Raw genomic sequence first — 288,358 nt, forward strand, 5'->3', positions numbered from 1 at the left:
ACTGGGGTCTGACCCCGTGGTTCCCTCGGCCCTCCCGAGGGCCCGCCTGGAAGAGCCCTGCTACAGCCTGAGGCAGGACGTGGAGCCCGAGAACTGCGGAAAACTGGAGGAGAGAGTCCAGGCACGACTCACGGAGGAAGGTGCGCGAGAGCAGGCGGGCGGCTGCGAGGCCGTTGCTGCCGGAGACCATGATCGCGGTGGCAGCTGCAGCAGCTAGGGCTGCGGTCATCCCCCAATGACACTCCCAGGCCCCCGGAACCTAGCTAGCAAACCGCTTTGCTCGCCGAGAAAGGTGTCCAGAATAGTAGCCTGAATAAATTTGCTCTCCTTTCGGCCACCGATAGTCACAGAAGGGAAAGAAAAAGAAGAAGGCGGTTGGAAAAGCAGATGGTAGTTCAGTTTCTCTCGAAATTTGGATTTAGGTAACCGTAAGCATAACGGCAACGTTGAGGACACCCCATGCGAGGCCCGGTTGGCGCGTGGAATTGTGGGAAATGTATTTTTTTGGGGTTGACGGCATGCGGAAAGGGAAGCTGTAGTATGTTCTGGCGTGGGCACAGAACGACCACAGGGACAGGGAAGCACCACCACAATGCCATGTCCCAAACCGTTTTCCTCGACGGTTACAGAGGAGATAATACCTCACATGCCTTTCTTGTAAGAATCCGAAAATTAATCCTGGTAATAGAGGCCGAATGCGAGCGCGCTAGTGGCCGGGGAAGAGAGAACAAAAGGAGACTAAAGACTTAAAGTTCCTTAGCTGACAGTTTCCTGAAGCAGGAATCTCTTAGTTCAACAAACCGACTCACTGCCTTCGCCTAGTGTTAAATGTATAAATGCCTCTTTCTAAAATCTCGAGGACTGCAATTCGACATAAAATTGTGAATTTTGCCCCACTGGGAAAAAACTATTCACTCCACTTTCAAAAAAACCTTAGTAAGACCTGGAGCCAAAACACAAGGATTTCTTATGTAAGATCACATTCCTAAAGTTCCCTATCATTATCATCAATAAAGCTATTCTAGTTCACTAAGAACGTCGTTGTAATTTGCACTAATCTCTGGCTGAGCATGCCTACAAGCCCCTTCCTTGTCTTGTAAATCCTGTCCTTGTGATAAAGTTAAATATTATCATTGCTTTCCAAATAAGTTCAGTATGAAGACTAATTTTAAATAGCAAAATTTCCACTGAGACTTTATTTAATAATTTAAATTTTTGCTTCATTTAGTTAACAATGTATATTTTAAAATATTCATTTTTGTATATAGGTGTATATTCATAAATTATATAAAAATCGCTGATTTATTTTTAGAACATCATGTATGAGCATTGCATCTACATCACTCTGGCCCTCCCCCAACCCTGAAATTCCCCCAGTATTACCCCTCCCAAATTCATGACCTCATTAATTACTATTGCTACATACATAAGTGTATGTATTACATGGCCCTACTGAGTCCATTTAGCATTGCTGATATGCACGTGAGTTCAAGGCTGACCACTTGGGGTTGAATAACCATGCAGGAGCATATCCCTGAAGAAAATAAAGCTTCCTTTCTTAGCAGCCATTGGGCAACCATTGTAGCTCTTCATCTAAGGGTGGGACCCTGACTTTAATAAATCTGAATTTCCATGAAGGCACAGATTTTAGTTTATTTTGTAAACTGAGGTATGCATCCCTAGAACCTAGAGCAATTCCTCACACATGCACATGGAAAAGTTTTATTGTGTGCTGATATATAAGGAAAATAGTGTGCACATTATTTATTGACTCCACAATGTTTGATGGACCTAAAGATATGTCAAGCCCGTGTAAGAGCTATGCCACACCACAATTCTGTACTTCATAATGGGGAGGGAGCAGTACACAAGACAGTGACTATAATACTCTTTATACATAGACTGAGTGTTGGAATCATAAGTGGATTCATATTCTAGATCTGCCACTGGGATTCTGGTTTTCTCAGTGAGACTGGGATCAAATTCCCATCTCATAAGATTGTAAGTGGTAAGTATAGTACAACAAGCTCTTAGGTGGAACTAAGGTCTTACTAAGGATAAGATTGTAGCATGATGCCCCAAGCACTGTCACTGGTGTGAACAGGCGTTTGTAGAACAGGACAGTCCCATTTGTCTCAGAACTTTGACTGAAGTCCTAAAACTTAGGGCCACAGGCTACTTGAGGTATTGCCATAGCCAACTAGGACTATCTGGAGCCTCCTCTCTACAAAGTTAATAAGTGCCCAAGCTTGTCTTTGAATTCCCACTCTCATGGCAGAGCCCACGTAAGTGGGAACAAAAGACTGGAATTCGCTGATGGAAGGGACAGATTCTGCTGTGTCTTGGGCTTAGTGTTTCCATTTCTTCCTCTCCCAGCCACGCTGATGAGAGAAGGCTTTCACCTAAAGATTAGCACTGAATTTCAGGCTGCATTTGTACAAAGCTGCAGGAACTCAAGAGCCCTCCTCGGCTCTTGATCTAAGAATACCTCGGGAAAGCTGAATTTGAGGAATGTGATGACTGTTCTTGGTTGTCAACTAGACTACATCTGGAATTAACCTGGTGGCTAGGTGTACCTGTAAAGAGCTTTCTCCTCATTAAATCATGTGAACTAGAAAGACCCACTGTTAATCTGGATCTTTTGAGGTGGGACAATACACCTTTAATCTGGGTCATCCTTATAGTGGCAGCATGTATAAAGCACACGGAAGATAGAAGCCTGTTCTCTTTGCCTGCTTGGTCCTGTTCTTACTGGCAAGTCCATTCCTTCATTGACATTAAAGCCAACTTCTTAAGGATTCTGGCATACAATAAAGACCACCTGTGACATCCAGCCTGGTGGACTAAATAACGACTGGATTCTGGGCCTTCTGTTAATGAATATATGTGTGTATGCATATGTATATGTGTACATAATATACATATACAAAATGTATGTGTGTATATCACGTATTTTTTTTGTTGTTGTTGTTGTTTGTTTTTGTTTTTCGAGACAGGGTTTCTCTGTAGCTTTGGTGCCTGTCCTGGAACTAGCTCTTGTAGACCAGGCTGGCCTCAAACTCCCAGAGATCCGCCTGCCTCTGCATTCCGAGTGCTGGGACTAAAGGCGTGCGCCACCACCGCCCGGCTGTATGCATGTATTCTATCAGTTCTGTTCCTCTAGAGCAGTGGTTCTCAACCTTCCTAATGCTGGGACCCTTTAATACAGTTTTTCATGTTGTGGTGACCACTAACCATAAAACTACTTTTGTTTATCCTTCATAATTCTACTGGTATAAATCGTAATGTAAAAATATGATATTGCCAATGATCTTAAGTGACCCCTGTGAAAGAATTGATAGACCCCACCCCCAAGAGGTCGTGAACCACTGCTGTAGCGAGCCCTGACTGAGAAGTCGATCTACAGCTTCTGAAGTCCAATGATGAATTTTTGAAGTATCAGGAAGAGGCATTCCAACTTGCCAATGCCTACAGTTACTGAAGCCTCTCTCTTAGAAGCTTCGAAAGTATTGAAAACCTATGATGTGAACTATTTGGCAAACTATGACGAATACATTTGATTATCCCAATTCTCCAAATGTGAGACGCAATGGATTTAGTAACTCTGTATATAAAACAATTTGTGGAAAAAATGGGAAAATGGTGCTGCTGATTGGTTACTTCTAGCATCTCTGGATAAACTGGGAAAGAAAAATAATGCATTCTGTGATCAAAAAAATTAACCAACTTCTAGCATCTCATAACACAGTGAAGGACAATGAATTCGGTGATGAAATTAACCGACTCCAGATGCAAATAAACAGTCTAAAGGTTTCTAAGTGTGTCCTAAAAGAGGATCTTCTTCTCTAGCAGCCACAGAGCTCAAAATATGAAAAAATCAATCCAAAACCCTCATTATAAGACTGGCTGAATTACAGCAAAAATTCAAGTCCAAGGCTGGGAGGTCTCTGTGGTTAAACTGAGGGCATTAGTTGGTAAAGAACAGGGTCCTGTAACTTGGAATGGGAATGTGTGGGAGGACCCCACTGAAGCTGAAAACTTTGAACCCTCAGGTGCTCAAGGGTTTATGCCACCTGAAGAAGTCTCTCTACCCCTTGTAGAATATGTACTCACACCCCATCCCCTGAAATGGTGCCTTTTTTGCCTTTATTGTCTGCTAAGCCAGCAATGACTTTCTCTGAAGGAAACGCCAGGCAAGACAATATTGATGCCCCTCATGGCCCACCAATAGTTAGTTGCTCTAGACCTATAACCAGGCTAAGACATCTAGAAGAGAGATAGAAAGTGTAGGCCATGAGGAGGTGCACTACACACTAAAGAGCTGAATGAGTTTGTTCGTTTCTTCAAGCAGAAGTCTGGGAAATACGTGTGGGAATGGATGTTATGGGTATGAGATAATGCTGGAAGGAATATAAAACAGGATCCAGCTGAGATTATTGCTATTGGACCACTGAGTGAAGATAGAGCTTCAGCGTTGGGAAGATGGATCTGAAAGGCTGGGGATGGCTTTTGTCTCAAGTACAGTGACAGAGAGAGAGATTCAAAAAACAATTCCAAGGCTGAATCAGCTAAGTCCACACTGATTTGAGTTCTCTCTCCACTCCCTCCACTTCTCAGCATATATAGTCACCTTCTTAAGTATGAGGATTTGAGAGAGAAAAAAACCACAACAAAGTTTATGAGCAGAAAATAAAAGACTTTATTTTGAAATAATAATAGACTTACAGGAAGCAAAACAATAGATTTCAGGAAAAGTCTTGAATTCCCAGGAGGTGGGACTTGTCCTCATACAACCACTGATGGGTGCTGAATGTCCCAGGGTCATACTTGGCCAACTCTGACTCTTCAGCACTCTTTGCCCAGGGATGGAGTGGGGGAGGGGAAGACAGCACAACAGCTCATAGCTGTCTAGCGAAAGGCCAGCCAGTGCCGACACTTTTGCAGGAAGCTTCATCATTTCTAGTGGGAGTCAAGTCTCTGCTGCCTGCTCCTTCTCCATCTTTTCTCCCACTCCTCTTGTGGCAAGAACTGGTTAACATGGGGCTGACTCTGTTGGAATGAAAGACAACTTGATCAGGACATTGAAGAAGGGATCTGCTCGGTCCTCTGGGCTCTGGCTTGGCACCATGTTGTTGGAGCTAGCGTGAGTATGGTACCAAGAAAAGACGGAACAAGACTGGGCAGGGCCGTGCTGCAAGGTGCTCTCACCGGACAGTGCCCGACACTGTCTGTGTGGACAGAAATCCCCTTCCCAGCATGAGCTGTCTTTTTTTTGTCCAGTGTTGAAACTTTCCATCTTGCCAAGCTTGATGCCTCTTAACTGGCCCAATTTAGAGTTTCATGCCCAGAGTGGGTCCTAATACAGCATCTAGTCATCCCACTAAATAAGCATCCTCCGCGGGTCTTTCTACACCTCATGCTAGCACCACCCCTGCCATCTGTGGGACTTGTGAATGTAAACGTACCCTGACTTCTCTCTAGATTCCGACTTCCAGATTTATATTGAGATGAAAGGGAGACAAAAACCTGAAAGTATTTGACATTCTCTTTGAAGTCTCCCCCACATCTGGGGGAAGGGAAATGGGAGGAGTGGAGGGAGGGGAAACTGTGTAGGCATCCATTAAAAATAAGAAGATAAAATTAAAAAATAATAATACATTTTTATGCGATGGAGGTGAGACTTTTATCAGAATCCTTGAGTGTAACTTTGTAAGGGTGTAGGAGAAAGAAAAAGTAGGGGCGGGACCCCCAAGGCCAAATTCTCAGCACAAGAGAAATTCATTTGCTTCAGAGGGACAGAGCATAGGGAATAAAAGACAAACACAGGAGATAGAGGACAAGGGAGAAGGGGAGAGAAATGAAGGAAAGGAGACAGGGATATCTGTTCCTGAGGGAACGCGGGCTAGAGGGGAGGCAGACTTGGCAAATGGCAGTATCTAATGGTGAAAGAGACAGAACACTCCCCCTCCCCCTCCCCCCTCCACATTACCCCCCCCCACACACACACCCAAGCATTTAGCTGAGCATGCTAATTAGGTGAGCCAAAAGGGGGCTTTGGGTTGCTGGATTTCAGTACTTTAAAAGCTGAGACAATGGGGATGTTCTATCGGGAACTCACCAAGGCCAGCTGGCCTGGGTCTAAAAAAGCATGGGATAAAACCAGACTTGCTGAACATAGCGGACAATGAGGACTACTGAGAACTCAAGAACAATGGCAAGGGGTTTTTGATCCTACTGCACGTACTGGCTTTGTAGGAGCCTAGGCAGTTTGGATGCTCACCTTGCTAGACCTGGATGGAGGTGGGTGGTCCTTGGACTTCCCACAGGGCAGGGAACCCTGATTGCTCTTAGGACTGACGAGGGAGGGGGACTTCATTGGGGGAGGGGGAGGGAAATGGGAGGCAGTGGTGGGGAGGAGGCAGAAATCTTTAATAAAGAAATAAATAAATTAATTTTAAAAAGCTGACTTTGGGCTGATGAGGGAGGGGGACTTGATCGGGGGGGGGGAGGGAAAAGGGAGGCGGTGGCGGGGAGGAGGCAGAAATCTTTAATAAAAAAAAAAAAAAAAAAAAAAAAAAGCTGGACCTTAGTAGTCAGCCTCAGGAGGAGAGATTGGCCAAATATGGAAAAGGACCTTGGGGGCTAGCTTTAGGAATGTAATCTAAAGGTTTCTGGCAAGGCAGAAGGCATTGGGGAGAAGGGCAAGGCCTGCCAGAGCCATGCTCAAGTAGACTTGTGTCCCTTCAACAGGTGAATGTCTTCAGCTTGTCCACTGTGTGCCTTCTGATAGCTACACTGATAGGAAATATTACAGCATTATATATTTTAGTATACTTATATATACATATGTTTATAGTTTGTAGGAACTGTCAGTGTAATTGATATAAAGTAATTTAAGTTAGTAGATTTAAAGTACAGAAACCAACTTTAAATGGATAACAAAATAAAAATGTAACTTCACTCATGTGTCAGGCGTGAATGTTGAATGTCTGTAATTATAGAAGTTGGGAAACTGAGGCAGGAAGCTTATGAGTTTAAGAGCAGCCTAAGCTACAAAGGAAGAACCCCTATATCTCTGCCTATCTCTACACACACACACACACACACACCTCCAGTCACTTAAGAACAAAATGTTTGAGCTAATAAACTAAGGGTTTTTTTTGTTTGTTTTTTGGTTTTTGGTTTTTTTTTTTTTTTTTTTTTGGTTTTTCGCGACAGGGTTTCTCTGTAGCTTTGGTGCCTGTCCTGGAACTACCTCTTGTAGACCAGGCTGGCCTCGAACTCCCAGAGATCCTCCTGCCTCTGCCTCCCGAGTGCTGGGATTAAAGGCGTGCACCACCACCGCCCGGCTTAAACTAAAGTTTTTAAAAGAGGCTAAAGCTGGCCCGGCTGCTGCATCCTGGAACCCCAGTGAGCACAGGGGTAGAGTGGAAAGTGAGGTCCAGAGAGCCTTGTACAAAGCCTCACAAAATGAGCATATGAAAAAGTTGGCAAGGAGAAAGGCTGGAGCACACACACCCAAGACCAACTAAAACTGGCTCAAACCGCTGGCACTTGTGCAGAGGCACCCAGAGGGGATGAAGGTGACCTGTGGCTCATTGTGATACTAAAATACACAAACCTAGTGGAAATTTAAGTGGCTAATGAGACGTGTGATGAATGAAATTACATGTAGAACTACATATAACAAACAGAGCATGCTCAGAAAACTCCACACTGCAAACAAGCTCCAAAGTTCAAGATAGGTAACATAAAAACCCAGTCCTTCGTGTGGCAGAGCCAATAAAACCTGTGAACTCGCTCTCTTGGCCCGTTTCTTCTCTTGCAATGCACAACCTTTCTTTTTTTTTTCTTGTTTGTTTTTGTTGTTCTTTGTTGTTGCTTTTTTGTTTTTGTTGTTGTTTTTGAGAGAGGGTTCCTCTAGCCCTCCCTGGCTGTCCTAGAACTTGCTCTGTAGACCAGGCTGGCCTCAAATTCAGAGATCCTCCAGCCTCTGCCTCCCTAGTGCTGAGATTAAAGGCATGTGCCACCCTACCAGTTTCTTTTCTAATTTTTAAAGAAAGATTTTAACTTTAATTTTTAATTATGTGTGTATGTGGATTTGTGCACGTGAGTGCAATGTCTGTGTAAGCCATTAGAGAGTCCCTGAATCTGGAGTTCCAGGTAGTTACGAGTCTTCCAATGAGGCTGATGGAAACCAAACTAGGGTCCTCTATAAGAGCAGTAAGTACTCTGAGCGGCTGAGCCATCTCTCCACAGCCCCGGTGTATCTTTTCTCAACAGCTTCCCTTGCTTTGCTACTATCTACCTGTTTGCAAATCTCTGTCCAATTCTTTATCCTGGAACACAAGAACCTGGAACTTCCAGGGGTGCTTTCTGAACCATGGCTATCAGTGGCGATCACCAGTGAATGAAAATGAGGACAAGATCGCTTTAAAGTATAGTTGAGGAGAAGGTTTTTAACTGTAGATATTAGAGACAGAGGCATCAGGAATAGTCCAGAGCAAGAAGAGAAAATAGCAGGCTGAACACAGCCATGAGAGGAGAGAACGAGAGGAAAAGAGAGAAGGCAAGGAGACAGACACGGGGGGGGGGGGGGCACCAAGAGAGAAAGGAGCCAAGAGGAGGACCAAGAGAATGCTTTGTCGAAATGTCAGGGTTATATAGGGAGAAGCTGGGAGATGAGAAGCTAAGCCCCTGGGCTCGAGAGGTTTAGGGTAGCATGCCTGGTGGAGTCACTGGTACTGAGTGAGCCTAGCCAGTGTGGGCTTTAGCGTGCTAATAGGCACCCCAGTTAGCCATTTGTCCAGTGTCTTTGAGGGTTTACAACCAGCACTTGGGAGGCTGAGGCTGGAGGAGGGTCACCAGTTCAGACCAGTCTGGGGTACATAGTAAATCCCAAACCACTGTGGATACATACCTTGCTTCAAAACTAACTTTTGTTTTGTATTTTGTTTGTTTTAAGTTATTACTGTGATTTTACGTAACAGTACCAGATTTGGGTGAGAAAGTGGGAAATCCTTACCTCAGTGACCAGCCATAAGCCCTTCCCTTTCTTTTCCTCAAATTGCCTTTTCTCTCCCATGAGCCTTCACACAGCTCTGATGCTCCTCAAGCTTGTCAAACATCTTGATATTTCCACAATTCTGTACCGTTAAGTACAAAATAATGAGGACGCCAGTGACCTGAGAGGCCACTAGTAAACAGCAAGGTGACAAAATGAATTTGAATCATCAATTTCTTGAAATTTCCTCCCTCCAGCTTTAAGCACCCCAGATCCACTGACTGTCAGGCTGCCTGTGACTTCAAAAGACCCCGTGTTTATTTCAACTGCTGCTGCCTGGATCCCCTTAGAGAGATGGAAGGAGACCGGCTTCCTGCCTTCACTGACCTTACCATCCTGGGCAGAAATGTCAGGAAGTGAGCCTCCAGAGGAGAGAGGTGCCAAGGTCAAGGTATGGAGGGAAATTATGCTGTCTGCTGGTTAATAGTTAACTCGTTTGCCCCTTTATTGCCTACAAAATCTGGCAACCTCCCAGGTCTACGTGGCTGTTTGCTTTTCCCATGGTGAGAAAGAAGGGTTTTCTTTCACTATAAACACGGTTGACAAATAGAATTCTGAGTGGAGCAAGAGAGGCACTCAGCAGAGGAAAACTGTTTTGTGTGTAACCATGCCAGCAGGGACAGGAATATTTTGGACAGACACTTGTTTCCAACCTTCTTTGCCTCTCCACGCATTGAGACAAGAAGCCCCCAGGAAACTAAAATTTCCCCTGGAATCTAGGGCTGGGAGAAGGAAAAGGCTGAAGGCCCGTGCCAGAGAGGAAGACTGTCTTTCAGAAAGACACTTTGTAGACACACTGACTTAGAGTGCCATGCTAGAGAGACCGGAGCCCAGATGGTGGGGGTGGGACTGCACCTTGACCGGGACTGCTGAGTTATCTTAGTTAGCTGCCTCCTATCAAAAGTCAAGTCTCATGTTAAGACCCGGAATATGGACTTGTGGAATCCAGGACTTCTTCTTCTTCCGGAAGTAGTCACATTGAATAAATCTCACCTTCTACGCTTTACTTTCTCTCATCCATTTACCTGACCTAACAGAGGAGGGATGGTCAAGTCTAGCTTGCTAGGGCCTCCCAGATCACCCCCAGTTCAGACGGCTATGTTTATTGTGAAATTTCTAGAAAAAGTTCTGCAAAAGTATTGTATATAGACAACATACGGGACGCTTAGGAGGGGGAGGGACTCAAAGAAGAAAGACAAGGGAAGAATTGTCCTCAAGTGCTTTAGCAGAGATCGTGGGAGGACTGCAGAACAGAGAGATGATGGCTCTGCTGAAGATGGAATTTCTTACAGTAAAAGTCTTCCAATGTGGTCAAAAAGTAACTCACATCCTGTAGCTGGGAGTCATAAGAAAGGAGAAGCCCACTGCTGGGCACCATTGCTACCTTGTGTATGCTGTATACCCTTCTTGTTTTCTGTGACAGCCCTTCTTAAAACTTAACATTCAGTGAGTTTCTTGCGAAATATGACACTGGCTGATTCGGGGGATTGGGGGCAGGACGTTCGAGTCTGTGTATCTAACAAGATCCAGATGACGCCAATGCTCCTGGCCCACAAATCACACCGTGAAGAGCAAGGACCTAAGCCAGAGGTACCGGGACTTGATTGCACATTGGAATCACCTGAGGGACAGGGAATCTTTTTTTCCTTTCCAAAAAATTCCCAGAATACAATTACCCAAAACTGACCATGCATTATAAGTTTTATATATATTAACAATGTCTCAACACTGTATGGGAAATACAATAATAACTATTGGTTTTCATAACTTCTGAGACACTAACCTCTCAAGTCTTTTACAAAATCTAACAATCAGATCCACAATTCCAAGCTCATCTAGTAATATATGGTTTGACCACAAGATGTCGCCAAAGGAACAAAATACTCATCACGAACCCCTTGGAAAGTTAAGCCTTCCCACCTTCCCACCTTCCCTTAGTCAAAGCTAAGGGCAGCTAATTTTAGAGGCCACGTTTCCAGTTTTGAGGAAGAACAGATCAAAGACTCCTTTGAGAATTGATCAGAATTGATATATATTATACACAAATAGGAACACAATTTCAAGCAGTTCACAGGACCTGAAATTTAAGTCCTCCGTTGCCTTTACACGACACTTTTGTTCCATCCTTCTCAACAGCTGACCGTAGCCCCTACCTCATCAGGAGAATAGACCTGGCTCTAAATCTTCCAATTGCTCAGTTCACCTGCTGTTTTCCTTTTATCTTCATAGAACAGAGAGATTCTTTTAAAAGTTTTCAAATTTTATTTATTTTGCGTATGTGTGCGGGGAGGATAACTTGCAGATCCCCTGAGTGGGTTTGGGCAACTCAACTTGGGTTGTCAGGCTTGGCGGCGAGCCTGCTTAACTGCCGGACCATCTCCTGGGCCTGATACCATTCCTTTCACTGCAGATTAATTATGCTGTTCCTAATCCATTCCACCCTGGCCTCTGCCAAAGTTTGTACTTTCTTGTGCCAATTTTACACCTAGTTAACTTTTCTAGTTGTTAAAATAGCATAAGTTCTTTGTTTCTTTGTTTGTTTCTTATTTTATTTTTGAAACCTCAAGGACCTGTACCTGTGGTGTACAACCGAGGACAGCCCAGCAACAGATTCAACTTTTATTGAACATGTTAGCAGGTTTCGTCCAAAAGACTAAAGACGGTGTCATCATCAGACTCCTTGGAGTCTCCTTCTTTGCTCCCACCTTCTCCTCAGCTGGGGCAGCAGTGGTGGAGCGGGCAGGCTGCCTTCTGGCACAGCTTCAGCTGCTGGAGTGGGCCCACCAGCCCCTACACCGCAGATGAGGCTCCCAATGTTGACATTGGCCAAGGCCTTGGCAAACAAGTCAGGTCATAAAGTTCAGCATTGACACCAGCTACTCTGATGAGGGCATTGATCTTATCCTCTGAGACATCACCTCGTCCTCGTCGTGGTCATGCAGGATAAGGGGGGAATGCAACAAAGTCAAAGATGAAGGCCACGTGACCAACTGCTCTCACAGTGCCAGTCGCAGGATGAAGTGAAGACGTGCCCTTAGCTTCCTCAGAAATGACCAGTCGAGCACCGTGGTGGCAGCCGAGGAAAAAGTCTCTATTTTAAAATACACAACAACAAAGGCTATCATATAGATAGATCTCAGGAACACTCAAGGTGTTCTTCCATATACCTCCTGAGTTTATATGTCATCAGTACTCACAAAAGTAAAGTCTTATTGTGTGTGTGAGCGCACATGCACGTGTGTGTGTGTGTGTGTGTGTGTGCCATGGGTGTTATTTCTCAAGCACTGTCCACCTTAGAGGAATGATCTCTCTCTCATTGGCTCACTGGTTAAGCCAGGCTGACTGGCCAGAGAATCCCAGAGATCTTCCTGCCTCTGCCTCCCCAACACTAGGATTACAAGGGATTCTCCTTCTCTCCCAAAGCAGCTTTGGGTCAGAGTGTTTTGTCACAGCAGCAGAGAGTGACTAGAGCCCAGAGACTCAGGTCTAAAGAGATGTGGGGAGCAGAAGGCACCAGTGAGAGCAAGCGCATTCAGTCTGCAGGGACCTGGTCAGAACAGCACCTGCCCAGCTACTGGTTTGGTCTTGTTTTTCACAAGCAGGGGTATTTTAAGTTCATTCTCACCTGCACAGCCGCCACCACTGGCTACTGCTAAGACATTTTCACCACATGAGAGGAAATTCCACACCAAGATGGCACTCCTAACCTTTGAGCCATCTCTCTGACCCCAGTCATACATATTACAACTGTACAATTGACCGAACGCATAGTTTAGTGTTCTACTTTCAGCCACAGAAAAGCCTTTCGAAGCATACAGATTTCCAGGCTTCTGCAAATCTAGTAGATAGAATCCGAAAGTGGCGTCCGGAGCAGCAGATCTGCGATGTCTCTGTGGGTGATTCTGCTTAAGAGCCACATCTGCAGGTAAGAGGGGAAAAAAAAGTGATCATAAAGTTATATAGAATTAAATAATCAGGCCAGGGAGCAATTCACATAAAATGTCATCGCTACAGTTACTGTTGCTGTGATGAAACACCATGACCAAAAGCAACTTATTTGGCTTATGATTCCCTATTACTGTTCATCACTGGAGGAAGTCAGGACAGGCACTCAAGAAGGGAAGGAACCTGGAGGCAGGAGCTGGTGCAGAGGCCATGTAGGAGTGCTGCTTACTGGCTTGCTAACCCTGGCTTGCTCAGCCTGTTTCCTTATAGAACCCAGGATCACCAGGCTGGGATGGCCCCACCCACAATGGACTGGACCCTCGCGTATCAATCACTAATTAAGAAAATGCCCTACAGCTGGATCTTATGCAAGCATTTTCTCAGTCAAGTTTCCCTTCTCTCAGATAACTTTAGATTGTGTCAAGTTGACATAGAACTACCCAGTACAGTGATTAAGTTTTTCCTGAGGCAGGGAATCACCAGAGGAGGAGGTTGGCATATTATCTCAGTTGCAATGTGCTTATCCTGCAAGCATGAGGAAGGACTTGAGTTCAATGCCTAGAATCTCTTGAAGCAGAAACCATGGAGGAGCACCTTCCTGCTGCCCTGCTTAGGTTCATGCCTTCTATGGCTTTCTTACATAGCCTGGGACCACCTGTACAGGGGATGGTGTCGCCCACAGTGGCCTGGGCCCTGTTGCATCAATTAGCACTCAAGACATTCTCTCCACAGACACACAGGCCAATTGATCTGGGTAGTCCCTCAATTGAGACTCTCTTCTGAGATGACTGTGTCAGGTGGTTGTGCCAAGTTGACAGTTAAAACTAGCTAGGTCACCCTGGATATTTTTTAAAAATCTCATTTAGCAGCTAAAAGAAAAAAGCCAGTTTTTTTCCAGGGGGGGATGGGTAGGTAGAAATGAGGAAATGTTGACCAACAGGTAGCAGGCTGCCCTTAGGTCTGAGAAATAAGGTCTCGCAAATATTTCATATTTATTTTATATAGTTTTAAAAGCTGAAAGAAAGTGTAGGGAACACTTACACAGATGGCAGCTGTTGCTGCAGCTGCTCCGTAGCCTCTTTCAGGACTCCGGCAGCCATAGGTTTGCCCACGGTGCCCACCAATGTATAGATGTATTTTTTCTGGCTCAACCATGATTAAGAAGACACAGCCACATGTGCCTGATTTCTTAAAAGCCATAACAAGGATATGAAGATGAAGATACTGCAGCCAGTGAGGGGGCTGGGAAGTGAAAAACAGAAAATATACCTTGAAAACCAGCTAGCCACAGGATACCCCCGTCCCCTCAGATTCTCAGTGAAAGACAATACCATTTTATCTCCAAAGCCCGAGAAACCAATGTAGTTTATGTATTTTTAGGCTTGACGTACCACCAAAAATTAATTTTGTCACATTATAAAAATATGAATACAAGAGCTGGAGAGATGGCTCAGTGGTTAAGTGGCTGTTCTTCCAGAGGATCCAGGTTTGATGCCCAGCATCCACGGGGCGGCTCATCACCATCTCTAACTCCAGAACCAGGGGATCTGATGCCCTCTTCTGACCTCTGTGGGCACCCATGTGGTGCACAGTCATACATGACAGCAAAACATCCATACACATAAAATAAAAGTTAAAAATTAAAAAGAATACTTAATGTACTTCAAAATAATGTCAATATAGCAATTCCTCTTTTCATTGCACTCAAACAGCAGTGATGGAAAATTCATAATTTTTAGAACCATTAGTGGGTCTGGTTAGTTACCTCAGAGGGTAAAAGTCTGGCAACCTGGAGCTTGGTCCCCAGGGTCCACACAGTGAAAGGAGAGAACCAGTTTTAAAATGTTGCCCTCTAACTTTCACATGTGTGCCATGACAAACACACACACACAAAACAAATAGATAAATAAATCAATAAAATGCATATGTAACTTTTAAGTTTATATTTTATGTATAAATGTTCTGCAAGTACACCTGCATGCCAGAGGAGGGCATCAGATCCCACTAGGGATGGTTGTGAGCTACCATGTGGTTGCTGGAAATTGAACTCAGGACCTCTGGAAGAGCAGCCAGTGCTCTTAACCACTGAGCCATCTCCCCAAACCCCCATTCATATATGTAATTTTTAAAAGAAAAAAATCCATTGGTGTTAACACACTATGTTCTTTATTTTAATTATATATTTTATTTAACACAATTTACCTAAAATAATATCACTGTAGCGTGCAATCAATATAAAAATAGTGAGATATTTTGCATTATCTCTTACATTCTAAGTCTTGAACTCTATTATATATCTTATCTTATTGACTAAGTTTGGGACAGGGTTGAAGGGATCCCAGGTTAATGAATGTCTCCATATAATCAACAACGACCCTGAACTCTTGAAATTGCTGCCTTTGCCTCCTGACTCAGCATATTATCTGCAAAGACAAGACCATATGCTTACAAAAGAAGTCGTTTAAAGTGGAGAACCAGTATTTTTAATTTTAAAAATTTAAAATTCTAGAAATAGAAACAACAGCAAAACAAGCTATCCCTCCCCCCCCCCCCACACACACAAAAGTCAACTTAAATAAATGCCAGCCCTTTATACAGAGTGTCAAGCTGTAAATAAACAGCAGGCCAGGGTGCCCTGGAGAGTCCAGGCTGAGAGCCTCGAGGCCAGCTGATGTCCAGACAAGCTACCAAATGGGGCAGAGTGGAAATTTCTGTTGTGAGCAGCGAAAGCGGAGTGTGGCACCTCAGCCTTCTGACACAGGCGGCTTCTCTCTCTCTCTCTCTCTCTCTCTCTCTCTCTCTCTCTCTCTCTCTCTCTCTCTCTCTGTGTGTGTGTGTGTGTGTGTGTGTGTCACACTCTGCGAGACTCCAGGAAAGGCAGAATGAAGCACTAAAGTCTCAACACTGGATTGAGCACAAAAATCCTACCTGCCCGGAAGCCTCTCGAGCACATGGTGTACAGCCTGTTCGTGCTGGAGAACTGAAGGCCTGGGAAAGGACGGCACCCTATGCAGGTGCAAAATGCCGAAGAGTGTGTGTGGGGGGGGGGGGGCGCCGAGAGTCAGAGGCTCTGGGGCATTCCAGAGATCTGCCTTGGGTGCAGGGCTGAAGTTCTCACGCAAGCACCGTGTTGCTTAGACGCCTTAGCGTGCCTAAGAGTCTTTTCTTGTTTATTTTTTTTCCTAACATCGGGCCTTCGTTAATACCTTTGCTGCTAAATTAGTGGGCATTCATAAAACGTGTGATGTTCATTTTATGAACTTCTAAAAAGCCAGGTTGCCAACTTTAAGAAAATATACTTTAAAAATATTTTCTAGGGCCAGTGAGGTCGCTCAGTGGGTAAAGGCACCTGCTGGCAAGCCTGGTGACCCGAATTTCATCACTGTGATCCACACAGTGGTAGGAGAGAGCTGAACTTTTGTAAATTGTCCTCTCTTCTCCACATACACGCTGTAGGACATCCCCCACTAGCCCCCTCCCCCCAAACACACACGTTTCCTGAAAACTTCGCGAGGCAAGAGACTAATGCCAGCTCCATACTCAGATGCTGTGCTAGGGGAGGTGGGTTAGACTTAGTGATCTGAATCTACACTCCAGCTCCAGATAATCCTCTTGGAGGTAGGTGGGATCAAACCAGCATGCCATATGCGGTACGTGCAGCTGTCTGCTCAGTTTCACTTAGGGAGTCGCCACCCAAGATGCAAAGACTGTAGCGGAGGGAAGAGAAAAAAGAGGTATTGCCAGCGGTGATTACATTTTTGTAGTGAAGGTTGAAAACAAGTCTCTGCCAACCGGCGAGACAGTGGTTCACGGCTTGTGAAAGGGCTTTAACAGTCCACCCAGCCTTCTCCTGAGACTTGTTTCTTTCACCTCGGGATTTTAAAGTTGTGGGCGAACGTCAAGTCAGACTCGGGCCTCTTGAGAAACAACAGATTTCTGTTCGAGGTTGGGTCAACGATCATGGATCTCCACTAACGAGAGAACATACAAAACGACCAGACCTCCTATGCCTGCTGTCTACACAGCCAGAGATTTAATCCCATCCCAGAGGAGCAATCCTCCGGGTGGATTCCCGCTCCCTGCCAACTGGTGACGTCAACGCTCCGGAAACGCTGATTGGCCCAATTACTTGGCGCGCTCCTGGAGGAGAGCTGAGGAGAGCCAAGGCACGACAGTGGCGACCGGCTCCTCCCAGGCATAGCGAGCGTCCTTGGAAGCCCAGTGGTTGCTACGCAACGGGAAACATTTCCTCCTGGGACTCAGCTTTCTGCCCCAGGACCACTTGCGTCGGCCTCTGGAGACCCCTCAGGAACGGCTGCAGTTGAGGCCAGGAACGCTGGGTGAGTCCAGTGGAGCCCTGGGTGGAGCCAGACACCCAGCATCGCCTCCCCAGTGATGGAAAGCCTCAGAGAGGATGGATTCGGTGGTAGCTTACTACCCTCGGGGACTGGAAAGTGAGGACTAGAGATGTCAGGCTTACCCAGGACCTTACACTGACCAATCTAGACTTATCCTGACCAATAGGACAGTTCCTAGACACCAGATATAAAATGCACGCGGAAAAATTAAATATAACCCTGCATCACACAGCATCATTATGTATTGAAATGATAGTTTGAATGCTAAGTAAAGCACATCATTAAAAACGAGACCTCTCGCTTTTAATGGGGTTACTTGAGAAGTTAAAATTACATAAGGGGCTTTTGATTCTTATTGTCACTGAACTATGTTAAAACATAGGTATATCAATACCTGATTCAAGATGTTTTGTACTATATGATGTGTGTACCCTTGCCTATGCACATGGGAAGCTAAGAGATTGACGTTGGACTATCATCCCCAATTGCTTCTCCACTCTGCTTTTGTGTTTTATTTTGTGTTTTTTCATTTGTTTGTTGGTTGGTTGGTTGGTTGCTTTTTTCAAGACAGAGTTTCTCTGTATAACCTTGGCTGACAGGAATTTGCTCTGTAGACCAGGCTGGCTTGAACTCACAGAGATCCATCTGCTTCTGCCTCCCAAGTGCTGGGATTAAAGGTGTGCACCACCAGCACCACCAGCTCCCATACTGTATTTTGAGACCGTATCTCTCACTGAATCTGGGATTCACCTGTCTGCCACTACTCCCCAACTAGGGTTGCATGCAGCACTTCTTTTCATGTGCATGCTAGAGATGTAAATGCAAGTCCTCAGGCTTGTTGTCCTGTTTGGCTTTTTATCAACGTGATTAATAAAAGCTAGAATCATTTGGAAAGGACTCTCAATCGAGAAAATACCTCCATAAGGCTGGCCTATAGGCTTGTCTGCCCAGCATTTTCTTGGTTAATGACTGATGTGTGAGGGTCCAGTCCACTGCAGCCTGTGCAACCCCTAAATACAGGTGGTCCTGGGTTGTATAAGAAAGCAGGTTGAGTAAGCTGTGAGGAGCAAGTCAGTAAGCAGTGTTCCTCCGTGGTGTCTGCTTCAATTCCTGCCTTGAGTTCCTGCTCTCATTTCCCTTCAAGATGGCCTACAAGTTGTAAGATGAAGTAACCCCCCCCCCCCCCCGAAGTTGCTTTTGGTCAATGTTTTAGCACAGCAATAGAAACCCTAAGATACTTGTGAAACAGCATTTTGCAGATGGAACCATCATCCCAGCCCCTTAGCTACATTTTTAATAAAACAAGTTCCTTAGGAGATGTTTTGCATACTCAGGTCTGAGAAATTTAGTGTTCAATGCCCTTCTCTTCATCCTTCCAAATCTAAGCCAGTGCAGTCCCCAGACCAGTCCTTCTTCGAAACTAGGCATACATCTCAGCTTTTATTCCTCTGGCTCAAGCACTCTGTTGGGGAAGACTTTGAGTGCTTTAGCTGGTTTCCTTTGGCGGAAGCAGGTGAGTTCAGTCCTCCCTAGTCCTTAATCCTCTCTCCACTTCCTACGACTCTCCCCAGGAATTTTGTTCAACACCACATCTCAGTTTCTTTCCCTTCCTTTACCCCATTTGTAGGGCCCGGGTGTACCCTTGTTCCTGGGGTTCATCTTGAGGCAGTCTCTGGTCAGCTAACTAAAGCATTCTGTTTGTTCCTGTGCTCCCCCCTGCCCCGCCTGATGATTAGCTGTAGGGCATTGTTGACTCCATCTTTGGCATGGTAATTTACCACCTGCCTGGGTGGAAATCCTTGTGCAGCAGCTAGGTATATAAGGATTTCCCCAAGGTTGAATAAACGGCATTCAGCTGATCTCCTTTCGAATGACCCAGGTCTCTTTGTGTGTTCTTTCCATCTCCAGGCCCTTGCCTGACTCACGTACGGTACAGTGGCATACGAACTGTACCGAGGGGGTAACACAGAATCGGGTGTTACACCATTCATGCAGAAGTAAAGATGGCTTTCCAAGCCCCAGAGAGTGAAATTGACCTGAAAAATGTCCAACGCCGACAAGAAGAAAATCCTGTGCTTACCAAACTAAACAGTATAAAGGCAAAAGGCATTCTGAATTATGCAACCCACAAGGAAAATGAACCTGAACGGCAAACCCTGATTTTCAAGCACACTACAAAAGCCCAAGAGAAGACAAGAAAGCGGCAGCAGCCTGTAAAACTGGAGCCTCTGGTAAGTTCAAAACGGAAAAACCACACACACACACACACACACACACACCACCCCCGAAGACAAGAACAGGCATTTGGGCCACTTTTCACATACACAAGGAGTTGTGAAGTTGCCTTACCAGACTGAATCTCAGACTCTTGAGTAGCAAAGATGAAAACCTTAAAAGTTAATTAAGAACTTGCTTCTATAACGTTGTAAATAACACAGATGTTTGTTCAACAAGTATGAAGTTTTAGGCACTGTTTAAGTTGGGAGCACAATGATGACCCAAGCTTCCTAGTGGATAAATCCTCTAGAAGGTTCTGTGTAATTCTGATATTTAATTGTATAATTTATGAGGATTTCTCAGGTAACATTTAATGCTAGTAAAAGTCTTATGCACACTGACAAAGTTTTATGAAAATATATGCCTCATGTTCGTTAATTTTGTGTGTGTGTGTGTGTGTGTGTGTGTGTGTGTGTGAAAATCTTTTTTGAGGTAAGTTTTGTGTAGCCCTGGCCATCCTGGAACTTGCAGTGTGGACAAGGCTGGCATTGAACTCACAGAGATCTGACTGTCTCTGCTGAGTGTTCTACTGACTGATGGCTTTAAAATAAGGTTGTTATAGTGCATACTGATCTCCAAAGTTTCTCTTGTCTTTTTGAGAATATGTTTTTAAATTATATTTTTGTATATATGTGTATTTGTGAGCTTGCACACGCATGTGGAGGTGAGCAGACAACTTGCTGCAGTCAGTTTTCTCTTCCAACCTGTGGGTCCCAGCGATCAAACTCAGGTCCTGAGGGTTGGCAGCAAGTGCCTTTACCCACTGAGTCATCCTGTCAGCCCTTAGAGTATCTATTTAAATTAAACACATGCAGAAATTATTCTAACCCATGCATATGGTGGTACCTTATTTCTTAGATGGAGCTTACTATGGAGGGTAGTGATATTTCATTTTTATTTTAATAAATAAAGCTTGCCTGAAGATCAGAGAGTAAAACAGCCCCACTGGTCAGCCTTACAGACCAGACAGTGGTAACACACACCTTTAACCCCAGTAGTCATACTAGTTTGCCATAGAAATCGGATGGTGAATGCCTTTAATCCCAGCCCTAGAGAGGAATGTAGAATGGGAAGAGACAGCTCACCGACACAGTCTCATTCTGAGATTCCTGGAGGCAGGATCGCCATTTTGGACTGAGATAGAGGTAAGAGCCAGTGGCTGGCTGTTTTGCTTTTTGATCTCTAGGCAAGCTTTTTTTTTATTATTATTATTATTAAAATACAAATGAAATATCACTACAAATAGAGCGCAAAGCAAAGGCCACTTGCCTCAGCCTCCTGAGTGTTGTTATTATAAACATCTGCCACCACACCCCAATGAAGGGTTCTTTTCCAACAGACTGAGGCATACTGTTGCCTAGCTGCACCGTAGTAAACACCCATTAACTGGTTTCCAATGGAAGGGAATTTAGGTTGTTTCTTGTTTTGTGATGTATTACTTTCCTATGATGTATAATGCTCCTTTGTACATATACAGATATAAAGATGGATTCCTAGCAGTGGTATTTTATAAGTCATGTTACACACACACACACACACAATGTTCTTCAGATGGGCTCTAGCTATGTAGCCCTGGCTGATCTGGAATTTGCCATGCATACTAGGCTGGCCTTGATCTTACAGTCATTTACTTGCTTCTGCCTTCAATATAAACACTTTTAACTTTGAAAAGTGTTTTGGGTTGCCCGCCAGAAAAACTTTTCTGGCTTTTAATGGAGGTGAGGGTGTGCACACCCACACATTTGCATACTGGATGCTATTTTTGTTAGACAAACAGATTTACAATAGTATTATGTTGATGTAATTTATATCACATTTAATTAGTGCTTTCTATTAAAATAAGTGTTACATTTTTATTTAGTTATTTTATATATCTATAAATGCTTCCATGTCATATTTCCCACAATTCACATTTGGCTCTTTTTATTCTTTAATTTTGTTCTGGTGGTTTAGCAGTTTTTTTTTTATAGTAAGCTCCTATCATTCTGTTGTAAAATTGATTGTGGAGTGTTTTGATTTTGATCCTTATTTTTAAAGAAGCCCTGTTGGGGCTCTGGAGAGATGACTCAGCAGCTAAGAGCACTTGCTCCTCTTCTGAAGGACCCGAGTTTGATTCCTATCACAACCACCTGTAACTCCAGCTCCAGGGATCTCACAAACCCCCTCCAGCTGTTATGGGCACCCCCACACAAGTAGCATACATACACACACACACACACACACACACACACTCAGACACATACACATAATAAAACTTAAAAAAATCTGTTTATTGCAAGTAATAGCCTTTTAAATTCTCATATTTAATTTTCAGCTTTTGTTTTTAAGCTATATAATGAATATTATTAATTCTAATATTCCTGATTTTATTTCCTAGTAACTAAATCAATTTGTAACTGTAGGTTTCTCTGTCTAGCTATTCAGCCTAGTCTATTTGGCAAGTCCCAAGCCAATGAGAGTCCTGTCTCCAAAAATGAGGTGCATAGCACCTGAGGAATAACATCCATAGTTCCCCTCTGCCCCCATAAACATATAAGCATACACATGGACTTGAACATGTATGTATACACACAACACAACACAACACAAACAAAACCCTGTGTGCTTTCTGTGTTCTGCTCATTTTTCCTGCATTGAATCTAGTCTGAAGTTGCTCCCCACTTGGGACTTTGTCTTAGTATAGATCTTCGAAAGCTTATTAGAGTCGCACTACTCTGACATCTTCAGTCTGCCTCTAACACCTAGAGACTGGAATTTGAAGGATTCATACCTAGTTTCCACAGCTAATCTCATGGTAAACTTATTACTGATGAGGCTGTGTAGTGGTTTGGATAAGGATGGCACCCACTGACTCCTGTATTTGAATGCTTAGTCACCAGGGAATGGCACTATTTGAAAGGATTATAAGGATTAGGAGGCGTGGTATTGTTGGCGTAGAGGCGGCCTTGTTAGAGTGAGGTTTCAAAAGCCCATGCCAAGCCCAGACTTTCTTTCTTTCTGCCTGTGAATAGGATATAGCTCTCGACTACTTCTCCAGCATCATCCCTACCATGCCTGCTACTGTGGTTCCCATGATGATGGTAGTGGACTAATCCTCTGAAACTGTCAGAAAGGCCCCAACTAAGAGTCTCTCTGTGTTGCAAGGAGCCATTTGTTTGTCCCAAACAACAGTGAACCAAAATAACCATACAGAAACTGTATCCATTAAATCACTGCTTGGCCCATTAGCTCTGACTTCTTATTGACTAACTCTTACATCTTAGTTTAATCCATTTTCATTAATCTTTGCATTAGCATGAGGTTGTGGCCTACCACCGTCGTGGCCTACGAGCAAAGTTTCAGCACATCTCTCTCCAGTGGCAGCGGCTCCATGGTGTCCCCTGACTCTTTCTCCCAGCATTCAGTCCAGTCTTCCCTGCCTACCTAAGTTCTGCCCTATTAACAGGCCAAGGCAGTTTCTTTATTCATTAATGATAATCACAGCACACAGAGGGGACTCCCAAATTAGCTGTGATCATAGGATCACTCACAGCAATAGAAGAGTGACAAAGACAGGTTGTGTATGGCTTTGGGAATTGTATTCAGAAAAACTTGCACAGTAGATAAAAATCTTAAAGGACACTTCTACCAGGTACACATCTTCTCATTTCCCCCCTCACATAGTAGAAAAAGGTGCAACAGTATTTTGAATATAATTATTTACAGTTTCATAATTCTCACCCCAAACAGAAATTTTTGAGAAACTATCATATTTTTTCTTTCAGTTGCTGTGATAAACACTATGACCACAAGCAACCTGGAGAACAAAGGGTTTATTTCCACTCACAAGTAGCAGTCCACCATCCCGAGAAGCCATGGCAGGAGCTCGGGGTGGGAATGGAAGAAGGAATGTTTGCTACCCACAGTTTGTTCAATCCTTTCTCATACCTCCTAGGTCAACCTGTGCCACTGTGGTCTAGGTCCTCCCATGACAATCATTAGTCAAGAAAATGCCCCATAGACATGCCCACAGGCCATTCTGATAGAGGCAATTCCTCAAAGGAGGTTCTCTCTTCCCAGGAGACTCTGGTTTGTGTCAACTTGACAAAGACCAATCATGATAGAGATTGACCTTTCTAATGAGTGTCTGCTGGGAATCTTTGGGCATCCTTGTGTTTTCTAGAGCCTTGGTCCTGTTTCAGTCACCACACAGATTTGTGTGTTGTTGCTTTTAGCTCCCAACAGTTGAGAGGTAGTAAAATGGTCACAGTTAATTACGGGTATGTGATTCACCATTCTGAACTTTTCTTAATCTTAATTCTAGAAGTGTTTGTTGACACCAAGCATCAGAGTCTTGTTTTTGAGCAGTAGATCCGGGACAGGATACAGGAGTACTGTGGCTTGGCATAGGAACTTAGAGCAAAGGGGATCAATTTTCAACAGGGCAAGGGTTCAACAGCAGTGAAGAATGACGTCTGCAAATATGTTGACAAGATTTCCCCATCTCTTACTCCCCAAAGCCAGTGCTGAAAGTCTACCAAGATCATAAGCAGCCAGAATACACATATGAACAGAATCGACAACAACTAATAAGATCTGGAATCCTTAAGCCCTCACCGAGCATGATTGACAGGTCTTCACTTACCATTCAGGAGTCTCCAGAGGCTATGAAAAGGAAGCAGGTAAAATATGTCAAACGCTTAAGCAATCTTGAAAAGTGGCACGTGTGTGGTGTTGCTCACTCACTTTTAATCCCTAAGAATATAGATAAGGTTGTCCATATTGGGAACATAGAATGTTTCTAAAGAAAATGAGCACAGGATGGAAAAATCATGGAGAGATTTTTATTGTCTTTATTGTCTTCTGACATTTTCTTGCATGTTAATGGTGTCCCAAATATTGTATATAATTATTTGTAATTTGCAATAGTTTTTATATCAAAAGTGGGAAACTTGGAAAACTCTAAAGAAGGGCAATAAAAGGTGGTGCACACCTTTAACCCCAGCACTTGGGAGGCAGAGGCAGGTGGATCTCTGTGAGTTTGAAGCCAGCTAGACTACATAGTGACTTCAAAAGACAGAGACAAAGACAGAACCAAAAGATATCTTAAAGTCAGTGGAAACTATAAAGCTGATTTACTGCCATATAGTTCTCTTGGGAATGAATTTAAGAAAGGCTTGTCAGAGGATAACTTTTTTATTATTATTATTTTTATTCTTTTTTAATTAAAATTTCCACCTGTTCCCCGTTTCCCATTTCCCTCCCCTCCTCCCAAATATTGCCCCCTCCCCCCAGTCCCCTCCCCCTATCCCCACTCCTCTTCTCCTCCCCCCACACCATTCCCCCTCTCTCTCGATATTGAAGAGCAGTCCAAATTCTCTGCCCTGCGGGAAGACGTAGGTCTTCTATCTATGTTCAGGAAGGTGAGCGTCTAAACAGGCTAAGCACCCACAAAGCCAGTTCATGTATTAGGATCGAAACCTAGTGCCATTGTCCTTGGCTTCTAATCAGCCTTCATTGTCCGCCATGCTCAGAGAGTCCAGTTTCAACCCATGCTTATTCAGTCCCAGACCAGCTGGCCTTGGTGGGCTCACAATAAATCAGTTCCACTGTCACAGTGGGTGGGTGCATCCCTCGTGGTCCTGGTTTCCTTGCTCATGTTCTCCCTCCTTCTGCTCCTCATTTGGACCTTAAGAGCTCAGACCGTTGCTCCAAATTGAGACTCTGTCTCTACCTCGATCCACCGCCAGATGAAGGTTCTAAGGCGATATGCAAGATATTCATCAGTATAGGATAGGGTCATTTCAGGTTCCCTCTCCTTAGTTGCCCAAGGTACCAGCTGGGGACATCTCCCTGGACACCTGCTAACCCCTCTAGAGTCAAGTTTCTTGCCAACCCTAGGATGGCTCTCTTAGTTAGGATATATACTTCGCTGCTCCCGTATCCTCCCTTCCTATATCCCAACCATCCCAATCCCCCAAGCTCCTCCCATCCTCCCCTTCTCATGTTTCTCATCCCATTTCCCCTTTGCCCCTTGCCACCTCACCCGCAAGTTCCCAGTTTTTGCCCTGCAATCTTGTCTACTTCCCCTCTCCAGGAAGATGACTATATGATTTTCTTTGGGTTCACTTTCTTATTTAGCTTCTCTAGGATCACAAATTATATGCTCAATGTCCTTTATTTATGGCTAGAAACCAATTAACAAAATCAGAAATGAAAAGGGAGACATAACCACAGACACAGACGAAATTCAGAGAATCATTAGATCTTACTACAAAAACCTGTATGCCACAAAATTGGAAAATGTAAAAGAAATGGACACTTTTTTAGATAAGTACCATATACCAAAGTTAAACCAGGACCAGGTGAACAATCTAAATAGACCTGTTAGTCGCGAAGAATTAGAAGTTGTTATAAAAAACCTCCCCACCAAAAAAAGCCCAGGTCCAGACGGCTTCAATGCAGTATTCTACCAGAACTTCCAAGAAGACCTAATACCTATACTCCTTAATGTATTTCACAATATTGAAAAAGAGAAGTCATTGCCAAATTCCTTTTATGAAGCTGAAGTTACTCTGATACCAAAACCACACAAAGACACAACCAAGAAAGAGAACTACAGGCCAATCTCACTCATGAACATCGACGCAAAAATACTCAATAAAATACTGGCAAACCGAATCCAAGAACACATTAGAAAAATTATCCATTATGATCAAGTAGGCTTCATCCCAGAGATGCAGGGCTGGTTCAACATACGAAAGTCGGAGGATAACTTTAAATCAATGGTTCCCAACCTTCCTAACGCCGAGACCCTTTAATACAGTTCCTCATGTTATGGTGACCCCCAACCATAAAATTTCCTTGTTGCTACTTTATAACTGTAATTTTGCTACTGTAAATAGATCGTAATGTAAATATCTGTGTTTTCCGATGGTCTCAGGCGACCCCTGTGAAAGGGTTGTTTGGCCCCCAAAGGGGTTACAACAACTGCTGCATAAGTGATTGTAGATAACTAAGAAAGAGATACAGGCGAGAGAAACTGTGCTCCTTCTCAAGAGACCATGTAAGCAGAGCCAGGAAAGCGTTTGACTTTATTACAAACTATTCATTTGGTATAAAATGGGCCTCACAACCTGAGAGTTAAGAAGAAAAGAGAAGTCGTGTGGCCATCTTGCATGGAAGGAATGGTAGCTTTTGAGAAATGCACAGTTGCTAGATGTAATTGAAGGGATTTGCTAAAAGGGGTTAAAGAGAAATGCGGAAGAAAACGAGATGCCAGGAGAAAGAGAATAATATTTTTTCAGAATATGGATTTCCCAGAAAGCTGTTGAAATTCTGCATTGGGGTTTGAGCTCGGCCTTCCGGCTCACAATGCGACCCATCTACTAGTCAGTTCCAGGACTCCTGAGAGCAGGTTAGAGTTCCAGGCTCCATCCCAACAGGACTGAATCAGAACCTGCCTTTGAAACCAACCCACTCCCCACCCCCTATCCGCATGTACATTTACATCTGAGAAGCCCTGGTCCACGAAACAGGCGAGTATTCATTAATAAAATAAATGCTTCCCAAGAGCTGTAGTGGCAACGGTTTCCAGGGCTCACTGTGACCGTCCCCGAGCTCCACAAAGAAGTTAAGTTCATTACAAGTCATGATGGCAGCTGTCGAAGACTGCGTTCTTTAAAGAGCATCAAGGTCGTCACTAAGTGCTAAGGCTGGGGGGATTCAGACACAACACAGCTGAGGGGGCGGGGCGTGAGCTCGCAGCGGCTCCAGAGAGCCAGCAGCACACGGGGAAGATGTGCACAGAGTAACAGGAGAGAAGGCAGCGGGGCCATTGTGCGGCAGAGGGGTGGTGTGACTGAGAAGCCACTCCTCAAGCACCGTTTGAGAGTTTTCCACTGGAGAATGTTCCCCTCTCAGGGGATTTTCTGCGTTTTTCTTTTTCCCTTTGGCAGAAACTCGAGTTTAATACAGTTGTCTTTGTTTAGCTCCAGCGCTCCTCTGCTGAAATGTTCGCGCCTTCCCCTTCTAAAGTGCCGCGCACGGGTATTGGGAGAAGAGGGCTCTTCGCAAAGAGGTCTTCAACTTACCCTAAGTACATCTTCCACGACCGAGAAGAAGTCGTTAAAGCCAACATTAGAGATCCTTTGCAGATCATCAAAATCATCCATGAGAACGAGCATCTCGGATTCCTTTACATGATTTCTGCAGTGCCCAAGTCTTCCATTGAATATGATACATATAATCTAAAGTGAGTTCCCTTTTATGAAGCAATTCATTTAGTGTAACAAATCACAAATAAGATTGCAAATATTATCCGTAATTGATTTGATAATGGTGATAAATATAATCAAAAATAATGTTGATTGTCTCCCAAGGGTAAGAGAAACCTCATGCAGTAATTTTATTTGTATTTCCCGTTATCTTTCCTTTTTCTAGATATAAAAATTAACTTTATTTATTTATTTATTTATTTATTTATTTATTTATTTATTTATTGGTTTTTCGAGACAGGGTTTCTCTGTAGCTTTGGTGCTTGTCCCGGAACTAGCTCTTGTAGACTGGGCTAGCCTCGAACTCCCAGAGATCTGCCTGCCTCTGCCTCCTGAGTGGTGGGATTAAAGGAAAATTAACTATTTTACAGGACAATAAACTACTGTGTTTCTCATATATTTATGTAGCATTAACTTAACATAATGTTACAGCATTATTTTGATCAATATGTAAACATTTTGGTCTTTTTATTATTGAGAAAAATATCTAACTATAAACATTAGATGATACATGGTTTATTTTACATATAACCTTGGGTTTTCTTAAATTTTGTTTTATGTGTGTGAGTATTTGTCTGCATGTAAGTACATGTACCACATGAATGCAGTGCCCTTGGAGGCCAGAAGAGGGCATCAGATACCCTGGAACTGGAGTTACAGACTATTGAGTTGCTATGTGGATCCTGGGAACCCAACAGAGGTCCTTTGCAAGTGCTTTTGGTTTGTTTTTTCCTTTCTTTCTTTCTTTCTTTCTTTCTTTCTTTCTTTCTTTCTTTCTTTCTTTCTTTCTTTTTCTTTCTTCTTTTTTTTAATTTGGTTTTTTTTTTTTTTTTTTTTTTTTTTTTTGAGACAGTGTTTCTCTGTAGCTTTGGAGCCTATCCTGGAACTGGCTTTTGTTGACCAGGCTGGCCTCAGACTCACAGAGATCCGCCTGCCTCTACCTCCCAAATGCTGTGCAAGTACTTTTAACTGATAGGCTGTCTCTCCAAGCTCACATCAGCTTTTCTTTATAGAGTGGAAATAAGGGTTTCAAGGAATAAGGGACATTATCAAAGAGACACACACTCTCTCCACTGGTACTGAGCATACATGTCGTTGCTATAATTTGAAGTATCATGGGGCTGTTGGTGATTTGGAGTTATTAAGCAGTAAAGGTCAGAGGCATAGATGGTAGCTGTTCCACCTACTTCAAAAGATGCCACTGTCTGTCTCCATCACTCCGTCAGCTTGAAAGATACTGCCAAGTCTTCCCTTCATGGGGATAACAGCTTGGTTGTGACCCCAGTTTCTCAAGCTACTGTCCTCATCGTTGGCTCTCTTGCTTTCCTTATCGAAGACTCTCCTTTAACTATAGTGATCTGTGTGTCAGATTACACTGGAAACAACTGTTCTGCTGAGAGGAGACACTATTTTCATGAAAATGTAAACTAATAGACTTGTTTGTTGTGAATCTCAAAAGTTTTACTAATAGATAGATCTGGGTTGCCATGCTGTGTTCTTTTTGGATGACATTATTTTTCAGTCCTTCTCAACACTCTCTGTCTTACATTTTTCCTGCCGTTTCTTCCTCGATTGAGCAGGAGAAGCGACATGTTTCCAGCTAAGCCTTCAACCACATTTATACTCAGCATCTTGTGCAGACACAAGAAGTTGGCTTGTTTTTAGCTTTAGCTTCTGCAAAGGGACAAGAGTAGGACTTTTCTCTAGTGGGAACTGGGATAGCTATGTAAAGTGAGAAAAGATCGTTTTAAAAATAATTAATTAATTAAAATTAAAAAGAAGAATTTTGTCAGCAATCAGAAAATATTTACAAATGATGCAAAATGATGCAGCTTTGCAGATTTAGGTAGGAATGGTTCTTGGTTCTGAAGCTGGGGATGTAACTGACATTTCCATATCCAAATGAACTGAGGAAAATTCTAATAGTTGTTGGGAATTATATTAACACATGCAGACTAGGAGAATAAAATCAAAATTTTGATTTCCCGCTCTGGGAGAGGATGATTTAACACAGTTCTGGGGTTATTTTCATTTGAGGTGTGGATCTGAACTAATTACTTCTGTATTTGAGAGACAGCTTCACCAATGTTTCCAAAACACACAGCATGACCAGATTTTAGCACAGTTATCCTACCACAAGAATTTCATCACTGCATGTGTTACAGAAAGAGATATCTTTTAGAGTTAAAGAGTAAAAAACAATGGTTCCTATGATAGCTAATTGCAAGAGGACCAGGCATCCAAATGCTGGGGATTTCTAGCCATCTGGCACAGGGCAATAAAGCATCCTCCACCGCTTGCTGCCTCCTGTTTATGCGACTCTCTCAACAGAGGTGGCTGCTAAGACCTTCAACAGATCCTTCACCAAGTCTTAATTCGAAATTCAGGGAACTGCTTCAGAAAGGGTTAGGGACATCACAGTTACTTATGAACTACATTGTACATGAGACTTTTATCAAACTCAAGATTGACTGTGTCCTCTGCATTCTGCATTTTTTTATTGTATGGTATAAAGAATCATCACTAGTGTCTTTAAATAGCCTGCAGTCACCAAAGTCCCATCACTGTGTGAGTATTTTATATCGAATTTGAGGAGTGTTCTAGGATTACAGAACATTTTTATACTGCATGAGAACATGACCTTTGTTTAAAAGCCACAGCTCCCTTCCCCTGGTTAAGAGTAAAGTTGACTGGGTCTAGATAACATTGATTAGGATTTTTTAAAATGACCCTGACTGGTAAATTATTTCTTCTTGGGGATAAGCTGAAAACAAATTGTGAATAGATAGTAGAGAGCCATCACTCTGGGATCCCACAGCACAGCATCCTGGGATGGTGGAGATTCATCACTCTGGAATCTCACAGCACAGCATCCTGGGATGGTGGAGAGCCATCACTCTGGAATCTCACAACACAGCATCCTGGGATGGTGGAGATTCATCACTCTGGAATCTCACAGCACAGCATCCTGGGATGGTGGAGATTCATCACTCTGGAATCCCACAACACAGCATCCTGGGATGGTGGAGAACCATCACTCTGGGATCCCACAGCATTCTGAGATGGTGGAGAGCCATCACTCTGGGATCCCCACAGTGCAGCATCTTGGGACCTGGATTTGGAAAAGGACTTTTCATCAGTGGACAAGACATCCTAAGGAAATAAGATTACAGAACACTGCATACACCATCTACATTTTTATGGGCTTTGCTTGACCTGGCTGTCCCTTTCTGTCTACTGACTGGATTCGGTTGGATCCTTGTAAGAAGAGTCTCAGGGCAGAGGCGATAGTTCAGTCAGTAAAGTATTTACTTTGCAGTTGTGAGAATTTGAGTTCAATCCCAGCACCCTAAATTCCAGCACTTGGGAAGTAGAGGCAGGCGGCGGATCTCTGAGTTCAAAGCCTGCCATGTCTACAGAGCAAGTTCCAGGACAGCCAAGGTTGCACAGCCTGACCGTTTGTGTCTTAAGTTATTTACCTTCAACCACTACAGGCATGACACAGATGTCCAAGGCTACTCTAAAGGGGCTTAGACTCCTGATTCAGAATGCAGAACCAAGAACAGAACATACGTGTGGAAAAAGTTGGTTTTCCTCAAGCTACTGTCTACTCTTTATCTAATGCTTATAATGATTTTTTCTGTTTTTAATTATGTGCGTTGGGGGTTGGGGATATGTACACATGAGTGTAGGACCCGTGGAAGCCAGGAAAGGGCAATAGGTCCCCTGGAGCTGGAGTAACGTGTGGTTGTGAGCGTCTGACGAGGTTCTGGGAACTGAACTCTAGTCCTCTGCAAGAACTGCCGTCAGCCTTAACCACTGAGCCCCCTCCGGCAGAGATGATTTGAGCTTTGGTTTTTGTCTTTAATCACTATCTTGTGATTTTAGGTTTTCCACAACTATGACTATTACTCTTCTAAATTCCTGAACATATTGTGACAAGTTGTTATAGCATATTTCATACTTGTTTTATTTCATTTAAGTGGCACATATTTTGTCACTTTAGCTAAAATTTCGGAAAATATCTTTGTACTTTAAAATTCTTATTAAAGAATTTTAAATCAAAGATTTTTTTTTATAGAATCCACCTTTTTTCTTTCCTGTTCTTGAATTTCTTCTTGGTCTAGTTTTCTTTTTTATGTGAAGCTGAAGAATGCCCTTCATGAACAGTGCAGATGAAAAAAGGTATCTTTAACTAAATGGTTTTTGACAATAATCTGTGATGAATTAGACATTATTTTAGTTTAATTTGAATCTTAATTATACTCTTCATAACTTATGGTTTCTTTCATCTTTCTTACAATTCTGTCAGTACTAAATAGTTTAAGGGTCTTTTGTGCTACTGATATTGAATAATCTCTAATGAGTTAATAATCAAGATAGACTTAACTAAAGCAGCTTGCATAAAAGACTATTGAGTTTAAAATATCTATAGTGGAGCCAGGCTTAGTGGTGCACACCTTTAATCCCAGCACTTGAGAGACAGAGGTAGGTGGATCTCTGTGAGTTGAAGGCCAGCTTGGTCTACAGAGTGAGTTTAGGACAGCCAAGACTATATATAAGATCCTGTCTCAAGAAAAATGATGTCTGTAGTGAGGGTGGCAGATGACTCAGTGGGTAAAGATACTTGCAGTCAAGCCTGAGAATCTGAGTTCAGTCCCCAGAACCCACATAGAGGAAGGAGAAAACTTCCCACAAGCTGTCTTCTGATCACCATACACCTGCAAAATATGTAATAAATGTAATAAAAATGTCTATAGTGGGATTTTTGTTGAAAAGATCACATAAGTGTAATCATTAAATGTATTGCTAATGTAGACTCTCTCTAATGAATCATCCAGTGTTTAAACCTAGCTCTTCTCTCTTCTCTTGAGACATTACTTTAACTCGAAAGTTTGTTAGTATTTGGTTCAACTTGAAATGGTATTCATCTTTAATACGTTTATCTTTCCACAACAAAAAGCACTTCCATTGCTTATTCTTGTGCTGAATACTTTATGCATTTGTCCCAATTGGTGTTTGTCCACAGGGTCGTAAGTTATGAGAACATCAATAAAAGTGACTACTATACAATTAGCAAGAAAGCAGTGACCCACGTTTACAATGATGACATCGAGTACATCGAGATCGAGCGATGGGAGCAGGAGTATCTGTACCACAGAGAACTCACCAAAATCCCCATATTCTCGCTCTTTCGGAAATGGAAGGCTTTCAGCGTTTGGAGGAAGAATGTCCGCTCCAAAAAAATCACCGGCTGTCAGAAAGCACTACAAAAAAATCTGTTCATTGTTAATCCTGTATGTATTTCTTAGTCATGTTTTTAAAAAAACATTGCAGGGCAAGAAAGTGTGACTTGGTGGGTAACAAACACCTGAGGCAGACTATTTTATCTTGGTAAAAGCTCTCAGCGTCCTTGTCTTGTCACATCTAGCAATCCGCTCATCCGGGTTCCTGCCCCTTGACTAGGCAGTAAGTAAGACTAGTAAGTAAGGCAGAAGAGAGACACAGGTCTCCTTCGATTAGGGGCAGCCTAGAACTCTTAGGATGTTAATTTTCTCTGAGAGGGGGGGCTACCTGCTCCCCAGCCCCATTTATGGAGAATTATGATCGGGTGTTGTACAGGCAACCACCTCCTCTGTCTCACGCTACACCAGTCACCTTCTCTGGTCAGCAGCTACAGCTTGCTGCTCTTGGAGAACAATCTGATTGATTTTTGTGGTCATGTCACTCGTAGAACAGAAAAGGTTGCGAGAACTAAGATAAATATAGATCAATAATAATTAAAATTAACCATGCAAAGCAAGAGTGTAGAATGCGTCTTCTCAGGTTATCCATCCCAGTGAGCATGCTGAACTATGCAAGGATATCCCATTCCTGCACAGCATTGCCCTCAAACTCTGCATCTTTAACCTCATTAGCCGCTTGAACTTCTTGACCATGCTTTAAAATACTGCATGGATCATACATTTTTTTAGTCTTTATGCAAAACTCTTCCTGGATTTGCCCTTTAAATGACCTTTCCCAGTCCCCATGTCCCCTTCTCTTATGTGCTGAGAATTGCCACTTTGCCAGTGGTGTCTTGGTAGTGATAGTAACTCCCCTTAAACTTCTTCTTAGTATGCTAGAAAGTTCTCATCTTTCTAAGCTAAGAGTTACCTAGGAATCCACCTACTGTCATGGTTCAATACCCATTAGCTGCTAACCAACTCTCCAGAAATGAAGTGACTTCAATATATGAATCTTCTAGACCAGGCTAAAAGAAGAAGCATGGAATTTAAATTTTTAGTGTAAGAATTGTTTTATGTAAGAATTTTTATGTAAGAATTAATTGTAAATATTAATCCCTATTTTGTGTGTATAGGTGTTCTGGCCTGCATACCTGTCTGTGTATTGTGTGTGTGCAGGGCTTGTGAAAGCCAAGAGAGTGTGTTGGATCCCCTGGGGATGGAGTTACAGACAGTAGTGAGTTGTCATGTGGGTGCTGGGCACAAAACCTAGGTTCTTTGGAAGAACAGCTGGTGCTTTTAACCATTGAGCAATCTCTCCAGCCCCTGCTTTTAAAATGTCATTGCATTTTACTTATTCTCTCTCTCTCTCTCTCTCTCTCTCTCTCTCTCTCTCTCTCTCTCTCTCTCTCTCTCTCTCTGTGTGTGTGTGTGTGTGTGTATGTGTGTCCATCCACCTGACTGCCATGGTGTGTGTGTGGAGGTCATAGGACAACATACGGGGGTTGGTTCTCTCCTTCAATCTGGTGTGTCCCTAGGATTGAACTAAGGTCTTCTGCTTGGTGGCAGATATCTTTACTTGTTGAACCATCTTGCTGGCCCTGAAATTTTTATTTCATGAAAACAGCCAATCTCGTAAGCACCTGTGCCTATGTTTTCCTTAACAACTTCATTGATACATAATTTACATATTTGCCATGTATTTACCCACCCTAGTATATTAGTGTGCCACAGTCGATTTTGGCACATATCCATAACCCTAAAAAAAGGCTACATTAGCCATGGTTAGCAATTCTCAATTTCTCCCCAATTTCTTGTTCCTCCCTAACATCTACTTCCTGTCTCTATAACTTTGCCTATTCTGTACACTTATGAAATCATACAATATGATTGACATTTTTCACTTAATGTACTCTCTACAAAATGTATCTGTGTTATGAAATACCATTTCTTTCCATTGGCTAAACATATTTCTTTGTGTGGTTATACCTACCTTATTTATTTATGTCTTGATAGATATTTGAATTGTTTCTACTTTCTGGCAATTACAAGCAATACTTTTACAAATAAATGTAATTACAAATAAATATCCACGCATAATTTTTTCTAAGCATATTATCAATTGTCTAAATATTTTTGAACATAAGTACTTGTGGGTACTTTTCTTTCTCCTGGACACATTATTAGGATGAAAGAGCTGAGTCAGTTGTGACTCTCTTTATCCTTTTCTGATGCATCTTGTTAGCCATGGTCAATTTAGAGTAAAGTTCAGTCTTGTTATATGTCAGTATAATAAGTGGTCCTTTTGTGATCGTTGTGGCTGGACACTGTAAAGTCTTTTAATAGCCATTAGCTAGAGCCAATGAAATTTGAGATGTGTAGCTTTTTGCTACTTGCCTTCAATCTTATTCCTTTACTAGCTAAAAGGTATGCATCCTTCTCGAAGTGAAAAGGAGAGAACTGGGCAAACTAAATATGATAACTTGAGTAATTCTTTTACAAAAATGATTCTGGAAAGTTCCTACTTGGTGTGTGATATTTTTACAATACAGGACTTTAAAAATTAAATAATGATTAATTCTTCTTTTCTTCCAGTATCTGCGACCAGCTCTTCTTAAGATTAATGAGATGTGCTACCAACTGAGTTTTATGGGACTTTGTTATATTGAAAAATTCCACACCTACACCCTGCAGGAGTTCAAGGCTGCGCAAATTGTGCGACTACAGGAGGTAATAGACACTGCCGGTCAAGTTTCGGACTCCTTTCTTCTTAGGACTTCTTAGTCTTCCTTGACTAATTATACTCACTCATGAATGTTTAGGTCACAGAGCGCCTCGATGATTTCCGCAATGAGGCGAAAGATGTGGTCAGGAGGTCGTGCCGCTTTGCCTTACGTGCTGCGGGATTTATTCCTGATGACTGTGTGTTCGAGCCCTATGAGGGTATGAAGGCTGAGAACCAACCGGGAGAGTCCAGAGGGGCAGCTGTCTAGAATACGATCTCTTCTGTACTCTCACTTCCCTTTGAGTTAAACAACTGTTCTCTTTTCATTTGTTCCAAACTCGTGCTTGTATGCATAAATTGTAAGCATAAATTCTTTCTATCTTTTTGTCGGGGGTTCAGAGTTGTTTCACAAATCAAAGGAGTTTGTTGCTTTTGTGTTTTCATTTTTTTCTTTTAATTAATATTGAAAGGTGGAATTTTTACAGAAGCTTTGTCCCTTGTATTGCCCTTAGATTACTTTAAAGTAAACATTGCAAGTTTCGTTGAAGCTCCATTTGATTTGCCAACTTATGGAGAATCTGAAAAAATGACATACACAGAACAGGCCAGCAAGAGGCATCACTGCACCAGGCTCACATGGTGAGAGCATCTTCTTCCTTTCAGGATTAGAACAGAGAATCTACACTTCTCAAGCCATGGGCTGGGGAGATGGGTCAGTGCAGAAAGGCTTTGCCCCGCAATTCTGATGTGGAAATCAGACGCAGCTTGCAAGGTCAATACGCCAGTAAGAACAGGGGCCTCCAGGCTGACAACTGCTACCAAAGAACACTGATGTGCACCATGAGTGCGGTGCTACAGGTGGGAGTCTCACATGTTACATGCACCATTTCAGCATCCCACAGGGCATGCACCATCGGAACCAAATGGCAAAGATTTCAGACTTTCCTTACAGACACAAGTTACATGCATTGTATGCATAGGATTTCCCCCTGAAGCACCCTGAGGAACTCCTGTGGCCCTTTGACCAGATGAGCTGGGTGCGTTATTCTTATCACACATCTTGTTCATCAAATAGCTTGTGGTGAAGTTAGGACCACTAGTTAAAGCAGTGTCCTGTATTTGAATATATTTATGCTTTCAGGGGAAAAAGGTCTAAGAATAATTCCAAAGTATCTCATATTTTAATATAATTCAACCACAATTCCAGGAGCCATTATGTTTTAAATCCTTGCCTCAGAGTTGCTATTGGGAGAATGCAGTAATCATGGAAAGCTGAGCATGTTTGCCTTTCTCCTCAAGCTTCATCCGTCTGAGTGACTACCTAATTCAGAACACCCTGCACGTCTTAACAGTAAACACTGCCAGCTCGCTTCTGAGTTTTCTCTCTGACAAACTAAAGCGAACGCCCTCAGCAGACATCATTCAGAAATGGATTACTGAAGAGAAGCCCGAAGGCACCGAGAAAAAGGTACATTTGGACAAAAATCACATCTCTGGGTGTTTACCAAGGAGCATCTTTAAGTTGTGATTTTTTCTGGGGTTTTCTATATTCTGGGAAAAAGAGAAATTTGCATTTGAATATTATATTGGTTACTTTTAATTGTCCAATTGACATAACCTATGATCTTTGAGGAAGGGAGACTTAATGAAGAACTATGTACGTCAGATTGGCCCTTGGGCATGTCCATATTGTTATCAGAATTATTTGGATTGTTAACTGATAAGGAAAGCCTGCCTGAGTGTGGAAGCCACCACTTCCTAGGCTTAGCCCTGGGTGATAGAAGTAGGAGTATATATACTGAGATATATAATGTATATATTTATAATTAGTAGAGAGAGTTAAAAAGCAATCAAGGATGCATTCTGCCTCTGTCCTTGACCATGGATGTGATGTGGCTAGTGGCTTCCATTGCTGCCTTGACCTCTGTTCGGTGACAGACTATATGTTGTGCCAATTCTAACTGGTCTTAATAGAAGCCCGGAGTCAGCTATTAGGAGGTGAAAGCTGAAAGAACAGAGCAGCGGAGCAGCCAACCCTAGTTCTTATCTCTATGAAATCCGCAGACAAAAGGGGCGAGATCCTGTCTCCACAAATCCTCAGACTGAATGACGTCTCTACGAAACCTCAGAGTGAATCCTGAGCTCCTGTCTCTTCCCGCCTTATATTCCTTACTCCACCCAGTCATATCACTTCCTGTCTCCACCTCCCCAGTGCTGGGATTAAAGGTGTGAGCCGCCGCCACCACCGCCCCTTGGCTCTGTTTCTCTTAGACTGATTCAAACTCAGGTGGCCTTGAACTCATAAACATCTATCTGCCTTTGTCCCTGAGTGCTGGGATTAAAGGTGTACGCCACCACTGCCTGGTTTCTAGGGCTAGCTAGTGTGACTAGTTCCACACTCTGATCTTCAGAAAGCTTTATTTGTTTCTGCACAAAGTATCACCACAACGATATCTTGGGATTGTAAGCCCAGTCTATCCTTTCTTCCCCTGTGCTGCTTTTTGTCAGGATGTTTTATGACTGCAACAGAAATTAACAAATGCATATCTGTTGCAGTATTGGTTATTATAAGGTGTGGCTTCTATCGAGTATATGAACTCCATTTCTTTTTTTAACTTTCTTTTTACTTATTCTTTGTGTCTTTCACATCATGTATTCTGATCCCACCCATCTTCTCATCACTTTGCATCCATACTCTTCCCTTGCAACCACCCCTCAAATTTACAATAAAATAAAATTTAAGAGAAAATAAAAGAAAATAGTCAGTCTCATCATGGCAGCTGTAGTGTGACACAGTATGGTGTAGGAGGGTCTTCTTCCTATGCTTTCATTGGTTGAATAAAGAGACTGCCTTGGCCTTTTGATAGGGCAGCCCTTAGGTGGGCGGAGTAGACAGAACAGAATGCTGGGAAGAAGGGAAGTGTGACAGATGCTATGCTTCTCCTGCCTAAGATGGACGCTGGTTAGACTCATGCGGGTAGGCCACAGTCAAGTGGCGATACACATTAATAGAAATGGGTCAATCGGCCGGGCGGTGGTGGCGCACGCCTTTAATCCCAGCACTCGGGAGGCAGAGGCAGGTGGATCTCTGTGAGTTCGAGACCAGCCTGGTCTACAGAGCTAGTTCCAGGACAGGCTCCAAAGCCACAGAGAAACCCTGTCTCGAAAAACCAAAAAAAAAAAAAAAGAAAAGAAATGGGTCAATCGAATATGTGAGAGTTAGCCAATAAGAGGCTAGAAATAATGGGCCAGGTAGTGTTTAAATGAGTACAGTGTCTGTGTAATTATTTCAGGGCTAAGCTAGCCGGGCGGCAGGACACAGCCCGCCACTCCTGTATACTACACAGTAAACACTTTAATACATATATCTTCAGTTGCAAGGTTCATTGTGAAGAATCATTGGTCTGGTTTGAGACCTCTGGTTTCTGCTACACTCTCGATGCTGCCTCATTTCTATTTAAAGTTGTTTTCCATGTTTGCTTGCATTTTCATTTATACAAAGAGAGATATTTTTGCATTGCTGTATTATCTTCCACTAGTTTTGTTTTTGTTCTTCCTATGGTATTTTTCCCAGAAAGACTTCCACAAGCCAAGGATCTGAATCCAGCTCATTCTGTGAACTTGAGTCCATTCACCTTTATATGTTTGCTTTCCTTTATAGCATTCTGCTAGGTAGGATCTCTTTAACAGTGTGCATGTGGTCCTTCCAGGGGGCCCCAATAATGGAAAAGCAGGAAGAAGATGAGTCTCTCATCCCCATGTTCCTCACAGAACTGATTCTGACAGTGCAGTCACTACTCTTCGAGCCGTCTTTGGAAGATTTTCTGGTGTGTATTTCATTATCTGATATCTGCTAGTAAGCAGCCTTTAAAATAATGAAGCAAGTTCCTATGGTCAGCTGATTGGTAAGACTGCAGTTAGCACATTCCCCTTGCCTTGGGACAGACCAGAGGCTTGGAAAGGCACTTTGTAGAGCGGACAATTCAGTGTGGCACAAAAAGTAGATTGATGAAAGCATCCCTCTGAGCAGAGTCTAAAACACCAGCTGTTGTAAATGCCACCTTTGAAGTCTTTTCAAAATCATGCTTTACCTTAGAAAATTCTGATTTTTGATTATTCATCGTTCTTTAACAATAGCCCACAAATTTACCAACACAAAATAATAACCATGTTTCCTCCCAGACTTGTTTTGTGTATTCTAGTATGCTGTATACCTAATTTACCATGAGGTTATATGCACTTGGACACATTTTTAAATTTGAGGTTCTAGATGTTCTCTATCCATCTTTCTTTCTTTCTTTCTTTCTTTCTTCCTTCCTTCCTTCCTTTCTTTCTTTCTTTCTTCCTTTTTTCTTTCTTCCTTCCTTTATCATTAAAATTATATCATAAACATTTATTCATTTTATTAATTGCTTTGGAAGCATCTTTGGAAAAGACTATATCATTTTTCATTATATATATATACATATCGTAATTCATAAGTCTAAAACCACCATTTTTAACATTTTCGTTTTCCCTAATTATTTTAGTTATTCAACAATGAATGTCTTTGAGCATAAATCTTTGCTTCTACGTCTAATTTTTTCTCAGCTTACATTCCTAGAATAGAAACCATTTCCAAATACCAATAAACTTCTCCAAATACCAATAAACTTCTAACCATCATTTAAAATTTCCCTGAAGGTCTATTTGGCTTTCCTCTCATGATCCTCTGGAGTTTTGTTCATATTTCAAATATGTATCTCATCACAATATGTTGTAATTATTTTGTTTTTATTTGAAACCAAGTTTCTCTGTGTAGCCCTGGCTGTCCTGGAACTCGCTCTGTAGAGCAGGCTGGCCTCAAACTCACAGAGATCCACCCACCTCTGCCTCGCAAGTGCTGGGATTAAAGGTGTGTGCCACCACTGCCCAACAGGAGTTATTCTTATATATCAGAAAAATTTAAAAACTCCATAAATGCAGTCATCTGAGCTTACATCATGTCCGTGCTTTTCTCTCTGACAGGATGGCATTTCTGGGGCAATTAACCATTTTCAAAACACCGTGTTGTCAGTTCCTAATCTGGTGCCCGACTCATACTTTGACGCCTTCACCAGCCCGTTCATTAACAAGAAGCTGGAAGAGAAGACCTGTGGCCCTGGACCGAGCCTGTCAGCAGTGTTTGAGGATGACAGAAATTTCCTCACCATCATCCTGCAAATAAAGGTAGATTTGCTTTTACTAAAACTGTTGATTATATCCCCAGTTTGTAAGAAATCAAGGAATATGTGTTCTTCCTGTCTTATCTTTGAATATTCCATTTGTAGAAACTGATAGGTAGCTAATCTCTAAATAGTAAAATCTGAAAATGATGTAGATAACATAAAGATTGTCCTGCTGGGACCAGTGAGATGTCTCAGCGGGTAAACCCATGTTTAATCCCAGGACCCCACATGATAGAAAGAGAGAACTGACTCCTACAAGCACCTTGTACTCTGACCACCGCCAGTACCTGGTGGTACCTGCCATCATACAAAATAAACAAGAGAGCAAGAAAAACATTTTGCGTATGCTGCAAAACCAATGACATGAAAAACAAAGCTTACCATGTCGGGCAGAACAGTGGCCTGCCGTTAGCAAACATTGTCATGTGTTTCTTGGGACACCTTGGGTACAATAGAGCAGAACAAGATCTGGCCAGCTGTAATTCTAATTGAAGTACTCTTTGTTAAATGTTTTGTGTGTTTTTAAGACACAATGTGATGATTTGAGGCCTGTTAGAGACTAACTGTAAAGGCTTTTTTTCATCACCCTTAAGTGCTGATGCTGACCATACGTTTAATTTACTTAGTTTGTGTATGGATGTGGTAGATGTGCACGTGAAACAGCGAGCATGGAGGCCAGAGGACAACTTGTAGGGCTGGTCCTGAAGACAGAACTCAGGTCATCAGATTTGGCAGCCTCCGGAGGACTATGTCCCTTACCCTCCTCAATTTCCTTTTCAAACATAAACTTTGCCTACTAGTCCATCATTCATTATACATCCAGCCTTATAAAACCTAAACCTAGTATGCAGTGAGTATTCCCACCCTCTCGGACGTCATACAAGCAGCACGGAGGCACAGTCAGTAAAGAGGCCGCTTGTAAACACGAGCACTGGGTTTGCAACCCACAGCATCCATGCAAAAGTGGGACATGATGGCATGCATCTGTAGCCTCAGCTGGGGATCGGGGAAAGAAGACAAGCAGGACCCTGGAGTTTACTGGCCAGCCAATCTATCAGTTGGTGAGTCCCAGGTTTAATGAGAGCTCCTGTCTCAAAAAACAAGACAAATAACAATTGAAGAAGACACTTAAGTGGCCACACAGAAAGACACACACACTGCAAGTAAATAAATAAGCAAGCAAGCAAGCAAACAGTTTTAGAAAATGAAGTGTGACAATAGTAAAGTATAATTTTTCAATAAACTCATGAGAAGAAATAATTTTTATCTGGCCAAGCTAGTCCCTTAAGAATCAAGGCTATAGAAAATCAGATTTAACAGTTTTCTCCAACGCAGTAACATGGATATATCAACCTCTCCCAGGCAGGCCTCATGTTCAGCAATAGTTGACTAACACATAACAGACTCCAGAGATTTTCTGTGTGTGCTATTATTTGGTTACATTTTGATGGAGGGGGGTATTTTTTCCTGTTTGGGTGTTGTTTTAGTTTGCTTTCTTGCTTTGAGGGATTATTGTTATGTTGGCTGTTTGTTTGTTTCTGAGAAAGAACTTGAAGTTGAGAAGGGAGGAGGAAATAATCTGGAAAGACCTGGGAGAGGTGATGAATGTGATCAAAATATAATTTAAAATAAGAAGTGTTTAAAAAAGAAAAGCAGATTTCAATGTGCAAATGCCCTGGGAATTTGTTAGCCGAAGAGGAATTCACTAGAGAAGGAGTCTCTTCTAAAGAAGGTGTGACTTTAAAGCAAATGAAACTCTGGTTAGTGTTTGCTACAACTTTGCTTGTGAATGTACACAAGCCTAAAACAAAGACAGAGATGAGGATGCAAGAGTAACACACAGCTGAGGTGTGCTCCACTAAAGGAGAAAGTGGGCGACTTTACATACCAAAGAGAACTGAGGGAAGATGGAAGGAGAAGGTTGAAGATCAATAACAAGGCCATGGGTAACAATTAAGTAGTTAGTAAAATCAAAAAAATCAAATAATGAGATTAATAAATCAGTAATTAAGTAATTGAACACAGATAACTAGAAAACATATTTTTTAAATCTGACCATATCAGCAATGCAATGAAGTAAGAGTGAGCTCTGCCCACCTCTGAAATGAGTCAGGGCTCATGTGTGATGTGAGGGCTCTACCACTGAGCTACATCTCCAGCCCTCTTTCTACTCTTGATTTTGAGATGAGGTCTCACTGAGCTACCATTGTTGGCTCCTCCCAAGGCCCAGGCAGGCCTTGAACTTGGTATCGTCTTGTTCCGGCTCCTAAGTAGCTAGGATTACAGATCTGTGGCACCAGGTCCAGTTTAAACAAAGACTTTCAATTTGGTCTACAAAGCTGCACAACCAGTGTTACCAAAGGGAACGCAGTGATTCCAAAAGGCTAAACTGGAGGGTCGCTCAGGGGTATGGAGAGCAGACAAGCCGTAAGAACGCAGAGCTTGTGGCCCTAGAGTGAAAGAGCCCCAAGACCACCGCACATTCTGTGATTTGCTAGGCGATCCCGGAGACTCCGGTACAGTTGTACACACAGCTGTGATTTAATACAGTGATAGACTGGAGAGTGAGAGCGACAAAAGGAAAGCAGCAGGAAATAAAGTCCGGGGGAACGGAGCACAAGCCCCCAGGGCGGTCTCCCAGGGGAGGTACAGAGAAAAAAGCGCTTGATCCCTTCCACAACCAGAGATGAGGAACCCCGAAACGGTGTCTAGCGGGCATGCTTAGCTTCTCAACCGGGTTCCCACTGAGTCTCACCATGAAGGCATGCTCTGCCTAGCAAGGGCCAAATTGTTAGACGCCCCCATGGGAGAGCAGATGTTCAGCATAAACCACGTTTTTCTGAATTATTCAGATATGAACCACGCTTTCCAGACAAGAGATAATGGAGCCCTTTCTGAAACCCAGGTTTTCTGATCTTGAACAAGCGCCGTCTTTGCAGGCAGACCTTTCCAAGGAGAGCAGTGTCTGGTTTGCTACAGTAACCCCGATGCCACACAGAGGACTGTTTTAAGTCAATAAGCACTAATGGAGCAAAAAAGAGTTAGCTCTTTTAAAACCCACAATTTGTGATGAAATATATAATGTATGTGTGGCAAATATGTCAGGAGAAGCTTTCATAAGACTAAGAGGCAGACTAAAACACAAATGGAACATAAATAAAAATAGTGTAAATAAAATACCTTAGCATACCATACCGTTCTCATCCAAAGGAAGACCAAATAGAAAAGAAATGAGAATGGAGAAGGTCTAACCAACACAATCAGAATGAAAAGAAATAATCCTTAAAACAAACAAGCAAAAGCCTTTAAAAAGCTTTGATATTACTATGTAGACACTGAACAAAATAAATATGTATATTTAGGGGAGGCATGTTTGCTATAATGAGCCACACATAGAAGCCTTGCCATAGGGAAAGTTGCACCTTACAAAAAGCATGGGACTCCAGTGATTTCATAAGGAAATATTATCAGTTCTCCAAAGACCATTTTGCTCTCATTCACTTCCCTGCCCCTCCCTTAAGATCTTATCCTGCCTTTTCATGGTTCCTTTTGGTTTATTACCCCTCACACACATCATAAATATGTACATATATGAAATCCAGTTTCTGCAGGTAAGAGAAACAAATGGAATTTGTCTTTCTGAGTCTGGTTTATTGAGAGTGGGGAGAACACATGTGATGTGAAAGCAGGAGGAGGGACTGTTGGGGAAGGAGGGAGATTCGTAACAGGAAAGATCAGTGTGGGAGGGGAAGTAGAATGGCACATATGTATAACACATATAATAAGACTCATTACTTTATATGACATGTAAAACAATTTCCAAGGATAAAGTACAATGCTATATAAGTTGTTCTAAAATAGAACAGAAGAGAATAGAAATGCCTAAAGGGAAAAGTCTCCACTCAGAATAATAAAAAGAAGCTAATAAATAGGGATAACCCAATAGGAAATATTAAAAACATAAAATGAACATTAAAAACTTTGAGGATTTTGTGGCAGTCACAAGCTGTAATTGAAAGAGTTTTCTTAAATGGGATGGTTCAGTGTAATAAAGACATCCTTTACTCGAAGAGGTAGGCAAACTTAATAATCAATCTGGTAAGTTAAAACCTGAAAAGAGACCAAAGGACCAATGCATCCAAATCAAAGACCCAGATATCAATCCACAAACCTATGAACACCTTATTTTTGACAAAGAAGCAAAAAACATAAAATGGAAAAAAGAAAGCATATTCAACCAATGGTACTGGCATAACTGGATATCAACATATAGAAGAAAGAAAATAGATCCATATCTATCACCATGCATAAAACACAAGTCCAAATGGATCAAAGACCTCAACATAAAGCCAACCATACTAAACCTCATAGAAGAGAAAGTGGGAAGTACAATTGAACGCATTGGCACAGGAGACCACTTCCTAAATATAACCCCACTAGCACAGATACTGATAGAAACAATTAATAAATGGGACCTCCTAAAACTGAAAAGCTTCTGTAAAGCAAAGGACACAGTCAACGAGACAAAATGGCAGCCTACGGAATGGAAAAAGATCTTCAACAATCCCACATTGGACAGAGGGCTGATCTCCAAAATATACAAAGAACTCAAGAAATTGGTCATCAAAAGAACAAATAATCCAATTTTAAAAACGGAGTACAGACCTAAACAGAGAACTCTAAACAGAGGAAACTAAAATGGCTGAAAGACACTTAAGGAAATGCTCAACATCCTTAGCCATCAGAGAGATGCAAATCAAAACAACTCTGAGATTCCATCTTACACCTGTAAGAATGGCCAAGATCAAAAACACTGATGACAAGATCAAAAACTTATGCTGGAGAGAATGTGGGGCAAAGGGAACACTCCTGGATTTCAAACTGATACAGTCCCTTTGGATTTCAGTATGGTGATTTCTCAGAAAATTAGGAAACAACCTTCCTCAAGACCCAGTAATACTACTTTTGTTTATATATCCAAAGGATGCTCAATCGCACCACAAGGATGTGTGCTCAATTATGTTCATAGCAGAATTGTTTGTCATAGCCAGAACCTGGAAACAACCTAAATGCCCTTCGACCAAAGAATGGATAAGGAAAATGTGGTACATTTACATAATGGAGTAGTACATAGCAGATAAAAATGACATCTTGAAATTTGTGGGCATATAGATGGATTTAGAAAACATCATATTGAGTGAGGTAACCCAGACACAGAAAGACAAATATCATATGTACTCATTCATAAGTGACTTTTAGACATAAAGCAAAGAAAACCAGCCAACAATTCACAATCCCAGAGAACCAAGACAACAATGAGGACCCTAAGAGAGACATACATGGATCTAATGTACATGGGAAGTAAAAAAAGACAAGATCTCTGGAGTAAATTGGGAGCATAGGGACAATGGGAGAGAGTAGGAGGGGAGGGGAGACGAAGGGAAGGGAGTGGAGAAAGATATGTATTTCGATAAAAACAATTTTAAAAAGTGAAAAAACTAAAAAGAAAAAGTCTTTGAAAGATAGTATACTTACTTAGATTAAATATAAATAGTACTCTAGTGTTAAAGGGTCTGGTTCTACCTTGTGAAGACATGTCAGATCAGTAGAATAAAACAGGAAGTCATAAAAGAAGCTCCAATGTACAATATACAGAGATTTATTAAATGCAAAGTACAGTAACAGTAGTCACTGAAGTGTATACAGACTGTTGATTAAATAAGGCTGTGACCACGGGCTAGCCATGTGAACAGCCAGGCCCGTATCCTACATTGTATATACTAACACATGAACACATGAGTCAGCTAAAATGTGTAAGTAGAAGGGGCTGTTTAGGCCGAGGAGAAGGGACTGCTGGGGGCAAAGTAAATGATATACGTGTATAAAAATACCATAATAAAAGCCATCATTTTGTATTATGAACATATACTAGTAAAACTCATTAAAAAGAGGAATTCAAGAGATCTAATGTGCCTCAGAGTGACTGAAGTTAATATTTGCGGCGCGCAACTCTGCCAGCAGAGAAGACGACCACAGCAGGATTCTTCTTGGAACGTACTTTATTGGAGCGCAGAAGACTGAAGAAGATAAGATGGAGGCGAAAAGACCCCGAGCCCGACCGCGCGGGGAATATATACAGTGCCTGGTCCGCGTATGATGTGTCATTGCTTGATTGGCTCGGCCCACACTGATGCAATTGCATGAGCAAGACGTGTGAGCAATTGATAGGTGGATTCAAACCACTCTTGGGCCGGTAGCGAGCGTGCACAGAAGTTGTTTACTACTAGGGACACTAGCAAATGGCGGCAACGGGCTTAGTGCCAGACCCTGTGAACATGACAGCTGACAGTGCCGAGGTGCGCAAAGCGCCGTGGCGCGCTACAAATATTAATATAGCATTCCCTTGAAAATTGCTAAGAGTTTGTTTTTAACTGTTCTTACCAAAAACTAGAGGAAATTTATTAGCCCAATTTAGCAAATATGCAGAACATACACAGATCAAAGCATACTTCATACCACATATATGTGCAATTTCATGTAAATTTAAAAACAAAATATTCCTTAATACACACAATCAAGGTATATAGAAGTAAAATAATATTATATAAGTAGAACAAAATGGAGTTGATTCTTCAATAATGTTGTTTATAAGAAAAGGTTATTTAACTAGGAATCAAAATATAGATGCAGATGGGCCTGGAGATATGGCTCAGTGAGTAAAAGCACTCACTGTTCTTCCAGATGATCGAAGTCAGTTCCAAGCACCCATGTATGGTTACAGTCACTTGTAACCACAGTTACAGAGGCTCCTACATGCCTCTGAAGACACCCACAGAAGCACATATGTCGTAGCAGGCTGCTTGTTTGTCGAGAAATAATTACACAGAATCCATATTATTTGCAATACTGTTTGGCCAATAGCTTAAATGTATTTCTGGCTAACTCATATCTTAAATTAACCCATCTCCATTAATCTGTGTATTACCATGAGGCTGTGGTTTACCAGGTAAAGTTCCAATGTCTGTCTCTGGCTGGGCTACATGGCTTCTCACTGACTCCGCCTTCTTTCTTCCAGCATTCAGTTTGGTTCCCTCCACCCCGCCTAGCTAAGTTCTGTCTTGCTATAGGCCAAAGCAGTTTCTTTATTCATTAACCAATAAAAAAGCAACACATAGACAGATGCACCTTCCACACCACACACACAATTTTAAAAAATAAATATTTAAAAACCCAGATACACTAATAGAACAAATTAATAAACTTGATGGCATAGATTTTTAAATGCAAGGTCAGAAATCTCAACAAATAAAAGTACATTTGTAAACTAGGAGACTCTATTTACATTGTTGGTCCCAGCTTCTTAATACTTGAAGAAATATTGACCTGGGAGACAGGGAAGAGACAGCAACCAGGAGGGAACATGATCAAAGTATAAGGCAGAAATTTTACCAAAAGATGTCAACTAACCAGAGACATTCTACATCACCCGTCTGCTGAATGCAAATTCAAAGAAAACTGGAACAGCATTTTTCAAATAATATGTTAGCAAAACTTTAAAACGTGTTAAAACATTCCATGGGCTAACCTGTGGGGAAACAGATACTCCACATTTAACTGTGGGAATGCAAAGAGTAAAGGAGAATTTGCATTACGTGAAAAAAAAAACTGTATGTGCGTTTTCTTTTTGGTTTGACAATGCCACCTTTAAAGTCATACCCTGAAAACACATAATAAGTGATAGAAAAAAAAGAGGTTACTTTTAGCATGTTGCATCTGACTGTACTGGAAGCTCTCAAAATACCCATCCCTGGGAGGATGGTTGAATAAGCTATGTACATCCACTCAGAAGAAGGGTGAGTAGCCATCACAAGAATCAGAAAGACAGCTGTTAACTATACGGAGTGACTTGTGAGCAAGGAAAGAGACAATGAGTTTCCGTCATCTCTCCTTTATGTCATATAAACTTGAGGCTAAGGAAACGAGCTCTGCTTCAGGGATCATAGGCATGGTTTGGACAGGGTGAGGATGGTGGGGCTGGAGTGAGAACAGTAGGGAGAGACGCTCTTGTGAGTGTGCTTTAGTATAGCTCTAAACCAGCCAACAGTGGAGCGTGAAACCCTGAAATAAATACAAACAAAAAACAAATGAAGCCAAGTCAATTTCAAATGAGCAACATAACCACACTGAAGAATGGCAAGATGAGAAATAAAGCAAGTACATTAGTAGTAGAAGAAGCAGAAGTATTACTATTACTATTATTATTATTATTATTTCTTAGGATTGAAACTCAAGGCCTCACATGAACCTTGAACATAGTACTTTGGTCCCACAACCTTATCTAAAAACAACAGCAGAGCCCTAGCTGTGAGTTTGATTTTGGCAGTGGAGTCAGGGTATAGGCGATCCCAGATTACTTTCGTGTGTTCTACAGTTGAGCAAACATGTGAAAGCGTGTTGTAGGCAGTTACACTAGTTAGGTTTCTATTGTTGTAATAAAACACCCTAGCAAAAGAAGAAAGGATTTGTTTCAGCTTGCAGTTCTAGTCCATCCCTGACAGAAGTCAGGGAAGGAACATGGAGGCAAGAACTGAAGTAAAAACCGTGAGGCCATGAAGAAGCTCTGCTTACTAGCTTGCCCATCATGTCTTACTCAGCCTGCTTCATTATACAACCCAAGAACACCTACCCAGGGGTGGCAGTGCCCCCAGTGGGCTGGCCCTCACACATCAATTGAGAAAATGTCCTATAGATTAGCATATAGGCAATCTGATGTGGAGCGGGCCGGGGGGGGGGGGGAATCCCTCAATTATGGTTCCCTCTTCCCAGATCACTCTAGCTGATATCACATTGACAAAAAAACTAACCAGGACAGCAACAGCAGTGAAGAGATTATCTCCAGACAATTAACAAATGGGGACTGAACCCAATGATGTTGCATTGAGATTGAAGTCATGACTCATGGTTTTTAGTTGGCTGGTAGAAAATCAGGGAATTAAGTTTTATGCATGCATGCATGCAGTGTGTGTGTGTGTGTGTGTGTGTGTGTGTGTGTGTGTGTTTAGTATTGTTAGACTAAATTCTACTTAAAATTGCCTTGGGAGTTAGAAAGATGACTCAGCAGTTAAAAGCACACACTGATCCTGCAGAGGATCCAAACTTGATTTCCAGCACACACACACCAGGCAGCTTACAACTCTAAGTTCTGCTTCAGAGGATCAGATGCCTCTGGCTTCTGTGGGCACCTGCACTGGTGCACATACCTCCTCCTCCCCCCGCCCCCACACACATACATGTAACCAAATATGATAAGAAAGGGAAGGAAACAGTCCTGTTCATCTTTTACTACTTAGGAAACGATCCACGCAGCGTTTGATTCTGCAGGCTTGTACGCAGCAACATTTGAAAAGTTTCAAATATTCTTTAAGGAAAATGAGAGTCTTGATCTGCAGGCGCTGAAGCAGCAGGAGCCTGGTAAGTTCCCATCTGCCCTCACTTAGAACATCTGACAGAGATAACAAGGTTTGTCATCTTCTAGGTCTCTGTTCAGTGAGAACCAGCAGCCAGAAACAGCTGACTTGACAAAAGGCAGAAACTTATCCATGTCTAGTCTTTTCCATGGAATCCCCATTCTCTTTCCCCTCCATCTGTGTGTACTGTGGGAGACAGTTTCTCAGTTCCTCTGTGGTCTATCTGTTTTTTTTTTTTTTTTTTTTTTTTTAAGTTTTTCGAGACAGGGTTTCTCTGTGGTTTTGGAGCCTGTCCTGGAACTAGCTCTTGTAGACCAGGCTGGTCTTGAACTCACAGAGATCCACCTGCCTCTGCCTCCCAAGTGCTGGGATTAAAGGCGTGTGCCACCACCGCCCGGCTGTGGTCTATCTGTTGAGGTTGCTGTGAGTACCATGGCTCCAAGACCTGTGTGTGTTACAGGGACTTGAAAGGGATCCCTGCCATTCCTCTCAGGTAAGGCTTAGGAAGCTTTTTTTTTGTCTCAAGAATTCAAGTTGCGTTTTTCTTCTGGTAACCACACTGAGACCTAATGGGAATGATCAACAGCTCTTGGTGATGAGTTCCAGCCCGGAATCTTGTGCAAGAGCAGGCAGTGTTTCTGCTTCTCACATGCCTTTACTTTCAAAACTCTGAAGAAGACTCCTTATGTCAACCTCTACTTCACTTTAGAAAACAAAAAATTAGACAAGTTTGTTAAGCAAGCCCACAGTGAGATGCCGTCTCAAAAACCAAAACAACAACAGTAGTAGTCGTAACAGTAATAATAATAATAATAGTAATAATAATAATTCAAGAGTAATCAGGCTTTCATTGATCCTACTGGATTAGAAAAGGGGGAAATGGAGGCAGAAAGATTGTGAAATACAGCCTTGACACCTACTGGATATAAACTGATGAGTGCCCCAGCCAGGACTCAAGGAGCAGAGATGGTAGAAGAGGTTGGAAGGAGGAATGAAAATAGCTTTAGCTATATTTGAGCTCTTGTGTTTCGATATTCTGTTGTGAACAACCCTGAAATATTTTACCACCAAATACCACGTGGGAGAACTCTTAGATTAAGTCTAACTTCCAGACAACCTTGTCCACCTTAGGTTAGGTCTGATACCTCAGCATACTCTAAAGGTAGCTCTGAAGCACTGTGACAAGGTGAAAATCACAAAAATGTGAGCAAAGACTCCTTTGTTTCCTGCTGCATATAAAATTTATGTCACACTACATTGTAGTCTGCTAAGTGTATGGTAGCGTTATGTTTTTTTTAAAAAGTCACTATGCCTTATTGTGTCTGTGGAGTGTTCAGTCACAGATAGGACGTCTTCACCAGGCTCTCTTCCCCAGAGCTTCAGGGTCCATGGCAGGCAGGGGTCGTGGGGACTGGAGTGAAGCAATATCTTTTGGATATGCATGACCACTCTGTGCATGAAGTCTCAGCAGCTTTTGTTTCCTATGCAATACCTGTATAAGATCAAGCCAGTCAACATTCCAGCATGGATGGGGAAGGTGCTCAAAATCCCCAAACCCAGCTCAGGAACTATTGATAGCTGATGGCCAATAGGGGAGGGAGAACCAGTTTTTTTCAAAGGTGTGGCCCTGGCAAGCCAGCTAAGTTGTTGTGGATGGTGCCACTCCCAGGAGTATATGGGTCATACAAATTGGAGTCAGTGCATTATTTAGGGGGAAAAAAAGGACACAAAGTGAAGAGGAGTGGGAGTGGAGATAAAGGGTATGGGTGTAGGAGGAGTGGGGATTGTAAAATCAAAAAGTTAATAAAAATATAAAAATTAATAATAAAAATGTTAGAAGCTACACCCATGAAGTCTCGCCAGACTGACTGCTTAAATATGAACAAGGACAACATAATAAACATGCCAAAGTGGAAGGAAACCAGCCATGAGGCCTTGACCCTATACAAAGAACTACAGGGAACTGAGGAATGCTGGGAGTGAGAGAAATAGTCTTCCCTAGGGAAGAGCACACCAGTTGGGTTTCCAGTACCAATAGGTCAACCCTGGAAACATACAAAGAAGTAACATTATGCAGACTATACAGGTTGTATCTAGGAATAAATATGCATGTGTATATAGCAGCAAGTAATGAAAAAGAGGCCATGAATTTGAAAGAGATGAAGGAGGAGTTTATAGGAGGATTTGAAGGAGGAAAGGAAATGGGGAAGTTATCTAAGTATTATAATCTCAAAGGTAAAAGAAATAATAAAAAGCACATTACTAAAAATGTCGACAGACCTTCTGGTTAGAAGCGCAGCATCTGGGAAGTGTGAGAGTACAGCATGAGAGGCATGCCCAAAGTCAGTCACTTTATCTCTTAGTGAGAGCCGAAGACAGGTTGTTGACACTGTAAAACAGTGGGGTTTTTATTATGAGAAAAGGGTATTTATTAAACATTATGAATTAACACTTTAGACTTATACAAAGCATTCTAAATATGGGTAATAGCAAAAATACATACATAAATTTATTAATTTTTCCTTGGGTATATTCTTTGTGATGGTAGCATGTTACATAAAAGCTTTTCAAACTGATAAAGGGGACAATGAGAATACATCTCCTCCGTACCCCACCCTTCCATCACCCCTCCCCCACCCAGCCTTCTTCCCCGTCTCACTCCTCTCCTGTCCCTCTGGACGATTTCATTTCAATTTTCATGTCATATGCACACATTCAACTTTATGTGTCTATGTAAAATCTATGGACCACATAGGACACAATATTGGTTTTTCAAGATTGACTTGATTTGCCTAATATGAGAACCTGTAGTCATTTCCTGCATGTGACATAACTTCATTCTTTGTAGCTGAAAAAACTCCACTGTGTGTATCAGTCGCATTGTCTTCACCATTTCTGCTGCCACACGCCAAGGTTGTTCCCACCACTGGGCTTCGTGCGCAGAGTGGCGCTGCAGTAGCGTTGATGTACGAATGTCTCTGGTGCGTTGTCTGGGAGTCCTTCAGCTCTCCACTGAGGAGTGGCACAGCTGGGTCAAGTGGTAGATGTGTACAAGCTAGTTGGCAGTCTCACCAGCAGGGAATGAGGGCTCCCATTCATCCACACCCTTGCCAGCATCACGTCTTATCGTTTGTTACTTAATGGCCGCCCTTCAGCCTGGGGTGGTTTTTAGTCTACTATAGGCTGCTTCTTTAAAAACTAGTGTAAAGGATTCGATCATATGTGCTTCTCGTTTTCTGTAGATGTCAAATTCTTCAGTACTCAGCTGGAAAAGTATCACAAGCAACACAAGGACTCGGTAGCCCTGAGACCCACCCGAAACGTAGGCCTGCTGCTTATTGACACCAAGCAGCTGAAAGAGAAACTAATCCCCTCGCCGCTGAGGTGTTTGGAGGTAACTGTGAGAAGAGTCAACATGTGGTACCCACTCTTCTTATCATTGTAATTACGGTGTCTGCTAATAGTTCATACATTAAAAAGAATATATTCATCTTTGCGCATTACAAATGTTGAAATTACCATAATAATATTGGTGATCCCTGATTTGCATACATGTGTGTGTCTCTGTGTGTATGTGTGTGTGCACTGTTGCAGGTGTGTGCATATGTGTGCAAGGCCTGAGGACAGCCTCAGCTGTCATTCTTCAGAAACCATCCACCTTCTTTCTTGAGACAGGGTCCCTCATTGGCCTAGAACCCACCAAATCAGCAAGGCTGCTATGAGTAAGTTCTAGGGATCCACGCATCTCTGCTAACTCAGCCTTGGGATGGCAAATACATACCACACGTGGCGTTTTTATGTGCATTCTAGGGACCAAACTCAGAACCTAGTGACTGTACAGCAAGCACTTTGCTGCCTATCTCTGCAGCCCCACCCTTCATTTGTAGGAAAAGGCCTATATTCTTTCTGTCGCAGACATTGTCAACTTTTAGGTGCCATAGGGAAGGAGACTGTAGGCTTCAATTTCCCACTCCTGTTTCTTGGAACATTCCCAAACTTCCCAAGAGAAACTACCACTAGTAGCTCAATGTGTCAGTGGGACTGTTGCTCAGCTAGAATGCTAAGATCAAGTTTAAGCGGTCATTTCCTGAACCTAACTCTTCTTAAACATCCAGAACTCATACAACCAAAATAGTATGTCCTTTAGCTGCAGCACTTGGTTGCGGATTCTCAAAGGCCTCCAGAGGACAATGGAAAAACACAGCCAGAGCGCTCCATGGCTCATCAACTTGACTATTGTTCTGTATACAAAGTTTAATTAGAATAAGTAAAGTCAACACGTTTAAGCACTGCCTGTGGCTTCTTGCCGTGCTATGAGGATACAGCTGGGTGTTTGAGACAGATAGTGTATACCCTTGCAAGTCTGACATATTTACTGTCTGAACCTTAAGGAAAATCTTTGTTGGCTCTGCATGTACATGCTAGAAGATAATAAGAAAGACTGGCAACCTGAATGCTAATTTCTATTGTGGCATTATGTGTATGACAGAGAGCTTTCTTCTGGTGTGTTGCTTCCTTGTCTCAAAGAAAGAAGGAAGGAAGACTGAGAGAGAAACAGAAGGAAAGAAGGGAGGGAGGGAAGAAAAAAAGAAAGGGAAGGAAGGAAGGAAGGAAGGAAGGAAGGAAGGAAGAAAGAAAGAAAGAAAGAAAGAAAGAAAGAAAGAAAGAAAGAAAGAAAGAAAAGAAAGGGAAGCTGGAGAGATGTCCAGTGGTTCAGAACACTGATTGCTCTCCCAGAGGACCTGAGTTTGGTACCCACATGGAACTTCACAACCAACTGTTAAGATGCTTTCTGTTGGCCTTCAAGGGTATCAGTCATATATATGGTGTACATATATGCATTCAGATAAAACACCAATACAAATTCATTTTTTAGCAGAAGATAAAAATTGGAGTAAATACAAATTAATTTCATCATTTTGTAGCACAACCAACATACCAATTCAAAAAAATTCAAACTTAGGTTCACCAAAAACTTATACATTCATAAACATCCAGAAATTGAGTGAATATCCATTGTCCCTACAACACCAGGCACTCAGCTTCTCTCATCCTACTTTCTAATTGCTAGATGTGTCATCACTCTAAGATGAGCATTGCCTTGTGGTTATCAAATGGTGCTTGAAAGTTTCCACAGGCTCGATATTTCCTTGTCGATATAAAATGGGAAAGAAGAGATTAGAGGTTTAAGCACTTATCTCCCTCACCCGGAACAAAAACTATCAAGGTCGGAGGTTCACCCTAATCTAATCACTTTGTTCCAAAGAAACCTTGCTCGTATTTACCCTGGGATCAGGCAGTCTTTATCTTTGTTCTCAAAGAGAGACCAATTTCTTACAAACCGCATGGCTAAAACCCATTAGGAAAAGAGTGGACCTGGGCCTGACGCTGCACGGGGAGCCATGTGTCCACCATGTAAGAAGCCTGAAGGCAGCCTCGCAGAGTGTCAGAGCATTAAGCAAACTGCCCCACCTACAAATGACTGTCAGAATCGGGCCTTGCCTTTGGTTCATTTGAAAAGCAGTTACTACTGAGAGCTCCTCCTCACTCACTGCTGCCTCCCATAGCACCCGATTTAGCGCTGTCGAGACTTCTTAAAGTACGTAAGAATGCAGAAATACCTAATGATTTATGATCTTCGTCTTCTTTTTTGTTTCTTAGGTACTAAATGGCATGCTTCCCCGTTTGAGCAAGAAAAAAGTGGATGCCATCATCTCAGAGGCCCAAGATGCAGAGTATAAGCTCGAGTTCATTCCCACCACGACCATAGAGTACGTTAACAGCCTAGTCTTCCTTGATGAAATCCAGGAGCGGGTAAGTTGGTTGTTCTCTTGTAATTCAGTGTCTCTGACCACACAGTAAGAAAGGAACATGCATGACAAGAGACAAATGAGGGACCCAGAGTCAGGAAACAGTTGTCTAAGTATCAGAAACACTTTCAGGCATGGTTAATGATGCCCTGTGGTTTTTTTGTTTTGTTGTTTTGTTTCTTGTTTCTTTTTTTTTATTAAAAATTTCCGCCTCCTCCCCACCTCCCATTTCCCTTCCCCTCCCCCTATCTCCCTTCCCCTCCCTCTCCAGTCCCAAGAGCAGTCAGGGTTCCCTGCCCTGTGGAAAGTCCAAGGTCTTCCCCCCACTCCATCCAGGTCTAGGAAGGTGCACATCCAAACAGCCTAGGCTCCCATAAAGCCAGTTCATGCAGTAGGATCAAAACCCAGTGCCGTTGTCCTTGGTTTCTCATCAGCCCTCATTGTCCGCCATGTTCAGAGAGTCCGGTTTGATCCCATTCTTCTTCAGTCCCAGTCCAGCTGGCCTTGTTGAGCTCCCAATAAATCAGCCCCACTGTCTCAGTGGGTGGGCGCACCCCTCGCGGTCCTGACTTCCTTGCTCATGTTCTCCCTCCTACTGCTCCTCAATTGGACCTTGGGAGCCAGTCCGGTGCTCCAATGTGGGTCTCTGTCTCTATCTCCATCTATCGCCAGATGAAGGTTCTATGGTGATATGCAAGATATTCATCAGTATGGCTATAGGATCGGGCCATTTCAGGCTCCCTCTCCTCAGCTGCCCAAGAAACTAGCTGAGGACATCTCCATGGACACCCAGGAACCCCTCTAGAGTCAAGTCTCTTGCCATCCCTAAAATGGCTCCCTTAATTGAGATATATACTTCCCTGCTCCCATATCCACCCTTCCTCCATCCCAACCATCCCATTCCCCCAAGCTCTCCCCACCCTCCCCTTCTCACTTTTCTCTCCCCGTCACCCCTTACCCCCATCCCATCCCCACACCCAAGTTCCCAATTTTTGCCCGGCAATCTTATCTACTTCCAATATCCAGGAGGATAACTCTGTGTTTTTCTTTGGGTTCACCTTCTCATTTAGCTTCTCTGGGATCACAAATTATAGGTTCTATGTCCTTTATTTATGGCTAGAAACCACTTATGAGTGAGTACATACCATATTCATCTTTTTGGGTCTGGGTTACCTCACTCAGGATAGTATTTTCTATTTCCATCCATTTGCATGCAAAATTCAAGATGTCATTGTTTTTTTACCGCTGAGTAGTACTCTAATATGTATATACTCCACACTTTCTTTATCCATTCTTCCATTGAATGGCATCTAGGTTGTTTCCAGGTTCTGGCTATTACAAATAATGCTGCTATGAACATAGTTGAACAAATGTTTTTGTAGTATGATAGGGCATCTCTTGGGTATATTCCCAAGAGTGGTATTGCTGGATTCTGGGGTAGGTTGATCCCAAATTTCCTGAGAAACTGCCACACTGATTTCCAAAGTGGTTGCACAAGTTTGCATTGCCACCAGCAATGATGAGTGTACCTCTTACTCCATATCCTCTCCATCAAAGGCTATCATTGGTGTTTTTTATTTTAGCCATTCTGACAGGTGTAAGATGGTATCTCAAAGTTGTTTTGATTTGCATTTCCCTGATTGCTAAGGAGGTTGAGCATGACCTTAAGTGTCTTTTGGCCATTTGAACTTCTTCTGTTGAGAATTCTCTATTCAGTTCAGTGCCCCATTTTTCAATTGGGTTAATTAGCATTTTAAAGTCTATTTTCTTGAGTTCTTTATATATTTTGGAGATCAGACCTTTGTCTGTTGCGGACTTGATGAAGACCTTCTCCCAGTCAGTAGGTTGCCTTTTTGTCTTAATGACAGTGTCCTTTGCTTTACAGAAGCTTCTCAGTTTCAGGAGGTCCCATTTATTCAATGTTGCCCTTAATGTCTGTGCTGCTGGGGTTATACGTAGGAAGTGGTCTCCTGTGCCCATGTGTTGTAGACTGCTTCCCACTTTCTCTTCTATCAGGTTCAGCGTGTTCCAATTAATATTGAGGTCTTTAATCCATTTGGACTTGAGTTTTGTGCATGGTGATAGATATGGATCTATTTTCATTCTTCTACAGGTTGACATCCAGTTATGCCAGCACCATTTGTTGAAGATACTTTCTTTCTTCCACTGTATACTTTTAGCTCCTTTATCGAAAATCAGGTGTTCATAGGTTTGTGGGTTAATATCCGGGTCTTCTATTTGATTCCATTGGTCGACTTCTCTGTTTTTATGCCAATACCAAGCTGTTATGCCAGTACCAATACTGTAGCTCTGTAATAGAGTTTGAAGTCGGGGATGGTAATGCCTCCAGAAGTTCCTTTATTGTATAAGATTGTTTTGGCTATCCTGGGCTTTTTATGTTTCCATATAAATTTGATTTTTGTTCTCTCAAGGTCTGTGAAGAATTTTGATGGGATTTTGATGGGGATTGCATTGAATCTATAGATTGCTTTAGGTAGAATTGCCATTTTTACTATGTTGATCCTCCCAATCCAAGAGCAAGGGAGATCCTTCCATTTTCTGGTATCCTCTTCAATTTCTTCAAAGACTTAAAGTTCTTGTTAAATAGATCTTTCACTTCCTTGTTTAGAGTTACCCCACGATATTTTATGCTATTTGTGGCTATCATGAGAGGTGATGCTTCTCTGATTTCCCTCTCTGCTTCTTTATCCTTTGTATATAGGAGGGCAACTGATTTTTTGGAGTTGATCTTGTATCCTGCCACATTACAAAAGGTGTTTATCAGCTGTAGGAGTTCTTTGGTAGAGTTTTTCGGGTCGCTTATGTACATTATCATATCATCTGCAAATAACGAAAATTTAACTTCTTCCTTTCCAATTTGAATCCCCTTGATCCCCTTATGTTGTCTTATTGCTATCGCTGGAACTTCAAGCACTATACTGAAGAGGTATGGGGAGAGTGGACAGCCTTGTCGTGTTCCTGATTTTAGTGGGATGGCTTTGAGTTTCCTCCATTTAATTTGATGTTAGCTGTCGGCTTGCTGTAAATAACTTTTATTATATTTAGGTATGACCCTTGTATCCCTAATCTCTCCAAGACCTTTATCATAAAGGCGTGTTGAATTTTGTCAAATGCTTTTTCAGCATCTAATGAAATGATCATATGGTTTTTTCTTTCAGTTTATTTATATGATGGATTACATTGATAGGTTTGCATATGTTGAACCAGCCCTGCATCTCTGGGATGAAGCCTACTTGATCATAATGGATAATTTTTCTAATGTGTTCTTGGATTTGATTTGCCAGTATTTTATTGAGAATTTTAGCGTTGATGTTCATGAGTGAGATTGGCCTGTAATTCTCTTTCTTGGTTGGGTCTTTGTGTGGTTTTGGTATCAGGGTAACTGTATCTTCATAAAAGGAATTTGGCAATGACTCTTCTGTTTCTATATTGTGAAATACCTTAAGGAGTATAGGTATTAGCTCTTCTTGGAAGTTCTGGTAGAATTCTGCATTGAAACCATCTGGTCCTGGCCTTTTTTTGGTAGGGAGGTTTTTGATAACAGCTTCTAATCTTCGCGACTAACAGGTCTATTTAGGTTGTTCACCTGGTCCTGGTTTAACTTTAGTATATGGTAGTTATCTAAAAAGATGTCCATTTCTTTTACATTTTCCATTTTTGTGGCATACAGGCTTTTGTAGTGAGATCTAATGATTCTCTGAATTTCCTCTGTGTCTGTGCTTATGTCCCCCTTTTCACTTCTTATCTTATTTGTGTGTTCTTTCTCTGCCATTTGATTTAAAAAGTGGAAAAAGGCAACACAAACACTAGCTTAAGTAGAGACAGTCTCTCTGTCTCTCTTCCTCCCTCCCTCCCTTCCTCCCTCCTGTGAGCCTCTTTTGCTTGCTTTCTCCTTGGAAACTTGATTGATTTCCGTATAAGGTTAGACTCCAATGATTAATTTTCCCTGAATTCATTCCTCTCGGTTTGGCACTGAAGTAGAGATAAATCATTTTCTAAAGTATCAAAATTTGAATAAATGTGACAAAGTAAAAGTTGGTTATGTTATCGCCAGCACTAACAGTAAAGCCTCTTTCACTTGCCTGCAAAAGAAACACTCCTTTCTGTTATTTCAAGAACAGCAGACTTGCTTCATCCCTGAGGACAAAAGATACCAAAGATTTATCCTTATGTGTTCATGATTGTGTTTAGACAAAGATCCAAGCCTTTCATGACCTACTCTATGCCCAAATGGGGTCATCATTAAAGGATTCAAAGCTGTCTCACGGAAACTCTATCACAAGTATGGCCCGGTTTAGAACTGACCAAGGACAGAACAGAATCCTCCCTCTACACCCGTCCTCTCTGCTTCTCTTTGGGGGTCACTGCTCTTTCTCCAACTCACAGGCTGCTGCTGCTTCATCCACAGCTCCCCAGAAGCAGCTGAAAGTCCAGTCAGCCACCAAAAGAGATAGAACTGATTTTTCTGTAGAGAGAGTTAGGTCTGCTTATAACTAACTCCAGGTACTAGATACTTTGTTGAAAGCAGTCCAAACTCACATGAGTTAACTTAGAAAATGGAAACATGGGCTGGAGAGGTGGCTCAGAGGTTAAGAGGGCTGGCTGCTCTTCCAGAGGACCTGAATTCCATTCCTATTACATCAACAAGTTTGCAACTGCCTGTAACTCTAGCCCCCAGAGGATCCAGACACCAGCTTCTGGCCTCCTCAGGGACCCATGTGCATGTGTGTGTATGCATGCATACACACCAAATAATAAGATGTTAATAAAAGAAAAGAAGTGGAAAATGTATTCTAAATTTGTCTGAGATTTTCTGGTTGCTATGCATAGATCAAAAGGGTGAGGTAGGGACAAGGAAAGCACATAAGAAACAAAAGGCCTTTCCTTCCTCTCCGATCTCTGTTCCTCTAGAAAACAGCTTCTCAGAAGGGGCCCGACCAGAGCAGACCAGACACAGCGCACCCCTGGGCCCCTTCCTAGGCATTTTAAGTCAGAACCTCTAGAAGGAGCACTTCAGCCTGTGTGAAGGAGCTTCCTGAGGTCCTTGTCCTTCAAGCTACAGGCGAACTGTTCTCCGCACGCCTCCCTGCAGTCAAGGCCACATGTTAAGGAGCTGTAGTCGGCTTCCACACAAAAGCAGATAGCTGTGATTATACCTGCCTCTAACCCTGGCTGTGCTTAAGAGAAAGGTCAGTTGGAGCTGGATTCTCCACGTCCCAGCTGAGCAAACCTGATGACTTATATAACCACACAGTAGAGTTGGGGTTGAGGGATTTCCTCCAAACTGCAGAACCATTTGTTTCCAGAAAATTAGGGAACACAGGAAACACACTGTCCGCTGAAAGTAGACCATCAAGGTTGTTGAATAGCCATTTGGGATTCAGTAAAATCATCCAGCGAATTTGAGTGAAATATCACTATAGATCTGGGCTCTGAACCTGTGAACTAGGAACTGTCCATACCCAAGGGACTGCTCCAGAGTGACAGCTGCTCAGCACATGCCCTTGACACTCAGATGCAAGCAATCAGAGCGTCTATGATCTTAGAAACTGGATGGCAGCAAGGAACGGGAAGTGGGGAGAGAAACTCCTTACCAAGACTAAACTGTACTCAGCTCTGAACATTCACCCACACACACACACTCAATTACCCAATTACCTGTACTGAAGCCAGGCTTGTATTTACCATGGGACCAGCTTCAGCCAATTAGATGGCCATGCCAAATGCACTAATGAACTGTTAACACTTTAGTGTTCCTGTTTCTGGGGCTGTCTCCTATTAGAAAGCATTACTGTTCCACTGTGTTTTCACGCAACCATGTTTCCGTGTAGATCGAAAGCCTGGAGGAAGAAGGGAACATCGTGATTCAGATGTACAAGCTCATTGAGCAGTATCAGGTGCCCACACCTCCCGAAGACTTCGCGGTTTTCGCCACTATGAAGCCATCCATTACTGCCGTGCGGAATGCCATTGACAAATCGGTGGGTGATCGAGAAACAAGCATTAAACAGTTTTGTCTGCACTTGGGTCGCGATCTTGAAGAGCTCAACAACGAAGTGAACGAAGTCAAGCTACTGGCACAGGTGAGCGAGGGCAGAATCTTTCCAAATAACCCATCTGGTTTAATGATTACAGATTCCTTAAATTTAGGTTAGATCAACAATAAAAATGGTATGTATCACGTGTGCATCTCTAAGTATGTATTATGGAGTTCATTAAGCTAATCTTTCTATCACATCACATACTTATTGTTTTACAGTGAGAACCTTAAAATTTATTCTTTTAGTCCTGTAGAGACAAATATTTCATTTCAACAAGTTAGTTTTATTTTTCCTTGTTTTACTTTAGCCAATTCCTTAAGCTGCTATTTAAAGCTTAGGCATTTCTGAATCTTTCTTTTACTGTTATGAATGAATTTGAGGCCACTGTAAGTCAAGTGTGTGCTTAATATTCAGTTTTCTTCCTCATGGATGGTATCGAATATTTTGAAATAAGTGTATTTGTTGCTTTCTAATTCATTTTATAGCTGATGTCACAGTGTAAAATTTGTTGAGGATATTGGCAAATTTCTCCTTAATATTAGGCATAATATAAATTGGTAAAGAGGAGTAGAGATTATTTAGTTTGCACCAGTATTTTCAGGGAAAAGTTTCAGAAATTCAACCATCCATCTAGATGATTCTTAACTAAAATATACCTGGAAGCATTTTTTAATAATTCACTATCTTATTATCATTTCCTAAATCTTAGCATAGAATAAGAATGCCACAGTAGAATTTTGAAAACAGAAAAAATGCTCATCAATAGAAGATTAATAAAGTATATTCATGTAGATCTTCTCGAGTGAGCATACTGCACTAACAGTTATAATATACATTTATATTAACGTGGAGACATTGAAACCAACTAACACCCTGTGGGAATTGTTAGACAAGCATGGTTCAAAGAACTTGCTATTGTTGTTATTTTTATATTGAAACCTTTTAAAATGTTTCGAACAGACTAGATGTATATGACTGTAATAACATAGGCTTCAGTGAGTTATCAGGAAGTGAATACAGCTGTGTCCCTATATCAAGAACTATGGCATTACTCATGCCCTTGAGCTCCCACCTGTCTCCAAAGGCAGCTATTGCTCCGAATCCTGATGTCTCAGAGCCATACAGTTCTTTCTTGTGTCCATTACACCTTGTATGGTGTAGTTGATGTTTATTTGTTGCTATGTGGTATTTCATCTTATTTCAATTATTCGTTCCACAGTTGATAGACATTGTCTAAAGTATTTTAGATAAAAAGATAACGAATGCTTCTAGAAGCCATCCTACATGTGTCTGCTATGCTTTTATTTATTCTCAGAACACATGTACATCTTAATCACATTTTACAGAGAAGAAAGTAAGATACAGGAAAGAAAGTTGTCCAGGGTCACAGAGACAACAAATGGTGGAACCAGGACTTAGGCACAGGCAGTGTGTCTTCAATGGTTACCGTAGCTGGCGATTCCTGTGCCATGTGCTGTGATGTGTACATTGCAGATCATGAAAGCATGAGTATCTGTCAGAAGAACAAAATGCCTGCACATGCCTCATGTGTAACTGTGCATTTCAACTATGGCACAGATGCCAAGCACTGCGGCCTGGGTATCCCTAGCCAGTCCATCCTGTATGGAAGGTTTGATAGATTCCCTCTCACACTTGGGCAAAGAACTATAATCTATAGTTTGTTCCACAAATAGCACCATCTGCTCTCAAGACTCCCCAGACACATGGGTGGAGGGAAGCTGGGGAGAAAAGCTAACGTGGTAACCAGTGATGACTGGGAGAACTGGTGAGCCAGATGTTTGAAGGCCATACTGAGAAAGTCATGATCACTGACTGTGGTCTCTGGCAGAACTGGTGGTTTATATCAGTAGGAACCGGCATGGTGCTTAAGGAAACTGGGAAAACCAGGTTCAGCCCAGTCATGGCAAGGGCACCAGTGCCCACATGAGGAGCTTCTGCAATGCCAATTCCATTGCCATTTTCCAACCTAGGACACATTGCCATTTTAATGCAAGGCCACGCTGGGCAAGAGATTGATTATTTGGTCCCCAAGTGATGGCTATAAGAGTTCTTAGATTTTACTATTCCCACAAATGCTGCCAAACCTAGTTAGGTGTTTCTATTTTGTTCTTGAACTATGCTATGCCCATTTTCTGGGCTTTCAACCACCATATGTCAGTCAGATATTTGCCTTAAAACATATGCCTTCACTTATACATACTTTATTTTCTCTCTTCCTCTCTATAATTATACACATGAATATTATATTTTATACATATATATTTTATACATTTTAGGCCTTGTGTTTATAATTTTACAATTTCTGGCTCATAATTCCCATACTACAGGTTTTGATATTTTCTAAGTTATTTAATAAATAACCTACCTTAGTTATTGTTCTGTTGCTGTGAAGACACACCATGACCAAGTCAATTAATTCTTACAAAGAGAACATTTAGTTGGGGGCTTGCTTACAGCCTTAGAGGTTTAATCCATTATCATCACAGCAGGAAGCATGGAAGCAGACAGGTAGGTATGGAACTGAGAACTTACATCATGATCCACAGGCAGACGGGGGGGGGGGGAGGTGAGGAGGAAGGAGGCTAGGCCTGGCACTACCAATGTCACACCTCCTCAAACAATGCCACAACCCCTAGTCCTTCTAAATCTTCTCCAACAGTTCACCCATAGGGACGTAGCATGCAAATACATGTCCTATGGGGGCCACGCTCATCCCACATCTCATTGGAACCGCCCTGTGATCTAAACAGTAAGAAGAACACCCTTGCCCTTTCCCCTGGTTGTTAAAGACGCCTTGGAATAACCTTAAAGCGTAAAGGGAAACCGGAGTCGTGTCACAATGCCTGGGTGCTGCAGGCAGCAGAGTCAATCTCTCCACCCTTCTTTTCACTCCAAAGGAAGCCAAAGAAACTGCTGTTTCTCCTCACCAATGGTGGCACATACTGAAAATACACTGTAATGCCCCTCACCTGCAATATTTCCTTGGATATGACCATGAAGACATTTTCTGTTTTTAAAAGTGTCATATCCCTATTTCATGTCTTTCTACAATTTTCTACTATGCTTACATTTAACATTTAGAAGGAAAAAAGCCGAACACTTTTAACACAGTTTTCTAAAAAAAAGAGAATTAAAGAAAATGCATTTTGGAAACAGGTTTATTAACTCCCCTAGCCTTCATGGGCGAGTAAGCCTGCCTAACCAGAACCCCCATGGATTTTACAGGACCCACAGATCTTGGATATTTCTGCTGACCAGGAGAAAATAAAGTTCATGCTGAGTGATCTGCAGTCCATCTTGGATGACCTTCAGAGACGTGCCTTTCAGTATAAATCCTACCAGAAGAACTTCAAGGTAACCACAGAATACACACACAAAGATGTGCTTATGTATAATTGCTTTCAACAAACCAGAACCACTCAGTGGACAGTTATGTTCTGGTCAATGTGCCACCAGCATGTCAAGATAGATCAGTACACAGGAGTGCTGGAGAGATGGCAGATACAGTGCTCAATACATAAGTGTGAGGACCAAGTTTGGATCCCCTACACCTGCATCCATATAAAAGCCAGATGTTGTAGCCTGCCTGTGATCCCAGCAGTTGGGAGGTAGAGACAGTATATCCCCAGGGCAAAGTGGCTAGCTGGGTTAGAAAAATTGGAAAGTTCTGGGTTCAGTGCTTCAAAATATCAGGCAGAGAATAATCAAGGAATATCTGACATCAATTGTGGTCTTCTACATGCATATGCACACACATACACATACGTGTCCCTACACGCTTACACAAACATATCCACACATGCATGTATCATACATACATACATATGTAAAAAATTTAGTATAAATAAGAGGCATAATACCCTCATGAAAAATTCTCAGCCAAACCCTCCTGAAGTTGCTATGTTAAAATAAGTGTGCATTTCAAAATGTGGTTAACTAATGCCCCTCTAAATTTTCTAAGTAAAATTCAAGCTTTTTTTTTTCTTTTGGATGTATTTTGATTCCATGAGCTTTGCCTGATTTGTCCTAGTTAATATGAAATAAAAACTGATCCAGAAGGTAAAATGAGTCCCAAAAGGTAGGCTTGAAGGGCTGAGGATGGAGACGGAGAAAGAAGAGAACCAAGAGATACTCATGCCTAAAACAGTATTTACAGAGAGCAACGAGATAAATGAAAGAATGGAAAATAAACACCATATCCTTATTCATCAGGGAAATGCAGATTGAAATTGCATTGCAGCCCATCTGACCCTAGTCAAAATGATTAGTGCTAATCAAACAGCAATGGGCATGGTGGTGAGGATACGGGGACAGGGGACTGTTATACACTGCTTGTAGAAATGCGAATTAACTTGGCAACTATGGAAACCAATATGGGGTTCCTCAAAAACTAAAAATATTATATAGCTATACCATTCCTGGGTATACATCTGAAGGACTTTAAGTCAACATGCCACAAACATATCTATATATCCATATCTAATGCTGTACTATTCAAAATAGGAAAGTTATAGAATCAGTCTGGATTCCCACCAACAGATAGAAGGATAAAGAAAATATGATCTGTGTACACAACAAAGTTCTACTCAGACATAAGGAAGAATGAAATGATGGCATTTCCAGGGAAAACGGGTAGAAATCATCATAAGTGAAATAAGCCAGACCCATAACCACAAAGATCGTGTGTTTTATTTGTGGATTCTAGGTTTTATATAGATAGCTCTTAAAATGCATGTATGTGACCTGAAAACAGACGGGAGATATCAATAGGAAAAGAGAGAAAATATAGGGCAGTGTATGGGTTAGAAACGATCACAGTGCTTGATACTTGAAAGAAATTACAGTGATTACATGTCAGTTAGGAAAATAAGCAGAAACAGGGGCTGGAGAAGGGGCTCAGGAGTGAAGAGTTCGTACTGATCTTGCCGAGGACCTGAGTTTGGTTCCCAACACCCAGATTGGGTGGCTCACAGTGGCCTGCAACTCCAGCTCCAGGGAATCTGAGGTGTCAGGCCTGCTGAGGCACCTACACCCACATGCACACATCCACACAGAAACACACATAATGAAAAATAAGACAACGTTTAAAAACAAGAAAGAAAACATGTTTGGGGGATAGCTCAGCCAAGCACAGGACTTGAGTTGTTCCCTAGATCTTATTATTTAAAGGAGCCAGGTGTGTGGCACATGCTTATTTTTTTCTTCTTTTCTTTTCTTTTTTATGTTGATTTTTATTGGGCTCTACATTTTTCTCTGCTCCCCACATTTTCTCTCCCCCTCCCCTTCAACCTTTTCCCATGGTCCTCATGCACCCAATTTACTCAGGAGATCTTGTTTTTTCTACTTCCCATGTAGATTAGATCCATGTATGTCTCTCTAAGGGTCCTCGTTGTTTAGATCCTCTGGGATTGTGATTTGTAGGCTGGCTTTTTTTGCTTTATGTTTATGAGTGAGTACATGTGATCGTTGTCTTTCTGGGTCTGGGTTACCTCACTCAACAAGATGTTTTCTAGCTCCATCCATTTGCCTGCAAATTTCAAGATGTCGTTATTTTTTTCTGCTGTGTAGTACCTCCATGCTTACTTTTTGCCATTATTTGTTTTCTTTTTTATTGATTTTATTGAGCTCCACATTTTGCTCTGTTCCACTCCCTTCCCCTCCCTTCCCATTCAACCCTCTCCCATGGTTTCCATGCTCCCAATTTACTCAGGAGACCTTGTCTTTTTCTACTTCCCATGTAGATTAGATCCATGTATGTCTCTCTTAGGGTCCTCATTGTTGTCTAGGTTCTCTGGGACTATGAATTGTAGCTTGGTTCTCTTTGCTTTATGTCTAAAAGCCACTTATGAGTGAGTACATATAATATTTGTCTTTCTGAGTCCAGGGGCATTTAGATTGTTTCCAGGTTCTGGCTGGACAGCAGCATGACAACAAAGTTGCTATGAACATAGTTGAGCACATGTCCTTGTGGCACGATTGAGCATTCTTTGGGTATATACCCAAAAGTGGTATTGCTGGGTCTTGGGGACCTAATTTTCTGAGAAATCGCCATACTGAAATCCAAACCAGCTGTACCAGTTTGCACTCCCACCAGCCAATGCAGAAGTGTTCCCTTTTCCCCACATCCTTTCCAGCATAATTTGTCATCAGTGTTTTTGATTTGGCCATTCTTACAGGTGTAAGATGGAATCTCAGAGTTGATTTGATTTGCCTTTCTCTGATGGCTAAGGATGTTGAACATTTCCTTAAATGTTGTTTAGCCATTTTAGATTCCTTTGTTGGGAGTTCTCTGTTTAGGTCTGTACTCCATTTTTTTATTGGATTAGTTGTTTTTTTGATGACCAATTTCTTGAGTTCTTTATATGTTTTGGAGATCAGTCCTCTGTCCGATGTGGGGTTGGTGAAGATCTTTTCCCATTCCCTAGGCTGCCATTTTGTCTTGTTGACTGTGTCCTTTGCTTTACAGAAGCTTTTCAGTTTCAGAAGGTCCCATTTATTAATTGTTTCTCTCAATGTCTGTGCTGCTGGGGTTATATTTAGGAAGTGGTTCTCTGTGCAAATGCATTCAAGTGTACTTCCCACTTTCTCTTCTATGAGGTTCAGTGTGGCTGGCTTTATGTTGAGGTCTTTGATCCATTTGGACTTGAGTTTTGTGCATGATGATAGATATGGATCTATTTTCACTCTTCTACATGTTGATATCCAGTTATGCCAGCACCACTTGTTAAATATGCCTTCCTTTTTACATTTTATGTTTTTTGCTTCTTTGTCAAAAATCAGGTGTTTGTAGGTGTGTGGATTAATATCTGGGTCTTTGATTTGGTTCATTGGTCCTTCTGTCTTTTCTTATGTCAATACCAGGTTGTTTCCAGTACTGTAGCTCTGTAGTAGAGTTTGAAGTCAGGAATTGTGATGCCTCCAGAAGTTCTTTTTTTGTACAAGATTGTTTTGGCTATTCTGGTTTTTTGTTTGTTTGTTTGTTTTGTTTTTCCATATGAAGTTGAGTATTGTTCTTTCGAGTTCTATGAAAAAATTTGCTGGGGTTTTGCTGGGCATTGCATTGAATCTATAGATTACTTTTGGTAAGATTGCCATTTTTACTATGTTATTTCTACCTACCCAAAAGCATGATAGCTCTTTTCATTTTCTGGTGACTTCTTCAATTTCTTTCTTCAAAGATCTAAAGTTCTTGTCATACAGGTCTTCCACTTGTTTGGTTGAGTTACTCTGAGATATTTTATGCTATTTGATGTTACATGCTTATAATCCTAGCTGGGGTGTTGGGGGCAGGGATATCCAAATCCCCGAACACTCTGCACTCTGGTCAGCCAGTGTGGGCTACTTGGTAATCTCTGGGGCAGTGAGAGACCTTGTCTCAAAGCAATTAATCAATCAGTTATTTAGTTACTTCATTGGGACTTGAAAATAGTCTCCTTGCTCCCACATGGGTGCATACGCTCATGCATGTGCACAAATATGAACACACACACTGAAAAGGAAAGAGAGAAAACACAAATTATGTCATATGCAATATAGACAAATATGAACATTTACCCTTGGTTGAGATGAGCCAATCACAGAAGATCAAACAATGTGTGAAATGTCGTAGGCATCCTCACAGGGGAGGAAATTTCCCTAGGGACTGCCATTGGCTGGGAAAGGGGAAGTGAAGAGCTGCTTGCTCAGCAAGTGTAACATCATAAATGTAGAATGAAAAAGCCCTGGAAGTCTGCTACTAATGTTGTTAACACTAGATAGTTCACAGAACTATACACATAAAGATTTCCTTTAAAAAAACATGTCTCGTGTTATGTGTTCTTACCTTAATATTAGGGGGAAATCTCTAAAGAAAACACATGTGATGATCAATGACTCTGTGGGGACAAGTATGAGGACCTGAGTTCAGATTCCCAAATCCCATGTAAAGCCACTGCAGTCCCAGTGCCCCTGCAACAAGACAGGAGGCCAAGCTAGGCGATGCCTGGAGGTGCGAGTGGCGGGTAGCCTGGTGTATGCAGTGGCAAACAGCAAACAGGTCCTGTCTCAAGCAAGATGGAAGTGGATCCAGTTAGCTGTTCTGTCTGGACCCTAAGCTCTACGCTTTGCCCCTTGTGTTTTAAAGGTGGAAGTGTCCAAGTTTGATGCTTTGGAAGAAGTGAGTGCCGAGCTGAAGCTCAAGCAGCTGCTCTGGGACTCCCTGTCCGAGTGGGATAATCTCCAGCAGGAATGGCTGAAGGTAGGGAAAACAGCTCTTGGTGGTTGTGTTGTGTGTTAACCCCACCTAAATATTAATAATATGAACTGTATTTGAGTAATCTAGAGTCTGCTTGTCAGCAGTGAAATTTGTCCTTCAACACACAGAAAGCTGAATTCACATATGTCCCACGGGGAAAGTAGTTATGGTGGAATGGAAACTAGGAACTAAGAAAAAATAACTTTATACCCTTGTTCATATTTCATGGGTCCGTTTTTGCATTCCAAAGGAATTCAACGTGTGTGGTTCCTTTGAGGCAGTGGTTGTGAAATCTGGGCTTTCTCTTTAGTTCCATTGGCCGTTGTCAGTAGGCACGAGGCATGAGTCACTGAGTGCATTTGTCCCATTTACTCACTTAGAAAAAGCGGGGGAGAGGTTTCGGAACCTGAGAGTTTTCATTTTTTCTTCTGTTTAAAACTCTCTCATCATTCCATTACAGTGCTGCTTAAATGTTTAAATTATATTGCTACATATAAAATAAACGAAGGTTTCTGGAAAAATAACCAGGCGTCTGGTTAAATACGAGAGGTCTTTTCTCACTAAATGCTACAAAGCAAAAACTTTCCTTATAGGGCAGGCTTCTTGGCTCCTCTGTTTAAGAGGGCCACATGATGGAAGCGTCCAAGGACCATGTAACAAGATGTCTGACTGTGGTGTGACTTCAGGAAACGCGTCAGTGTTCTCAAAGACTATATAGGGTTTTATTTGTGATTTATCCCCTCAGGTATCTGTTAGCTTAGGCTTCTGTTCTTGTCCTTGATGGAAGGAAGCCATCTTGTTCATACTGGTATAATAGAATCAGAGAACTCAACTCAGTAGTGACCTCTCGTGTCTATGGAATCTCGTGTGACAGAGATCTGTCCTTATTCAAAACTTGAAAAGGAAGTGGAAGATGTGACCACTTTCAAGTGTGATCAGCTTTGAATTATCACTCTTTCAAGTATGGTACAAATATGTGGAAAATACCATCTGCTTCACAAGCCCTCTTTATTCCTCATCCACCCTGCCTGTCGTACTGCCTGTGATCCTGCCTGTCACCAGAGGCCGCATGTCTGACTGAAAAACCAAATGACATAGGAAGGGTTTTGTCTAGGTAATCTTCCAGGCGATTGGAGAGCCAGAGAGGTTTTTAGGAGGAAAGTTTGTCACTGGCAGAACCCATCTTCCGGTAGAAGAGACGAACAGCAGACAGAAAAGAGGCAAACCATGTATGATATGATGGAGGGAATTTGACATATTCTCCTAGAACTCATTTGTCAATGACTTGGAGACATTTCTTACCACCACCATAGTTAGAGCAGAAGAATGTGCCCTTCCTATGAAATCTGCCACAAGACCAACTAGGGGGCAGGAGGGAAATGTGGAATCGAGGGGAAATAAGAATCCATAGAGGGTTACAAATTTTCTGTTGCCCTCAGTCCACATGATTGATGGGTCAATACATATATAGACTTATACATCTGTATAACTAAGAAATACAAGTATAGATATATGCGTATTTAAAAATACATCTTTACATTAGTGTATTTTATGCTTTATTAGAAATTCTTTGTGAAAAATTGACAAAAGTTAGCTGGTTTTCTCCTTAAAAACCTCCGTAAGCACCGGCCCTCAGGCTGACAGTACTGCGCTCGGGGGTGAGGGAGACAAAGCCGTGAGAAGAATCGGCAGTTGGCGTTATAAGCAGCTCTTTCCAAGCCTCCCGGTTTGATTTGGTTTAAAACTTGAAGTGTCAGGAAAATTCAAATGAAGTAAAACTTGTATACTGCTATCAGCTTGGCATTTATCCTGTGTTTTTACGTCGTCTTTTTTCCATAGTCCAAATTTGACTGCTTGGATCCAGAAGCCCTAAACAGTCAAGTTACTAAATACGCTAAATTTGTGACGCAATTGGAGAAGGGTTTGCCGCCCAACAACGTGGTGCCCCAGCTCAAATATAAGGTGGAGAGGATGAAAGAAAAGGTAAGGCGGTCAGAAATCATCTCAGAACCAGACGCAGATGCCCTGGTGTTGGTTTCAGGGGAAAAAATCACAGTCCAACCTGTGTGTCTCAACAACTGGCCAAATGGTGCAGTGGAGTGTGGTGATGAGGAGACACCTGGTGTCTGTTAAGCAGAAGACAGACTAAGGCCAAGATGCTGATACCCTCAGCACGCAGGCAGCAAGCGGATTTTCCTGGTACAAACTGCCACACCCACTGACCCTATTGTGTCACACAGCTAGTCATTGTCCAGATGTGTTTAGTGTGAAAAAGTCCGGAAACCAGGAAGTGCATGAATAGGGCTGGTTTGAAACTCTGCACTGCGGCCAAGCCAGTCCTTGAAGGGGGCAAACGGGGAGGGGGCGACTGCTCAGTGGGTTAAACACCACAGCCAGCCCCGAAGCTGGCCATCCGTACCGACCTTGCCCACTGTCTCCCTTTCTATTGAGACCTCTCATAAACTCGTAGTAGTTCGTTTAAATGCTCTGCTCCCAAGATGTGCCATTTCTGTGTTTGAGTCTGACCGCTGTTGATGTTCAGGTGGGTTTTGTTGTGGTCATTTTGCTTTGCTGAGTGCCTTGCCATTTCCGTTGTTCAGTTGCTATGGAAACACATCTGCAGCAGTGGCTCATTACTGGGGTGCAGGGTTGCAGTCTTGGAAATGAGCGTTCTTTTTCCTCTGTTTACCTTGTTTGCCTCACAGCACCTAGGACTTTTTATTCTCTAGCGCTAGGTACTATTTCTCGTCTGCGCGGGGCCCAGGGGCTATGTTTTCAGTTCCTTTCTCCTAGACCTGCTTCTTTTCTGCTGTGCCCAGCTGAGAATCAGTTTCCTGTAGCTTTCCATTCCATACGGCATTATTTTCACCTGACAAATGGTAGCCTGGTGGGAGAGGCGAAGGGGCGCACAACTCCTTCATGCTTAGCGCCACTCAGCGAGGCCCTCCATTCTTGCTCTCTTCTGGTCTTCAGAGAAACACGTGACTACCATTTCCCCGAAATTTTCAGTTACTTAGCTGCCCTGAAACTCAGTATTCTCAGTCTTAATACAATTCCTTCATTTGCATTGCTCTGAGTTTTCTTCACTGTAGATCCAAGGGGTGCTATTTCACATCTCTGTATTTATAAACTGAAACCACCTACAATGTGTTTTGATTAATTCCACCCATCATCCCTACCCTCCAACTCCCCCCCCCCGCTCCCCCCTCATTGCTCCCCCATAACCTCATGCACTCTTTTTCACACACTGAGTCTGATAAACGTCACGGGTATGTTCATGGGTCTAGGACCACCCAATGCAGCATCAGCAACCTACTCAGGGGCACATCCCTGAAGAAAACCTATGAGGCCTGCTCCCAGGTGCCAGAAGCTACCTGTAGTTCCTCACTGAGCTAGTGATGGATGTCGTGAGCCCCTCCTCCAGCTGTGCTGGGGTGTGGCAGGCTTGCCCTTAGGCAGGCCCTGCACATGTTGAGTGTTTGTCTTCCAGCTTCCTGTGATCATTGACTTGAGGAACCCAACTCTGAAGGCGCGACACTGGGCAGCCATTGAACAAACTGTCGATGCCCAGCTAGTGGATGTTGAAATTCCGCTGACCCTGGAGAGGCTGTCCGAACTACGAGTCTTTGAATTTGGTCAAGAAATCCAGGACATATCTGGACAGGCTTCTGGGGAAGCTGCCTTAGAGACAATTCTTAAGAAGGTAAATCAGGAAAGAGCCAAGTGTGGTGGCATGTCCCTTTCATTTCAGCACCAGGGAAATGGAGAAAGGTGGATAAATCCCTGGGGCTTGGGCCAGTCAGCCTAGCCTACTTAGAAAGTTCCAGCCCAATAAAGACCATGACAATTAATCAGTAACCAAAGACCTGAGGAATGACACTGACCTTTGACCTCCACATAACATGCTCGTGAGCACCTGTGCCTATATGCATATACCCACACATGTAAACACACATATGTAGTAAACAGACACAAACCATAGATAGCATGTAAAGGTTTTCAGATACGACATAAAGATTGCTAATATCTCTGTTATCTGGATGGAGTTTCAACATCCCAAGCAGCATCCTCTACTGTCTCCTTGCATGTACCACTTGGTACCACGTATTCAGTCTATAGCCCAACCAGAACGCGACAGCAGCAAGATTGGATATGTGCTGGCTTTTATAAAGAACTGCATGCTGGAGATTTTTTGCAGGAAAAAAATATGTATTTTCTAAATTCCCAGGGAAGGCTGGGCTGGGCTAAACTACCTTAAAATACATCAAGAAGATTTTTCTACTTACAACACTGTCTCCTTAGCCAAACAATGTGTGCCTACCTACCAAGTGTCTAAATTAAAAAAAAAAAAAATTTCTTTCCCCTGACTAAGATGCACATTGTCACCAGCCTTCATCTGTATTAACAGCAGTCAAACGAAACCAAGAAAATCAGTGTGGCTTCCAACTGTAGGGTCTTGAGAATGTCAAGGGCCATAGGGAGGAAAATGGGCAGCAATAGTTTTCCCTTGTTTCTCTCCATGAGGCTTTATTGTGTCTAGACACACATGAGTTTAGATTTCCTAATGCCTGAACTATTTCTAAGGTGGAAGATGCTTGGAAAACAACTGAATTTGTCATTCTTCCTCACCGTGACTCTAAGGACGTATTTATCCTGGGTGGCACAGATGACATACAGGTATGTAACTGGGTTGTGGGAAACTTGTGGTAAATTAGGCATGGTGGCACATGCCCATGATGCCAACATTTTGGAAATAACGGCAGGAGGACCGCTATCAGCTCAAGGCCAGCCTGTGCTACATAGCAAATTCTAGGGTAGCCAGAAATAGATAGTGAGAGTCTGCCTCGAAATAAAGAAGGGAAGAAGGCAGAGAGGGCGAATTGGGGAGGTGGAAGACGGAGACGGGGAGGAAAAGAGGGGATGATTTTATGGTCAAAGTCCTGACCATACCTCCTGAAGCTTCTGTGAAAGGGTATGTGGGGGAGAAGCTTATTTGGAAGGCATGGTGTGAAAAATTGACACAAATGTTTATTCACAAGTGCTTATCTAAGTAATAAAATGGCGTATGTGTTTGTGTGTGCATGTGTGTGTACACACATGTGTGCTCATACACACACATACACACAGACAGGTCTCTTAGTTAATGCCCCCCAATGACCATTGAGAGAACATAGAGTTGTGAGCATGGCAAAAAGGCCAAGCTTGCCAGCAGCTGGGTAGGAAGCAGTAGGTGGGGCTACATTATCTTTTCAAACATGCTGGCCCTTAATTGGGCTCTCGGAATCTGGACTACCCTGAGCTCAAGGACACATGGCTCTGCCTGTGTCTTGGCCCCTTCTCTCTGAAGGTCCTTCTTGATGACAGCACCATCAACATTGCAACCATCGCCTCATCGCGGTACGTGGGCCCCCTGAAGTCTCGCGTGGATGACTGGCAGAAGCAACTTGCCTTATTTAATCAAACACTGGTGAGTGAGGACCGTTTCATCTCCTAGACTCTGAAGTGGAAGGCTGCAAGATGATGTGGGGCCAGGGAGACCTCAGTGGGATCAGGCCTGCCCAGCATGTGCAAAGTCCTGGGTTTGCTCACCAACACACACATGTGAGCACATATGCACACATGTGCACACACGCATGCACGCACGCACATGCACATACAGAGAATTATTTTAATATTATATAATTTAGAAATGTAAGATTTAATTGTTGGAATTTTGTAATGTTCTGAATGAAGATACACTCATTTGGCTTGTTTATATAATTATGCAAGGGAATAATTTCCAGCATAAGTAGAGGACACCAGTTTGGAAGCCACACTCTGATAGCCCCATGTTTTTCTCCAGGAAGAGTGGCTGAACTGTCAGAGAAACTGGCTCTACCTAGAAAGCATCTTTAATGCCCCAGATATTCAGAGGCAGCTGCCTGCAGAAGCCAAGATGTTCCTTCAGGTGGATAAGTCATGGAAGGAAATTATGAGGAAGGTGAACCGGCTACCTAATGCGCTCCGAGCTGCTACTCAGCCAGGTAGGAGCTTCAAGCTGTTTGTCTTGACTAAAACTCTCAGTTTTAGACTCTCGGGGTGCATCCAGGGCTTGACTGAACTGAGCACTCTGCTCTCTAAGTGCTGCCGTACAGTTGAGTTCGTGACTTTAGAACAGAAGTTAAACTCTGTCCACACTCTTCCCTCGCAGAGAGAATCACAAAAACTTCCATAGCTTTAACTCAGAAATTGGAATGAATTAGAAATTGTACCACTTACTGCAATTCAAGTAACAAGGTTGAGATTATTTTTAAAGGCTTTTCCTAGCCTATACTAGTTATCCACGCTAATGAGTTGTAGTATGGCATTCTCGGGCACGAGTATCATGTATTTTGATAATATCCAGCCCTGTCACCTTCTGCTGACCTCCTCCCACTCCTGCTGACCCTCCTCATATTCCCAGCTAGTCACCTTTCCACTTGCACGTCTTTCTCTGTGTGTGAGCCAATGAGCTTAGTGCCGCTTACAGGACCACAGGCACCTTGCCCGTGGCTACACCACCAAGGATGATGTCTCATCCTGCCCGCCTCCTGCCCAGCATCAAGGTTGAAATGTTTTAACAAGTTCGGTTTCTGTGCACAAGCAACCAGCTTCTGGGGTGCACGAATACTCACTGAAGTTTACACTCTATATCAAACCCCAGCCAGCCTGCTTGTCCTATGGCCAACGGCACCATCTGGCCATGATGGAGAATAACCTCAGCCATTGATACCACCTAGCCAAGGCAACGCTGGGGCTATGGTCTTTGCCCAAAGAGTCTTACATAAGACAGAGAAAAGGAAAACTATGGAATGATAAAAATCAAACATCCATAAATGTCTTAGGGAATCTGCTCCCAGCTCCCAGCTGTCTCCCAGCTGGCAATAACCCCTCATCAGCCTCTGCCACTTTGCTGCATTTTTCTCTCATTCTCTCTCTTGTAAATGTTCCCACAATGTCATCAAAGCCACCAGGTGATCTAGAATAACAGCCCCATGTATCTCCATAGTTCTCATTTCTACAGAAACCAAGCAGATCCATAGCTGTAGGGGATTAGGACATCAACATCTCTGGAGGCAGAGCCATTACCCTGCCTGCCACAGACCCTCCGTTGTCATATTCAAACCTTTAGGGCACAAATGCAGTAATATTTGGATACAAAGTGATGTCCCAGTCCCTCAAGACTTGTTATAAAATAAACATCTAAAATTATTTGTTCTTTGGAAATGAATATACATTTCATACATGAATATATTTAGATCATCTCATCTCCCATTTCCCCCCAACTCCTCCCCAAAACCCACCAACCCACCTAACTTCATCCTTCCCTTTATCTATCTCTTCTTCCTCTTTCTCCCGGTTCTAGCCCCAGCCCCTCTGCCTCCTGCTCTGCCTTCTATAACCTACCAGGTTCATGCTGTGATGCCCACATGTGAATGGGTATAAGACATCTATAAATGATAAATGGAAAATAGGTCTCTTGAAATAAAAAAGAAGATAAGACTCCAAAACACATCTGGCCCTTAAGATTTCAAATGAAGAAGTGTAGACCTGTAATAAACCTAACTCCAGATGACGATAAAGCCATGAAGAAACATAAAGTAGGATAAAGGAGTGACTGGGGGGCTAGTGTGTGTGTGTTTGTGTGTATATGCGCGCACACGCACGCATGTTGTGTATATGCATATATATATGTATGCATGTATGTGCATATGTATTTTTGCAAGTGTGCAGGTGTGTGCACATGTGTTTATGTGTGCGCATGTGTGTTTGTGTATGTGGCATGTATGTGCACATTTATGTATGTGTGCACATGTGTATGTATGCACTGTGTGTATGTATATATGCATGTGTGTGTTTATGTGTGAAGTATGATTAATAAAAACTTAGAAAGAGAAATTGGGGTTCAACCTGAAGGTCAGAAAAGAAAAGCAACCAGCCACTGGTTCTTACCTTGACTCAGTCCGAAAATGGTGATCCTACCTCCAGGAAACCTCAGCATGAGACTGTGTCTGTGAGCTATCTCTTCCAATCTTATATTTCTCTCTAGGGATGGGATTAAAGGCATACAACTCCTGGTATACAACTATGGCAACTAGTATGACTACTGGGGTTAAAGGTGTGTGTTATCACTGCCTGGTCTGTAAGTATGACCAGTAGAGCTGTTTTACTCTCTGATCTTCAGGCAAGTTTTATTTATTAAAATACAGATGAAATGTCACTGCATATGTGTAGGTGCATGCATGTGTGCATGTGTGTGCATGTGAATGTATGTATATGTGTATATATATGTGTGAATGTGTGTATTTGTATATATGTGTGTATGTGTATATGCATGTGTATGTATATATGTGTATATGCATGTGTATGCATGTATGTGTATATGCATGTGTATGTATATATGTGTGTATGCATGTGTATGCATGTATGTGTATATGCATGTGTATATGCATGTGTATGCATGTATGTGTATATGCATGTGTATGTGTTATTGAACTTTTCAATAAAGTGGCTTTTGAGCAGAAACTTGCAGGAAAGAGTGAGTGAAAGTATACGTGACTCTGAAGGAGAACTGTTGAAGGCAGAGAGAAGAACAAAGAACAAAGTCAGGCTCCTAAGGCAAGAGCATGCTTAGTTGTCGTTATAGAGTCCCTGTGGCCTGGAGTAGAGTGCTTGGGGATTGGGTCTTGATTAGGTTTGAGGCCCTAAGGAACCAGTGCACTTAGGTGGATGACTGGCCACTAGGTGGAGCTGTTGACCACACACGGTCTCAGAGGCCACGCTAAAGATTTGGAATTTGATTCTTAAGTAGGTAGGGAAGCAAGACCAGGAATCAGCATCAAAAGAAAGATGAAGAGGCATGAAGGCTGCTGTCCGAAGAGCTGCAGCCTAATAATGAAGAATAATGCCCACTGCCACACTTAGCATTAACCATGATAGAAAGCGTGCAAGTAAGAAACTGACAAAGGACAGGAAGGTTCTAGACCCTGGTGCTATTTGCCTTTTGGTGGTGTACCCACAGCGCCCCAAAACAGAGGATGCCAGCCAGAATTATTGCAAATTAAAAACACTGTTAAATTAATTAAATATTAAATATTATAGTTAATTAGGAGTAATAATTCTTGGGCTGGGGAGAAGGTTTAGTAGTTAGAGCAATGGCCACACAAGTAAGAAGCCTGGAGTTCAGAACCCCAGATCCCACACAGAGGCCAGGGGATGGATGAAGCATACACATGCATACACACATATATACACATTTTTTCCAGCCTTGGAAAAAATGACAGAACCTGAAGGCAGAGATGGGGACAGCCAGAGGGAACTGAGCAGGACTAGCTGGGAGACTCTGGGTTTGGCTGAGAGACCTGCCTCGAAAGGAAGGATGAGCCATCCAGGAAGGTTCTTGCTATCAGCTCCAGGCTTTGAATACGCACACGTGTGCATGAGCACCTTCACACACACACATGTGCTCCCACAAACTCTCAAACGTATATACAGGCACTCATACATGCACAGCACACACACATCATATACATGAAAAGAGAAAAATGTTAAAGAACGAAGCTTCTTAGCCAAAACTTTCATTTTATTATTCATCATTCTACCAAATAAAACAAAGACTTTAAAAGGTTAGTATCTTTTACTTTCATTTAAAATTATATTCTCTATTTTAATACAATTTGGCCAACATTTTTTTCAACTAATAGGGCTTCTGGAGACTTTTCAAAACAATAATGCATTACTTGACCAAATTCAGAAGTGTCTGGAGGCCTATTTAGAGTCAAAGAGAGTTATCTTTCCAAGGTAAGTTAAAAACCAACCTAAGACATTTCGTGATAGACTATAGATCAATTGGAAATGACAATCACATCCTCCAAACTACAGAGAACTGGGGAGGAAACAAGGATGCCTTTGCTGCCTGCAGACTTGCTGCAGACCTGTTGGCAAATACTAAGCTCTCAGAGATGCTCAGGCTGGAGGAGAGTGAGGCTCACGCTCTGCTTGAGGATACAGGGAACCCACAGGGCATCGCTCCCTCCATCTCCCCATCTTCAGCTCCACAGCCTTTTCAGTGTTAACTCTTCTTCTCCCTGCATTTAGTGGGGGCTCTAGAGTCTTCACCCCTATCACCGTGGGTCCCTGAGAGGCCCCACAACTCACATTGCAGTGCTGGCATGATTTGGTAGTCTAGAGTTTCAGACAAAACAGAGACTAAAATGATTGCATTTTTAGTGCACACTTGCATTAGTTGAGCCTAAGTTTGGTCAGGAACAAACAAGCTCATTTTTTACCCATTTTGCATAAAATGCTATGAAAACAAGATGCTTCATTTCTACTTAAGAATGGCCATAGTACTATTGGAAATGGTATGTCAGCAAAAATAATATTCTGTCACGTTTAATAGCAGCATATGCTGCCTTTTGATTGGTCCAGTGTCACAGGACCAAGTGAGGGCTCCACACCACCCGTCTATTAGTTCTTCAATAGTGAATGTGCTGTGCGACATATCTTCACTACAGAAGCTCAAAGACAAGTAACAGGCAAACAGATCAATATCATAGCATTATTTCCAGTCTAGCTACTGGGCCTAGATGTTGGAGACACATCATCACTAACCTTTACAAGAACTTCCTTAGGGACACGTGGCTACCCCCAAACCCAGAGCGTGGTTAGAGACTCAGGGCATCAGTGCCCAGAGCAGGTGTGGCAGGATCTCACCTTTTATGTCTACCCAAGGCTGACGTCAGCGTCAAGTCACGCTTTGCACCAGGTGTCTCTTTAACTCGGCAGGTTTTACTTCCTGTCAAATGACGAACTCCTGGAGATTTTGGCCCAGACACGAAATCCACAAGCCGTGCAGCCTCATCTAAGGAAATGCTTTGACTCCATTTCAAAGCTCGAGTTTGCGCTCATGCCTCCGACAGAAGGGAAAATTCCTGGCATGGATACTGAGCCAGAAAGGGTCTTCACCAATGATATTTTGGCAATGCTGTCGCCTGAGGGCGAGAGGGTAAGGGGCTTTGGCTTAATAGTTCTTTGTGGATAAACTTGGTCACGTGTCTGGGACTGGGGTTGAGGCTGTTCGTTCTCATCCTAGGCTTGCCAGGGACTCTGCTAGTCTAGCAGTTTTGAAAATAGATAAAACTGAGATAAAACTCTGACCCTCAAAGATCTGGATATCTAATGGAGAAATCATCGAGCAGCTAGAAGTAGCCACAGTAATCACAGTGGCCTGCTTGGAGAATGAAGTGGAGAGATGCAATCACATTTTAGTCAGCTCTGCAAAGAGGAACAGTGCCAGGTCACCTGGATGAAGACCCACCACCCTCTAATCGCTTCCACAAGATAGCATGAGTAATAGCACCCTACTAGCCAGGTGACAGGGACTTCCAGCAATCACTTTATGTAAATGACTTCGTGTGGCACCCCCTGAGCTCTGTGAGAGTTTGTTACTGCAGCTCCTCCAGTGCTGTGTAGTCCTTGCATATGGAGAGCATTGAGAGAGTGAAGGTATCGGCAGACTGAAGAACTGGCTTACTGGACAGGATACACGCATGTGCGCACGCACACATACATAGATGCACACGTGTGCATGTTTCATTGCTGGTGCAGAAGGCAAGAAATGAGAGGGTTAAGGACAGAACATTGGAAAAAATATAAAATTTCAAAGGAAGGTGAAGAAATGGTTAAAGGAATCTCGAACAAGATGCCCAAGTGACTGAAGTCAGAGGAAGAAGCAGGAGAAGTGCTGGAAAGATGTAGATTGGACCTTTCCGATGTGGAGACGGGTGACTGTGGGGAACAGGCTTACAAGGAGTGTTTGGGGGTAAACTTCAGGTCACAGAGCTATGAAAAGGGAAATGGTTGAAGAAGTTCTGGAGCCTGTGGGGATCCTCTTTCTAGGAGCTAGCCTCAAAGTCCTGCTTGTGCTAGAAGGCAGTGAAGTTGGGGGCGGCGGAGGGGGCGGGGGCAGAATGTGACACAATGCCAAAGGCCTCGCTGTCTGCAGAGCTCAGGGTTCTGTTACAGACATACAACATGTAGACAGCCCACAGACCCCACCCAAGACACTTTCTTACCGTCCTAATTGCCTCGTAGGTCGGCCTGGGGAAAGGCCTCAAAGCGAGAGGCAACGTGGAAGAATGGCTCGGCAAGGTGGAGGAAGCCATGTTCACATCCCTCCGCCGCCTGTGCAAGGCTGCCATCGCTGACTACCAGGGGAAGCCCAGGACAGAGTGGGTGACTGCTGGCCACCCTTCCCAAGTAACACTCTTGTTAAGTTTCTCTTTCTGGGGCCCGCAATGGTGCCGTGGAGCACGAGCCTAAGGGGACATTTTGTCGCAGGTGATCCTGACCATCTCTCAGATCATGTGGTGTCGGGATCTGACGGAGGGTCTAGAATGTGAAGGGAGCCACCTAGAGGCCCTGGAAGAGTTTGAAAAGGTCAATTTTGAGGTAAGTTCTTTTTCAGAGAGGCATTGTACAGGCTGCCATGCGAGATGGCAAGATGGTTCCCATGGATTTGTGGGGGTGGGGGTGTGATTTGTTTTCAGTTTTTTTAGACAGGGTTTCTCTGTATAACCTTGACTGTCCTGGGACTAGCTCTGAGGCCTCAGACTCACAGAGATCCACCTGTCTTTGCCTTTGCCCCCCGAGTTCTGGGATTAAAAGCATGTGCCGTCACCACCCTGCTTAGGTCCCCATGGTTTTTATCATGGCTAGTGCAAATTCACTCCATTTCAGAAGGTCTAGTGTGGTGACAACAAAGCTTTGAAGTTCTTACTGAGGTCGTTGTGTCTAGTTTTTCTTAGGGACACTCCCGTGATGCTTATTTAGTGTTTGTATGAGTAACTATAAACTAGGAAGGAGAGCAATGCGAGCAGAAAACATGGGGTTCTTTATGATGATCTGCAAATGTTTAGACATGATTGTGTTTACTAGGATCGGTGTGAGGCTTTGAATGAGATATCCCCCATAGTTTCAGAATTTGAATACTTGGACCCAATTAATTGATGGTACTATTTGAGGAAGCTTAAAAGTTGTGGCCTTGTTGGAGGAAGTATGTCACTAGGGTTGGGCTTTGAGGTTTCAAAACCTCATGCTATCCCAAGTGTGACCTCTCTCTTTCATGCCTTTGGATTGAAGGTAGGAGCCTTCAGCTTCCTGCTTTAGCCATTTTACCTCCACTCTGCCATCATGGACTCTTATCCCTCTGGAACTGTAAGCCCAAACCATCCCTTCCTTCTGTAAAATTGCCTTGGTCATGATGTTTTTATCACAGCAATAGAAGGGCAACTATTAGGACGCCTCTCACAGAACTTTATATTTTTATTAAAAATTCTTAAGTGAAGCCAGTATTGTTATGCATGCCTGAAACCACAGTGTTGTGGGGTAGAGACAAATGGATCCTGGGCACTTAGTGGTAAGCTAACCAGCCTCATTTAAACAGCAAATGTCAGTTTCAGTGAGATATGCTCTTAAGGTGGTAAGACAATGCAATAGTGGAAGGCCCCATCTGTCCTTCTCTGCATGCATGCGAGACTTCACACATACACACACACACACACACACACACACAGTGAAAACAGCATTGTAAATGCACGCTGCAGTGTTTGTAGCAACAGGCACAGTGCTGTGCAGCAGATCTCTAGTACCGATTCATCTTACCTAACGCTGCAGCTTCATGTCTATTGAACAGCAACACCTCCCATCCCAGCCCTGGCAACCACCACTCTTCTCTACTTATATGAGTTCGATGACTAAACACCTCACACCTGTGGCTATCTTATTTTATTTAACTAATGTCCACCCACTGTCCACCCAATTCATTGATGTGGTCACCTGTGACAGGACTCTTTTCCTTTTCCGGCTGAATGCTAGTCCATTGGGTGCACAGGACACATTTTCTTTATCCACGGTGGGGTTTTAGGTTGTTTCTTTGTGCTGACAGTGGTAAATAATGCTACTTAAGACCCTGAGTTCAATTCTTTGATTTACATGCTCAGAAGTGGGGTTACTCAGTCAAATGGTAATTCTATTTGCAGGTTGGTTTTGTTTTTTGTTTTTTTTTTTTTTTGAGAAACCTCTGCACCATGTCCCATCCACGTCCCAACATCATAGTCCTACCAGCAGCGTCCAGAGATCCCTATCTCCGTGTCCTTGCCAGTACTTGTTATCTTTTTTTTTTTTTTGACAATGGGCTTGAGATTACATCACATTATGGTTTTGCAATATTTATTCTTTTGACAAGTTCATACATGTACATAGCGAGCTCTACTTTTTCTCACTGCTGCCCTCTCTTGCGGGTCTCCTATGCTTTTTATCTCCACCATACTCTTTAGAGGTCCCTTTCTCACGTTTGTATCTTTTTGTTTTGTCTTGTGACACACTGATTTTTAATCAGGATCACCTGTGTGGCCTCAGGTTTGGAAGGAACTATTCATTGGAACCTGGTGGACTCGCCATTGGTTACACCATGAAGGCAATGACTTTCCTCGCATCTTCCAACAGTAGCCAATAGATCGGCAGGGAGGGGCAGGCCCCCATGAGCCCCTCCTTGATTCACGATTGGCTGTTGACAGGCCCAGGCTTGTGCAGGCCCAGCGCAGACAGCTGCAGCTGCTATGGGGTCGTGTGATGGCTGTGCCATGCTCTGAAGATGGCATGTCACAGCCCTTCTCCCCATCTGCTTCTTGCTTGCTTCTGCTTCCTCTTCGGTTACGTCCCGTGTGCCTAGGGAGGGTGCTGTCAATGTCTTACTTAAGGCTGAGCATTCAACCCTCATTTACTCTCTGTGCTAGGTTTTGGGGTTTTGCTCTTGTCACCTTACACACACTGGAGAGCTGGAGTCATCTGAGAAGATGTGGTAGCAGTAATTGTAGAAATCGCCTCTATAAGATCGACCTGTGAGCAGGTCTGCGGGGGCCTTCTTGATTGTTGTGGGAGGAATTAGTCCATTGTAGGTAGTACCATCCTCGGACAAGTGGTCCTAGTATACAAGAAAGCAAACTGAGAAAGCGACAGAGAGCAAGCCAGTAAGCAGCATTCCTCCATGGCCTCTGCTTCAGTTCCTACCTTCAGCTCCTGCCTTGGCTTCCCTGGGTGATAGACTGTAACTTGTAAGCAGAAATAAACCCTTTGCTCCCAAGCTGATTTTTGTCATGGTGTCCATCTCAGCAATAAAAAGCAAACCAGGACACCTTTAGCATCTTGAACGGCCATGAATCTTAGTACTCACTGCTGACACAAAGAGAAACGTCTCAGGTAAAGAACGAGGAGAGCATGTGTTTGAAAATTTTATAATTTTGTTTTTCTTTCATTGAGTTTTTGATAGTAACATGCCTGGTGACTAGAGATATTCAGCATTATATGTGGAGATATAGATACAGATATAGATCCTGGACAGTCAGTATCTCTGCTTTAGAAAAATACTATTCAAGTCATTTTCCTACCTTTAAATTTGAGCCATTTGGTATTTTCTTATTGTTATCTTATGCCACATATAAAAATCAATTCAAAGTAGATTTGGGAAAGATTTAAACATATAACTGAAAGCCAAAAAGTGCCATGACATTTTCCTTCACACTGGTATTCTGGCCATGACAGCCAAAGCAAAACCAGACAATGGGACTGTACTCAATTAAAAAGCTTTTCCCAGAAAAGGAGGCAGCAGAGCGGAAACACAATCTAGACACCAAAGACACGATATCTGTCAGCTGTATTTCCAGCATGGACCTAGGCCTGATCTTCAGTTCCAGACTTAACTGTTCTTCCAAGTGCCACTGCGTTTCTGAAGATTCACCCGAGACAGACAGAACAGGGAAAGGGAAGCAGAAACAGCACAGGAGACTGTCAGTGGGTATCTCTCTCCAGAGTCCTACAACAGAGAAGTAGATCCCCAGAGAAAGTCCCCCAGCCATCTGCAGACATGGCCCCTGATCTGGGCATAACAGAGGAAAACCCAACCCGGAAGTATAAGACCCTCAGAGGCGCTGGACTACTTAGATAAGGATGTGGTGGTCTGGGATAAATAGGGAGCTAAAGGATTCGAATTTATTTAGTCACTGGTCTGGTTAAAGTGCTCTGCAATGCTCTTTTATTGTTATTAGTGAAAAACTACAAATGAGAAGCTTCACCAGGATGACCTGGACCTCCTTGTAGGCCAGGCTAGCCCCACAAAGATGTACCAGCTTTTGCCTTTGAGTGCTAGGATTAAAGGCATGCGCATGCACCTTATCTGGTGAGTTTCTAGGTAGAGCAATCTACACCCCAGCCAGAGACTTAATCATGTATCAAGGGTTTTCAAGAAGCATGTCCATCAAGGTCTGATTTTCCTATTTCAAGCTTCTGCCACAGCCATCCAGTTGTTGACCTTCTCTGATTATCAGTTTGCTTAACTGCAAAAATGGTGTCCAGATAGTCTATACTTCGTAGAAGTCTTATAAAAATTAAATAAGACATTGTATTATTTTGTCACAGAATTATAAAGTTTTCTAGTTAAGTGGGTTTTTTAACAAATATCTACTCTAAATTTAATAATGGAAATACATATTGCAAGCTGATGTTGAGCATTCACTGCAACAATTCTTTAATTCACAGAGATTGAATGCCCTGGCTGCACTAGTTCGAGGCTCTCTTCCTAGGCTGCACAGAAACATCATAACTGCATTGATTACCATTGATGTGCATGCGAGAGATATAGTTACTGAGCTGGTTCAAACCAAGGTAAATGTTTCATTAATGGAAAATGGCATGGCAATCTGCAGATTCCATGTATGTGTCTGACACATCCACCATTTCTATCACTGCTGTAGGTAGACTCAGCCGACTCCTTTGACTGGCAGAGACAACTGCGCTATTATTGGGATATAGACCTGGATAACTGTGTGGCTAGAATGGCGCTCTCCCAGTACACCTATGGCTACGAGTATTTGGGAGCATGCCCAAGACTGGTCATCACTCCTCTCACGGTACGTTATTGATCGTTATTGATTGCCTTTTCATCCAAACAGCGTGGGAAGTACTCAACATTGCTGCATCTCTATAAAACAGAGTGTGGCCTTGCCTGATTTTTGTGCCTGGTTATGTGGGCATCTTTCAGTTAAAATTTTTCAGGGCCAGGTAGATGCTTCATTCTGGAAAGTGCTTGCCATGCAAGCATAGACTTAAGTTCAGATCCCTGGCACCTATATAAGAAGCTGGGCATGGGGGCATGTGCCGTAACCACAGTGCTGTGGAGGCTGAAACAGGAAGATCTCTGCAGATCACTGGCCAACCAGCCTAACCAAACCAGTGAGAGACCTGGAGTGGAGAGTGACTGAGGAGGACACCTAGTGCTGACCACTGATGCACACACACACACCTACGTGACTACCCCACGTACATGTGAGTGCACACACACACACTTCTATTAAATAAATCAATTAGACCTATGAATTTGTAAATAAAGTCACTTCCTTTCAATAATGACAATTGACTGATTTTTTCAGGATCGTTGCTATCTTTGCCTTATGGGCGCTTTGCAGCTTGATCTCGGAGGCGCACCTGCCGGGCCTGCTGGCACTGGGAAAACAGAGACCACCAAAGACTTAGCAAAAGCTCTCGCCATCCAGTGTGTGGTCTTCAACTGCTCTGATGGTTTGGACTACAAGGTATGGTTGTAATTTTTAATCTGAATATAAATATTGAATGATTTCACCAGTTTTCATGATAGTGAACAGAGAAGAAAATGGTATTCAAATAGGATGAGCAGAGCAAGTCAGCATGTGGTGGGCTGGGCAGTCTGGGTAAGAATCAGTGCAGGGGAGACATGTCAAAAAGCGAATTTTTAAAAAGAAGATCTATACAGGGCAGGTGGGGGTGGCTAGAAAGATGGCTCGACAGTTAAGAGTGCTTGGTGCACCTGCGGAAAACCTGAGTTCCATTCCTAGCACCCACGTGAGGTGGTTCACAACCCTCCTTAATTCTAGTTTCAGGGTATCTGACACCCTCTTCTGGCCGCCAGGACACTCAGTGTTCACACACACACACACACACACACACACACACACACACCTAAATAATAAAACAATCTCTTAAATGCTAACCATAAGTAAGTAGAGTAAAAATCATATAGGCTAGAATGCATTCAGGGACGACAGAAGAGTAAAATCTAACTTTTTAGAAGAAGATGGGCCATCGAGAGATACCGGTACATAGTGAGAAGTTTGAAGGCTGATGCGTAGCTCACTACTGAAACGCTTACCTAGTGAATTTGATTTTCCCACACCACCAAAGATAGAAGCAGCCTTCAAGGAATTGAAGTACATGGGAGGAGGGAAAATTAAAGGTAAGGTTTTCAGTACATTTGGTCCTGGAGTCCCTTTATATGTTAAAAATTTATCAAGATAAATTATAGCCATTGGTATTTCACTTGCTAGAAATTAAAGATAATGTATTTTATATATCTATTTGATGTAAAATACCAATAATGATGTTAACATAAACATCCATTTTGTGGAAAAAAACTTTACAAGCAAAAAGCTTACAGGTTATTTATGTCTTTTTAAAACTTTGGTGATTGGGAAAATGGATGACAGCTAGATTTTCATATTTTATTTTGTATTTAATCCCTTGAGGCTTATGGTTTTGGTTGAATTGTCTGAATAGACTCTAGTCTCTGATAGAACTGTATGCTGAAAAGAGGAATATTTAAAAAAAATTTTCAGGTAGTTGAGTGTGAAAGATAGTGCTTTAGTACAATTGTGAAACGCTTAGACCTCACAGACACCCTGAAAGATACCTTGGTACTTGCAGAGATCCATGCTGGCTTCTTAGTGCTTCTGGTGGGTGTTAGGAAGATTTTTTTAAAAATGTATATATTTGTCTTTATTGTTAGAAACTCTCACTAAGTAAGACTTTTTGAGACACTGCCTTCCAGCCCCCTACCTTCCATTTTCTGTCACAGTTTGTGACATTTGCACATTATTCAATACTTGTCTCTGTTTTGTCTGGAAATTGAATGTAAAATGTCACTGCCTCACATAGTACTCATTCTAAGACTGCTCTTTGCAGGATTTGAGGGCATAATTAGACCCCTAGACAAGCACTGACACAAAGAAGTCACTACCTACCCTTCAAAGGAGAGAACTATTTCAAGCAATGAATAGTCTCTTTCTTTACCTCCTCTGGGACAGTGTTTTCAAAACCTTTGTGTGTACAAACTGCCCAGTGATCTTCTATTAAAATAGATGAGATATTCGATTCTATTTGCTTTTCCAATTGACCACAATTTCACAAACCATGAACATCGGAGTGAGTAATTGGATACCCACAGTGGAGTAAGGCAAAGAAAACATACCATAATTGTTTATGAGAAGAGACAAGCACTCCATCTGAACCCCAACATGACTGAGCACCCCCCTCTCCCAGCTAACCTAGTAACTGCTGCCTCTTCAGCAAAGCTTCAGACAGCTTTCCTTTGTCCTGCTACCTAGATTGGCACTATCATGAGATGCACTGCAGAATTGCCCCTTCTCTCTTGTTTGTGTGTCTCCTTCCTCAAAAGATAGTCAAGTCCTGATATCTGGCTACCTGGTTTAGGGATAGAATCTTTACCAATAGATAAAATAATGCTAAAACTGAATGAGCCTAATGTAGTGACCAATGCCCTTCTAAGAAGAAGGAAATGAGGGTACAGTCACCTAAATAGAGGAGGAAAGTATGTGAAAAGACACACTAGAAGCAGAGGTTACAGTGGCACAGTGTGAGCGGGGAAATGGTAGATCTCCTGCCAATCCTAAAATCTGGAGGCAAGAAACTTGTTTTGCTTAGGTAAGCATGGTTTATGAACACCCCGATTCCTGATTTCTAGCTTCTAGCGCTGTAACGTCATATATGTTTGATCCTTGGAGCCAGACAGTTTATTGCAATTTGTTGATATACAGAGCAGGGGCTCGAGAGATGGCTCAGCAGTTAAAGAGTGCCTGCTGTTCTTGCAGAAGACCTGAGTTTAATTCCCAGAACCCACATTGGCCAGCTCACAACCACCTGAAACTCTAGCTCTAGGGGTTGAGAGTCCTCTTCTGGCCTTCGCAGGCACTTGCACACTCATGTGCACACACAGAGAGACACACGTACATAAATAAAATTTTAAATTGGGGTTTCAGAGATGGCTCAGTGGCTAAGAGTACTGACTGCTTTCCCAGAGGACACAGGTTCAGTTTCCAGCACTCATATAGTAGCTCACAAGCATCTGTGACTATACTTCTAGGAGATCTAACATCCTCTTCCAGCCTCTGTGGGTATTAGGCCCACAAGTAGCATATAGACATGCATGCAGAAAAACACCCATGCACATTAAATAAAATAATAAATGTTTAAAAGTAAATAAATCTTTAAACATTGTATGTGTATCTACTTACGTACAGTACAAAACCATTCTTCGTTGAGCCTTTGCTGAAATCTCCTGGGCCAAGCCGGACCCCTACTCCACCCCCTTTTCTCGTGCTATACAACCCATGGTTTCCTCGGGGCTCACAGGGCTCACTTCACCAAATGTGGTTTCTCCCTTGTTGGAACAAGTGATAAATGCGACTGTGTTTGCTTATCAATGGATTCCTTGTCTACCTTTGGCTCCTAGACTTTGCCCTCGCCTTCACTTATACTGAAAGGGGCTGGAGAAATGGATCAGTACTTACAACTGTGTACTGCTATTGCAGAGTACCTGAGTTCAGTTCGAAGAACCCGTGTTGCAAAGCTCTCAACCACTTGTAAATCTAGCTCTGTGGGGATCCTATGCCCTCTTCTGGCCTCTGCAGGTACCTACCTGCACACATGTGCACACACACACACACATACACACACACACACACACACACACACCTAAGAATCTGCCTGACTTGCAAAATATTTGTTGATCAAGAGAAGCATCCTTTTTATTTTTTAAGTGTTTTCAAGACAGGGTTTTTGTGTGTAGCCCTGGCTGTTCTGGAGCTGACATTGTAGATCAGGCTGGCCTCGAACTCACAGATACCTGCCTACCTCTGCCCCCCAAGTACTGAGACTAAAGGTGTGTGCCACCACATCCTGGTGAAGCATCCTTTTTTAAGATCCCTAGTTGAGACCGCCCCAACAGGCAGGCAGAAAGTTTTGCATTCCAGGCCAATGTATCATACTAAGATGCGGTTTGGGTGAGGCCTGGCCACTCTTTGCATCTACTGGACTTTTGATACAGACAATTCATGTGAGAGCTGGATTTCAGACTCCCACAGTCCTCCTCAGCCAAGAATGACTAAGGATTTTCTTTTTAAAGTGTTCTCGTTTCAGTTGCTTTCATTCCTAAGGAGAACCATCTTTTATTATTTCTGGGTTATCAACAACTGAATTGAAAGATCTGGAATCATTTTTCTTTCCTTGTCTCTGCTTTCCTGTCCCCAACACCAATGTCCTTGTCTCCCATAATCTCATATCTCCCCTAAATTGACCTCCTTTGTCTACAGTGAAGTTCTGGCATTTTAATCTGATGTGGGAAAAGTCGATCTTGAAATCTCAACAACCCTTGTGTTTTCCACACAGAGGAGAAGGAAAGACCAATAGATAAGGAACCATGATTGTCCTGCATGGCCTGATATTTAGAAATTCTTGAAGGCCCCATTGAAGAAGGCCCATTTTTTTTCTACCTTAAGCTACACTTTTCTCAATTATAGGATCGGTTTCAATGTTTTTCCATCTACTGGCAAATTTTTTTCCTGCCCTTTACATCATGATTTTGTCATGTGGGATCAGGTGTGAGTGTAGACACACAAATGAAGAAACACCTGCACAAAGAGAGAGAGAGACATATGAACCTGTGCTTGTTGGAACAGGAGGAAGAATGGTCACTGTCCAGCTCACTTGACCTTGAGACAGAAAGTGCATCACTTCTATTCTTAGAAACACACATACTGTAAAGGAATATCAACCAAAAACCCCAGTCTTCAAAGACATTGTACACTTTTGAAGGCACAATTACAATCATTTTCATTCACCATTAGGATTCTGCTATAGAGTAAATCAGCAGGGGCTGGAAAGCCAGCTCAGCTCAGGAGATAAGAGCAAGAGAAGCTCTTGCAAGCTCCAGGTTCAGTTCCTGGCTGTCACATGGTGGCTCCTAACTATTCTAAGGCATCCAACGCCCTCTTCTGACTTCAGTGGACACTGTACCCACGGGGTGCACATACATATATGCAGAAAAGATTCACTGGTGCATGCCTTTAATCCCAGCACTCAGGAGGCAGGTGGATCTCTGTGAGTTCGAGGCCAGCCTGGTCTACAGAATGAGTTCCAGGACAGCCAGAGCTGTTACACAAAGAAACTCTTTCTCAAAAAAAAAAAAAAAGCAAAATGAAATCAAGTGCATCGGTGCCTCTGCTTGTGGGTGCTCATGCCCTGCCTGCCACAGTGGGCACCTTTCAGAGACAACAGAAACCCCACTAGTGAAATTCCCCAAGGCCTCTTTAAACCCTCAAGTTTGTCTGTTCCATGAGTTACACTTTTTAAGAACCTGTAAGTATTTGCCATAGATAAGTGAAGGTTATGAATAAAAATTCCCCAAGTACATATGATATGCATTATCATTTTATTTAAGAGAAAAATTGGATTCAAACCATTAAAGAGAAGCAAAAGGCTATGTCCTCTTGTAGAATGTGCTTGCTTCTGGTATGTAATGCTCATCATTACTAGATCATTACTAGAACACCAAGAGTAACCACGCTCCAGAGGCCGCTCTCCTTTCCTCTGTGTCTCTGCTCCACATGTGCACATTAGAGGAGACCAGCAGTGCACCCAGAAGTTGATTAGCTCTGCTTGCATTTCAGATGATGGGGCGCTTCTTCAGTGGCTTGGCACAGTCGGGGGCCTGGTGCTGCTTTGACGAATTCAATCGAATTGACATTGAAGTCTTGTCAGTCATTGCCCAGCAACTCATCACCATCAGGAATGCCAAGGCTGCAAAGGTGAGATGCTGGGGCAGCTGGCTGTCAATTCAGCTTTCTCAAGCTGCTCTTTAATTCAGCAAGCAGTACCTTGGGAAAGACATCGTCCAGTGTAATCAGGGAATGCCATAGTAACAGGGCTGACTGGGGTAGGTGCAACCCTGATCTAAGCAAAATGAAGAAACAGATGCTGTGCTGGGCATACAGAGACTGTGAGAATGAGTGTCTGAGCTCACAGAACCCTCCTTCCCACCCCCAAGGCACACACACACACACACACACATTCACAAACATACAAATGCTGTGCTGGGCATACAGAGACTGTGAGAACTAGTGTCTGAGCTCACAGAACCCTCCTTCCCACCCCCAAGGCGCGCGCGCGCGCGCGCACACACACACACACACACACACATTCACAAACATACAAATGCTGTGCTGGGCATACAGAGACTGTGAGAACTAGTGTCCAAGCTCACGAAACCCTCCTTCCCACCCCCAAGGTGCGCACACACACACACACACACACACACACATTCACAAACATACAAATGCTGTGCTGGGCATACAGAGACTGTGAGAACTAGTGTCCAAGCTCACAAAACCCTCCTTCCCACCCCCAAGGCGTGCGCTCACACACACACACACACACACATACACACACTTTCTTCCTCACTTTTCTTCTCCTTACTTTTGACATTTACTTACCTGATGCTTCTTGAGATCCATGTTTTCTGGGCCCCATAAATTTCTTCATGACTTCCAGGGCCAACCTAGTGTTGGTGAGAAAATAGCAGAGAAAACCTGAGAGGCTCAAGGAGCCCACACCTCTTCAGGTGAGCTTTTCAGAGCTCACTGAAAGGGAAAATCTGAGGACCAAATAGAGATTCTGAGCGAGCCTGCTACTTAGCATCTCCCACGTGAGTCACTGCTGAAGAAGGGCTTTCATGTTGGGGAGGTGATGGCTGTGAAGGAAGAGCCTTCTAGGTTTGGTCACCAAAGATCAGCACAATTTAGCCTACATAAACCAGAATCTTCCTCTTTCCTTTCGGGGAATTAACTGCCCCTGAATCAGACTTCCTTGGGCCCCATCAGTAAGGTTCATATTGCAAAGCTGGGGATCTTTGGATTCATCCCAGCTCAGGAGCCAATTACTATTGAAAGGTGCCCTGGTAAGGAGTTATTAAGTCCAGTGTGGAAACCCTGGGAGATCACCCTCTCCAGCCTCTGTCCTCTGTCGTAGGTGAGCATAGGCTCTGTCCCTTTGCAGTCTCCTCTGACAAAGCTTCAAGCCTGCACCTGCACATGCCTATGACCTTCTCAGAGTCCTGGGGATGATGACCAACAAGACAACCATACAGGAAACAGGGCAAGATATTTTAATTTAAAATAATGTTAAGGATGTTTATGACTTCTGCAAAGTAGCAAATCATAGAAAAAAAGGAAGTAGGGACTGGACTTTTAGTGAATGGCTAAGTAAGCGAATCTTTATTGTGCTTTTGTGTTTTCATTAACCCTTGGTGAAGGAGATGATTACAGGTGAAAACGATTCAAAGAAGTCAAAAATTATTTCTACGGATGCCGCAGAACTGAGATACACACTGGAATCCAAGTGGCCCCTCCATTCTGTCCTGCTTCTACTAAACGCACCTACTCTGCGAAGGTGTGGGTTAAATGTGGAATTTCCAGAGAAAATTTGCAAATCATTACCATCTTGCAACAGCAAGTCTGGAAAGCAAAGGGTCATGAGCCTGACAGAATGGAGATGGGCTGGAGCTTTCCCAGCTGGACAGCAGCCAGGTAGTCGGAGTGGGCTAAACCCCTTGAACCAATGAAGAAATTCAAGCCTAAGTGTAGAGTCTTGAGCAGTGAAAGCATCCGTTCCACAGCAGCCAGGTCACTCAGCGATTTCTTCCCAGGCCATGACACAGGGCCCAACCCCACCCTGGTCTGCCCCCATAATCTGGCCTAGGACAGAACCCTCGCTCACTGTCCCAACTCGGAACCTTAGCGTCAGCTCTGTTTTGTCTCTTTACCTCAGCCTAGAGTCTAAACTGTTCCTATGAACTGCACCTGCGGGGAGCCCCTCATCCATACATACACTTCTCAGATTCTGGCTCTGGTCTCCCCAGTCTGTAGTTGGCCCGAACTCTCCATGGTCACCTCTTCTCCGTCACTCTTCTTTGCTTCCCACAAGCCGGGAGACAAACGAGAAGCTCTTCAACTCAGACTACAAGACTCTTGGTGCTGGGAGCCCAGTGTACCTGTTGCTTTCCTCATTGCCATGGAAACTGTCCACTGAGAACAACTTGAGGGAAAAGTGCATGGTTTTGACTTAGAGGTGATACAGGCCTTCGTGGTGGAGAACGGATGGTGTAAAGGCTTAGAGGCTAAGACTTGGTGATGAAGGCATGGGATAGGAGTGTGAGGTAACTGGTCAGTCAGGAAATTGAGAACAGACAGGAAGTGGGCCAGGCTACATAACCTCAAGGCCGACCTCTAGTGACCCACTTCCGCCAATGCTCAAAGCTCCCATGCCTTCTGAAACAGCACCACCAGCTGGGAAGAGCCCATGGGGACAGTCCACAGCATCAGGCCCACCTACGGTTCACTCTAAACTTCGTTGCCCTATGGCTAAGTAAGTTTCTCTTATTCCCTGAATGTGCAATGTTCTTTCTTGTTCTTAGTCCTCCCACCTGAAAGGCTGCCCAGTTATCAACCTAAAATGCCCTTCTACCCTCCACATACCACCCCATCAACCATTCCCCCCTGTGCTCCAGGTCTCTAGACGCAGATCTGTTCCCAGCATGGGTTTTGTATGCACACATACTACCAGACCACCACACCACATTACCACAACCACAACACACCACACCATACCACACCACCACACCACCACCACACCATGACCACAACTACCACCACCTGCACCACACCACCACCAAGACTGTCACATTTGCTGCATGGGGTGGTCCCACTCTGGGCCTGAGTGCACACAGCAGAGCTCAAGCGTGAGCACTCTTCAACCCTGTGTCTCCCTGGCTCACCCTGGCGCGGCCTTCCACAGGTGCCCAGCAATCATCTACTGTTAAGGGCAAGTGAGGGTAGTGCAGTCACGGACAGGCCACACCACTCATAGGCTTAAACTAGACTGGGGTTTCCCTGGGGAGACCAGCAAGACGGAGTGGAGCGGGCTGCTCAGCCAAGCGGTGGAAGGTAAGCTGAAGAATCTCAGCGGATGTTGAGACCGAAGCGTTCAGGACTGGCTCAGGTAGGAGCACACTGCTTGGGCAGGACGAGGCAGGGAAGTAGAGAGCAGTGGACACAGGACCCAGAAGAGACCGGAAGTAGGCAGATCTAGAGAAAGCTTCCCTCACCCCACAACAGGACCGGGCGGGCTCTGCTTGGCTGCTCCTTTTAAGTGAGTCTCTGATCCCAGAAATGATTGTGTGGAAGAATTTACAAACGCTCAGACAAGTGCTCGTTTCTTAGACCTTCTCTTTGCACAGCTGTCCAGATTCATGTTTGAGGGCCGGGAAATCAAGCTCATCATGACCTGTGCCGCTTTCATCACCATGAACCCCGGCTACGCTGGCAGAACGGAACTGCCAGACAACCTGAAAGCCCTGTTCAGACCGTTCGCCATGATGGTTCCCAATTACGCGCTGATCGCAGAGGTGAGCTTCAGACTGTAATGAAGCAGGGTTTTAATTAAGCATGGTTTACCTTATTTGCCATCTAATTCTCTCAAGACAGAGGCTCCTTTTACTTCCTAGTTTCTTCTTTTTTATTATTATGAAATGCCTCGACCAAAAGCAACTTAGGAGAGAAAGGATTCATTTTGGGTCTTAATTCCAGATCGCAGTCCACCAAAGCTGGTAAGAAAAGCGGGCATAAACTTAAAGCAGCCACTGGCATCCACAGTCAAGAACACAGAGAAAGGAATGCATGCTTGCTTGCTTGTTCTCAGCTCACTTATATACTTCCACAATCCAGGACCCAGGCCCAGGGGATGCTGCTGCCCACAATGGACAGCTAAGACAATCCCCCATAGATATAACCACAGGCCAACACTATGGAGGCAATCCGTCATTCAGAATCTCTTGCAGGCAATTCTAGATTGTGACAAGTTGACAGTTCAGCCTCGACGTCTCGCTTTCTAAGCACCCAAGTCATGGCTGTTGGTTATTACTCACACGGAGTGCAAATTTGCACAAACAGAGAATGTCTCATTCTACATGTTCACTTGGTTTTCAGTCTTACTTCTAGCATCCAGAATTCCCCAGCTGGTTCGCAGAATCTAGCAGACTCCTAAACATTGAGTGAGGCAATGTATTTGATTAACCCACTTACTGGGCTTTAATCAGTTCATCTCGAGGAGTTTGAGTGTCGGAATTTGTTCTAAAAAGACAGCATTATCCCCACTTCTCTTTGGATGTAAATTTAATTAGAGTCAAGAAGTATTGCCTCGTTCCTCTAATCCCAGTTCTCAGAAGGCTAAAACGGAAGGATTACTGTGAGTTCAAACCAGCTTGGGTGATATAGTGAGACTTTATCTCAAAAAAAAAAAAAAAAAAAGAGAGAGAGAGAGAGAAATTAGGAAGAAATATTGAGTCAAAGCTGTATTAGTCACTTGAATATTCATAATTTCTTGATTATGGAGAAGGGGGTTTGTTTGTAGTCTGCAACAGTTTAAGTTGAAAGCAATAATCATTAATAAATTAATTATTTGTGATTGATTAATGTTTCTACATCTACCAAGGAATCCTTTTATTTGAATGTTTTTATTTTTTCATCCTAGCTAAGACTCCACGTGTATAAGTTTTACATGTTTCTCAGAGCACTTTTAATGAGGTATGCTTTATGTACAATAAAGTGCCCACAGCTCATACGGATATGAGCAAATATTTGAACAGAGACTCATCTGTCTGGCGCCAAGACCAAAATACAGGGCTTCCTTTCAGAACTCTAAAAGCTCCCTTGAGCCCTGGACTGCATTTCATATCGATGGACGCTTCCCCTTTCAGAATGGAATTTCTCGGAAAGCACCGGTTCCTCCTGCGGCTAATACATTTTTTGAATTATTAAAGAATCTTCTACCTGAAGTAAAAGGAATTGATTACGACTAGACCAGACCAACACTAGAGGAATTTCAAGCTGAATTAGCATAATGCTTGAAGCGTTCAGGGGTGCCCTGCGTCTCCTGCAGACACGGTGGTGGGAGGGCATTTGAGACAGGCTGTACCTTTGCTCTCTCTTCTGTCTGCGACCTGTTCAGCATGTGCTCACGTCTCCCGTGGTGTGGAGGACAGCTGAGACAGGCTGTACCTTTGCTCTCTCTTCTGTCTGCGACAGGTTCACCATGTGCTCACGTCTCCCGTGGTGTGGAGGACAGCTGAGACAGGCTGTACCTTTGCTCTCTCTTCTGTCTGCGACCCGTTCAGCATGTGCTCACATCTCCCACTTTGCCTACTGTTGTGCTCAGTCCTGAACTGGAGGAATTTCTAAGTGCAGTCTTCTGGGCATGCTTCCTGTTGGTGTCACAGATGAAAAGAGTCAGGCTTTCTCATCAGCAAATGCTTTCAATGGTGACACATATCCTCACTTCATAATAAGAGCACAGGTAGGGAAAGTGAAGTAGTTCACTTTCTGACCTTGCAAAGCTGAGCAGCAACCTAGGATGGGAGGCACACTGGATGAAACTCTAACACAAGCCCCTTCCTCCTTTTCCTCTGTGGCTGAGGAATCACGAGGACTTGATACTACACACAATCGAGGTTTTGTCCTTCATCTGCCTCTTACATTTGTCTTATTCTGAACAAAAATCACGTGTGAGTTTATCTTTATCTCTACCATTTTAGTTTATCAGGTGGATGACCCTGTCACATGTCACATCTACAGGTCATTAGGCAAGCTTGACTGTTAATAATTTTCTATTCTAAACTTTTATCTTGGGTAGTCAGCCTAGCAGACTCTAGCAGGGCTCCTGTGCCACCTGTTCATTTGTCTCAGCACTTAAGCTGACTGGAGGTGCCTTTGAAATGAGCTGCCATATACCCTTTCTTACATAATCACCTGCAGTGTGAAATCCACAGTGGCCGAGCCGCAAAAAAGCAGAAGGCAATGGCTGGGCTGCAGGATCCAAGCTCTGCTTCCGAGCTCACCTGCTGTGGCTGGGGCAGATCACTGGTGTGATGGGTAGAAGGAACACTCCGTTCCTACCTCTGCTGTGGAAGACAAAGATTTAGGCTGCAAAATGGCTCAGCAGGCAAAGGCACTTGCCGCCTTGAAAACCTGAATTCAATCCTTGAGTCTTCCATAGGCATGCAATGACACATGCATAGCCACACACCACCACGTTTTCTCTCTCTCTCTCTCTCTCTCTCTCTCTCTCTCTCTCTCTCTCTCTCTCTCTCTCTCACACACACACACACACACACACACACACACACACACACTAAATAAGTATAAGTAAAGACAGCAGCTTTCCAGGCTGGAGAAGGGCTGCAAACCTTTGCTTAGGTTGCCTTGACTATAGGGAGCAAATAGTAATTCCATCTCACCAGAGTAGCTCTCCTCAGTCTAAAGAAACCGATTCTTGCTTTTGTGTTCAGAATTTACACCACCGTTCAACTCTGTATGACCACTTTTAAAAGCTGACACAGCTGCTCCTCATGCCAGCGGTCACCAGGGCTCCATCGCTGCCTGTGGAGCTGACAGAATCACTACGCACAGCCCCGGCAGGGCTCTACCTGTCACTCTTCTGGGACACAGGAAACTCTTCTCGTTCTATCCTTTACTCTTCTCCATGCTGTTACAAAATGTCTGACAAGAACAACTGATGGAAGAAAGGTTTGCATTGACTCACAGTTGCGGGTACAGCAGGGATCACGTTGATGCGGGAGTGCGAGGCAGCTGGCCGCGTGACTACCAGGTTCTTTGATAGTTGTCTCCTCACTAAGCAATAGAAAGGTGTGATGTCTAGGGCAGATGTCAAGTACACCCATATCAGGCTACTATGTTGAAGGCAAGCCAACGTAAGCACTGTGTTCTATTTTATCTCCTAGGTAATTCTGTATTCGGAAGGCTTTGAATCCAGTAAGATACTAGCGAGAAAGATGACGCAGATGTACAAGCTCTGCAGTGAGCAGCTGTCCCAGCAGGATCACTATGACTTCGGCATGAGAGCGGTCAAGTCCGTACTGGTCATGGCTGGGTAAGAAATCCAAAGGGAGACAGCTCAGTCCCGAAAGTGTTAGCCATGTGAATGTCGCATCCTCAGAAGCCACGTAAGAAAGCAGAGCATGATAGTGCATGCTTGCAATCTCAGTCCTGAGGAGACAGATTTGTTGGCATTCAGAGAACGCAACTGCATCCCCACAGATGCTACTGACGAATGCACAGTCATCGATCTATGTGACGGGGTGAGGTCGACAACAGGGCTCTGCCTTGAGATTCGTTGCAGAGAAGACAGACTAGCCACTACGGTGGCTTTCTAGAGAAGAGGCTAACTGGGTTGCTTTTGATGGGAGAATAAGAACAGACAAGGGTTTGGAGAAATGGCTCAACATGTAGAATCACTTTCTGCTTGTCCAGAGGACCTGAGTTTGATTCCCACGTTGGGCAGCTCATTACTGAGTGTAATTCCAGCTCTAAGGGATCTGACAGCCCTTTTTGGCCTTCGTGTGTGTGTGTGTGTGTGTGTGTGTGTGTTCATGCAGGCACACACACACACACAAATAAATAAATAAAAGAAATATTTTTAAATGAGCATGCAAGAGAGAAAGACAGGGCATCCTGGACAGAGAGAACAAAAAGTGCCAGGGAATTGAGCCATTGTGATACACCCAAAGGGCTCCAAATCCAGACTGAGCAGTCTAGATTGCTAGGGGAGGGTATTTGAGACAATGTCCCTGTCACTGTCCTCTAGGCTTTATAGCCAACAATGGACTTTTCCCTGAGCCGTAATAGAGGCGAATTAAAACACACAGAAAGACAAGTCTTTAGCAGGAGTCTCCGTGGAGTCTCTGACCTACAACTTTAGAACATTCTATTCTGTCTTCCATTCCTTCACTGTCATCGTAATGATTCTCTTGAATTTAGATCTCTAAAAAGAGAGAACCCAGACCTAAGCGAAGATGTGGTCCTCATCAGAGCTCTACGAGACTCCAACTTGCCAAAATTCTTAACAGATGATGCTCTCCTGTTCAGGTAAGTTCCCAGGGCTGGGGCAGGGGGCACTGCCACAGAGAGGGAAAGAACGTGGCTCCCGGGGTTTTCTGTTTCTTTAAAGCCAATACAGTTCTCTTCTGGAGATGTGTGCATCCCTTTAAGAATCACAGCCACAGGGACAGCACTGACCTGTGAACCCGACCACTTGGGAGGGGTAGGAAGATCTGGAATCGAAAGCCATCGTGGGCTACATGAGACCTTATCTCAAAAACCCTAAAGTAAAGGAAATAAGGCCAGGCGATGTTGGCACGTGCCATTGACACCAGCACTCAGGAGGCAGGGGCGGGCAGAGTGAGTTACAGGACAGCCAGGGCTGTGACACAGAGAAAGCTTGTCTCAAAAAAGGAAATAAGCGCTGTTTATAACAAATGAGCTAAACTTATAACATTATTGTAATTACCTTTTGTTTTTCAAAACATTGGTCACAAAATTGTGTCATTTTTATAAACTGTCAAATTCCTGTTCTTAGAGAAATTTCTAGTCTGAAAACAAGTCAGGCTTGGAATTTGACATGAATGTGACTGCTTTAATTAATCCTTTTTAAATTCATTTAATTTTGTGTTTCTCCAAGTTCTATGTGTAAGACCTTACTAAATGAAATAGTATATAAATCAGTCTTACAGAGAACAACCCTTCCTTGCCTTTCACCAAGCACCATTCCCCAGAGGCTGTCAGTTTCTCTCTTCTGTTTGCTTTGTTATCTGCTCCAAACTTCGCACCTTGCTTGTGCCATTTCCTGGTTTGTGGGCTTGGGATATTGTGTGACTAAGGCCACCGGGACACAGCCCGTCTTTTCCTTTCTATCCATCCCCTCTGCACAGTTACAGAGCAACACCACTTGAGCTACCCTTGAACTAATGCTCCTACTGCCACGACTCCTGAGCTCAGGGGCCACAGGCACGGGATGCCATTCATTCACAACTCCTGAGCTCTGGGGCCACAGGCACGGGATGTCATTCATTCACGACTCCTGAGCTCAGGGACCACAGGCACGGGATGCCATTCATTCACGACTCCTGAGCTCAGGGACCACAGGCACGGGATGCCATTCATTCACTACTCCTGAGCTCAGGGACCACAGGCACGGGATGCCATTCATTCACGACTCCTGAGCTCAGGGACTACAGGCATGGGATGCCATTCATTCACGACTCCTGAGCTCTAGGGCCACAGGCGCAGGCTGTCGCTCGTTCTCTAAGTGTTTTCATGAAGCCTTCTATTCCGCTAAAGCTTGCTCTTTGACTATTTGATTTTACTTTTTACCTTACCAACTTTTCATAGTTGTAAGCTTTCTGTCTTCCTTAGAAAGAGCTCCTCACCACAGTGTGCAAAAGTTGCCCCTTTTTCTCCCATCTGGTACTTTTGCCACTTTATGTCTTCATTTTGGAAAATAAAAATATAATTTTACTTTAACTTTAAACATTTCTTCTTTGACATTTGCACTGTACACTTCACTGTGTTACACAAGGACATTTTCATGCAAGTCTGTATTGTACATTGAGCACAGCCCCCTGTGGCCTTCTGCCCTCCCCTTCTCCCCCCTCCTGTTAGTCTCCTCTGCTCCTCTAAAGAGTTTACTTATATGTTCATGTCACACATGCATATGTGTGCACCTCCGGTACATCTGTGTGTCTGTTGTGTGATAGTGACTGAGCTTCTTTCTTCAGGGGATTGTCTCTTCTCGACTATTTCTCAGGGTTTTCAGTCCTTCCCTCCCTCCACTTTGAGCTCATACTGATTTTCTAGTTTATTCGTCTTTGGAAGTTCTCAATCAGTGTTTCAATCACATTCACCCCCTTCCCCAGCTCCGCCCAGATGACCTCCCTCGTGCTACCCACCTAGTTTTATGTCCGTTTTGTAAAGAACTAAGTCCAATTTGTGTTGCTCATATACTCCAAGGTGTGTGACCTTGCGCTGCAGCATGGTCTATGTGGAAATCAGTAAAGGGCCTTGGTGTGGGCAACTTTTATGGGAGGGAAGAGAGGACACAGTGGTGTAAAGGGTTAATCAGAACAACGGGTTGGGAAGAATGACATGGAGATAGGAGGAAGAGAGCAGGGTAGAGAAGGAAGAATGTGTAGGGATAGTTAATACTAAAGACCTTTTGGAAAGGCCATATGGAAACCTACTGCTCTGGAAGCTTCTGAAATATACACATTCCCCTGTATAAAAAGAGTTTAAATGGAGTTACCCTATAACTGGCTGCCAAAGCCCCAATTAATTTTCTCTTTTAGTTTCCATCTGATTTTTCTCTATATACACGTATATTCATAAGCATATGTAATACTTTAGGGAAGCAGTGGAATGGCAGTTTTAAGTCTATTGATAAATTCACCAGCTAGGTGTGCGGTACTGTGCTACCGTGCACTGTGGGCCATACAGAAATGAGTCCTAGTGTCCATCCTGAAGGAAAACCACCAGTCTGCTGAGCAGGAAATGAGATCACACAGGAGTTCAGAACAAAGGATGGATCCTGGCACAGCCCAGGACAGACTCGTTCAGTTACTTACAAGTGTGGGGAGTCAGGAATGGCTGGTGGCTCCTAACTCATGTCCTTTCTGCTTTGCCAGTGGGATCATATCTGATCTTTTTCCTGGAGTCCAAATCCCGGAACACGACTATGGCATTCTGCAGTCGACAATCGTGGATGTCATGATTGGACAAAACCTTCAGCCTGAGTTGTGTATGGTCAAGAAGGTGATACAGTTGTATGAAACAATGCTAGTGAGGCACGGTGTCATGTTAGTCGGACCGACAGGAGGGGGCAAGACCACAGTTTATCAAGTATTAGCAGAAACTTTAGGGAATCTGGAAAAACTCAACACAGGCAATTCTTTCTATCAGCCTGTAAAAACCTATGTTCTTAACCCGAAATCCATCACCATGGGTGAGTTGTACGGGGAGGTGAATAACATAACCTTGGAATGGAAGGATGGTTTGATGGCGCTCAGCGTCCGAGCAGCCGTGAATGATACTTCCGAAGACCATAAATGGATAATCAGTGATGGACCGGTGGATGCTCTCTGGATTGAAAATATGAACACAGTGTTGGACGACAACAAGATGCTGTGTCTGGCTAACAGCGAAAGGATTAAACTCACTCCTCAAATCCACATGCTTTTTGAGGTAAATGCATGCCTCACTGGGAATGTCCACCACCATCAAAAACAACTTTCTTTACAGTGGTATATCATTTTCACCATTTATCCGTGGTGATATTCTTATTTATTTGCTGAGTACTTACAAAATTATCTTTTGTGATAGATTAACAACACCTGTCAGAAGTTCCCGTTTCTCTATAAAATAGATGTAGGATTAATTGTGGTTTCACTTGCTCTTTTTTTTGGAGGCAGATATGTGTGTGCCTTATATAATTTTAATTTCTAGGTAAAAAATAATGTTAGGTATTCTGTGAATAAATTATTCCACTGTGCCAGGAATTGACACTACCTTCTTTGCCCCTTTGTGAGGGACTGTGAGATGGATGAGAGGCAAATGCAACATCAAAAATTCACAGAAAATACCGCCTGTACCTTCTCCACCCACCAAATACTGAAAACATCTGCTGTGGGCCATACATGTGCCTAGATGTCAGGATTCAAGAGTGACAAAAGACAAGTAACAGAATAAAAGGAGGAAAAACCATTCCTTTTTGTATGCAGGTGTGGTAGGACACACCTGTAATCCCAACAGCTGGGAAGCACAGACGGCTGGATATCTGTGAGATTCAGACCAATCAGGGCTATATGCATAGACCCTGTTGAGAGAGAGAGAGAGACAGAGACAGAGACAGAGACAGACAGAGAGAGACAGAGAGAGAGAGAGACAGAGAGACAGAGAGACAGAGAGACAGAGAGACAGAGAGACAGAGACTGACAATACTGATAATGTTCTCTATCTTAAACTCCTAACTTCCCTGCTCGTTTTCAGACTGCACACTGCTCTTCCGCACTTTCTCCATAATCCCATTCTGTGTTAGCTCACACTTTAAAACTGTGACTCATTGCTACTGAAGTGGAAAGGATATGGAAGTAATCCCTTAGTTGTTTCCTGTTGGACTTTAGGTACAAGATCTCAAGGTGGCCTCTCCTGCAACTGTCAGCAGATGCGGAATGGTGTTTGTGGATCCGGAAGAACTCAAGTGGATGCCTTATGTTAAAACATGGATGAGCAAAATGTCCAAAAGAGTAAGTGTAGCCAGACGTCCTCCCAAGTCTCCCTGTGTGTCTTGGGGCTAGTACTGCCCAGCAGGACCCAAATGCGAGTCGCTCTAGTGGTGTTTGTGGTCAGAGGTAGCTTGTCTCTCTCCCAACAAATCCCTGGATCCTCCAAGAACTTATACACACCCCATAAGTCTGTTCTACACTATCTCACCTGCCAGCTGCCTTCACTCTGCCTCCTGACCTCTCCACCCTGCCTCTCTGCAAACTGGTTCCTCTTAAGGACCAACATGATTCGCTCCCTCAGTCCCACCGTGCCCCCTCCCCCCTAAGAAAAACCAAACCAGAACAAGCTGAGACAGTGAACAAGACTTTGCAGACAGCCTGGTGGGTAATCAAAGGAAATCGCAATAAAGAATCTTTAAAGTCAGACACTGGTTGGCTTTTTTTGTTCAAGGCTTTAGGAGCCTTGCACACCTCTGAGAGTCAGAAGGAAAGAAAAGCGTATTTCCCTCTTGCCTTGACCAGAGGCACAGTACTCATTGTCACCTCCAGGATACAAGGTGTAAGGTATGTTATTTCTGATGTGTTGTTGCGCTGATGTGATAGGCTTGATGTAATCAGTGCGCCAATACCAATGCATTGTTTTTAGCTGAAGTGCAATGCTTACGGCAGGATTCACTCTGCATTGTACTGTGCACAGGGATTTTAAACACAAAACTTCATGTATCCACCATTATACTGTTTCACCTCACTCCCCCGAACTCCTCGGTGCTCTGCCTATTTGTGCTTCTGTCCCTCAGCCTAGGACTCAGTGATCTTTCACAGCCCCTGTAATTCCACCATTCCTAGAAACCAGACAATCGGGATCGTAGATTCAACCTTTTGGAGCCAACATTTTGTTAGCTTGGCCATTTCAGGTCCCTCGTGTCTTTCATGGTGTGATGTCTCATTTCTTTGTAACACTGAGTAATAATATTTCATTGTATGGACATACCACAGCTCATCTATTCACTCACCTCCTAAAAGACACTTTGGATGCCTGGAGTTTGAGCAATTATCAATAAAATTGCTAAAGGCACTAGTATATGGATTTTTCCTTGAAATTTTGATTAGTTTATGTCAATACATAGAAGTAGGGTTTCTAGATTGGATCTATATACTTGGCTTTGTAAGAAGTCTCCAGATTGTCTCCTACAGTGGCTGTGATCTAGTATTCACACCAGCAGTGGGAGGGAGTGCCTGTTAGTATTCACACCAGCAGTGGAGGAGAGTGCTTGTTTCTCAAATACTTTCCATCTTTTGGCATTTTTGGTGCTTTGGGTTTTATAGAGCTCTGGGCAGGTACAACAGGATCTTGTTTCAATTTGCATATCTATATGTCATCTTTGCTAAAGTGTGTATTAAGGAACAGTTTTACTCACTACTTAACTAGGATTGGTTAGTTTTTATTGTTTATCAAGTGTAGGCCTATGTGACACTATGCGGGGGGAGAAATCTTTATACATTTGTTTGTTTGGGAAGATTTTTTTTATTACTCTTCTCTCATACAATACATCACAACTGAGTTCCCCCACCTCCCCTCTCTCCCAGATCCACTCCTCTTCCATTTCCCTTCAGAAAAGAACACACACACACACACTCCCTTAGGGATAAAAACCAAAATGGCTTAACAAGTTACAATAAGACTAGGCACAAACTCTCGTGTTAAGACTAGACGAGGCAACTTAGTAGGAGGACAAGGGTCCCAAGAGCAGACAAAAGAGTCAGAAACAAGCCACTGTTAGGAGTCCCACAAGAACACCAAGCTGCACAACAATGGCATGCATGCAGAGGACCCACCACAGATCAGTGCAAGCTCTGTGATTGTCGCTGCAGTCTCTGTGAGCCCTACGCACCCTGTTAGTTGATTCTCAGAGCTGTGTTCTACTGGTATCCTCAATCCTCTGGCTCCTACAATCCTTCCACCCCCTTTTCTTTGCGTTTCCCCAAGCTCCACCTAATGTTGGCGTTTGGTTCTCTCTATCTGCTCCCATCAGTTGCTGGATGAAGCCTCTCTAATAATGATTGGGATAGACACTGGTCTATGAGTATAGCAGAATATCACTAGGAATCATTAGGCTGATTCTTTTTTCCAGGTCTCTGTCTGGCCTATCCAGACTCTGGTTCCTGGCCATCCAGGCAGTATCTGGCATGGGCTCCCTCTGGTGGCCCCAAGTTAAAACACTTATTGGTTGGCCACTCCCACAAGTTCTGTGCCACCCTTACCCTAGCGCATTTTGCAGGCAAGACAAATTGAAGGTTTAAAGTGTTATGGGATGATGTTTTTTGTCTGTACTGCAATGAATAAAGCTTGCCTGAAGACCAGAGTGCAGAACTAGCCACACTAGTCAGCCATAGAGGCCAGGCAGTGGTGGCACACACCTTTAATCCCAGCATTCAGGAGACAGAGGCAGACAGATCTCTGTGAGTTCAAGGCCACCCTGGGCTACATGAGACTGAATCTGTTGAAAAGGGAAAAGAGCTCACACCTTTGTTCCCAGCACTTGGGATCACAGGCCTTTAATGTCAGCACTAGGGAGGTAGAAACGGCAAGTGATATGGCTGGGCAGAGAGAGGACTATAACGTGGGAGGAGACAGGGGCTCAGGATTCAATTTGAGGATTTATAGAGACAGCGTTCAGTCTGAGGTTTCATAGGGACAGAGTCCCCCCTTTGGCCTGAGGATTTGGTAGAGGAAAGAACTAGTGACCGGTTGCTCTGCTTCTCTGATCTTTCAGCATTAACCCCTATATCTGGGTTTTTCTTATTAAGACCAATTAGAATTCACGCTACAGTTTTGTGGCTGGGTTGCTGTCCCAGGAGAACCACTGGGAGCCTCGCCTGGTTACAGAAGATGGCTGGTTCTGCGCGCTGTGCTCATTACTAGGAATCTTCCCTGGGGTCACTCTTTTGGATTCCAGGGTGTTTCCACTGTACTAGGTTTCCACATCACCCCCATTTCCAGCTCTTTCTCCCTGTTCTCTCTCCCTCATCACTCACCACCACTTGATCCTCCTTGTTAGCATTCCCAGGCCCATCCAGTCTACCCATAAAATCTGTTCTGTTTCTCTTTCTAAGGACACCCATGCGTTCTCTCCCTGAACACTTTTTGTTACTTAGCCTTTCTGGGTCTATGGATTGTAACATGATTATCCTTTACTTAAGGGCTAATATCCACTTATAACCTTGTTTGTCTTTCTGGATCTGGGTCACCTCACTCAGGGTGATTTTTTTTCTAGTTCCATCCATTTGTCAGCAAATTTCATAATGTCGTTTTTTTAACAGCTGAGTAATATTTCATTCTGTAAATGTACCACATTTTCTTTATCCATTATTCAACTGAGGGACAGCTAGGTTGTTTCCAGGTTCTGGCTATTACAGATAAAGCTGCTATGGACATAGCGGAGCAATGTCCTTTCGGTAGGATGGAATGTCCTTTGGGTATATGCTCAAGAGTGGTATAGCTGGGTCTTAAGGTATATGAATTTTCAATTTTCTGAGTAGCTACCATATTGACTTACATAGTGGCTGCACAAGTTTGCACACCCACCAGCGATGGAGGAGGTTCCCCTTGCTCCACATCCTCACCAGCATGAACTGTCACTTGTGTTTTGATCTTAGCTATTCTGACAGGTGTAAGATAGAATCTCAAAGTAGTTAACTTGCATTTCCCTGATGGTTGCCTGGATTTCTGGTGTTGCCCTAGGTTGAACAGGGGGTCTTCATCCAAGCTGGGGGCTGGGACCCAGCAGAGAAGAGGGAAGGGGGGATTTGGGATGGTGCCAGGGCTGTAGGGAGAGGCACCCAAAGACTGGAGGAGGTCTGCAGGCAAATGGCCTACCTAGAGTTCTGGCAGCTGGCATGGTCTCTGGCCCAGCAATGTGTCCTGCCTAAGTTTGCCTACCTGCACATCAGTGCAGGCTGATGTGGCCTGCACTTCAACAAGGGATATCTACCTGGGTGAGGGACAAAGACTTGGCACTGGGGAGGTGGGGGTGGCCGAGAATTGGATCCGTGGAAACTGAACTGAAGGAATGGGAGAGTTTCATGGGTGGGCAGCCTGCCTTTCTTCTGGATGGCTTGGGCTGCTCTTGAGCAGGGGGTGCCCCTCTGAGTTGGGGGCAAGCACGTGGCAGCAGAGGTGGGGTTTGGGGGAAGAGGGATGGCGAGGATTGTGTCGGTGAGACTGGAGGGAGTGTGGTGGTCTGGGGTGGTAGGCCTACCTGTTCTTCTGGCTGGCATGGCCTGCATTTGAGCAGGGGATGTCTGCCCTCCTTTGTCCATTTTGATAGAACCTCTGACACTACCTAACCAGGAAGTGCAGTGCATCCTCCACTGCCTGCTTTGTCCTCTGTGCATCCCCACTGAGCCATGGCTCTCCGCAGACTGTGTTTCATGCTGTGTGATGCCCAAATCCTTCGATCTAAAGGCTACTGAACACACTAGACACATAGATTTTTAACACCCCTTACTGAATTTAATCAGGATTGTAGGACCAGAGAGGTCAAGAACGTAAGAAAACTTACAGAATCTTCTAGCCTGGGCTGATAGGGGTTCACAGAGACTGAACCAACTACAAGAAAGCCTGCATGGGACTGGCCTAGGCACTCTGCATATATATTACAGTTGTGTAGCTTGGTCCTCTTGTGGGTCTCCTCAAGTGGGATCAGGGGCTGTCTCTAACTCTTTCGTGGCTTTTGGGACTCCTCAAACTGGGTTGCCTCGCACGGCCTTAATACATAGGGAAGTGCTTTTCTTACTGCAACTTGATATGCCATGTATATCGATGATAATGGGAGACCTGCCCTTTCCTAAACAGAAAGGGAGGAGGAGTGGATTGAGGAAAATGGAAACAGAGGGGGTGGCGGAGGGATTGGAAGGAGAAGGAGGGGAAACTGCAGGTGAGATGTAAAATAAATAAATAAATAAATTTAAAAACACATAAATAAAAAAAGAACAAAAAAAGAATTTATTCAAACATTATTTATTTGTTTTATTTCAGCTGAATGAAGAAACCCAAGAATATTTATTGAACCTTTTCAATCGTTATGTTGATGAAGGGTTACAATTTATCAACAAAAAATGCAGCCAAGCCATCCCGCAGGTGGACATCAGCAAAGTGACCACACTCTGCTGCCTCCTGGAGTCTTTGCTGCTTGCCAAAGATGGAAGTATCCTGTCAATGGTATGAAGCTTTGCTTTGTTTTAAAATTGTGTGTGTGCGCGCATGTGCGTGTATGCATGTACATGCGTGTGTGTATGTGTTGAGCTAGGCATGGTGGCACACGCCTTTAATCCCAGCACTCAGGAGGCAGAGGCAGGCAGATCTCTGTGAGTTTGAGACCAGCCTGATCTATAGATTGAGTTCCAGGAAAGCTAGGGCTATTACACAGAGAAACCTCATCTTCAAAAACTAAATAAATAAACAAATGGGTAAGTAAGTAAATGAATAATACATAATATACTTTGGAATGACTCAATTTTTAAGAACACTGGTGGCATATGTATATATGCATACACGCAAAATACTCATACATATAAAAAGACAAAAGTGTGTGTGTATGTGTGTTGGTGTGTGTTAGGGTGTGTGTGCTGGGGTGTGTGTTCGTGTGGGTGTGTTGGGGTGTGTGTGTTAGGGTGTAAGTGGTTGGTTTGTGTGTGTTGGGGGGGTGTTGGTGTATGTGTGTTGGTGTGTGAGTGGTTGATGTGTGTGTGTTGGTGTGTGTGCACTTGTGAAGATCAGAAAATATCTTTGGGGTGTTGGTTCTTTCCTACTAAGGGTTCAGGAATCAAGCTGAGGATGTCTGGCTTAAGTGCTTTTACCCACTGAGCCACTTCACCAGCCCTGCATGAAGCCTTCTTCTTACTACTAAAAGTTACAAAATACTATTGTTCTATGAGAGTCTTTGCCAATAAAACTCTAAATTTTCAGAAATTTGATCATTTTATCTTATTAATTTAATCTTCACGAGACTAATGACTGCATTTGATTCAAAGTTAGAAGGGATACTAGAGAGCCTGTGATTTATTCCTCTAATCAACTTTTAATACCCTTGTGGTCTACAACATTTCAGGACAACAAATGCTCAATCTGCTTAAAGACAGCGAAGAACTAAAAATTAAGTTACAATGCACAGCTACAGTCAGCTGCAGGGTGTGCTTCCTACTGGTGCCTGTCATTCATGTTTCATCATCTTCCATCACGTAGACAAGGGAGCGCAGCCCTGTAGGACCACTAAATAAAATATGTGTGATGCCCAGTTAAACATGTAAGACTAATAAAGACGAAAATCCCAAACTTGATAGTTCAGGGTTTGCTTTCCCTTAGAGAGTAAGATCTTTACACTGTCTCTCTCTGTACTTTCAGGAGCAAATGAAGCTGAACACATTACTGTGCCAGACTTTCGTGTTCTGTTATTTGTGGTCTCTGGGTGGAAACTTAACTGAAAATTACTGGGATTCTTTCGATACATTTATTAGAACACAATTTGATGATAATCCTGATGCGAGGGTAAGGACCAAGTGGAGGTGACATCATAGCTTAAAATCCTTAAAATTTAAAGGTAAAACTTTAAGAGCGTTATGTTTTGTGTCGAAGAGTAATACTAATGGGATTAAACTAACACTCCAGAAAATGTAACATAAGCTAAAGGTTTGAGTTAATAGAATAGAATTTCATTTTAAGTAGAAAGAGATATGCGAGCAGGGGAAGCAACAACTTTAAGAGCTTTAATCCTATTTGTTGTGAGGATTTAAAAAAGTTATTCTCTTTCAGCCACTGACAACATCTATTGTATAAAAAAATTAAAAACAGAAAACAAGCAAATAAGGAATCTTCTGGTGTGCTTCCAGGGGCATTTGATATTAATAAGGCAATGGTCTGTAAAGCCCTGAACCGTAGATGACTACTGGGTTAGTTAGCAGATGCACTCACAGTTAATCTGTATTGACTCTTGAACTACTTGTTGTGTATCCCAACACTGACCAAACGTGCCATGGCGGCCAGATTCCTCACTCTCACACACAGATCTGCAAATGTGGAAGGAAGATGCAAACGCACCTTGTGATATTGGACTGGAACTGGAAATACCACTCAAGGATGTTCAAAATACTAATGCATGGGAGAACTGGATGAAAATTGATATGTACATTCAGTTGTCCTTGGGGAAACCAACCCCAGTCTTCTCCCAAGGATCCCGAAGTCTGCAGATGCTCAAGTACCTTCTGCCAAATGGGGCATTGTCGACAAACACCTGACACACCCTTCTGCGTACTCTCCCTCATCGCTAGATGGCATAGAGCACCTGATACAAGGAAAGACATTGAGTACAGAGAGAACATTTGTAAACCTCTTAACGCGTGCGCATGTGTGCGTGTGTGTGTGTGTGTGTGTGTGTGTGTGTGTGTTAATTGACTCATTTCTGGCATTTCCATTTGGTTCTTTTCCAGACTCTCAGTTTCCTTGGTAAATTTTTTCACCCATGTTTTCAAATTTCTCATCCATTTTGCTAGTTTTCTCCCCCACATTAGTGACTTTAATCTAGAACCTGAACTAATTCCCGTATTTCACTCATCCTGTTCAAATCCTCCTTAAAATAATTCAATTTTTTAAAATGTAGGATGTAGAATTCTTTTTTTTTTTTAAAGTGGGGTCTCACTGTGTACACCAGACTGACCAGAAACTCACTGAGATCTGCCTGTGTCTGTCTTCTGGGTAGTAGTGTTAAAGGTGTGTGCCACCTCTAACAAAACAAAGAATTTTTTTTCACGACATTTCAGTTACTCCATAATCTTTGCCTTCTGCAGGATCCGTATTGACTATTTTGTATTCTAGGTGTTCCTGAGCTGTAGTTTGCACATCTGTCGGAATGGAAGAATATTTTATTTTTTTCTCTTACTACCTTTTGTTTTATTTTAAAGATGTATTTACTTTTATTTTATGTCTATGAGTGTTTTGCCTGGATGTATGTATGCACATCACATGTGTACTGTGCCCAGGGAAACCAGAAGAGGGAGTTGGATTTCCTGGAACTGGAGTTACAGGTCACTGTGAGCCACTATGCGGATGCTGGAGACTGAACCTGACTCCTCTACAAGAGCAGCAAATGCTCCCAACTTTCAAGTCACCTCTCCAGCCCCTTTTATGAGGGTCTTCTTTGTGCCCAGTCTTCACCTGGACATAGGAACCCTGCCACTACGTAGAGAGGAGGAGCGGATTAACAGTGACGGGGATCGTGATTTGACAACAGCCTGACACTGTAATGTTCTCATGTTCACAATAATTATTTCATGTTCATCCCCCAGTGCAACACAAGAGAATAAAAGGTGTTCGAATATCGTGAAGATAGACCAAGCAACATGAGGATTATTAAAGCTAAAGAAAGTTATAAACAATAAGTAAGACAGGGAAATAATGAGAAAACAGAGAAAGGCACAATCTGACTAAGCAAAATAAGAATTAAACAAAGAAATTAAGAAGTCTGTGTGGGGCTTGGAATAGAACTCAGAGGTAGAGTGTTTGCCTAGAAGAAAAAGAGAGAGAGGAAAGGGAAGATGGGAAGAAGGGAGGAAGGACAGAAGGAAGGGAAGAAGGAAAGAAAATTAAGATTCAGAAAATAAAAGACAAGTGAGGTTAAAGTTTTATAAACTTGGGTCACAATTTCTTCCTAATTGGAAACTCCAGCTCCTGGATTGTCTCATGAAGGTGAGAGAGCAGACACTTGTATCTTAAATGAAAGCCTCTGTGGGATCCCAACCCGTGGAACTGGCCTGTCTCCCTTTGCTGTTGAGCAGGGGTCATCTCTCCTTTAGGGTTTCTCAGCCAGCAGCAGGGGCACACTCTGGTAATGCCCGTCCTGCCCGCTACTCTCTTGTTTCTGCATGTGTCAGATCCTGATGACAAAGGCTCTAAGGGAGTCGAGCAGGTACACACACAGACAAGTAGGCATACACACACAGACACATAAATAAAAATGAGTAAAATCAATATGTAAATAAATAAATCCCCACACACTGTAAGATGGAAACAGGGGGATCTCTGGCGCTTGCTAGGCACCAGCCTCACTCCACGGTCAGTAAGACGTCATTGCAAACAAGGCCGAGAATGTTGGCTGGGACACCAGTGTCCTCCACTGGCCTCTGCATTCACCCACACCATCACATGTCACGTGTATCATACACACATGAATAAATGCATCGCCACTGCAGTTAAATTAAAAAGAAAAGAATTCACCTATGATATCTGAAAAAACTCTTAAAAGCAAAAATGAAATTCAGCTCTATGTGTGAAAGTAAATTCAGCTTTTATGTAAATATATGCTTCTGTGGGTCAGTGCTGTCCACTGACACTGGGTTCCTATTTCAGCTGCCCAGTTCTGGAGATCTGTGGAGCATTCACGTAGACTTTGACACCAAACGCTTGGACCCCTGGGAACGTATCATACCCACCTTCAAGTACAGCAAGGAGGTCCCATTCTTTGAGATGCTCGTCCCTACAACAGACACAGTGCGCTATGGCTATCTAATGGAAAAGCTGCTGGCGGTCAAGCATTCGGTGTTGTTTACCGGAACCACTGGAGTTGGCAAGGTAAGGAAACGGCCTCAGGTAAGAAGTGCAATCAAAAGCGAGGGACTGTGGAGCTGGGGTTCCCGGCATCGGAAATAACTCATTGTTTCCCATGTTTAGCTTGCATCACTTTTCCAGGAAGGATTTATCTCGGCAGAATTTATATAGACCCGGGGATTTCCCCAGAGTTGATCAGTTTCTGCCCGCATCTTCGGGGTGGTGTCATTGGCCAGGTTTTGAGTTTAGGGACATTTCTATGCTTCTGCAGTGGTCTCACGGTGTCTGGAGAGAAACTGCCCAGGGCAATTGTGTTCTCCAAGGACTGATGAAGGTCATTCTGTCCTGTTTCCTACTTAATTTTAACTGACACAGCCACAACTTGGATGTCATTTTAATTTGGCGGGGGGAGGGAGGCAGAGAAGAAAATACTTAGAGGAGTCCACACACCAGGATTCACTGTTTCCTTTCTATATTATCACTAAGAGATGTGGGCAAGCAAGACGGCTCAGCAAATAAAGGAGCTTGCTGTCAAGCTTGGTTACCCAGGTTTAACCCCCAGGACACAGGGAAAACCAACTCCTGTAAGTTGTCCTCTGGCCTCCACACATGTACACCATGACACACAGACACCCCCACATACATGTTCACACAGGCATACACATACACACACAGACATGCTCACACATGCACACACACACATATGCATGCTCATACACACACAATAAATAAAATATCAATTTTTTAAAAATTACAATAAAGAAAGTAAGTCTGCCTCAGTTTCAAATTGGGCTGGGTAGTAACATGAATTTTGGTGTAACTCTGCAATTTTTTCTGAGTTAAATCTGACTAGAGTATTTCTTTGGTTCTGACGACTATAACTGAAATCTCTGACCACACTGAAAGAATCCCAAACAGTTCTGTCTACATCCAAAACTCCTTCTTTTATCCTGTTTCTTGTTCACTGTGTTGGATCATGACAAGTGTAGGCTACGGAAAAAAGTACCATATTGACTATGAAATCAGTTAACATATTCTTTTTTATTCAAAGTCTGTTATTGTAAAAGGATTGCTGAACAGAATTCAAGAATCAGCAGGCTATGTCCCTGTTTACCTGAATTTTTCTGCCCAAACGTCCTCTGCAAGGACACAAGAGATCATTGAGTCAAAACTGGAAAGAAAAAGAAAAAATATTCTAGGTAAGACTGATTCATCATTGCAGTTTTTCCCACACGAATTATTCATTCAGCCGGTAGGGTGTATACAAAGAGAGCAAGCTGAGGAAACCAGACTTGCTTTGCGTCACCCCATTCTTGTGTTGAGCAGCCTACTCCTCTGAGGAAAGCGCTGGTTGGAGGGCCGTGCCTCAACATGAGGTCGTGGAGAGCTCAAGTAAGGAGAGTCTGCTGCTGACGGTCATTTTTCTCATCCAGACAGCTCACTGTGAACAGCAAATCATTTATTTCTCCCACAACTGTGTCAGCAAAACACCTGAAGAAGGCGACTTGAAGGAAGAAGAATTTGTTTGGGCTCACAGTTTGAGGGAGGCAGTTGATCATGGTGGGGAAGCATGGCGGCAGGAAGAAGCGGGTGGCTGCACTAGTCTGCCGTCAGCAGGGAGAGGGGTGAATGCTGGCGCTCGGCTTGCTTTCTCTTCTTTTTGTTTCTCATTTAGTCTCAAATCCCAGTCCATGGGTTTGTGCCACCCACATTTAGGGTCGTTCTTCCTTCTCCATTCTCACAGACACACCCAGAAAGTGTGTCTCCTAGGTGATTCCAAGTGAAGCCAAAGTGAAGATTAACCATGATAGTCATCATCATGGTCAGCCCAGACCATCTTCAGTCTCTGAACTAAAGCCACTTCATGGCTCCCCTTCTCTCCACCAACGGGCCTCAAATCTCAACTGACTTCCACTTGTTTAAGACCAGCAAAGGTCTTCATGTGTGACCCATGCAGTTTCTGGGTTTGGTTGGAAGTAAGCATAAGATTAAGTTTGTATTCAGTCAGTGTTTCCCACCAAGTTCTAACATCTCTCTCTCTTTCCTTTATTAGCTCATTTTTGTTTGTTTCCTTACTTGTTTTTTTTTTTTTTTTGCTTGTTTATTTTTTGGTTTTTCAAGACAGGGTTTCTCTGTTGCTTTGGAGCTCATCCTGGAACTCGCTCTGTAGACCGGGCTGGCCTTGAATTCACAGAGATCTGCCTGCCTCTGCCTCCCAAGTGCTGGGATTAAAGGCATGCGCAACCACCACCCAGTCTAGTTTTGTTTGTTTGTTTGTTTTTAAGCATAATTTTCCTGTTGCCTTTAGATGTTTCAAGTCTGAGCCAATGAAAACCATCAACCCCAAGCCTAACTGAAAGTCAGCCCTGATCTGTGTTGTAAGTCAGATTTGCAGCTCCAGGACCTATCATTGAGATAGCATGGGGTGTTTTTACTAGTCCTAGAGGTCCTGGTGTGTAGGGGTAGAAGATGGAATGGACTAAAGTTTTGTCCCTCACTAACATTTAGATTGTCACTATGTACGGCCCCTGCTCCTCTGGCGCTGGCTGCTCCATGTCCTCTGGGAGGGCCATGCAGGAAGGAGTTCTTGTGAGCATCCCTAAAAGAGCAGTTCACTGGTCAGGCTTCAGCCTCCTGCAGGGCTGCCTGAGGTTGATCTCAAGGTCTCCATCTCCACTCATTCCCATCCTCCAACAACACAAGCTCTAGCTCCTAGGTGCTGGACTTCACTCAGCAGAGCCCACAGCCCTCTGGACTGGGCACCTGAGAGATCTCAGGCTCAGCTGCTTTCCACTTCGTCCATCATGCACTGACCTCCATATACTAACATCGGGGTCACCAGCTGCCTCCCTACTCCTCTTGGTTCCCCATCCTTGCTCAGCTAAACACAGGGCAGCGGATGCCTGTCTAGGTTTTTGGCATGAGCTCCCCATTTTTAATGAATTACTCTCTTAGGTCTCTTCTTCTCAGTCTGGTCTTGCTACATGGCTTCTCTGGGGCAGAAGATGGCGTGGAGCCCTGAATTAGCTTCAGTTGCCTTGGAATTGCCACCTAGCATTTATCCCAGCCACGGGGCTGTAGCTGTTGTCCCAAGGCCTGAGTGCCAGAGGGGTGAACTCTCACTTACTGTACTTCCTTTCCACTGTCCAGGAATTCCCATTGGTGATGCTGGCATGGTTTCAAACATCAAAGCCTGTTTTCTGTATGGGGATGATGAGGTGATGTTCATAAATGGAAATCTTTAGTAGCTGTCTTAGAGTTTCTACTGCTGTGAAGAGACACCATGACCCCAGCAACTCTTATAAAGGAAAACATTTCTTCAGGGGTCAACGAAGTTCAGAGGTTTAGTCCATTGTAACCATGGTAGCATGCAGCAGACGTGATGCAGGAGAGGTAGCTGAGTTCTACATATGGATCGGTAGGCAACAGGAAGGGACCCTGAGCCACTGGTCTGGCTTGAGTATCTGAAGCTTCCAAGTCTGGCCTCAGTGACACTTCCTCCACATAGCCACGTATGCTCCAAAAAGACCATGCCTCCTAATAGTGCCACGCTCTGTGGGCCTATGAGGGCCAGTTTCTTCCAAACCACCACAGTATCCCTCTACGTCCTTCTTTGGAAAGGTAATTTCCTTCCTCCTCCGTGCTCAGATGCTCAGGTCATCTGGTCCTCACATCTGGAAAGGTTCAGACCTCACTAGGGAGCTAGCATCATCATCATGTGATTCTGAGACTAGGGGTGGGGAACCATGTCATATGACAGGGCAATGCTAGTGTTTTGATTCGTTCTCTATCTCCTGAAAGAGGTGAGTGAGGAGATCCCTCATGACCCCAAATGCTGCTGTGTTTCCACCGCTTCTCAACACCATTACACCAAGGGCCAAGCCTCAACATGAATTTTTCTAAGGACAAATCATTTTCAAACCACCACCACCACAACAACAACATGGCCTTCCATTTTCTAGTGATATATTTTGATTCTTTTAAAACTGTTTTCCTCTTCCCAGGAGCACCAGGAAATAAGCGTGTTGTGATTTTTGTTGATGATCTGAATATGCCCCGACTGGATCGCTACGGCTCCCAACCACCAATTGAATTGCTTCGGCAGTATCAAGATTTTGGTGGATTTTATGATAGAAACAAACTCTTTTGGAAAGAAATACAGGTTAATTTTAGATTTTACATTAACTGATGTGTTCAAATATGGAATATCATTTGTCAGAGCTACTATAATACTGGGTATTATAGACTGGGTAGTTTAACCTATTTTTCATAATTCTGAAGGCTAAAAGTTCAAGATTAAGGAGCCAGCAGAATCCACTCCTCTAAGACTTCCCTGCTTGATCTGTAGATGTTTTTCTTCTCCTCAGGTCTTTACATGAGTTTATTAGTCTGTTTTCTATTACCACGGGTGGGGTAAGTTATAAAGGCATTTATTATGGATTGTGTTTGACCACTTGTGGTGACATGTGACCATGTGATGATAGCTTTCCTTTTCACCACTGGAATGGTGCAAGTGGTAGGTGACACTGGGGAGATCTATACAAATGTCTCCTCAACCCAGATAGGGAACCAATGGTGGACCAAAATAAAGATACCATCAGAATCCAACCTGGTAAACCAGTGAATGCATTGGGCTTACTTACAGGTGTGGTTATAGAGTTACTTACAGGAATGTGAACGACTCAAAGGCAGCTGTGGGGTTGGATATATTCCCAGCACTTGGGAGGCAGAGACAAGTGGATCTCTGTGAGTTAAAGGCCAACCTGGTCAACATCACAAGTTCAGGTCAGTCAGGGTCACAGAGTGAGACCTTGTCTTGGAAGGAAAAGCAGGGGCAGCTGCTTCACCTGAAGCTCACCCCCATCCCCAGCATGGTTGACAACTCATGGCAGCTGGATCTGGAGTTTGATGCACAACTTGCAGGCAGCTCAACATTCCAGGGCATCTCCTCTCCTCATCAGTCCTTTACTACCTATAGAACCTTGGGGATCCAGGGACCCTGGGAATCTAGTAAGCTTTGGTACTTCCTGAAACTTGTGAGTTGTTTATGTCCTGGTATGAACAAGCTTTCTTTAAAACTTCTTGAGAAGCAGGGGGGGAGCTATACAACAGCAAGGCATCATGTGGAGAAATAGGAGGAGCATGGACCTTTTCTCTGTCCCTAATTTTAAACACAAATTAGGGCTTCAACACATTATTTCTGGGTAAATTCAGTCTATACAACATGGCTTTGTGTTTCTTACATCTAATTCAGCTCATTCCATCTACACTGAGTTCTTGCCATGCAGCTTTGGGGGATGAGAAACAAATGCGATGGTCCTAGCCTCCCAGAGAGCTGAGTTTGGGAGAGTAGACAGACATCTGTGGTGAGAGATGATGAGTAGGGGAGACAGAGAGAATTCAGGGTTGGGATTAGGTTGGGTGTGAGAGAAGCAGGGGTTGGGGACTTAGATTATAAAGACAGAGCCAAGGGAGTGAACACTTGCTATCTCATAAACATGAAGTCTGGAATGCCCTGGGCCTGTAAAATGTGACTCTGGAACAGCAAGAGGAACAGAACTCACATCTCAGAGGGCTGTGGGCCTATGATGAGGAGTGTAGGTTTTTCCTCTCTGTGATGGGAAATCTTTGAAGTAAGTGTTCTAGAAAAATCTTCTTAACTTTTGGAAAGGAATGAATTAGAGGGGAGGCAATAATAGAGAATCTGTAGCCCCTAAGAGGAGAACAGATGAGAGTCAGCGCACCAGTGTAGTGACAAGTACAACCAACATGTCATCAGCAGTACTTACGAATCTGGGGGAGAATGGGGATCCTGCACTGACTGCCTGCTCTGTTTCTGTTCTGCAAAAGGGCATGTCTAGTGTAAGGCAGCTTGCCATAGTAAAGACAAATTGCAGCAAGCAATTTATGTCATTTAACTCTCCCAGCATCCCTGCAAATCAAAGGGTGTTATTAGCTTGAAGACAAACAGACACAGCCCAAATCCTATATTCTTTGGAATATATGGGCTATCCATTGTAACTATTTCTCTGGTCACTTATTCCTTTTCATTTCAATGGTCATTATCTGAAGTCAAGCCCTCTCTCACACAGGCTTCTGAGGCCCATAGTCTGTATCTCATAAAGATATCCGCTGGATGAAGCTAACACATTGAACGGATCTCTAGACACCTGCTCTGCTCCCTGATCTGCAGACAGCCAGAGTGGTCTTTTACTCTCTACTGTTTGTTTCTAAAGATTTAGATTTTATTTTTAACTATGTGCCTATTTGGGGAGCTTGTGCACATGCCCCATGGAGTCCAGAAGAAGGTGTTTGATCCCCTGGAGCTACAAGCAGTTAGGTCACTTGATGCGAGTGCAGGGAATGAAACTTTGCAACAGACTAAGGTCCCCTGCAGGGCAGAAGTCGTTCTTAAACACTGAGCCAGCCCTGACATTGCCAACTGAGCGACTAAGTTAGCATCCAAGACCTTGATTTTTCTATCATAAAATGAGGCTAGGAATAGTGACCTCAGATAGTCTTGGGGTTGCCATGCTGGTTCATGATAGGTCCTCAAAAGAATGTTGGTTCTGAGTCTTGATATTAGGGAAAACAGTCTTATCTCTTCCTCTGCAGACTGACTCAAGTGACTTTTTCTCCACACAGGACGTAACAATCGTATCAGCATGTGCACCTCCAGGAGGGGGCCGCAACCCGGTGACACCCCGCTTCATCCGACACTTCAGCATGATGTGCCTCCCGATGCCCTCAGAGCACAGTCTAAAGCAGATTTTCCAGGTGAGTGTGGACTCTAACTTAAGCAAGATGGGAAAAAGAAAACACGTAACATGAGATCCTTAAATCTCATGGTCAAAATGGTCAACTGGGTTTCTAGAGACCCCTCTGTCTCTTTCCTAAGGAGGAAGCACGTGACCATGGACACCCAGAGAGCAGGTAATGGGTGTCTGAATCTTGATTTTGATATTTGTGGCCACACAAGCAGACCCTTTAGGGATGCAGACAGATTAAACATGTCATTTATTATTAAAGAAGGCAGATCTCTTCTACTGTCCAGCCCTTACTTCTGCTTACACTTCAGACATAGCCTCCAAGCCTGGGTCTTCCCTTAAACCACATGCCATTCTGGGCAGCTCCAGTTCAACACATCTCAGACCGGCCTCAGACTCTCCCACCACCACTCTGAACAATCATCTTTCTCCCACCTGTTCTAGCCTTCCCACGGGGCAAATTCCTCATCATTTAAATGGGAAACACATAGTTGCCTTAATCTATAAGTGCTCAGAAACGTCCAAATGTGAACCATGATTCTGAAAAGTCTGATGATGAAGCGTGAATCAGGGAAGCCATGCTATCGCCAATCACCCAAGGCTGGTCTTGGAGGAGGATTCAAATTGACAGAGAGGGAAGCAGTCCCAGGAACAGACAGTTCTTGAGTGAGCAGAGCCACAGAGACAGGAAATGGGAAGTCCATGGTCAGGCACATACCATCTATGAATCCCACTCAGCCAACCCAAACAGCCACAAACCACAAGAAAGAACTTGTTCTTGGGGGCTGGAGAGATGGCTCAGAGGTTAAGAGCATTGCCTGCCCTTCCAAAGGTCCTGAGTTCAATTCCCGGCAATCACATGGTGGCTCACAACCATCTGTAATGAGGTCTGGTGCCCTCTTCTGGCCTGCAGACATACACACAAACAGAATATTGTATACATAATAAATAAAAACAAATATTTTTTTAAAAAAGAATTTGTTCTTGAGAATATATTCTGAAATGAACAAGGACTTGACACACGGATGTCTTTGTATTGGAATTTAGCATTCTAGTTGCACTTAGAAAAGGTATCAGAACTAGAGGACTTGAGAGCCAAATATTTGTTTTTTTGTTTTTTGTTTTTGTTTTTGTTTTTTTTAATCTAACTCTCCTTACATTTTTGGTTCTAGGCCATCTTGAATGGCTTCCTGAACGACTTCCCCCCAGCTGTGAAGCAAACTTCATCAAACATTGTGGAAGCTGCAGTTGAGATCTACAACAGGATGAGCGTCGATCTCCTGCCAACCCCAGCCAAGTCCCATTACGTCTTTAACCTGAGAGATTTATCCAAGTGTGTGCAAGGTAGTATACTGGACCTTAATCCTTGGTTCTGCATTTCCATTGCCTTCACCAGATCTCTCAGAACCATGGCACCCAGCTGTCTATGACTCAGCTAGGCACCCTACATGATACTTCTTCTCAGATGGCCACGTGATGAGATCTAGAATCTCCCAGGAAAGGGCCTTCTTGCCATGATGGTTCACTGAGGTGGGTAGACTTGCCCACTGTGGATGGCACTGTGTTTGAGATCCAAACTATGCAAGATGGAGGAAAGAAGCTGAGCACAAATTATATTTATCCATTTTCCTGTCTCTGCTACCGGACTGTGGATGTGTTGTGCGCAGCTGCCCCAAAATCCTGCTCACGTGACTTCCCCTGAAGAGATGGACCATTACCTGGAACTGTGTGAAAAACCAAACCCTTCCTTCTTCCTACACTGCTTTTGTCAGGGTATTTTATCACGGCAGCAGGAAGGTCACTTAGGACACAGCATTGCTTATTCATGTCCCCTAACACCCCTACTTCACACTGAACTCCAGAACTTTTTCAAGTCTCCAATACCCCTCCCACTTCTCACTCTCAGCCAAAAATGAGAAAGAGAGAGCTGAACAACAGAAGCAATCACACCAGAGATGCCTCATCTCCCAAACCTCCCAGACAACCTGCTTCTCTCTGCCCTGAGTGAACCGTCCCTGTAGTACAAATTCTAACTGTTCTTAATAAAAACATGGAGTCAGGTATTCTGGGGTGAAAGCTGAGAGATCAGAGAAGCAGTGCAGCCAGCCACTAGAGAGACCTTCTACCTCTACCAATGCTCAGACTAAAGGGGAGACCCTGTCCTCAGACTGCGTCCTCAGACTGCGTCCTCAGACTGCTTCCTCAGACTGCACCAGTCTCTACCAAACCTCAGACTGCATCTTAGCCACTGTCTCCTCCCGCCTTATATTCCTCTTTCTGCCCAGCTATACCCCTTCTTGTCTCCACCTCCCTAGTGCTGAGATTGAAAATTTGGGACTCCTAAATTCTGGGATTAAAGGTGTAATTAAAGGCCACCACCTGGCCTCTAGTGGCTTAGCTCTGCACCCTGATCTCCAGGCAAGCTTTATTTGTTAAAACACAAACAAAATATCACTACATGTCCCTGTACACTCCATCTCCACCTGCCTCATCGGGGGTTTGTTTCTTATAATTCCACTTTGCTTTTATGGCATCCTCTTGTAAGAGATCAAGTTAATTCTCCCGGAGCACTATTCCTCTCCTTTTCTAGTGGCCTCTCCTGATGCCTCCAGTTCTGTCTTAGTACATGTCAAAGTTTATACCTCACCCTGGCGTTAGCTTCGCTTCCCATAGGCTAGGGCTCTGTGTTTGGCACTGCCCCTCCCCCTTCCCAGCAGTCCATGGTGTAAGCTCTCCTGTGTTCCCTGGTCTGTCCCTATCTGATGTCGCTCCATCCACATTGATGGCTGCTCATCTATTCTACCTTAAAACTGTGGTCCCTAGGTTCTGTCCTCAGTCCACTTTTGTTTTTTTTTTCCCAAGACAGGGTTTTTCTGTAGCTTTGGAGCCTGTCCTGGAACTTGCACTATAGACCAGGCTGGCCTCGAACTCACAGAGATCCGCCTGCCTCTGCCTCCTGAGAACTGGTATTAAAGGTGTGCGCCACCACCGCCCGGCTCTCTGTCCACTTTATGCTCAGCCTCCTCAGTCGATTGCCTATGACAGATCTCAGCCTCCTGTCAGAGTGGGTGCCTCCCACCTGCAACACTCTTCCCGGTGGCCTCACTCACATGCCCAGCTGAACTTCTTAAACTTGGCAGATGGAAAGTAGATTCTTAACCAGAGGTGTTGATGCACACCTTTAATTCCAGCCCTTGTTAGGCAGAGGTAGGCAGATCTCTGTGTGCTCTAGGCCAGTCTGGTCTATGAAGTGTGTTCTAAGACAACCAGAGCTGCATAGGGAAACCCTGTCTCTCACACACAAAAAGAGTAGATTCTTGCTTCATCCCTCCACCACTGGCCACGGGTATCCCTGCCCTAGAGGGGACTATCATTTTCTTCTCTAGTCATGAGCCTTGAACAATGTCCCCTTCAAAATATCTCCCAAATCTCACCACTTTTTTTCCATCCCCAGCTGGATTTAAGTGTCTCCTACTTTATTCAACTGTTATAAGCAGTTACATAAATGCAAATTTTTCCTTTTTGGTTTTCTTTTCTTAAAAAATGCACAGGTATTCTCCAATGTGATCCAGGAACAATAAGAGAAGAAATTCAGATATTTAGACTGTTTTGCCATGAATGTCAACGAGTGTTCCATGATCGATTGATCAATAATGAAGACAAGCACTACTTCCATGTCATTTTGACAGAAATGGCCAGTAAATATCTTTATTTATCTGTTCTTTTATTTAAAAAAAAACAGAAAAGTTATTTGGTTTCTATAAGGAAAATGAAAGGAGTTTGAGCCTTAGTCATTCATAAGTAAAGCTTTTGATAACTCAATTATATTTAAATATTATGAAAATTAGTTACTAGAAGAAAGAAAGCTTTGGTAGTCTTACTCAGCTATGGAATTAGAAGTAGAGGCAGGAAAGTGGAGAAATAGAATATTGTCTAATAAGAAGCCAAGATAAAATGTTTCCTCTCATACAAAGAATAGACAGAGAATATTGATGAGTGCTTCAGCAGAAGGGAGAAGCGTAGGGAGAAAGCAGTCTGGAATGATGTGGGTGGGAACGAGAGAGGGTCGTGGGTGAACAGAAAGATAAATAGCACGTCTTCTATCATGGGGACTCTAGATGTAACTATGTCTCTCTAAGCATATCCATGTGATACATGAGTCACACATATGTGTCATGAACACAGATAGGATTAGTTAGGGACAATACAAACAAAAACAATAACCTGTATTATCAAAGTAGTATAATGAAGCCCATTATTTTATGGAATAACTAAAAAACATTTGTATCTGGGTGTGATATCTCATTTCCATAATCTAAGCACCCAGGAGGCTCCAGCAAGACGAGCGCCAAGAGTTTGAAGGCAGCCTTGGCTATAATATGAGACTCTGTCTCAAAAACAAATTCTTTAATTTTTTAAAAAGATTAAAATAAAAAGAAATGACTGTAATTCTAAAATGATCCTTCAATAAGTCTTCAATATTCGCTATTTAAAAGTTTTTAAATACTTGTTAAATAATCTTAAATCTGGGGAATTTTCCAACCAACTAAAATAGCATGCTGTTGGCATAGCTCTCTCTCAGTTTTCCTATCGACTGCAGATATTATTCTACCAATCTTATTAAAATGCTACATTCAAGCTGATTCCCATAGTGAAGTTGCTTTTGTGTTTTAACAGACAAGCACTTTGGAATAGCGATTGACCTGGAATATTTTCTAAGCAGGCCTATCATCTTTGGTGATTTCATTAAGGTGAGTAGCTGCTGCCTAGCTCAGCTCAAAGGTATGAGAGCATTTGCTGTTTTCCAAGTCCAGTTCACGTGCACAAGGATTTTGCATTTGTGAAGATTAAATATCAAAACCGAGTGTGGACAAGCTCCAGGCCCATGAGCCGAATCTGCCTGCTACCTTGTTTTTATAAACACTGTCTAGCTAAATACAGCTGCACTCACTCTTTTGTGTGCATCTATACAGCCATCCTTGTCCAGTGATAGCTGAGTACAGCCGTGGAGGCAAAGACGGGAGACCTGCAACACCAACAACCTTTACTCTCTGCCCTTTTGCAGCAAACATTACATTGATTTTGGTGATAGCTCAAACCACTATTAAAAGGAGGCAAAGTGGTCCCTTGCCCTTACGCAGGCCCAGGATCCCATAGTCTATGTGGCTGTGCAACCCCTGATCAAACCCCTGATCAAAGGCTTCCAGCACTCCTCACTAACCCTCTTCATTTCAACATACTCTAACTGGTATTCTTCTATTTAACTACTTTTTATATCACGTATGCTTCTCTTCCATCCTTCTAAAATGTTAGCACATGGTCCTAATTTTACCCTCTAAACCTTCCTAGAACGAATCCCCATCTCTACGCAACTCCATGTCACCTACATAGCAAACTACCATCTGCTTCCACAAAACTGACTCTTACTTGGGAACACATTCTTGATGTCTCAAGGCCAAGCCCCCCCCCCCTTTTTTTTGTTCACCTAAGTCTCAGCCTCACACATGGAACAAGGTACATAGCAGCCAATCAAAACTAATAATTTGATAATAAATAAACTGGTTTTTCTATAAGCTGTATGCAAGGCTACCCTCCAAATGGGTATTACCACCTGACAGGGGGTAAGGATAATTTGTGTGAAATATACCTATTTAAAGTTATCATTAAAACTTAAGGTCCGGCAGCCATAGATGCCTATGTAAAAGGAGTCAATATTCCCCATGGGTGCCCACACCCCTAGCTAAGGTGCTATCAGAAATTGGTAGCTGCTGGAGCAGGGGGAATCCATTTTCTTCAGGGATGTGGCCCAAATAGACTAGTTGCCCATGCTCCAGTGGGCAGGCCTACACCCATGCACACACAGATGGTACTGACTGGACTCGGGATTATAAAACTCAACCAATAAATTAATTCTTTTAAAAACATAAGACAACATGAATTAGGAGGGGGATGTAGAGAGACATTTTAGAGGAGTTGAGAGGAAGATGGACTTTATCTGAATATATTGTATGCATATTTGAAATTACCAACATTGTTAAAAGGAAAGAAAGACTAGCTTAACACAACCAAGTAAGTAAAAATAAATAAAACTCAAGAGTTTAGTTTCACAAATTATATTTGCCTTGCTTTTTAGTGATAACGTTATCAAATGAAAGAATAAAGACAGGCCTGGGGAGATGGCTGAGTCCGTAAAGTGCCTGCACGAAGACACGAGTTTGGATCCCCAGACTTCCGTGTAAAAATCCAGGCGCAACAGCGTACATTTACAATCCTAGCAATAGCGAGATGAGAGGAAGAGACGGGGATCCCTGGAAACCACAGGCCAACTAGCCTGGCCTGTTTTGCAAAGTTCCAAGCAAATAAGACAAAAAAAAAATGGAAGTTTTCTAGTGACAGATACTATCCACGGTTGTCCTCTGACCCCCACAATAGAATATGCACTCATGCTCTCTCTCTCTCTCTCTCTCTCTCTCTCTCTCTCTCTCTCTCTCTCTCTCTCTCTCTCTCACACACACACACACACACACACACACACACACACACAGAGAGAGAGAGAGACAGAGACAGAGAGGGAGGGAGAGAGGGAGAGAGGGAGAGAGGGAGAGAGAGAGAGAGAGAGAGAGAGAGAGAGAGAGATCAAAGTAAAATAGATGAACCAGACCTGAGTTGAAGGCTTAACAAAGTTGTAGACTATTTGCCTAACGTTTGTGAGCCCCTGGTGTGAGCAGAACTCTCTTAACTTTTGCCCAGATATATTTTATTATGTGCTTCCCAGAAACTGCTACAGCACAAAAAAAGCATCCTCAGTTGGTCCAAAGAACTTGATTCCTTTTTATTTACACCTGATTTTTATTCTCAACATTATGTAGTTCTAGGTGACCACTATAGTCAAAAAACAAACAGCAACACCAAAACTACATATAGTCCAGGAATGATCATTCATAGAGATAGCAATCTGCCACACATATTCTCAGTTCCTTTTTTGAATGTCAACAACCAAGAGTAAAGTGTGAACCAAAGCATTGGATTGCACAAAGAAAATTAAGATGATTCCAAAGTCCTTATTGCAAAAATCCTTGGCACTACAACCTACCACGTGAAAGGGTGAAGTGAAAATGAATTTTCCAGATTGTGTGTGACATATGCCTATGTAAAGCAGTTAATCCAGCTTGGTGTGTCCCCCTAAAATGCCTTCCAGTTTGGAGCAGAGAAGTCTGACCGCATCTACGATGATCTGACTGACATGGAGAAAATTGGGAATGTCCTGCAGGACTATCTTGATGACTATAACCTCACAAACCCTAAGGAAGTCAAGCTGGTGTTCTTCCAGGACGCCATAGAGCACGTGTCAAGGTACAGGCTGCAAGCCCCCAGTTATACATTGACCTGATTTGGTTTTTAATTAAAGGATAGGACTTTAGATGCTTTAGCAGATGAGTTAAAGTCCTGAAGAAATACTCAAAGTAGACTAAAAGATATTGTATTATGTTTTTCAAACAAGATTTTTATAATGTTTTTCAAATATTTTTATTTATTTGTGTGTGTGGTTGTGTGCATGCATGCATGCATGCGTGTGAGTGCATGCATGCATGTGTGTGTTTGTGTGTGTGGGGGGGGGTGCCTCAGGTGTCCAGAAAAGGATGTTGGATCCTTGGGATTGGAGCTACAGTTGTGAACTGCCTGGTGTGGGTGCTGGAAACGAAACCCAGGTCCTCTGGAAGAGCAAGCAGTACATGCTCTTAATTACTGAGCCATCTCTTTAGCCCCAAAATATATTTTGATATGCCTTATATGCATACCACATGAGTTTTCTGTGGAATCCCACAGGTTATTATTGCTAAGGAGGTGTTAGATTTATTTATGTGTATGGGTGTGTTGTCTCCATGTATGTATGTGTACCATGTGTGTGATACCCTTGGTGGTGAAAAGAGGGCATTGGATTCCTGGAACTGGATTCGCAGATGGTTGTAAACCACTCTGAGAGTGCTTTACACCTGTAAACCTGAATCCTGTGCAAAAGGAGCAAGTGCTCTTAACCACTAAGCCATTTCTCTAGTCCTTACTATGGCAAAATATTTAATCAGTTTTATGTGTTTTTATTCTTGTCTTCTTATAAATAGTATCTAAAGTTTAAAAGATACATTAGGCTAATTGTATGTGTGCCTACAGAGAAAGGTCAAGATTTTAGCATTGAACCCTGATGATAGATCCACCTACTGGGAAGTGAGTCCTATCCACTTACAGCTCTCTTGGAGGGACATTCCTCACATTTGGGCATAGAGCCTGAGCATCCTCAGCCCTTGGGATACATACATTTTATAGAGTAGTTCGTGTCCTTTTAGAGAATTCTAAGTGTTAAAATGACCTTTCCATGTGAACCAGCATTTGCTTTCTGTGACTTCTGATGTCAGGTCCATCCTACGGAGTAGGAATGATGAGCATGGAAAACCATGGTACATGGCATCATATTTAATCGTCACAGAGCCCTCAAGTTAAATAATGCTCAGAGAATGTCTCATTTGACTTTGTAGACGTGCTTACTCCCATTGACTGTTTTTCACCATTGTCTCTTATGGCTCCAGGCCTCTCGGGGTATCTCTTGTAGTTTCTTCAAACAGTACCTGGGGTGCCTGGAACATCTGTCCTCAAATGTTATCCCCCACATGCCCCTCTGTGGCAGCATTGGGATGTCTAAATGATGGCTCTGGCTCCAACAACAAGAGCAGAAGAAAAGGCAGATAGTTCTATAACTTGGCTTTGGGAGTCATACCTATTCTACTATACCTATTCTTTAAGTCAAACCAGCCACACGGGCACACCCAGGCTCATAAGAGGAGAACAGAGCCAGAAGGTGGTGGCTCACACCGTTAATTCCAGCACTCGGGAGGCAGAGGCAGGTGGATCTCTGTGAGTTCAAGGCCAGCCAGGTCTACAAGAGCTAGGTCCAGGAAAGCAGGACAGACACCAAAACTATACAGAGAAACCCTGTCTCGAAAAACCAGAGAGAGAGAGAGAGAGAGAGAGAGAGAGAGAGAGCGAGAGAGAGAGAGAGAGAGAGAGAGAGAGAGAGAGAGAGAGAGAGAGAGAGAGAGAGAGCTGTTGTTGAAAGGACAAATTGGACCAGAAATGATATTGCATAGTCCAACTCTTGAAACATGTCATGGAAAAACTAGGTATGGTTTCCTAAATCTCTTTCTAATGACAGTTTGGGAATGATATTCAAACCTTTGCCTTTGATTCCACTGCAGGTCTGGCAAACCAGAACAGGCCTAGGTTTTCATAAAAGCTCCGTAAGTGTTTTAAAAGCACCCCCCCACCACCACGCTTCTCTTTGCCTTATCCACACTGGGCACTGTTATCCAGGATTATGCCAGGAGCACAGTGCTTGTAATTCCAGCAATTGGGAAAATGAGGCAAGATTGTTACAGATTTGAGGCTACTCTAGGCTATTATTTCAAGATTAGTCTCAAATCCGTCTCCTCTGGAAACTCGTCCTGGATCTTTTGTGTTGCTCATTAGAAGAGAATTTCCAACCTTCAGGATACTTAGCTCCATATATCTCTGATACTGTTGTTTAAAAGTGGTACCCATATTTGGTGACATATTTTTGCAAAAATGAGCCTGAAACTATTAGTGTGAGTGGGATCTCCCTTGACCTACAACTACAACAAAAATTTAACAGCTCTGAGGGTTTACACTCCTATCAACCACAGTTTAGGCAGACGGACAATTAAATCCCAAGAATTTTTTCACATAAATAAGAGCAAATAAAGTCCTTCATGTATCCTGCACTCTTCTCTTCAACTTGAGTTCAAGAAGCCATGTTTGCCACAGTGTGCATTATGACGTGACCATTATCACGGGTGGTCAAGACACTGCTTGGTTCCTGCCCACCCTTTAGCCAGCGTAGCCACAGACTGGAGCTGAGCAATTTTTATTCCCATAGATACTCCCCACTTAAAACACTGACAATAATTTTTTGAAAGAAATTATTTTTACATTTTCTATTTTGTGTTGTAATAGGAGCAGCGGGGCTGCTTCCCGCCACCTGGCTAGCTTTAGCTTTACCCGAAATAATTACACGGAAACTGTATTCTTTTAAACACTGCTTGGCCCATTAGCTCTAGCCTCTTACTGGCTAGCTCTCATATCTAGGTTAACCCATTTCTAATAATCTGTGTAGCACCATGAGCTGGTGGCTTACCAGGGAGATCTTAACCTGTGCTATGTCCGGTGGGCGAATCATGGCGACTGCCTGACTCGGCTTCTTTCTCCTAACATTCTGTTCCCTTTACTCCGCCTATCTAAATTCTACCCTATCAGAGGCCAAGCAGTTTCTTTATTAATTAACCAATGAAAGCAACAGATAGAAAGATGACCCTCCTCCATCATTTTTGCTTTTAAGAATTTGTTGATAGCATCACACCCTGGGGTGGTCATGTGATCATCAGTATTCAGACTTGAACTACATGGGCAGTACTTACTCTTACACATCCTGCCTGCCACCTTTTTCTTCTTTCTTCTGTATATCTTCAGACTCACCTAGCATAGGTTTGCAGATTGTCTCTGAGTCACAATGTGACACTTTCCCCTCCCTCAGTCTCTCCTATTGCCTCATAAAATGACACCCTGAGGATTGTGTGGCCAACCCATGTAGATTCATGGGGAAATCTATTATTCCTGCTTTAGATGCTCACAAAATTAAGTTGTGTCAAAAATATAGATCTCAGAGATAGAAGTGGTATTACAGATTGTGATTCCAGCCCTTAAATATTTATGTGTGTGTGTGTGTGTGGTGTGGTGTGGTGTAGTGTGTATGTGTGTATGTGTGTACGTGTGTGTGTGTGGTGTGTGTGGTATGGTGTGTATGTGTGTATGTGTCTACATGTGGGGAGGTGCAGTGTGTGTGTGTGTGTGTGTGTGTGTGTGTATGTGAGAGAGAAAGAGAGAGAGAGAGAGAGAGAGAGAGAGAGAGAGAGAGAGAGAGAGAGAGAGAGAGAGAGCCAGAGCACCACTTACAAAAGTCAATTCTACCTTGTGGGCCCTGGGAACTGAACCCAGGTCTTCAGGCTTGGCAGGAATTGCCCTTAAACCAGTGAGCTATCTCTTTAGCCCACAGACAACAAGTCCAGTCTTTCTTGTCCCTTCTTCTGTAACTGCTGTCATGTGGCCTCTAAAATTCTATTTTCTGTCCTTGGTTTATCCTCCTTTGCTTCTGTGTTCTTCCTCATCCTTTCCATAGTTCGTTCTCTCTCTCTCTCTCTCTCTCTCTCTCTCTCTCTCTCTCTCTCTCACACACACACACACACACACACATGCACACACTCATTCTGAACATTCTTTGAGCATTCTTCTGCCTCACCTGCTGCATTTCCCATGATGTCCTATGTGAAATATTCAGCTTCTGCTAACCTCCCTCTCAATCTAGTGGACACATGTATCCATATCTCTCCATTTTTATCCTGAACTCAGGCTGTGTTCTCCTTCCTGGTGGTCCGGTCTAGTAGCATGAACACTGCGCTGTCTTAAATCTTCACTGAAGTGAATCAACAAGTGTGTTGATTACTGTTGGACTGCTGTGAAGAGACACCACGAGCGAGGAAACTTAGAAAAGTGTTTAGTGTGGGTTAGAATCCATGACCATCATGGCAGGGGGAATGGGAGCAGGCAGGCCTGGCGCTAGAACCATGGCTGAGAGGTTGTTTCTGATCTACAGACACGAGGGGGTGGTGATAATTGCAGATGACAGGGAACTTTGAAACCACAAATCCTGAGTCCAATGACACACCTCCTCCAACAAGGCCACACCTCCTAATTTTTCCGTAACAGTCTCACCAACTGGATACCAACATTCAAATATATGAGCCCATGGCAGCCATTCTTATTCAAACAACAGCAACTTTCTAAAATGTTGTTGATCTCTACAGTGACTGATCCTGTTGACAGTCTTCAGAACCCTTCAGAACCACAGGGTCTTTTTCTAGATCCCGTGATTTTTGTGCATGCTTGTCCTTCTAGGTAGAGACTTGGGTTTTGCCTATCTATGAGCTGTATCACAGAAGCCATGTCTGTGAACCTGAACTCAGTCTTCCTCTGCTTTGCTTCCTGCAGGATTGCACGGATGATCCGCCAGGAAAGAGGCAACGCCCTGCTGGTCGGGGTAGGAGGCACAGGAAAGCAGTCCCTCACAAGACTCGCAGCTCACATATGTGGTTACAAGTGTCTGCAGATTGAACTTAGCCGAGGGTATAATTATGACAGTTTCCATGAAGACCTGAGGAAGTTGTACAAAATGGCTGGTGTGGAAGACAAAAATATGGTTTTCCTTTTCACAGATACCCAGGTACGTACTCAGACAGTGAGCACATAGGCTTACAACCCCCTGTGAATACTTGGGGTTGTTACAATCCACTGTGTTTCGAGGATGGGTAAAGTATAGAGAATTGTCGCCCCGCCCAACTTCATGCCTTTTTTTTTTCTTTTAAAACCCACTAAGTCCATTAGTTCCACCTGTGAGTGCATGGGTGTACAGCCATCTACTGAAGCATGGACAGCCTACTAGTGGCTGTCCTCTCGGGAGAAAACCGACTCACCCAGTCTCCCCAGTCATCAGAGATCAGTGGGCTCTTAGCAAGACACAAGGCTTTGAGCGCCCTTCCCATCCATGCCTGAACACTGACGGGTCTGAGAGCATGCAGGCTTGCGAAGATAGCCACAGCTGTTGTGAGTGATGGACACAAAGCCACGTCGTGTCCAGAAAATGCTGTTTTGTGGTAGTCCTCCCTAAGAGAAATCAGTGTGGCTAACTTTGCTCTTGCTTAAAGAGCAAAAGTACGCCGATTACATTCTCCAAAAGGAAGTACTTACAAAACTCAAATTAACAAAATTTAAACATTATTAAAGTCATATTTAGCCTAAATGAGAAATGGTTGATATTAATTCACTTTACATGCTAATCTCACTCCTGGGATTTTGATCCATGAAAATAATTTACTCCCAGCTGAGGAGCAAAGCGAGGCCTAAAAATGTACTCATAAACTAAATTTTGTTTAGTTTAAATGCCCATGGAAATACAAAGAATGTTGTCTCCATGGTGTGTTGTGCTCCCATATTTGTGGTTAATGAATACTATACAGAGGTGTGGTTTAATATTTACAGTAAAATCATAACTGAACAGAGCAGAATATAAGGTACTTGTATATGACTTTGATTGGTAGGATATTGTGCTAGCTAATTTTAACTGTCAAATTGGCACAATTTAGAATCACCTAAGAAAGAGATTCAGTTGAGGAATTCTCTAGGTCAGATTGGCCTGTGAGCATGTCTGTGAGGGACTGTCTTGATTGGTAACTGATGTGGGAAGACCCAGCCCACTATGGGCAGTACCTTGCCCTGGGCAGGGGGTCCCAAAAGTAGGAGAGTCAAGAAGCCTGCTGAGCATGAGCAAACAAACAACAAAGGTATGCTTATTCCTCTCCGCTTTAGGCTATGGATGCTAGCTGCTTTGAGTTCCTGCCTTGAATGCAACCTGGCATTGTACTTCCAATGCCCCTCGTGGTACAGGAGCTGGGAAGCCAGAACAGGTGCAAATGCTCTTCAGGGGGCCAAATGAGAGAGAAAGATGGAAACTCAATAGAATCACTGTGCTAGGATTTAGGATGCTAGCTACAGTTTAAGCATCTCTTAAAGGTGGAACTGGGACCTGTATGTTTTGGAATGAATATTTGATACTTTCCTTTAATAACTCTAGTTCGATGGACTTACCATGTCCACTCTGCTCTCCCAACAGATCGTCGTAGAAGAGTTCCTTGAAGACATAAATAATATTCTAAATTCGGGTGAAGTGCCCAATTTATTTGAAAAGGATGAGCTGGAGCAGGTTTTAGCAGCCACCCGACCAAAAGCAAAGGAAGTTGGAATTTCCGAGGGGAACAGAGATGAGGTACCACTCCAGAGTAGTTCTAGGACTTTCTAAGCAGATTACCTAAGCTCAGCAGCCAGAGTTCAACTATAAGAGTCCATGGGTAGATTTTTATTTTTTATATGGTTTTCCTTGTAATTCTATGTATTTTATTTTCAGTGTGTCCATGGAAACATAAATTAGAACAAATCAGAAACCCTCCCCCACAGAAATTATAGCCATAGTCAGCCGCATACTTGTTAGGTGCACCGCAGTGTCTAGCCTGAGGGAGGCTGCAGGCGCAAGTCTAACACTGTTAATAGCCTTGCCAGGCAGCAAGGTTCTGCACAAGGAAAACGGAAATGTGATCTCTGAAGCAGTATAGCTGCTACCACCTTCATTTCTCCAGCACCCCTGCCCCTCCGTTCTCTCTGCCCCTCCTTCCACTTTGAGGCCATTATGCCTGGATAGTGGCTGTGTCCCCGTGAGAACTGCCCTGGGTCAGAGATGATAAGAACAATCAGCAAGTCTATTGCTGCTACTATAAGCCAGAGGGGATTCATTAGGGAGGGGAGGAACCTCAGGAGGACAGAGAAAGAGAAGCAGCCTGACCCTTGGGAGTGAATATACAATGCACACTGTCCTCGTTCTGTTCCTGTTCTCTGGAAATAATATGACAGAAGCAGTTTGGGGGAGAAAAGGACTTGTTTGGCTTGTGATTCCAGATCGCAGTCCCCGATAGCAGAAAAGTTCAGGCAGGTACTTGAAGCAAGCAGGTCATCTTACATCACAGTCAAGAGCAGACAGAAAACAAGAACAACCCTGCTGCCTGTTTGTGTCCGCTGTTCCCTCCCACACAATTCATTGCCCAGTCCATAGCATGGTGCCTCTCACAGTGGGCTGAGTCTTCCTAGGTCCGTGATCATGCCCACAGCCCAGCCTGATATGGATAATTCCTCAATGAGGCTCTTTTCCAGGTTATTCTAGGTTGTGTCAAGATGGTTAAAACTAACCATCACATACATTGTGGAGTTAACAGCCATGGGAACCTAGGCCTCCACTATACCTTTCCTGTTAAAGCAGGAAGCTGACAGCCAGTCACTGTGTCCCTGTTATCAGGTGCCAGCCATAAATCAGTGTGTCCCCCTCCATGGCAGGAAGCTCCCCAAATAAGGAGGAATATTCAAAAATAATCTCTCCAGAGCCATACCACTTCTTTCAGTCTGCAGCTGCAAAAGGAAATGTCAGGACTGCCCCTCACTCCTCGCTGCTCTTTGTCCTAAACAAAGCAAAACCTACGACTCTCCCCCTGCTTTGTTCAAGAGGTCTCTTTGAAGTCATGTACAGCGCTCAGCTTGCAATGGCAGCTGCAAGATGTCTTTTCTTTCTTTGGGATTCCAGGCATTAACCCAGGGTTTCGCACAATAGATAAGTCATCTGTCACTGGACTCCAACGCTCTATCTTTATTATTTGAGACAAAGTCTCACTAAATTTCCCAGTGTGACTTTGGACTTACTCTGTAGTTCAGGCTGGCCTTGAACTTGCAATCCTCCTGCCTCAGCCTCCCATGTAGCTGTGGTTACAGGATTGTACCATCACCAGATCTGCCTCAAGCTGCCATTTTAATATTTCCAGACTGCATGGGTGTCTTCACCACTTTCTTGCGGCTATGATTTTTTAAAAACACCTAACAAACCTAAGTGCAAGATGAGTTTATTCCAGCTAATAGTTCAGGGGTACAGCCCATCAGGGGTACAGCCCATCATGGCAGGGAAGTCATGGTACCAAGAACTTGAAACAAGCAGACACATCACATCCACATTGGAAAGCAGAGTAATAAATGTGTCTGTTAGAGGCCAGCTCCTTTCTCTGCTTTATAAAGTTCAGGATCCCCTGCCTAGAAAAAGCTCCCACTCAGAATTAACTGGGTCTTCCCACATCAAGTAACATGAGCGGGATAACCCCTCACAGGCATCCTCCGGGTGAGTCTAGATTTTGTCAACCACACTGAGTAAAGATATTGGCAATTCATTTATCTAAGCTAATCGTATTTGATGATAATATCCTCAGTTGTTTCCCTTGCTGTCCCTTCCTTATTTTAAACTGAAAACTGATCTTTGCCACCAGGTGTTTCAGTATTTCATCAGCCGAGTGCGGCAGAAGCTGCACATTGTTCTCTGCATGAGCCCAGTTGGCGAAGCCTTCAGGTCCCGGTGCCGGATGTTCCCATCCCTGGTGAACTGCTGCACCATCGACTGGTTTGTCCAGGTTGGTGACACCCAGGACACCTCTCTGAGAAGACAGATTTGCCTGTTTGGGCTACGACGCTGTCTGAGCACAGCTTAGGACACTCGTGTTTGGTCTAAACGCTGCTAGGAAGTCACTCAGTCATAAGAGTATGGTGATGGTCATAAAGAAAGAGAAAACACAGTTTGTAAGGGAAGAAGAGGCCACTGACACTGAAGTCATCATGGTCCCAACAAGAGCCATTTCAGGGCATGGTCAGGGAGAGAACTGAGAAGAGAAGAGGCAGAGTGGGAGAGGCGGCTCAGCAGTTAAGAGCATCAATTGTTCTTCCAGATGACCCAGATCCGCTTCCCAGCACCCAGCACAGCTGGTAAAGATTGTTTAGTTCCAGAAGATCTAACTACCTCTTCTGACCTCTAAGGACACTGCACAGTGTAGCGCACAGATGTACCTGCAGGCAAAAGACCAACACACAGAAAATAAAAATAAATAAATCTCAACAAAAGGGGGTAGCAGAGACAGTAGTAGAAGGAACAGTCTCAAGGCATTTCCCCAAAGGAGTCAGAAAGACTTGAGTAAGGACTAGAAGGGTAAAAAGAGGCTAAGAAGAACCTATCTTTAAATTTCTTATTACATTATTTATTTAGGGGGCAGAATGCATACAATATGGAGGCCAGATGCCATCTAGCGGGAGTCATCTCTCTCCTTCCGCCATGTGGGTCCAGGGGTCAAGCTCAAGTTGGCAGGCTGGGCAACAGCCACCTTCACCTGCTGATCCAACTTGCTGACCCAGAAAGAAGTGCTTTTGAATGCCAGCTTTAAATTTTGTTATCCAATAAGAGGCTGATACAACCCTAACCCTCATTGAAGGGCAATGAGGCACAGGGTGTGGTTGTCACTGAAGAAGCTGTGGGTGGTAAGGGGCGGGTGAGAGGCACTAGCGCAGGTGGGGAGATATTGGGGTGGCGGCAGAGTAAGAGCTCTCTGACGTGTTATTTGCTTCTGGTCTTTTCATTCATGTGGGAAGCAAAATAATCAACTGAAAGTACCACAAAGGACAGCGTAAGTCTAGGAAATGGTGCCCAAAGCCCAAGACTACAAAGCCAATGCGTTAGGAAAGGCACAGGCCTGTCTGCACCTCACTGGGGCTAGTTGTCAGGAACTGAAAGCGAAGCAAACCAAGTACGGTGCCCGTCATCCCAGTGCTAGGGAGGGTAAAAATAGGATTGTGTTTCCTTCGAGACCAGCCTGGGCGGCAGAGTGAAAAACCCTGGCTCAAAAAATAAACGACCATCAGGGGACATGAGGGAAAATGGGAGTTCCTCTCCAAACGTACTCAGCTGCCCAACAGCAGCACAGAGCAACTAAGGGCCACATTTGACTAAGGGTCGGGGAGCTTGATACGAGAGAGGTGGGAAGGAGTTGAGGTCTGTGCATCTATGCAGGGCAGCAATTGCCTTGACAGACCCAACCCCACAACTGTGTATCACAGCAAAGACGAAAGGCCTTATAACTGGATCATTCCATGCCTGGGATTCCAAAGATAACCAGCCATTCCTTCATCTACCAGTCAATGTTCATCAGCATCTTCTATGTTCTTGACGCCATCCTGGGGGCAAACTGGCCAGCAAATGCAGACTTGAGTCCCTGGTAATAAGTTTTGGACCATGAAGCCCCAACGGCAGGAGCAGGAGTAGACTAGGTGAACGGAAGGACTAGACAAGAAGTCCCAGAGAAATGCAGTTTCTTAATTGTTGAGTGACGTGTTGTAAAAATAACCGACAGGATTTTTTTCTAATGCCCTCTTTATTTACAGTGGCCCAGAGAAGCACTTCTGTCTGTATCAAAGACCTTTTTCTCAGCTGTCGACACTGGAAGTGACGATCTAAAAGAGAAGCTTTCCCTCATGTGTGTGAACGTGCACCTGAGTGTCTCCCAGATGGCGGACCGCTACTATAGTGAGCTGCGCAGGCGCTACTACACCACACCCACCTCCTACCTGGAGCTCATCAACCTCTACCTGACCATGCTCACTGAGAAAAGGAAACAGCTAGTTTCAGTACGTCCAGTCATGTCCATGAAAACAGTTTGTCTTCTGTCTTAAAGCTAAATCTTTGGGGGGGGGGGAGTGACTAAAACATCTATGTACCTGTTTTCCTCCAAATGTTAAGCAATTGCTCTACCACTGAGTTACATCCCCCTCTATCTTCAGAACCATCTTCAAACCAAACCATACTCTTTACAGCCTGCAATGACACAAAGAAAGTGTCTTCTTGTGTTGGTGCAAGGGCCTCCCCCTTCCTGAATATTTTTTTATCTTCCTTCTTTCACATATATGAGTTGCTGCTAGCTCAATAGAATCAAGACAACACAATAGCACAGAAGTCAAGCAGAGATTGCACCACCTCTGTAGGGTTTACCACGGAAGAGAGCTTTCTGATGAGCAATAGGATGAGTTTTGAATGCTCTGACATGTGCTGATGGTCAACACCAAGACCAAGGACTTTCTGTCACACACTCTCCATGCCACAGAACTCTGCCTCTTACATAACGATCTTGGGCCTGCTCTGAAAGGCCTGTGCACTTGCTTAGAAGATAACCCTAAACTTGGAGCAATACACATGCCTATAATCCCATGAACAACAGAGCAGGAGGACGAGAAGTCTAAAGCTGTCCTCAGCTCATAGCAAGCTTGAGGTTAGCCTGGGCTACATGAGATCTCATTAAAGCAAAAAGTAACACAGAATTTTTTTTAACTTAGAAAACAAACTTATAAATACTTGCAGCTCCTACTTGGATTGCTGTGAAATTTAAATAACACTGCAAAAGGAAAAAAAAAAGAAATACGTAAGGCACAATGTTCACGAGGGACTTAAACTAGGGCCTGACATGTAAGGTGCCCAGAAATAGTGGCTCTCATCCTCCTCCACATGCAGCCAATAGCATGGTCCAAAAGTCAAACATTTTAGACTCAGCAAGTGGACACCTTTGCTACTTAGGTATTTAAAACCCTTTTCAGGGGCCCTAGCCTTGCAGAATGCATGACTGGTAACCAGCCCAACAGTCACCTTGACTTCTATCCGTTCCCAATGATCTTTGCAATGCACCTTCAAGCCAGTGCCTCCTCTTTCTTCCAGAGAGTCTCCTGTACCATGTGCCACATCCGTGATCCCAGATAAGGGTTCTCACCCCTGGGAATAGGGCTCAGATGCAGTGATCAGAGTCCAGTTCTCAAGACTTTGTCTCCCTAGGCACTCGATGCTCTTGACCCACTCTAAGAGAACAAGCTCCCAGAATAAAGGCCTCCAGGGGTTCCTGTTTGAACTTATCTCTGACATTCAACATGCTACCATGAAGAAGAAAAATCAGAAATTTTGCTCCCTTCCGTCAGTGAGCCGAATGGTTCAGAGACATCCCACTGCTGTAGGTAGAGGGTTGGATCCAAGCACACGGTCACCGTGCAGCCAGTTCCTAGCATTGTGCTGCCTAGGAACTGTAGGTTTCTCTACTTGTCATGGGTTCACAACTTGAAGTGTTACACAATAGTGTGGTGATTCTGTAGTATAAAATTTAATGTATAAATAATGAATTGACAGCAACCTACAGCTTGTAACACTATTGTGAAATCTTTGTCATTTAGGCACGAGATCGTGTGAAGAATGGTCTCAGCAAGCTATTAGAAACAAACATATTAGTGGATAAAATGAAACTAGACCTTTCGGCTTTAGAACCTGTGCTACTACAGAAATCACAAGACGTTGAAGCCCTGATGGAAAAGCTGGTGGTGGATCAAGAAAATGCTGATCAGGTATTGGTATTATGGGAATGGTCATAGGGGCAAAAATGCTTCAACTGCCATCTCAACAGCTGCATAGGAAAAGTGTATCGTTTTTCTCATTGCTGTGACCAACTATCTGACAGGAAGCAACTTAAGTGTAGTAGGGTTTGTTGAGCTAACAGTTTGAGGGAGTACAGTCCACCATGGCTTCAGGAGTGTGGGACAGTTGGTCACAGTGTATCCACAATTAGAAAGCAGACATAGGTGGGCACTGATGTTCAGTCTGCTTTCTCGTTTTTATTTTGTCTAAGACCCCAGCCTCATCTTCCCTACTCAGTGGAACCTTTTTAGAAACAACCCTAGAGATGTGCCCAGAGTTGTGTTTCCATGGTGATTGTAAATTCTGTCAAGTTGGCAATCAAGATTGATCCACAATAAGTGATCAGATCATTTTATTATATGTGTCATTAAAATAGATACCAGAATCAGTAATATTATTTTTCTAGAAATTCAGTAATGTTTTAAATTGTAAATATATTTCACTTGTCCAAATTAGAATGGTTCTTTACTACCGAATTGGTACCCTCAGTGACTAGAACTGAAAGAGTCATGAGAGAAGCAATATCTGAAATTATAAAACAGTTCCTCTGCCTCTGCCAATTAATGTTATCATAAGATTCAAGATGGATGAAACATATCTCCGTCTCACCATTGGTCCAGCGCAAAGGACAAATACAGATCATTATCCTGGCTCTTCAAACACAAGTCAGGTGTCTCTTATTGGAAATGCTTAGCACAAGAAACCTTTTGGGTTTTTCTAGTTTTTGGAATATCAGCATAAATAGAAAATATACAATAAGAGACTCAAATCTAAGTATAAGTCCATTTGACTTGTCTTCACGTTATAAACATCATATCGTAGTGACTTGGTACAATCGTTTTAGCTGCCTGAACTCAACTGTTGCTGTCACATGAGGTCAAGTGTGGAATTCTCTGCTTGATATTTTGAATATTGAATTGATGATTTTTGGTGCTCTATACATTTCAGATTTCAGATTTCCTTTGTTTAAGGATGCTCATTCTTAACGAGACCTCTTAAGCAATCTCGATTCTGTGGTTAGGTCCGAAATGTTGTGCAAGAAGATGAAGCAATAGCGAAAGTGAAAGCTGAAGAGACTCAAGCGATAGCAGATGATGCCCAGAGAGACCTTGAGGAAGCGCTCCCTGCCCTGGACGCTGCCAATAAAGCGCTGGATTCCTTAGATAAAGCAGATATATCTGAAATCAGAGTCTTCACAAAGCCCCCTGATTTGGTCATGACTGTGATGGAAGCCATCTCCATCCTCTTAAATGCCAAGTAAGTCAGTCATTCAGAATATCTGGTGAGATGTTCCTTTAATGCATTTTCTCCATTTTCATATTTTCCTATATGTATATTCATTGTATTCTCTAACCGTTCTACCTCTTTGGTTTGAGATAGTCATTCAACAAACTTATTCAGCAAACATTTTATTCAATGTCTATTTTATGATAGAGAGTAGGAGAAATAAAACATTGTCTATAGGATGCAGGAAGTTGGGGGGCAAAGCCATGAGCAGGTTTTTTTTAGAAGAAGATGCTCATTTGGGTATGAGGCCTTGGAAAAAGCTTAGAGACCCATGGTTTTCCTGGAATGGGAGGGAGCTGAACAGACAGCCTGTGATTTCTTCATGAAAGGTCATGTATATGTTATGCCAAGTCTGGATGACATTTAGTTTTCAAATTTTCTTCAAAAATGCCCTTTTTAAAATTTCATACGAATATATGAAAATATATATGTATATATACACCTGTCTATGTAAAACTGAAGAGTCTGGACACCCCACTACCACCAGATGTTTCCACAGGCCCTTATGCTGGCACCATGGTCAGACCAGGGCCCTATGCAAAGCACAGGTAAACATGGGCAAAGGGGACCTAAGAACCACTGGACATCTTTTCTACCTGGTCAGAATTTTTTAGAAATATCAGTGTGAAGCCTGGTCTACAGTCAGGGATACACAGAAAACCCTGTTGAGAGAGAGAGAGAGAAGAGAGAGAGAGAGTATCAATGTGGCAAAAGTTCGAAAGGACATGTTTGTTTGACCAAGAGATGCACAGCCTAGTTAGAAGGTATTTTTAAGGACACCCTAGCAAGACAGTTTAAAGGTCAAAGTTGAGGCAAAGGAGATAAAATGTAAGTACTATGGTGTCTTTAAAATGAAAACCGTAACTTCAGGACTGGAGAGATGGCTCAGCAGTTAAAAGCAACTGCTGCTCTTTCAGAGGACCTGAGTTCAGTTCCCAACACCAGTTCTCATCAGCTGGTTCACACCCACCTGGAACTCCAGTTCCTGTTGGGGAATGTTATTTTAAGGTGTGTTACTTTTGTTTATGCTGCATTTGTTGAACTCTATGAAACTGTGTCACTGTGCCTGCCTGATGGGCTAATAAAGAGCTGAACGGCCAATAGCAAGGGAGGAGAGAGAAATGGGCGGGGCTGACAGGCAGAGAAGATAAATAGAAGATCCAGGAAAGAAAAAGATGAGGGAATGAGAGAGGAGGAGAAGGACATCAGGGGCCAGCCACCTAACTACACAACTAGACACGAAGCAGGAAAGAAAAAGCTATACAGAGATAGAAAAAGATAAAAGCCCTGAGGCCAAAGATAGATGGGATAATTTAAGAAAAGCTGGCAAGAAAGAAGTCAAGCTAAGGCCAGGCATTTATAAATAGCATTAAGCCTCTGTGTAATTTATTTGGGAGCTGGGTGGCAGGCCCCCCAAAAGAGCCAAAGAGTGAAAAATACAAAACAACCGACAACAATTCCAGGGGATGCCATGTCTCTGCCTTCACAGTCACTACACTCACACATACATATTCCCGCATGCAATGCACACATCACTAAAAATATATAAATCTTTTTTAATTACTCTTTCTCTAATGTCTTACATTTCTAAAACTCTTGTTTTATGTTTCATTCTCTACTGAATCGAAGTCATAGAGATTTAATCATCCAGTTGCCTTTCTCTCCATGAATTAATTGTGCCATTAGCAAAATTCCCATTCCTAGACTAAAACTCCCCACCTCCTGGGGTCATGTTATCATGTTCTCACAGGAGTTCTTCTTGGTGTTTTCCCATTGCTTGATGGCAATGCCATTAGCTCACCATGGTCTCTTTCAGGCCCGACTGGCCAACAGCAAAGCAACTTCTTGGTGACTCTAACTTCCTGAGGAGGCTTTTAGAATACGATAAGGAAAACATAAAACCTCAGATACTGGCAAAGCTTCAAAGGTACATCAACAATCCTGACTTCGTGCCCGAGAAGGTGGAAAAGGTGTCCAAAGCCTGTAAATCCATGTGCATGTGGGTGAGAGCCATGGATCTGTACTCTCGGGTGGTCAAGGAAGTCGAACCAAAGAGACAGAAACTCAGAGCTGCCCAGGTACGGTATCATAGAAGAGAAGGTCATGACCAGCATCACTCACGCTCTCTGTGGCGGCCACTGTGACCCTCTTGTATGCAGTGTGGTAGTGAGCACAGTCCTGAAAGTAACTCACTTTTAATAACAGCAGGCAGATTTCTTCCCCAGAAGTCTTCTTTGAAGTGAGCCTTTGTAAAATAAGAAGAAAGCATCTTGAGTAGATTCCCTCATATCAGGGGGAGGGAAGATATCTGTGAAGCTGGTGGAGTTTCTGACATCTTTTGTATTGGTGGTCTGCATTCCCACATCTGGCGGGGTCATCTCAGGTGTGAGAACCACTGAACGCACAATAAGACATAAGGCCCTCATTCTTCCCAAAAGGAACAAAGGCCTTCAGGTGGAGCAGGTTACCGAAGATACGGGTATCAAGCAGGGCTGAGCAAAACCTTTCTAGGCACGTCCAGATAGTAAATACCACTCCAGCGCTGTGGTTACCATGCAGAACGAGCCAACATATAAACAATGCATGCACCAACAAGCATGGCAAGGGTCCAGCATCACTTTATAATGGACACTGTCCTTTAGTGTCACCCAAGTATCATGCCTCAAACTGTTCTCTATCTGAGGAAAGACCTGTCTTAGAGGGTGCGGGCGTGACTCGGTGAGAATGTCATCTTCTGCACCCAAAGTTCTGAGTTGAGTCCTCAGCACCCTGAAAAAAGAGAGCCAAGAAGTAGGGGTGGGGGAGGAGGAGAAAGAAGAAGCCCCAGTCTAGCTCACAGCGTGTACAGAAACAGTCGTTCCCCACTGCTCGGGGAGGGAGAAGCACTTGCCCACTGGCATGGTGCCCAGGGTCCTGTAAGCAACCCTGATGAGACTCATTCGGTTATTAGAAACAAAAGGCATATATGCTCCACAAGTATCCTACCCACCATGCTACATCCCTAGCCCAAGCTGTGCAAGGTGGAAGTCTCTGGGGATATGTAAAAAGGAACATAAATCATACTTTAAATCAGTTTTATATATAGGCAAATCAATCTTTGGGGGACCCATTTTCTTGCTTGTTTTTGTTAGGCCGAACTTGACATTACAATGGCTACTCTGAAAGAGAAGCAAGCATTGCTGAAACAAGTGGAAGAACAAATAAAGACTTTGCAAGACGAGTACGACAAAGGCGTGAATGAGAAGGAAAGTCTGGGTAAGAGACTTGGGATTTACTTCAGACAGGAAAGGCCTGGTTTTCAAGAGGAGAAAGAGTTTTCAGAGAGTCAGATCATAGCTTTCAAAAGGCCTTATTTTATTTACAATTGTATGTGTGTGTGTGTGTGTGTGTGTGTGTGTGTGTGTGAGAGAGAGAGAGAGAGAGAGAGAGAGAGAGAGAGAGAGAGAGAGAGCACATGAGTTCAGTGCCTGCAGAAGAGGATCAAATGCCCCGAAGCCAGAGCTGTGAGCCATCTGACATGGGTGTTGGGACCCACACTCAGGTCCTTTGCAGGAGCAGTAAGCACTCTTTCTGCTGAACTATCTTTCCAGCTCCCAGATCTCAGCTGTAATCGAACCTGTAGGATGAGCTTTCTAGTATCAGATGAGAAGGATGCAAATGCTGTATAAATTCCCCATCTTACATACAAAAAGGCTTGGGAGAGCATTTATGTTAGAACTCTAAAGAACACATGACTTTGGTGTAAACAATAAATACCGCAGACCGCAGAGAGCATTGTCCTCAGCCAGAGTAAGGAGCACACAGGAAGTTCCCAGTATGGAGGAGACTAGACTTGGCTCTGAGATGTACACACAGGAGGAACTGGTGTGAGCTTTTGTGGAGATGAGCTGACATCACTAGCTCCTTTGGAAACCAAAGCAAATCAATCAACTCTTAATAATTTTGAAAATAAGTCAGGCAGTGGTGGCGCATGCCTTTAATCCCAAAGATTAAAGAGACAGGCAGAGCTCTGTGAGTTCGAGGCCAGCCTGGTCTACAGAACTAGTTCCAGGATAGGCCCCAAAGCAACAGATAAACCCTCTCTCAAAAAACAAAGAAATAAAAATTAAAAAATAATTTGGAAAATATTGACTAATATGACCCAATGTTCCCAAAACTATCCAGCAAAGAACATGGCCCTGACCAAAGCACGCCTGGTACGTGCAGGAAAGCTGACGGCTGCCTTAGGAGACGAGCAGGTCCGGTGGGAAGAAAGCATTGAGAAATTCCAGGAGGAGATAGCGAACATCGTTGGCAATGTGTTTATAGCAGCGGCCTGCGTGGCTTATTATGGGGCTTTCACAGCCCAGTACAGGCAGTTGGTAAGTGTAGAGTCGTAAGAAGCTGGGGGAACTGGGTGGGGCACGGGGAACCCGTTTTCCTCGGTTTATATGGAAGCTCTCCACTACGGCAGTTCATCAGAGCAGAAATGTTTATTATGTTCACACACACGCACACACATATGCACATACACGCGCGTGCACACACACACACAGACACAGGCCTTTACCTCTCCTGTTGTCTGGTAATGGGCCATCTACACCTAGGCGTCCAATAACATATTTCTCCCTTTCCTCCTCCTACATTATAAAGCTATCCATCACTCAACACAATTACCCTGCGGTCCCTGCCTTTATATCACAAGTGGCATCTAAAGTCAGCATAGATGTGGACTCTTGAAGAGGCAGGACAAGCACAAAGAGAAGATGAAAAGGAACAAGGCACTGGATGAATCTGCATTTTCTGGGGATTTTGTCTTTATATGCATGTGTACACACACACATACATAATTTATCAGAACACAGATATTCTGCCTACATGTCTAATTTTCCAGAGAAAATTCCTTTCAAGAAGAATTGCATAGCCATTTTTTATGAAATAACTTTCTTCCTGAGCAGTGGAACCTGGTCTAAGAGCCACCCAGACTCGGAAAGTGCTCAGGGGTTCCCTGGTTCAGTGTGAACAGTCCTTTGCTGGGGAGCAGGGAAAGACAGTTCTGTATCATGCAGGGGTACTCCCAGCCATCACGAGAACCACAGTCTTCTTCACATGAGAAGACTGGAGTCCACACAGACGCTAGCATGCCTGTGTTACAGCTAACGACACTGTTCTGGTGCGAGATTCCTGGGTTTCAGGCCACTTCTTTGTTCCATGTCCCCTATGGATATCAGTAGGCCATAGCTCTCCCAGGCACTGGCTTCTTGCTGCTCTCCACCGTGTGTTGAATGTTCCTCCTTATTTATACAGCTTATAGAGTGCTGGATTGAGTCCTGCCTGGTCCTGGACATCCCGATTGACCCCTCCTTCAGTCTCATTAACATTCTTGGAGATCCCTACGAAATCCGGCAGTGGAACACAGACGGGCTGCCCAGAGACTTGATTTCCACAGAAAATGGCATTTTGGTTACTCAGGGGAGAAGGTGGCCTTTGATGATTGATCCCCAAGATCAGGTGTGTAGCAAACGCTCGTGACCGAGGGGCCCTCTGCTGAATATTTATCTATCTGTGCTAACATGGAAGAGAGGAATTTGACAGAATTGAATGGCCATGGAGACTTAAACCAGGGGAGCTGAGAAGTCCTTCTGCGCAGAGTCCCTGGCCGTACAGAAGTGTTCGGTCTTGTGAAAAGTCAGAAGGGGCTTGCCTGGAAGCTCTCTCTTCATTTTGACGAGTTTTATTTAGAAGACTGGCCGTTAGTTTTCTGTCTTCTATTAGGGAGCATATAAATTGACAGAAATTCGTGATCGTGAATCCTTTTATCCTAAAAAGTCTTAGAAATCAGTTTGAAGTCAGAGTACATGGAATTGGGGGCAAGCCTGCCTTCAATTTACAGAGCCCTGCTGTCTGGTTTCCTAAATACTCAAGCAAGGACCAGCACGGGAGGCGCCAGCGAAAGTCTCAGCACCTAAGTGACAGGCACCTGGCTTTCGTAGGCTGCTCTTCTCTTCCTTTGTTTTAAACTTGGACAAAAAGAGGACTCTCAAACATTGGACTTAAGCGGTGTTTTCATGGGGAGAGGAATTTTTGCTTTGTTTGGAGTTTTGTTTTTTATGTCTCCAATTTAGTCGTACAGTATCTCTAAACTTTATTCTAGAAACTTCCCCTTCCGTGACTTTTGTTTTACTCACAAGTAAGGACCTTCTGTGCATTTTGTCTCACAGGCCAACCGCTGGATAAGAAACAAGGAGAGCAAGAGTGGGCTAAAGGTCATTAAGCTTACAGACAACAATTTCTTACGGATACTAGAAAATTCTATCCGGCTGGGTTTGCCTGTCTTGCTGGAAGAGGTTTGAGTTTTGCTTTGCCCTCTCATGTTAGTTCCTTATTATCCAATGTCTGGCATGCTGTCTGTTCAGGCCAATGGACCACACCTGCACATGTGAAGGACCCCAGTCAAGTCCATTTTCAAGTTGGCCAAACCAATTGCTACTCAAACAGTACAACATTCTCAGATGAGCTGGAATCCGTTAGTTGAAGGAAGTTTCACCACATTATTTTGTAGCTGCGTCTTTAGTTTCCAACACTGCTCGTTCCCAGGCCTCACTGTGGGCCTTCAAGGATGGAAAATTCAAAGCAGTAATGACAGTAGGAAGCTCTGTCTGCATACATGCCACACACTAATGTTGAGCTATGAACTATTCCAGTAGATGTAATCATTATTTCTGTTTGGGTGCAAGGTCAGATTAAATTGATGACTAATAAAAATGAACCTTTTGTGAGACAAGTCTCATATATACAGCCTGGTCTCAAACTTATTATGTAGCCAAAAGTTACCTTGAACTCTTGGTCCACTCTGCTTGCCTCTACCTCCTGAATGCTGGAATTACAGATTGTGCCATCAAAGCGCATTTCTCCAGTGCTAGAGCTAGAACCTGGGACTTTGGGCAAGCTAGGCACATACGCTGGCCAACTGAGCTACAGTCCCAGCCCGCAGGGGGGCATGGTTCATTGAGGTAAAATGTTCTGCTGTGAGATTTATCACTCCAAGACTAATGTTGCTTGCATTGTTTGCTCATTCCTCAGACATCTGAGAGCAAACTGCAAACAATATTAACAGAGTCCCTGTCCTCAATAGCACATAGACTCATTGGGGACAAAGATAGTAAACAAAGAAGAAAAGAAGTGAGGGGAGGGAGGAAGAGATCTTTTTGAGCAAAAGCTCTGAAAGAACAACCAGGATACAGCGATAGCCAATAAGAGCAGGGATATGATCTGTTCTAGTTTCATCCTCTTGCTGGGATAAGACACTCTGACAAAAAAGATGTCTGATGTGTTTATCTAATTCAATAAAAACTCGGGAGTTAGCTACTGGGATAAGAACCTGAATGATCAGAGAAGTGGTGGAGAAGTGACCAGTGACCTATTTCTGTCCTTCCTTCATCCAAAAGGGCTGAGACCCTCTCTAAGCCCTGCCCTACTACTTACTGTCTCTCTATCTTTCCTCAGTCCTCCAAAACCTCTATGGTTAATTTTGATCAGGTATTAGCTAGAGCTACCTTCTGCTTCAAAGCAAATTTTATTGTCAGAATGCAATTGCCTAATGACCACACTTTGCTTTCCTAATTTGCCATCCCATTTTTTAAAGAGAGAAGGAATAAATAAAAGCATGGGCTGTGACCACTTAAATCCCATGTAGAAGTATCTCTGATAGAACACAAAAGGTGCTCAGAAATGATATTGACAGGGGTAATTTCACTGCAGCCCTTGTAACAAGGACTGATAATAACATGTCATCCCTAACATTTGTGGGAACCCGTCAAAATCTGATTCTCACTATCCTAATTTATTAATTCTTACTTCAGCCTTACCAGATAGTTACTATTATTATCCCATTCTTCTAATGAGAAACTGAGGCAGTAAGAGGTTCAACGATCTGAGCAATCTTAACTGCTTAGAAAATCCAAACAGAGTTACAATACTCCCCATTGGAGCCACGTAGAACAACTTCAATGCATCCAATCTTTGACCAACACAGAAAAGGTGCTGGAATGAATCCCAGGCCCTGTCTTGAACCCTGCCAGTCATGTGACAGAGGGAAGTCTCTGGAAGACTGCAGCACAGTTATGTTAGCTTCAAGCTATGCTCTCAACCCTGCGCTCACTTTGAGACATGAGAGGTCTCAGGACATTTCTCCTTCACATCAGAGAACAAAATCCTCTGTAGTGCTGTCCCCTGTGCAGGAGAGCCCTTTATCTATAGCAGAGCACACTTGGGAGTCAGTATCCCCACAGGGACGGGATGCTCCAGCCGGGCCTTCGCTGCTCTCCAGAGCTTGGCGTCATCTCCACGATGCTCATTGTTGGATCCTCTCTGTGTTTGCTACAGTGCTCCTTTCAGACTTGGTCCCTGTCCGCTTATCAGTGTGAAATCAGTCTTGTCTTTCTCAGGGTTCCGTGTGGGGGCTGGGGAGGATGTGGGTCACATGTGCATGCATGTGGCAGGCAGAGGTTGACCTCAGGTGCCCTCCTCTATCAGTCTACGTCTTGTTTATGAAACAGGGTCTCTCATTACACCAGGAGCTCATCAACTAAGTGTACAATCTTAGATGACATCAAGGCAGATTATTTACTTGGCTACAAGGTCTATCAAAAGTTTAGTCTCTTTGAGATCAAAAGGAAGTTGCAGAAAATGGTATCACCACATAGACCTACTTGTGTGTAGGCACTGAGGTCACCCGGCAGTCATTTGCCATCATGTTCCTCGCTAAGATAATTTCTCATAGGGATGAGTAGCATGTGAGATCATTCTAAATAAAGGCAGTCCCTTTGTGTGCTCTTAATCACTTATGCAAGTGATAACTAATCAGAGAGCACGCACTGTTAGAGGTAATGTAAGGGTATTAGGAAATACATGATCACTGGGAAAGTACTTATTCAAAGTCAATCCTGAGACTCTTAAATGTCAAATTGGTGGCATCCATTTTCCATTTGTTTTTTGTTGTTTTTTTTTTGTTTTGTTTTGTTTTTTGTTTTTTCATGGTTCGTTTCCATCTTTAAGCTCAGAGAAGTCCTGGATCCGGCCCTGGAACCCATTCTTTTAAAGCAAACTTTCATCAGTGGCGGAAGACTACTTATCCGCCTTGGAGATTCAGACATTGATTACGACAAGAGCTTCAGGTTCTATATGACAACGAAAATGCCGAACCCACACTACCTGCCTGAGGTGTGTATGAGCCGCGAGTGTATGAGCTGGAACCTTTCACCCAGATGAGTTACGTGTGATGAGCCGCTGAAATGAGCTTGGTGGGGTCCCCCATGCAGGGACCAGCTGACAACCTCTCCTGCTCCCCCTTCTCTCCCTCCGCCACCCTCCTTTCCTTCAATAGGACACAATGCCCCACCCAGTCAGTCCCCAGAACAACAACCTGTCTCACAGCACTCACATGTCCATGTCCTGTACTCCCAAATACTGTTAGAAAACTCTAGAGAATTTAGAGAATCATTCACTGGCCAGAGTTTCAGTAACTGTTGTTAGAAATGGCAAGAAGTATTACCTTCTGCCTGCCCCATGCCCTTGCTTTTTTTCAAGGGAAATCTGAATATTATGAGAGTGTACTAATAGTTACCCCTAAAGATGTTATGATGAAATGAAAGATGTAAAGCAGCTCATTTTATTACCATAAAGCTTCTTTTTAACAGACATGGGCAAGGCACTATATGTAACTGATTTTATTACCTTGTCCAGTCCCCACAGATATCCTGTGAATTCTTTATAACTATCAAAAATGAAAACCCAACAGAGGTAAAAGGTTTGCCTAAAACCATGCAACCACTGCAGGGTGCAGCTGAAATTCAAACCCAATTTGTTGATTCTAAAATGCTGCTGCTATCCCTTTCTGGCTCATTGATCCTAAAGCTATCACATAGGATCCTGAGTGAGGGGAAGCGGGGGGAAAAGCAAGATTACCACTCCTATTGGCAGAGAAAATCATGAATGGAATTCTGAAGCCATTGACTTTTGAACGCCATGGTCTTCTTGGTGCGTGTGGGTAGGCATGTGTGTAATCAGACTAGAGACGCCCTTCCGGGAGAACGGAGATCCTGGTCCCATAAAGGAAGCCCATCACATCATGCCAGCTGCGCTTAGGCATTCGTGTCCTCCCTGCTTCTCTTCCAGGTGTGCATCAAAGTCACCATCATCAATTTCACTGTAACTAAATCGGGTCTGGAGGATCAGCTGCTAAGGTAACCGGGTGAGAGAGTATGTTTGGGAAGCTGGGTGATGTCCATGGGTTTCCTAATGTCTTGTTTAGAAGGGTGGTTTGAGATTTATTTATTTATTTTTTGGTTGACTAATTTCTTTTTTTTTAATTATTTATTTTTCCATTCAAAAATTTACACTTCCTCCCCTCCTCCCATTCCCGCCCCCCCACTCACCCTCCTCCCTCCCCCTCCCTCCTTAAGAGAAGGCAGGGAACCCTGCCCTGTGGGAAGTCCAAGCCACCACTGCCCCCCTCGCATCCAGGCCTAGGAAGCTTTGCATCCAAATAGACTAGGGTCCCAAAAAGCCAGTACATGCAGTAGAAACAAGTCCCAGTGCCTTTATCAATGGCTTCTCAGCCCCCATTTTCAGCCACATTCAGAGAGTCCAGTTTGATCGCATGCTCATTCAGTCCCGGTCCAGCTGGATTTGGTGAGCTCCCACTAGAACAGGCACACTGTCTCAGTGGGTGGACCAACCCCTCGCGGTCCAGACTTCCTTTCTCATTTTCTCCCTCCTTCTGCTCTTCAACTGGGCCTTGGGGGCTCAGTCCATTGCTCTGATGAGGGACTTTGTCTCTATCTCCATCCGTGGCCAGACAAGACTCTATGGTGATATTCGAGATAATCATAAGTGTGATAGTGGGGCAAGGCCAGTTCAGGCACCCTCTACTCTGCTGCCAAGGACCTAGATGGGGACATCCCCATGGACACCTGGGATCCCCTCTAGAACCAAGTCTCTTGCCAACCCTAAAATGGCTCCCTTAATGTAGATATCTTCTTCCCTGCTCCTATATCCGCCCTTCCTCCATCTCCACCCTCCTTCTCCCGCAAGCACTCTCCAGTCTTTCCCTTTTCCCATTTCTCTCCCCCTCTCCCCTTCCCCCAACCCTACCCCATCCCCACTCCCATGCTCCCAACTTTTACCTGGCAATCTTGTTTGCTTTCAATTTCCAAGAGGATCTATACATGTTTTTCTTTGGGATCATCTTGTTGTTTGGCTTCTCTAGGCTTGTGAACTATAGGCTTAATGTCCTTTGTTTATGACTAGAGTCCACTAATGAGTGAACATACCATATTCATCTTTTTGGGTCTGAGTTATCTCACTCAGGATAGTGCTTTCTATTTCCATCCATTTGCATGCAAAATTCAAGATCTCATTGTTTTTTACCACTGAGTAGTACTCTAATGTGTATATAGTCCACACTTTCTTTATCCATTCTTCCATTGAGGGGCATCTAAGTTGTTTCCAGGATCTGGCAATTATAAATAATACTGCTATGAACATAGTTGAACAAATGCTTTTGTAGTATAATTGGGCATCTCTTGGGTATATTCCCAAGAGTGGTATTGCTGGATCCTGAGGTAGATTTATTCCCAATTTCCTGAGAAATAGCCACACTGCTTTCCAAAGTGGTTGCACAAGTTTGCATTCCCACCAGCAATGGATGAGTGTTCCCGTTGCTCCACATCCTCTCCAGCAAAGGCTATCATTGGTGTTTTTGATTTTAGCCATTCTGACAGGTGTAAGATGGTATCTCAAAGTTGTTTTGATTTGCATTCCCCCCGATCACTAAGGAGGCTGAACATGACCTCGAGTGTCTTTTGGCCATTTGAACTTCGTCTGCTGAGAATTCTCTTTTCAGTTTAGTAACCCATTTTTTAATTGGGTTAATTAGAATTTTCATGTCCAGTTTCTTGAGTTTTTTATATATTTTGGAGATCAGACCTTTGTCTGATGCGGGGTTGGTGAAGATCTTCTCCCATTCAGTAGGATGCCTTTTTGTCTTAATGACAGTGTCCTTTGCTTTACAGAAGATTCTCAGTTTCAGGAGGTCCCATTTATTCACTGTTGTTGTTCTTGTCTGTGCTACTGGAGTTATACATAGGAAGTGGTCTCCTGTGCCCATGTGTTGCAGACTACTTCCCACTTTCTCGTCTATCAGGTTCAGTGTGGTCGGATTTATATTGAGGTCTTTAATCCATTTGGACTTGAGTTTTGTGTATGGTGATAGATATGGATCTATTTTCATTCTTCTACTAGTTGACATCCAGTTCATATGCATGTGTGTTTGTCTCTGTGTATCTGTACTTGAGTGCAGGTGCCTTCAGAAGCCAAAAGATAGCATCAGATCCCACGGAGGTGGAGTTACAAAGGGTTAAAAGCCACCCACTGAAAGTACTGGGAATGAAACTCGGATCTTCTGCAAGAGTAGTATGCACTCTTAACCACTGAGCCGCCTTTCTAGCCGTTGTTTAGAAGTTTTGACAAAGAAAAGCAAATAATGCCGTGCGGTGGTGGCGCACGCCTTTAATCCCAGCACTTGGGAGGCAGAGGCAGGCGGATCTCTGTGAGTTCGAGACCAGCCTGGTCTACAAGAGCTAGTTCCAGGACAGGCTCCAAAACCACAGAGAAACCCTGTCTCGAAAAAACAAAAAACAAAAAACAAAAAAAAAAAAAAAACAAAAAACAAAAAAAAAGAAAAGCAAATAATAAAATAAATCTCAAGAAAAGATCTGTCTGTTATTATCAAATTTCCCACTAAACAGGTCTTTTTTCAATGTGATCAACTGTAAGAACTACCTGTAGAATTATTTTAGCTCTATATCATTGAACTTATTCTATGTCTATGCACATATAGTCACACAGCTAAAGATTTATTATTATTATTCTTTATGTCTATCGTGTTGTATATTTCTATTATTATATACAGCACTTTTTATTTTATTACTTTATCTATTGTGGATGAATGTTTGTGTACACCCTTACACCGCCACTCAAAGGACAACCACAGGAGTTGATGCTCTCCCTCCACCACATCGCTCTCAGGGATTGAACAGAAGTTTCCAGGCTCAGCAGCAGGCACCTTTAACTGCTGAGCCATCACAGTGGCCCAGAGGAAGGGCTTCAGAAGGATGCCTTTTAAACCATGGTTACTCCTAAGGGGGGCATCAGATACAGTGATGGAGCTGACAAAATAGAACTTCTATCTTTTCATCTGTTGTTTTATGATAAGAATAAATTCATGAACTATTTATATAAAAGAATTGCTTCTTTGAGATGGTAAGGTTTCATAACCTCCCATGTTCACCTTTTCTGACTCCTGTCTAAAATGTTCTGCTTCCTCTTTTTGACCTGGCATAGATGAGCATTAGTGAATGAAGCTGACTGATTGGAGTGGTAAACTGGTTCCCTCCTAGTGAGCAGATGCTGTGAGAAGAATGGTAGAGAACGTGTATCTCTGACCTTCCAGCCTGGGAGACAGCTCAGTCCATAGAGTGCCTGATGGACAAGCATGGGGACCTGCAATCAGTTTTTACATTTGTTTGCTTGTTTATTATTTAGCATGGAGTAGCTTATGCACCAGACCATGAAGCATGTGTAGAAGTCAGAGAATCACCTGTCAGCTTTAGTAATCTCTTTTCCTAATGTGGGTTCTAGGAATTGAGCTCAAGTCATCAGCCATGGTACCAAGAGCCTTTACCTGCTAAGCCATCTCTAGGGCCCCTGCAACCTCAGTTAAATTTCCAGAACTCACATGAAAAGCCAGGTGTGGTGGCTCATGGTTTTATCCCAGCACTGGGAAGGTAGAGAGAGGCAGATGACTAGAGGCATTCAGTCAGCCAACCTAACCTAATGGGTGAGCTGCAGGCCAATGGGGCACTCTCAAAATAGGTTAGGTAGCATTACTGAGGAACACCACCACAGGTTATCATTTGTCCTCCACCTGCGTGCATACGTGCACACACACATACGCACACAAACACACACACACACATATACACACACCAAATAAATAGATACATATTTAAATAAATATATGATTGGCATGCAGTTCTCTGAAGAGCCATCATGCCAACCCAGCAACCAGGGACATTGTGCTTTCAGACTCAGATGCACAGCACTCCCAATGCCTGGATACAGAATACTCAAACAGAACAGCTACACACAGGGAAGGAACAGCAGTGACTTAGGGAGCTGAACCAGCGGTGACTTAGGGAGCTAACCAAGTTCTAATCCAGCTCTTTCAACTTCGGATCTAGTGATGTGGTGCGGCTTGAAAAACCTGAGTTGGAGGAACAGCGAATCAAGCTCATTGTGAGGATCAATAGTGACAAAAACCAGCTGAAATCCATTGAAGACAAAATCCTGAAATTGCTCTTTACGTCTGAAGGGAATATTCTAGATAACGAAGAACTCATTGATACGCTCCAGGACTCAAAGGCAAGTGACAGTCTTAGTGTTCACAGAGAACGCGTTCCTCCATCCATGACAGTGCAGACCTGTGCCAGCACTCAAGAGTCTGAGACAGGAGCATTAAAAATTGCATGCCTACCTGGACTGTAGTGAATTACAGAGTAGCCTGGATTATGTAAGGAAACTCTGTCTCAAAACAAGAAATGTATGGCTTCAAAAGTCATAGTTTAGGAGCCTGGGTGGCTCTCTGGTGGACCTGCCATTCCAAAGGACCCAGGTTTGAATTGCAGCACCCACATTGTGTCTAACAGCCATCTGTACCTCCTGTTCCAGGGGATCCAGTGCCCTCTTCTGGCGTCTGCCAGCACTGCGCCCAGGTGGTGCACAGATACACACACAGGCAAAACACCCATACACATAAAATAAAATCTGAGTGCCCTACATGATCTTCAGAGCAAGAGTGGGCCATCTGTAAGTTTCTGGGGACACACAAAGTATGCCTAGCTCTCAGGCCTCTCCATCAAATAATAGCATGGAAACTGTAGGCTACTGACCCTCTTGTCTATTCAACATTTAAAAAAAAAATTGTGAAGAACCAGGACAGCATACAAATGGAAAGTCACTGTCACTTCCTCTAGGAAGTCTACCTAGTGGCACCAGCTGGCATCAGTCTCCTCCTCCCAAGCCTCTATCACAGCCTTGCTACTGCTTACCTGAATGCTTACCTGAAGCCATAGTTATAGGGCCTGTGTCTTACCCCTTCCTTAGGTAGATGAGTTCTGTGCAGTGGGACTCTGTGAGCAGCTCACCCTATTACCTCTTCTCTAAGCATCAGGCAGGGTGTTCACACACACCGCTGGTGTCAATAGAACCCCGTGGCTACTGCTGAGGTGTACGTAGCTCATGATCCTGGAGTGTTATTTCACAAATGTAACCAGTGTTTTCAGAAGTGTGCGCAAAGAGCCCAGCCCATAAAGTGATTCTCATTGCTTCAGAGAGACAGAGCGGTTTAGTAGGGAAAAACTGAGCCTTGAACACATAGGAGCATGTTTCATGATCTTTTATTTGGTTGATGTTAAAAAGCTGCTCCTGGCCTCACTACTAGTCCAGCGGCAAGCACTTGCCAAGAGCCCTTGCAGAACTGAGTCTCTGCACATCGAGAATTCTAAGCTGGGCCCCACCCCAGGCCCTCCTCATGACTTCTGTTTCCTAATTGCAAGGAGCCAGGGTCAGCTCAGTCAGAAGAAGGTGCCCGGGTCCAGAGCCTCTTTCACCACACCTTTACTTTAATGTCCCCTTAGCATAATTACTAACTCACTCCATCTTTATTTCTGTTTGTTTGTTTGTCTTCCGAGAAAGGATTGTGTAATCCTGGATCTTGCTCTGTAGACTAGCCTGGCTTCAAACTCAGAGATTCGCCTGCCTCTGCCTCCTGAGTGCTAGAATTAAAGGCGTGCACCACCACAGCCTGGATTTAACCTTTTTTCTTTCTTAGACTGGACTGGATGCATTCCGAAATCCCCACTACTTTTCAGAAACAGATCTCTAAAAACTTGTTGTGTGTTTATCCAGATCACTTCGGGCGCCATTAAAACCAGGCTGAAGGAGGCAGAGTCCACGGAGATGATGATCAACATAGCTCGAGAGAAGTACCGCCCAGTGGCCACACGGGGCTCCGTGATGTACTTCGTCATCGCTAGCCTCTCAGAAATCGATCCCATGTATCAGTATTCACTCAAGTATTTTAAACAGGTGATTGCCTTGTTGTCTTGAGTCCCCTTTGAAAGTGGGTGGGGGTCATTTGTTGCCTTTGACAAGCCATGAATCAAGTTTAGGGGTAAAATCCTCCAGGACTTGGGGTGCAGGCACAGAGTTCTAGAATAGTCCCATCTACCAGGTCACCTAAGGAGTCCAGTGCCCAGTGAGTGCAGAGTGCTGATGGAGGTGGGTCATCTGTCTATCTGTTGCTTTCATTGGTTAATTAATAAAGAAACTGCTTGGCCTTTGATAGGACAGAAAATTAGGTAGGTGGAGTAGACAGAACAGAGTGCTGAGAGAAAGAAAGCCGAGTCAGGCAGTCGCCATGATTCTCCCACTCCAGACAGACGCAGGTTAAGATCTTTCCTGGTAAGCCAGCTCGTGGTGCTACACAGAATATTAAAAATGGGTTAGATCAATATGTAAGAGCTAGCCAATAAGAGGCTGGAGCTAATGGGCCAAGCAGTGTTTAAAAAAATACAGTTTCCGTGTAATTATTTCGGGTAAAGCTAGCTGGGTGGCAGGACACAGCCCGCTGCCTGCCGTTCGTGCGGCCTGGCCCCAGGAACTTAGGCCGCCATTCATATTACAACAGAGTGCTGTAGGGGAAGAGGAGGGCGGAGCTTGGCAAGGCCCAGTTCCCTTTCTGCTTCCTCAGCTTGCTAGTTTTCCCTCTGGCCTGCCCACCTTTGTTGTAAGAATCTCTTTAACACATTGGTTTTCAACCTGTGGGTCACGACTGCTCTGGAGGACCAAACAACCCTTTCACGGGGGTGGCCTAAGACCATCAGTAAACACAGATACTTACGTTATGTTTCATAACAGTAGCAAAATTACAGTTATGAAGTAGCAACAAAAAATTTATGATTGGGTCACCACAACTTGGGGAATCGTATTAAAGGGTCTCAGCATTGGGAAGGTAGCAATAGTTAAAGTGCATTCTGCTCAATAATGAAGACTAGAGCAAATGCTAGATGTACCTAACTATAATTCCAGCCTCAGAAGGCAGAGACAGGGGATCCCCAGAGCAAGCTGGCTAGCAACACTAGCCCTATCAGTGACTGCTGGATTTGATTGGGAGACCCTGTCTTAATTAGTAAGTGGAAGAGTGACTGGGGATGGTGGTCCCAGCATCAACCTCAGGTCTCCACATGCATGTACACATATGTGCACGAGTTCACACCCACAAAGTGTTCATAAACATCACACACACACACAAATGCACAAACACACCACACACATGAAAATGAAAAATAATCTCTTTCTACTTTGTACATATTCACCCCCATACTTTGTTCTCTTTACGCTGCAGAGGGCTTGGCACTGACCTTAGCGAAGCTGGCTCCTGTGTCTCCCCCACCCCTCCCCAGAATGTTTTTTGCACCATCTTCCTGGTGCCTTTGATTTAGAGGATTCACTTTTCTTTGCTCTGTTTCTGTTTTACTTCAGTCTCTCTTGCCTCGCGTTCACACCTGACTCTCACCTGATCTCTCCTGAGGAAGGCTGATCGGATGCCGCACTGTCTCTATAGCCACGCTCAGTATCTTAAGTCACAGAGCTTCAGCCAGCTCTGTTGTGTTCACTGAAGACTTCAGGGGAACAGAAAGCTCACTCCATGAGTACCTCACTAGCCCAGTCTTCCACCTCCCTGCTCCTCCTGTCAGGTCTATGTTGTCTCTTTTATGTAAAAACTAAACAGTTAGAGGGTGGGGAAAAGTTAAGAATTTTAGCTAAAAAATTATAAAAATAGTGTGGATGTGAGTATGCTCAATATGCACTTTTTATACATACAAAAGCTTCAGTGGAAAAAGGCAAAAAAAAAGTCAGCAAATAAATATTCTTATGCATACTTACGATATATAGCATATCATGGGGTTCATAAAGCTAGTATAAAGGTGACTAGAGAGGGACCACTTAGCATATCCATATCCTCACAGCTGCCCCCAGCTTTTGCTTTTATAGCAACAGCAATTAGCAACTACTCATTTAAGGAGGAACCCAATGGAAGAGTGCAATGTTGACATTTACGGGCTTCAGGTTAAACCTTAGCTAGACTTGATCATCCCCCCATCTTCTGCTGTGTGTTCTCAATCTTCCTCTATTTTCTCCCCATCCCCTACCAGTTCACAGCGTATATTGTCCCCTTTTCTATGTGGAGCAGTTAGCGTACCTCACTTTTCCAATCCTCCACACTCACCCTCATGACAGTACAACAAAGACCTCGCCGCCTTCTGCATGGCTCACAGTGAGAAGGACAGAAGTACCTGACTCCTTGGGTCACGGCAGCCAACTGACGCAGTCTGCTAGACTCACTTGTTCATGTGCCGACTGCACTCTCTCTACTATCTAGAGCACCCTGCCTACCAGGCAAAATGCCACCTTCCCCGGAAAGGCCTTCCACACACCTCTGCGAGCTTGCCGGGCTGTGCACCTGTAACGACATCCTCACATGGCTGGGTCATTGACCCCTCTAAGAAGTGGGTCTACTATCTCGAGAAAATAACCACACTGTCCAAAGTGGCTTAGCAAGGCAAGAGGTTTCCTTCTTCAGAACAGTGCGTAGCTGTGCCCACTCACCTGGCAGGAGTCCCTCTGGGTCCTAACTCCTAACGCAGAGGGGTTCTTGCCTCACTGCAAGTCGCCACATTCTTCCTTGGTTGGATAATTTAAAGAGTCACAACTGAGAAGCAGAAGTGATTTGGAGCAGAAAGTGTAATCTTGTGCACATATTTGATTTCAAGAAGTGCTGGCCCTGGAGGAATTGAAATTTCTTTCCAGTGGTTTTTTTTTTTTAAATGGCATTTTGTTTTATTTAACTCTTTAGGGGGGGGAATGGTACATTTTGTTTACAATTCCCCCTCTTTTGATTTTCTTCTAATTTAATTAACACTTTCTAGCTTTCCTGGTTTATGGTTTCCATCAGGAACATATGGCAAGATGTGGGGAGTCTCTTCCTGTGGTTTCTATTAGTAGTTAGACTAGCCCTCATGTGAATGTGATCCTCCAGCTACACAGCTTCGTGGTCAATGGCACTCCAAGGCCTTGGCCATCTTTTTAAAAGAAAATGGGGTGGGTGCCAAGAGAGCATCTCCCTGAAGCAAAGGCACAAAGATCACAGGCCGGGTTTCTGGGTCCAGCCCTGAGTGACACGCACTGCACTCAGGCTGAGGTCTAGTGAGTTGCTCAGGATAGTTCGACCTGAGGGAAGAGAGCACGGGAGGGGCGGTCAGTTGTTTCTTCCGCCTGGTAAGCTTGTAGGCCACTTACCCGACCTTGCCTCTCTGCAGCTACATCCAGACCTCCAGAAGGCCATGCTGAAGCTCTCCACCCTCTGTCCTCCGTGGGGCTGTGCACTGTACAGCCCTTCTTGAGTCTCTTCGAGTCAGGAGACCATTTCCACTCATCCGCAGCAGTCACACAATTCCTGTGCAAATGGAAACACCTGGAAATAGGACAAAAGGAGCCGGATTTTTCTCTAGTGGTCTTAATGGGGCAGAACACAAATCTCAGCAAGTTGAGATCCATTCTAGATTTTTTTTTCCCAATGTGTTAGCCTACCATATTGCTCACTGAATGTAAAAATGGGGGCAGACAGGAGGAACAAGGGTTTTTGCTCCACAGAGGATTAGTCAAAGCCTTCTTTCTTCCTCAGCTGTTCAACACAACGATCGAAACTTCCGAGAAGGCCGACGATCTGCAGTACCGCCTGACCATCCTCCTGCAGCAGACCCTGCTCACTGCATACACCAATGTTTCCCGGGGGCTTTTCGAGCAGCACAAGCTCATCTACAGCTTCATGCTCTGCGTTGAGATCATGCGCCAGCAAGGGCAGCTGACTGAGCCTGAGTGGAATTTCTTCCTCCGCGGCGCTGCAGGAATGGAGAAGGTAGCCGAGAGGGTGAAATCCTCCCACCTGTTAGCGCACACTCCCTTTCTCACTGTTGTGACCAGATAGCTGACCGGAAGCAACCTGAGGAAGGAAGAGTCCACTGGAGCTCGGCAGTGGGCGGGGCTATGGGGGGGGATGGCAGCAGAGGGCGGGGCTATCATGGGGGGGTATGGCAGGACAGCAGAGCAGCAAGCCTGTGCTCACACGGTGCACAGTCGGGAAGGAGAGCTAGGACTGGAAGTGGGGCCAGCATAAAGGCCGGAAGCAACACGTGGAAACAGGTGATAACTTCTGTTTGATTTGGAGCCCTGGGAGTCAGTTAGTGAATTCTTCCCTTGTAAAACTCTGCTAAAAATTGCTGTTTCGTTTTGTTTTGTTTTTTTTTTTTTAAAAGTATCCCTCATCTCTTCTCAAACCATGTTTTCTGTGCTGTCTAATAAACACAGAACAAAGTCCTTCGTGTTAAGGACAGACACCAGGAACAGAGATCAGACACATGCAACAACTAAGCTACCAAGAGGCCACTAGCTACAAACAGCAGAAACGGAAGACAAAAAAAAAAAAAAAAAAAAAAAAACATGCAAAGGAAGAGAAGTGGAGAATTCAGGTTTGGTCGTGTCCTTTGTCTAAACTTAAAAAAAGTTGAGCCAGGCAATTAAACCTCAAGACCTACCCCTCAGTCACCCCGCTTCTTCCAGCAAGACTTCGCCTCCTGCAGCTTCCACAACCTTATCCAAAGTGCCATCAACTAGAGACCCGCTGTTCAAACACAGGAGCCTGTGAGGGGTCTTTCACATCCAAACCACAGCTCACAGTCACCCCACAGTGCTGCACAGCTAGGAGGCCCGGTCACAGCTCAGCAGGGCCACCAGCTGGCTGTAGAATGGGGTTAACATTTTGCCTTGTGTGCAGCGTTGTCCTCCCCTCAGAAACAGCTGGAGTAGCCAGTGAGCTAGGAAATTAATTATCTGGGAAACTGGAGAGATGGCTCAGTAACCAAAAGAGCTTGCGACTGCTCCAGAGGACCAGGCTGGCCTCCCGGCACTCACATTTGATAGCTTACATCTACCTATCTCTCCACCCCAAGGGATTGTCTTCTAGACAATCTTTAAAAAAACAAAACAGAAAATATTAACTGTCTCACAGGGAGACTAAAGAACTTTCCAGAATGCGTTAATGCTTGAGAGGGACTGCTTCAGGCGTGTCTAAGTCTCCGCAGCCCATGTCTCTTCCGTTGCTTATTTGCTGGTGTTCCTCATGAGCAGCATGTATTTTCAAAAGAGGTTTTTGGTGGATTTAAAAATCCACCAAATTCAAAGATTTAAAAACACCCAGAAATCAAAAAAAAATAATTAATCAGTTAATGACCAGGCTTGGTAAAGGATGGGTGCAGAGGCGGTGGATCACAGTGAGTTCAAAGCCAATCTGATCTACATAACAAGTTCCAGGTTAGCCAGAGCTACATAGTAAGACCCTGTCGCACAGAATCCTCTTTAGAATGAACACAGAAAGAACACACAGAAATCCTCTTTAGAAAATTCTCAGGAGTTTTTTTTTTTAATTGAAATTTTCCTTCTCTGATTAAAAAAGAAAGTAAAATGAAAGGTGAATATTTTCCCTTTCACAGGACAGTGAGCAGTGAGCTGGGGCGCGTAGGTTAAAGGTGCCTGCTGCCAGGCCTGATGACCTGAGTTCAGCCCCAAGACCCACAGGATATAAAGAAAGAAATGACTCCCACAAATTTTCCTCTGGCATATGTGCACCCACATCCATGCACACATGATAAATAAATAAATGCAATTTTAAACTTTTAAAATATGTTTGGAGATAAATTTTTTACCATTGCCTATTTACCTGTATATTTTAACTCTAATATTTTTTCTTTCTTTTCTTTTTTCTTTTTTTATTTTTTATTTTATTTATTTATTTATTTATTTATTTATTTTTGGTTTTTTTGAGACAGGATTTCTCTGTGTAACTTTGGATCCTGTCCTGGAACTAGCTCTTGTAGACCAGGCTGGCCTCAAACTCACAGAAATCTGCCTGCATCTGCCTCCCAAGTGCTGGGATTTAAGCTATAATTTTCATTTTTATCTTGTGTTACATGGGTTTTGCTACCTTACAAGATACAATAGATTTTCTGGAATAATACAAGAAATTAATACCCAGGTATGAAACATTGTCTGTGAGAAAATTTGCACTAATCAAATTTAGTATTTCTTAGGACTGGATGGAAGGGAGTATAGGGAGAAATAGCAAGGGGCCCATGCAAACCTCGTTTTCTAGTCCTTGGTTCCTGGGCTCTGCAGCCATGTGTTTTACTTCCAGATCATCTACAGGCCGTTATCCAATAACATGGGCTTACTTCATGATTCTGGGTTACACACTGGTCATTCTATCAGTATTTCAAGTTATCAATATTATTATATCTGTGCTCAGAGATTTTCAGTGCTACTGTTATAATTGTTTTGGGGTGCCACAAGCCACACTCAATGAAGCAGTGACCTTAAATGTGTGTTTTCTCACTGTTCAACCAACCAACTAACCTCGCTCTTTCTCTCTTTTCTTGGGACTCCCTATTCCCTGAATTGGGAGAATTGAAAACTAGGCTAATTACCAGCAAAAGGGTGCAGGAGGAATTGGGAGAAGATGCTGCAGGAAGGGACAAGTTAGAACAAAGTATAATGGGACCTTTGTATAAAAATCCCATAAGGAAACCCATTAGTTTGCAACCTAACTTAAAATTGTAATCCTAAGTGAATAGCTGAATTGGCAACTGGAGAGATGACTTGACTGTTGAGAGCACGGGCTGCTCTGCTGAGGGTCCAGGCTCTGTCGCAGCATCCACACGGTGGCTCACAAGTGCCTGTAACTCCAGTTCCAGGGAATCCACTGCTCTCTTCTGACCTCCTTGGGTACCAGACATGCACATGGTGTACATACATACATGAATCAAACACTTGTACACATAAAATAAAACACTTTGAAAAGGAACTTGGCCAACTAATAGTCATGCAGTGACCTCTCATGAGCATCTCTATTGGAATCTAAAGTAAAAAACAATTAAGGTTGAAGAAGCCCAGCTCTTCCGCCAGGCAGTGAGTGGAGCTGCGAGAGCAAAGGGAAGGCTCCTGAAGACATTTTGTTGATGTTGTTGGGTGGGTCTTTGTTTGGTTTGGTTTGGGGGTTTTGATGGGGTTTTGTTTTGTTTTTGAGGCAGGGTCCCTCTTTTATGTATCTTTGGCCATCCTGGAACTCACTGAGTAGACCTCAAACTCACAGAGATCTATCTGCCTCTGTCTCAGTAGTGGTTGTGCTAAATTCTTGTGTCACCACACTGGCCTCTTGAAGGAAATTAAAAGCAACACACTCCAGCAAGCATATGAATGATAAAAAGAAGATGGATTCAGTCACAACATCCTCTCCATACAGAGCAGATCCAGCCACTGCATCCCCTCCATCCAGAGAGTGATGCAGATCCAACCACTGCATCCCCTCAGTCCAGAGCCTGATACAGATCCAACCACTGCATCCCCTCCATCCAGAGCCTGACACAGACCCAGCCACTGCATCCCCTCCACCCAGAGCGTGATGCAGATCCAGCCCCTGCATCCCGTCCATCCAGGGCCTAACACAGACCCAGCCACTGCATCCCCTCCATCCAGAGCCTGACGCAGATCCAACCACTGCATCCCCTCCATCCAGAGCCTGATGCAGATCCAGCCACTGCATCCCCTCCATCCAGAGCCTGATGCACATCCAACCACAGCATCCCCTCCATCCAGAGCCTGATGCAGATCCAACCACTGCATCCCCTCCATCCAGAGCCTGATGCAGATCCAACCACTGCATCCCCTCAGTCCAGAGCCTGACACAGAGCAAGGCCCAATTCTCTAAGTCTATGGAGGCAGAGAGGGGTAGCGAAGATGCAGAAGAAAAGTTTGGAACCAGAAACAAAGAAGCCTCTCTGAGCAACAGATTCCCAACATAGACAGCTGGAAGAAGATGCCTTCTAAGACTCCCATGGCTAGAAAAGGGGAAGCCAGTGCTTGCTTCAAAGCTTTGGAAGACAGACTGACTCTCGAATCCTAGAGACTTAATAATGATACTAAAGCTAGAAAGATGACTCAGAGATTAAGAGCACCGACAACTCTGGCAAAGCACCTAGGTTCAGTTCCCAGCATCTACATGCCTAACTCCAGTTCCAGGGGATATAGCACCCTCCCCTGGCCTCTGTGGGCACTGCATACATGTGGTGCACATATATACATGTGGGCAAAACACTCTTCTTGCACATGGTACAAAATAATTTTTTAAAAAATGTTTTAAGAATTGAAAAGAGCGAATGACAGTAAAAAAAATCCTCCCCTGTGCTAAATGGAATTGGAGCCTGGTGAGTAGCACATCTTGGGCTTGGAAAGAGGCCTTGATGGTTAAGAACACTTGCTGCCTTGCCGAGCGAGGGACCTGAGTTCAGTTCTCAGCACATATGTTAGGTGGCTCGCAACTGCCATAACTCTGACTCCAGAGGATCCAACACCTTCTTCTGGCTTCTGTAGGTACCCACATGCATGGGTGCATATAAAAACATAAATAAAAATAAAAGCAAATCTTAAGTGGCATATCTGTATACAACACAATCACTAAACATCTCGAACCCACTGCTAAGATCTACAGCTCAGCAGAGCAAACAGATCCCACTCTGGTAGATGGTCTTCATGGTCATTCAAGAACTCTCATGAGGATGTGTAAGGTCAATGTTGTCTCCATGCTTTCTGGAACAATATCCCCCTCTACGGCCCAGTGGAGCAGGAGCAATTGATTCTCAAGTCCTGCTATGTTAGAAGCATATCTCATGAGGACATCTGCCAAAGAAAATGATTCTTCTAGAGATCTGGGCAAACGGAACTGAAAAGCTCTGGAAAGGACTCAACATCAGGACACCATTCTGACTATCCACGGTTTAACAGAGAGGTTAACAGGAATGTAGAGTGAGTTCTTCAACTCTCATGGATGGCTTTGAGGGGATCCAGACTTCTGTACAGGAAGGAAGTAGAGATGTCATTTTTAGAAAGCCAGAGAGCTGGAATTAGAAGTGTCTGGGGAGTTGGAGAGAGTGACTGATTTGCTCTAATCTCATGATGAAACCCGTTACTTCTTACAGACCAAGGGTGTGAGTTCTTGAGAAGGAAGCACTTCTGGTGAAGATGTTTTGAAGGTTGTGGAAATAATAAGGGCTTTAAAGTATCACACAACGAACAGGAGAGATGGCTCAATGGATGAGAGCACCTCTCCATCTTCAGAGAGAACCTCTGAAGGCACCGCTACACATGTCACACACACAAAGAGATAAACATAAACAAATAATAAAAATAAAACAAACTCACACACATTTACTTGAATGAGAAGGATTTGAGAAAACCGACTCCAGCTTTGAAAGCTGTTCTGCTGTGGGTGAGATGCCGCCAGCAGTGTCTTAAGCTGCAGAGAAGTCTGTTGTGGAAGGAAGAGGCAAGATTCGCACTGATTTAAGAAATTGCCACAGCCACCACGGTGAACAGTCAGCAGCCACCAACCCCGACCTGTGAAGACATCGCAAATCAGCAAAGGTTCAGATGATCATCAGCAAATTTTAGCAATGATGTTTTGAATTTAGGTACATGCATTTTTAGACATAATGCTACATGTTGCATATGGAATAGACTACAATATAGTGTAAAATAATTCCATGTTCCATAGTAAACACGAAACTCAGTGGAACATTTAATTGCATTATCCACCTTGTACGACAATGGAATTAACTTGAGATGTCTCCTGGAGTATGTCTGTGTACAGTCTAATATTTAGGGAATTAAGTCTTCTAAAACTGCCTGTAGAACAGTACCACTCCTCTGTTAATATTCAAAAGGTTATATCAGCAGTTCTCATCCTGTAGTTTGAGACCCCTTTGGAGATCTCATATCAGATACCCTGCATAGTAGATATTTAATTATGATTCATAACAGTAGCAAAATTACAGTTATGAAGTAGCAATGAAACAATTTTATGATCAGGGGTGACCACAACGTGAGGGTCACAGCATTAGGAACATGAGAGCCACTGGATTACCTGCTTTAAACAGTTCAATTGGATGGTGTATGATTTGTATGCAACAAGCTGGTTGAAAACATAGTTCAAAACCTCAGGCATCTGTTTAGAAGTAGTTATCTGAGATCATAGTTATCTCTCTTTTGAAAAACAGTTCAGCCTTATGTAGTGCTTCACAAAATATTGTTGTGAAGCACTACACAGAGATTTCTAGGAATATCTGAAATAACTCCATATATGCTCATCACAGCTAAAGTGTGTGTGTGTGTGTGTGCACTGCATGCGTGCGTGTGTGTGTGCATGCATGCATGTGTGTACATGTGTATGTGTTCTTAATAGTTTTTCTTTTAAATTATATGTATGTTGGGGGACAACATAAGTGCTTACCAAGTCCAGAAGTTTCAGATCCCCTGAAACTGAAGTTACAGGTGGTTGTGAGCCATCTAACATGGCCGCTGGAATCTGAACTCAGGTCCTCATTCTTGCATAGGTGCCCGTACCCACAAGCTCGCTCCCCGCCCCAAGAATGGCTGTTTCCAGAATGCTGTTACAGCTTCTTTTTGCCTAGACAAACTACAAGAGCATGCTATCATGGTTGTCTCTGTAAACTCTGCCCCGTCCTGTCTCCCTGTAGGAGCGCCCTCCTAAGCCGGAAGCTTCCTGGCTGCCTCTTCAAATGTGGTATTCATGCTGTGACTTAGAAGAAACATTTCCAGTGTTTGAAGGACTTACAAAAAGTATCCTGTTACATCCCATTTCCGTGCGCATAGGTAAGGGACAAAGTGTACTGTTGATGGGGGAGGGGTAAATGGACTCCTGATTCCTGACCTTAATTCATGCATTCACCCTTTCTCCAATGTCATACTTTTTGCCAAAAAATTATAAGTTAATTGCTTTTACAACATCTTGAATTGAGTGCTCCACCTATTAGTTGTGAATATTTCATGGCTATTTTACAGTGTGTGTGTGTGTGTGTGTGTGTGTGTGTGTGGTCAGAGGAGGTACTTGTCCATGCAGCCGGGCAGCTATGGAAGCCAGAGCTAGTATCAGATGTCTTTCTTCTATCACTTCTCCACCTTTTATTTTTTGAGACAGGGTCTCTCACTGAGCCTGAAGTTAACCATTTCCTCTGGACTGATTGGCCAGAGATCCACCTGCCTCCACTGTCCATCACTAAAGTTACAGGGCAAGAACATCAATGCCTGGCTTTTGCATGGGTGCTGGGGATTCGAACCTGGGTCTTCATGCTTCACAGTAGGCTCTCTGCCCACTGAGCCATCTCCCCAGCCGGTTTTGTCGCCTTTAAGGCACTTTAGCTGCGTTCCATAGATCTTTAAACTGTTTTTAAAGGATGGCATGTACTCTGAGAAGCCAGAAGTGCCTCTTGACGTCACACGCTTACACACTCAGAAACCAGCACTGCCTTGAGAAATGGGACAGTACCCACACCGCAGAATCCTTCCCGCTGCTTCCCAGTGCCTTTCACTTTAGCCGCAGGCAACAACAGCTCTGATCTGTAGCATTTTCTTCCCCATATGTCTTAAATGTGCTCTTTCCATTCTAAAACTGCTTTTTGTAGTTCAAAAGCAATTAATATTCAGGGGCCTTATTTTTTGGATCAACTCGTTATAAAATGAAAATTATCTTTTGCTTTAAGATTAATTCTTTGTGATTCTTTAGACATTTTGGCAGCTTGACGCATGTGCTATGTATGGAAAATGTTCTGTGCATCTCATTTATTGGAGGCAAGATCTGTATGTGGTGTTCAGCTCCAGCGTTCTCCGCCACTCACTTCACTGGTAGTTTCACACTCATCCCGTCGGGTTCTGAGGGACGTGTGCCGAAGGGCACCAGGCAATGGGCGATTTCTGTTGGTAGCTTTTCTGGGTTTTTACTACATCTTATAAGATTACGCTATTCTATGCAAATTAAGTTATTTTATGTGAAGTAAATAAATTCTTTTTTATAATATTTCTCTTTACTCTGAATAATACTTTTTACTTAAAATCTATTTTAAGTTGTTTTTCTTTATGTATATTGTCTATGTGTGGGAGTACTGAGGAGCTCAGAAGAGGGCGCCTGATATTCTAGCGCTGGCGTTGCATGCAGAACTAGGGTCTTTGAGCAGATAGAGCTCTTAACTGCTGAACCACCTCTTCAGCCCTTAAAAATCTCTTTTGTGTCGGGCGGTGGTGGCGCACACCTTTAATTCCAGCACTTGCGAGGCAGAGGTGAATCTCTGTGAGTTCAAGGCCAGCCTGGTCTACAAAATGAGTTCCTGGACAGGCTCAAAAGCTACTCAGAGAAACCTTGTCTCAAAAAAAAAAAAAGAAAGAAAGAAAGAAAGAAAGAAAGAAAGAAAGAAAGAAAGAAAGAAAGAAATCTCTTTTGTAATGTAAGTTTCTCTTGACAAACCTTCATTTCTATATTTCTGTACTCTATTTCTTCTTAGTCTGGGGTGTCATTTGATGGCTCAGGTATATCTTTGGTGGGTGCTGTTGGGAGGCATGTAAGAGCCTCTCTTTATTAACAGGCAGGTTTTAGTTCATTGTAGTTATTTCAGTTATTGATCTATTTCTGTTTTCCAAACTGGTGAAAATTTTTAGCCCCGAGAGGATATTTGGTAACATCCAGAGATATTATCGTTGCTGCACTGGGGTGGTGCTGCAGGTGTCTGGTGGGAGGAGACCCAGAATGCTGCTGAGCACCCCACAATGCTCAGAGCTCTCGAGGACACACCTGGTCCGGAATGTCCGCATTAGTGAGCTGGAGGAGCGACCAGCCTGAATTTGGTGTTACTGTCTCATCTTGCGGAGATTTTCTTTTTCCCTTCTTGACTTCCAAATGGGTCGTCCACAAATCATCTTAGTTTCTTCTGCCCTGACATGAAGTTCATACTTCTAACATTACTATTTATCTAGCTAACCACACCAGCAAGTGTGCTGGTGTGGAGTCTATGTGGACCAGAATTTCTGGGATCCTAATATTCTCATTTGACTTCCAAATAAAGACTACCAAAAAATGCTATTCGATGATAGCTTGAAATATGCATTGCATTTATATATAGTACACCGGTTAGTGAGCTACCGAGAGGCTATTACAGAATCCCACATGAAATCTGCTCATCAGAGAAGCCCAAAGATGGACAGTTAGGGATGGACTCGAGACAGAGGACTAGATGAGACTGAGTGCAGACAGAGAAAGAAGGAAGGAGTTGGGTTGACAGGCAAGGTAATTCTGGGAGTGCTCCATTGCTTCTAGATAAAATAATAAGACAGTAAAGTGTTAGCCCTGTCCACTGAACTAAAACTGTAGAAGACTGTTGAAGTTTCTATTTATAATAGATTTATGCTCCAAAAGTGAGATTTGGGTCTTCACTGGTAATATTTAGTCACTAATCTCATTGTCACCCTTAACTCAGTCTTCATAATTATATCAACTTATAGCCTTTTGTGGATTTCAAGTAGATCAACTAATAGATTTTATTAGCTGAGAGAAATTACTTTGAATATGCAGGGGCTGGAGAGATGGCTCAGTGCTTGAGAGATTCCTGGTCTTGCAGGAGGTCTGGATTCACTTTTTCAGTACCCACCCGTAACTCCAGAGGCCTCTCCTGACCTCTCTGGGCACCAGCACACATAGACACACACATACACAGAAATAAAAATAAAAGTAGAGGGAAAAGTGGGGTGGATCTGGGAAGAGTTATGGTGAGGAACCAGAGACAATTAACATATCTTTCATGCAAATATGAAGTTACCAAATAATAAACATCTTATATTAATATATAAAATAAAAACAAATTAGTCTTTAAAAATAAAACCTCCAATGTTTAAATATGCCAAAGCACTAGAAATTAGATATAAATGAGAACCCCGGCGGGAGTCTTCTGTGTGCTCTGGGTTTGTTTGGGTTCGAACTGGATTGGATTGGCTCTGCCATGACAGGTTCTCTCCGCTGCTGCTCACACACATGCAACAACGTTGAGCTGAGAAGCGTTGCTGTGACTTGAGCCCTGTGCTGGCACAGCCTGCAGTCACCTCTGCTCCCTACAGAGGTCACTAGTTCTGCAGAAGTGGAACTCTTCACCCAGCACCACTACCATAAGGGACACTCAGTTTTGAAGTATCCTTGGCTCTTTGCCGCTATTAGGCCCTCAGAAGTTACACCCAGCAATCCAGCTCCAGGATGCGCTCCTCTGGCCTCTATGGGCACCTGTCCATGTGTATGCAGATACACACACACAAATCAAAAAATAAACCTTTTTTAAAAGCTAACTAGCATCCTAACCCTCATTTCTTGGGACTATCGCATAGCTGGAGTGCTGTGGGGGGAACAGTGCACTCTGTGTATTGGGCATGTAGTAGTCATGTCAGTGTATTCATACAGTATTTATCTCAGTCAAATCACATATACCAGAGTCAATATTCTTCTGCGGAAGGCTAGCAGCTCTATGCTAGTTTTTAAAATTTCTTTTTCGATGTATTTATTTTTATGCTTATTGGTGTTCTACTTGCCTGTATGTCTGTATTCCATGTGTATGTGTGGTGTCCACAGAGGTCAGGAGTTAAGGGTGGTTGTGAGCCACCACGCAGGAGCCAGGAATTAAACTTGGGTCCTCTGAAAGAGCAGCCAATGTCCTTAACCCCTGAGCCACCTCTCCAGCCCTCTGTATGCTATTTCTTAACATTGTTGTATTCTTTTCTGCTTTTCCTACTGCCCCAACAGGTGCTGCTTGATAGATTTTATGTTATTATCTAATGTATGTGTTACTTTTGTTGTCCTTTTATTATATAATTTATATTTGATTAGTAGAACTTGACCTATTGCCTCATTTAATTATTATTTTAGTTTTGTTTTACCTGCTGTTACTCTAATCATTTCCAATTTCACCATTATTTAGTATAATATCTCCATACATTCCTTTATTTTTAACCTCTTGATGAATTTTTGGGGGGGGGTTGTAGGTGTTTTGCTGTTGGATTTTGCTTTGTGGTCTCATTTTAAATTTTTTGCTTTCTCACTAGTTTGAGTAGGGGAGCGGTTAATGTGTTCACAGTTGTATTTTTTAAAATCTGGCAGTAAGCGTAGGTACCTTCTTTTAACTAGCAACATGTGTTTATTTAATTTCGTAGTCAAAACTGCTCTATTTTTTTAAAAAAGCATCTTTTAAAATTGTCTTTGCAGGATCTTTTGAGACTTATATTAACCCACAGAATTGGGAAGGCTATATTAAATCAAAACAGGAAGAGGGAAAGGACCGGATTTGGGGTTCAGACTTCAGCTCTTTCCATAAGCTAATTCTTATTAAATGCTGCAAAGAAGAAAAGGTGGGTCATCATTTTTAAATTAAAGGATAACATCATAACATTTCTACCCAAGATTCTCAGCTAGTTGTGAGTCGTACGTTTACTTGTGGCTAACAACAGCCAAGTTTGGGAGCGACTTTAAAAATAAAAAGATTGTTTTAGTAGAGTGTGTTTTCCTTGCCAGCTGAGAAACTGGTCACCTCCTGTCGGCTATTAGGGAAGGTCCGCCTTCTCACAGGTAGGACTGGGGTCTATTGGAAGGTTTTGGCAGGGAATGAATCTTCGCACTAATGGGGAGGAGGCATTAAATGGGCACAAAACCATAGTCTGCAGACCTGTTTGAAACCTACTAAAGTAGTCTGTGGGAGAGATCCCAGATATCCGAGTTAAGACAGAAGTAGCAGATTGTCGAGAGAGCAGGGAAGTGATGAGGAACTGCTGTGGCTCCCGGGTTCTGCCCCAGTGCCGGTGGAGCTGTTTGTGTCAAAAGCTAAGCCAAAGGGAAAGAATAAATGTGTGAGGTAGAGAAAGATGGCTGTGAGCTGTCAGTGTCGCCAACTGTCAGAGTGGATGGCTGCCTAGAAACTCCAGGGAGAAGTGTGTGTTAGAATACAGAGGAGGAAAATGAAGCCGCAGAGGTTATTGTGACGGGGAGGCTAATATTTAGTACAATAGGAATTCCCATGGCAAAGGATGATATGTGGAGCCCTGCTTTCAGGGAAGGAAAATGGGGAGTCACAGAAGCAGGTAGAAAGCGGAGAGAAGCATCATGGGAAACAGTAAGGCTTGCAGTTTCCCTGCGGCGAGGCAACAATGCATGCTGAGGGTTCGTTTCCATATGCGCAGATGTGATCCCAATTTTGCTGGTAATAAAGGACCAATATCACCTGCTAAGAACCCTCACAGTGAGTTTCAGGAGGCACCAAATAGAAACGGAAGCCGTTCTTTGTAGGAGAGAAGGGGGCGGGAGAAGGATACAGTAGGGAGAACTCACTGGAATTAGCTGGAAACTACTGACGTTGTGTTGCCCTATCTCTGTGGGAAAATGGGTTTGGGACTGGCGTGGGACACAGATGACTGCAGAGGAAGTGTACCAGCTACAACATCACTGAAAGCATGGCTAAGAGTCTTCTAGGAAAAGGAAGCATAAAAGGGAGGCTTTGTTATGAACAGATGACATTGGACAATGGTCATTATCTCAGGTTGGCCATCCCCACAGCTACCTGAGAGGAGATAAGATGCCCTGGACTTACAGGACAAGGAACTCTGGGTTTAGGATATTGAATGTGCACATCACCCTGAGCTTGCCATGTGTCACCGTGGATGGTGGCAGAGTGGCTGGAGCACTTTGGGAAGGGACGCGCTGAAGTATATGGGAAGGCCTCGAGGAAAATGGGGCAGTGGCTAGCAGGGGAAAGCTGGCAAAATGCGTGGTGCTGAGAAGGCATCAGTCCCACAGAAAGAAGAGCTTTGGTGACTAAGCTACTGTGACTAGAAAATCCTCAATGTGAGAAATGTTGTAAGATACACAGTCTGTTTATGCAGCTGCGTGTTTGTTTCTCAAGGGGAAAAGAAGTTTTACTTAAAAACATACATTTATCTTATGTGTATCAGTGTTTTGCCTGCACATACTTGTGTGCACCATGTGCATGCCTGCTACCTGCCAAGGTCAGAAGAAGTCACTGGATCCTTTGGAACCATGTAGGTGCTAAGAACTGAACCCAGGTCCTCTGCAAGAGCAGCCAGCGCTTTTAATCCCCGAGTCATTTCCCTAGCTTTCAAAAGAAGCGTTTTTAATAAAGATAGACATATGAGAGAAATCAACTAATCTTTATGCATAAGCTTTATTTTGACTGTACATTAGACATATTGCTAATTTAAGCATGTATGCGCACACATTTGCAATTCAGTCAGACAAAGGTGAACACTGGCTATACATTTGAAATTAATGGATTATCATTAGTAACTGTGTGATTATGTTATTAAAAGGCTGTCATATGAAAACATACCGAATTCCTTAAAGGTAAAATGGTGTGAGACATGAGGCTTGCTTGATATCATCACTCCAGGGACTGAAGGAATGAGCAGAGGTATCAATGAAACAAGATCTGGTCTTGTCTTAGTAAATGCTGGAGCTGAGTGGAGAACCGGGTTTATGATTCTTCCACATATAAGTCTAAATAAGAAGGGTTAAGCTATAATTTCTGGTCTTACGCTTACACATAACTGGGCTCTCTAAGTGTTGTGAAATGGCTCAGCAGTTCAGAGAATATACTACTACCTTTGCAGAAGACACAAATTCAGCTCCCAGTGACCACATTAAGCTGTTCACAACTGCCTGTGAGTCCAGCTCCAGGGGATCAGATTCCCTCTTCTGGCCTCTGCACTCACAAACATGTAACTACACACACACACACACAATTTAAAATAAAAATAAAATCTTTTTTAAAAGTAATGAAGAAAGCTATAAATGGCAGACTTCTTTGACAATACACAGAGCACTTATTGAAGGTTGTCGCCTGGACATTCAACCGAGCATCTTATAAGGCTTATCCTGCCTAACAAAATTTGCTTCATGCATTAACATGGAAGAGTCTAGAATTCAGATTGTGTTTTAGAAATGAGAATAAGTCAGTCACACCACAGTATGAGTATTCAAAAACCCAAATTAGTCAAGACCATGGGCCGGATCACACTGCAAAGGAGATTTTAAAAATAACAATATGCCAGGCATCACGCCTTCCAACTAGATACCCTCATGGAATCATTCAGGAACATGGTCCCTCTGTTTGCTCCAGATGATGACATGAAAAATAAGTGGGGTTGGGGACCAGGAATGGCAACATATGCCTATAATCTCAGCACTTCTGTGGCAGAGGCAAATTGATCTCTATGATCTCCATGAGGTCAGTCTGATCTACATAGTGAGTTCCAGGTTAGCTAGGATCATATGATATGATCCTGCCTTGAATAAATAAATAAATTAGCTAACTGGTTGAAGCCTTAGAACAGATGAGACCAGAGACAAGATCTCGGAGTCAAGATTGTAAGGTGCCTAACCTGTTGTGTCTGTTCTAAAGCAGGGCCATTGGGTGTCAAGTGGTCCTAACTGCTGGAGTCAAATGTTCCTTCAGGAAATTAGGGACATTCCAACACAGGTGATCTCCACAGGGTCCTATAGTCTTGTACACAAATTCAGCCTCCTTCAGAAGCAGCATGTTTAGATACAAAGATGAAATTTCATTCTAAAAATGAAATTCTTAGTGAGCCGCAAGAAGGCTCAGGGAGTGAGAGCCCTTGCTGTGCAAACCTAATGATATGAGTTCAGTGCCCTGATCTCAAGGTGGAAAAAGAGAACCAGTCTTCTAAAGTTGTCTTTTGGCCTTTGTACACATGCATGCCCTCTAGTGCACACGCGCACGCACAGACACACATATACACACACACTCAGAGGTCTAAGTTTGGTTCCCAGCTCAGGCAGCTAACAGCTGATCACTTGCACACACATGGCATGCACAGCTCCAGGGGATTCAGTGCCCCCTTCTGGCCTCTAACAGTACCTGCACTCACACGCATACACCCACATGCAGACATAGACACAATTAAAGATAAAATAAGTTATTTTCTTAGATATCAAAGTACAGCACACCCTCCTCTAAGAGAGAGAAAACTGGGATAGGAATGTAAAACATCCTCATCCCACATACTACTTTTAACATTTTCTTTCTTTCTGACTTTCAGGTAGTTTTTGCTCTTACAGACTTTGTGATAGAGAATCTTGGCAAGCAGTTTATCGAGACACCTCCAGTAGACCTGGCCACTCTGTATCAGGACATGTCAAGCAGCACACCCCTGGTGTTCATCTTGAGCACAGGCTCCGATCCCATGGGCGCCTTTCAAAGGTTTGCCCGGGAGAGTGGGTATGCAGAACGGTAAGGTCACACCATGAGGCTATAGTTACATGTGTTTGCGTGTAGACATATATGTGTATATATGATATTGCTATTGTCCATATCAACCTTATACTAAAATGTATAGAAATGTATTGTAAGGAACTGGATCATGTCTTGTAATTAGGGAGTCTGAGAGGTCCAAGTTCTGCAGTCAGCACCTTGGAGGCTCTGTAGAGCTGATGATATATAGCTCCAGTCAAGTCTGGGAGGCAGAGATCCAGGACCGCTGATGGTATGAGCTTGAAGTCTTGAAACCTAAGAAGAGCCATTGCTTCAATCTGAACCTGAAGTCTGGAAAGCACCATGCCCCGGTCTGACAGTCAGGCAGGCTGAGTGGTCTTCACCCCTGACCAATGTGCAGACTTACAGAGCCCATGTGCAAATCTGAGCAATTTGTTGTCATTCCAGACATTGGGTAAAACCCTGCTTCACTACCAGCTGACTGCTAAGCCAGCCAACCAGAGAGATGGGTGTATATGCGCTGCAAAGAATACAGACATTAGAGAAGTCACTAAGTAAAAGTAGCAACCACACAAGGAGCAATAGTGAACATCAGGGAGTGGTGACAACCCAATTCCTATAGTTACCACATTATATATTCAAAATGTCTACATATCAAAAACTACAATGCATCCAAAGAAACAAGAAAATGAGAGAGTATGTTCATTCACAGCAGAAATAATTAGCAACTCACTTTGAAGAATGTAAGACCTTGAATTTAACATAATAAAACTTTTCAAATATATTTAACTGACTCATAGTAATCATGAGTTACTATAATTATATATACATTATACACACCCACAGTAACTATGAGTCATCAGACATGTATACCATATGTTAGGATCAGATCTGTGTGATGGCATCTCTATCAAAATTCTCTCTACCAACAATTTTGAAAGATGCTATTAACTGTTGTCAACCAGTTAGCATAATCTTCCTGTCCACCAGCACCCTGCCCCTGTTGACTGTCCTTTATTCCTCTCTGAACCCTCTTCCCCCGGACAGTTTGAACCATGATCCTATTCTATATGTCTTTAAAATCAACTTTTTAGCCGGATGGTGGCAGCGTCCTTTAATCCCAGCTCTCAGCAGGCAGAGGCAAGTAGATCTCTGGGAGTTTGAGGCCTCGTGGTCTACAGAGTGAGTTCCAGGGCAGCCAGAGCTACAAAGAGAAACCTTGTCTCGAAAAACAAAATCAACTTTTTATTTTCTACATATAAGTAAGAACATTCGACATTTGAATAGCAAGATCTTGGACTGTTTTAATTTTATTCATGACAGTTAAAGGAAAGCACAGACAAGGGACTGAAGGAAAACACAAAAGATGTCTCACCCAAATAAGGATATCAATAGGCAGGATTTACATAAAGAGGCCATGTAGAAATTGCAGAGGAGAAAAGCACAATACTGAAATGAGGGTTGCACCGAAGGGATGCAGCATGCGTGTGAGAAGGCAGGGAAAAGACACAGTGGGTGTGAACACAGGTCAGCTGATGCTGTTCAGAGCAGAAAGAAAAAAGGATGAAGAAAAATTAGCGGAGGCCTAAGAAATGTAAACTTGAAAATCCCAGGGGAGGAAACAGAAAAGCACAGGAAGGACAGCTGGAGACATGTTGAAGATGTGTTCCTCTGGCAGTGACTTCGTGTCTCAAAGCCTGTGGCCCAGACTGAAGGAAATGCCCACCTTTCTGTTATGATCAGCTGTCAGGTGGGATACTGTGGGGTGGGCTGCTCTCCATAACCACATGAGCCAATACCCGCTCTGTCCTATATATGGACACATACAGACAATTGTGTATACCATGAGAATGTATCTGCAGTGAGAAGTGTGTGTGTGTGTGCGCGTGCGCACACACGCGCGCGCGTGTGCTATTGGTTCTGTTTCTCTGAGGAACTCTTAAAAGTGGATATGAGGTTTCCTTGGTCGGGGAGGGGAGGTAAAAACATTCCTGAAATGAGCAGTCAGTCACTAGTCATTCAGCACTGTGCGTGTACCAGAAGACACTGAACTAACAGCACACTTGCAGTGGTTAAACGGAATGAATAAATATTATTGAAGCAACATTGAGAGAAATAATTAATAAATGTCATCTCCTGAAACTGAAAAACTTCTGTAAAGCAAAGGCTATAGTCAACAAGACAAAATGACAGCCTACAGTAGGGAAAAGATCTTCACCAACCCCACATCGGACAGAGGACTGATCTCCAAAATATACACAGAACTCAAGAAATTGGTCATCAAAAGAACAAATAATCCAATAAAAAAAAATGGGTACAGACCTAAACACAGAACTCTCAACAGAGGAATCTAAAATGGAAATGTTCAACTTAAGGAAATGTTCAACATCCTTAGTCATCAGAGAAATGCAAATCAAAAAAAATACTCTGAGATTCCATCTTACACCTGTAAGAATGGCCAAGATCGAAAACACTGATGACAACTTATTCTGGAGAGGATGTGGAGTAAAGGGAACACTCCTGCATTGCTGGTGGGAATGCAAACTGGTACAGACCCTCTGGATGTCAGTATGGTGATTTCTCAGAAAATCGGGAAATAATATTCCTCAAGACCCAGTAATACCATTTTTGGGTATATAGTAAAAATATACTCAATCATATCACAAGGACATGTGCTCAACTATGTTCATAGAAGCTTTGTTTGTCATAGCCAGAACCTGGAAACAACCTAAATGCCCCATAACCCAAGAATGGATTAGGAAAATGTGGTATGTTTACATAATGGAGTACTACACAGCAGCAAAAAGTAATGACATTTGAAATTTGTGGACAAATGGTTGGATCTAGAAAACATTATATTGAGTGAGATAAGCCAGACCCAGAAAGACAAATACCATATGTACTCATTTATAAGTGGCTTTTAGACATAAAGCAAAAAAAAAAAAAAAAAAAGAAAAAGAAAACCAGCCTACAATTCACAATCCCAGAGAACCTAGACAACAAAGAGGATTCTAAGAGAGACATACGTGTATCTAATCTACATGGGAAGTAGAAAAAGACAAGATCTCCTGAGTAAATTGGGAGCAGGAGGATTATGGGAGAAGATAGGAGGGAAGGGGAAAGAAAGGGAGAGGAGTGTAGAAAAATATATACCTCAATAAAAATAATTTTAAAAGATTTTTAAAGTTACTGAATCAAAACAAGGTGAGATGATATGTTTTAACACATGTCAAGATTTACTCTAACCTATTAGAGTCATTTAGACATGGTCCTGGTCAAAGCTAGATGAGTAGATGGCTAAAAGAGAATAGAAAAATCAGATATAGAACCACATAATTTGGGAAAACATTTGTGATGAAAGTGACCCTTTAGAGCAATGAAGAAAAAATAATCATGTTTATATATAGCCCTGAGCCAGTGGGATGGCCATACACATGAAATGTACTTTAACCAGTACCTTGGCTTGTACGTGTAAATCAATCCTGATAGCTGGTACATATAAACATGGCAGGCAAAGCAATAGAGGATAATATAGAAAATATCATCAGGGGTCTGGAGAGATGGCTCAGAAGTTAAGAGCATTGCCTGCTCTTCCAGAGGTCCTGAGTTCAATTGCCAGCAACCACATGGTGGCTCACAACCACCTGTGATGGGGTCTGGTGCCCTCTTCTGACCAGCAGGCATACACACAGACAGAATATTGTATACATAATAAATAAATATATTTTTTAAAAAGAATAAATAAATTTTAAAAAAGAAAATAAAATATCATCAGAAGTATGGAAATATTTTTTAGATGAAATATAAAAAAGAGAAATCATTTAAAAGGTTGGCAAGCTAGATGTCATTGTGTACACCTGTAACCCTAACACCCAGGAGGTGAAGGAAGAGAATTTCACATTCATAGCCAACCTGAACTATACAGAGAGCCTGAAACTCATTGAGCAAAGACAACTGCAGCCTAAGTTCAGTTCCTGAGTCCCACATGGTGAAAGGAGAGATCCAAGTCCTGTAATTGTCCTGTGACTTCCATATGCACACCATGAAGCCTAAGCTCCCATGCACATAGACGTGTCACACATGCACGTGGACAGAGAATATAAATAAATGTCTTTCACTGTTGTTCCATCAGAGTGCAGTCCATTTCCCTGGGCCAGGGACAAGGCCCCATTGCCGAGAAGATGATCAAGGAGGCAATGAAGACTGGAAACTGGGTGTTCCTGCAGAACTGCCATCTTGCTGTTTCCTGGATGCTGGCAATGGAAGAGCTGATCAAAACCTTCACAGATCCAAGTAAGTCGTGCACGTTCCTCTGGGTAATGGCACCATCCTTTGCTTATCCAGATGGTCTAATGGAGAGTCTCCACTAGAGACCTCATTCTTTCTCTTATTGGGAAGAAAGAGTTGAGCAATAGGGAAATTGGGTAAAGTTCCCCAACAGGACTCAAAAAAAGGCTTGAACTCAGAGTAAAGGGATGGCACACTGAATCATTTGTTGCACATCATATTCTGTGGGAAACCACCTGATTAAAAAAAAGAAATAGAAAAACAGGCTTGGGTCGAGAAAAGACAATAAATCTTACCCATACAATGAAGAGTGCAGAGCTTCCGCATTGTGGCACAGTCCTTGAATACCTGCACTTGAGACATAAAGGCAGCAAGATCAGGAACACAAAGTCATCTTTGGCTCCAAGACAAGTCAAAGAACAGCCTGAGATACAAGACGCCCTGTCTAAAATAAAACAAATAGAAATAGAGAGAAGTACAGAACCAGGAGTGGTGGTGCACACCTTTAGTCCCAGTATTCCAGAGGCAGGGGCAAGTGGATCTCTCTAAGTTCGAAGCCAGCCTTGTCTGTGTCATCTCAAAAAAAGAAAAAAAGTCAGAGCCAGGATGCCATAGGGAGAGCAGCAAATGACCTCAGGTGTCCATAGCACTTTCTCGGGAGCTTTGCCAGCTATAGAAAACTTCCAGAGAGAGTAAGAGCTGTGACTCTTGTCTCATTTACTCAGTGCTGCACATGGAGGAAACAAGCTGCTTCTTTACAGGGTGCCCAGCTGCCTCCGTCACTAAGTCACCCTCCCTGAAAGGCCCCTCCTCCCCAGTGTCACCCTTCTACATTTCAGTGGGAAATGGTGAGAGGGGAAACGACCTCACACCCAACGAGAAGTGAGAAGGTCTTCACCACAGGTCAGAGTCCAGGGTCACAAAAACAGTTCCTGGCAGGAGGGCTCCTTCAGCTCCTTGCCAGCTCTTCAAGAAGCCTTAGAAAACTGACAGGAGATGGTCGTGAAGTCCCACCCCCAACGGAGGAGCTATATTGGCAATTGATAGCTGTTGGGAGAGGGGGAGTTGATTTTTGCTGAGTGTGGCCCCTGGTAAGGACACCAGGCTTCACTGGAAGGTCACACATCTAAGATTATTTGGGCAGCACAAACTGGACTTGATAGGTGTAAAAAAAAAAAAAAAAAAAAAGACTCAGAGTTGTATGAAAGGGACATGGGAGAAGTTCAGAGAGAAAATGGAAAAATCAAAAATTCTCAAAGAACCAATAAAACTATATAATAAATAAATAAAGGTAAATTTTTATTGGTATATCTGATTTCTTTATCAAAGCATGCCGGCATCTAGACTGCAAGCCCCCTGACAGGAAGTCTCAAGATCGATCACTGCTTTGATCCTCATACAGTTATGATACTTGATATGTACAAACAGTCTTTTGCAGCCTTGTCTTTCCTCTCTAGAATAACTGTTTCCACAGAAAAGGACTCCTACAAGCTATACATTTTCCTTCCTGCTGTTTTGCCTTCGTCTTAACAGATCAGGCCATCAGGGAGACGTTCCGACTTTTTCTAAGCTCCATGCCTAGCCCAACATTTCCTGTGACAGTCCTTCAGAACTCTGTCAAGGTATGGCATGTATACAGCTAGAATGCGGAAACGGACATTTCCTGTCCTGACTGCCTGGTCCCAAACAACCAACACAGAGGCTGAATATTGCTTATAAACGCTTGACTCATAGCTTAGGTATATTACTAGCTAACTCTTGCACTTAAACTATCCCATATTTCTATCTATACTTTGCCACGTGACTTGGTACCTTTTCTTAGTATAGCATTCTCATCTTCTCTTCATTTACTGGTGACTTTCTGACCCTGCCCTTCCTCTTCCTAGAATTCTCCTTAGTTTAGTTTCCCCACCAATACTTTCTGCCTGGCTACTAGCCAATCAGCGTTTTACTAAACCAATCTGAGGGACAAATCTTTACAGTGTACAAGAAGATTATTTCACAGCAAGAATGTGAGAGATTTGGTCCAGGTGTTATAGAGCTTGCAGAGATCCATGTAAAGGACTTTAAGAGCAGGCAGGGAAGTGGTTTTTCAAGACTGTTCTCATTTTTGCATGTTCTGGTCTACAAGCCATCCAAGTCTTCCGACTCTCCCCTCCCTCTGCAAGAAAATGCCACATGCATAGAGTCATGGGAATGACGCCCCTCTCAGAGCTGAAGGAATCCTTCCACATTTGACACACAAGAAGGCCTCCAGTTTCTAGGTTTCAGTGCAGCAAATTTCCAATATGACGGAAATCTATGATATGAAAAACAAGAGATGCCTCTTGCCTCCCTTCCCTCATGTCGTGGTACTTAGTGGGAAAAAGTATGCAGGATAGTTTTGTATTTTGATATGACCACAAGATCCAATGGAAACTTATTAGGCTCTCTGTCTTATGTTTAATGGGTGAGGGAAAGACCCCAAATGGAAATATCTGGGGTTCTTCTAATGGTGGTTCAACCATGGTGGTTCTGAGGACCCCACTAGAGTCTGTTCTCCATGGACAAGACAAAAAGCAGTGGTGTTGGGGAGATGGTTTAGTGAGTAACAAAACTTGCTGCACAAGCATGAGGACCTGAGTTCAAACCCCTAGCACTCATATAAAAAACCAGGCATGACACACATACCTATAACACAGGTGCATGGAGGGAGAGTTAAGAAAATACTGGGGCTTGCCCATCTCTAGCCTATCTCTGGGGTCAGTGAGACTCGATCTCAAATAAATAAGATAGAGAGGGATAGAGTAGAACACCTGACATCTTCCTCTAGCCCCTGAGCACACATGGGTGTGCACATACACACACACACACACACACACACACGACACAAAGCAGGCCTAACCATTCAAAAAATGCCCCATGGACATTAGTTACCCTTATCTCCATGGCTCCAGTATATAATGCAACCCTCTCTGCCTTGTTTGATCTCTAAATCCAGGTAACCAATGAGCCTCCAAAGGGCTTACGTGCAAATATCAGAAGAGCCTTTACTGAGATGACACCTTCATTTTTTGAAGAAAATATACTTGGAAAAAAATGGAGACAACTAATATTTGGCATTTGTTTCTTCCATGCAATTATTCAGGTATATTCCCTCACGGTTTTTAAAAAGATTTAATTTCTATTTATTTGTGTATATGTCTATGTTTGTGTGTGCATGTGTCTGAGAGAGTGTATACCACGTATGTCTGGGTACTTTGGCCAACCAAAAGAGGGTGTTGGATCCTCTGATTCTTGAGTTAGAGATAGTCATGAGCCACCTGACATGGGTGCTGGAATCCAAACTTGGGTCCTCTGGAAGGGCAGCAAGCACTCGAACCCCTGGGCATCTCTCTCTAGACTCCAATTCTGCTTTTTAAAAGCAATAAAGAAGTGTTCCCTGTTAGAAATATGTAAATAGTTAAGACATAAGTGCAAACTTGAAAATGGCGTTTGAAATGCTAAGGCCCCATTCTGTGTTGGAAATCAAGCTTATTTAGCACAGCCACCAATGTCGCTGCCTTCCTTGCCTCAGCACCTCACAGCCCCAGCTCTTGCCCCTATCCTGGTCTGCCTGAAGAATACCTTCACCCAGAGGAATGTATGAGGTCCAGTTCAACAGGTCAACTCTGTCTCACACTCCAAATCTGCTTCCCCTCCAGGATCTAGTCCCCACATCTGTGGTCCCTTTCACTCAATGACATACAGTAAAAACTCACAAAGATTTTTAGCCTTTATTCACCCCCATTTACTTTGCCAGTCTTCAAGGTCCCCTTGTTTTGTGTTGGTTGTTGTTTTCAGGTATAATCTTTCCTTTTGTACAATCTCACTATACAACCCAGACTCAGGGAGCCCGCCTGTCTTAGCCGCCCAGACTCTGAGACAGCAGGCACATGCACCACACTCAGTTTGGTTCATGTGTCTCCCTTGGGCTAATTCACCCCTTCCTGATCCTCGGGATGAGCTCACCACCTTCAAGAGACTCCTCCTTACCTCTGACTAGAGCCCTAAAGCTTCTAAAAGACACTTTGCAAAGCAGCACCAGTTTCCTTCCATCTGTTCAAGATGCATCACTCGGCCCGTTATACACCCTGTGACCCTGTGCTTGAACTCTGACTCTTGACTTATTTCTGGATGTTATTGTTAGCTTTCTGGTTTTCAACTGTATGTGCTCTACCAAGAAAGAGTCTCTGGAGGAAAAGGAATGGGTAAAGATGCAAGATACGGAATAAATAAACAAAATGATCTGAAGAGATCAGAAACTCCATAGATGGAGCTGTGTAACATTTAGTAGAAATTTGAGCTACAGGAGAGAATATATAACCAACTTCTGCCCCAACCATCAATTTAAAATTAAGAAATGGGGAGGATGGTAAAATATTAAAGGAGGAGGGGATTTAACTATGGCAAGTGATGACGCAAAGATTGTGACTATGTATACGAGTTTTAGTTGTCCGCAGTTACTGATGTCACCATGGAGAAGTCATCAGGTACCAGCACGGCATGGCATGACTACAGGCGTAGGAAAACTCCTTCAGATAGTAGGAGATGGCGATGTGACGGCTAGTTCTAGCTGCAGCTTGACACAACCTGGAATCCATGGAGGGTTGCCAGGATCAGCTTGGCCTGACAGGGCATCTGTGGGAGATTGTTTGGATTATTAACTGGTGTGGGAAGACCCAGTCCGCTGCAGGAGGCACCATTCCCCAGGCTTGGGTCTTAAGTTGTGTCAAAGTAAAGGAAGCAAGATGAGCATTCTCTCTGCCCTTGCCTGTGTCTAGGATGAGACCAGTTGCTTCAAGTTCCTGCTAACATGGCTCCCCCATAGCAATGGACTGTAATCTGGAGCTGAAAGTAAAAAATAAGCCCTTTCTCCCCTAAGCTGCTTTTTGTCTGCATATTTTACCACAGCGATGGAAATAAACCTAGGACAAAGACTCTCGCTCTCCCTCCTTCCCCTTCCATCTCCCTTTCTCTCTGAGTTACAGTGTGTTTCTTTGCCAAACTCTAGGTGGGTTGGAGATTTTTCCTAGTTTGAAATGTTTTGTTTTACTCTACAGAGCAAAGTTTCTTCTGATAGATCTGCCAAAGCTCCCATAACAGATTTTCTTTTAGAAACATGGGGAGAATTGAATGAAGATGCTTTTGGCCTGTTTTGGTAAAAGCCCGGCTGAAGCTGAACCAAATGTTTCTAACTGATTGCAGTATTGGGCTGCCCACCATAGATGAAAACTTTCATCTCTCAGTAGTGAAAATTAACTTCGTCATCATTATACAAAATTAACCTTGTCAATTGTGTCTCAGAATGTTCTCCTCTTCCGTTGTAGGAGAGAAAGAAGTTTGGCCCCCTTGGCTGGAATATCTGCTATGAATTTAATGACAGTGATAGAGAATGTGCCTTGCTGAACCTCAACCTTTACTGCCACGAAGGGAAGATCCCCTGGGATGCACTAATTTACATTACTGGTCAGTGTGTGCACGGGACCTGGGCACCTGGCTGTTAAGCAGAGTTATTGATTTACACCTGCCCGGCCCCTGTGAAGACTGTGTTCTCCCCCAGTGTTTAATGTTGGCAGTGACAACTCATGGCCCCTTTGTGAACTTACAACAGTGACAAGCATGTCATGAGAATATTTGCATATAGAAAATTGGGGAGACATTTCTCCCCAGTAGCAATAATACCAGACATCGTGTGTGTCTGTGTGAGTGTGTCTCAGTGATATGTATGTGTGTGTGTGTGTGTATATGCTCATGTTGTGTCTGTACATGTATGCACATGTAAAATCTAGAGGTAGACATTAAGTGTGCTCCTAAACCATTTTTTTATTCTTTAAAGATTTTATATACATATCTAATATGTAATAATCTCATCTACCTTACTTATCCCCTCTCCCACTCCGCTTAGGCAAAGGGAGAGCCATTTTTCTTTGGGGCTGTGACCACTGATAGGTTTCCAGTTTACTTTCTGAGGCAGCGCCTCTCACTGAACCTGGAGCTCACTGTTTGGCTAGGCTGACTGACCAATGAGCTGGAGGAATTTCCCTATGTCTGCCCTCACCCGCAGTGCCGGGAGTACAGACACAAGCCACGAGGCCAGGCTCTCCTGCAGATGCAGGGGATGGAGACTCAGGTTCTCATGCCGGGGCAACAGGCATTTTACTGGCAGCCATCTCGTTAGCCCCAGGCACTACTTTATATAGCTAAGATGAGTCTGTATGGTAAAGTCTTACGTCAGCCTAGGCAATGTCGTATCGTACGTGAAATCCTTCTGGGAACACTACAGTGGATCTAGAACTTTCCCAAGGCATTATGTTAACATTAAGAATCATTCCACACGGTCCCTTCCCGCGCGTGTTTTTGGAGCGACACTGAAACAGGCTGAGTGCTGCATCTCTGGGGAGAGAAACACTGCACCCATAAATTTGAATCCCCCTGACCTCATCTCTGACAGACAAACTCTCTCTTTCACTCTGGCTTGAGAGCAATCATTTATGAGGTAGATACAGATCTACTGTGAACAATGTGAGGTTCCGTTTTCTCGGTGAGCTCAAACGAAAGCAATGTTTCATGGAAAGTGAGAACATTTTAGAATCTGACAGTCTCTAGGGGGGGGTCAACACTCAAGAACCTTCTGAAACAAAGGGAAAGGGAAGAAATCATTCAGAAGAGTCCAATAACTTTAGTTTCTGTTATTTGAAAGAACAAAACTGTGGAACTGAAGAGATGGTTCGGTGGTTAAGAGCATTCACTGTTCTTGCAGAGGACCCAGGTTCAGTTCCCAGCACTGACATGGGAGCTCACTACAACCTCTAAGACCAGTTCCAAGTGATCTGACGTCCTCTTCTGGCCCCTGTGGGTTCCTGCACGCACACAGTGCATCTAAACTCATGCAGGATCACATACATACACACATAATTTTAAAAAAATAAAGTAAAATAATGAGGAGAGCATACACATGTTACATTTTTCCTGCTTTTTAAAAGTTGACTTATTAGAGGGACATAGCAACCACTTTCAGTACCAACCAAATGCGCATATAAATAAACCTATTCAAATTTGTTAATGTAAAAAAACAGTAATATATTTTAAAATGCAAGCTCCCTTTCAGGTGAAATCACCTATGGTGGGAGAGTGACCGACACCTGGGATCAGAGATGTCTTCGAACTGTCTTGAAAAGATTTTTCTCTCCTGAGACACTGAGTGATGATTATAAGTACTCAGAATCAGGTAAATGACTTTTATGCCGAAAGTCCCTTCCCCAGAAGTCCCGGACAGCATCTTTCAGTGTTCCAGCTATGTGCCCTGTCCATAGTGACAGCCTTACCCCACCCTCTTGTCCAACAGTGTCAAAGCTGGCTTGGCAGTGAGAACACAGTACTGTACGTTACATAGCAGCCACTGTGCATTTGTTTAGTATTAAATTTGATTGTAATATATCTAAGTGCATTTTCAGAGATATGGAATAATGTATTTTTAATATAATTGGAGAACACCTCTATGACCAAATATTGAGTAACAAAAAAGTATGAATTGGAGGTAACTCTTTTGGGGTCAGACAGTAAACAGATCAATTAATGGCCTTGAGTGTCAGTTCCTTCGAGGAAGAAATCTGATTACGACACTGCCAGCTCGCCAAAGCTCCTGCTGTTAAGTCACTGGACACTGCTTCCAGTCAACTGTATGCCTTCTCATCATTGGGGAGAGGGCAGTGATGTTATATTTCAACATTTCGCAAATGTAGCCTTTGATTTGATGAATTATAATCTATTTACCAAATCAACACAAGGACATTTTCTAACATGAGCACAAATTTGGATGCCTTAATGAGGCTCACTTCCAACAGAGTCCAGAACCCTGCTGGGCTCCCTACTCTGAAAAGATCATGATGCTAAGCTCTGCTGCTTATGTGACTTGGGGCCAGAACAGCGGCTGATGGTGACAAACACGAACTGTCTTGGACAGGACGTGTGCCCTGTGTCCAGCACCCGTGTTGGGCAGCTCACAATCACCTGTAACTCTAGTTTCAGGGAGCCCAGCACCCTCTTTCTGGCCTCCACAGGCACATGCGCTCACATTACATAGCCGTGGGAAGACACAGAGAAAAACTGTGTAATTAAAATAAGAACCAGGCCAGGCAGTGCTAATCCATTTTATACACATTTGTCTTCTGCTTTTTATTGACAGGCATCTATTTTTCCCCCTTGGCTGACAGTCTCCAAGAGTTTAAGGACTACATTGAAGATCTACCTTTGATAGATGATCCAGAAATTTTTGGAATGCATGAAAATGCCAACCTAGTCTTTCAAGTATGTTGTCTTTCTGCTTAATATACATATTTACATTTGCATATAAACTCGAGACATTGCTCCTGCCCTCACAGCTCTGTGAGCTACAGTGCCTTCAGGAAACAGTAAAAGACTGGTTAGCCTCTCTTTCAGCAACGGTTTCAATTCACTCTGGTGCCTTCGAGGTCTTTAATGAGACTCACTTCCCTCAGTGGCCAGAATCCTTCTGGCTCCATACTCTGAAAAGATGAAAATGCTAATCTCTCATGCCCAAGGCCTCAAGAAAAATTAATGTAAACTAGACACAGACTTCACAGAGTCCTAAGATGCACACGCGTGTGTGAGTGTGCGCGCATTCACATGCGTGTGTGTTCCCTTCTCCTGCCCTTTTCCCACCACACTGAACACGTTTGGCTCCTGTTACACGAAGGTTATGGTTAGAGCAGAACACTACAGTTCCGAATGTCCCAAGTGTCTCTTCTCGGCTCCTTGGTTCAGATTCTGTGAGTAAATACCCGAGGAAGATAATTAACCTTGCTCTCTCAAAGTAGTCGAGGTACCAGACCACAGCACTAGCTCCAGAGCAGTGATTTTAACCTGGTCACAACCCCTTTGGGGGTCGAATGACCCTTTCACAGGGGTCGCCTAAGACCATTGGAAAAAACAGATATTTACATTATGATTCGTAACAGTAGCAAAATTGCTGCGAAGAAGTAAAAACAAAAATATTTTCTGATTGAGTTCACCACACATGAGGACCTCGCATGGCCCAGCTTCATCTTAGCATCTCAGGCATCCATAAAGAATAGCGCTGTCTCTGAGGACTCCAGACATCTCTAATGGTCAAGGATTAGAGCAGTAGAAGAGGCCTGGGGTGGGGAGATTATCTTTCTTTTCAAGTTAAATTTTGCCTGCGTACATGTTAGAAGGTGAAGCCACCAGCCGGTGGTGGTGCAGGCCTTTAGTCCCAGCATTCAGGAGGCAGAGGCAGGTGGATCTCTGTGAGTTCGAGGCCAGTATGGTCTACAAAACAAGTTACAGGACAACCAGGACTGTTACACAGAGAAACCCTGTCTTGAAAAACCAAAAGAAAGAAGGTGAGGTCTACCACAGTATCAAGGACTCTAACAACACCAGACTCCCCAGAATGCACACCACAGGAAGTCAGTGTTCTGACCCCTAATTTCATGTTTGCCAACAATGACGCTGCTGCATTCAGCAGGGCATTACGATAATATGTCATGGTTTCCGCTGATCTGCTTTCAGAAGAGTGTACTTGTGGCTAAGCCTTCTATCTATTCCACCTGACCTCTGACTGCTTCTTCTAAATGGTGGAGGGAGGAGGGAAGACAGGGGAAGTGGACAAAAGAAAGAAAGCATGGGAGGGCTGGCCTAGCCTCCTCTTGAGGACAGCTTCAGGAGGGATAAAGCCACCCCACTCCAACCCCTCCCCCCCACGCGCGCGTGCATACACACGCACACACGCTCACTCACATACACACTCACACACACACACACACACACACGCCTGGCACTGTAGGCATTGTAAACCAGGCGGAGTCTGTGCTTTCCATTGGTTTCAGAATGTGTCATGAGTTCCCGACCTGTTTCTCTCCGCAACTCCTCTTCTTCCACAGTTCTGGATTAACATTGCAGCCACTCTCCTTTGAACAATTGTTCCTTTTTCTTCCTTAGGATTCGGATAAGATAAAAGCTGGAAAGATGGCTCAGCCGTTAAGAGCACTGACTGCTCTTCCAGGGGACTTGGGTTCGATTCCCAGCACCCACATGTCAGCTCATAACCATCTCTAACTCTAACTCCAGGGGATTCATGCACTCTGGGGCATGAACATGGTGCACAAACATGCAAGCAAACCACCCATACCTATAATACAATGTACAGAGGTGGGCATGTGACCCAAGCTTAACCAAAGGCCGCACCTCCTCCCTCGGCCATTATTGTAATTGGTCCAAGAAATGCACAGATGTCCAGCACAGAGTACACAGATGCTGCATTTCAGATAGGGCTCCCTGGAGTCAGTGGCGGGGGTGTCATATCTGCAGCTGTCTGTCTTTCCCCTGATAATCCCACCCGCTCCCCAACCATCATATGGGGAAGCTTATGTGCCATAGGAAAAACTAAGAACAGCAGAGAGAAAAACAGCTGGGCATGTGCAGAAGGGACGAGATTATACCTGTGTCTGCCCGAGTAGATGTCCACACTCTCCAGGTCCCGACTGAGCCACAGAATTGAGCTGGCTTTATTGGTACAGCTTCACAGAGGAAGAGTTTACAGGTTGTTGTTGCTAGAGACAGAATTTCTCTGTGTAATGGTCCTGACTGTCCCGGAACTCACTTTGTAGACCAGGCTAGGCTGTCTTAGAACTCACAGAGCTCCACCTACCTCTCTCTGCCTCCCAAGTGTTGGGATTAAAGCCTTTACAGGTTTAATACAAACACGGTGGCACCAATGAGAAATGGAGTCCAGGGAAGTGCACAAAGTTACGCTGCTTGGTGTTGTGTTAACACAGGGAGGCAGCGGGCAGACTCCAGGATGCAGGGAGGTCAGAGCAAATAAAAGTTTTGTATCTTTCTTATCTTTGTTGTTCTCTGAAATTATAATAGAATAATGTCGTTTCTCCTTTGTCTTCTTTTTCCTAACTTTAAACCCTTTTATGTGCCATCACCTTGATCTCTTTCAAATCCATGACCTCTTGTTTTTAGTTGTTGTTGTTGTTGGTGGTGGTGGTGGTGTGTATGTTGTATGTGCGTTCCTAAATACATAAATGCAACTGTTCAGTATGTATAATGTAACAGGTATGTGTTTTCAAAGCTGAGCATTTGGTAGAAGTGTGCTCTTCCCTAGGGAAGACTATTGAAGATTTTTGGTTTGGTTTTTGTTTTAGTTTTTTAGATAGAGTCTCTCTACATAGCCTTGGCTGTCCTGGAACTCCCTCTGTAGACAAGGCTGGCCTCAGATTCGCAGAGATCCACCTGCTTCTGCCTCCCAAGTCTGGGATTACAAGCATGATGTGCCACCTCCCACAGCAAGACTATTGGGTTTTGCTATGGTTTCTCTTCTACCAGATCCCTGCGAAGAGCTTTCCTTTCTCCAGACACCAGAGAGCCTTGGTTCGTGGGAGAGCTTTTACCTCCTGCTTTCAGAAAGGAAGGGGAAGATTTGAGATCAGTCTCCATCTGTCTGCAAATTGCCTTTAGCTAGAGATACAAATGGTTGTATCAAAGTGGATCATTATAAAATAGTATTTTGCTTAGTCTGGATAATTCTGTCCCTCTTGAGGAATGTGGTCTGAACACAAAAACTCTATATTCTTCCTACACTTCACAAGTTTTATTTAAATACATGTTTAGTAGAAGCTAGTAAAGGACAGACGGGGCAGGAGGGGCAGATCTGATGTCCGAGGGTGTGTCAGCAGCCCCCTCTGCTGTCTGAACCGGGCTTTGTTACCCCAGTTTGTTACCCCAGCGCACTGCCAGGATGTCACTTTCTGACCCTGAGACTGAATGGAATGAGCTTGAGGGAGAAGTGAGCTGTTCTGAGAACGGACTTACTGTTCCTATGAAGAAAAGCCGGATAACAACCGACTGGATGGAAAGGCTGCCCCCACGCATCAGATTCTGCCAGACAAGGAGTGCTGTTGGCTGTTGACTCATGCCTAGCAAGCTCTCCTTAGAGCTACTTGCTGCTGCTAGAATGGTCTGCTCTTGAAGGGCCAGCGTGGACCAGAAGTGGAAGATGCAGGCTTGTGTCCACACAGCTGCTGGGTCTGTCGCCCTACCGGAAAGGTCTTCTTATCCTATGCAGGGAGGGGGAATGAAAGAAGAAAGACACCTGAAAGACATAGTTGAGCCAAGCCAGCTAACATGAAAACTCGCTGAGCTTCCGGTCCAAGTTCAAAGATGCCCACATCCATGCCGTTCCAGAGATCCTTAGGAAACCACATGCCATCCTGCCACAGAGGCCAGAAAGAAAGAGCTGGGGTGCTTTGCTGGGTTTGGAGAGCCCAGGCTAGAGTTACAGACCAAGCTGGCCGAATGTGTCTATACTGGGCAAAGCCAATGAGATGATTGCTGATGGCCAAACAGCTTTTCCCTTCTTTTTCTAATCAATGGACATAAGGTCTTGGTTCGGAAAGATGAATAGGTCTAGAGGGCTGACGAACAGCATCGTGTGTGTAATCAATGGTACTATGCACTCAACATTTGATGAAGAGAGAGTTGGCAGAATAAAGACAGCTGCCACCAAGCCTAATGGCACGAGTTCAATCCCTAACACCCACATGGTGGCAGGAGAGAACCGACTCCTACAAGTTGTCCTCTGACCTCCACTTTCACGTCAGGGCGTGCATGTGCATATGCACGCACAATTTTCTTAATGTAAAAAAATTAACTTGGTTAAGAGAGTAGTTCTTGTATTCTAACCTCAGTTGAATTAATGCCTGTGTGTTTGAACACTTGCCTCTTTCCTATATGTAAACGACACACATGACAAACTATCTGACTCCATCTTCCCTGTTCTCTTACCGCCCTTGCAGTACAAGGAGACCAACACCCTCATCAACACCATCCTTGAGGTTCAGCCAAGATCTTTCTCGGGTGGCGAGGGGAAGAGCAATGATGAGATTGTCCAAGAGCTTGTTGCTTCAATCCGGACCAGAGTTCCAGGTAAGAAATATTTGCTGGCACCCACCCGTGACAGGGGCTTTAGGAACAAACCCGGAGAACTAAATGATAAGCAGATGTGGAGGCTTAATTTCCTTCATAGACTTCTCTCTCCCTGGAGAGCTCACCTCACGTGGAGTTCCCCATTCCTGTCTGGAAACCTACTGCACCCCAGCAGCCCACCTGCAAGGATCAAGAGGAGCCACCGCCCACATGACTTCAGCCAGGCTTTGCTCCGAGCTGATTCTAACATCTCTGGACTTGTGGCATCCGAGACAGTAGCTGCTGGCAATGTGTGGCAGCTTGTTAACCTTAAATTTTGACATCGAGTCCTTCGTGGCACTAAGCATTTTAAATGCTTATGTCTTGGACAGCACAGATGGGGCCATTTCTATCATCACATAAAGCTTTACTAGAGCCCTTTCCTCAAATCCACCTCAGTATTTTCTTTACTCGGGAGAAATGGCTACTTTAGCCTTATTTGCTGGTAATTTATGGAATCTTCCTGAAGAATCACAAGAAAGCTACTCTCCCACTTCCCTGAGACTGACAATATAGTTACATTCCTAGATTGGTTGTTCATGATCAGAAGTGATGTCATACCAAGGGAAAGAAAACTGAGCCCATGACAGAGTCCTGGCAGTACTCTAAAGACTTCCAGGTGAAAAGGACTCGTGTGACCCAAGAAGAATCCTGATATTCCCCAACCCACAAGGGGCAGGCCCCAAAAACAGAATGTCCACTTGGGCAGGGAGTTCTGTTAATGCTGAAGAAAACTGCCAGTTAATTTAGGGAGCAGTTTCTTCTAAATAAATATAATGGGGAGGGGGAGTAGCAGCGATGCAAAGATGAGGACAGTGCAGACAGTGGGCTTTCTCCAGATGCCCATTGACGCAGAGGAGATTTTCTACCCATGGTAAAGCTCACACTTACACTCTGAAGTGGGAAGCACGCTTCATGGAGTTTATGCTTTCCCTGTGAAATGAGAAGCAGGCCATCTGCCGCGGTTGAGAGCAGGAGGTCCGACCACTCCGCAGAACTAAGGGGCTTGAAATGCCCCCGGGGTACAGGGGAGACAGTAAGGCTCATGTAACCACAGCTCTGTGGTCCGGAGAGACAGCAGAGAGATGGTCCTCCAGCAGCCCAATTGTGAAGGCTCAGGAAAGAATCCGGTCTGTGTGCCGCATATCTCAGAACCCATGCCGCAGACATTCAAGGAAAACGCAATTCCTTCCTTCATCCTAGCCCATGTGGCTCATTTGGACCTCCGTTTTGTAGGACTGGGGTTGGAAGGACATCTCATTCCCCCTCCAGTTTGACGCCAGTCTTTGAGTGATGCTCAGTAACTTGGGATAAATTCAAGTCTCTCTCCGCCTCTGTCTCCCAGTCCCACCCCCTCCTTTCCCGGAAGTAGTGCGGGTCTACAGAGAAGAACAAGATTTCCGCACTTATATTCAAGGGGCGGTGCCGGGGGCTGGAGGGGGTGGAGGGAATGAGTCCCCAGCCCTCTGGCCTCTGGATTGTCGCTTATCAAAGGAGCCATCACCACGGTGGGTAGCATTTGCCACCAAGGTATTTGGAGTTCTGTTTCTAGTTCTGCCAAAGCGAAATGTATCTTGTATGAAGTCAGAGGATGACTTGTGGGAGTCGGTTCTCTCCCTTTAACTGGGTCTGACTCGGGGATTGAACTCGCGTTAGGAGGTTTAGCAGCAGGCACCATTACCCACTGACCCATCTGCCCAACCCCAGATGTATTTTCTTAAGCCTCCCTGTCACTCCTCCACACCCACTGTGGAGAGTGACTCACAGGATCCCCTCACTCAGACCTGCAAGCTCCAAGCAGCACTGACTTCTGTTCCACTCGCTTCGACTCAGATCCTCCCCCATGCTTACCCAGAAAGGGAGCAGGCTGCCCTTCACTTGGGTACATGCATCATGCCTTCCTTCCACACTACCCCAGTCAGGGTCTCTTGTGCTCTACCTTCCTGTGGCCAAGCCAAAGTTCAAACCGGCACAGAAGATGAGCACCACCGTGACAGGGAGTGAAATACTGATATTCTCTCTCTCTCTCTCTCTCTCTCTCTCTCTCTCTCTCTCTCTCTCTCTCTCTCACACACACACACACACACACACACACACACATTTTTCTCTGGTTTCCATTTGTTAAAGCCTTATTGTTTTGTGACTGATTGTATGTAAACACAGGTGGATCATCAGAGACTTGTAAGTTTTAAAAATGGTGTCAAATTTAAGCTCTTGCTTAAATAATGAGAGAAAAAAGCTTTAGAAAAAAAATATGTAACAAGAAGCCAGGCCCAGTGAGAAGGCTCCGTGGGTAAAGTGCCCATCTGGCAAGCCTGAGGGCCTGTGTGCACACAAAGGTGGAAGGAAAACAAACTCCTCAGAGTTGCCCTTTGACCCCCACAGGCACGTCATGGCATGCATATACCTGCACTCACATGTCCTGTGAAAACACAGCAGTAATACACAATATTTTAAAGGAGAATCCCATGACGGTTGCAGTGTTGTGAGGATGGAAATCAAGAGTGTTTGGTCTGAGATGTCAACTGTGTGTGTTTCAGAAGCCCTGCAGATGGAGGGAGCTTCCGAGAGCCTTTTTGTCAAGGACGCTCAAGGCCGCCTGGACTCTCTGACCACCGTCCTTGGCCAGGAAGTGGACCGGTTCAACAACCTGCTGAAGTTGATACATGTATGAATGCTTCCCTCCATCTTTGCCTCTGGGTAGCCGAGCCTTATGGAAAACGCTAGAAAAACACTAGTGTGCTTAGAAGCCTCTGTCCTAGCGTTTCTAACCTTCTGTTTGACTGTGCTATCCTCAGACCCAGGCTGTGTATGGTTGAGTACTTTCTTGTCCTAGCAGTGGCTGTGTGAACATGTGACATTACAAACCCCCAAGCTCCTCACTGACCTGCCTTAAAGTTTTAGAATTACTGTCGGGGCTGGAGAGATGGCTTGGCGGTCAAAAGCACTGGCTGCTTGCTCTTCCAAAGGACCTGGGTTCAATTCCTGGCACCTTCATGGCAGCTCACAGCCACCTATAATATCAGTCCCAGGGGATCAGTTTCCCTCTTCTAGCTTCCACAGGCACACATGTGATACACATGCATATACACATGCACACATGTGATACACATGCATATACACAGGCTCACATGTGGCACACATGTGGTACACATGCATATACACAGGCATATATACAGGCACACATGTGGTACACAGGCATATACACAGGCACACCTGTGGCACACATGTGGCACGCATGCATATACACAGGCACACATGTGGTACACATGTGGTACACATGCATATACACAGGCACACAACACTTAAGCACATAAAATAATAGAACACATAGATTTACTTAAAAAAATAAAGACAACGCATGAGGAGTAATACCAAGGTTGTCTTTTGCCACATGCATGTACACACACATGCTCAGTCACACACATAAGAACTGTGAAAGCCATTGTCCCATCATCCCAGTAATTATGCCTGTAATAATCTTTTTCCTTCTCCCAGATTTCTCTAGAAACACTCAACAAAGCCATTGCTGGATTTGTGGTGATGTCCGAAGAAATGGAAAAAGTGTATCAGAGTTTCCTCAACAACCAGGTTCCCTCTCTTTGGTCTAACACAGCCTACCCATCGCTGAAGCCGCTGGGATCGTGGGTCAAAGACCTTATTCTGAGGACTGCATTCGTGGATGTACGAGAGATTCCACTTGTGTGGGTTCTCATGGGTTGACAGCTTGCCTGGCCCTAAATTCCTGAGGGAGCACTGCTTAGCAACTGTTAGGAATCATTTGATTCTGGAGAAACAGAACCTTCCAGTATGGCTTCACGTTGAAAGTCTTAAGTAGATTATAATGTCATTGTCCCTAAGCTCTTATCTATATATTGGTTTTCAACTTCGGGCCATTCCTGAGGCTTTAGCTGCAGTGTATGGCCTCATAGTAAGGTGCAAACACGACATGACTCCACATAGCCAGATGTGCCTGGTGGTTTCAGGCTGGCAATAAGACTGGTAGGTGAGAAGGGGAATGGACCAGCAGTAATATGAGGGGCGGGGGTTAGATGCCACATCGATTAGATGCCACACACCCCCAACACAGCTCTCACTTAGATGGTGCATTCACCTCAGAAATGAAATGCCTCATGAAATCATGTCTCTCCCTCAGCTGTGGCTCAAAAGAGGACGGCCTAAGTCCTTCTGGATTTCCGGGTTCTTCTTTCCTCAAGGATTCCTCACAGGTACTGGTGCCTCCCCTAGGAAAGCCTCATGGGAAAGGTCATGGCTGCCAAGGCCTGACTGGCCCTGCTGACCCTGCTGATCTAGGACAATCTAGAATTACTCTTCCTCCCTCCCTGGGCGTGGGGGCAGGGAATAGATGCTCCCTGGTAAACTAATCCTTGCCCCTCTCTGGTGATCTAGGCTTGGCTTTGAGTTAGGCTAAATCCATGAATAGAAAACTATCGGTTCAACTCTCCTTGTGACAGAACCCTCCCATCCCCTAACCTCCTTCCCAGCTTTCAGCTGCTGTTCCCCGTACATGCCCCAGCTCTGGGCAGCTTCCTCTCTCTCAAAGATACTTTCTATTTTGAGACAGGGCCTCCTATAGCCCACATCGCCTTGACTTCATCATATAGTCAAGGATGACCTTGTTCCTAATCCTACGGCCTCCAGACAATGCTGGGGATTGAGCCCAGAGCTTTGTGCATCTAGGCAAGCACACTTCCCACTGAGCAACATCCCAAGCATAAGAAATACTCTTGATATTCCTTCATTAATCCTAGCAGATTTGACTGGAAAGTCCCCGAGGGACCCAGACCGTGGGCTTCTGGACACCCAATCCTCAGTTTGTCTCATTTCTATTCCCTGATAAACAGCGCGTATAAGCAAGCTGGTCAAAATTCTGAATTTAGGCAGACTTACCTTAAAACTTTCTCATGAATTTGTCTCTCATGGCAGGGCAATAACCTTGAAGCTTAGCTCTCCTGCCCTTTGTTTACGGTTTGTTTACTTGTTTGTTTGTTTGTTTGTTTGGGGTTTGTTGGGGTTTTTTGCTTGGATTTTTGTTTTTTGTTTGTTTGTTTTTGGGGGGGGTTGGTTGGTTAGTTGATTGGTTAGTTGGTTGGTTGGTTAGTTAGTTAGTTTGTTTTGGGGGGCAGAGTCTCATTATGTAGCCCTGGCTAGGCTGGAGCTCACTATGGAGACTAGGCTAGCCTTGAATTTACAGAAATCTGCCTGCTTCTGCCTCCAAAGTGCTGGATTTATAAGTGTTTATTACTATACAGAGTATGTTTGTTCTATACTTTTGTGAATGTGTGTGTGTGTGTGTGTGTGTGTGTGTAGCAAGTATTTGTATGTGCTTGTGTGTGCAGATGCCTATAGAGGCCAGAAGAGGCTGCTGGATTCCCCTAGCACTGGAGTTATATATGTGGTTGTGAGTTACCTGACATAGATACTGGGAACTGAACTTGGGCCTCTGCAAGAATAACAAGTGTTCTTAACCACTGAGTCATCTCTCCAGCCCCCTTTCCTCTCTTCTTAATCATGACATAAGTGTATACATCCTTTGAGTCCTTAACAACCCCCTCCCCAAGATTATTCCAGGCTTCTATAAGAAAACTTTCTGCACCCCAATAAGCCTCTCTACCAATGCAATAATCCAAATCAGACCAAATCAAACCAAATTAGAAAAAGCCCAGGTTTAATGGATACCAATGCTCCTGGTTGGCCTTCCAGCCCCCAAGAGAGGAGAAAGGGAAGGAAAATCAGAAAACCATGTGTTTGTTCTCTGGGATACAATTTAAATACCCTGTGGGAGTGGCCTTGAGCATCTCTGAGGAGGGGTCATCATTTGGCGGGCTTTCTTGGAGGTAGAGTCTGGACTGAGGCAACTCTCGGGGGGGAGGCCTTGGGATGGAACTTCCACCCAAACATTCCCGACTCTCTGGCTATACAGATGCCAGGGGCTGGGGTGATGCTTCCACCCAAACACTATACTCTATGAACTAATTCCATGTAGACTTTTGTTAACAGCTTCAGTTTCTTTTTAAATTATTTTTCCTTATATTTATTTGTTTGGAGGGAGGGAAAGAGGGAGGGGAGGTATGTATGTCACAAGACAGATGTGGAGGTCAGGGGACAACTTGTTGGAGTTGGTTCTCTCCTTCCACTGTGTAGGTTCTGGGGATCAAACTAATCAGGCTTGCAGCAAGTGCCTACACCTGCTGAGTCACCCCCCCCCCCAGGCCCAGTAAGGGTTTCTATGGAGAGGAAGCTCTCGGGTACCATCACAGCAGGGTGAACAGAGCACGAGTGAGTAGTAGTACGCGTGGAGGAGCAATGCGCCTTAAAAGACCGACCTTTTTCTACTTTCAGGAACTCTTCAGAACCATGCTCGAAAATATAATTTGCCTATAGATGAACTGAGTTTCAAGTATAACATGATTCCAGTCTACCGAAATCAAGCCTCAGTGATAGAAGCTGCCAAGGACATTAAGTTTGGAGAACAACTACCCATGGACCTGCAGGTATTGTCCACCTGACTGCATGGCAAAGCTTCTATCCCACTGCCAGTGGAGAGTTGAGGCAGTCTCTCCTGCCCCACCACCCCCATTTGCAGGAGTGGGAGAAGAGGGTGGCACCCAACCCCAAAGGCCAGCACCTCAGCAGCAGCTGGACAGGAATTTCTCAAATGTAGGCCAATTTATAGAACTGTTTTCTTCATAAAATTATATTATTTAGATTCAGACAGCAGTAGTCTCCATCGTACAGGGGAGGTATAATAAGACACTGAAAACAGAGTTTCAAAATGAAACAAACTTGAGTTTGAATCCTGGCTCTACCCTTCACCATCCATGCATGCTGAAACAATTGCTTACATGTCTGAACTTTGGTGTTCTCATCTATAAATTGAGCTGGTGGGGGCTGGAGAGATGGTTCAGTGGTTAAGAGCACTGCTGCTCTTCCAGAGATCCTGAGTTCAATTCCCAGCAACCACATGAAGGCTCACAACCATCGATAATGAGATCTGGTGCCCTCTTCTGGCCTGCAGGCAGACATACAGGCAGAGCACTAAGTACATAATTTTTAGTCTTTTAAAAATAAGTAAGTTGGGACTGATGACAGAACTCAAAGAATGAAGAGGCACGTGTCATATAGGCAACACAAAGTTCACTCACAACAATCCACTACACTATTATAGACAAAATTTGTCTGCAGCAGCCACTCGGCCCCCTCCTGACAGAATGGAAGTGTTGCCTTCATATCCCTTCTAACTTTAACCACAGTAAATAACTAATAGGTGTGTGCTATAGGGTCAGTCTTAATGGTTTTTACACTCATCATACAATAATAGAGATATATAATCTATCTCCTAGAAGGGTACCCGGATCCTCAGGGGGCCTTGCTGTGAAGGATGGATGATAATTCCAGCCCTTATCTCCCTCTGCTTCTCAAGAGGGAAAGAGAAGTCATTACTCAGCATGTCAGATGGACTGAAGTAGCCATCATTGGGTTTTCCAGAGGCATCCCCAGTTCTGCATCCTGGTAGGATGTGGACAGCATCAAATTCAGTACCAAACAGGTCAGGGTGTCCTACCTCTCAGATCTCTAGGGTACCTCTCTCTAAAATGCAGTGATAGAAACCACTGTTTTTAGAGGTGCTTGGTGAAGCAGTGGGACACAAACAGTGTGGCCCAAACTCTAATCCCTTCTCCTCCACTCACCCCTAAACTTCTGAGTATCTTTCAGTTGCCCTCTCCTGAAGATGGAGTTCTTGTTCATGGGATGTTCATGGATGCTTCTCGGTGGGATGATCAAGAGATGGTCATAGAGGACGCACTGCCAGGACAGATGAACCCCATGCTGCCTGTAGTTCATTTTGAACCACAACAAAACTACGAGCCAATCCAAACACTCTACCACTCCCCACTCTACAAGACAGGAGCGCGGGCAGGAACACTTTCAACTACAGGTGAGGATGCTCTTAGATTTGTACATTAGACTGGAGGGACGGGCCAGCAGTTAAGGAGCACCGTCTGTGGCTCTTACAGAGAACCTAGGTTTGATTCTCAGCATCCGCAAGATGGCTGACAACTATCTGTAATTCCAATTCCAGAGGATCCAGTGCCCTCTTCTGGCTTCCAGGGGCACTGCACACATGTGCTGCCCAGACAAGCAGGCAAGACACCCATATACATAAAAACAAATAAGCATGTTTTAAATAAAAATCTCAGTCAAAACCCAAATACTGCTGGCACACACCTTTAATCCCAGCATAAGCAGAGAGCCTGTGAATTCAAGGCCAGCCTGGCCTACATGGTGAGTTCCAGACTCACCAGAGGTACATAGAAACACTGTGTCTCAAAAAATTAAAGAAAAAAGAAAAAAGCCAGATGCTCATCACTCAGTCAGTACAGTGCTTGCCCTGTATGCATAATATCCTGTGTGAAGTCCTCAGCACTGTGTAAAACTGTGTGTGGTGGTATGCTAATGATATGCTAATCCCAGCACTCTTGGTCAAGGCAAGATGATTAGAAGTTCAAGATCATCTTCAACTACTTAGCAACTTTGTGGAGCTAGCCTGGACTGTGAGACTCTCTCTCTCTCTCTCTCTCTCTCTCTCTCTCTCTCTCTCTCTCACACACACACACACACACACACACACACACACACCTGAACTGGAAGTGAAGCTCAGTTATAGAACACTTGCCTGGCATGGAAAGTTCATGAGTTCAATGCCTAGGAGAGACAAAAAAAAAAAGTGAACTCTGGGGCTGGAGAGATGGCTCAGCGGTTAAGAGCACTGACTGTTCTTCCAGAGGACCTGAGTTCAATTCCCAGCAACCACATGGTGGCTTACAACCATCTGTAATGAGATCTGGTGCCCTCGTCTGGCCTGCAGGCATACATGGAGGTAGACTGTTGTATACATAATAAATAAATAAAATCTTTTTTTAAAAAAAAAAAGTGAACTCTGCCAAAAAAAAAATGCTGACTGTAATTCACTAAGAAATTTACTGGTCCAATTAACTAGATTTAAGATGGAAGTACCTGTGCTGGAGAGATGGCTCAGCAGTTAAGATCATTTGCTGCTCTTGCAGAGGGCTGGAATTCCATTTCGAGCACTAATATTAGCCTGTAACTCCAGCTCCAGAGGAACTGTCTCCCTCTTCTGGCCTCTTCAGACATGTGCACTCACGTGTACATACCCCTACATAGATACACACACATAGGTAAATAAAAATAAAAGAAAACACGTTTATAAATGTTGAAGTTGTATTTGTAGTAATGCTGGGTGTACATGGATATCATAAACTTAGTGTTTGCTTCTGTTAGACCCTAGGGAGTAGAAAACAGAGTTTAATGGGCAGAGACTTTCAGTTCCAAAATGATGGACTGAATAGGCACTAAAAGCACTCCCTCGCCAAATAAAATCTGGCCATTTTAAAATGAACTAAGTGGAAAGCTGTGTTACAACACTCTATATGAACCTGAGATACAGTCCTCGCAAGGAGGCAGAGAGAAAGAAAGCCATCTCTACAGATAATATGAGAGCCTGTGGGCCAGTGAGATGGCTCAGGGGGTAAAGGCTCTTTTTCCACCAAAATCTGAGTTTGATTCCCAAGACCCACATGATAGAAGGCAAGAACTGAATCCCACAAGTCACCCTCTGACTCACATCTGTGCCGTGTTGTATGCAGATGCACACATACACACACACAATAATAGTAATAAATGTAGCTTCTTTAAAAGAACAATAACTTTTTCAAAAAGAAAGAGACTGCTAAAGAATATGCTGAGAACACATGGTGTGGGGAAAGTCTGACATTGTGTAAAGACCTCAATACCTCATATTTATCTAGCAGGCAACTTAAGAGAAAGTAAGAAAACAGGAGAGGAAATATTTGCAAAGAAAAGCAACTGGTGGTTCCCTAAAACTAAAGAATTGTCCTTGAACTCAGAAATCTCATCAAGTGGGAGGGAGGGATGCTTTTTAAAATGGGACATGGGAAGGGATGCATGGATATTTGCAGAGTGTTCAGGGCAGTATCCAGCACACAGCTAATACTGTCTGAACAAACCAGGCACTGAACAACGTTCGTGATGAAAATTCATAGATTACTAGACTGGTCTGGGGAATTCTTTAACCTAGTGATGATTACTGTCTAAATTTGAGTTCCTATTGCTGTGAAGAGACACCATGACCATGGCAAACCTTATAAAGGAGAACATTTAATAGGGGCTGGCTTACAGTTCGGAGGTTTAGTTCATTATCATCACAGCAGGGAGCAAGGCAGCATGCAGGCACACGTGGTAATGGAGAGGTATCTGAGAGTTCTGCAGGCAACAGGAAGTGAACTATATCCCACACTGGGTGTAGCTTGAGCTTATGAGACCTCAAAGCCCCCACCTCTGCAGTCACACACTTCCCCCAACAGGAGGTCTGTTTCTAACAGATGCAGCCGTAGTAGCTACAACAACATGCCACCACCCCAGGGCTCGGCAGGTCCACCAGACGCTCCCTGGAGAGAGAGCCAACACAGCTGTGGGTCTGAGGGGACCTGAAGTGATAGCAGCGCCTCAGAAAGTTGTCAGGGATGGAGAAAATAGTCCACAAGTGGTGCTGGAGAACCTTTAGGTTTAGGTTCTCGCCTTATATTACATATGAAAACTTCAATTAGTCCTGGAGAGGTGGCTAAGCAGGGAGCGCCAGTTGTCACTCTTGCAGAGGACTGGAGTTCAGTTCCAGAACCCACATCAGGTAGCTCATGACAACCTGTGACTGTCACTTCAGGGCCTTTGATGCCCTCTTCTGGCTGATAGGCACATACTCACCTGCAGATACATGCACATTTACATAAAAATTAAGATTTTAAGTTAGATCATTGATAGATACTCGAGGCTTAGTCCCCAAATTTTAAAATGCTTAGCTCCTAATGACATGGTTGTGATAATCGCCAGCGACTACTCAGCTCCTGAAAAGTCACTCAGGTGTGAGCATGCTTCCTAATGGAGGTGCAGGTCACAGGGAACTGACCTTACTAAAGCACTCAGCCCTGAGTGTAAGCATATCTCTGTCTAAGCCTTCCTTCACAAGTCCAGTGTAGAAGGAGCTGTGGGCCGGCCTGGGAGCTGTGGGCTGCGTTCCTGCCACGCGGCTCCCAGACGCCAGCTAGCTTATGCCCCGAAATAACAACACACAAACTATATACTTTTAAACACTGTTGGCCCATTTCTATTCATGTGTGTAGCACCCCAAGGTGCGCTTACCGGGAAGACTCTAGCCTACATCCATCCTGGGTAGGAGCTTCATCGCACCTGCCCTGGGGAGAAGCTGCATGGCATCTAAGCTCACTTCCTCTTCCTCCTAGCATTCTGTTCTGTTTACTCCACCCACCTATGTTCTAACCTATGAGGGCCAAGTAGTTTCTTTATTATTTAACCAATGACCTTCCTCCATCATTTCCCCTTTTTCTGTTTAAACAAAAAAGGAAGGCTTTAACTTTAACATAGCAAAATTACATATAACAAAATAGTTATAAAGTACAATGTTTACATCTATTTTATCTTTATCATAACTAAGAAAAACTATAACTAACTATTCTTCAACTCCATTAAAGACCCCAGAAAGATACAATATTACCTAAGCAAACAAGAAATAAGCAACTTCTAAAACTCTAGAAATGACAGAGACATCTCACTGCCTGGACAGTCACCTAAAGTTCTTCTGTACCGCTGGGGCATCCATCTTCAGCCTACAGGTCCATAGTATCCAGCAGACTTTTCCATGAAGCAGGAAATTTCAAAGGCAGTTCAGTCACTATCTGTTGTGTCCTGCAGAATGTCTCGCAGACTCCTTCATGAATCAGGAATCCAGAAAGATCATCTCACTTTTAGGCAAGTTCAGTAGTCCTCTCTCTGCGGGTTCTTTGTGTCCAGTTTATGCAACAGTCCAGGCAAGAACAGTTTCTTGCTCAAATGACTATCAAACTCTATAAGGTGCCTCTCCGATGCCCATCTTCCTCTTGAAGTAGATTGGTGCTGCCAGGAGCAGACGTGTCTCATTGTCATGAAAAACCTTAAGTTATTAAAACATTTAAAATGCCATATTCTATAATCTTTGAAAAATATGAAGAATGCCTATCTAAAATATATCTATGTACATCTAGAATATCTAACTAACATGACTACAAGCTTGACTATTGTTGATAACTATCCATTAACGACCTATATACATTACATTTTTAAGTGAACTACACAATCACAATACCTTAATCAAGATCAGAAATACATATACATATAACAAAATTGATCTTAAATCTCTATCAATTAAGCAAAATCTATACTAATGCAAATTATTCATACCTATATCATCTCCCCCTTTAAATGTAAAAGAACATTTATAAACAATATTTGGGAATATGGACATAGTTATTTCTCTCCAAACTGCTTCCTGCTGAATGGGGGTGCTGTTATTGAGGTCTTTCATGGTATAACCTGTGTGCTAGGTTCATCTCAGTCGGCAGTTGAGTGAAGTAATTTTTTGAGGGTGTTTATAGCAACCCTTCAGGAGGGCGTGGTCTATCATACCATATTGGGATCGAAGAAGCAATCCATAGAGTCTCATTCTCTGTGAAAACAAAAGAAGAATCTCTTTTCCAAAGTATCATATCCTTAGATCCAAATTCTGAAGTCAAGGTATTTTGAAAATATCTATCTTGGATTAGTTCAGCAGCATTTATAAATAAATATCTTTTAGCATCTGTTGCTCCTTCCTCAGCATTCAAACAATTCAAAGAGAGCATAATAGCATAAAGTATCAAGATTCTCTGTGTATTTTCCATCTTTGTGCAGCTTTATTTTAACTCTATTTTGTTTATTTTTACTTTTGTTTTATATTCTCTGTATATATTTGTCCTGGAATAACTCTGTAGACCAGACTGTCCTTGAACTCTCAGAGATCCTTCTGTCTCTGCCTTCCAGGCATTGGGATTAAAGGCGTGTGCTACCACACCTTGAAGTCACAGAGGTAAATCTCCCTCTGCCTCCCAAATGTTGGGGATTAAAGGTGTGTACTGCCACACCCAACTACTTTCTTTCTTCCTTATTTTTGTTTTTTTTTTTACTTTTAAGAACTTTAACATTTAGCCTGCATATATTTTTAAGTACACTGTAAATCATTTAAAGGTTTTCTTTGTCTTTGAATCTCTCTTTACTGTATCTCTCTCTTTTTCTGACCACACGAGCCTTTAAATTACTGAACAATATGGGTAAGATTAAAGCTGTGGCTTTGCTAGCTAGATCCAGCCCATTCCTTAGCTTTCCAGCCTCATGGTGGAGGTACCGGCTGTAGCCCTGTTTATCACCACAACTCTGTGGCGTTTCAAGGTCCTTGCCAGCAAACAAGCTACAACATTCAAATGCTCTCTCTGTAGCTGACCTCCTGCCTCAAAGAGTCAGAGTTTGCCCTGACAGGACAGACCAGAATGCCAGCATTTTAAAACAGCACAACTTTTTTCCTGCTACGGCTAAAAACAAACAAGCATGCAGTCAGCTTTTATCAATACCATTTAAGTGTTTCATGGCAGGACCTCTTAATGAGCTGCAGGGTTTTGCAGCTAAAGCTGAGTCAGGAAGCCTCTCTTAGATGAGAGCGCTTGCTTGCCTCTAGCAAGCAGAGCAGACCCAAGAAATTGCTGCTACCAAGAAAACATGCTTTATTCTTTCCCAAGCTTTCTCAGGCTTTCTGTAGATTCAGTGCCCCATGTCTGGGTGCCAGTCCAGAGCCCGGGAAATCTAGTGGGGCCAACAGCCTGGTTGTGTCAACGAATATATTGTAGTGGGCGGTAAAGAGGCAGCAGGGGGACTTAGAATTAAAGGGGACTTAGGGCACACATCATTGCTGTGAGGCGAAGCCCTCACCTGAATTCTCAGTCAAACTGTCAACTACCAATGCACTATATGTAATAGTGGGGGTGCACTGTTATCTGTATATGCACACTTGGAAAAAATTGAACAGCTACTAGAAATTAACACCATAGCTGTGATAGTTGTTGAGTCTTTTGGAATCATGATTGAGACACGTGCTAAAATAAGTGCAGCAAAAATTGTCACCTGGTATTTGCTTCAGAACCATCTAGGCTACCTGAGGAAGTGTGTAAGGCGAGATAGCCACACGAGGAGTGTTTATGTTTCCATCTGTCCACAAAGGGGAAAACTGCATATGATCAAACGCGAACAGTGACCCTAGCTAATGTTAGGCTACCCAGCGTGTTCCAACAGCCTCTCCGTATGTCTTAGAACAACACAATAATGCTGTTTGGAAACTGGACGAATGGCTGTCCAAGTCTCTTGTTAGCTGAGGCAGCATAAAGAAGATGAAAGCAGGCAGGCTCCTGTGGTAATGGAGACCGGAAACATTCTCACATATAAAATGTGTTTCTTCACTAAGGGGTCCCCGACCACCTCAGAGTGAGTTCAGCTAGGGACCTGTGCAGGCCCTCGTCCTGCCTGCAGGCAGCAGCTTTCCCTGAACAGACTCTGTAGTCCTAAAGCCCATTTGATAGCCTCTGTTCAAGCACCCTAATCCTCTGGGGAATGCAGCCTTTCTTTCTGCATTCTTTTCTTTCTTATTTATTCATTCTTTTCTTTTGAGGCAGGGTCTCACTGTGTAACTCTGGTAGCTTGGAACTTGCTATGTAGACCAGACTGGCATCCAATTTAGAGATCCACCTGTCTCTGCCTGCCCAATGCTGGCGACAGACGTGAACCACCACACCCAGACTTCAGTTTATTTTTAATTATGTTTATTTGTGGTGGGCGTGTGGAGAATATGTACACCTGCGTGCACATCCCCACAGGGACCAGAAGAGGGCATCAGATCCCGTGGAACTGGAGTTACAATACACTCCTAACCATTGAGCCATCTCCCCAACACTCCTCCATCCTTTTCTTACACACATTCAGCTGCCATTTACCTTCTAGTCGTCCTACTTCTGTAGCTACAAATGTCCTCCATTCCGCTGGTCTCCCTGGACCAGTTTCTCTCCACCCACTGGGTCCTGCTCACCAGCTCCTGCAGCTGCTTATGAACTGAACTAACCATCCTGAGGCTTAACATTAACTACATACTCCTTGGCCTATTAGCTCGGGCTTCTTATTAACTAACTCACTCTTACATCCTAAATTAACCCATTTCTATTATTTTATATTTTACCATGAGGCTCTTGCTTCTTGGGCAGCTACATGACATCTGCCTGACTCCGCCTGACTCCTCTTCTATCACTGCTTGGGCTTCCCACCTTGCTCTATTCTGCCCTGCCTTAGGCCAAAATAGCTTCTTTATTAACCAATGGTAATAAAACCCTTTCACAGCATACAGAGGGGAATCCCATTTCCCCCTCATAAGCAGCCCACCTTTGCTTTCTTTAAACACAGCCCATAATACAGCAACTGTGTGCTTGCTATAACCATCCTGTTTTGTCAGAAGCACAAGACCTCTGACATCAGCCCTCCAGGATCCTGGTCCAAGTGGATATGTGACATGAGCCACACACATCTATCCCAGTCATCTCCACATGATGGAGATGGTTATTGGTTAACTCTGAGTCATCACAGAGTATACTGTATGGTGAACTCCTTAGGAAACAGTGGTGAGAGGCTTTGGGAAGGCAGCTAAATTCATTTTTGGCCAACGGAGAACTGATTCCACTTAAACAGACAGTGGCTATAAGGGTTTGGTTATGTCCCAAGTCCTTCTCCAAACCTGGAGCCTCGTGTGTTCGAGGCGCTGATTGCCTGTGGGGACGTATACACTGAGCTGGCACCCAAAGAAGCATGAAGAAGGGAAGTGTGAGCTTAAAAGGGGGTGGTTAGGACCTTGGACAAATGTCTGAACTGCATAAAACCAGTAAATACATTAGAACACTGTCTAGCTTGGCTTGCCATTGAACTGGGGTTGTTGCACTGGAAAGCCTGGTATTCAATGGGACACAATATCAAAGAGAAGGTAGAAGTATCTTCTGCTGGGTACCACCCTTCCCTGATGTTCATCCACACTGATGGCATCTGAGAAAACTACACTGGAAGAAGCACTTCCCACCTGCGGACAATAGCGTCTTTTCAATACCCCCTTAGTGGCATGAAAAGAACAACTTTGAGTGACTTTTTCTATTGAATGACTAAACACTGAAGACAGAATGCCTGTTACTATGCTTATTCATTTCAGGATTCCAAGACCCTTCCAGTGTAGGATGGATGGATGGATGGATGATGGATGGATGGATGGATGGATGGATGGATGATGGATGGATGAAGGATGGATGATGGATGGATGATGATGGATGATGGATGGATGGATGGATGGATGGATGGATGGATGGATGATGGATGATGGATGGATGATGGATGGATGGATAGATAGATGGGTAGATGATGGATAGATGGATGATGGATAGATGGATGGATGGATAGATAGATGGGTAGATGATGGATAGATGGATGATGGATAGATGGATGGATGGATGGATGGATGGATGGATGGATGGATGGATGATGGATGGATGAATGGGTGATAGATGGATAGATGGATGAATGGATGGATGGATGGATGATGATGGATGGATGGATGGATGGATGGATGGATGGATGGATGACCACATGAATAGATGCCCTAACTACTGTTAGATACCCATAAGTCCCACTGAAATGTCAGGCCTAAATCCTAGCCCAGTGACCTAGATTCAGACTACAGAGAACCTGAAACATACTCATCAGTTATAAAGCTTAAGCAGGCAGACCCAAAAGCACCATGCTTCTAAAACCTCATTCTGTATAGCATGAAACTAGGACCTTCAGGGACTGTGCCCAGCATCTTCTGGTTCAGCCAGGTCTCTCAGTATCTCATCTCTGTGAACCCAGAGGTTACTCTCTAATTAACAGCTCTTCTCTCCCACCCCTCTGGTGTCCTTTTCTAGGCCATTCCACCAACTTCGTGGTGACCATCCTCTTACCCTCCAAGCGGCCCAATGACTACTGGATCTCCAAGGGATCCGCGTTGCTCTGCCAGCTGAGTGAGTGAGGGGGCCGTGCTCATCCAGAGGTCCTCCCTGATGGGAAGAAAGTGACTTCTAACCTGACCTAAGTGTACCTGCTGCAGCTGTTGTTTCTCCCATGACCAAAAGTAAAGTGGTTTTGCGTTGTTCCTCTTGGAAATCCCAGCTATGACGTGGAGGTGACGGATTCACACATCCCCTAGTAAGCGCATTCCCAACTCCATGTGGAAGCCAGACTGCTTCTCTTTAGTATGTGGCTCAGAGCCCTGGGAAGAACAAGGAGTCAGCTCCTTCTTCACACAGGCTCCCTTCCTTGTCACACTTTTATGAAAGCCCAGAGTGCATGTTAGACACATGGCCCCAGATACTTCTGTTTCTAGACCTAAATAAAGCTCTCAAAAGCCTAGCATGTAGAAGGCTAGTCCAATAATAGCAACAACCATCAAGGGTATCCAGCCTTTAGACATTCTGACATGGCCTTGTCACTCACAAAGTTCACCTTTGAAAACTGTGCAATCAAATTCATTGTGCAAAAATAGTGGGGAAAAAGTCTTATTAATGTGTGTGGGGTATATGTTTGTGTTCATGTATGTGTGTGTGTGTGTCAGTGTGGGCACATTCACGCTACCGCAGTGCATATGTGAAGGTCAAAAGGCTGTCCTCACTGTCCACTTTGAGACATGGTCTTTCTCATTCATGGCTGCATATACCCGCATAGCTCTATACCAGCATAGCTGGCCATGAGCAGTCCCAGAAGGATTGGCCTGGGATTTCAGACATGCTACTATGTCTGGCTTTTTTTTTTTTTTTTTTTTTTGAGACAGGGTTTCTCTGTGGTTTTGGAGCCTGTCCTGGAACTAGCTCTTGTAGACCAGGCTGGTCTCGAACTCACAGAGATCCGCCTGCCTCTGCCTCCCAAGTGCTGGGATTAAAGGCGTGCGCCACCACCGCCCGGCTCTATGTCTGGCTTTTATATGGGTTCTTGAGACTTCAGCTCAGGCTATCAGGCTTCTGTGGCAACCACTCTATGCACTGAGCCATCTCTGTCATCCCAAACCTTACACTTAAGAATGAACAGTGCCAAAACTGGCCACATCCCAATTGGGTGCATCTAAGCCCAGGAAATGACTGGGAAGGAGTGCATGGAAGACTCCAGAGGAACTGAGAAGATGGTTTGTTTTCTGTGGGAACTTGAGGACTTGGGTTTGTCTCTCCGACATCCACAAGAAAGCTGGGTTTAGAGAATCTGTAACCACAATGCTAGGAGTGAGAACACAGAGACGAGAGGATCCCTCGTGTTCACTGGACAGCCAGCCTAGCCAAATGGATGAACTGCAGGGTCACTGAAAGACCCTGTCCCAAAAAGTATAGTCGAGCATGACAGAGGAAACCCAAGGTCAACCTACACCTGCACACACACATACAAACAAGTACATACAACACACACACACACACACACACACACACACCAGGAAAGGAAGGGGATCCAGAGCTTACAATCCAGGCAATCAAGCTGCCCTAAGTCAGATGACGGATAAGCAGTAGTACTCTTCTTAGTCCCACCCAATCCTGAACAACCATTCTGAGGTTTTGTGGGTCACTGCAAAGCCCAGGAGAACAGAAAGGGGGCTAACAGGTAAGAAATGCTGATCCCACTTGGGGCACAGTCAAGGCAATTAATTCTACACCTCCCAGTTCACTTGGATTCTCCCTAAGAGACCCAGTAAACATAAATACTAAACAACAGAAGGAGTGGGTAGAGTAGAACTCACTTTTTGTACAAACAAAGCAAGCCCATCCCCAGGGCCCTGGTTAGGGATTCTATTGGTGTGAGGAAACACCAGTGCTGTATACCCATACTTCCAACACACGGGAGGATGAGCTGGGAGGATCCCAAGTTCAAGACCAGCCTGGGCTACATAACAAGACCCTGCCTCAAAGAAAACAAAAATTCTCCTTCTCGATTGGGTTTATCAATGTCTGACCAGACTGTGAAGTATAGAGACCAAAGGTTTGGCCTGGATCCTCTAGTTACTGTAAGAGGGTGTGTCTGTCCTGGAAGCTAGCATTAGCACCCAGAACACAGGACTTCAGAGGGACAGGCAAGCCTCCATGGCCACCATCTGGCTGTGGTGAGAGTTTCCACGGTGAGGAAGCAGCAGCTAGGACCAGAGGGATGGTCTGTCTGTGACAGGCCTGGATCTATAGACATTAAAAGGCAAAGACAAAGACTCGGTGCACAGTGGGAGCCATGGCAGTTTCCCATACCCCAGTGTCCACACAGTGACTTCTTATCTCCCTTCTTTAAAAATAGAAATGTGTGTTAATACACTACCATGGCGTGCTGGGCCGTTTCCACCAGAAACCAAATGACGGAACATTAAGATAGCTAAGTGTCCCAAGGTTTAGTGAGTGCTAAAAGCCTTGATAAAGGAAGCCCAGTTCAGAGTTCTCCCATCGTTAGCCTCTGGTGATCTTGGGCACAGATCTAGCTCTCTGAGAACAGCCAGGTCATGAGGATTCCTCCTTGGCCTTCTCACCTAGTCTGTGCCTATGTGAACACCGTGTAAACATGCCAAGCCAAGACAGGACAAGGTTATGGCCCATGACCTCAGGCTCACCAGGTCCTCTTAGCTCAGCTGAGGAATAAAACCACTGAACCCATGGTCACCTTGAAAGGAAGTGGCCCAAGCTGAAATTCCTACACAGGGGGACTTATTAGTCCATCAGCAGAGGAAGGTTAAGGAGGCACCATGGGACGTGGGCAGTTGCTTGTCCTTTTACCTAGCTCTCTTCAGGTTGTCAGCTTTTATGCATTTAAAACTGAAATTTGGGGCTGGGCTTGGTGACCAAAAGCACTTGCTACTGCTGTTGAGGACCTAGGTTCAATTACAGTGCCTATGTTAGCACAAACTTTTATAGAAGCCAGTTTCATGCCGAGCCAATGCCATCTCCTGCCTCCGTGGGCACCTGAACACACGGTGTGTATACCTACAGCCAGGTGCATACACATGAAAGTAAATAATATTTAAAAATGCAAGTCACACAGGACAGCAGGGGCCCCTTCAGTCCTTTCAATAATCTCCCTGCCCCCCGCTGCCATGGGCATAAAATCATGTCCTTCCCTTCTCGCTTACGTCTCTGGACATCTCATGCATTGAATGTTTTTCTTCTAAGGCTGCAGGCAGAACTGCTTCACCTTGCTATCACAGGATCACTGCCTCCAGGACAGATTTTCGCTCAGTCCCCTGTGCCCCAGATCCCCGACTCCCTCATATCTGCCTGGTGTTTGCGAAGCACTATGTGGCTCCGGATCTCTCCATCTGCTGATTCAGACTGCACAGATCCTACTCATCAGACGTCACTCTGTCTGGTTTCTGCTTGACCTCGGCTAGAAGCATGCTTCCTCGGAAGGCTCTTCCTAAACCCAGACCATAGCTAGACCCCTCCAACATGCACACACGCATACACACATGCCTTGAGAATTACTAACTCAGACCTGGCTTCCTCGTGAAGGCAGGACCAATGTCTCTCCAGTTCACCCATCATGCATAGCATGCAGGCAGCCAGCCATAAGCACACTAAAGCTTGGGCCAAGGGACCCTGGATTCCAGCCTCTCTGGTGCAGCTCTTCCTGAGCGTACTGCCCTCCAGATCCACTCTTCTAGCCCCAGCGAGCACAGCCTAGCTGCTCTAAGATGTACTTTCTTTGATCTCCGGTTCTAGTAAGCACACTCATCTCTACAAGACTTCCGGCTCCGAACAGGTACAAAATTGTCATAGAACTTCAATGGGAAAAGGCTGAAAAGCCGAGTTCTTTGTGAGTTTTATTCTTACCTCAGTCACCTTATAGTGAACCCTTCCACACATCCATGTTTATTCCAACAGGTATAAACGTGTAGCTTTTAGCCGGGGTTGAAGCAACTACAGAGAGACATCTGGAGAAGGCCACCCCGTGAGGGGCCTCCCATCTCTCACATTGTGAGAGACATTTAAGAAGCCCTGGGCTAGCCTTTCTGAAAGCCTTTCTATCCTGTGACCCTCCCTTCTGTCTGTGGCATTTCGCCTTCTGGGAGGATGATGAGTTCAGCCCGCAGCGTCTGTCCTCAGTTCCTCCATTCCTTCTCTTCCTCTGATGTTCACACACACTGCCCAGTTCTAACCTGGCACAGAGACAGTGTCAGTGACACCTGCTGGTTCCCATCTCTCCATGGCAGTGTCCTTCTGTAAAGGGACACGCTCAAAGGGGAGAAGATTTCCATACTTCAAAAGCAGAGCTGTCAAGAGTCACCTAAGTCAACCTTGATCCTTCCTCCTCCCCGACACTGGCACCAGCTCTGGGCCCAATCCACTGAGGCTTTCGGCTGCAGCTGAGCTCCGGGAGCTAAGTCGCTGATGCCCGATCTTGAAAGCTTCCTGAAGATGCCTCATGAGCTGCAGCCTCTTGTTTGGTGACATCTAAATTGCCCTCTTATACTTAGTGCTTCGTATGACTTCAAGTCTTTGTACCCAGGACCCCCAGGTGTTTGTGGATAAAATCTTTGTTCTTCAGCTTTCCAAGGCAAGGGCCTCTCAGCTGGGAGCTGTCCTAGCTAAAGAGGACAAAGCCGAGGTGGCCCACAGTTATAGGGTATGTGTATGTGTGTGAGAGAGAGAGAGAGACAGAGACAGAGAGAGAGGCAGAGAGATTTTCTGGTATAAGGGGATCTAAATGCCTCTGATTCCTGCTGCAGGAGGCTCTGGTTCAAAGTAAAGATGCCCTACAGAGATGGGGAAAATTCTAGGTTCCTGTTCAATTCCCTTTCTCTCTCTCTCTCTCTCTCTCTCTCTCTCTCTCTCACACACACACACACACACACACACACACACACATTTCTTTCTTTCTTTTTTCCAATGCTAGGAATCGAACCCAGGGCCTTGCACATGTCAGCTAAATGCCCCATCACTAAGCTACCTTCTCAGTGCCCACCCCACCCCTCTTTACATTTTTTCTTCTTTTTGTTTTGTTTTGATTTGTTTTGTCTCATCTTGTTCATGGCCGGCAATAGCCTCACCTCTGTATTTGTTATGCAAAGGACACTGACACTAAAAAGGAAACATGGGTCCTAGGATAGAGTCTAGGAAGAAAAGGCCAGCCCTGCCCAAACCAGGCCCTGAATTAGACCACAGCTGAGGAACTGCCCTAGAAGGGCAGACATAGTATGATCATGACCAAGAATTTAGGACACCTAGAGACGGCATGTGAGGTGGGGCAGAGAGAGACCTAGAGACTAACAGACCCACACTGCAGGGTTCGGATTACATAAAGAACTGGACAGGAACCTATGATGTAGACACGTGTGCTATGTAGATGACGGTAGCCTTGAGTTTTCGATCCCCTACCTCTGCTCCTTGAATGCTGGGATAATAGTCATGTTCCATGAGTGTGTGGGGCTCTAGGGATGACGTCCAGGGCTTCATGTATATTAAACAAGCACTCTACCCACTGAGCTACATCCCCCGCCTTGTATGAGCCCCTTGCTTAAGAACCTTAATCCCACCCCTACTGAAGAGATGCCATGATCTGAGCCCCTCTTGAAAGTCCTGGATTTTGGAGATGAATCCTGAGGTCATGACACCCCTCATTTCCCTGGTTTTTCTAATAGTTCCTGTCCCTGTCGGCACCTTTAACAAGAGATTAGGGACAGGTCCTCTTGGGTAAAGTTCCCTGCCCTGCTTTACTTTCTGTTGCTGGTACTCCAACCAGAAGCAGTTTTGGTGGGAAATGGCTTATTTCAACTCACACCTCCATGTCCCGTCCTCTATTGAAAGAATCCAGGGGGAAAACTCCAGGCAACAACCTGGAGAAGAAACCGTGGAGGAACACTACACGTTGGATTTCTCTCCGGCTCGCTCACATCCTGTACATCACCTGGCTAGGGATGGCGCTGCCCACAGTGGCCTGAGCCTTCCTGCATCAATTAATAAAATCAAGACGATCTCCCATAGGCATGCCCATAAGGCCAATCTTATTTAGTCAGTTCCTCAGGTGAGTGTTTCCTCTAAGATGACGCTAAACCAGTGGTTCTCAACCTCTGGGTTGCGAACCCTTTGGGGCCAAATGACCCTTTCACAGGAGTTGCCTAAGACCATTAAAAAACAGAGATGTTTACATTACAATTCATAACAAGTGGCAAAATGACAGTTATTAGTAGCAACGAAAATAATTTCATGGTTGGGGGTCATCACAACATGAGGAGAACTGTATGAAAAGGTCACAGCCTTAAGAAGGGCGAGAAGCACTGTGCTAGACTGTACCAAGTTCACCCTTAAAGCTAATCTCCCAGCCTCTCCTTCCTCCTCCTCCCTGTCCCTGCGAAAGCCCTTCCCGCCTCTCCTAGGATCTCCTCATTGGCCAGCCTCTTCTGTCCACAGATCTCTGGGCCAAACAGCATTCTCTCAACTCCCCTTCCCTCACCAGAGCTAGGCCAAGAGTCCCCTTGGCAGTGCATGGTCACAGCCAAGACAGAGAGATGGGCACACCCAAAGGCACACCTGCCAGTTATGGTCATTCTGTTATACTGGGCTGGCACAAGGGCTCAGCAAGTGAAGGCGCCAGCGGCCAACCCTGACAACCTGAGTTTGAGTTCAGTCCCCAGGACCCACATGGTGGAAAAAGAGAACCAACTCCCACAAGATGTCCTCTGGCCTCCTCACCCACAGACGTGCACTCACACATACATATAGACGTAAAATAAAACTGTGATGTCATGATTAGAGCCTACGCAAAACTACAGACAACTGCACTCCAATTTCAGTGGGAAGACAAGCCTGCAGAGGGGGGTGATGGGAAGTGATGGGACACACCATCAAATGTGCAGACTTGGCCTCAGATTCCGTCCAAGTCCAGCATAGCCAGACCAACTTAGCAAAGTCTGACAGATGTAAACCTGTTGGTGGGCATTGCCAGCCTCCAAATGGCACTCCAGAGAAGCTTACACTGCCTGTCAATCATAGCTCTTCCTTTAAATTTTCTATTTGTCTTAAATCTTGCTTAAGGTTTCCTTGGTTCTGAGAGTGAGCCACTTGTCCTGAGATATGCAAACTGAAGGAGATTGTAAAACATGGGCATGACATACTCCAGGGACCTTTGAGGTAGCAAGCGATGTCTTAGAAGACACATCCTGAAGGTTCCTTCCCTGCAGCAATATCTGACAGCTGCTGAGGGCTACAATGATGTGGAGGTTCACAATGCTGCTCTCTGGGATGCTTTCCTGTAACTACCAAAGATGGCACCACAAACCCTTGTGTATGGGACATGGGTTATGCCAAAGAAGTAAGATGGTAGATTTTCCTGGTGGGCCACAAGAAAAAGTTCAACTCACTTTGCTCAAAATAAAATAGACAATGTTATACACACTGTAGGAGAGTAGGGTGCGTCAGGACCCTGAGAAGGAAACAACTAAAAAACACAAACTACTACAGGATTTTTTAAAAAAAGCTTCTGAGTCTAGGGAGATCTGCCTTCCCAAAGCAGAATGCTGTTTTCCAGCCCCCATTTCAGCATTTTTTTTCCACTCAAACCTCAACTCAGGGTGGAAAAAGCAGCAACAATCAACATCTCTGAGCTTGCCCCATGCCTGCCCTATTGATGAGCTGGCCAGGAAGAGAAGGGGAGTCCAAAGGATGCCAAGGATGTACCAGGCATCAGTTGAGACTCAGCTGAAGAACCAAGCCCCAGGTAGACTTGATGGCCTGTGTCTTTAGAGTTCTCAAGGGCAGAGGCTCTCACTGTGTCTGTGTTGGGGTCACTTGCAAGCTTTGAGTCCATGACCGCCTGGGTCCTGCACAGATTAATCAGAATACTGGACATAGGCCGTTGTTCCTTTAGCTCGCAAGTGAAAGCTCCCAGTGTACCTCCATGGTTGAAACCACGGTGCCAGTGAGCAGCTCACAGCTGGTTCCTGTCGCTGTAGGGCATTGACTGTCTGCTGTGTTTCTCTTGTACAAAGCCTCCTGGTTCAACAGCAGCAAGCTCGATTTCCTCAGAAGCTAAACAGTGTGTGTGCCCTGTAAGGCCGGGTTTAGCTCTTTGCCTTGGAGCATCTCTCAGCAGACGTTAAGTATTCATTTATGAAAAGGTGCTACTTAAAGAAGTACCCAGGACTGCTCTCAAGAGTTCAAGCATAAAGGTCAGACATATGAGAGGATGAACTGTACATCACACAATTCAGAGATGAAAAAGTTAAAGGAAAGAATGGGAGTACATGCCCTTTACAAAAGACATTGACCTCTGGAGCCTTTCTCTCAGATGCTTGCCTGGGTTGTGTGTGTGTCAATGTACAATCTGTTGTCAGTATTTACAGCATGTTGCATAAAGTTGCTACAAACATTGAGTAGTAAATTCTGAACCATTGCTCTCTGGGGAAAATAGAAGGCTGGGATCCTGTCAGTCTCTGGTCTTTCAACTCTGCATCAATCAACCAAAGCACACTCATAATTTATGTGCTTTTGCTGCAAGGCTCTCTGTTCAGAATGCCCTGTCAAAGCTCAATGTTGGTGCTTTCTCTATAGGTTCCTAACACCCTTCTGCGTAGGACACAGCCAGATTTCCTGTGACACTCTTGGAATCATTTCACAAAGTAAAATCACCAACCCAAAAAAGGCAAAACATGTCTGTTAGCAGACCACAGGAGGCTGGGAACACTGCTCAACTGGTGGGATGCTTGCCTAGCATGTGGGAATCCTTGGCTTTGATCTCCAGGCTCAGGGGAGCACACCTGTAATCCAAACACTGGGAAAGTGAAGGCAGGTAGGTTGAGAGTTCAAGTCATTCTTAGTCACACAGCAGGTTTGAAACCAGTCTGGGCTGTAGGAGATTCTTCTAGATCGATCGATCGACCGACAGACAGACAGACAGACAGACAGACAGACAGACAGACAGATAGATAATAGAAAGAAAGATAGATAAATAGATAGATAGATGATTGATAAATAATAAATAGATGATAGATCGATACATAGATAGATAGATAGATAGATAGATAGATAGATAGATAGATAGATAGATAGATAGATAGATAGATAGATAGATAGCTCGCTCAGTCATGGTTACTTTTTGTGTTGCTGTGATAAAGCATCAACAAGCCTGAAGAGGAAAGGATTTGTTTCAGATTACAGTTTAAAGTTCATCATGAAATGGAAATCAGGACAGACACTCAAGGCAGGAACTTGGATGCAGGAACTAAAGCTGAGACTGATGTGGGATTCCCCTCTGTATGCTGTGAATATCATTGGTTAATAAAGGGACTGCTTTAGGCCTATAGCAGAGCTATAGGGGAACAAAGATAGGTGGGGAAAACTAAACTGAATGCTGGGAGAAAGAAGGGTAGAGTCAGAGAGACAGACAGGCTGAAACTTTGCTGGTAGGCCATGACCTTGTAGTGATGCACAGATTGATGGAGATGGTTTAAATCAAGATGTAAAAGTTAGCCAATAAGAATCTAGAGCTAATAGGTCAAGCAGTGATTTAAATAATACAGTTTCTGTGTGATTATTTCGGGTCTGAGCTACCAGGTGGCTGGGAAACAAGTGGCCTCCGCCAACAAGAGAGGAATGCTGCTTACTAGATTGCTCCCCATGGCTTGCTTAACTTTGTTTTTTTATACAACCCAGAACACTGTGTCGAGATAGCACCACCCACAGTGGACTGGGTCCTCCCACATCCATTATTAATTTAGAAAAATGCCCCATAAATTACCTATAAGCCAATATGATGGAGGCATTTTTCTCAATTGAGGTTGCCTCTTCCCAGATAACCCTAGTTTGTATCAAGTTGATAAAAAAATTAAAAATAAATAAAAATAAACACCACAGCACAATAAACATACCAAGGAAGGACAGATGTGTGCAGAAGGAAAAGACAGGGCCCGATGTGCTCACTCTCAAAGGGGAATGCATGCACCAGTGATTCAAAGTTTTCAGTTTCGCACACATCTGGAGATGGCCGCCGGAGCACCAGGGGTACAGACCTGCAGGTTACAAATAAACTTTAGCTGTCGTGTAAACTTAGACATACACAGTCCTGGAGTGGTGATAAACCGTGTTTGTACATGGTGTGCTCAGTAGCAGCACCCAGATACAAGATGGGGAGAGGGCTCAGTCAATAAAGTGCTATACAAACATAAGGTCCTGAGTTCAGACTCCCAGCACCTATACAAACAGCTGGTGAGGAGGCACAAAGAGTGGGGCCAGTGCTGGGGAAGCAAGACAGGGGGATCCCTGGGGCACCAGCTCATAGAAAGAGCCTATCAAATACACACACACACACACACACACACACACACACACACACACACATACATACATATATATATATATGAAATTAATAAAGTAAGACAATAGATGTTGACCTCTCCATGTACACAAACATGCACACATACACTAAAAAAGTAATCTCCAAACACAAGACAAGTAAGCGTCCAGCTGGCTGAAGCTGCCCCTCACCACACTGCCGTCCACAGGAGCAGCACCTGACCAGGTCACACACACTCACATGAGAGCAGAGGGAGGGAGACAGCAGTGAGGGACGGCCAGTGGCAAACAAGCCCACTATTCTCTGTGAGAGGTATTGGCTCAGCAACCTGAGCTCGGGTCGGATACGAGGGAGCGGAGACCTGGGGCTTAAGAACAATTGTCCAACTGCCTCCTGATCTCACGGGAAATCTTCCCATTCGAGCATGGCCTCAATTTCTCGAGCTTCACGAATTCCGAAGGAAACCCATCCCACAGCCTACAACCTTGCTGTTGAAATCATTTAAACACAGTTCCACCCACACAGCTGGCTTACCAGTGTAAACAAGGTAAAAAGCCTCCAGCTCAGCCTCCCTCTCCACACACCTCATCTATGCACCCTGTATCCCCATCTGTTAAAGTCAGATAACCAGCCAGCTCTGGACCACGGTCATGAGCAAGCTGAGCAGGCCAATGTTAAGGGAATGACGAAATGAAAAACAGGTACATCTTTAAAACAATGTTTAAACCCTGTTCTGAAATATTTTTTACTTTTGATCGTGCATGTGTGCTTTCAGGTGGCTGCAGAGACCTGAAGATGGTATCAGATCCTTAGAGCTGGAGTCACAGGCAGTTATGAGCCACCCGATATGGGCGCTGGAAGCCAAGCTTGGGTTTTAAACTGGAGGACCAGGAAAACCAATACACATCTGGATCATCTGTGAAGGAGGTGAGGGGCGAAGTGGGAATCCCTGAGGAAAGAGCATCCCTTCATGCTGGAGATGGTCAGGAGGCAGGAATGGCAGTAGCAGGGCAAAGTCCCTGCGACAGGATGGCCCTCGATGCGTTGGCTGGACAGCAAGGAGGTCAGCTTATCAGAGAAAGACAGCTGAAGACGAAGCGGGAGGCAAAGTTCAGGGGGGGGTTGGGGTTCAAAAGACAGGAGGTGCAGAAAAAGTGTTAAAGTGGTAGCACAGGAGCTGGGCTTGGGCTCTTGAGGCGATACAGCCAAAGCTAAACCAGGGAGGAGTACAATGAGGTGTCTCTGATATGCTAAAAAGAACACGCTCAGCCAAGAGCAGTGGCTCTCAACCTGTGGCTTGTAACCCCTTTGTCAAACTTCCGTCTCCAAAAATATTTACATTATGACTCATAACAGCAGCAGAATTACAGTTGAAGAAGCAACAAGAATAATTTTAAAGTTGGGGGTCACCACAACATGAGGAACTGTATTGAAGAGTCGCAGCATTAGGAAGGTTGAAAAGCACTGGCCAGAAGCTGAAGGCACCTGCTGTCTGATCTGAGTTCTACCCCCAGATCAGGTCACACAAGTGGTCCCCTGACCTCCAGTCCTACTCCATGGTATGCCCAAAGTCACTAAATAAATCATAAAGCAAAAAGGTTTTAAAAATAGAAAGGATCCTCTGACAGCTGTGGAGAACTGTTCCTGGAGAAGGAGAGACCACACCACACTAGAAGGCTGGTGAGGACTTCACCGGGACAATCTGATTAGCAGAACAAAGTCAAGGTCACCAGACTGAGGAGCCATGATCTGATGCCAGATGACACCCGGAAGAGGAAAGGAGGATCTGATGACGAACAGATGAGCTCGCCTTTAACAGAGATGGGGAAGATGGGCAAAGCGTGGCTGGAGTGGAAAGTCCGATGTCTGGTGTTTGCCTGTGGAGCTGAGGGGTGACATCGATGGCCCAGTGGTGAGGTTCTTCCATAGGTGCTACAGGAATCTGTAACTCATGGAGTTAGAATAATGGCTCAGCATCTAGGAGAGCTTGCTGCTCTTCCAGAGGACCGGAGTTCAGTTCCTAGCACCTATGTGAGGTAGCGCACAACCTGTAACCACATAGACGCCAGAGGTCTAATCCCTCCTATGTCCTCCACAGACACCTACAGAGAGAGAAAGAGAGTAAATCTTTAATAAAAGAGTCTGAGCCGAGCAATGATGGCACAGGCCTTTAATCCCAGCACTGGGGAGGCAAAGGCAGGCGGATCTCTGAGGCCAGCATGGTCTTCAGAATGAGTTCCAGGACAGCCAGAGCTACACAGAGAGACCCTATCTCAATTTTTATTTTTTTTTTTTATTTATTTATTTATTTATTTTTTTTTTTTTTTGGTTTTTCGAGACAGGGTTTCTCTGTGGCTTTGGAGCCTGTCCTGGAACTAGCTCTGTAGACCAGGCTGGTCTCGAACTCACAGAGATCCGCCTGCCTCTGCCTCCCGAGTGCTGGGATTAAAGGCGTGCGCCACCATCGCCCGGCTCCTATCTCAATTTTTAAAAGAAAAAGAAAATAGTCTAGAGTTTGTCAGAAGTCAGGGCCAGAGATAAAAACAACACTACTACTCTTTAAATGTCATTTAAAGTCTTAAGACTGAGCTGTCCAAGGGACTGAATGCCAATAGAAGGAAAGAGACCGAGCCTTGGTCTGGGGCCATCTGACACGAAGAGTCGGTAGAGAGAAGAGCGGTCAGAAACGGACGAGGAGAACTGGTGGCATGGGGCTGTTGGGAAATCCACAGAGTAGAAGCCAGCTGAGGAAAGGGTCTTGTGAGGGAGAAGAGTGGTCTGCAGATGGCCGCAGGGTCACAGCCGTGAAGGCTAAAGAGCTGGTCTCTGCACCGAGACAGAGCAAAGTCACTGGGAACCCAGACAAGACCAGCTAGACCAAGTCCTGAGCAAAAGCTGTCCTGTCCCCACTCAAAGATAATCAGAGAGGACCGGTTGAGGGACACATGATCAATAGCAATGACTCTTTGCAGGCGGGGAAACTGAGGCTTGCAAAGATTTATAGTCCTCTCTCTAAAGTCACTTAGCCACTAAGTGTCGACCCAAGCCCAAGCCCAAGGTTTAATTATATGTTGTTTACTTATTTATTTATCATGACCAATGTGGGGGCGGGAGGGGACAGCTTTCCAGAGTCTGATCTTTCCTTCCACCGCGTGGGTCCCAGAGCCGGAACTCAGTTGTCAGGCTTGGCATCGAGCACCTCTGCCCACCAAGCCTTCTCGCCGGCTCCCAGCTCTGAAATAGCCTGCCATGACGCCTTACCATGCTGTAGACTGGGCTTGAAATTCACCAGCTCAGTTTCTCAACTTGATGTCCTATGAAGTCAAGCCAAGTGACACACATCTGTCATCCCAGCTAGTCAGGAAGCAGAGGCAGGGGGATCACTGGAGCCCAGAAATTTGCGGCCTGCCTGGGCAACAAAGCAAGGTTCCCAACTCAAAAGATAAATGAATGAATGAATGAATGAGCAGAACCACTTTATCCGTTGTACTGTCATTTAAGAACGTTGTACTGTCATTTATCAAGGCTCCGTTCAGCAGCCCTCCCTGACTCCAGGAGATCTGCCTGAGAAATGCCACAGTCCCATCAGTGAACCCCTGGGGTACCATCTTTCCCCAGCTTCCCCTTATATTTACAAGCTTTTCTATTTGTGCCTAGACTGTATCTTTTTCCTTTTTTAATGTGTGTATGTGTGTGTATGAGAGTGAATTTAGGTGCCCCAGAGGCCAGAAGAGGGTATCAGATCCTCTGGACCTGGAGTTACAAGCTTAACTGCAAATCTATCTCTTCGTGCCCCCAAAGTAGTATCTATTCACCTTTATACTCATATAAAAAAAAATAGTTGCCACATGCCTCAAAGTTCGGAGATTACATTTAAATAAATAAACTTTATAGCCAAGTATAGAGACAATCTCAAGACTGCCCTACACAGCTACACAGCAAGTTTGGGGCTGGGGAGGCTGAAACCAGATGAAAAGTTCTCAGGCTTTGATACTTAGTGAGTTTGTAGCCAACCTATGATCTTGAGATTGGGGAGGAGGAAAAAGGGATACAAAGAAAAGGAATCTTATCTGCCAGGCTCCTTCAACACATACAGCTCTGTTCTCACAGGCAGAACACCTGCTTCACCCCCGAGTACCAGCAGCCATCCCTTCCCTTAGGGCCGTGGACGCTGCTCTACCAGGAACAGGCAGGCTCAGCCACACACCAGCAGGAAGACGGCCTCTGGGCCTCTGATCTGCAGTTCTTATCTTGCCTCTGCCTGGTGCCCAGCCCCAGCCCAGAGCACTGACTGACCAGGTGTGTCTGCCTCTGCCACGCTCAGACCCACATCCTCGGGTGTGGAACTGTCTCCACAGAAACAACCCCACGACTCCAGCGTCAGAACTCCAGGGGCAAAAGCCTTGTGCGTCTTGGTGTTATGATTTAAAAGAGAGCAACACTGAAAACATATCCGGTCTAAACCTTCTTGCAGCAGTCATCAAAAGAAAAAGACCTGCCTTACGGCTGACAGAGACACAAGAACCCGCACCCTCGAATCGTAGGTTTGTAAGACACCTATGTAGTTAGTGCACGCTCCGAACCCAAACAAGGTTCGCAGGGGCACCTCGGCTCCCCCACCTCATCCTAATACCTGGGACTTAGAGCGCCTGTGCTTTTCCAAAATGACTCTCGCAGCCAAGCCACAGCGACACCACAGTAAACTAGCCAAGGGTTGCCATTTTCCTTCAGTCCATGTTTATTGAGCGCCGATTACTGCCAGACTCTGAGAAAACAGATGGAAATGCAGCTGACACGTGGCTGGGAGAGGGGACAGTCTGCGAGAGACAGAAACCTTGCGTTCTCTCATTAACGGGCCCTAGATTTTATACTAACGGGGGGGGGGGAGGGTGACACTGTGTGTGTACATAAAATCAAAGTAAGAATGAAATTATCCAAGGGAACAAACGGGGCAAATGGGAGTGGGGGCGGGGGAGAGGGCAAGAAAAAGAAGACAGGATCAAGATAAAATTTAAAGCTGCTCAAACTTTTACAAAATAAAATAAAAATCAGGGCTGGCCAGACAACATTCCCGGGTAAAAGCACTTGGTACCCAAGCTGCTAACCTGAATTCAGCCCGGGAACCCACATGAAAAACTCATGCAGTAGTTCGCTTCCGGAGCCCCAGCACTGTGGTGGTGAATCAGGAGGGTCTGCCCCAAAAACAATGTTGAAGGAAAGAGCCAAGTCCCCAAAAAATTGCCCCCGACCTACAGAGAGAGAGAGAGAGCGAGAGAGAGAGAGAGAGAGAGAGAGAGAGAGAGAGAGAGAGAGAGAGAGAGAGACGCACACACACAACTAAATCTTTTTTTAAAAGAAAAGGGGGACAGGATTTTAAAAAACACAAGTTGCTGTCTTTAGCTAACTTTGTACTTCTAGGGGCAAATTTAAAACTTTTTTTTTATTAGAGCTATCCTTGTGCAAGAGGCAGAGGTGACAGGACAAACTGTCCCCGATTACTTAAGAACTTGGTGCTGGTCTTGCTGCAGCAGTGCCTATCTTGACTGCTATCTGATAAAGCAAGCGGCCATAAGGAAGTCAGCAGAAGGATTCCGCTAAAAAGGCAAGTACCTCTGAGAAGAACCCAGGGCTGGCCAAGCCCCTAATTGCAGCTTGAGAGACCCTAGGCAGAAGATTCAGCTGTCCACTCTGCTGATTCAAGAGCCTGAGGTCATAAACAAGGGTCCTTTTCATGCCACTGAGTCTGTGGAACTCAGTTACCCAGCAGCAGACAACAAAAAAATTATCGTTCCCGAAGCACCAGCCTGTGCCCCAGAAAGCTGTGTTCTCGAGATGGGCAGCCAGCACCCTAAGCTGGCAGAGTCTGGGCTGGGTTATCGCTTAGCTGTTAGCATGCTTGCCTGGCATGGGGCTTACCCGTAAGTGTGATTTGTATACCCAGTGAGACTCCACTGAAAAAAAACTCAATTTTCCTTTGTGAGAAGTTACCCATTGGACAGAGCTTCTAGTTTAGAGAGGGCTCGTGTCCACTCCTCTCAGTACCGGGACCACATCTGGTTTAGGCCCCTACAGACCCTGTGCTGCCTCAGGCTCTGTGAGCTCATGCGTGTGTCACTCTTTTTAGTGTCTAGAAGGCCTCGTTTCCGGTGTCTTCTGTCCCCACTGGCTCTTACAATCTTTCCAGTTCCTCTTCCTAAGAGTTCCCTGATACCTGAGGGGAAGGATTTGACCCCTTTTTAATTTTCTTACTTGAGACAAAAATCTGCCTAAATTGAGCAGGTTGACCTCCAATTTTTAACCCTTCTGCCTCTGCCTCCCAACTAGTTTGTATTATCAGCATGTCAACATTCTAGGCTCCAAATAGGCAACGTTTTGAAACAACAAAACAAAATTCCAGAGCCTGAGAGTAACTCGGTTGGGAGACTGGCACAGTTCTCGCCTTGCACGAACAAATCTCTGGGTTCCATCCCCGACAAAAACCATGCCACAGTTGCACAGACCCACAGTCTCGGCTCTCAAGTGGAAGAGGCAGGAGGATCAGCAGTTCAAGGCCATCCTCTGCTAAATAGGGAGCTTATGAGCTTCGTGAGACTGTCTTTAAACAAATAAAAAATGGGAAACGCACTGGCGGGGTCTCTGGGCCTCTTTGTTCCTCTTCCCAGCGTGACCACACTGGGTAAATCTGCTGCTTCCCACTTTCAATCTGGCCTCTCAATCGGCTTCCTGAGAACAGGAGAGCCGACTTGGACACAGGCTGTGCCTCCCAAGTTTGATAACAAAATGTCAACCTTGAAGGGTCGCAGGCACACTTAGGGGATGTTTGCCATTCACCGTGAGCTGACCCTGGGTGGGGAGGAGAGACAGACATCCCCAGCTGATCCTGGGTGGGGAAGAGAGACAGACATCCCCAGCAGATGCTGGGGCCATCTCCTCGGGGGCACTCTCCATCTTCCCACTTCGGCAGCATTGGCTGCTCATTTCCTCTACTTGGAAAAACAGAAAAATGAGTTTGGATTTGTTTCAGGTTCTCAAGAAAATCTGCCCCTTGATAGATAGATATAGTTATCGCCGCCCTCCCGACCCCATCAAAGAAGCCTCATTTAACAGTAGAGACCATTGCAGAAAAAAAAAAAAAAAAACACAGTCCAGAGACAAACAGAGCATGTGGAGCCCAGCCCCCATAGATACATCTGTGTCACAGGTCCGGTATCTATTGCTTAGGGAACATCTCAGAAGAGGGGGAAATTGTAAGACCCCATAGCAGGAAGTCCGCTGGGCCACAGACTCTCCTGTTGCCTGTATAGACAAGACCAGAACAATGCCAGTATCAAAGGACATGTTTACGTGGAAGGGGGAGTTTTCTCAGGGTCCCACTCCCCAGACAAAGAACTACAGGCAACTAAAGGACTCTAGGAGGAGAATTAGCGTCTCCCAGGGATGGGCCACCCTGTCGGCTGTCCAATGCCAAGTTGTCAGCTTTGAGACTATGTACACAAAAACAACAAAAATGGGTTCAGCAGGTTGTATTTATAAATATTTGTGCATATGTACATATGTGTGTGTCTGTGTGTCTCTGTGTGTGTATGTAACAACAATAAAAAAAATTATGCTACCAACTTGACTGGGAGATGTGAGAGGGGTTTGAGGGAAGACCTGAGAGGGGGTAAAGTGACATAATTCTATTTTGATTAAAAATATAATTAAATATCTACAAACATTATCTGAAAGTGCCTTAACCGATCTTGAGAGATCAGCAAAGGTTTAGAAGGTCATGTACTGTTCGTTTGCTCACTTGCTTGTTGAGCTAGGGCCACTGCTCTATGGCCCAGGCTGGTCTTGAACTCACAAGACAGATAAAGGTGGCCTCATACTCCTGTTTCAACATCCCAAGTGTTATAAATACAGAGGTGAAAGTGGATCAAGGACCTCAACATAAAGCTAGATACATTAAACTTGATAGAAGAAAAGTGAGGAATAGCCTTGACCATGTTGGCACAGGAGCATCAGTAGTGAAGAAATGAAGATTAACAGTTGATAAATGGAGCCTCATAAAGCTGAAAAGCTACGCAAGGCAGAGGACACCATCAACAGGACAAACTGCAGCCTACAGAATGGGGAAAGATCTTCAACAACCCCACATCCAACAGATGGCTAATATCCAAAATATATGAAGAACTCAAAAATTAGACGTCAGCAAACCAAATAATTCAGTTAAATGGATTACAAACCTGGTGATGCATGACTCTAATCCCAGCACACAGGAGGCAGAAGCAAGTAGATCTTTGTGAGTTTGAGGCCAGCCAGGTCAACAGAGCAAGTCCCAGGACAGCCAGGGCTACACAGAGAAACCCTGTCTTGAAAAACAATGGGGTACAGATCTAATCAGAGAATTCTCAACAGAGAAATCTCAAATGGCCAAAAAGCACTTAAAGAAATGTTCAACACTCTTAGTCATCAGGAAATGCAAATCAAAATGACTTTGAGACTCCACCTTACACCTCTCAGATCGCTGAGATCAAAAACACAAGTGACAGCTCATGCTGGGGAGGGTGTGGAGCAAGGAGGACACTCCTCCATTACTTGTGGGAGTGCAAACTTCAACAGCCACTATGGAAATCAATATGGCAGTTCTTCAGAAGACTGGGAATTGATCTATCTCAAGACTCATCCTGGGCATATACCCAAAGGATGCTCCATCCTGAAACAAGAACACTTGCTCAACTATGTTCATAGTGGCTTTGTTCATAATAGCCAAAAATTGGAAACAACCTAGGGGTACCTCAACCAAAGAATGGACAAAGAAAATGTGGCATTTACACAATGTAATTAACTCAGCTGTGAAAGAAATGACATCATGAAATTTTCAGGCAAATGGATGAAACTGGAAAAAATCATCCTGAGTGAGGTAACCCAGACCCAGAAAGACAAACATGGCATGTACTCACTCACAAGTGGACATTAGTCATAAAGTAAAGAATAATCATGATAAAATCTACAACCCAGAGAGGCAAAGTAACAAGGAGGGGGAAGCATGGATCTCCCTGGGAAGGGGACATAAAATAGATTATGTGAGTAGACTTGGGGCAAGTGTGGACAGGAACAGGATGGATTGGGTGTAGGAGGTAGGCATGACTGGCACTGGGGGGCATTGCAGAGGTGAACTAGAAACCTAGTGCCGCAAAACTCCCCAGAATCCACGAGGGTGACCCTAGCAGAGACTTCTAGCAGTGAGGGAAATGGAACCTGAACCAGCCATCTTCTGTAACCAGACAAGGCTTCCAGTGACAGGATGGGGACACCAACCCAGCCCCAAAACCTTCGACCTACAAGTCGTCCTGCCTGAAAGATGTCCTGGGGTAAACGTGGTGCAGACCTTGGGAAAGCAGTCCATTGAGTTGTGACTGGTCCCAACTGAGGCCCACACCAGGAGACGGAGCCCACGCCTCATACTGCCTGGAGGGCCAGGAACCAGAGTCTGGATAGCCCAGAGACCAAAAATAGAACCAAACAGGATGGGGTGGGTGATGAAACTCTGATGTATTCAAAGGCCAGAGTCAAGCATAATCGTCATTAGAGAGGCTTCATTCAGAAACTGATAGAAGCAGATGCAGAGACCCACAGCCAAACATTAGAGCTCAGGGAATCCTGTGGAAAAGAGAGAGGAAGGATTGGAGGAGCCAGAGGGGTCTAGACACCACATGAAAATGAGCCACAGAAGCAATTAACCAGGACTCAGAGGAACTCAACCAACAATCAGGAAGCATTCATGGGTCTGAACTACGTCCTCTGTATATATGTATGGTTGTGTAGCTTAGGATTCCTAACAGTGGAAGCAGGAGCTGCTTGGGGGACTCTTTTCCTACTGCTGGGATGCCTCATCCAGGCTTAATATGAAAGGATATGCCTAGTTTTGTTATAACTTGACAGGCTGTGTTTGGTTGCTATCCCTGGGAGACTTGCCCTTTTCTGAAGGAAAGGGAGGAGGAGTGGATCTGTGGGACAGGGCATGTGTCAGGGGAGGGACTGAAAAGAGAGAAGGGAAGGAAAACCACGGTCAGGACGCGATATATGAGAGAAGAATAAAATTTTAAAAATTTAAATTAAAAAAATCTGAAAAAAAGAAATACTGGGGTGAGGCACCACACATGACATAATAGATGAGGGTTTTCTAGGATTTTATTTCATTTCAATTATATGTGAATGTATGGGAAAGTCACGTGAGTGCAGTGCCCCCTAGAGGCCAGAAGTGATGGATTCTTCTGGAGTTAGAAGTCCTTGCGAGGGGCCCAAAGTGGGAACCGAACTCCGGTCCTTTGGAATAGAAGTATAAACTTAACTACTGAGTCACCTCTTCAACCCCAGTGGATGAGTTTTTCTAGTTTTTACTAGAAACTAGTGACTGTCCCATTGCTCCCTTTGAGAACGCTTACCCTTGTATCTCATGCACGCTTGGTACACACTGGTTTTTGTCCCTTTGGTATTCTGCATCCCTTCTAGAAGCTTCTTCATTTGTTTATTCAGTGCCCTTACTAATTGCCTGTGTGTCTCAGTATCAGGTGATTCTGATGATGATATTGATGATGCTGGCAAGTATGACTCTAGGCCCCAGAAAGCTCCCTGTCCATCTCACTATTTCTGAACCTACCTTAGGACCTCTCAAAACTACCAGAACTCAGCCCTGTCCCTGGTTAGTTAACTCAGAGTCCTTGAAATAATGTGACTGAAACCCCCAACGATTTAAAAGCTACACTAGGGCTGAGAAGTTGGCACTGTGAGTAAAATACTTACTGCATAAGGATCAGGAGCTGAGTTCAAGTCCCCGGAACCCACATAAAGCTGGACACAGTAGCTTGTATCTATAATCCCAAGATGGAAAGTAGAGACAGAATGCTAACTCTTGGATTAGCTAGCCTTGCATATGCAGCAGTAAACCCAAGGCCCTACCTCAAACAAGATGGAAGGTAAGGATGGACACCTAAGGTTGTCCTCCAGCCTCCACACATGCGCTGCGGCATGTGCGTGCCTTAACTCTGACACAGAACACACACACAGACACCAATAATAATAAACTAAACTAAACCTTTCTGGTCATTTTAGAACACAACCAGGCAACCAGGATCCAGAAGCAGACAGACAAATAGCATGAGTGTTACTAAGTCTGTCCTTCCAGAGTTTTCCATCGGAATGTTGTCCTGGCCAAAAGTCCAAACCTCAGAAGAGTTTACTGAACAGCAGCATTTCAGGAAGAGGAAAAAGCATCAGAAAAGGCCTGGAGGCATGAGGGAAGGTGTGTGGTCGCAGGATTGAATCAAGGCCATAAGAGTGAGAGAGCAAGACCATGGGGCCAGAGGGGAAGGCCCTGAGCTAAGGGGTATGGAGCCCTACAGGGCCCAGTGGAGATTTGCACAACCAAAAGTAACTTTACAGCGTGCTGGGCTGTAGGACGGAAAAGAAGACAGAGGGGTCGAAAGTAGACTGGTGAAGTGAATTAAGGGAGACTTGGAGCACCTAGGTTGAGGTTCTGGTACAGGCAGAGGGACAATGGTGACTCTACAGAAGTCACAGTCACCCTGTTCCAAGGTTGGCTGGATGTCAGGAGAGAGAAAGAAGTAGACACTTCCTGGAATTAGCACCCAGGAAGATCTTCAGATCCTCCCTCTGGCCTCCACACGCCAGTCACAGTGGAAAACACGCTGTCTCCAACTGCAAAATCATCTCAAAGGTCTCCTGTTTCCCGCGCTCCCAGCACTGACTTCCCTCTTAAGCATTTGTGTTTATGATCTAGGTCTGTGCTGCTCTTAGCCTGGGCCAGAGAAACTCCATTTTGCAGAAGGCAACTGTCAATGCGGAGACTCGGTACTGTCAAAGAGCTGAGAAGAAACGGCTGTGGACTGCTCAGCCCCCAGCAGACAGACCATCCCTATGGCCCAAACACCCAGGGAACATGGAGGAAGATGAGGTGAAAAGGTCATAGAACTGACAGACGGAGAGGAGCGTTCTGAAAGCCTGTCTTCTAGAAATGGTAGGGCCGTGGGAATCACAGACACACAACAGACGTGGTCACCAACACAAGATCTGCCTACAAAATTAAAAAGGCCTGGGTTCAGAAGAGGGCAGTAGTTGTGGGAAGGAACTCAAGAGTGGGAGAAGGAAAGTAGGGTACGGGGGCTATATCACAGTATGTTTAGCATGTATGACATTGCCAATAGAATAAAATAATTATTTAAAAACAAAATAAACAGAATGTGATGGTGAATATTTTAAATCCCGGCCCTTGGGAGGCTGAGGTAGGTGGATCTCTGTGAGTTCGAGGCCAGTCTGGTCTGCACTGTGAGTTCCAGGGCAGCCAGAGCTACAGAGTGAAATCCTGCCTCTATAATTAATTAATTAATTGAAAACAAAATAAACAAAAGCACTAACTTTTCAGATCTCCTCCTGCAAAACATTACTATTACCTTTAGGCTTTTTCAGGCCTGCCTACCCTACAGTTTCCCCTCTGGCCTGAGCACTGTAAAAAAGAACTCTGGCCTGGGAAGGGTCAGAACTGGTTTCCTCTTGTCTCTTTAGCCCCGCAGCCTCAGGTAAGTCACGTAATTCTCTGAACCCTGCCTTGGTCATCTGCAAAAAGAATAGCGGGGCACTTGCCCCCAATGCCGTCCTAAAGGTTAGCGATAGCACAGAGGGGCTACACACACCCACACTCACAGCCCTCAGGAGGCTGAGCAAGGGGGATGGCAAGTTCCAGGTCAGCCTGGGTTGCAAGACTGAAACTGACTCAAACAAAAGGCAGGAAAGACAAAATATATGCCAGGCAGAGGCAGATGGACCTCTGCGAGTTCGAGATCAACCGATCTATGGAGATAGTTCCAGGACAGCCGAGGCTACACAAAGAAACCCTCTCAGGAAAAAAAAAGAAATGTGTGTGTGTGTTATTAGTATTTATTTTATTTTAATAAAATAGTGATTCTGTTGCCTGTCCCCAATATGAATGTACTTAATGTGCCCTAACTGGACAGTGCACCAGTGATCAAAACGCTCCAGTTTATGTTACAGATATTTACACACATGAAAGAAAAGTCAGGACTTTTTGCTCAGTTGGTAAAGGTGCATGCCACCAAAGACGATAACCTGAGCTTGATCCCTGTGACTCACTCTGACTTACACACACAAACACATACACATCATGTTAATCAGATGCCCCTACACACATACACAACATAAATAAATATTTAATGATAATAATAAGTTAATGAAAGTCAGCCAGGACTACATGAGACCTGTCTGAAAAAAAATTATTAAAATAATAAAAAGTCAGATACTAAAGTCAAGCATAGTGACCCACACCCTTAATTCCAACAGTCAGGAGGCAGAGGCAGGTGAATCCCTGTGAGTTCAAGGCCAGCCTGTTCTACATACTGAGTTCCAGGATAACCAGGTACTTGGGAGGTAGAGGCAGGAGGATCAGAACTCACCCTCAGCTAATGGTCAGTTTGAGGACAGTCTGCACCAGACTACATGTGATCTTGTCCTCTCTCTCCCGTCTCCTCTCTACTCCCCCCTCCTCCCCTCTCCTACCTCTCCTCTCCTCCCCCTCCCTCCCCCCCCTAAAGATTATTTTCAGACAGGGTTTGACTGTGTAGCCCAGACTGGCTTAGAACTCACTGTGTAACCTAGGCTGGCCCTCACACTCATAATCCTCCCTCAAGCTCCCAAGAGCTAGGATCACCATCTCATACCTCCACGGCCAACTACAATAACTCAAAAGCAAATTAAAACCCCTGGGTGCATTTCCACTTCTCAAATTGGTAGAAATAAAAGCTTGTCAACAACCAATAGGAACATCAAAGTTTTTTGTAAGGCGCTTAGCACCATTTAAAATGTGCATGCCTTTTGACCTCAGAATTGCACAATGAGAATCTGTCCCAAGGAAATACTGACTCCCTCCGGTGTACAGATAGAGGTAAGAGAGAAGAGTGGGGGTGGGAAGGAAGGGGGGAAGGGGAAGAGAAGAGTTAGGAAAGGAGAGAAGAGAGTGAGTAGAGACAGGCGAGAAAAGAGAGGAGAGGGAGAAAGATAGAGAAGAGAAAGGAAAGGAAAGAGAGAGGAGAGAAGAGGGAGCAAGAATTTGAAAGCCACACTGAGTCACTGGAGTTCCGCAACAGTAGAAACCCGCAGAAGGGTCCAGCATTGTGCAGCGTCCTAAAGAATGCTGCAGGGAATGAGGAAGTGAGGTCACTGGGCTAGGCAGAAGGCCTGAGGATTAGCACTCTGTTGCCTGCTGGTCAATGCTGCAGCTGCTCACCAGGCTGGAATTCTGCGAAGTATGCCGTGCCGTGTGCTGATGTCCTCCCTTGCCCATCTCAGGCTGGCTGGCTGCCTGTGACCACCACCTGCCCCTGAGATCCCACCAGCCTTTGGAACCCTGCCCTGGCATCTTGCAGCTGATATAATTACGCCTGGGCCAGTGAGGAAAAGAAGACCTCTTCTCAACCTCTCGTCTCCCATCTTCCTCGTCTGGTCTCTTGGGTAGCATGTCCCTTTTGTCTGTTCCATGACTAGTGCTCTACACGGGACCTGGTCCCGTAGACCACAACACTGTAAATAGCAGGGGGTGACTCAATCCAGAGCCTTGACTTCAGGCTATAAGTCAAAAACTGCTCTGACTGTGGGGTCACCAATAGGCTCTCTTTCCTGCCACGGCCTCTGTAGAATCTTCTTGTGTCCTGTAATTCCAGCCCAAGAGGAGCCTTCTCTCCAAGTGCGATTCCAACAAAAGCACTAACTCCACAAAGAAAACTGCTTACTGTCTCCCTAATTGAGACGGCAGTGAAACCACCCTGCTCTTTCAAGTTGGCCCATATAGAGGTGTGCGTGCGTGCGTGCGTGCGTGCGTGCATGCGTGCGTGTGCGTGCGTGTGTGTGTGTGTTGAGACAGGGTCCTGGCTGTCCTAGAACTTACTTTGTAGACCAGGCTGGCCTCAAACTCACAGAGATCACCCTACCTCTGCCTCCTGAGTGCTGGGATTAAAGGGGTGCGTTACCATGCCAGGCTGCCTGCTTGCTTTTTAAACAAGTGTGTCCCTGTGTAGCCCTGGCTAAGTGGTACTCACTATGTCTGTTTCTGATTCCTTTTTCTATAGGGCTCACGTATCCCAGTCTAGCCTAGCTGTATGTAGCTGAGGGTGACTTCAGTGCCTCCACCTCCCAAGTGCTAGAATTACAAAAATGTACCACCATGTCCCATTTATGCAGGGCTTGGGGTCAAACCCAGGGATTCCTGCACACAAGGCAAGCACTCTACCAACTTGGCCACATAGCCAACCCTGGCCACATCTTTCAAAGAAAGTAGTCCAGCCAGGTGGTGGTGGTACATGCCTTTAATCTCAACACTTGGGAGACAGAGGCAGGCAGATCTCTGAGTCCGAGGCCAGCCTGGTCTACAAAGCAAGTTCCAGGACAGTCAGGACTACACAGAGTAACCCTGTCTCAAACAAACAAACAAACAAATAAATAAGAAAGTAGTATATAAAATGTTATACTTCATATTTTCTATCGGGAGTCTAGAGAGATAGCTCAGTTGATAAAGTTCTTGTCAGACAAGTATAGTACCACAGTCAGCCTCCAGAACCCACATAAAAACCTGGCATGGCAGCGCATTATAATCCAGCACCCAAGAGGCAGAGGACCCCTGGGGCTCCCTGGCTAGTCGGTCCAGCCTTTCAGTGCTCCAGGCCAGTGAGAGGCGGTATCTTAAAGAAAGTGGATGGCACCCAAGGCTGACACTTGAATTGTCTTCTAACTTCAACACAGAAGAACTCGCACATGCATACATAGACATGCATGTCGCAAACACCAACATGTGCACAAAGGTGTATGTACTAAACTAAAGAGAAAAGAAAGAGGGCAGATGGGCCAGAGAAGCAGAGACAGGAGGAAGTCTGGCAAGAGTCCGGGTCCACTCTAATCCGTCTCCAGAGTCCGTCCTCTGGAATGAACCTTGCCCTGTACTGGGCAGATTCACAGTCCAGACAGGCCTTGTCCCAGTTGCCCAGAGGACTGACCCTCCCCAGAGCCATTGCAGCCCATCTAGAGAGGACTCCAGCAGCAGTGACCCCGTGGGGTGTCTGAGGAACAGAGGTTGTCATCAAGCAGGTGTTGACCTCATACTTGGACTTCTCTCTGCCCTGTTCTGCTTCCTTCCTCTCTTTCAGAAGGCAAGGGAAGTCCTGAATAAACAGGCCGACTTTAAACTTGTCTGGAAAACCCAACATGCCATAGTCCCTGACTTCAGGATGCCCAAGTCACCACAGCAAATCTAGAGAACCCCAATGTTGAGACCATAATGCTCCCTCAACCTCCTTTATAGAAAATACCCAGGATAGATACACATGACAGATGATAAAGGCTTGTAAATTACACATCTGGAGGAGATATCAAACTTGACAGCGTCAAATCCATTATGGGAAAGAAAACTCCTCTCTCTCTCTCTCTCTCTCTCTCTCTCTCTCTCTCTCTCTGTGTGTGTGTGTGTGTGTGTGTGTGTGTGTGTGTGTGTGTGTGTGTGTGCTTGTGGAGGCCCGAAGGGAACAGGGAACTTTCGGGAATCAATTCTCCCCTTCCACCATATGAGTCCCAAGGACAAACTTGGGTCATCAAAATTGGTAACTAATGCCTTTACCTACTGAGCCAACTGGCTCACCCACGATTTGTTTTTAAAGACAGAGTATCTCATTGAACCTGAAGCTTGACAATTTAGCTAGACTGTTGGTCAGCAAGGTCCCAGGATCCTCCCATCTTCCCCCCTCCATTGAGGTTACTAGTGCACACCACCAGACCTAATTTTTGTGTGTGGATTCTAGAGATCTGAAGTCAAGTCCTCAAGCTCGCACGGTGTGCCAGCTAGCTGTTTTGCTGCTTTTGTCAACCTGACACAAGCTAGAGTTATTTAGAAATAGGGAACCACATTGAAAACATGTCCCCCAGCAGATTGGCCTGCAGACAAGTCTGTAGAGTTCTCTCTTGATTGATGATTGATCTGGAAGGGCCCAGTTCACGGTGGGCAGTACCATCCCTGGGAAGGTGGTCCTGAGTTGTATAGAAAAGCAAGCTGAAGATATCAGGAAGAGCAAACCACTAAGCAGCATTCCCCCATGGCTTCTGCATCACTTCCTGCCTCCAGGTTCCTGCCCTGAGTTCCCTGATTGAAGCAGCAGCAGACACAGCAGCTGGTCCTCCGTCTGCGCAGCGCTGGAGGATCTCCATCCCACAACTGAGGGCGTCTACAAACCGCGGTAGAGTCTGCCGCCCAGACCTCGATTCAGAACACTGACACTGACAAGGGATAAAGGAGCAAGGCCAGACCCACACAGCACTTGGACAAGTGCCTGGAGGAGGTCTGAAAACTGGGACCAGCTGGAGCTCTGCCCACAAATACTTTTCACAGAGCTGTGGTCCTGCCAAATACTCTCCAACACTGGTACCCACAGCCACCAAGCCAGAGGCTGAGCAGCCTGACCGCCTGCCCAACGCATGCCACCTGGTCATCATCAAAGCCCCAATTACCTGTGTCAAAGACTTCCATACTGTCCTGAACTGTGCAGACAAGGTCACCAGCAAGACCCCAGCACCTTCGACTGGCCCTGGGGACAGCCTCTAAGGTTCTGGGCAGGAAGTAGAGTGGGTGATGGGAACTGGGTCAGAGAGAATGAATGGTCTAAGGCAAGAAAGTGGGGGGGGTCTGAAAGCATATGTTTCCCCCTATTCTTTCCTGGGAGTACATTAATGAGTGAAACATTTATTCTACTTGTCTGGTATAAATCCTTACTCCTTGCCTAGTGAACTAGACATTTTGTGTGAGATTTGATTGAAGGGGAGAGTATGATATGACAACCACAGCATGCAACTGTCATTGTTATTGTGACAGAGTTTGGAATCACCTAGGAGACCTGCTTCTGAATATTCTGTAAGGACATTTGCAGAAAAGTTTAGCTGAAGAGGAAGCCCCAGTCTGGAAATGGCTGGCATCGTTCCATGCTTATTCCTGAACTGAACGGAAGGGAGGAAGGGCGCTAAGCGCCAGCACTCAGAGCTCTCTGCTTCCTGACACACTGTGACCCCTGCCTTACAATCAGTCCTGCTGCCATGTCTTGATGGCCATGCTCGATGGTACCCCCAAACGGGGAACTCAAATAAACTCTTGCTTCCTTAAATGGCTTTCATCAGATGTTTTTGTCATAGACACAAGAAAAGTAAGTGGGGTCAAAAGAGCAGAGCTCCAAGCCCAAAGGCAGCACGTTGTCCCCAAGGGGTCAGAAAAAAGAATATGAATTCCAAAAGGGGTAAGATAACCAAAAAGAAAATGGGTATTTTGTGTTTTCATTAAAGACGAGGATAAACACGGGATGTAGAAGGGGGACATTTCAGGGCAGTTATACAAACAAAATGTCGTCACCTGAGGATTGGTGAAAATTACAGCTTCAGTAAAGACACAGTTCCAGGCATGGTGTGGGCTTGCTGCCTTGCAGCTCTCTTCAGAGGCATAGATAAGCTCTTCATCCCAGGCAGGAGGGGCCAGCAGTGTGGAGGAGGTGCCTCCCCAGCCACAAGCTCTAAAACAAAGCTGCCCTGCCCTACTCCTGGAGACAAAGAATAACTGCACCTTGGTCTCTCAGCGCTGCGTGGGGGTGGGTGCACCCGCAGCGCAAACACTAGGGCAGCTCCAGCTGGACCCATGCAAGCATTTACCCAAGAACTCCAGCCCTTCCTCTCTAAGCTGCCCAGCTGTTCTAGGGTCTCTTTTCCTCCAGCTTATTTTCCTGGCCTCTGCTCCACGGTTTCAGAAATTAGCTGGGAATTCCCAAGTCTGCAGCAATGACTCAGCCATCAGGAATTAGCAGTCTTCCAACAGTTGCGGAGGACAGCTGAGAGATAGTTTGCTGTAATACATGGCTCATATCCCACTTAAATATGTGTTCATGTTGACCTGGACATAACACACAGAAAATGAGACAGATTCCATATACTGGCCACAAAACGGAATGTTAAGATCGAGACAAGACTTTCATTTTATAAACTCCGTTGTTGAAGCGGAGCTTAGTGGCTCATGCTGAGCATAAGCTCAGCACTCAGAAGCTTGAGGCAGGAGGATCACCATGAGTTTAAGGCAGGCCTGTGCTACATAGTGAGTTCTATTAAATTCATGACTTCTGAGTAAGACCTTGTCTCACAAAAAGTTTAATTAACTAGTAGAATAAAATTATTAATCAACCATATTAACACCTACAAAAATTTTAAGTAATACTTCATTTCTGAATAATTTTGATTGACATCTCTACATTAATAATTGGCTTTAGAATACTAGACAATAAATGGTAATATCACATAAGAAAATAATTTCAGCATATATGAAAATAGTTTATATGGCTCCCAGAGAGGATGGACAGGACTCTGTACTAGCGGCTGCCCGCTGGAAGCACAAGAAGCTGAGATGAACTGAGGAGGGGAAACATTGCATATTAAGCCTCATTCATTTGTTCTTGGCAATTCTGGGGATTAAACCCACAGCCTCACACAAGTGCGCTCCCACTGAGCTGTGCCCCCTAGACAAATGGCTCAGTCTTCACCAGTTCGCTGTTCACAGCAACTTTATAAAAAATGAATAGAAGTCACAAGATTTTCCAAGTCACACTTTGGATATATTACATGTTTTTAATCTTTTTGGTCATTATTATCTAAGGAAAACAGTTGTATGAAAAATCATAATATGATCATAAAAGTCAAACTAATTATACTTAAGTGAAAATAAGAAAAATGCAGAATGAATAATAACAATTTACTGGGGTAGAACGGTTTAGTAGGGAGATGGAGAAGAGGAGGGAGTCAGTGAAGAGCCAACCAAAACTGAAGGTCTGTGAGAAAGCCACAAGTAAACCTGACATTGGCAAACTAATTTTTTTAAAAAGATATTTTAAAACATTTGAATAGAAGTACCCTCTGTGGGTGGATAAAGCTGCTTCCTAAAATCATAGTGAACTTTCATAATGAAAATCCTAGTGTCAGAGGTGGGTGACCTCCCTCTGAGGTCAGAGAAGACGCTAGGATCCCAGAACAATACAGACACTTGCCACCACAGCTGATGGCCTACCAAAACTTATTGTAAGACCCTGTTATTGAAGACACCGTATGCTCTGGTCACAGGACACTGAAACCTCGATCTGGAACAGTGGCCGATGCTTCCCCTGCTGACCAGCCCTCACAGTGCCGGAAGGTACAGTGTTAGCTACTGGAGGACGCCATCATCATCCGGCTCACTCAGCTGTCGACTCTACAGGATATACCACCAACCAGACAAGAAGACGCAGAGAGAAGAAACCAAATGCTCTCTGATTAGATCTGAGGCCCGCTCCACAGGAGGGAATTCACAGTGGGCACTGTAAACTTCCTCACAAAGCCATGGCTGCTCCAGGGGGTGATGGCGCATGGCTTTGATCCCAGCGCTAATGAGGCAGAGGCAGGCAGATCTCTGTAAGGTCAAGGCCAGCCTGCTCTACAGAGTGAGTTCCAGAAGGGTAATACAGGAAAGTTACTCCCAGTTAGCTTTTTGTCAGTTTCACTCAAGCTAAAGTCAGATGGGAAGAAAAGCCTCGAGAAAACACCTCCATCACACTGGCCTGGAGGCAAACCTTTGGGGTATTTTTTCTTGACTAATGATTGACAGGGAAGGCCCCGCCCACTGTGGGCAGTGCCATCCTCGGTAGGTGATTCTGGGCAGTATAAGAAAGCAGGCTGAGTAAATAAGGAGCAAGCCAAAAAGCAGGATCCCTCATGCCTCTATGTTAGTTTCTGCCTCCAGGTTCCTGCCTTGGGCTGCTGTCCTGACTTCCCTTCATGATGTCCAACTGTAAGCTGAAATAAACCCTTTCCTTCCGAAGCTGCTTTTGATCAAGGTGCTTACGCATCGATGGAAACCTAGTTGTGGTGGTCTGAATGAAAAGGGTCCCTAGCTTATGTGCCCAGGTGATGAGGTTATAGATGTTGGAGATGGTGCGTTACTGGGAATGGGCTTTTGTGGTCCCCGACATGATGATAATGGACTAACCTTCTGAAACAGTAAGCAATGCTCCAATTAAGTGCTTTCTTTTATAAAAGTTGCCGTGGCGCTCAGCAGTGGTGGCGCACGCCTTTAATCCCAGCACTCAGGAGGCAGAGGCAGGTGGATCTCTGTGAGTCTGAGGCCAGCCTGGTCTACAGAGTGAGTTCTAGGACAGTCAGGACTGTTAAACAAAGAACGCTTGTCTCGAAAAACCAAGGTTTTTTTTTTTTAAAAAAAAAAAAAAACAGAGTTACCTTGGTTATGCTGTCTCTTCACAGCGGTAGAACAGTGGCTAAGACACTAGTTAAGACGGCTACTGCTAAAGCTTTGCTGCATGGACACGATATGCCTGTCAAATTGCCTTCTAAGAAACTCTGCGCATGCCCTGGGAACAGGCTACTGTCCACTGCAGGCAGAAAGCTCGTGTTTGCAGTGGGACGCAGGGACTCTATATTAGTTACTTTTCTGTTGCTATGATAAGATGCTATGATCAAGGCAACATATAAAAAGAAGAAAGGGCTTATTTGGGGCTTGTGGTCTCAGAGGGTTAGAGTCCACAATGACGGAGAAGCAGGCAGCAGGCAGTTGGAGCAACAGCTGAGAGCTCACATCTCTAATAGCAAGCAGGAGACTGGGAGCTAATGCAAGATGCCGGCTGTCTTTTTGAAACACCAGAGCCCGCACCCAGTAACATACTTCCTCCAACAAAGCCATACCTTCTAACCCTTCCCAAACTGCTCCACCAACTAGGAACCAAGTATTCAAACATGCGCCTATGGGGGCCATTCTCATCAAACCACCACAGGCTCATAACTGGCAGTGTCCTTAGAACAGGTAACCATTGCATGTTCAGCTCTAAATGGGGACATATATGTCTCTACTTCACCGAAGACAGGCCACAGGAATGCGAGAGCCTGAGGATGGGGTGGAGTGTTGGTAAACACTGACTTCAGGGCGCGCCATGGTCATGGTCCCAACACTCTTGAACTCAAAAAAGCTGTGATCACCTGCGCAAGACCTGCGAAAGATGGGGCTGATGATAGCTTATCGCAGAGGCCCCGCCCCTCCCCGCGCTTCAGTAAGCAGTTAACAGGTTGCTAAGAAAGGGAAAGAGATTTTCTTCAGGGATGTACCCATTCCCCTGTAAACAGAGTCTCAGCCATGCTCCTGTAAACAACCTTAACGAACTTATTATTAGGTCACAGAAAAGAGGAGCTGACAGTAGAAGGGGAGTGAGTCAGGAGAGGAAAGGGGTCATCGGGAGGGGGAGGGGGTCAGACAGGGTAATGGGATAAATATGTTATATACATGTAGAATAATGTCATACTCGGCTAGGCACTGGTGGCATATACCTTTAACCACAACACTCGGGATGCAGAGGCAGATGAATCTCTGTGAGTTCAAGACCAGCCTGGTCTACAGAGTGAGTTCCAGGACAGGCTCCAAAGCTACTCAGAGAAACACTGTTCAAAAAATAAATTAGTAAATATTAAATAAATAAATAAAGCCATACTTGATGTATAAATAATATATGCTAATAAAATGTAAAACAATAACAATCTATGAATCGTGTATGCTTTCATTTCTAGTCCTTCAAAACATCCACAGCTCATCAGTGAAACAGCCAGGTAAGTTATGCGTTAGTAAGTGCTAGTTGTGCTAGTTGGCTCACTTCTACTCACTTAAGACAAAAAAGTTAACTCATATAACAACCAAATACATTGGAAGGACAAATGTGGTGGTGCACGCCTTTAATTCCAGCACTGAAGAGACAGAGGCAGGAGGTTCTCTGAGTTTGAGGTCATCCGCGTTTATATAGCAAGTTCCAGGCCAGACAGGGCTAAATGGTAAAACCCTGTCTCAATGTATTTTATTTAATACCATGTTAGCTTACTTTATACCCTATACATTCACTCGTGTGGTTTAGGAGCTTTCCTTTATTATTCTTGCCCTGGACCCTGGAAATAGTAAAGATAGCAAACTGCTGAGAACAATGCAAATAAAGAGAAATATGATAGCAATTCAATAATGCATGGTGCATCCATATAAAAGAACAGGATGCAAATCTCAGTGAGACACACAAAACAGGACTCGGCGGGAAACTGTAGGACTCAAGCTTGGCTCACCAGGTATGAGACCTCAGTTATTTGAGATCTTTTTGCCTCCATTTCTACACCTGAAAAGAAGGAAGTAATAGGACTCTATTGAACAGCTTCTTTGCTGTTTGAGACAGGGTCTCACACAGCCTAGAACTCACCAGTGTCGTCAAGGCTGACCTGGAATTCCCGATCATCCTGCCTTCATCTCCAGAGAGCCGGGATTACAGATGTGCACACCCACACACCAGCTCAGCCGCTGGTTGGAGGATTAAAAGAGTCAATGCATCCTGCCAGATGGCTCAGCAGGTAAAAGAATTCGCTGCCAACCCTGACAACCTGAGTTTAATCTCCGGATGACTCTCACACACAGTAGAAGGAGAAAACCAAGTCCCACAAGCTGTCCTCTGACCTTACAAGTACTGCGGCACATTCTCAAACACACACATGCACACACACACACACACACACACACACACTAAATAAGGGTTTTTGTTTGGGTTTTGGGGGGTGGGTTTTTTTGGGATTTTGTGGGGAGGGTTGGGTTGTTTGAGGCCAGGTTTCTCCATGTAACTTTGGCCATCCTGAAACCCAAGCTTGTCTCCAACACACAGTGATCCACCTACCTCTGCCTCCCAAGTGCAGAGATCAAAGGCATGCACCACCACCTGGCAGTAAGGGTAATTATAAATAAATAAATAAATAAATAAATAAATAAATAAATAAATAAATCAGAGCATCCAAGCACAGTACTACAGTCTGTACCAAGCACTCTGAAAGCTGAGGCAGGAAGAATTTTTATTTCAAAGCCAGCCTAGGCTACAGAGCAAGATATTATTTTCAGAAAAACAAGAACTAGGCAGTGGAATCAGCAGTTAGGAACTGGGGCTGATAGCAGATAAAAGACTATCCACTGAGGGTACAATGACTTTGGCTTTGTAGCAAATCACACACACACACACACACACTCCCTAGCCTCGGTGGCTTAAGAGCTGGGGACACAGTTCACTGAGTAAGAGACAGGAGGACCTAGCCAGCAGACCCTGTCTCAAAACAAGGCAGAGAGCAAGAGGAAGCTGTCTGGCCTGCATCCTGCTCTGGTCTCCTAATGTGTGTGCCACAGGCACATACACTTGTACACTCACATACGTGTACCACATGCACATGCACCACAAAACCGAAGACAAACACAATCTGTATGGTATCTCACGACTTTAGGGGCTCAAGAGAGCAGATGGAGTCTGCCAGAGATAGCTTGTCTCTGCTCTGTGATGTCTGTGCTCCTACTGTTTCTTTGCTGGGCTTTTTGGTTTTTAAATAAAAAATAAGTATAAGACAAAATGAATGCACAAGTGTGTGTGTGTGTGTGTGTGTGCGCGCGCGCGCGTGTTCACTCAGTATTACCCACAACTCTGCGTAGTCAGAAGGATCTTTGTGGAATAAATGAAGAGAATGACACACTTCATTTTCTCTGCGGTCCTTTTTCTCATCAATTCCTGAGCCGCTACGTCACTGGTTCTCAACCTGTGGGTCGTGACTCTCCAAGGGTTGAAAGACCCTTTCATAGGGTTTACCTACGACCACCCGAAAACACAGATACTTACATAATGATTCACAACAGTAGCAAAATTACAGTTATGAAGTAGCAATGAAATGATTTTATGCCTGGGGATCACCATAACATGAGGAACTATATGAAAGGGTCGCGGCATCAGGAAGGTTGCTGCACACGCTTCCTTTCTCCTCAGTACCAGGGCACAGAGCCTGAAGGTCACACCCGGAACAAAGCCTCCTCTGTGTTCACGTAGACACATCTTGTAGCATACCGACTTGCCGAGAACTGGATCAGCTTAGCGTGTGGGGCAGAAAATAGAGGAGGGGAGGATTTTCCTTGGTCAGGGCTGGGCGGGAGCAGACTTGTCAGACACAAGACAGGCAGAACCCAACAGCTGGAGAATCAGCATCCAAATGTCCACAGAGGGAAGACAGGGTCTCATGTGTCTCAGGCTGGCCTTGAATTCATTTCTGTCCTCTTGCCTCTGTCCCACAGGTGCCAGAACTACAGGGCTGCACCACCTGCCTGTTTGCTGAGACAAGGTTTCAATATACAGCCCTGGTTGGCCTGGAACTCTCTACCTCAACCAGAAGAACCTCGAACTTATGGTCATCCTGCTTCCTGCTCATAATTCCAGGATTACAGGCACGTGCCACCCCAATCAGCTCTAAAGCTGAGGAAGTGGCCTCTGAGGCTGAGTCCAAGCCACTGTTAAAAACGTGAACCTACAACAGCCATGTTTGAACCACTGTTTCCCAACCAACTCCTGGGTAATAAAATCAGCCGCACAGGTCACAAAGGGCATTTTTAAGGAAAAAAAATTACAGTGGAGAGAAATAACTCAACACTACCAGCCACCAAGGAAATGGAACTTAAAACCTTGGTGTGACAGCTCTCTTTGACAACATTTAAATATTTAGATGGTTTAGGACAACTAAAATCAAAAGTGGGACAATATGTAAATGAGGATGGAACACTTAAACACTGCCGGTAAATGCAAAGTAGTGCAGCTACTCTGGAAAATTGTTTGGCAGTCTCTTATACAAGTAGAAATACTTACCATATGATCCAGCATTCATCTCAAGAAGTGAAAACCTCTCCACACATACATATGTATCAACTATGCAGAGGTTCCTCCCGGCTTAGTTTGAAAGCCCAATCTGGAAATGCCCTTGCAGAGGTGGAATGTCCGTACCATGGGAAAGAAACACTATTTGGGATAAAAATGAGGGAAATGCTGGGACTGAGTTCACATCTATAATCCCAGCCTGCATGACGCTGAGGCAGAAAGAGCTCAAAGTGAGGCTAGCCTGGACTATCCAAGAGCCCATCTCAAAAAGTCAATCAAAATGAGTTTTTGATGTATTCAACAATGTGGATGATGTTGACACTTGTGATGGCTAGTGTCAATTGTCAAAGTGATGGGATCAGGAATTACCTAGGAGGGACCGGAGGGGGCTCAACAGTTAAGAGTCCATGCTGTTCTTGCAAAGGATGGTGGGTAGAGTCCAAGCGTCTGTGTAAGGCAGCTTCACAACTGCCTGGAACACCAGCTGGGGAGGAGCCAACACCTCTGGCATCCTCAGGCATCAGCACACACTCATCCACAGATACATACATACACACACACATACACACACACACACACAGTTAAAAATAATATAGTCTTTAGAAGCTTTTTTAAAATATGAAGAGACAAGCCTTCAGGAGCACCTATGGTCTGCTGCAAGGGATTTTATTGAGTAGGTCAATTGATGAAGATCCATCTTCTCTGTGGGCCTGGTCATTTCCTGGGTTAAGGAGTCTCAGACTGCCCAAATATGGAAAGTGAGCTGAGCACCCTCTGCTTCCTGATGGCGGGGGTAATGTGACCAACTGCTTCAAGACCTTCAGCCTTAACTTCCCAGCCGTGATGGACCGTGTCCCTGAACTGTAAGCTGAAAAAAAGCCGTGCTCCCTTAAACTGCTTGTGTCTGAGTATTTTATCCAGCAATGGAACAAGAAACAGACACAATGGAGCAGCAGAAGCCAATCTCGAAGGAACCCATACTCCTGTCTTCTTGTATGTAATAGTCTCGAAATGACAATATCTCAAGAACTGGAGAACAACTTCATGGCTCCTGGGTTACAGTGGGGTGCTTTGAGCTGAAAGGGGTAGCATGAAAGTCCCTAGAGGTGCCGGGATAAGTCTGTACCTGGCCAGCGGTGGTGGTGATCAGGTCATTCTTCACAGGGGACTACACCTGCGGTAATGCCGGTGTGCTGCAGAGAACGGCACATGCAGGGACAGACGTGAGTGTATGGGACACTGGCGAGAGCTGGGAAAGTCTGCCGTGGACTGCACCGATGGGTTTGATACTGCATGACAGCTTTGTAATTGGGAGAAACTGAAGAAAGGTAGAAGAGACCTCGGCAGATTTTTTTCTGCAATTTCCCATAAGTCTATAGTTACATCGAAATAAAACACTTAAAGCTGAAAAAGGAATAAGGCAGCAAGGGGAGTATTTTTCTGGTGGCAACTTCATTTCAGTTTGTGCTCACGTGAGCTTGGTATCACCCTGGGAAACGTCCTCAGTGTTCTTGGGGATGAGATAAAAAAAAAAAAAAAAAAAAAAAAAAAAAAAAGCAAAGCTTGAAAATTCCTATCTGATAGCAAGTCTGGATGGCTCCAAGGCTATAGGGGCTGGGGACATGTGAAGGCTGTGGCCTGGCTCGTAAAAACTGTTGTCACTCAGCTTACCCACAGACTGGCCGAAGCTAAAGCTATGGCACGTGTAGGGTGGTTTTTCTGTCCGTTAATGAGCATGCTCAGGTCTGGAGGATGGCTTAGCAGTTAAGAGCGCACACCGCTCTTGCAGAGGACCTGAGTTCAAATCCGAGCACCCAGATGGTGGTTCACAACAGTCTCTAACTACAGCTCCTTCTGGTCTCTGAGGGCACCAGTCCCACCAGTGGTACAGACAGACAGGCGGGCAAAGCACCCACACAAGAGTGTCAGTCTAGAACGGCAGGCTCCTTTACCAGAAGCAGAGGGCAGTCTTTAAACCCTAGCAAGGCTCCTTCCGCCGTCTCCTCTCTGGCTGTTCTCACACATCTAGGTGCTGTGTTTGCTTCTCTGCTTCTTACGTTTGCCTTTTTATAAACCGACTGTGCATGTGTTCATCTATATTTTTTTTTTGAGACAGGTTTAGAGACAGTGTGTAGCCCTGGTTGTCCTGGAATTCACTCTGTAGCCCAGGCTGGCCTTAAACTCACAGAAATCTGCCTGCCTCTGCCTCCCAAGGGCTGGCACTAAAGGTGTGTGTCACCACCAGCCAGCTCCTCTATGTGTTTTACATCAGTCTGATTTCAAAGTTCACCAGGTCCATGGCTTTGTCAGAGCTGCATGCCATCAGCCAAGCGCAGCTGTTGGTAATGTTCTAACCCAAACTTGTGGGTTGAGTAGCGTTAGTCAGCTAGACTAGCAGAGTTTGGCTGAGGAGGAATAACTAGGCTAGCCAACTGGAGCAGGCGGCAGCGTTTTCTGTCCTTCTTACAACATTCTCTTTAACTGTCTTTTCTTCCCCATAACTTTTCCACTTTTTTTGTTTTGTTTGTAAGTTATGTCTCTGTGTCTAAGCCTGTACACCTGGGTGCGGTTGTGCTTGGACCCCAGAAGACAGCAAATGCCTGAAGCTGGAGGTACAGGAGGCTGCGAGCTACTCAGTGCAGATGTGGGCACTGAACCCAGGTCCTCTGAAAGAGCAGTAAGCCGTCATTTTCCCATCTCCGTTTTGTTTTGTTTTGTTTTGTTTTCAGCACCTCACATGTGCTGGGCAAGCACTGTAGCCCTGAGCTATATCCCCAACCCTCTATGTTTTCTTTATTATGATAAAACATACATAGTAGAAATTTTATCATTTTAACTATTTTCAAGTGTATATGGCATTGAGTGTATACTGATGGGCAACGATCACAATTCTCCACCTCTGTAATTTTTCTCTGTCTCTAATTCTGTACCGTGAAATAAGAAGTCCCCTGTATTAATTACTCTTCTCCTTGCTCTGACAAAATGTCTCACAAAGAAACAAACAACTTACGGTTGTTAGGACTTAGTTAGCTCCTATCTGCGGGTACAGCCCGTCATGGCGGAAAAGGCATGGCTGCAGGAAGACAAAATGGGTCTTCACATTGTGTCCGTGGTCCAGAAACAGCCAGAGGAACGCTAGTGCTCAGCTGGCTTTCTCCGTCTCCGTTCTTACTCAGCCCAGGCCCCATCCCACAGCATGGTGCCCTCCACATTCAGAGAGAGCCTTTTCTCTCCAGCTAACGCTGTCTGGGAACAACCTCATAGTGGACATGCCCAGTGTCCTAGGTGATTCTGAGTGTAGCCAAGTTAACAGTGAAGGATAACCATCGCACAACCCTGGGCCGGGTGCATAGCTCGGTGGCCAAGTGCTTGTGTGAGCACAATGTCTAGGTGAGATCCACAGCATAAACAACACACACTCTTTATTCTCTCGTCCCCCAGCTGCTGGTCCACTTTCTGTCTCTGCATATTTTCCCCCTCCTTTTGAGAGTAGAATAACTTAACTGTTTATTGGAGACTAATTTAACCTAAAACTTTGCAACATAAAACACCAATTTGGTTTGTTTTTTTCAGTTTGGGGGAGCAACTTAGCTAGATGGTTCTGGCCTAAGCTCCTGCAGCCGCACGGGATTTGCCACAGGGTTTTCAGTCATCCCAAAACTCACCTGGGGCCAGAAGCCACACTACCTAGTCTACATCCTCGCCAGGTACCGGACAAACATTTCCACTCTTTGTCACACAGACCTCAGCACTGCCTTTCTTCATGATGGGGGGGACACATATCCGATACCACGTGGGAATATTTGATGTCATCTAAAGAATTACAGCACTCCTGACCCTGATGACGTGGGCACAGGGGAGCTGCTGAGGGGGGCGGGCCCAGTGGCCCAGACTGACCAATTCAGCTACCACCCAGACCCACAGCCAGGCCTTCAGTTGGCCCTCCCTAGTATCCACCCCATCTAGGAACTGCAGGAGCTTATGAAGGGACCGGTCCTGCGGAACAATAACCACAGGAGCTCCATGACTTGGGGCGGCTGTGGGACATCCTAGAGGAGTTTTGATGAGGATCCATGACGATGGTAGACCAGAAACCAGAGGCCTTGAGCCAGACCAGTGCCTCAGCGCAATGAATGTTTTCCAGTAAAGCTGACTGGACAAAAGGGTATGCTGTGTGACACCGCAGCTCCCAACTTCACCAGGACAAACGGAGAGGAGTCAGAGAGGTGGAAGAGATAAAGGAGCAAAGAGGTTTTTTCGTTTTGTTTTCGTTCTTTTGGGGTTTTTGTTTTTCTCTTTGTGTTTGTTTGTTTTGGTTGGTTTGATTTTCTTTTTTTAATTTTCGTTTGTGGAAACTGCTTCAGGAGAGAAGAGGGGATATGGAGGGACTGAGAGGTAAATGGAATTGAGGTGCATGATGTGAAATTCCCAAAGATTCAATAAATAAATTATGTTTACAAAAATGCAGCTCTCTTCTCATAATGCCACTATTGCTGGTGCTCAGGGTCTAGGTCAGGGGCTTCCACGTTTCCTGTCCCCTTACTCAAAGAATTGAAACAAAAACCCACATTGATTGTGAAGTATCAAGGAAGCTTTATTTGAAGCAAATCTATCTATAGTGCAATCCAGAATACACCACAAAAGAGCAGCAGGCTTTCCATGAGCAAGACAGTGCTCAAGGGCCCAAATTTTACTTAGGCTTTCTTGGTAGGCTCCAAGAGGAGAAACTTGGTTCTCTGTTCTGATTGATAGATTATGGCATGTAATTATTTTAAAACTGTGTATGTCCCTCCTCAGAATGTACCTGGTTTATTTATATATACACCCGATCTGCATAAGCACAAGGTTCTTTCTAGGGGATCTCCTTGAGATACTAAAAGGCAAGTCCTTGATGAGTGTGGTATGGTGGGTATTCACCTGAAAACCCAGCACTGGGTGAGCAGAGGCATTTATGCCTGCCCGGACCACAAAGAAAGTTCAAAGCCAGTCTGGGCTATATAGCAAGACCCTGTTTCAATAACCAAAAATCATATAACATACATTCATGTTTGGCCAGGGAGATGGCTCAATTCATAAAGGCACCTGGCATCGAGCCTAAGATCAATTTCAGAGGCCCACATGGGAAACAGAGAGAACCTGCTCCCACTGACACACAGGTTATCCTCTGTGAATATTTTCTGTGACCTCCACAGGCCTGCGCACTCATACACAAGCATACACGCGTGCACGCACACACGCACACGCGCGCGCACGCACGATGTGATAGTTAAAACAAAGCACACCAAGGAGCTGTGGAGACAGCTCGGTGGTTGTGTGTACTGCACTCACAGAGGTCTAAGTTTGGCTCCCAGCACCCACATCAGGCAGCTTTCTAAACACTTGTTGACACCAGAGATCCAACTCTCTTCCAACTCTGGGAACCTGCACAAAAGGGGTGCACATAAACTCGCATAGGGACACATAAATAACTCTAGAAAAACAGCTGAGGGCAGGAGTGTGTGCAGGTGTTCAACCCTGCCCTTCTCCAGAGCAAGATCCCAGTCAGGGAACAGCAGCCAAGTGCACACCGGGCAGGGTAGGTCTTCACATCTTAATTAAAGTTATCAGGATCATTCTCCATAAGCATGCCCAAAGGCCCAACTCGAGGCGATCCTAGATTCTGTCAAATAACAGCACTAACCATCAGACTTCGGTTCCATCCTGATTTGTTTCTCAGTGTTTCTTTTGTCTGATGTCACACAGGCGGCAAAACTAATCCCACAAAGGCAACTTTCACAAAAGTATGATGTTTTGACTCCTTGTGAGAACACTCTTGCATGCTGTACGGTATGTGGGTGTGCTATCCAGAAGTGTAAGTCCAACAGCTGCTCACTTTCCAGTGAATGCCTCAAGTCAGAGTGCTCATCAACACTCCCATGTTAACTCATCCCTCCAACCAGGAAACCTGAGCATTTGTTCAAAGGAATGCTGACTGAGCAGCGAGCATGGCAGACAATGCATTTCGGCGCTGGGGAAAAGGCAACAAAGGAGAAAAAATGAGGCCTCTCATTTCCTGCTGTGGGATTTTGAAAATATAGCATGTTTGGTTATGCTCTGGCTAGAGGAAGAGTCTATGAAGACAAATTGAAACACAATAAAGGGTATTGAGTATAAATACAATAAGTACACAATAAATGGCAAGAGTAGCCAGGGTTCTCTGAGGAGTGGGACACGTGAGCAGTTTTCTAAAGTGGAAAGCCTGAAGCAGGAGTGAACGGGTTCCTCATAGTCAGAGCAATCTAGTGGCTGGGGATGTAGGGTTGTTTGCTTGCCTAGCATGAAGGTGGCCCTGGGTTCAATTACTAGCACCACCTAAGCCAGGCATGCTGCCATGTATCTGCAACCCAGTTCTTTGGAGGCAGAGGAAAAAGGATCAGAAGTTCAAAGTCTTTCTTAGCTACAGAGCAAACTTGATATCGACCTGGGCTACATGAGATCTTGTCCAAAAAAAAAAAAAAACAAAAATCATAGACAATCTGGACTCTATCCACAAATCCATGAATCATAGCCACCACATCCATCACTGAAGCCTTGTCTTGGTAGGGTTGATTGCTAGGCCAAACGCTTCAACAGCTGTCCTCAGTTCAGCAGCTTGTATAAAATTACCATTCTGTCCATACCTTCATTCCAGTCTGGTAAAAATGTCACACTTCGGATTTGAGCTGTGGCTCAGTTGGTAAGAGTGCCTGCCTACCATGCACAAAGCCTTGGGTTCAGTCCCCAATACCAAACAAAGAGGTCTAGTGTCTCGTGCTGGAACCCCAGCACGACAGAGCTGAAAGCAAGAAGACCAGAAGTTTCAGGTCATCCTCAGCTACAGAGCAAGTTCCAGGCCAGCCTGAGACTGTAAAGACTCTGTTTCAAAAGAAATAAAAGTTAAAAAACAAAAACAAAATGCCAGGCAGGACAAGTGGTAAAGGGCCCCTCCCACCTCCCTGACCCCACTTGCTGGCCATCCCAAGGCCCTCTGAGGTCCCCACTTATTCATTCTCCAGTTCCCCAGCATCCTTGTCAACAAAGAAGGTGGAGATGTGATTGTCTGAGTTAGGCGGCGCTGCACTCTAAGCCATCTGTGAGCAGTAGCCAGCCTGTTCCAAGCAGCAGGCAGAAATGGCATCCCTTTTAACGACAGCCCCAGCCGTAAGTGAGCACAAAGCAGGAGCCCCATTAATCAAATCATTCCTCCTCTACTCTGACTGTGTCTTGCCATCACCCCCCACACTCAGAACACTACCACGAACTCCATACACACCCAGCAAATATTCATTTCAATGTGTGTGTGTGTGTGAACGCGATGGAAGACACATGGCAAAACTCTCCAAATGGGACCTGGGGACCCTGACACCCCTAGGTTCTGACTTTTTTCTCCCTTGTGGTGTTCCAGTTATTTGTTGCTCTGTAACAAAACATTCAGAAACTTAATAACTTCAGGCAGCTGCGACGTCTGTCTTGCTCAGTCTGACCAAGGACAGCTTGTCCCCACTCCACTCTGGAATGCAGACGCGCAGCCTTTTCTCCCAGATGCTGGATTCCCTCAGAGCCTGGAGGCACCACCCTTGCAGACAGCGGCTGAAATCCCAGCGATCCTTTAGGGCCTGGCCTCTCAAGTCATAAAGGTTCGTTTCTGCCACATTTACTAGAAGAAAGTCACTAAGGCCAATCTGTAGATAAGAAATGGTAGGAGCAGGGTTGAACGACATGCAGGAGTTCTAAAGTCTATTAGGTTGAATGAGGCCACTAGGTTTGATCATTACTTTCGTTCATTGATTTTTGTTTTATTTTTGAGGCAGGGTCTCAGGTAGCCCACCCTGGCCTCCAGTTCACTCTGTAGCTAAGGCTGGCCTTGAACTCCTGATCTTCCTACCTCTACCTTCCAAGAACTAAGACCGTAGGCTTTTCATTCCATTTATGTGATGTTGGGAATGAAGCCCAGGGCCTCAAGTACATTAGACAAGCAGGCCATCAATACAGTTCCGTCCCCAGCCTGGCCTTAGTTGTCAGCACTATGCTAAAGAGGGTGTTCCATTCTGCAGAGGAGTCGCTGAGCTGAATTTAGAAAGAATGGGGAAAGTCTGCAGGTCGACTTAATGATCTTTCGTTTGGGAATCCTGTATTCTTACTCCCCCACCCCTCCTCTGCTCCCCCCCCAGCTGCCATCTGCGTTTCTGCTCTCTGCCTGTGCCTAGAAGACTCAGATTCCTTTCCTAAATAAAGAGAAGCTAGGACTGGAGTTCACCTTGGGCCCCAAATGTACAACTGAACATTTATTCACTCACTTCAGGGGAAGCCAAAAAGATCAAACCTAACTTCAGTTCTCATTTCCAGTTCACATTCTGTTGGAATGAGGCGCCAGTAAAACCCTCCAGAGAGACCCTGTCTCTGGATGTCTACGTAGCTTCATGTTCGGGTTTATCAGATCCTTCAACAAGTGGAGATTGGTAATCCACCCAGGCCAGGCAACAGTTAGACAAGATTTCCTGGAGTTACGGTGAGACCATGTGACTAAGTCTAAGCCAAGGAAATGAAGACAGAAGGAAAGGAAGTTGCTTCTGATCCTGGTCCATAAAAATCTAATGTGGTCCTTTATCCTCTTTTCTTTCCTGGTCCACTACCTGGATAGAGAGGATGGTGGGGGCCCAGAGTGACAGGAGAGGGGAGGCCTGAACACCAGAGTCACTATGTGGCAGAGAACACCAAGTCGGGCATGGTAGCACGGGCTTTTAGGCCTGAGACTCAAGAGACAGGCTAATCTCTGTGAATTCAAAGCCAGTCTGGTTTACATGAGTTCCAGGTCAGCCAGAGCTACATAGTGAGGCCTTATCTAAAAGAAATAGTAATTTAAAAGAAAGGAAGGAATTAGCACAGGATCTTATTGCATAAATAAAAAATGAACTTTCTTTAAAAGATTTATTTTTATTTCATGTGCACGAGTGTTTGCCTGCATGTACATGTCTGTACCACATGCATACCTGGCACCCAAAGAGGCCAGAAGAGGATGTGGATCCCCTAAAACTGAGCTACAGAAGTCTGTGAGCCACCTCGTGGGTGAGCCAATGCTCCAGGCCCCCAAAATAACTTTTATTACCTCAAGTCGCCCAAAAACATTTAGGTGGTTATCTCGTCTATCTGGACCCTAAAGTTTGTCATTCAGGAAACGGTCCTCCTCTTCCTCTCCTATCAGTAGAATATGCTCCACTATTCGACACTGGAAAGCGGAATGGATGGTGAGTTTCACCACTGATTGAATATAAAATAACTTAATATCTAATGGGGGTTGCACAAGCTGAAGAGGTAACTTTTTCAGGAATGCATTACCCAAAATGGCTTAACAAAAAAAGCAAGGTTTGCAGGCACACTGACTTTTTTTTTTTCCTTTTCTTTTTAAAATCACATTCAAGGTTAACTGAAGGAGGAAAACCACACCCTCTGATACAGTGTTCCTAAGACGCCACTGAAAGAAGGAACAGTGGAGCCTCCCGGGACTCCTAGCTCCCACCTCCGCCCTTAGACAATGCCAGAAAATGCGTGTTTTAAGAAGCAACAGTCACAGGAAAAAAGAGAGAAAGGGACTCTAGAGAGGCAAACGCGGGAGACTTGTGGTGACACGGGTTGGGTGTCTCCCGAGCAGGGCTGCAGCAGAGCGCGCGTGCTCGCCCGCACACCCATAACCCCACAACCCCACACCACATAGACACGCAAAACAAAACCCAAGTCTTTTCCCGCTGCCCCCCACGCCCTTCCCACGAGGTGAGCAGCAGGCTCCTGGGTGCTAGGAGAAGGAGATGCAGCAGGGAAAGAAAAAACGGGGAACGGGCATCAGCCACCCCCGACACCGGAGCGCAACGGGCTAACGGGCTAACGGCCGAGGAGGGCGGAGCCCATGCAGCCTTCGAGATGCTGAGCCCCCAACCCGACGCGCGCTGGCCACGCCCCTCAGGGGTGGCCACGCCCCCGCTGCGGCGGGCGAGAGGCGGGGCGGGGCGCGGTGTATATAAGGCGAAGGGGCGGGCGCCGGTCTTTTGTCTCTTGCTGCAGCAAGGCGAGTGGGAGCACTTGGAGCGCGAGCTCGGAACGAGACTCCACGGTGAGGCACAGAGCTGGGCTTGGGGCCTACCCTGGGTGGGGTCGGGGCAGCTTGTGGCTGGCGGGCGCGTCCTCCCTGGGTTGCAACAGGCGAAGTGGCGGTTTGGAACATCCCGAGGCTGGCAGGCCACGCCCTGGGACTTCGAGGGAGGGTGTGGTGGACGAGCCCCGGATCCTCGGCCTCCGGGCTCCGGGAACGCCCCGGGCTGGGAATGCCACGTCGAGAGGCGTTCGCGGAGAGCGCGGGACCCAGGGAGCTCTGGTCACCCCCAAGCCTCAGGCCATCCACTATCTCCTTGGTTCGCCCATCAGAGTTGTAAGAAAATGGCAGACAAGCCGGACATGGGGGAAATCGCCAGCTTCGATAAGGCCAAGCTGAAGAAGACCGAGACGCAGGAGAAGAACACCCTGCCGACCAAAGAGAGTGAGTGTTCGCCCGCCTCCGGGTTCCCACCCCAGCGCTCCACCCTTCCCTGCTGTGCCAGCCCGGCACCCCCACCCCCATCCGGCCACTATTCTCCCACCCCGAATCTGAGCGGCCACAGCCACCCTTCCAGTTACACAAAGCACTTTGTCCCTTCCAAATTCCCTCCTTGTCCCCCGGCCTCGTGGGTGCCTCGCCCACACCGGGTTTTTGGGTGGGGGGCTGTAAAGTGGCTCCATTCTCCAATGCCCACATCTCGCCCTTTGCAGCCATTGAACAGGAAAAGAGGAGTGAAATTTCCTAAAAGCCCAGACTGGAGGATTCCCCCACCCCACCCCACCCCGTCATCTCCGAGACCCCCTCGTGATGTGGAGGAAGAGCCACCTGCAAGATGGACGCGAGCCACAAGCTGCACTGTGAACCCGGGCACTCCGCGCCGATGCCACCGGCCCGCGGGTCTCTGAAGGGGGACCCCCCACTAATCGGACTGCCAAATTTCACCGGTTTGCCCTGGGATATTATAGAAAATTATTTGTATGATTGATGAAAATAAAAACACCTCGTGGCATGGCTGGCGTGGTCTGAATCTTTTAGCAGAGTATGCGTGGGCAGAGCGGGGTGAGTTGTGCCGCAGAGAAGGGGGGGGGCGTCATTTTTATTTTGGTTTTCCGTGCTTTGCCCTAAGGTTTCCTGGGTTCTCGGTTGCTGGCTCTTAATACAAACCACGTAAAATTTAACCCCATTTCTGAGAAATGCTGCCCAAAAGATTTGGATGTACAGCTGATCAGCTCGTCTACCCTGTAACCTCACGCATACCAGAAGCAGTGATTTAAAGCTGAGAGGGAGGGAGCAATGGATCATTCTGGAATGTTGGAAATTGGGCGAGGTCGGGGTCCGTCCCTCACAAATACAAGCTTTTTCTCTAGACGTTACTGAATGAAACAGAAACAAAGGCGGGACCTGGTGAGACAGACAACCGTGTGTTTGATCAGAACTTTCCGAACCGATAACTACAGCCATAGGGAACAGCCTAGGTTTGGGGGAGGGGTTTGGTTTTTTTGGTTTTTGTTTTGTCTCGGGACCTTCAGCGAATACGTTAGCCTTTGGGGGTGGGGAGGGGTGGCTGAGCGGCCTCCGGACCTGAGATCTGCAGGAAGGGTGGAAGTGAGAAGAGGGAGCGTGGTGGCAGTGGGTCGGCAGAACTGAAGAAGGTCACACCCTCTCCGTGACCCGTGGGGAAGGGGCGGGACCAGGCCAGAGGGGCCTAGTGAAGGAGGAGCCCGACACTACTGGGCTTGAAAGGAGCTTATGATTACAGGGGTGGCCTTTTCCTGGAGGAGGGGAGGGAGGGAGACAATTGAACAGGGTTTGCCCCACATTTTTGTTTTACCCCCAAGGGACTCGATAAATGCATGAGGGCAGTTAGTTCAAATGAGGTGTATCCTCCAGCAACAGGAAATGTAAAAGCTAGTAGTGAGACAAGCAGGCAGGGTAGAGCCGAGGCGGGCAGGTTGGAGAGGCTCAGCCTAGCAGACATAAAGGAGCAAAACGACAAACCTACCCTCAGGTCCTTCCCTGGTACCTGGAGGCCTAAATCACCTTTGAATGGGGAAGGATTCTTTTTCACTGATGTTAGTGATTCCCCCAAGTGCAGCTTTTGCAGTGATCCCTCACAGGGTGGGACTGATGAATAGCCCCATGTTTGAGTAAGAAATCTCTAGCCGATGCTCTCATAAGTGGGCCTAATCTCTTTAGTTCAGAAGAAAGAAAACAGAGAAAGAGAACCTACTGAAAATCCTAACTGGCCTCACCCACCCCATCTTGGTCGCGGTAAAGCCTACAGCTACCATGTTTCCCTGCTCCTTCACTGGCGTGTAGAGTCTTGTTCCTTGATTGGCAGGGCCTGAACATGACGAACCTGTGATCATTCCTATGGTGTAGGGAAGCCAGACATACTCACGTCCCCCCCTGGGCCCAATCCAGGGAAGGAAGGAAGTACTGTTAATTTACAATTGAGGTTAATGACGGAAGGCTGCAGAGGCCAGCTCCGTTAGTCAGCTTTGTCGCTAGTACAAAAACACCTGTGAGATGGAAGTGGAAAAGATCCCTTTTGTCTCAGGAGTTTCAGTCTTCTACCGGCCCTGCTTTGGATCTGTGGTCAGGCAGCACATCAGAGTGGGGGTGCAGAGCAAAGCAAAACCACTCACCACAGGAAGACATGGCCAGGAAGCAAAGGAGAAAGAAGAAGGAGTGGGGGTCCCACAATACACTTCCCACTTGGCCCTGGCTCTTCAAAGGTTCCTCTCGACAGTGCCACCCTGAGGATCAAACCTCCAACCTGTGGCACCTTAGAAACATTTCAAAATCCAAATGATAGGAAGAACCACGTATAGGTTAGGAGATTTCTGGAGCTAGGTCTGTAGTGGTGTAGACCTATAACCTCAACATTTGCGAAGTGGGGTTAGGAGGACTTGGAGTTCAAGGCCATCCTCAGCTACCCAGTGAATTCAAGATCTCCATGGGCTACTTGAGACCCTGTCTCAAAAAATAAGAGGTAAATAAATAAATAAAAATAAAAATACTGGGATGTTTGTTCTTACAACATCTAGAGGCCACATACAAGTACCTATCACTGTACTGAGTCTGCAGAGCTTTGTTTTTAAGCGCAAGTAACTGCAAAATGTTCAATGAAAAGAAAAGCTAGAGGCATAACCCGTCCCCTTCAGGAAAGCAGACGAAGCCTTGGTGAAAGAGGAAGCATTTGCATGAAGATGAGACGAGAAGTGAGAACGAGAGTGAGGGTTGCTCAGCAGCAGGCTCCTCCCGTGGACACCAGAACACGTGCAGTGAAGTGAAAGAGCAGTGGCTGAATGAAAACAGAAGCAACCTCAAAATGAACCCAGGAAGGAAGGAAGGTGGGCGTATTGCATCCTGTAGTCATCGGGAGGCCACTGTAGATCTGGGGGGTCAAACGAAGTGATCTGAGAGGCCTGTGAGTGTGTGGGAAGATAGAGGTACTTGTCACCAGTAGCAGCACCTACGCCTGCACCACCACCTCCGCCAAACCAAGCCCTTCATCACCAGCACACCGCTGCTACCGTAATCAGCACTAACACCATGTCTGTGCCTCATCACCCCCACGCTATCCACAACATCTAGTCTATCAGCACCAGCACCATCTTACCGCTACCTTCATCATCATCATTACCACCACCAGCACCACCAGCAGCAGCACCTTTACTACCACCATCCCCACTACCACAATCACCATCATCACACCAATGCCATGATGCTCGATGCCTGCAGCCAGAAGAGGGTGTTGGATTCCCCTTGAACCAGTTATAGATGACTGTGAGCCAGTTATAGATGACCGTGTGGGTGCTGGGAATCAAACCCAAGTCTTCTAGAAGAACACCCAGTGTTCTTAACCATCAAGCCATCTCAACAGTTCTTTGCTTGTTTTTTAACTTCTTTTGGGGTGTGCATGTGTATGTGTGTACAAGAGTGTATAAGAGTGTGTGCCATATTTGCACATGTAGCGACCAAAATTCAACACAGGGCATCTTCACTGCATGCTCTCTGCCTTATGTTTTTATTGTTGTTTATGTGTCTATATGTGTTTCTGTGTGTGCTGGGTAAATGTGTGTCAACGTGCAAGTGTGCACAAACAGCACTTGTGTGAAAGTTAAAGGACAGCCTTCAGCGTCAGTCTTCACCTTTTTGCCCTGCCTGACGCGGCCACTCTTTGCTGCAGCATAAGCCAGGCCCACTGGCCCAGCTCCTAGAGCATCTCCCATCTCTACCTCCTGTCTCCTTGTATGGACACACAGGAATTACAGATGCTCGTGCTATTGCATCCATCCAGTTTACACGGGTTCTGGAGATTCTAACTCAAGTCATCAGGTTGTGAAGAAAGCTATTTACCCACTGATCCATCTCCCCAGCCCATCTCCACCTTATTTTTTGAGGCGGGATCTCTCAGTAACCCTGGAACTCACTGTCTGAGCTAGACTTGCTGGCCCACAGGATCTGCCTGCCACATGCAGCATCTTACACGGCTGCTGAGAATCTGAACTCAAGTGTTTATACTTGTGCAGCAAGCACTTTACACGCTGAGCCATCATCTTCCAAGCCTTTTTTTTTTTTTTTTTTTTTTTTTTTTTGGATTTTCGAGACAGGGTTTCTCTGTAGCTCTTTGGTTCCTGTCCTGGAACTAGCTCTTGTAGACCAGGCTGGCCTCGAACTCACAGAGATCCGCCTGCCTCTGCCTCCCGAGTGCTGGGATTAAAGGCGTACGCCACCACCACCCGGCAAAGCCTTTTTTTTTTTTTAAAGAATTATTATGCATTTATTTTACGTGTGTGAGTGTTTTGCCTGCGTGGATGTATAAATGCCATGTATATGCCTGCTATCTTTGGAAGCAAAAAGAAGGTTTCAGATCATCCCTTGTAACTGGAGTTACAGATGGGTGGTCTGTACCAGTGGGTCCACCTCTGGACACTGTGGATGGTCCTGAGCTGTATAAGAAAGCCGGCTGAGCAAGCCATGAGGAACAAATCAGTGAGCAGCCCTCCTCCATGGCTCATGGAGGTTCTCACCTTAAGTTACTGCCTCGACTTCCCTCAGTGATGGAATGTGAACCGGGAGTTTTTTTTTTTTTAATATTTATTTATTTATTATGTATACAATATTCTGTCTGTGTGTATGTCTGCAGGCCAGAAGAGGGCACCAGACCTCATTACAGATGGTTGTGAGCCATCATGTGGTTGCTGGGAATTGAACTCAGGACCTTTGGAAGAGCAGGCAATGCTCTTAACCACTGAGCCATCTCTCCAGCCCGAACCGGGAGTTTTAAGATGAAATAAACCCTTTCCTCCCCACCTTGCCTTTGGTCATGGTGTTTTATCACAGCAATAGAAACCAAAGATAGCCCCCAAATCTCAATGACTTACAACAACAAAAATACATACTTTGTCCATATTGCTATCAGCCGCTACTCAGTCGCCCGCCGGCACTCCTCCTTCATTCTGAGAGGCAGGCTGAACAAGCAGACCCTGTCCCGGGCACAGCATGGGTACGGCCAATGGAGAAGGTTAAAGAGTCACTCAGTGGTGCTTCCCTCTTCTCAGACTTCACTTCCATCCACGCACACTAAGCAAAGCACACCGTGAAGCAAGGCTCTGTTGGTCACAAGCCATCAGGCTATGGTGTCTAATTCTGTCCTAGGGAGAACAGGAAAGAATTTGCACTCTGGGGTAGTTTGAATTTGAGATGCACCCAATAGGCTTGTGTGTTTGGACACTTGATCCCCAGCTGAAGGCTCTGTTTGGGAAGGTTATGGAGCCTTTAGGAGTGGAGACTCGCTAGAGGAAATCTGTCACTGATGGGCAGGCGCTGAGGTTTTAGAGCCTGGACCCATTTCCTGTTCTCTCTCAGCTTGCTGACTGCCAGGCCAGCCTCGGGCTTCTGCCATGCTTTCCCCACCACGATAGACTCTACCCTTCTAGAAATACAAACCAAAATAAACCCTTTCTTTCTTAACTTCCTTTGTATCGGGGTATTTTATCAATGCAACAGAAGAATAACTAATGCAGATGTCTAATATAATTTATTGCATGTACCACAATGCATATACATAGAATTTTTTTATAAAGTATCTTTCTTAAATCAGACACATTAGCTTACACCTAATTACCCAGCACTGCAGGGGTGGAGGCAGGAGGATGAGGAGTTTAAAGTCATCCTTGTTTACATTATGAGTTGGAGACTGTCTCGGGTAAACGAGACCTAATCTCAGGAAAAAAAAAAGTAATTCTTAAAGATAATCTTTTTTAGCCAGACATGATGGTCCATGAATTTAATCCCAGCACGCAGGAGGCAGAAGCAGGTGGATCTCTGTGAGTTCGAGGACAGCCTGGTCTACAAAGTGAGTTCCAGGAGAGCCAGGGCTACACAGAGAAACTCTGTCTCTAAAACCAAAAAGCAAAAACAAAACAAAAAGACAATCTTTATTTCACCTTTATATTCCAATGGGAATCATGTTAATTTGTGTTTTTACAGTATGTGGAGAAGGAACTAACTTATAGTTAACTATAACTTATAGTTCGTCCCTCCTCTATACATTGTAAAGTTATCCTTAATTTTTATTTCAAAAAGAGAACTGTCATCAAGTATTTGACAGATTGAGACGTTTGATCCCTGGGGTTGGTGGCGGCTGTCCCTTCGTTGGTGGCTGACTCAGGAGTAAGTGCAGACTGTACCCTAGCACAGGAACCCCGGGAGGAGATCTGCTTGAAGGCTTCTGGGAAAACTGCACATAGTGAAAACATACAGATACCACTGTTGAAGGATGTGATGTTTGAACCAAGACGGTCGTCTTGAAACCATTAAAGGAAATTGACCTGAACAAGGAGGTAACATTAAAACATAGAAAGGATGTCGGTACTGGCAGAGTTCTGGAGTCACAGTTTCCTAAGGGCTTTGTCTTGGAACTTGTTGTGTAAATAATAAATTTCCCTATATCTAGTGAGGTGACTTAGCAGTTAATGCTCCTATCACACAAACTTGAAACACAGTTTCAACGCTGCTTCTGGTGCCCAAAAGGTGAGACACAGATCCCCTTGGAGCAAGCTGGTCAGCCAGACTAGCCTTATGGGCGGTGAGCTCTTGGCGTGGCTTCCCAGCTTTTCTCCATGAGTGAGGCAGGGAGCAATGGAAGGAGACTCCCAAACTCAACCTCAGAGCTCCACACGCAATACACATATGTGCACATACACATGCTCACAAATGAAAACACGTATACCCACATGAGAAAAATAAATACATTTTGGCATATTTGGAAACTCTGTAGTTGGGTTTTCTGTTCTAGCCAAAAGAATTCTAATATCCAACATCAGGAATAAGAGGAGTCTAACAATAGAAGCAATGCGGACTCAAACAAGAGAAAGCCCAGCAGATAGTGACTGGCTGTAAGCAATCAGCAAGAGGGTCCAGCAGGAAACGGCACTGCCACCAAGCTTGATGCCTGGCAGCTAGAGTTCAACCCTTGGGTCCCGCGTGGTGAAAGGAGAGAGCTAACTCCAGCAAGTTGTCCTCTGGTCTCTGCACGTGCTGCACCGTACCCACATACACACAGAAATAAATGGGATTTATTTAAAAAATAAATCAGGAACTAGAAAGCTGGATCACAATTACGAGTGCTTATTACTCAACCAGAGGACCCAAGTTCAGTTTTTAGCACTCACACTGGGTGGCTCATCCCTCACTACCTGTAACTGCAAGTCCAAGGGATCCAATGCCCTCTTCTAGCCTCTGTGAGCACCTGTAAACATGTGTGTGTGTGTATGAGTGTGTGTTTGTGTGTGTGTGTGTGGCAGTGGACAAATTTTAAGGAATTATCTGGCTCAAGTATGAGGCCTAGAAAGTCTGAAGTCAGCAAACTGAAAAATTCCACACCAGTTTTTACATGTTATAATCTTTGTTATTTTTTTAATAGATTTATTGTTTTATTTTATATGTGTGAATGTTTCACTTGCATGTATATATGTACACTGTGTGTAAATCTGGCACCCATGAAGGTCAGAAGAGGTCATCAGATGTAGGAAGAGAACCCGCTTGTTCCTCCCAACCGCCCGGCTAGCTTAACCCCGAAATAACCACACAGAAACTGTATTAATTAAATTACTGCTTGGCCCATTAGCTCTAGCTTCTTATTGACTAACTCTTACATTAATTTAAGCCATCTCCATTAATCTGTGTATCACCACGAGGTCATGGCTTACCAGCAAAGTTCCGGCATGCCTATCTCTGGCAGAGGATCCATGGCATCTCCAGACTCCACCCTTCTTCCTCCCAGCATTCAGTCCTCCCTGGCTACCTAAGTTCTGCCCTATCAACAGGTCAAGGCAGTTTCTTTATTCATTAACCAATGAAAGCAACACATAGACAGAAGGATCTCCTACACCAATCAGATCCCCTGCAACTGGCATAAACTACCATATGATGCTGGGAATTGAACTCAGGTCCTCTGCAAAACCAGCATGCACCCTTAACTGCTGAGACATTTCTCTAGCCCCTTATTTATTTCTTGAAACAAGGTTTCATGCTGTAGCACCAGCTGGCTTAGAACTCCCTATCTAGCCCAGGTTGACCTCAGACTCACAACAATTCTTTTGCCTTAACCTCCTAAGTTCCGAGAAGTCAGACATGAGCCTCCACACCATCCTCTGCGTTATATTGCAGCTGTGAATGTGTGTGTGTGTGTGTGTGTGTGTGTGTTGAGGTAGCCCAGGTTGTTCTCAAACTTACTTTGTAGCTGAGGATGACACTGAATTTATCCTCCTGCCTCCACAAGTTCTGAAATTACAGGTGTGCACCCTATACCAAATGTATATGGTGCTAGGGACTGGACCCAGAGATACGTGCACGCTGGGCAAGCACTAACGATTGTGCCACACACTCAGTCTCTTATTATAGTCTTTGCATAGGGCTCCTTCTCAGAGAAATTACTTTTGCTCTTATGACCTCAACTGTCTTCTCCACGAGCTAGTCTCCTGTGACTCATGTCACCAGACACCTCTGCAGCAGCTTCTTGACTATGGGGACTAAATCATTGGGCACCAGACTCTACCCAAGAAGACACATGACATGAGTCACCACCATGTTAAAGGAATAGTTCCCTTTTCTCCTTGCAGGCTCTAGATTTGCCTGCTTCTGACATGCTTGGAGAGCACAGGAATGCGGAGACCAGCTCCTACCCGCACTGGGGCCAGGAAATGTCCAACCCTGAGGCAGAAACCAAACGCTGCGGGTAGAGTGTTGTGGGTAGAGTGTTGGTGGAGCCTGTAGGCAGCAAGGAGCCTCAGGGTCACTCTGACAGCCCCTGGGTGCTGATCCCAGACTTCTTCCTCTGGGACAGAAATAATCTCTTAGAATTTCACTTCTTGGGTGGATCTATGCAGTACAAAAATAAGAGAAATAGAGTTTAAGGAAAGCTGTTAAAGGACCAAGGAAGAAACATTCTAAAACTTTCCTTATTTAATTCATTTTTTCTTATATCATGTGCATTTGTGTTTTGCCTGCCTGTATGTCTATGTGAGGGCGTTAGATCCCTTGAAACTGGAGTGACAGGAAGTTATGATCTGCCATGTGGGTGCTGAGAATTGAACCTGGGTCTTCTGGAAGAGCAGTCGGTGCTCTTAACCGCTGAGCCATCTTTCCAACCCCCAACATTCTAAAACTTTTTTTTACCATCTGTCTATCTATCTATTTATTTATTTATTATTTATTCTGTATGTGCACACATACACACGTGTATACATTATACACATTTCCAGGAGTCGGTCTTCCACCATTCCACCACGTGGGACTTGAGGATCAAACTCAGGTCGTCAGCCTTGGCAGTCAGTGCCTTTACTTGCTGAGTCTTCCCACCAGCCCGCATCGTTTTATCCCTGTTGTTGTGCGCACAAGTGTATGATGGGGTGCACGTATGTGAAGGTCAGAGACCAGCTTTGGGCAGTTGGTTCTCTTCTTGCATGGTTCCAACTCACTCCATCAGGCCAACACCTTGGCTGAGCCATCTTCCCAGCCCTGAAGACATTTGTAAGGAATTCATGATGACAGAAAGAAGACTAAAGAAAATTTGGGGGTTGGGGGCAACAGCTGGGAATGCTGCTCAGTTGGGAGAGTGCCTGCGTAGCATGCATGAAGTCATGGAGTCTATCCCCAGAGTCACATAAACCAGGCATGCTGGCATGTGTGCAGAAGTAAGAGGATCAGAAGTTTTAGGTCATCCTCAACTCCAAAGCAAACTTAAACCCAGTCTAGCATACATGAAGATGTCTCAAAAAAAGTCCATAAATCCTTCTCTCTCTGCACAGAATCTCTTCCACCTACACGCAGCAGCACGCACACTTTGTTAGCACATAGGAGAGCGCCAGGCCCAGATGGCTCCGCAGACGATTTCTTTCAAAGCTGAAAGAAAACAATGACAAAAAAACTTTAGTACCTCAAGATTTGTTTTGGTAGCTAGAAGAGGACATATGTCTCCCATGATGATTAATCTTGGGTGGCAGCCCGACTGGAACCTTAAAGCCTTAGTTCTGGGTGTGTCCTTCGGTGTGCTTCCAGGGGGCATGGGCATGCGTCGGGGGACCGAGCTGGGAAGAGCTTCTCTCTACTGAGGTGGGCACCATGCAACCAGCTGTTGGCTCAGATAGAGAAAAAGAGCAGAAAAGCCAAGGATCCACACCCACCCCTTCCTGGAGCTGGAACACCCTCGTTCTATGGTCTTTGGGATTTGGCCCACACTACAGACTGAAAATTACATTACTTCCCTGACTCTGGATCTTTTGGCCTTGGTTTGAGCTGGGTCTCCAGCCTGCAGATGGCCTGTGCTATGATGTCTTGTACCCACATTAACCAAGCACCCCAATAAATCTACACTCAGACACCTGTATCTATGTAGAGGCTATTGGTTCTATTTCTCTGGAGAATCCTGGGCAGCTCAAGCAGTAACTTTGATATTAATCTTCTTTCTCCTTTTTAAAAGACTTGTCTATTTTCATTTTATGTGTATGAGTAAACGTATGTATGTATGCATGCTCATATGTATGTATGTATGCGTGCATGTATGTATGAATGCATGTATACATGCATGTATGTATGTGTGCATGTATGTGTGTATGCATGTGTGTGTGCATGTATGTGTGTATGCATGTGTGTGTGCATGTATGCATGTATGTATATATGTATGTATGTGAGAGACTAGGAGTGAGGCAGGCTCCTGGTAGGGAGAGGGAAGATAAGAAGGGTGTCAAGCTTCCAAGATGGCTAGCTTCTTCCTCACCTTCCTGACTTGAGACAATAGCCTGACAGCTCAAAACAAAGGCCTTGCAGGACTTTGTTTCCCTGCCAGCAGACCCCTGCAGATAGATTTCTTCAACAGGTCTGAAGCTAGATCAAGACCAGCCACATAACAGTTGTAAGCCAATCCTATCTTTCTTCAAACTGACCAACCCTAAATTAGAAGAGAAAAACTCCTCCAAGACATTAAAAAAAAAATCCAACCCTTGAGAAAAAACTAAAGCTTTCAGCTTTCTGATCTTTCCAGTCCCTTCCTCTCAGCAGTCACCGCTGCCGCCGCCTGCCAGTCTTTTTCTCTGCTTGCTGCGCCTGTCTTTCCTCACCCCAATAAACACTCTCCTTCAGCTGCTGACTCTGTCTGCTGCTGTCCGCGGGGTTGATGTCCCCACTACTAGTTGCTGCACCCAAGATTTGTGCTGTCTTTTAATTCTCTAACTGGCAGAGAAAAAGAACCTGATCAAGACCCCTAGATTGGGGACTGGAAAGATGGCTCAACAGTTAAGAGTGCTGGCTGCTCTTCCAAAGGGCCCGGGTTTAATTCCCAGCACCCACATGACAGCTCAGTTTCAGTAGATCCAATACCCTCACACAGACACGTATATGTAAAACACCAATGCACATAAAATAAATTTTTTTTAGAAATCCCTAGATGTGTGTGCTTGTGGTGGTACATATACACATATACATATAATATACATGCATATATGTATATAAATACACATATACATATAATATATATACATATATGTATATAAATACACATATACATATAATATATATACATATATGTATATAAATACACACACACTTTTTTGGGGGGGGGTTCAAGACAGGGTTTGCTTTGTGTAGCTCTGGCTGTCCTAGAACTCTCTTTGTAGAACAGACTGGCCTCCCACTCACTGAGACTTGTCTGTCTCTATCTCCCGAGTGCTGGGATTAAAGGCATACACCACCATACCTGGCTTATTTTTTTAAATTTATTATTATTATTTTATTATTTTATGTGCATTGGTGTGAAGGTGTCAGATCCCCTAGAACTGGATTTTCAGACAGTTGTGAGCTGCCATGTGGGTGCTAGGAATTGAACCCGGGTCCTCTGGAAGAGCAGTCAGTGCTCTTAACTGCTGAGCCATTTCTCCAGCCCCCTATTTTTTTTTTAATTGGGGGGAAATGTATAAACCCGTTCTCCAGAAAGAAGACCAATAGGATCTACAGAGACACTGGAGAGGAGAGTTATGAGAACAGGTTTACACAGTCGCAGAGGCTCAAAGGTCCCATCATATGTCATCTGCAGGCTGCAGATCTTGGAATGCCAGTAGCATGGCTCAGCCCAATTCTGAAGGCCTTTGACAGCAGGGAAGCCAAGTATAACTCTAAGTCCGTGGCTGAAAGTCTGAAAACACAGTCTGATGTAAGCTCAGAAACAAAAGGCCAAGAATCTAAAGAAGAATATTCCAACCACAGGAGGTAGGGAAGCGCGTGCGCGTGCACACACACACACACACACACACACGAGAGAGAGAGAGAGAGAGAGAGAGAGAGAGAGAGAGAGAGCGAGAGAGAGAGAGAGAGAGAGAGAGAGCAGACTCTTTAGACAAGGGCAAAAGGCAGCCCGTTTCTTCAAATATATAGCAAGAACGATCTCTTGGCCACATATTAATATTCTTTTTCTCTGTAATGTCTTGAGCAAGGAAGTCTAAATTCCTCCAAACAAAAGCACAGTCAAGCCTATCACAGCAATACCCCATTCCTAGCACCGACTTCTGTCTTGTTAGGGTTTCCATTGCTGTGAAGAGACACCGTGACCACAGCAACTCTTTTTTTTTTTAATATTTATTTATTTATTATGTATGCAATGTTCTGTCTGTGTGTATACCTGCAGGCCAGAAGAGGGCACCAGACCTCATTATAGGTGGTTGTGAGCCACCATGTGGTTGCTGGGAATTGAACTCAGGACCTCTGGAAGAGCAGGCAATGCTCTTAATCGCTGAGCCACCTCTCCAGCCCCCACAGCAACTCTTATAAAGAAAAAGATTTCATTGAGATGGTAGCTTACGGTTCAGAGGTTCAGACCATTATCATCACGAAGGGGAGCATGACAGCAGGCAGATATAATACTGGTTACATCTTGATCAGAAGGCAATAGAAGCGCACTGAGACACTTAGGCAGTATCTTGCACATACGTGAGACCTCAAACCCCATCTCTTCAGTGACACACTTCCTTCAAGACCACACTTACAACCGGGCGGTGGTGGTGCACGCCTTTAATCCCAGCACTCGGGAGGCAGAGGCAGGTGGATCTCTGTGAGTTCAAGATCAGCCTGGTCTAGAAGAGCTAATTCCAGGACAGGAACCAAAAAAGCTACGGAGAAACCCTGTCTCGAAAATCAAAAAAAAAAAAAAAAAAAAGACCACACTTACTCCAACAAAGCCACACCTCCTAATAGTGCTACTCTTTATGAGATTAAGGGGGCCAATTACATTCAAACTACCACAACCATACACCCCAAGGAGAGAAAAATGCTGCCTGGTGCATGGCCAAGGAAATAGTCCCAAAAAAGCAGTGACCCAGGGACACAAGTCTCATTTATCACTGGAAGCCTGGTGGTAGCGTTTACAATTGCCCAAGAGGGACTTTCCTTTCAGACTCCAGAACAAATGGTATGCCTTGGAATTGAACAGCAGTGTGATCCTGAATGCACCTGTCCCAGAGGTCTCTATAGCTTACAGGAAGATGAATCTGAATTGAAGAGAGGGAGGAAAGAAGGCCCTGCTGTTCAAAGGACAGATGTCCAGGACAAAGGGCACAAAAGGCATAACACAGTAGCCAGGCATGAGATGTGTGGGGCAAGGGGAAATAAGTACAGGGATGCTAGGGTGGCCCAGGGGCTGGGTAAGAGACTGGGTACCATATAGATAATCTTTTAATGCAGCTTAGAGATGTATGCTTTTATTTTGGTTTTGTTATTTGGCTTTTTGTTTGTGTTTGTTTGTTTGTTTGTTTTTCAAGATGGGGTTTCTCTGTGCCACTCTGGCTGTCCTGGAACTCACTTTGTAGACCAGGCTGGCCTCAAGCTCACAGATATCCACCTGCTTCTGCTTTTCAAGTGCTGGAATTACAGGTGTGTGCTGTCACCACCATTGCCACCACCACTGCCCAGCTTTTAAACCAATAGTGTTCTAAACAGTTTTGATTGTTTGTTTTTTGAGACAGGGTGTCACACACCTAAGGCTGATCTGGAACTTGCTATGTAATTAGGGATGACCATAAACTTCCGATCCTGCCTCCACCTCCTGAGGCATATATTAGTGGGATCATACTAGGGCTTTATACACGCTAGGCAAGCACTCTACTAACTGAGCTACAGCCCCTGCTCATGTGTGTATGTGTATTTAGTTTGGGCTAAATAGCGAGGCCTTGAACGCACTATGTAGCCAAGACTGGCCTTGAATTAGAGGATTAGATTGCAGATGTGAGGAACTACAACCAGCTGTTAAGATTTAAAAAAAAAAAAGCCGGGCGGTGGTGGCGCACGCCTTTGATCCCAGCCCTCGGGAGGCAGAGGCAGGCGGATCTCTGTGAGTTCGAGGCCAGCCTGGTCTACAAGAGCTAGTTCCAGGACAGGCACCAAAGCTACAGAGAAACCCTGTATCGAAAAACAAAACAAAACAAAACAAAAAAAAAAAAAAAAAAAAAACTGAGATAGGATCTCACGAAGGCCAGGCTGGTCCCAAACTCATTATATGGTCAATGATGGCCCTGGGTTCCTTGATCCTTTTGCCTCCATCTCCCAAGAGGTAGGATTACAGGTGTGAGCTGCCATGCAAGACTTTTTTCAAGCAATTTTAAACTTGAATACTTTTATGCAGCACTTGCTCTCTCAAGATCCCACCACTACCTCCTGGTTGAACCCTTATGTTGTCAATGGCCCCTAAGATACGTGCCTTTGTGACCTGCTGAGTAACCTTGTGTGGTATGGCTACAGTACAGTGCAGCATCCAGTCCTCTTAGCGATGTGTGGGCATGGCCCCTCCCTCATTATCACTGTACCACAACCTCAGGTGCCCAGGCTGTCAATCAAAGAGTGCTGAGCTAAACCCTAGCTGGCCTTCAAAGGCAGAACTGAAGGGTAGCTGTCCCGCCTCACTTTTTTTATCACTGTGGTCCCCATTTCCAAGATATGGTCACCCTCCTTCAACAGGGAGTCCATTCTGCCAGTGAACTCCGGGTGATGTTGAAGAGAAGCCTCTCTTATGCAAGATTACAAGGCTGCGGGACCTGACTCCTCTATCAAGCACACCAGATCTCAGCAAGGAAGAAGGTGCACCATCTAGTGGCCCTATCTGGAGTGGCAGCAGACAAGTGGAACACGTTTTATATTGCCTTTTCCATGATCATGAACAAAAATTAAAATCCAGGGAATACTCTAAAACCTAAATGCCACACCAGATCAGAAACAGCAACAAAAGGAAACACCAAAAGAAGTTCTTTAGAGCCAAGCGTGGTGGTACAGGCCTATTATCTCAACACTAGAGAGGCAGAGGAAGGAGTTCCCACAAATTCAAGGCCAACCTGGTCTACATACTGAGTTTCAAGACAGCTGGGACTTGTGGAGAGACCTTGTCTCAAAAACAAAACTAAACTAAACTAAACTATTTCCATTTTATTTTTATACTCTTTTTAAAATTTTATATGTGTTTATTTATGGGACAGTGTGCCTCAAAAGCTCATGATGCCATGCGTGTAGAAGTCAGAGGCCAACTCACAGGAGTCATTGCCTTCTACCCTGTGCATCCTGAAGATTGAACTTAGGTCATCGGACACCGCAGCAAAGTGCCTTTACCCCAGTCATCTCCCTGACCAGTTTTCCTGTCTCAAAAGTTATAACAACAATATCAATAGTCCGATAATGCATTTGTCAATTACTGTGCACAGATAAGTGAAATAAAGGATGACAATGTTTATATATTTTTTAAAAAGGTACCTAGTCCTCATTAACTCATGGGAAGGTGATAACAGCCGTCAAAAGTCAAAATATCTCAGTCTTGGCTTCCAAATCAAAAACTATATTGAATCCATCAAGGTAAGGTTTCTTCTTTGGGAAGCAGACGGGGAAATGTCAGAAAATTAGGGCAGAAAGATGGAGGATAAACTTGGTGGTTATGAAAGTCAAGACAGTCCCAAGCTACAGAAGTGTTGAGAACACAGAGGGCAGCCTGGAGGTTCACCTGACAGTCTGAGGAGAGACACTTCCTTACGCAGCTTCGGGGGAGGGGGATGCAGGGAACATTCCAGCGCACTCAGGTTGGGCCAAGGACAAATCAAATCTCTCCCAACTGAAAGGAACCACAGAATAGCCAAGCCAGTGGAAACCATGACAACCCGACCAGTTAGAAGCTGCCTGGGAGACCAGGCTGGCCTTGAACTCAGAGACCTGCCTCTGCCTCCCAAGTGCTGGGATTAAAGGTGTATACCATCACACACACAGGAAGCTTTCCAATGTGGTTGCTTCTGCCAGCCATGCCATTCCAAACCTGCCTTTACTGGCTGGCAATTGAGAGGTGCCTAAATTACCATGCTTTTCTTATTCTGCATAGAGAATAAGTGATTATATGTTCGTTAGGTTTTTAGAAGAAGGAGAAACAAAGAGGAATGATAAATGATTACATCAGTGTAACTGAGAAATATTGACTTTTATTGATGGCTTCTCCTGTGCCAGATTCTTTGTTTTCATTTTTATATATTTATTATGTATACAACATTCTGCCTCCATGTATGCCTGTACACCAGAAGAGGGCACCGGATCTCATTACAGATGTTGTGAGCCACTATGTGGTTGTTGGGAATTGAACTCAGGACCTCTGGAAGAGCAGCCAGTGCTCTTAACAGCTGAGTCATCTCTCCAGCCCCTGTTTTCATTTTCTTAGCAGATTTTTAAAAGATTTTAATTTACTTATTATGTATAAAGTATTGGCATCAGATCTCATTATAGATGGCTGTGAGCGCCGCCATGTGGTTGCTGGGAATTGAACTCAGGACCTCTGGAAGAACAGACAGTGTTCTTAACCTCTGAGCCATCTCTCCAGCCCTTTCTCCTGGTTTTTTTTTTTTTGTTTTTTTTTTGTTTTTTTTTTTTGTCAAGACCCCACATATTTTTGTCTTGCCTCTAGTTCACTGTATAGCCAAGATGGCCTAGAGCTTCCAACCTTCCTGCCTCCATTTTCATTCCCCCTGGTTTCCATTTGCTCATTCGGATTGTTCGTTTCCCATCTCCCTCCTCCGTTCAAGCAGAGAATCCTGATCTGTAAGTTTTCCCCCTAAATAAATAAATATCTCTCAGTTCTGAGCTAGTGTGGGATTTCTTTTAAGCATCGGATCGCTCCACCATCAGCAATACAAATGAATCAATTACTGATACAAACAAGGGCTCAGGATTATGGCTGTGACTCAGGGAGGTAACAGTGCTTGCTGTGTAAACAAAGGAACCTGATTTTAAATCCCCAAAGCCAAGCATGGTCAAAAAGTGCCTTTAACTACAGAGCCACAGGAGGCAGAGACAGAAAGATTGTGGGGCACAGCTAGCTGGCAGCATAGCTCCAAGTTCAGTGAGAGAGCCCGTCTCCAGGAAATTAGACAGGCCCTCCTCTGCTTTCCATATGTGCATGAGTTCAGGCAAGTGTACACACACACAAATAATGGTAGAAACAGACCAACTTCTTTAAAAAGGAAAGCTAACTGAAAGACAGACACAAAAGGCCACACTTGACCAGGTGTGGTGGTTTGAATGTAATTGGCCCCATAATCTCACAGGGAGGGATGGCCTTGCTGGAGGAAGTGTGTCACTGTGGGGGTGGGCTTTGGGTTCTCCTATGCTCAAGCTGCTCCCAGTGTTACTGTCTACTTCCTGTTGCCTACATATCAAGATGCAGCATCACCATGTCTGCCTGCAGGTCACCATGATGAGAATGGACTAAACCTCAGAAACTGGAAGCCACCACCTCAACTAAATATTTACCTTTTTAAGAGTTGCTATGGTCATGGGATCTCTTCACAGTAACAGAAACCCTAACTAAGACACTGGGTATGGTGGTAAGGACAGGGAAAGTACAGATAGGAGGATCAGAAGTTCAAGGCTAGCATGGGCTGCATAAAATTCTATGGGTAAAACTGTAAAGACTGCTTTGTGGTTCAGAATGTGCTCTTCCAGAGAAACCAAATTCATTTCCTAGCACCCATGTCAGGAGGTTTACACCACCTCTAACTCCAGCCCCAGAGATACAGTGCCCTCTTCTGGCCTCCATGGGCACTGCACTCATGTGCACAAATACATGCACAGATACACACATAATTCTAAAAGATATGTTTAATAAAATATTAAAAATAAATAAAACAGAAAGGCCACATCTTACACATGAAATGTCTAGGCTATACAAAGCCACTAAGACAGAAGCAGGCTTACAGTTTTAGAACTGGGAAATATCATTTCAGCTGGGTGAGGAGAGGGAGCTACTGACAGCAGTTTGTCTGGGATAACAAAATGCTATGAAATTGACTGCAGTTTTGATTGTATGGCTCTTTGTGTAGAATACAATCAAAACAGATGAACTAGGTAGATTAACAGAGGAGAATATCCCCAAACAATGACAAAGACAGAGCTGGGAATACAGCACAGACCCTCCTTGCCTGGTATTCACAAAGCCCTGGGTTCCATCCCTAGCACCACAGGATACAAACCTGTAATCCTGGCACTTAGGAAGTGGACGGTGGAGGATCTGAAATTCAAGGGAAATGTGGGCTACAAGATCCCCTGTCTAATTAAATATGTAAATAAGGCATAAATGATTTTAAATGTAGAGCATTAATTTTAGGATTTGTATTTGTTACTTTTCTGGTTGCTGTGATAAAATTTAGGCTAATAAAAGAAAATTAAGGGAGAAAGGATTTAGTTTTGTTCACAGTTTGAGAGTACAGTCCATCATGGTGAGACAGCCTGACATCAGACTGAGGCAGCTGGTCACATCATATCTGGAGTTAGGAAGCAAAGAGAAATGAACACTGGAGCTCAACTCATATTCTCACTTTTTTTTCAGTCCCGGACCCAAGCCCTAAGAATGGTGATGCCCACAGTGTGTCTTCCACTGCAATTAGCACAAGCTGGATAATCTCTCATAGCCATGCCCACAGGCTTGACTCCTAGGAAATTACAGTTCTTGTCAAATTGACAGTATTAACCATCTCAGTGAGTTTTGTATGTGGTTTTGTTTTTTGGATTTTTTTTATATTTTATTTGTTTTATTATATGTGCATGAGTGTTTTACCTGCATGTATGTGCAGCTCGTACATGCCTGGTGCCCTTGGAGGTCAGAAGAGGGGGTTTGACTCCTTGAAACTGGAGTTATGGGTGACTGTGAGACATTACATGGGTGCTGGGAACCAAACTCAGGTCCTCTACAAGAGTTTCAAGCATTTAACCCCTGAACCATCTCCCCAGAGTTTTTTTTATTAGTATACATAATTATACATAATAATGAGTATAGTTATGACATTTCATACATGTGTATTCTTTTTTAGCATATTCAACCCATAACTCTGTCTTTTTTCTATTTCTACTGAACCTTCCTCTTCCCAGCTAGTCCCACTTCTACTGTGTGTGTGTGTGTGTGTGTGTGTGTGTGTGTGTGTGTGTGTGTGTGTGTGTTGGGAGAGGGGGCACATGTGTATCTGACACAGTAACTTTCATCAGGGTTGAGCTAGAGGCCTGTGTGCAGGGCTGTGTTTACAGGATCTTGGGTATCTTTTTTTCTTTGTGTTCTTCACATCATGCCTCCCAATCCCACCTATTTCCCTCCTCCCAGAATAAAACAAAAGAAAATTTAAGAGAAAAAGGAAATAAAAAGGGAGAAAAGGAAAATCTCATTGTGGAAGCTGCAGTGTGACACTGTACACCACTCAGTAAACCCCTTTATCCATACTTTTTTTTTTTTTTTTTGCCTTTTTAGAGACAGGGTTTCTCTGTTGCTTTGGTGCCTGTCCTGGAACTAGCTCTTGTAGACCAGGCTGGCCTCGAACTCACAGAGATCCTCCTGCCTCTGCCTCCCAAGTGCTGGGATTAAAGGCGTGCGCCACCACCGCCCAGCTTATCCATACATTTTTATATGCAGACATTCATCAGAAAGATTCATTGGTCTGGTTCAAGGCCTGCTGGTACCTGCTATGCCATTGACATTGGACCATCACTGGGACTCTTCCTAGGCATCCTGTTGTTGCCCTGTGTTGTAAAGTTTCCTGCATCCCTGCATCCGTAGGACTGACCCCACCCCCACCCCCATGTTCCAGCAGATCACAGAACAGGTGGATGTTGGGGTGAGCCAACACATAACACTGGCTCTGGGTAGTTGCAGAATTCCTCAGCCCAAGCCGGGCGGTGGTGGCGCACGCCTTTAATCCCAGCACTCGGGAGGCAGAGGCAGGCGGATATCTGAGTTCGAGGTCTACAAGAGCTAGTTCCAGGACAGGCACCAAAGCTACAGAGAAACCCTGCCTCGAAAAACAAAAAAAAAAAAAAAAAAAAAAGAATTCCTCAGCCCACCAGCTCTTCCGTCTTGACCACCAGGGTGAGCTCTCCAGCGTTGATCTGGCTACTTCACACTTAGCCGTCATGCACAAGGGGAAGGACTGGTTCTCCAGCTTTCACATCTTCAGGAGCAGTTCTCCAGAGCTATACTTCAGGACCGCTCTACTGCATCATCCAGGTGAGGTACAGAGTCTGCCCTCCCAAGCCTTGCAGCTGGTAGAGAGCAGGGCCAGCTCTCCCACCTGCCTCAGGCATCGATGGGGGAAAAGACCGCTTTCCCCAGCCTGTGACACCATGTGACAGATGAGGGATGGGGCGAGATCTCCCACACTCATGCCCTAGGGATTGACTTACCTGTCCCTTGTCAACAGGGTCAGACCTGCTGTGCTGTCCAGAGAAGGTGCAGGGCCCACTTTCTCGAGTGGGATCCTGTCTTGTTAGTGTTTCTATGGCTGTGAAGAGATGCCATGACCACAGCAACTCTTATAAAGGAAAACATTTAACTGGGGTGATTTGTAGCTCAGAAGTTCAGTCCATTATCATCATGGTGGGACATGTGGTGTGCATGCAGGCATGGTGCTGGAGAGGAAGAGTTCTACATCTTGCAGACAACAGGAAGTTGACTTAGACACTGGGTGTTATCCTGAGCATGAGAAACCTCGAATCCCAACTCCACAGTGACACACTTCTTCCAACAAGGCCACACCCACTCCAACAAAACACGCCCCCTAATAGTGTCATTCCCTATGAGATTATGGGAGCCAAGTACATTCAAACTGCCACACTAGTCTTGTGCTATTTTGATGAAAAATGTGGCTGCCCTTTGCCCTTGTCTAAAGAGTCTGCCTGACGTGAAAGCAAAAGGTTTTGGATTAATTCTGTTGGCAGAAGAAATCTCAAAACAGCCTAGTATAAACTTTGTGGTTTAGTATTAGTGTTAACTCTAATGAAGATTTGTAATGAGAAAGAGCAAACTGAGCAAGGTAAATCACAAAATGTAAAATTTGAGAAGAAAAGGAGCACCAGGAAGTGGAGTGAAGCTAAGCTCTGTGTTCAAGGAGATAAATGGATTTAAAAATGGCATAAAAGAAGTGTATCACTATGGGGTTGGGTTGAGTTCTCCTTTGCTTAACCTATACCCAGTGAGACAGATCACTTCCTCCAACAAGGCCACACCTCCTAATAGTGCCACTCCCTTTGGGGGCCAGTTTCTTTCAAACCACGACAGAACCCTAGACCAAAGAAATCAATTAAATAGATGGTGTTTGATGATAAATTGATTGATTGATGATGACAGATTCATATGGAATTTCATGTCAAAAATCTCATGTGGCTGTTAAATGAGTAATTCAATTATACTAATAACTATAATACCTATAATTGAAGAACTCTAGAGGCTGAGAAAAAAGGATTCCAGACTAACCTGGACTATATACAAAGACGCTGTCTCAGAACTATAGCCAAGGCCATGTATGATAGCACACTTGTAATTAGGAAGTAGAAGCAAGATCAAGAGTTCAATATGCCTAGCTACAAAAAGAATTGCGAGCTAGCCTGAGCTATCTGATACTATCTCTCTAAAACAAGCACAGCTGAGTGCGCGGTGCCTGCCTGAAGCCCCAGCGCCAGGAAAGCTGAGGCATTAGTACTCCCAGGGCTCCAAGGCTGACCTGGGCTGTAGAGGAAGTCCTTGCCTCAAAAGACAAACAGCAGGGGTCTGATGGGATAGCTCAGAAAAATGTCTAATAGACAAGAATGAGGTCCTGAGCTCAGGTTCGGAACCCACGTAAACACCAGGCACCGTGGCTAATCTCAGTGCTACAGGGTCAGAATCAGGCTGAGCTTGGGTTCACTGACCAGCAAACCTTGCCTACATGGTATCCTCCAGGCACATGACAATGATAGCAACAAAATAAAAGCAGCAGGCTGGAGAGATGGCTCAGTGGTTAAGAGCTTTGCCTGCTCTTCCAAAGGTCTCGAGTTCAATTCCCAACAACCACATGTGCTCACAACCATCTGTAATGAGATTTGGTGCCCTCTTCTGGCCTGCAGGGATACATGCAGGCAGACCACTGAATACATAATAAATAAATAAATAAATAAATCATAAATAAATAAATAAATAAAACAAGGACAGTTTCTCAAAAGGAAGGACACCCAAAGTTTACCTCTAGCCTTCACACACACACATACATGCATACATACATACACACGCACACACACTGTACCTAGTCTTCTCCCCTCCCCAAAACAAAATACAAAGAAACAAACAAAACAAAACAAATATAGACTGGGGAGAACAGCTGCATGGTAAGTAGAAGCCAGGACCTCATTGATCTCACAGAGCTCACCCCACAGAGAGCTATTCCCATTTGTCTTACCTGCCTGGCCCATAAGGTACATTCCTACCCTCTCTTGAGGTTTCCAAAGGAAATGTGTCTGACTCACTTCCTTGGAAGAAACAGTATCACCTGCGTGGTCCCTTTGACCTTTGAATGTACACCACAATATTTGGCTAGATTAAAAATGTGAATGATAAAAAGAAAAGGGCTTGGAAGAAGTAGAGAGGCAGAGGACAAAATTATTTTATAGAGGCAAAATTAATTCAGATTTTGATGCTGCCAGAAGCTGAACTCCTCGAGCTTCTGTAGCCTTGAACTTCCCAGAACAGGGTTTAGGAGGAACTGGAGTCCAGCAGTTGGTAAAGACCCAACTTTGTGGCAGCCAGCCGTTAGACTCTGGTTTCAGTTTTAAACTTGTGGCTTTAAAGGGGACCTCCCCCGCAGCCCGCCCACCCCAGCAGGAAATGCTGATGAAGGGCAAAGCCTTGACCAGGGGCCACACTTGTCAGGAGACACCTACATCTGGTGAGCCATATTGGCTGAGTCGATGGAGTAGCCACACAGCTGCCAGCAACTAGACCCAAGTAGGTGACCCAAAACTTTGAGACCCAGAACCTTTTCAGGAGCAAGATCTGAAGTTGTGAAACCTCAAAGTCTCCCTTCTTTCATAGGGAGAAGTGATGGGAAACGAAAGCTAACTTTAAGGTAAGCAGCTGTCAAAAACAGTAAATTCATGCCAAGCCAAAACGAGGAACCAAATGCCAAGATAGCCTTTGGGCAAAGGATAAAGAAAGGGCATGGTGAGAGACACCTATAACCTTAGCACTCAATAGCTGAGGCAGATCAGCCTGGCCTACAAAGCAACAACAAAGCAGAGTGCAGCGCTGTGGTGTGTCCTGGGATCCATCCTAGCAGCCAGAAACTGAGCTAAACCTACCAGCGACACAGACACCAGACCACAGGAGGAAAGCCATGGGATTCACAGGAATGGGCCCTGGAGACCAGAGCAGATCCCTAAACCAGTTCAGCATGGGGTTACTTTCTTGGTGGTGACCACTCCTGAATTTTAAAACTCAAAGACCAGTGAGTTCCAGGACAGGCTCCAAAGCTACAGAGAAACCCTGTCTTGAAAAACCAAAAAAAAAAAAAAAAAAAAAAAAGTCATAAAACCAAAAAAAAAAAAAACAGGAACTCCCTGTAATCCCAGCAGTTTAGAGTTAGAAACAGGAGGATCCGGCTACATAGTAAGTTTCAAGCTAGCCTGTCTTTTAAAAAGGGAGAGGAGCTGGAGAGATGGCTCAGAGGTTAAGACCTCTTCCAGAGGTCCTGAGTTCAAATCTCAGCAACCACATGTTAGCTCACAACCATCTGTAATGAGATCTGATGTCCTCTTCTGTCATGCAGGCATACATTTGGGCAGAACACTGTGTTCAAATTAATAAGTAAATAAATATTTTAAAAAATAAAATAAAGAGAGAACCTGGCAGTGGCACACGCCTTTAATCCCAGTGCTCAGGAGGCAGAGGCAGGCAGATCTTTGTGAGTTCCAGGACAGCCAGAACTACACAGAGAAATTCTGTCTTGAAAAACCAAAGAGAGAGATAGAAACTAGTTTTAGCCTGGCATACCTCCCCTGCCCAAGTAATCCCCATGTAGAGAGAGTGAACAATGAGCTTGCAGCCAGGGAGTGTGACAGGGTTGAACCCAGGGCCCTGTGCTAACCTACTGTGTTTTCCACGCACACATCATATGTGCATGTAAAGAATGTTCCTCTTCTTTCCCACAGTGTAGTGTGATATAGCTCCTATCAGTGTGCCCGAGAGGATGCTCCAGAGTCATTCATCAAGAGTCCTCGTCCCCACATCCAGACAGTATTCCATGGAATGGTGGCGCCATCCTCATTGTGTTGAGCATTGGGCTTATTTCCGACCTCAGAGGTTACCAGCACTGCTGTAGTAATAAACTCAGGAGGGGACTTTTCATGAGAAAAATAAATGGCAGCATATTTTTACCAGTTGCTGCCAAATTGTCCTCCATATAACTCATGCCGGTTTCACAGTCCCTCCTGTAGTGCTCCAGCTGCAAGTGGTGCCACCTGACCCCCACTCGGGGAAACAGCTGTACGAGGCTCCTATGTAGCTAGCTGAGCTGGCCACACAAGTGGGCACCCATCTGGTCGAGGAGCTTCCTCCAGCCAAAGCTCTTGCTGTTTGATGCCATCTGACTTCCCATGGGCATTTGTCAGGTGAGCAAATTTTTAAGGCATTTTCTTTTTTTAAAATTGATTTTTATTGAGCTCTACATTTTTCTTTGCTCCCCTCCCTATCTCTCCCCTCCCCTTCAACCTTCTCCCAAGGTCCCCATGTTCCCAATTTACTCAGGAGAGCTTGTCTTTTTCTACTACCCATGTAGATTAGATGTATGTCTCTCTTAGGGTACTCATTGTTGTCTAAGTTCTCTGGGATTGTGATTTGTGGGCTGGTGTTCTTTGCTTTATGTTCACAAACCACCTATGAGTGAGTACAGGTGATAATTGTCTTTCTGGGTCTGGGTTACCTCAAAATAATGTTCTCCATCCATTTTCCTGCAAAATTCAAGATGTCGTTATTTTTTCTGCTGTGTAGTACTCCATTGGACGAAATTAATGGTTGACGGAGGAGGAGCCAGTCCACAACTGGTGGTTCCATCCTTGTGTTGTACAAAAAAGGTCCTGGGCTGTATAAGAAAGCAGGCTGAGCAAACTATGGAGCAAGTCCATAAACAGCACTCCTCCATAGCCCTTGTTTCTGTTCCTGCCTCCAGGTTCCTTGCCTGCTTGAGTTCTTCCCTTGGCTTCCCTCTGTCATATGGACTATGGTCAGGACATGGATGGCATGAACCCTTTCCTCTCCTAGTTTCTTTTGGCTGAGATGTTTATCACAGCAATAGAAAGCAAAGGAAGACTGAGGGGGGCAGGGCGCTGGGAAAGGGACTCAGTTGGTAGAATGCATGCATGGCATACACAGAGCCCTGGGCCTGATCCCCAGCATTTCCTTGGTGCACACCTGTGAGTCTGTAAATCTAGCCCTCCAGATGTGGTAGTGCACACCTGTGAGTCTATCAGTCTAGCCCTCCAGATGTGGTGGCGCACACCTGTGAGTCTATCAGTCTAGCCCTCCAGATGTGGTGGTGCACAACTGTGAGTCTATCAGTCTAGCCCTCCAGATGTGGTGGTGCACACCTGTGAGTCTATCAGTCTAGCCCTCCAGATGTGGTAGCACACACCTGTGAGTCTATCAGTCTAGCCCTCCAGATGTGGTGGTGCACACCTGTGAGTCTATCAGTCTAGCCCTCCAGAGGTGGAGGGAGGAAGATCAGAAGTTCAAGGTCAGAGGTCCGCAGACAGCTCACTTGGTAAAGAGCCTCCCAAGCATAAGGACCTGGGATCAGGCCCCAGCGTCCATGAAAATGAGCGGGGGATGGTGTGTACTGAGAATGCAGGCATGGGGAGAGAGAGACAGGACTATCCTTGCTGTGCCATGGCTGGCCAGCCTACCCCTGTTTAGTAAATCCCCAGGTACCAGTGAGTGTCCCTGTCTCAAAAACTAGGTGAATACTTTCTGAGGAAGTTGACTTCCAGATTTAATATACACATGTACAAATACATACATGCACACATACACCATGCATAGATGAACAATCACATACACAAATAAAAGTAGATCACTTTAGCAAAGGACCTGTCTTGGTGGCATTCAGGAATCCCAGCATTCAAGATACAGAGACAAGCAGAGTTTAAGGCCAGCCTCATCTACAAAGTGAGTTCCAGGCCAGCCAGAGCTACACATGAGACACTGTCTCAAAAGTAAATAAACAATAAATAAGTTTGGGGATGGTAGCCAAGCATTGGTGGCTTATGCCTTTAATTCCAGCACTCAGGAGCAGAGGCAGGTAGATCTCTGTGAGTTCTAGGCCAGCCTGTCTACAGAGTGAGTTCCAGGACAGCCAGAGGTGTTACATAGAGAAATCCTGTCTCAAACAAACAACAAACAAGCCGGGCAGTGGTGGCGCATGCCTTTAATCCCAGCACTTGGGAGGCAGAGGCAGGCGGATCTCTGTGAGTTCGAGACCAGCCTGGTCTACAAGAGCTAGTTCCAGGACAGGCTCCAAAACCACAGAGAAACCCTGTCTCGAAAAACAAAAAAAAACAAAAAACAAAAAACAAAAAACAAAAAAACAAAAAACAAACAACAAACAAAAAGTTTGGGGAAAAGTTTGGGGGAGGTAGGATGTCTCAGTGAGTAAAGATACTTTCCAAAATAAAAGTTATGTTAGATGAGAAAACAAGGGCTGGAGAGATGGCTCAGCCATTGAAGGTTGGCTCACAACCAAAAATATAAGATGAAAAAAGCAAATGAGGGTTGGGCTTCTATGGGCCTAGCAGCATGTAAGCTCAGTAATGGAGGAGGTAGAGACAAGGGAATCTATTGGAGGAGGCTGCTTGTCATTTCCCAACTACCCTAACTCGAAATAATCACACAGAAACTATATTATTTAAATTACTGCTTGGCCAATCACTTAGTGTGTTGCTAGCTAGCTCTTAACTTAAATTAACCCATTTCTATTATTTTATAATTTACCACGAGTCTCATGGCCTACCAGCAAGATTCCAGCTGACAGCTCGCTTCTTTCTCCTCTGGCAGCTACATGGCTTCTTCTTGACTCTGCCTTCTTTCTCCCAGCATTCAGTTTAGTTTTCCTGCCTAGCTCTATGCTGCCCTATCATAGGCCAAAGCAGTATCTTTATTCATTAACCAATAAAAGCAACATATATACAGAAGGACTTCCCACACCATTTTCCCTTTTCTGTTCAAATAAAAAGGAAGGTTTTAACTTTAACATAGTAAAATTACATATAAGAAAATAGTTATTGGGGGCTGGAGAGATGGCTCAGAGATTAAGAGCACTGGCTGCTCTTCCAGAGGTCCTGAGTTCAATGCCCACCACCACATGGTGGCTCACAACCATCTGTACTGATATCTGGCACCCTCCTCTGGCGTGCGGGCATACATTGAAGCAGAATGTTATATGCATAATAAATAAATAAATCTAAAAAAAAGAAATAAAATAGTTATTCAAGCAAGAATTATAGTTACAATATTTGTATCTACTTTATCTTTTATCATAACTAAGGAAAACTATAATTATAGCTATCTATTCTTCAACTCCAAAGACTCCAGAAAGATATAGTATTACCTAAGTTAACAGGAAGTGCATTGTAAGCAAATTCCAAAACTAGGAAATTGACAGAGACATCTCGCTGCCTGTTCACCCAAAGTTCTTCTGTAATGTTGGGGCACTCATCTTTAGCCTACAGGCACATAGTATCCAGCAGACTTTTTCATGAAGCAGTAAATTTCAAAGACAGTTCCACCTATATTGGCAGTTTGTCAGTCACTTTCTTCTAAGGCCTGTAGAATGTCTAGTAGACTCTTTTTGTG

The 288,358-nt window shown here is 44.4% G+C and overlaps 3 protein-coding genes and 1 pseudogene across 3 annotated transcripts in view; 2 read left to right on the forward strand and 2 right to left on the reverse strand.

Moving 5' to 3' along the window:
- Nucleotides 1-303, reverse strand: part of Suclg1 (succinate-CoA ligase GDP/ADP-forming subunit alpha) — a 25,973-nt gene extending 25,670 nt beyond the window's left edge. The window contains exon 1 of the mRNA XM_057780200.1: nt 133-303. Within this exon, the coding sequence (XP_057636183.1) occupies nt 133-229 (97 nt within the window). The 5' untranslated portion in view covers nt 230-303. The remainder of the gene's footprint in view (nt 1-132) is intronic.
- An 11,392-nt stretch (nt 304-11,695) lies between these two features.
- LOC130874332 (60S acidic ribosomal protein P1-like) lies at nt 11,696-14,164 on the reverse strand (annotated as a pseudogene).
- Nucleotides 14,165-19,354: 5,190 nt separating this feature from the next.
- On the forward strand, nt 19,355-213,555 carry Dnah6 (dynein axonemal heavy chain 6). Its single transcript, XM_057768879.1, has 76 exons — nt 19,355-19,598; nt 24,144-24,305; nt 27,615-27,877; nt 32,929-33,196; nt 35,720-35,854; nt 35,947-36,067; nt 36,362-36,488; nt 37,149-37,317; nt 39,560-39,676; nt 40,857-41,057; nt 50,407-50,527; nt 53,766-53,917; nt 56,185-56,337; nt 62,186-62,437; nt 65,642-65,770; nt 70,539-70,652; nt 72,489-72,632; nt 74,140-74,352; nt 75,234-75,326; nt 75,997-76,116; nt 76,492-76,672; nt 80,372-80,468; nt 81,456-81,675; nt 82,764-82,928; nt 83,010-83,120; nt 87,264-87,389; nt 87,479-87,634; nt 88,154-88,315; nt 93,500-93,637; nt 97,123-97,290; nt 100,681-100,829; nt 101,717-101,824; nt 104,416-104,971; nt 105,910-106,032; nt 111,050-111,232; nt 112,415-112,558; nt 115,412-115,633; nt 116,661-116,808; nt 119,614-119,771; nt 122,255-122,386; nt 123,549-123,720; nt 125,928-126,074; nt 127,054-127,127; nt 129,575-129,729; nt 134,488-134,719; nt 136,166-136,318; nt 138,405-138,545; nt 140,341-140,583; nt 142,165-142,332; nt 143,424-143,659; nt 145,506-145,767; nt 146,821-146,944; nt 147,854-148,050; nt 148,976-149,179; nt 149,890-150,015; nt 152,726-152,890; nt 153,845-153,912; nt 157,972-158,152; nt 159,698-159,877; nt 163,536-163,769; nt 170,494-170,629; nt 175,047-175,189; nt 178,910-179,100; nt 183,215-183,375; nt 184,903-184,991; nt 186,350-186,496; nt 188,718-188,856; nt 190,499-190,618; nt 191,576-191,697; nt 196,233-196,362; nt 198,942-199,069; nt 199,900-200,085; nt 200,558-200,630; nt 202,765-202,916; nt 204,139-204,361; nt 213,366-213,555. Exons 1-76 carry the CDS (start codon nt 19,371-19,373, stop codon nt 213,467-213,469), a joined length of 12,435 nt encoding a protein of 4,144 aa, XP_057624862.1. The 5' UTR covers nt 19,355-19,370; the 3' UTR covers nt 213,470-213,555.
- Nucleotides 213,556-259,577: 46,022 nt separating this feature from the next.
- Tmsb10 (thymosin beta 10) lies at nt 259,578-260,666 on the forward strand. Its single transcript, XM_057781955.1, has 3 exons — nt 259,578-259,671; nt 259,983-260,094; nt 260,364-260,666. Exons 2-3 carry the CDS (start codon nt 259,995-259,997, stop codon nt 260,396-260,398), a joined length of 135 nt encoding a protein of 44 aa, XP_057637938.1. The 5' UTR covers nt 259,578-259,671; nt 259,983-259,994; the 3' UTR covers nt 260,399-260,666.
- The last annotated feature ends 27,692 nt before the right edge of the window (nt 260,667-288,358 follow it).

The sequence above is a fragment of the Chionomys nivalis genome, chromosome 1 (assembly GCF_950005125.1).
Source record: "Chionomys nivalis chromosome 1, mChiNiv1.1, whole genome shotgun sequence".
In the NCBI taxonomy this organism is placed as follows: domain Eukaryota; kingdom Metazoa; phylum Chordata; class Mammalia; order Rodentia; family Cricetidae; genus Chionomys; species Chionomys nivalis.

What these genes read in the sequence shown, in the direction of transcription:
- Dnah6 (XM_057768879.1), top strand. Translation starts at nt 19,371, where the DNA reads ATGGCTTTCCAAGCCCCAGAGAGTGAAATTGACCTGAAAAATGTCCAA. An exon ending in TTGATGAAATCCAGGAGCGG is followed by an intron (nt 56,338 to 62,185) that starts GTAAGTTGGTTG and finishes GTTTCCGTGTAG; the next exon opens with ATCGAAAGCCTGGAGGAAGA. An exon ending in ATACGCTCCAGGACTCAAAG is followed by an intron (nt 158,153 to 159,697) that starts GCAAGTGACAGT and finishes GTGTTTATCCAG; the next exon opens with ATCACTTCGGGCGCCATTAA.
- Tmsb10 (XM_057781955.1), top strand. Translation starts at nt 259,995, where the DNA reads ATGGCAGACAAGCCGGACATGGGGGAAATCGCCAGCTTCGATAAGGCC. An exon ending in CACCCTGCCGACCAAAGAGA is followed by an intron (nt 260,095 to 260,363) that starts GTGAGTGTTCGC and finishes CGCCCTTTGCAG; the next exon opens with CCATTGAACAGGAAAAGAGG.